Raw genomic sequence first — 277,502 nt, 5'->3', positions numbered from 1 at the left:
CACTCCACTGCTCTTCTCTCTGTACACCAATGACTGCACTGCAAAGGACCCCTCTATCAAGCTCCTGAAGTTTGCAGATGACACCACAATCATCGGCCTCATCCACAACAGTGACGAGTCTGCATACAGACGGAAATGTGAACAGCTAGCTGTCTGGTGTGGTCACAACAAATTTGAGCTGAACACACTCAAAACAGTGGAAATGATAGTGGAGTATTCCTTTACACCCCAACCCTGACCAATACAGTACCAAACTAGATTTAATCTTTCTGTCTATTTAAACATGAACTTTAGATGCAGTAATTTGTTTATGATTAAAAATGTTGATTTTGGCATTGCAGATTTGAGGTTAGACTAGGTTACTTTTCTCACATTGATTTTGATTGATTTTGCAACAAGAGCAAACAAATGTAAACCAAAAAATACAAATACAAAATAAAGGACATTTTGAAAACCGATATAGCGTAAATAAATATATAAAAAAGCTGAATATTTACATGTTACATTTTCTTTTATATATTTATCTACAGGATTAACATTTACAAAAACCAGCTATTGATGACTTTGAGTGAAATTAAAGGTTACAGTGAAGAAATAACCACCAGATGGCGACATAACACCAGATTTCCCATTCTAGATCGCAATTTGAAATTTTAGATTGAACTCACCAGTGCACTCTATAGATGAACAATAAATATATAAAAAAATATTTAAATAATTTACTTCAAAGTATGTATTTGATATTTGTATAATTGTTTAATAGTTAGTCTCCTTTTGATATTGTATGCATATATATATATATATATATATATATATATATATATATATATATATATATATATATATATATATATATAGATAGAAAGATATGTGTGTATATATATATATATATATATATATATATATATATAAATTAATTACGGTCAAATTAAAAATTAAAGTAAAAATGAAATTGTTTTAGAAAAATATATTTATGCTCATCTATTTAAAATTATTTCATGTTTTATTCATTTTAACATTCAGGGTAACATATTTGTATAGAACACGATAATTTCTCAAGATATGTAAGAAATGTATTTTCTTCAGTATGTCTCATAATCAAGTTCATAATGAGGTAAACAGGTAAACATATCATCATGTATATCTCTGGGGAAAAACACTGACACCATTGTAAAATTATCAGTTTCTCTTTATTTACTATTTATAAGTATGTGTTTGAGTAAAATGAACATTTTTGTTTTATTCTAGAAAGAACTGACAACATTTCTCCCAATGAAAATGAAAACTGGTCAAAATAACAAAAAAGATGCAGTGTTTTCAGACCTCGAATAATGCAAAGAAAACAAGTTCATATTCATTTTTAAACAACACAATACTAATGTTTTAACTTAGGAAGAGTTCATAAATCAATATTTGGTGGAATAACCCTGATTATCAGTCACAGTTTCATACGTCTTGGCATGCTCTCTACCAGTCTTTCACATTGCAGTTGGGTGACTTTATGCTACTCCTGGCGCAGAAATTCAAGCAGCTCGGCTTTGTCTTGTGGACATCCATCTTCCTCTTGATCATATTTCAGGGGTTTTCACGGGGTTCTGGTCTGGAGATTGGGCTGGCCATGACAGGGTATTGATCTGGTTATCTTCCATCCACACCTTCATTGATCTGTCTGTGTGGCATTGAGCATTGTCCTGCTAGAAAAAAACAATCCTCAGAGTTGGGGAACATTGTCAGAGCCGAAGGAAGTTTTCTTCCAGGACAATGTACATGGCTTGATTCATGCGTCCTTCACAAAGACGAATCTGCCTGATTCCAGCCTTGCTGAAGCACCCACAGATCATCACGACCCTCCACCAAATTTCCAGTGGGTGCAAGACACTGGGGCTTGAAGGCCTCTCCAGGTCTCCGTCTAACCATTAGATAACCAGGTAGAGGATCGGTGATGGTTTGGGGGTGCTTCAGCAAGGCTGGAATGAAACGTTGTTAGTACTTTATAGAATAAAACAAAAATGTTAATTTTACTCAAACACATACAAATAGTACATTGAGATAAACTGATAATTGTGGTCAGTGGCAGTGACAGTGGTCTCTCGCACACATTAAACATGAATGCATAGGAAACACAAATAGTCTACAAGTTTGTATATTAGAGATTTTGATTGTATTTGTCCAATTAGTCTCCTTAATTCTTTCTCCATCGAGGCATTTATTTGAGAGGCTTTAAAAAATTCTAAAGGCTACAAATGAATGGCCATTAGTGATTACTGAACCTCTTAGCCTAAACATAATTTGGCATTAACATAAAAACATTGTAATATGGAAAACAAAATGGCATTTTTTAAAAAAGGAATTTACATTTTCTTTTGTAAGATGATGAAATTGAACTGAAAAATAAAAATAGGCTTTGTTTTGCTTTATTGATTTAAATGCACAATGTCAGCATTAGACTGTTTAACGGAAGCCTAGTCATCTTTAGACTTTCTTTATACAGGAATAAAACACCACAACCTAAGCTATACTCAAAATTTATATTTTTTTTACATAGAAATTTGCATTGTTGGAGATTTTATGAAAACGTGCTTGATTATGCGTAAAGTCGCATCTAGGGGTCGCTGTTGTCAAAGCCAGGCTTCCGTTTGCAGACATTACACTTCCACATGTCAATCATTTAGCGCAGGCAAAAACCAAAGTTTAAGACCCTGGTTACTCACGTGTTAATATAAGCAATTACTAAAGCAATAAGAATTGTACAAACAAACATTAGGACTTATTAAAGACAAGTTTATTCATATTACTCAGTAGGCTACACAAACGTTATTAGAATGTAACATGAAGACAGAGATGTAAAGTCTGAGCAAGGTCATCATCTCCAAGTATTTGTATTGAATTCAAATTATTGGACATAATTGGAAATCTCCAATTATTTGATTGGAAAATGTATCTGTGATAAAGAAAAGTGTTAGTTATTCTGGCGAACAATGTTCTCCATATACAAATGGCAAGACGTGGACCAAAAGTCTAAATGAACCATGAGCCAGAAATGCACTACTCGTATGATTGAAGGTTAACTTAAAATCCCAATCAGTGCTCGACATGTTGAAATAAACATGTTATAGAATGCTGTGCAGCGACATGTCCGAATCCAATCTTCTGGATGACAATATAGGCTACCTCACTGCTGTAGGGCATATAGTTAACCAGATTGGAAGACATTGGTGAAGAGAGTCACAGGTCATTTTTTTTAAAAAAGTGACCTTTCTAAATTAAGGGATTGGATTCTTCAATTAAACGTTCAAAACGTTTAAGGCCGAGGTCAAGCAAACAAGATCTCTACTCACCATCGGAATGTACATTTAGTTCTCCTCCAAATATCTTCTGTAGTATTCCTATAGGCTACGATGCACACATGCATTTTTCCTCTACGGATTCATTTTAAACTGGCATTCAGCGTTACATACGAAGGCTACATGTGCACGCGACTGTATATGAATATTGTGTACATTACTGTTACGTAAAAATAAGTTATTGTGAGAATCATGCAAGAAAACCACCAATTCCAACACGACCACTACTACTGCTACAACGAATATTAATAATAATAATAATAAAAACCTAATAACTTATTATACAGTAGGCATTTGTAGGCTACTCAGGCGACAATGTCATAAATACAGATACATTTATTACAATTAAATGACGTAGGCTACAGAGAAAAAGTGTTTATTTCCAATACGAACATGCATGTAAAAAGACTAAATAACTTTAATGTTTACGACAGTAAGGAAAAGATATAGACGTTTTAAAGTAGACTCATTTAAACTGGATCTGTCCCACGTGCGGTTTTAAAATGCGGTCTTATGTTTGCATGCAGTGTAAACAGTAGTCTATATCGAGTTTGCATGGAATCAAATGTTGAATCAATCTGAAATAAATATAGTCTGTTGTAATAAAGCATAGCCTATCACATATATCTGCTCTGTTTGGTTGTTCTATTGGGAAACAATAAGTGATCATATGAAATGTTATGGTTTATTTGAACCTCTGTGTTACATTTTTAAACAAAAAGAATATGTAACCAATTAACAAGCCATCAAAAGCATATAACTGACCTGATGGTGCTGAAAATTGTCCTTTCATTCGCGATTAAGGAAGTTTCCAAGAGATCTCAATAACTAGGTTATGAGTCAAAAATGCAATAACACAAATGCATATTTTCTGTAACATGTTGGTTTCAAACGCCTATATTTCAAATGTGACTTTAATTAGAACAATCTATCTCCCAAAGTAAAATTAAAAAATCATATATTTTAAATAACTGTTGGTTTAACAATTGAATACAATAAACCCACAAAGGAATGCATGAGTCAAATACAATAATGAAGGGACCCATTTGTTGAACTGTGTTTAAAACAATTTCATACAGTTGTCACATGTGTATATAAATTGTAAATACAATTTATAACAATTTCTGCTGGACAAAACAATGGCTTAATAGTTGTGTAGTTATCCTTTACGTTTCCTTATTTGCAGATAATTCCTATTGTAGGCTGTTTCATTATTGTTTTACTTTTTATATTCTTTTTTTTTTTTTTTTTTTTTTGGACAATAACGATGGATATATTTAATAACTTTTTTGTAGCCTAGACTTTTAGGTTTGTGCCCATATAAACACAAGAATTGTTCACTGGAGTAAAACGTGTGGCAAATAGTCCCCTATTTGAACGTATCGCATTTTACGCCTATACCACATCAATAGCCTAAATAAATAAATAAATATGTCAGGCTTTGAAAATTATAGAAGATGCACCATTGCAGTAGCCTACCGTATCTTGTGTTTATAAATAAGAGTATCTTTGTAAATTAAAGCCTTAGACATCATTCCTATGTTTTGAATTTTCCTCTATAATAAACATCTGCTACTTCTGGAGAATAATGATGAGTAAATGGAACTTAATGAATCTATGTAGAGCCTACTTAATTAAGGCGTAGCAGGGCCGTAGTGGGGTGAAAATTGGTAATGAATCTAAGGGCCGAATGGTCCAGGGGGGCCCACAACAAATTCAAATCTGTATTTTGTAATAGGTAAAGGGCCCAGAGCACTATACATTCAGGGGTGTCCATAAGTATAGGAACTCTGCAACCTGACGCGCACGTCAAGCCAGAGAGAGAGAGAGAGAGAGAGAGAGAGAGAGAGAGAGAGAGAGAGAGAGAGAGAGAGAGAGAGAGAGAGAGAGAGTCAGAGAGTGAGAGAGAGAGAGAATGGAGAAGAGTGGAGAAGAATGGATTGGAGAGGAGAGAGAGAGAATGGAGAAGAGTGGAGAAGAATGGATTGGAGAGGAGAGAGGTGCGCGATGCATTCTGCGCGCGCTTGGATTGTGATTGGTCGCTCGGCTGCCTACTGCTGGAGTGATGTCACTGCAGGAGCAAACCGACAGAGGAGGATGCATTTAGTCAGAAACTAGACACTTCCAGGCTGGAGAACATCACATCCACGGGAAGAGCAGAGCGCATTCGCTCTCGACTGCAGAGTGGAAACTGAATGGGGACATTGCTCATGCATGGTTTGATAAAACAAGCCTGCATGTCCTCTTACATCCACGCACGAACACTGTTAACAAGATTTCAAGGGGGAATTCCCCATCTTGGAACTTAAACTGCCTGTTCCGTTCTCTGGATCGCTGAGAGGCACCATTCGTGGGTTGAACACTTAAGGACTGCGAGTTTATGAACTGGAAAATGTATAATTGAAGAGCTGGCACAGAAGAGTAGCCTATGCTTTTGGCATTACAAGCTTCTGCACTGTTCATAGATTTTTGCTTCAATTTTTAACGCAAGACGCACGGGAACCTCTAATTGTCCCCGACACAGAGGCACTCGTAGCTTACTTTCTGACAGTGAGGAATATGCACGTCATTGGTATAGAAGTAAGATTTTTAAATTATCTGAATGGTTTCTATACTTGCTCTTCATAATATCTTTTAAAATCAGCAATCCAGCTTGACTATCTTAACTGTTTTTGGTCACCATTTCTGTAATCTATTCTGACGTTTATTTGGGATTTATCAATAGATGCATATTTGGCTAATTCTAACATTTTACGTCAATTGCATATAATTGACCTCAAGACCTTGTTCAGTGGTCTCTACTCAGCAGGTGGACCGGTAATGAGACTTTGTTAATACCGAGATTTTAATTAAATGTGTAGTGTGCCTATCTATAACAATTAAATGACTAGGCTATACATAGTAGCCTATCTATGGCCTAACCTTAAAGGCATTTTTAAATAAGTGTGGACTATACACAAGAGCATGGTTGCAGTGATTTAGCTCTTTAATAACTTGATTTTGAAACTGGCATACGGGTTTGTTTAAACATATCTGTTCATTTCATGTAAATGTTTTACATATCCATATATATATGGATCGCTGAGAGGCACCATTCGTGGGTTGAACACTTAAGGAGGATGCATATATGGATTTGTATATATGGATATGTAAAACCATATCCATATATACAAACTGGGATATATATATATATATATATATATATATTTCTGATGTCTAATAATACGAAAATGATTGCTTTTAAGTAGGCTACATGCTTATGAAGTACTTACTTTGCGTTATCCTGCAGTAGGCTATGCTTGATTAATAAGCATGAGTATTCGAATTATTTAAAAACAACAACAGGTTTGTCCATTAGGCTAAACGTAATTACAAGTAGATTCAACTATATGACGTCACTTACTACGAGAGGGAATTGTGGGTTCAAGAGACACGTTTGTAAAGATACAGTTTCGTAATTTTAGCATCAAAACGGAACTGCTGAACTATTCTTCCCGTGTGGCCTTTTTAATACAATGTTATCTGACGTAGCCTTTTATAGGCCTAAAATTCGGATAATTTTTCTATACCATTAATTGTCGCGGCATAATTCTGAAACACGCGTTTATTAGATATAACCAGACTGTGCATTAGAGTGAGTGCTACCTTTTGCAGATTGTGGAAGCATGACTATGAATTGAAACAAGACATGGGAATGTGGGCCTGTGAGAGGTGATGACTGCATGTGGGCCCAACCAGCCAAGTGAATTGCTGTTGGTATTTGGGTCTAATAATTATAATTAAAGACTATTAGCCTACTAGAATGGACAAAATCTGGTTTCTTTGAATGGAAACACGTCAATAATTCCAAAGGCGAACATTTGAAACACATCCACATAGAGATTGCAACTTCAGGCCAAGAGTAGATTAGGCAAAGATCTGGGAGATCTGGGTGTTTCTTCACCACGGGGCGAGGGTTGGGCGAATCCCATCAGCCTTTTCAACACTTGAATTGTTAACAGTATTTACTGGTCTATGAAAAGAGTCTTGAGTCCATTAAATGGAATTAGAGTGTAATTTATTTGTCTGGTTCATTACGCATTAACCCTGTTTTCGTTTATTAGGTCAACTTTATGAGATGGTCTACTGTCTTTTTTTAAAGCGTTGATAGGAGGAGGTTGCTGTCTTTGGTTATCTAGCTGTATGAGTGATTATCTGCCTTCATAAAGCTAGATAACCGAAAGTAGAAACGTCCTCCTTAACTGCACAGTGGACAAGTTCACAGTGGAAGAAGTAAACGCGGGAAACTGTGAGAGCGTGAGGTAAGCAGGTCCCCATACAAAATGTGAGTAATAGCTACAGGCCATTTAAAGATCTGCGATGTAAACTAATAAAATCTTGCGTAGATCACCGGGAATGTTGCAGCTTTAGGCTATATATATATATATATATATATATATATAAACACATCTACATAGCTTTTTCTTTTCTAAATGTAGCCTATATATGGTCACATTTTTCGTAAACAACGTCGTAGCTAAACGTAGCGCCTAAAACACAAAATGTCTGAAAAGGCTATAGTAACACTAATAAAAGCTGTCAAATTTGGTAATAAAATAGGAAAATTCCTATCTTAAGGGGAGACAAATGTTGTGTTCGATGTATTTTATATAGGCCTACTTATATTTCACGAAAATAAAATGCAACGATATTTACAGGGGGAAATGCAGTCAGTTTTCTTTTTCACGTTTATTTACATGCTTCACAATCGAGTTGTTAGTGTGTATGCCTATTTTGTCTTTTATATGTTACGAAAACCCCTTCAGGGGCCAATGGAAATCTTTGTCAACAATGTTTGGCGCTGTTAACTCTATAACTGAATTCGTTTGTAATTACCCAGCGGCTTTTCACGAATTAGATGAATCAGATGTCTCAAACAATTCAACCTACCTTTCACCATTTGTTATCTTTACCTCAACAAAGCAAACAGGCATTCCTGACTGGAGAACAATTGCAAAAATGAGGCCTACACTACAGTGCTCAATTGGGCGTGTATAGAGTATCTGAACAGCTTGGACAGGGCCACATTAACTGGAATTAATCGAATGATCTATTAGGCTTCTGAACATTTCTATAGCCTACTTAAGTTTTCTCACGATGCCATATTTAGTCACTTCTCTATCAATTATCAACGACAAATAAGCGTAAAACTTCTCCTCCCAAAACATACATGTAGGCTACAATCACACTGCTGAATATATTACCTCATGCTCATCCAGCCTCATTGTGCTTAACCAAAGGTAATGACAGATCACAACACTGAAGCTGGAACTAATGCATGAAGCCGTATTGAAAACAAGTGTACTCGTAGACTTTCGCATAGGACTACAAACCTAGATGTGGTGGTGGCGGCGTAGTGGACTAAAGCAAATAACGTAATCAGAAGGTCGCTGGTTCGATCCCCACAGCCACCACAATTACCTTGATCAAGGCACTTAACTTCAGGTTGCTCCGGGGGGGTTGTCCCTGTAATCGTTTTGAATAAAAGCGTCTGCCAAATGCATAAATGTAAATGTATATAGCGCCGTAAAACATTGTGTAATCTTATCTGGAAAAAAATTAAGATGAAAAAAAACGTTAGAGCTGTAATCACTTTAAAAGCTCCGCGTCACGTAGAAGTGGAACACAACACACACAACACACATTATTATTGCCTGTGTGGTTTTACTGAAGCATAAGTAGATTTAAAAATACTCAATGCTTAGTTGACCAGTAAATGAAATAAAAAGAAGGACATAATATATATTTTTTGTAGGATAATTAAGATTGTCATACCTAAAGAACGAAATTGAAATCCTGAGAGGACAAAGAAAAATACATAGCATAGGCTATCTACTCTATATGTAGGACTATTTCTATATGGGTTGCCTGGTTAAGAAGTCTTTGTTTTTTATGCTGTATGCATGCTATAATTGTATAGGCTACACCAAATAATACAATGTGAGCCTATACATATACAACAGTATATAACATGCTTATATATATAATCAGAATGTACAAACCCTGCACATAGTAATAATAATAATAATTAATGATCAAACATTGTGTTAAACTTTCAAACTGGGATAGAGATAGTGTAGAACAAAAAGTTATTGCTCTGAATGTGCAGATAAGATTTTCTTTTCCCAAAATGTTCCACTTTTAAAAACAATGTATTTCACTTGCCTTGTGTTTTAATTTAATCATTATTGCATAGCTGTCATTTAATTATTTGTAATGTCAAATATTTAAAAGTTTATTCTAGCTGGCAAGTGTATGATTGGTAAATCTTAATACTCTGAATATTTTCTAATTCTGGTGTCTTGTATTACTATTTTCAGCTTAAGCCTCTTAAACACACAATGTCTTTGTGAGAGGCCAGAGGACTGGAGTTACAAGAAGAAGAAAAAAGACCATCTGGTAAGTGCAATCACAGCTTAATGCATTGCAACATTGTAATTAGAACAATTAGTTGTAGAGATACTCTGTTACTGCAGCTAACACACACAGTAAATCAGAAAGTATGCTAATCAATGCATGCAGTTGAAAAGAGCCAAATGCAAATATTAATCCACAATCAAGTCGAAACTCACTGTGTGCATCACATGAATCTTTAATCAGAATATCTATCTATAGAAAACCTCTCACTCTCTTTGTGTGTGTCTAGTGAGCTTGTAAATGATTAGTTTGTGGCTGCATGACCTAGATCTGAGATAAGTTTTTCTTCTTTATGTGTCTGTTTTTTTTTCTCATCACTTTTACAGTCATCCACCCACCTACCGCCTGCCCATGATCCTCTATATACTCTGTCAATCTGTCTAGATAACTGTATGTCATATATATTTAGCTTTTATTGGCATTTGATCAGTTTAACGTTTACGCTGGCAGCCCGTAAATACATTTCTTTAAAGTGTTTTGTAAAATGCTGTATAGTGTATATTTGTACTTTCAAAAGCATATTAGACAGAGGTTGTGTAGTTGACACACAACGTTAACAATGGCAAGAGCTCGCTAACAGTTCATAATAACGGAGGATAACGCACAAAGCATTATTATCTCAATAAAAAGCCCTAATATCATTAAGTATGATCCATATAAAAAGAATGAAAATCAATCTAAATCCGTATGTATTTTAACATGGTCAGGAATATGTCATTAGTATGACTTCAGGACATTAGGCCAGAGGCCTCAATGCGACAAATGATCAGAGAGAGGAAATTATATGTCTGTCTCCATCTCGATAATGATAAGAATGTATGGGCCACTATCACACTGGATATTACTTTATGTAAAATTAATGTGAGCAAAGAAATTCTGTCATCATTCATTAACAATGATCTTTTCCAGCTAAACTGGTTATCCAGTTCAATTGAATAAGTTTATGCAATGAGATTATGGGTGGACAGCAATTGATGTGGGCTGATTCAGTATACCTTCACAGTGACCAGCATTGGCAATGGCACAAGTTGGCTATTAAAACACAAAAGTCAGGGGTGCATGCCTTTGCACAATTCGTATGACCACACCTTGAGTGTCACACAAACTATTTACATTATTAATGTTTGGATTATCTCCCGCTGGAGAAGTTACTTCACTTAAAATACAAAGAAATTATTGTTAACTGATACCATTAATATTACCTAAAGAAATGTTAAATAGCCGTTTCCAAGGCATCTGCTTTGGCAGTGATAAAAGGGGCTTTTTTGTGCTTTATTTTCTTGTTTCCCCTTAGCAACTGCCAGCCATTTACACTCCTTTTGGAGCAAGAGCGGGAGTGGGGAAAAGGGTGCAATTGTCCAAATGAAAGAAAAGAAAAATAATAGTCAACCCTCATCCTTCTCCTACCAGCTCCCCTCCCTTCGTCAACGGAAGCATTTAGTGCCATCTGTGCCCCCAGAGAAAAGAAAAAAGAAAGTGAGTGAGAGCCTACATCCCAAGTGCCAATGGGGACAAAGAGGCTGCCAGTTGCCACGGACCACCAGATGCTGGAAGACTGAATGAGGGGTGTGCTTTCAGGAAGCCATCTTGATGGATAAACTGGCTGCTGCTCTCTAAAATGGCTGTGTTGGCATGAGGTAGGCTGCAACGTTGCCTATATCAGACCAAGCTACCACATTATTCCGACCACACAGCACTGATTTTAGCTCGCTTTCATATCAATGTCCTCCAATGTGATCTCACCAGTTATCTTGGCACGCCATTTGAAATGTAAAGCACACAAATATCTATGTAAAAATTAGACACTTGAAAAGGACCAAACATGTTTCATGTTCAGTGGGTAGTCGTTGTTGTCTTCAGCTTTGGCCATTCAGTCATTGGCAGAGTAAGATTAGGCCCTGTTGCCAGGCTTTCAGCTAAAATAATTTTCTTTGAACAAGAAATATCACACTCTGATCTCACCGGACTAATTAGAAAATAGCACCTAAGTACCCCGTTATCTATACGCACACACTCAGATATACACAAAGACCCTCTGATTTGTAGCAAGCTTTAAACTCAAATTAATCTACCCTGCTATACATATTTTCATATGAATGAGAATCAAAGTAGCTATTAGTAATGATCAGTTACTTAACTGGAGCTTGCATATGTGTCCGTAAGTGTACAAAGTGGTCTACAAAACAAAGCTGAACTAAATAATGAGACATGCCAGTTCAATACGGATGCCCCACCACACAACTATGTATATCAGACTTTGTGACAAAACCAAAAAGTGAGTGCTGCTTGAACTCACGAGAGACGACTCAGTTTAAATTAATTTAACTTCAGCATCCCATTGACCAACCTAGACTGAAGAGCACTCTGCCATTGCTATTGATTTGTGTCTGCTGCTTCTGCATTAATTTACTACAATAGGTACCCTCACCAGCTTATATCATGCAATCTACCCTAACTTTAATGAAAGAGGTCTACAGACACTCACTGTGGAATTCCCACTCTGCCATGTTTTTAATGATGTTTGGTGCTCTCCCAAAATACCCACAGTTTGTATCATTAGCTGGTCAGTGCTTTGGTCACTGCGCTAAGTGTGAAAAATATTGCATCAAACGTTCAATTCACTAAGATGTTATGTGGGGAAGGAAATTTACTCAGGCCTCTTGGTTGCAGAAAGCTGCACATTGAAATGAATGGAAGGCACTGAAATGTACTTCAAAATAGGAAGGTGACTAGGTGCGTCATAATGGGTTGCTGATGATATGCAAATAGTCTATGGATTGCTAAAATTCTGAATCCGATTAATTAGAGCACACGTATATTTAACATATTTACTCCAGGATGACACATTTGCTTTGCTTAAGACTTAAACTAGAAACGATAAAAAAAAATTAATAGGTGTAAGTATACACTGAAATGTACTGAAATGCGAAGACCAGACAAATGAATGCGACATCCACTTATTATTTAAAGCCACCGAATCCTCCTCATAAAAACGTTTGTAAATAGGCTACTTACTGAACATGGAAACCTTGTCTGCTTAAAAAAAGACCCCGTTGTCCATACATTCGTCAAAATCATCGATTAGCACACTGCTAACATAAACAAACGATTTTAAACGAGCATTTTGTATAGGAGTGTCATTTTATCCGAAAAGAGGAGATATGGCAAAAATAGCCCGTCAAAATAAACGTGTAAAAAAATCACTGCAGTACGGATGGTGTCCGTGAGCTTACAAATAAAGGAAACAATGATGCAAGCGCTTCTGTTAATGAAAAAGAACAGACAAGCTCCGCATATTAACATAATTGCATAGGAACAAGCAGAGAGGACTGAGCCCCCAATTAAAGGCGCAGCAGCGTTTTATTGCGGGCATGTGGCAACGTTCTATAATTTGAATTTTTCAGTTCAATTCGAAACTGAATTCCGGTTGTGTTTGAAAGCATGAACACTGTAACATTTTAAATATGTATGTGTTCTATCTAAGTCCATAATGCTTTTTGTAGATATCAGAAATTGCAATGAGAATTTCTGCCTAAACCTGCCTTTAGAAATTTCCAGGTTGGAATACACTCTCAATATATGCTATATCTTGCATGCTAAGACACAAAGCAAATGCACAGTGTGAAATGGAAAACATGTCCACAATGTATGCAAACACACTACAAATTACAATGTTTAAGCAGGGGCATTTGTTTTCTCATATTTGCATGAGGCAGACCAGAACGACTCCTATCATAGGTACTCATTCTTAAAATAAATATCTGGAGGTTATATGCTCTTATTGGCCCTAAATATGCAGGGAAATTAAGATTACACACAGTGAACTTGTTAAACAAAAAATCTGCAGATTTTGGACATAATACAGCACCTCTGCACCTGTGGCAGTCGTTATATTATTAATATAACAATGGAATGGAAATGGTCTGTGTAATCTATGTACAACACTTGATTTTCTACTGAGGGTCTCTATTTATGACCAAATACATTTAAAACCACGTTTTAAATGTGTCCTTGGACAAAATAGTACCCTGGAAATGAGGGGCTGTAGCTGTACCTTTAATAGAGAATTTCTAATTAGGCAATGTATCTTGGTGTGAGGGGGAGGGGTTTCATCCCTCTGCATCTCAGGGTTTTATGTAAAAGACCTTCACTGCTTAAATATCTTAGACAGGGCCACACAACTAATTGTATACCCTTGAACAGAGATCCTAACACAGTATTGCTACATAGCAGTGTTGCATCTGTCCATGACTTTATGAAATAAAAGCTGTAGAAGGTTTAACAACAAATTTGTGGTTTATAGAAAATACATGTGTGTATTGAATCCTATAAATGTGGTTTATGTAGACATTTCTAGTGACCCCATAATTCAAATAGCTTAAAAAACATACTTAACAATGTTTTTTGTAAATGTAAAAATGCATAACGTTTTCTGTGAGGGTTAGGGTTAGGGGTAGGGTTTGGAGATAGGATCTATAGTTTGTACAGTATAAAAACCATTATGTCTATGGTGAGTCCTCATAATAATAGCCGCACCAACATGTGTGTGTGTGTGAGTGTATGTGTGAGTGTGTATTTATCACTTTGTGGGGACCAAATGTCTCCATAAGGATAGTAAAACCCAAAAATGTTTACATTGTGGGGACAATTTGTCAGTTCCCATGAGGAAAACAGCTTATAAATCATACTAAATTATATTTTTTGAAAATGTAAAAATGCAGAATGTTTTCTGTGATGGTTGGGGTAGGGTTAGGGAAAGAATGTATTTGTACAAAAACCATTATGTCTATGGAAAGTCCCCATAAAACATGGAAATCCAACGTGTGTGTGTGTGTGTGTGTGTGTGTGTGTGTGTGTGTGTGTGTGTGTGTGTGTGTGTGTGTGTGTGTGTGTGTGTGTGTGTGTGTGTGTGAATACGAGCACTCGGGCAGAGGGAGTGGATGCTTGACAAAGCATAATGTGACTGCTGTAGAGCAGTGGTTGAAAAGTGTTAATTATGCCGCTTGGCATGGTGCCAAACCCCATACCAGATTTTTCCAGTTTTCAATATGCAAATCATGAGCTGAACTGTGTATTGTTTTTGTGGTTTACCAATACCTCTTTGTGTTTTTCAGTCAAACAGAATGTGTGTGTGGAATATTTGAGTCCATATACATAAAGGTTATTTATAATGATAAATGCTATTTTTGTTCTGTTTTGAATCAAGCATGCTATTCAGTACAAAAGCTAGAGAATATTTGTACCCTATTGCTCAGCTTTGTACAAATTACTTCTACTAAATTCTGGTGATTCAGCTGACCAGTGAAAATCCTTTTCCTTGTCATTTTTTATTACTTTCTGTGTGATAGCATCTCAACTATATGTGCTTTATGTAGATGACAAATGTGGATTTTTAGGTATGAATATGATTACATATTTTTCATGAACTGAAAAGGGCAATTCTTGTATATGTTAGGAGTCTGGGTGATATTTAACTGTTTTTAAATTTAAGACAAGGTCATTCACATGTGTTTTATTTGTGAGTGTGGGATTTTGTCTATGGACAAAAGAGTCAATGTCAGAGATTAGAACAGTTTATAGCCATCCTCTTTTAATAAACACCCAACCCAAAATTACAACACAAATCCAACTCATACTGGCAGGCTTCCATACCAACACTTTACAGTATATATCATAATGCTGTTCATAAATGTTGATTTGACATGTGTTAATGACAAATCTGCAGCTGTAGACTTTGTGTTGGTAAACAGTTTGATTGTGTTCACATTATTATTCCAGACCCCTCTCCTCTTCTACAATGGAAGCATTGTACGGGGAGTACTTGACGTGGGTCCACAGTTCCCCCTGTTTCCCACCATTGTCTGTATGGATGGAGAGCTAGAGACAGTGGAGGGTAATAAGCTGAGAAAGATGCTCAGGCCCAGACAGAGCCAGATGCCTAAATTAGCACCCAAACCCTAAGAAACATTCCTCAGGGAATGGCTGAGGATAGGGCTTTATTTTTAGTCAGTTCATGTGTGGCAGAGTGTGAGTATGCTTGTGCAGAAGAGTTTGAATTGCACAATCATGTGTGCTTGCACAGTAGATGTAATCGTCTCCGTGATGTGGTTGCAGTGGCAGAGTGTTAGGCTATTGTACAACAGATTTTCATAGTTTACATCGTTTGAGGCCAATGCAAATTAGCAAAGTGTCCACCAAATAATTTTTAAATACTAATTTGTCTTAGGTTATGCAGTTTTATGTATTTATTTATAATATGTATGGGATCACCCCCTAATACTCATGAAATATAATGTATTGTGGCACACTTGCAGCAAAGAATTTGGAAATTATAATGTGCTTTAATGTGTTTGGTATATATAGTAGGACCAAATGTGAGAATACACAAAATCAGTTCAAGCTGAATTTGAAGGACAGTTTGTTCCTCTCCCCCTTCTGCCAGGGCACAGCAGTTGGGCAAGCAATTAATTAAAGATCCATTACAATATATTACCCAGTAAAATGGAGGCAGTAATACAGAAAACCAGAGGGAAGTTTTCCCTGGGACAGAGACAGTATTTCACAGTAAAAGGAATAAGGAATTATTTATGCTAAATAAAAATGATGATTTCAGAAGAGTTGGAGGACTTAAAAGTGATACATAGAAGCACTAATCCAGTAACTCAGGTTTACTGAATTTGACTCAAACACACAAGATAAATGGGGAGATATAAACAAATGACATTAATAAAAACACTGATGAAAAATGAGATATGGATAGAATGAGTGTTTGGAGAATAGATGTAATAAACAGGGGAGGGCTTTTACTGTCTGGCTCAGTCTATGGCCCCATGTGGCAGTTGCTGCAGCTGGCATGTTAATATCAAAGGCCTATGGGAGGTGGCTATCTGGGAATATTTGTCTGGCATACTAACAATTTTCTCACCATCATATGTCATCTTTATGTCCAGTATAATGCGATTTTACAGATTTATTTCTAAAAGTCTGTCTGAGACTCATGCAGTGCTGATTTCATTTTTTGCTATTGTGATAAAAACTTTCTGCCTGGTTAGATTTGGAAATGTGATTTGGAGATGTGTAAATAGTGGAAATGGCTCCACTGTTGCATTTTTTAGGACAGCTCCTACATGTCTGAATTACGCCTTATATAGAAACCATATTTTGTGTTTTTCATTCAGAACTGCTTTTTAGGAAAGGATGAGAATAAATATTGTTAATGAAAAGACCACAAGAGCAGAAGAGCGTTACGAATACCTTTCAGGACTGGTCATAACTGTGAAATGAACAGTGGGGAGACCTGACATAATCAAGGGATGCACACTCAGCCTATCACAGAAGCATCTCTTGGGTTTATGTTAAAGATGATTGTGTGTTCCCTCTTTCCCCCTTGTGGATACCTCAGCTGTCGATCCAGTCTTAATCTTGGAATAAACACGATTATCCTGCAAAGGGTTGTTCTCAGCTTTATTTCAGCTAAGGGGGAGCTTTGAAATTGAAATTCTGTAGTGAGCAGAATAGCATCTCAGAATGCACAACAATGTCGAGCCTTGAGGCAAATGGGCTACAACAGCAGAAGACCATGTCAGGCACTGTATTAGGACCATAGTGTTTCTTAGTATAGCCTCAAAAAAGTGTTCAGTGAGTATAGCTTCAAAAAAATTAGGTCACTTTCACTGTCTTTCAGTCTTAAAATACTTTTTTTTTTTTACATGGCTTTTTGATACAATGGAAGAGTAATGCTGATTGTAATGCTGGATTGTTGTTTGAATTAACTGACTGGAGTTGGATTAAGAAGTTCTTGCAATTTACTTTGTAGTTAAGTAATGTTAGAGATGACCAGTCCTTTTTTTTGTACATTCTAAAAGCAGCCACTTACAAGAACATTAATTACCGTATCATGTAAGGGAAAGACTTGGAATTAAAAAAAAGGAGAAAGGGGACCAGGGAACACTTAAATGTTCAACATGGTCAGACCATTATAAAGAACCTTGAGATATAATTATCCTCTCTTTAATGCCTTGTTCCACGTTTTCCACTTGACATCTTTAAACAGGAGAAGAATAACCATCACTTTTAAAGATAAAAAGGGCATTTATATTGAAATATACAGTATTTAAAACCTATGTGTCAACATATTGAACATTTGTTGAAAATATTGAAATATCACAACATTGTTGATCTATGATTATCTCTTTTTTACTTTAAAATGTTATTTCATGTGAAATTTAATTAGTCTAACTTTTGCAATACATATGGAAATATTGTATAAGGACGTGTGATCCTCATTATTAGTAACAGAGTCAAGTTCAAGTTCATTGTCTGTGTGGGAGCCTTGCCAGACTGGGAACTTCTTCATCCACCCCTGTGAACCAGCTCACCCCCTGTAACCCACACCCTATCTGCCCCTCCTATTATTGTTTTGGTGGGCGGCTGGATGGGGCTCTCCACTCTGTGCCGTTGCTAAGGGAGAGAGGGCTGTCTGGCCCAAAAATGTGCTGGTGAAAAGGCCCGCCTGTCAAAGTGTCTGAGGGAAGTCAGGCTGGTTGGCTCCCCCATACACACACACTCACACACGCTCTCTTTCTCTCTCTCTCACACACACACACTTTATATAAACAGACACACACCATCTCTAACAGTTGAAGTGTGTGGGGTTTTCAGACTTTCAGACCCTGGGAATGGCAGCACTTTATATTCATCAGGCCCTTTGCCCCCCCCCCCATTTAAAATGTCTCGTCTACTTTCATCCTCATACCCCCCTCAATGCAAGTTCACTCTTCTATAGAAAGACGTATGTAAACATCACACCAGACCTTGGAGTTTTTAAAATAAAATATCTAGTATAGTATGGATTTCCCAAAATCTATCCTGAGAACGTGCTTTCCCAGCATGATCCCACAGGAAATCGAAATGAAGCCTTGTTTTATAGGCCTTTACACCATCAAGTGGACAGTGCAGCATGTTGTGAGGATACCAGGGATTTCTGAATATGATTATGTTTCTCTTACTGTATAATCAGCGTTGCAGAGCGATGCATTTTGTTTAGGGTATTAGAATGTTATGAAGGGCTCCGTTCCCATTAGAGTGGGATAATTAGTGAGAGTTGAGAGAGAGAGTGTGTGTGTGTGTGTGTGTGTGTGTGTGTGTGTGTGTGTGTGTGTGTGTGTGTGTGTGTGTGTGTGTGTGTGTGTGTGTGTGTGTGTTTTCTTGAGGTCTCATTTAAGGCTGAGGATGAGAAATGAGAAGAAAAGGCCAGTGAGGGGATATAAAAAAGAAAAAGAAAGAAACCCCACATTGTAGAGTCACAGAAAGAGAGAGGGGGCTGAATGAGGCAGTGGGTGAAAATTGACAGAGAAAAGGTTCTTGTCAAGTCTCACGCAGGGATTAAATTGTCCATAAACCTCTCTACATATCATTTGGGAAAACGGGTGATGGCATTGGTACACATCGTACACAAATTCTAAGGGCATAGAAAAACAAATACAGTCAACGTGTTGCATGCATTACTCTTGGCTTACAACATTTGGTTTACTAACTGCATTATTTTGAGCAATATAAAAATCATCAAAATTATCTCAACATGTCATCCTCTTTAAGACTGTAATGTCCACTAAGCTAAGAGAACATACTGATGTAGTAAAATTGTAGATTAATACCTATAAATACACACACGCACACAAACAACACAATATTACCCCGCACTGCCATTTAGATAATTGATTGTTCTCATTAAAATAAACAATTCAAAAAGTCACCAAAATCGACTCCAATCTTTACAAAAGCTCCAACATTTGGAATTTTAATAGCTATGAAAACACATAAATCCACTTCCATCATTATACTGTAAATATGGCTCAAAAGTGTGTTTTGCATTATACTTCAGGCCACCATTTCCATAGTGACAGGGCTATTAATTCTGAATTATCTAAACTGTCCTTAAAATATTTCTAGATTTATCTGGTATGCAACACAGAAAGAGGAATGTTGTCGTTTGCTATTCATTTATATTCTTTTGTTGATCTGATTGGATAATTTGTAAAGAGATTCAAGAGAAGTATTTTTATTCTCCTTTTAGTGAATTCTCAGAATCTATAGGATCTATAAGGACAGATTCATTGGAAAAAAATCTCCAGATATTTGCTTCTAATATTGTTTTTCATTATCACTTACTTAAATAGCATTACACCATTAAAATAACACAAAGGAAATCAAACAAGCTTTTGCACTGAAGATTTTGCACATTGCTGTTCATGACAAAATGTTGTCTAGTGATTTGTAGTGTGATATTGTTACTTAAATTGATATCCTTTTTTCCCTTTTATGTAACCAGGCTCCTGGAAATTATCAAAACTGTTGAAAAGGGAATAAAACAATTGCTGTCATCAGCTGCCAGAGGACATTAGGCTATTTTTGACTCAGATGGTCAATAACAGCACCTCAGGAATCCAGCATCTCTTCGAGTTGGTTCACTGAGAAAATTAAACAAGCGGATATTAGAGACGAATCTACAACTTGCACTGATAAATTTAACTGGGTGTTGTATAATCATTGCTATAAACTGAACAGAATAATGACAGAAAATAATGTGCCTTACTATGTGAAATGTTTACAATGAAAATGTACATTATTTAAAAATCTCTCTTGGTTGTTAATGTGAACGACTCAAATGTGATCTATATTTTAAATGTACTTTTAATGTCTCCTTGTCTTGCATGAAATGTATGCACTTTCTTGTTGAATATACATCCATGTAAATGTGCCTGTTTCATTTAGATCGATGTACAGGAAATTGTACTTAACAATCAGGATGTTATGCATGGCTTATATGTTTAATAAAGGAATTATATACAACCTCTCTGCACGTCTAATGCTTTTTGTCATACTTATAATTTTGTATGATCATGTGATGTATGAAATAACCCCATTAAACTGTAAAAACCTTTTGAGTCATACATATCTTTGATAAGATGAATACATCAACCACAGCTTCACATGTGTCAACAAGCTATTTTGTAACCACACCAGCATGACTGTTTCTAGACCCCGAACTCTTATCAGCACCTTGGATAGCACACATTAAGTTGACGTGGGAAAAATAACAATACCAATGAATCATCTCTCTTATTGATGCGGAGAAAATATGCGGAAGCTTCTCTAGAATGAGTCAGCTCATCTATGTGTGGTGTGATTTGAGTAATACCAGAGTATTTTTAGGTGATGTGTGTTTTTATTACTTTATGAGAATGAATAAGCTAAATATCAGAAATGCTTATTTAATTCATGTCAATAAGATTTGCTTGATTGGCAGGCTATTTGTGGAGTCTTTCCTTTAAGTGAGATTATTTGAAATATTCGTGATGCTGATCCATATTAAATGAGTTTCCTTTGTTTCACACATTAATATATTAAAGAAAATAGGCTAAATGATTTGTAACATGTGAAGCCTGTAAAAATCAGTTAACAGATATTTTTATATTCTTATATTTCATTTAGGTAGTATGAATGTTTTAGGCATTGGTTTAAAAGAACTATTATATACAGTATATCTATGCTTAAATGTATTTATTTACTGCATATTGAGGAGTTATTCAAGAATTCCATTCAGCCAAAAAATAATAATTTCGACGGGCCTACAACTTCACTCACCTCTCAGGTTAAACTGGGTCTTTCTTTTGACACAACAACATTTGACAAGATTAGAAATCTTAAAAAGTACATAAACAGTATAGAAATCTCAAATTATTTAAACACAGTTCTAATATCACAGATATAGTCTATACCTGCCGTGTCCCAACTATTTGAATTGGTTTTCTGAGCACTGTTTGTTAATCATTCGTTAAATGCATGCAAGAAGTGAACACTCAAAGGTGTAAAATCTAAATTACCGGTATTATGTCGTGTGCTCTGAGAAGAACAGAATACAATTAAAACTACGGTCGCCTTCAGACGTTTATCAAGTTTGGTATTTGATAGGCTTGCTCTTGTTAAAATTGTGCACAAAAAATTGCTGTTAAATATGTATATATTATTTATTTATGTATTTATTTATTTATTTTATTTTATTATTATTATTATCTATTTTATTTTTGTCTGTTAGTTCCCAATATATGGCAGCATAATTTCGAAATCACAAATTAGTCCTGAAATGCGCATATTAGCAAATCATAATTTAGGGATTAAAGGGGTTATTGAAGGCTATTCTGTTCAAATATATTCCGCTATTATCTAACCAATCCAAATGTATTCCAGGCAGCCATTAAATTAACAAAAGGCCTTCATTAGTTGGGCACATACGAACTTATCCGTATGTCTGACTGTTCCTCGTGTATGGCTTTCCCTTATTTTTGCATTTTGCGAGGGAGCATGAATTATCTGACGAAGATGCGGGAAATGTTTACCATTTGTGGGTAGCCTACATGAAATAGTTCCTGTAACAGAATTGGTTAAAAAGAAAAGAAAAGTCCGACAATATCAGCAGAATATAACTTAATAATAAGCCTCTCGTTTTCTGTAGGCTATTAGCCAAAAATACTACACCACTGATCAACCATCTATAAGCAGGATGCTATTCTATAAACATTTACTGTAAGCAATAGACAAGCTCTTCTCTAGCCTATATTAGATTTACAGCCAACCTATGTAATCTAAATGCATTGAACTATTTAGTGAAACATATTTTACTAATCTTATACAGCTTGCCTGGTTGACCTGTAGGGTTTAGTCAGCAGAAAGGGGCTATGACCTGTTTTGTTGGGTCAAGGGGGCAGACTGACTCAAAAATGACCAGACACGTGTCTTTTACTCTCTACAAGTCTTTTGAATAACGTAAATTCCCTATATTGCAACTGCATGGGTGAGTGGGGGTTACTTAAAATGTAATATTTAAGCTTAAATGATATAAACATTATTTATCATGAAGAAACATATCTCTTTTGTTTTACCTTGAAATGTAACCTTATATTAAGAAAATTCAGGCAAATCTTGACTATGATAATAGTAGTAATAATACATTATTATCTAGGCTCTAACAAAAGGGTTCTCATTTTGCTGTTGATAGGCTACTAATAGTATTATTTAGTCTTAGATTTTGAAATAGGGCCTAATGCCCAATCTGCACAGAAGAGTAGTCTCATTGGAGCTCTTGTGTGTCAATTTGAAGTTGATGTCAACACAAGTCTCCTGGGGGCCAGTCACAGTGACACAAGGGTCAGAGTTTCAAGTGGTTACTTCATTTATTACCAACGGGCCAATGCAATGAAATATGAAAGGGCTGCATGATTTTGCTGTATGTGCAACACTATATAACTCCTTTGAAAGCTGCTATAAGCTAATTCATATGTGAGTTACAAAACATTACTTTCTTGTGTCATGGTAGGTTTCATATCTGAATTATCCAATTAAAATGGGGTAGCTTCCTTGCATCTCAGTTTTAGGTTTCAAGAACTAAATTTGGCGTCGATTTAGGCTATAAAACATGGTCCTTACGTCAAAGGACGTCATGGTTGGCTAATCCGTTTTGTAATGTATACATCCATATTCTGAATTATGAAGTAGGCTACCTTTACGACATATTCCGAACTGTGATGATGTACACGTCAAATTCTGGTGTAGGCCTTTACTTCATATTCCGTCTTGTGATGTATTATTATACGCAACGGAATATGTGAGGGCGCGAAAGATGCAGGAAATTACCCGCCAAAATCGGTGCGCGCGCTGACTGCAAGTGCAACAAAAGTCAATAAAATGGTTGTCTTGTGTAATGATATTTAACTTAAAATGTTGGCAAATAATATGATGCACGAGATTAATCAAAAAGTACGACGTTACACGAGGTCTCAAAAGCATAGGCCTACTGTAGCCTACTGAGCGAAGGTGGATAGAGAGAAAAAGCTCAGCACAGAAAGTCATTAAGAGCCAGACGAGCAGCATTTAGCAGAGCTCGGCAAAGCCAAGAGCGCCGGGATTATTGTTCAATCATTTATATCTTCCAAACCAGTAAGCATTCAAGTCTGTGTTGTACGTTAGCATAAGAATGGAAAAAGGCCTTGTGAACTTCAACGACCTTCTAACCCTCTTTTCCCGAGATGAATAGCACCACTTTCAGATACCCCAGCCTCTTCAACAGGTTTGAACCATGCCTAAATTCCCAATCATGGTAATCTAATATTATTTTATAGACGTTTTTCTATAGTTCAATTTAGCCATCCATGTCGCCTCAACCTGTTAAGGTTCCTGGGTCTGTGAGCTTTCACTCGTTCACTGAAAAAGTCAAGCCACGATTTGGATGATGAATCTTCTGAATATCATTTTCACATGAACCGAGAAAAATTAGTCTGTAATCACCTCCACCCTATATGGCTATTGTTCAATAGACAATAGGCTATGTCAGCACCCCAAATGTTACACAATACACGAAAAATAAAAGAAATCCACAAAACTGATAACCACCAGACTTCATAAATGTAATGTATTGGAATGCTTTATTTAATGGATGACTAAAGATGGTAATTCCTTGAAATAACCAAATAGTTGAGTATGAAGCTTACATTGGCAGTAGGCCTATCAATGTTCAGGGACAGACGGGGTTGAGGCTTTGGGCGCGTGCGCCAGATTCTAACAAATCGCCTCTGCTTCTTTGATAAATGGCGCATATTTAATGAGGCAGATGGGCACCTACTGTACTTTTCATTGTTTCCTGATAATGCGTCGAGAAAAGAGCCAGGGCACATCCGATTTATACAGTACGTTACATACATGTTTATTAATGGCGTTTCAAAATAATGAGACATTAAGGATACGAGACCTCAATTTTGTGCATCAATCGCACCCTTACAAACTGCCTATTCATGCATCACTTGAAGTAAATGGTGAAGGCGGCATATTTTGGCCAAAATACCAACAATACAAGTCACAAATCCGCCGAATCCTTTGATTCGAAGTAAAAAAATATATAAATAAATAAAATAAAGTCAATTAACTGACACTTTAAATATTCTGACATTTATGCAAATTACAAAACTAACAGGCTAAGCTGATATACAAAGAATATCCTCAAATAATGATTCAGGCTAAAGTATCAATAAAGGATCCTACCCCACAATGATCTAAGCCTCCATCTAGGAGAGGTGCGTTGGTGTAGGCTGCGGAGTGGATATTATACTGTGTGATTATCAAGGCATCAACAACATTAATTATCGCGAGTTAATTTATGCATAGGCTAATTGTGTGTGATGTCACACGTTGTATCGCGAGAATAAACAGATTCCTTGTGTTTTAGTTCCAGTTGTTTCCTTGTATAGGCCTACCAGTACCCTCTCTTTCTCTTTCATATATATAACACACACGCTGTTATTTTGAATGAAAACAAGTTGGTAAGAGACACTTTGCTTTAAAGAGATTGACAGGGTGCTGAAAGAACAACGCCAAATGGCCTAAACTGCTTTGACTGGTGGTATAAAATACAAAGGCTATACAAAATAAACAGATATTGTGTATGGCTGTTTGTAGATCACACCAAAAAGTCTCAACATCAAAATGTAAGGCTCTGTTCAAATATATAAACCGAGCAACTGTAAAAGTGACTGTTGCTTAAAACAACGTGTTACTGAGTTGTTGACTTGATGTCCAAAAACTCGTCAGAGGTGAAGGAAAAGGTTCGGATAATAAATATCCAATATTTCATGAGGTCTGCTGTTGTAATTCTGTTTTGACATGGCTTTTAGAGCTTGTGGTACACATCTTCTGCACACAGAACAGACCCTTTACACGTGCATGTAATTACTGTTAATGTAACACTTGGCAAGAGGAAGGTGGCAAATTGGCGAGGATCCAAGAACTCCAGTACAAAAAGCCTTTCGTTGTAGATGCATCCAGTAAAATAAACAACAAACATACGTATGCATTTGGAAACACTTTCCAATAACTTCTAACGGGAACACATTAACAAGCATTCCATAATGCTAAAGTACATCAAATGTGGACATGATGTAAATGTTTTTATATACCTATTATATACAGTTATCTTTTTATCAAACATGTACAAATGTATTTATTTTTTCACTGTGTGATCAAAAGTTAAAAAAACTTATACTTGTCCTTTTAAATTTAAAGAGCATAATGACTCATGTCATCCATACATTGTCAGAAGCCTATATATAAAGAATCTGCCGCTAATTACGTTTTGAGAAAGATTTGTCTACAGACCTTTTTCAAAGGCTAAAACTTTTTGATGCATGGTCTCAATGTATATATATATATATAATATATAATATATATATTAAAACCTGCTCGGAAACAGAATGGAGAGTGTAGCCATTGTGCCACTGGGTTAAAAAGCTACAGTTTAAAGCAGTGCATGTTCAATTCATCCTTAAATTAATTTATCTTAAAAGTAGGCCTACATAAATTGCGCATTAATTACTTTGACTTTTAATGGTTTCATTTTGGATTATTCAGGGGGTGTTTCTTTTTAAAACACGTTTGAAAATAGGCATTTCGTTTTTAAAGTTAAAACAAAGCGTAAAGTTTTCAGGAGTACTGTGTACAACATAAACGATAAATAGGTACAAAGGTTCTCATTGAAAATCTGCATTGTTCCTCGTTTTAAAAATGCAAATATCCCCCTAATTTGGCACACTGCCAAATGGGCCTCCGGTTAATTGCATGCTTTGCATTAGTCTGTGTGCCTTTGTTTCACACAAGGGATGAGATATCTAGCTTCAGTGTGTTTCGTTCAAGCACATCTCATTCCTATAAGCAAATGAAACATAAGAATAATTGAGAAATAAATGCGTTAAATTTACCCAGTGGAAAATACATTATACGAATATATATATTTCTGCTTTTACACCTTCATTGTTGCTGGGTTTTTTTTTTTATAATGGCAAATTCAAGTTTAAGGCCATTGATTTTGTGGTAAGAAAAAGAAGACTTGTAATTATATTACTACTTTGGTTGAATGAAACTAATATATCTTTGTTCTTTCAGAAGCATTAGGTTATGATCTTAAGTATTATTATTATTATTATTATTATTATTATTATTATTTCTTGGGGAAAAAGCATGCCTATGCATTCGAACAATACATCTCTATAAATGTCTCCATTTCGTTTCAGTTTTTCAGTGCTTAATTGGCATCAATATTTTCCATATTATATTGTTAAATAATCTACATTTTATATAATAGCTATGATCTGTTTCTTTTTTCGACTCTTGCAGCCAGAGCTAAATCAAATGTAATCACATGTGGCTGAATAGTTACTATAGAGACAAAGAAACGCAGACATTTTTAAACACAAAGTAGCTTGTTTATATTCTTAGCCAAACGTTTGAGTCACACTGATGAGGTCTCTAGAATATTAATGGCATTCACACTATATGCTTAATGTTTCTTCTTTTTCTGTTTCCTATTCTGCTTTTAATTATAATACACTATTACTACTACTACTACTACTACTACTACTACTACTACTAATAATAATAATAATATATTATTATTAGTAGTAGTAGTAGTAGTAATAGTGTAATAATTATTATTATAATATATATATATATATATATATATATATATATATATATATATATATATATATATATATATTAGTATTATAATTGGTGCTTTAACTCTTTTAACAACTAGTTCTCTTTGCCGTTTCAACCATCAGAGATATTGTTTATGGTATATGGTTTCCTATTCAAAACAATAGACTCATTGTGATGCCTGTTGAAGTGAATATTTTTCCGCATCAACGATCGATCCAATCAAATATACTTTCGCCCTTCTCTGCCCCGCCTCTTTCCTCTATCTATTACTTTGACAAGTGTTCTGAGATGCCGCAGAAGTGCAGGGAATGATGAAAATTGCTCGTTAGGGCGCCCTCTAGTCAGTAAGAGGATCACCAACAGAACAAAATGATAAAAACGGATCATGGACCCAGAGAACATAGAAACAAATGACACATGTTAAGGTCTTTAAAGTACTCAGTAAGCAAATTAAAAAAAAAAGTATAGTTAAAATAAAAAATCAATAAATACATAAACTCTACCTACAGCTTGATTCCTTATCGAATAAGCATAGCCTACATGTTTGGAAAAGCCAGTATAATCTAACATCAGCACTTTCAAGTATAATATAAATAAGATAAATTAATCATCTCATATCTATGGGCTGAGAAAAGTGTCCCTTGAGTTCTTTCTACTCAGCAAGGCCTGCTCTATTATTCACAGTGACCATTCAAAGTAGTGAGTATTCAAAGAGGGAGATTGTGATGACCAAGAGAAAACCTGAAAAGTTGAGCCATTTAGGTTAGATTAATTTTGTGTGTGCTTTGAGGAAGTTTTTACTTGTCAAAAGAGGGAAGTTAAAAAAGAGGAAGTCACACAGTGGAGTCATTGTGCAGCAGTCCGCTACACTCATAGAGCGATTCAGCATCGCCTTTCAGGGCCCAGAACCCTGTACAGAACTAACACAGAATGTTAATGCGGTCTGCCCGTTGTGAGAGCAAGCACACAATGCTGTGATTCTTTTCACATGCAAGGGGACGTTGTCGTTTGTTGACTGTTTTTTCGTCCTTGTCTTCCTGTGTTCCATTGAGTAAAGTGTAGCCCATTGAAAGAGGAGGGGTCGACCCCCTGAGATGTCAGTTAGTGCCACCCAGGTATGTGGCGGGCTGTGTTACCAGGCAGTGATTGGTTTGTTTAGGTGCAAGTCAACTTAAGTTCAGCATAACTATTTTGGAACAACACATTTCCAAGAAATGGAGCTTTATTCATCTCTAATCTCCCCAGAAGTCTGTAAATGAATGTGCTATACACATCAAAACAGATTTGCTCATTATGTACAAGGAGCTGTCGGTTTTTTCATTAGAAACAAAATAAACATATTTTTAATTTATTTACTTGGGAGTTACTTTTTTTCATGAAGTCAATTGTAACAAGAACATAGTGCTACTAAGATTATGGTGCAATATGGAGAATGTGTTAGTGTTTCAATACTGTTAATGCTGTCACATTTATGCATTACAGTAGACAGCTTTATTTTATTTAGATTTTGAACAGCTTGCAGTGCATTTTATCTGTACTATGTATTCTCTCTAAGTCTAAAGACATTGCACTGAAAATCCTAATAAGTTGACTCTACTCATCTGATTGAGTAAACTCGTTCCTTCAATTGAATTGACTAACGGCGTCTCCAAAATGTATGAAATCAAGTTAAATTAACTTGGTGTTCATATAGAATGATCTTAAATATTTAGGTTAAGTTAACTAGATGCAAGTAGACTTAACTCAGATTTGCGATTTAAATATTGTTGTTTAGTTGTTAATCATTTTAACTGAATTGATTCAAATTCAGATCAAACAATAACAAAGCTCAAACAAAGATCATAACTGATTCTAGGTCAGTGATTAAATAAACTTAATTCTACAAAGCTAAGCATATACACCTGCACTTTAACTGCACATGCTCAAAGACAATTAGTCAACAGGGTCCATCTTGACCACATGGGACACTGATTTGAAACAAAAAACTACTTAAATGCCCCCATAACTTCCCTTTGACCAAGGAAACATGATTAAACAATTCAAGTGCAAAGCATTATGGGTATTCCCAATGGTCTCAATTTTGTTCTCAAAAGTTTGAGTGTACACATGAACACTTAAAATCCTAAATCTATGGATTTTTAAGATAAATAAGTTATACAATTTGAGTAAAAAGCCCCCATAAAATGACATTTCAAGTAATACTTAATTAAGGCAAGTTTTGTTTACAGTGTATATAAATACACTTATGATTTATTTCAAAAAACAGTTATTTCTCTGTTGTTTTCATTGTTTTAATTCATTTGTATCCATTTTTTAATTCTACAGAAATGATCAGATTATTAAAATATGGATTTTTTTTTCTCCAGCTTGTAATCATTTTCAACACATAACATGGGAGCACTGCTTGTTCAGACATATAATTTCTACTTGACCCTTACATTTTTTTTTAAAATTGCAAACAGTCTTTTTAGCCTTTGTATATCCTGATATCAAGATCAATTGTTAAACCCATGAAAAATAATCCCAGAGGTCTTCCTCATATGTTCGAAAACTGTATCCATGAAATTAACATCTGGTTACGTATTTACACTTTGTAGACTCTTTGAATTCCTGTCATATTTGTTAATATATTCAGATGTAGTGTTCAATGGCTGTGGTATAAAAATGGAAATATGGTTAATATAAAAGACAAGGCATCTGCATCAACCACAGCAACAGTGCCCATATTGGGCCATCATTATACCATGGTGGCACTATCTTGTGGCAACAGGGGCACCAATACCTATAATGGCAACCCCACCATGCCAGTCAGCAATCTTATGGTGGCCTCATTTAGATTTTCTCACTATTTCTCCCACCCTTTCAAACCTACACAATATCCCATGATTCAGTAGAAAATCAAAACGGTCCAGAAATCCATATTCTCTCACATACATAACAAGATTAGCACAGCTGATTTGCAACAAAGAGCTGAATACACAAAGGTTGCACAGATTCCTGGTATCCAACAATTAGTAATCAGAGGATAAAAATGTTTTTTCATCCTTTTGCATTCTTAGCAGAGGTCATTGTTTCAAATTATCGAAATGTCTGACAGCCTTTGAAAAAATGAGGTAGATGAGCATTTTCACATGGCCTGCTTAATAGGGGAGAACAAGGCATCTAGTCAGGGTCCGAGATGTACGGCCTCAGCAAAGTTTACTCCTCGCTTTGTATGGCACAAACAAAGCACAAACATTCCCCTTCACTTTGCCCGTTTGAAGCTCCCAATTAACACTGAATGTCTTTGGAGAGATCAGATGCCCACAATTATCTGCTTGTGCTTTGATGGTGCAGGCTCGCCATCACTTCCAGTGGATGCACATTAAAAACAATCATTGTGGGTCCACACACAGCACAAAGAGGCAGGACGGTGTTTCGTATGGATCCTTCCGCTGGGCAACGCAGAAGTAATGAGTGCAGATTAAAGTTTTGGGTCATTTCACTCACATTCCAGTGCACAATGCTGCCAGGGCACTACTAATGCCCATCAGAGATTTGCTGCTTTCAGAAAGATGTCAGTGCCAGGCATATTTATTTAAATATTTTGAGAGAGTTGTCTTGCACTTGAAGAAATGAAAATGTGATCAAACACACATAATGTGTACATGCACACAAATAGGTACACATCCACACACACGTTTATTAGCTCTATAAAGAAGGACATATCGTGGAATTATTACAGACTAATCCACACCCTGTGCCTTAGGGAAAACATTTAGCCTTTTTAGAATATAAAAAAAGATATTTATGAATCATGTTTATCTTTGAGGACATCCCTGAATGTCCCCAATGGTAGGTTTTCTCAGGACAGTTTTGTCCCCAATGTATAGCTGTTTAACATCCCCCCCACCCCATCCCCAAACACCAAAATATCTTTGCCAGTGGTGAGAAAGATCATTCTCTCCCTCTTTTTGATGTTCAAATACAAGCCAGAGTTACAGAATTGAGAATATACTAAATCACAGGGGTACAGTGTCTCTCAGAGGGCAGAGCTGTTTGCATTTGGATGTCACTATTTGTGGGATCTTGACAAGATGTGACAGCCCAACTATAACTCACCAAACCCTGCATTTTGGTGCATTTTCCAGCCTTACCCATTTACAATGGTTCAGTGGAGATTTCTTTATTTCTGCACAGACAATGGTCGCTTTCTTTATAACTGCCTCGCTCTCTCGTTCTCTCTTACACACGCACACACTCTTGCTCACATTTTGATGGTAATTTATGACATCACTGCAAAGCGAGAGGAAGAAAGGCTGAGGTGCGTTTGTTTGCTATGCGGACCGTGGGAACCCCAAGCCTCTTGAGAGTGGCAAGTCAGGCACTGGAACAATACTCACGCTCTCGCTTCTCACACAAACACCCTCCTCAAACACTCCCAGAGCCACTCCTCCCTGCCCTAGATTCTCCCTCCCTCCTCCTGTGCAATGAACTCCCTCTCCTGCGGTGCTGTGCTGGAATCAGCTGCCCTCTTTCTGCCTGGTGCTGCAGCGCATCGCTCTCCAGAAACATTCACTCAATAAAATAGCTCTTTGGCTGAACTTGATTCAATTGTGGACAGTGGTTCTCGCTCTCAATGGGGCACGTGGTAAGCTGTGTGTGGAATGCGGTGAATAGCATGAGTCTCCGCATGCTGCGAGTCTCCACTGTGTCATGCACAGAAAGCCATGTGAAAAGATGCGTGGATTCACTGACTCAGAAGGAGAGGCAACTGAGACTTGTCCTCTGCCACCAAGATTGAGGTGAATAACCACACCACCACTAGGACCTAGTAAGTAGTAGTGGAAATTGGGCATGCCAAATTGGGGAGAAAAGGGATTAAAAAAAATATATTAAATTACTATGTAATCTCAACACAAACACTGTGTAGAAAGAACCTAGTTAAATTGAGTAAACCCATCAAAACTAGCCATGTCAATGTATCTCAAATCTAGTTAGTTTATTTCTGTACTAACTAGTGAAAGTGAATGTTAGCATGCTAAATACATACTGGTTGTAAGCACTACAGAGTGTAGTCTAGTAATGCTATGGTTAAAACAGCAATTGCTCAATGAAGTGAGCAATCAATTTCATGCACAGTATTTACCTGTTCTCATTGTTAGATCAAGATCCACTCTTCACCATAATGTTAGCCTCCAAATCTACAATACAACAGAAACTCTTTCAAATCTCAACATAACAAAACATTAAACACTATCGAGTCCCATGCAAAGATGCTGGGAAATGGAAATCCCCAACCCAGTTTCATCAATACTACATTAATACCACAAAAATAATCACGTAGTCCCAACTTAAGTAAACTTCCGTTTTACAAATGTAAAAAAAAAAGGGATGTCAATTGTATCAGTACTTCGGTATCAAGTCAATACTAAAATATAAATAAATGTTAATATTAATATCACTATTGGCAAAATAATCTAGGCTACCGATTCATTTCAGTACATGCATGAAAGAAGAGTGCAAACGACTTGTGATTGCCGCTGTATGTGTGAGCTGTCAAAATGCCTGCCTTGGTAAGATTTTAGAAACTGTGTTGACTCAGTCCATCCAGATGCAAAAAGTACTTACATATAAAATAATTAAAACAAAGAGAGTGATATACAGATGTGCTTGAGGAAATTACAAACATTAAGGTGTGAAACACCTTTTTTTGCAAAACTCTTTTAAGACAATGCCAAAAACCTCACAAACTTGGTAAACACAGCAACTATTATTTTTTTTCATTAGTACCTACACTCACCTAAAGGATTATTAGGAACACCTGTTCAATTTCTCATTAATGCAATTATCTAATCAACCAGTCACATGGCAGTTGCTTCAATGCATTTAGGGGTGTGGTCCTGGTCAAGACTATCTCCTGAACTCCAAACTGAATGTCAGAATGGGAAAGAAAGGTGATTTAAGCAATTTTGAGCGTGGCATGGTTGTTGGTGCCAGACGGGCCGGTCTGAGTATTTCACAATCTGCTCAGTTACTGGGATTTTCACGCACAGCCATTTCTAGGGTTTACAAAGAATGGTGTGAAAAGGGAAAAACATGCAGTATGCGGCAGTCCTGTGGGCGAAAATGCCTTGTTGATGCTAGAGGTCAGAGGAGAATGGGCCGACTGATTCAAGCTGATAGAAGAGCAACTTTGCCTGAAATAATCACTCGTTACAACCGAGGTATGCAGCAAAGCATTTGTGAAGCCACAACACGCACAACCTTGAGGCGGATGAGCTACAACAGCAGAAGACCCCACCGGGTACCACTCATCTCCACTGCAAATAGGAAAAATAGGCTACAATTTGCAAGAGCTCACCAAAATTGGACAGTTGAAGACTGGAAAAATGTTGCCTGGTCTGGTGAGTCTCGATTTCCGTTGAGACATTCAGATGGTAGAGTCAGAATTTGGCGTAAACAGAATGAGAACATGGATCCATCATGCCTTGTTACCACTGTGCATGCTGGTGGTGATGGTGTAATGGTGTGGGGGATGTTTTCTTGGCACACTTTAGGCCCCTTAGTGCCAATTGGGCATCGTTTAAATGCCACGGCCTACCTGAGCATTGTTTCTGACCATGTCCATCCCTTTATGGCCACCATGTACCCATCCTCTGATGGCTACTTCCAGCAGGATAATGTACCATGTCACAAAGCTCGAATCATTTCAAATTGGTTTCTTGAACATGGCAATGAGTTCACTGTACTAAAATGGCCCCCACAGTCACCAGATCTCAACCCAATAGAGCATCTTTGGGATGTGGTGGAACGGGAGCTTCGTGCCCTGGATGTGCATCCCACAAATCTCCATCAACTGCAAGATGCTATCCTATCAATATGGGCCAACATTTCTAAAGAATGCTTTCAGCAACTTGTTGAATCAATGCCACGTAGAATTAAGGCAGTTCTGAAGGTGAAAGGGGGTCAAACACAGTATTAGTATGGTGTTCCTAATAATCCTTTAGGTGAGTGTATTTACAGCTTGTTAACTTCTAAACTAAATTAAAAACATGCAGTAAATTATGGAAAACATAAAAGGGACACATTTTCTACAAAAAATGTAGAGTATTAAAAGCTGGTTTTTGAGCGTATCTGAGGCTGAGACAAAAGTTGGTTGGACGTTTATGTTTTAGTCATATTTTATCACCTCACAGAAGTAACATTTAAACTTTGTGTATTACTGTATATGCCAATATTTCATCAAAGGATGGCCCCATACATATCCACATGGCTCTGGGATAAGCCCAAAATATACACTGACCTCCCAAAACACCCTAACATAATCATGGTGAGTTATACACTCGAAACTCAAGCATTCAGGGATGGGTGTAATCCCAATAATCCAACCTAGCAAGTACACCCCACCCCCCAATTCCAATGGAACCATATGTAGAATTCATTTAATTTGTTTGGTAAAACGGAAGTGTTCAGAATTCATCAAAAGAGTGTTCAGAATGAATCAAGTTTGGTGCTATTCCAGAGCAATGTGCAAAATCACTTCTCAGAGCTCAAAAGCCAATATATATTTTGGTTGTCCGCGTTGCTGACAAGTATGAATATGCGTTATGCAAATTTCATCACCAGCACAGTCTGTGCGGACTGTCCACATGTGACCCAGATTTTATCGACAAGTGGTCAGTCTGCTGCTGCATCCAAAAGCTGCCTTTTGGGGCTGTAGATGGTAGTAGAGTGAAAATAAGTTGCTTTTACAACTGTTCTAAGACCAGTTTTCTCAAGAGTTCCATTTATTGAAAAACGCTGAGAGTTAAGCCAATAACTGATTAGGCAGCAAGGCAACAAGTTAGCTGCTTAAGGTTTTGTGTGCGCATGTGCCTGCCATTGATTTTACTGAAGACTTTCACAAAGCAGTCGTAGTGTGCATGCAACGAACGTGTACGTATTCTCTCGCGGTCAAAATGGTACGCCGTGGAATGTGAAATCTCTTCACATGAGCTTGAGTTTCCAGTCACCCGCATATGGATGCATATAAATAAAAGCAAATGGAGCATGAAGTCTAGTGTAGCTGCACGTTAACCCTTGATCAACCCAGGAGATAGACAATGATAGTTGAAGATGTATCCCTTTCAGGGTTCAAACCTGCAACATCAAGAGTCCAGTAAAGTTTTTTAACTGGACTACAACCCCAGTCATCACAGTTCCAAATATTTTTGGATGGTTTTGTGCTTGATTGGAGAAGAATAATACAAGACCATATGTCATAGTCCTTACATTTCCACCTGAATTTTCACTTTATGTTCCTCTCTCCCGCTTCATATTAAAAAAAATTTCAGCCAGATCATGGTTGTTCGGAACAGCTGTCAAGGCCAACCACAGTCCCATTTTGTGGGCAACAGTAGGAGGAACTGTGCTGGCTGTCAATCAACAGTCGGCCTTGGGCCTGAGGTTAGTAATTAACTCTCACTTCATTTTATGGTTTGCAGACATGAGTGGACACTCTCTATAGGTCATGCTCTTGAATAGTATAGTCTGCACTCTGCAACATGGCAACCATGTAATCACCAACTACTACACCCTAATGAGACATCCAAGAGTTATGTCTATAACCATAATTACAGCCTTTCAAATGCTTTGCCACTAAGCTCAGGAGCAATGTGCTCTAGACAATTGCTAGACCTTGGGTGGTGAGAGGAATGGTACGGTTTTCTATGACAGTTTTTTTAAAGGATCTTTAGATAGAGGGATCGTTTTGTTTTTCTGAAAGCACATGACTGGGTTTGATCAAATAGAGTCACATTAAATGGTGTGAGATGTGCAGTGTGGGTAAGTTACTCTAGAAAAGTACTGATATGAAAAAAGAACCCAACTGCAGTTAAAGTAATAAAGCTAGACATGACATAACATGAATCAAGATCAATTCATTACTAACTGCCAGTCCAATACTTAAACAAGAAAGGAAACAAACTCACCCTGGAAAAACCCTTTACATTGAACAAGACAAATTACAATGCAATTAAAAGGGCTATACATGATGTGGTTAATGAGCTAACAAGAGACATCTGTGAACAAGTGAAGTGGACTAGTGAAGTGGAACTAAACAAAGCAAACCCACTTTCAAAATAAAATACCAGCCATGATAAAACCCCAGACAAATTGCAAATATAAAAACTCCAAAGCTCCTTACAATAAACGGACTATTAAACCCTTAAACACTGTTGGACCTGCTTGAGGGTCCAAAGTGGGGCGCTATATGGCAAAAAAGGTTTACGCTTAAAAATGTAAAGTTAGTCAGGCATACGTGGTATCATTTGAAAGCTTAGAATCTCAACTTTTCAAAGCCTCACTGAGGTAATGGGGTAGAAATATTTGCATGAAATAGCACCTAAATGGTCAAGTTATATATCAAATGAAATGCGACTGTATAGTTTATTTTGTTGCCCTCATACCACAGTTTTAAGGATTTTTAAAAGAATCACAAAGTGAAATAAGATTTCTGTATGTCATTTAACACAAAACAAAATACTCTTTTATGCATTGATCACTTCTGCTGTAAGCCTCAAATAGCTAAACATTTTATATCTGCTTTTACCATAGTCTGTTTTCTATATAATTTGTAATTTTTTCTTGTCTGTGTGCTTGCTTGGCTGAATGATCTAATGTTATATCTTAGATGTCCAGAACAAAATATGACATCCAGCAGGAAAAACATGTTAAACAAATCATTAGAAAATTTTATTTTTGACTATTGATGATAACATTTTATACATCATCTCAAAGGGGAGGATCTCAGCTTTCTAATGACACTTAAACTAAGGCAGAGATATTTGATTAAATAACAAGGGTGGTGTGTGAACTGAAAATTAGAGTGTCTATGGACGAAAACATCTTTGAGGGCTAAAATGTATTAGAGCACCACCTCCATTTCAGATTTGTATATTGTGATGGAATGTGATAGAGAAAACATTTATTTTTCTACTGCTTGCTGCCATCTGCAGTAGTGAGAAAATGAAACTAATGTTTTTGCAATTAGTCCACAGTATTTGTGAATGGTGAGCTTTTAAAGGTGCACTCAGTAACTTTTGTCTTTGTGTCATCTTGGACTGTATATTGTACCATAGTTAAATAATAAATATATATATACACCTCTCTTTAAGGAGTGCTTTGAAATCTACCAAGAGAGCTTTGAAATCCTTCACACTTGGTTCTGCTGAGTGTTCCTGTAAAGGTATGTTTGATTATGAAGACCATGAAAGGCATTTGACTTCATACAGTTATTCATGTAGCCACTCTTGAATATGTTGTATGAGAGCATTATCAACAGCATGCACCTGGTCTTTCTTGTACAAAGGACTCACATTCCTTAGCTTTTATACAAGTATTCAAAGCAACCATTAGACACAGAGACCCCCTCAAGAAAAATCATTATGAATATCTCAACATGCTTTACAGTTAACAATAGTAAATAATCATGCATCCAAGGAATCCTTGGGTTTCTCCAGATGCAAAGCCATCAGGTTGAAAAAGCAAGGTAAAAATGGCTCATTATTGCATATTGCTTTTTTTTTCCACGGCTCAGGGGTCAAGGTATTGTGCTTTTTACAGAATGCTCTGCATCTCAGTGCAATGACTTAAGATACAAATGTTTTGAATGGCAGTCTTTCCAAAAATGTCCTGCTTTTTGAAGCTCACAATGTGCTGTGGTAAATTGCTTTGCTCCCAGGCCTGTCTTTGTGTTTCTGTCAGACACTTATGATGTATAATGTCTGAAGGAGAGATTTAATTTTCTGTCGTAGCGAATACAGTTTAAATATTATCATGCATATAAATTATTGCAGTTGCAGCACTGTGAAGAATCTTAACATACATACATAACCTAAATGCTTGAGGGATTAGAACATGACAACAGCTTCATTTTGGTGGTTTAATTTCAGCTGCCTTGTGAGAATTTCTATGGATTAAACACAATGGAATGCATAGCAGATATGCAGTCTAGTCTACCAAGAGGCAGATTAGTTGCCTCAGACTGATTTTTTGACCACAGCGTTTGGAATTGCACAGTGTCTAGGCGTCCAAATGTAGAGGGAGGCAAAAGCATACACTAGGTGTCTGATTGAAAAACAGAAATCTGATCATACACTATATGTGATGTCAATGGAGTAATGTGACTCCACCCCTCCAGCTCCACCCATCTTTGTCTGAGATTCCATGGACTTGAACATGGTGCGGTTTGGCTCCAGACAAGGGTCTGTCTGGAATTATGTGTTTAAAGAGGCTCTTGAGGGCGGATCTCCCCTCGAGCCTTCTATATGATGCTGACATGTTGAAACAATACACTGGGAATCTCAAGACGGTTCCCAGGGGCCTCTGGGCCTCATGTGTTCTTCGGTTCTCAGAACTGCATGCAGAGATATGAATATGCATGCATTGATAAATGGAGCTAGGGTGTGTTGTGCACTGTTCTGCTTTATGCTCTGGATAGTTAGTATGTTGAGGACCCCCACTGACCATTCTCAGGACCCTGATATTGATGCAAGAGACTGTCTGGGGCCCGCAGACATTCTCAATTTCTGCATGTTGTTTAGTCATTTAACACACAATAAGCTTGACAATGAGAGCAATAAAACAGTGTATTACAAATCACTTCTTTCAGTTCAAATGTCCTGTAGTGACATTTGAGGATCAAGAAATATGGCCAGCTATGACAGCTGCTGCAGTTGTAGTGGAAACGAATGGCAGGAATATTGGTCCTGCCAATATTCAGCCAACTGAATTCAAAGCAACCCACTATTTTTTACCACCCAGTAAGTCTGGGGTCCCCTGCAAAGGGAGTAGGGTCCCATATGAGGTACACAACCGACCTGTCATTCAGCGGTCCTTGGGAGAAAGAGACATTTCGACCAAGACAACAATGCTGCCAGACTGCATAGCATGCACTCCTCCACTTTTTGCCCTGCCTAGCAACCTCTGTCCAGTGACAGAGAGGCTTCATCCATAGAAACAAGACTAAAAAGATGGAGAGGCCTAATACCTTAGCAACAAGGCCCTTGATTCTGAGAAGGGTGCTTCTCTAAGCACGACTGAAAAGACATCCCTCTCCCCACCTCCCCCAACTCTTTTTTTCTGGTGTGAAGTTCATCTGATGGCTCTGAAAAGCAGACCCTCCCCCACTCAGACACTTGTCAGATGGATAAAAGAAAGAGGCAGATCCTTGGTGGATAAGATCATGACTAATCTGCTGTTTTTTGCTTCCAAGATCCAACAGGGCCTAAAAATAAAAAGACTCACAAGGGCTACTGGCAGCAGCACATACAGATGATGCTTGGTCTTCTGTCTGGACCAGGGGGCGGGAATGAGAATACAAGTGGTTACCAAGGCTATTTAGGCAAGAAACAACTTCCTGGAGGAATACAACTTTTTCCCCTGCATTTTTCAAATATTTGATAACTACTTTTTTATATATAATCAGGTAAAAATAATATCCGTTTTCCTTAAACTTTTCTCAACTTTCCTGGTTATAATCAGTATTTATTATTCGATATCATTTGCAATAGTCATATAATATCAACATTTAATATCAAAACATTGGAAATAGGGGAAATTTGACTTCTGAGTTCATAGTTGCTTTTTTCAATATTATGAAAGGCTGTAGTGACAGGTCTCAGGTCAGTCTCAAGTAAATTGAGAAAGTGAGAACCAGCTCACATGCTTTAGTGTAGTTTATTATAGGTTGCTTTTTGCAGCTCGTGCACCTGTAATTCTCTTCTTTAACATAGACAGTGTCGTTTCAGGGCTCTAGTTCCTCTCTCTCTCCACTGTGGCTCTGGCTGCTCTTTTATCTCCCTCCAGCTCTTGCTGTAACACAAAACAGCTGTCAGAGATAATTTCCCACAGGTGACAATCCTTACCGCTCTTATCTGCTGAACTCGCTCTCCATTTACAAACCGGCCCTCAACCACGCCCCCACAACCACAGCTGTGGTTTAGTAATGTGATTTTTTAGATGTAAAGTAGGTTCCAGCTGTAGGTTCCATTGTTTTGTGTTATTTAATTAAAGGAATATTCCAGGTTCAATACAAGTTAAGCTCAATCGACCACATTTTTGGCATAATACATTTATTTTGACTTGTCCCACCTTTTCTTTAAAAAAAGCTCAACTGGGTTACAGTGACACCCTTACAATGGAAGTGAATGGGGCCAATCTGTAAACGCTAATATTCTCACTGTTTCAAACGCATAGCCACAAGATGTAAACAATATGTGTGTCAGTGTGATAAAAAACCTTAATAACCTTCTCCGTGTCCGGGGCCCCACGCAGTTGCGTGGTTTGCGTGGTGGTCATGGAAAGTCAGTTGAGATGAAAGCTTGAGGGCAACGTTAGCCTGGCAAGATAAATAAGATAGATAAATAAATACATTTACTGATTAACATTTTATGTTATTTGTTATTTATTTTGACCTAACTCCTTGTCATTAAGGACTTACACATTTATTTCAGCAGGCACAAAGAATAAATGGCCTGCGATATTCTCTGCCATGAGATTAGTCATTTCAAACTTTAATGACTAAAATCACTGTTTTTGATTGACTATAAGGCTGGGCGATATATTGAGTACCCACGATATAATTGCGATGATTTTGCTGAATAAGAAAAATTAGTAAATATTGCGACGATTTTAGTGAGCCTGATTAAGTTTCATAGAGTAATTCCACGATCTTTCAGGGCTGTATAAATAATCAAAATAACATCAAAATGGAGATATGAACAAATGTGATAAACATGATAAACATGGTCTGTGTGCACGTCACTTTAGAGCAGAAACGAAAACCGTTCATTTTGACACACTGTTTTTGATTAATAGAAATATAAGAAAGAGGAGTGGGTGGACTTTTAACATTGTAGGGTGGTTGTGTACACAGATAGTTTGTAAATACAAACTATTACAAATGCTTTACTTGATTATACTTAAATGTCTTTTATATGGTTATTTCACTTTCTTAGTGATATTGTATATGAACTATTCAATTTGCATATCTATTAAACATTCTTCTGGTAATAAATAAAAAAATAATTTAAAAACTAAACAAAAACCAAATGGTTGCATTTTGGGAACCCCTAAAAGGTTATATAGAACATTTCCACCTGGCTCAAAGAACCCTTTGGGGTTCTTTTGATAGAACCCTTTAAAAGGGTTTTTTTATAGAACAATTTAGAGGCTCCAAATGTGATGCAAGAGATAGAACCCTTTAGGGTTCTATATGGAACCTTTTCTTCTAAGTGCTGTGCAGAGTAAATTAGATAATTCTTTATGATCTTGAAAACCATTTGATTTGACTTTATAATGAATGTTGACATTGGCAATGAGAAAAGCCCTATTGTGGATACATACTTTCTATATCAACACATTCAAGTAATTGTCGCTTTATCTCTTAAAACTAATTTTGTAAGTATTGTTTTTGTGTTATACCATCAAAACAAATTAGATTTTGTTTTCCAAGCCACAACCTCTTTCAGCTCTCTGCACTAAATACACTTCACCTCAGATCTAAAAACTTAAGTTGACACATTTCCTTTCGGGATCCCTGAAGAAAAGAAGCCATACAAATTTAGACTCTAGGATTCTTTCTGATTTTGATATTCTTGACTGCTGCTGTTTGAGTAGCGTAGAAGCTACTTCTTTTCTCCAGAGAAAATCTATAAAGTGCTTGTTAACTTTTAATGTCACTAGAATAAATCAAATGGGAATTCTTATAAAATGAACTGTGGTACTTTGATATGAACCATAGTACTCAATGATTACAATTAAAGGTGTGCAGGGAAGCCATTATCTGTATCTGTTAGGATGACAAAATAATTTGACAAAAAAAACGACTTTATTCCAAAACAAAACAAAAAATATTTTATATCTTATATAACTTTTCAAGGTATTTAAACACCACCGTATGACCATGCTACATGTTTATTAATTTTTTTTTAAACATGATGTAATTTTTTTTAAAGTGATGCTAAATGAAAGCTGAGCAGGCCCTCCTACAAACAGTATTCTATTAAAATGGAATTGTGCAGAAAATATCACGTTCTCCACAATCCCAAAAACACTTCAGGCAAAAAGGAAACTTTACATAAGAAACTTGCAGTAATGAAGCTAATGATTATATCCCTCCTCTGCATATCACCTTAAAGAAGTAAGCACCAGCAGATGGTGGAACAGAGGGAGAGAGGTGTTTCTTTTGGTCTAGAGCTTTTTGTTTGACAGCTTGCACTGTAAGTCCATCCCTATTTCAGACTTCTCTGCTATTCTTCTTCTTGGTCAGGTTGCAACCTTTTTTCCATGACCACTGAGTGAAAATAATTTGCCCTTGTCTGTGTCACTCAACAGAGGAATCAATCAAAGGAGCCAATCAGTTTATTCCGACCAATTAGACCCCTTTTGCCCCGAGCACTATAGCTTAAAGGAGCTGGCCATTATCATCGGTTCCACCTCATAATTAGTAGTAATCCTAGTGCTGACGTGGCTTAAGATCCTCGTTTAAGGGGCTTGTCACTCTCGGGGTGGGAATGTAGTGCAGTGAGCAGTAAAGACTACCCTCTTCTTAAACACAGCAGATGTGTTCATCTTTGATTCCATCCTGAACTCTGCACACACGATAGAAGGGCCGGGAAAAAAAGAGGATTGGTCCTGAGAAAAAAGGTGAGATATAAGCCATTGAATGTGTTAATGAAGAGATACATTTCTCACAGTCTAAGACATATCCAAATTTACAATGTATATCCCCAATGTACATTCCCATTGTTTGCTAGATTAAAGGAAATGGCATTAATTTTCTGCAGTGTAAGTCTCAAATGTAAATACTCCTTTTAAACATCTCATTCCACTAACCCACCATTCAAGCTCTGAGGCTGACTGAAAAGGCAAATAATGAATTTTCAAAAGGTGGCTATTATTTGGAGTCTTGTTCCATCCCTCCCACAATCATTCATGCATCTTCCAATGCAAGTGGATCCACTAATTAGAAGAACATTTTAGATTGAGCTGCTCGTGATCCATGATTATTGTCCAACCAGCATCTATTTCATTCCTCATTCCTTGCCTCTTGTGTCTGAATCAAAGAGCCGTGCTTCCACGGATTGCCTCTCAAAGTATTCCATAAATGGACCACTATATTCATTGTCCATGGGGTCATATTCTCGCAGACCTGACCCTTTGTCCCATCCAAATGGCTTCATTTAACAGTAAAAAAAAAAAAAAAAAAAAAGAAAAAGAAAAAAGCCTGATTTTGTTTTAATGAGGAAAATGCTTCTGGTAGTGGAGACCTATGAATACATACAAAGGAACGGCCAACATGAGAAGCAGTTTGGAAAAACCAACACATGAGAGAAAGAAGGTCCCCTAACAAGGGGACCAATAATGTCGATAAGCATAAAAAGCATGGCCAGTTTTTGAAGCCTCATGAGGCTTTTGATGGACTTTTCTCTGATGCACTTAGACTCTGAAAAGATGTTCACTTTCACTTTCTTTATTACAAACCATAAGAAAAAGTAAAGAAGGTAATCCTGAATTTTACATTGGAAATGGCACACTACACTGATGACAACGTTTCCCAATAAAAGGCTGGAGTTGTTTTTAAGATCAGATAACAGTCATGTTTGAACTGTTTAGTAACTAACATTAACTAAAAGAGGAAATTTGGCCTTAAATAATCACATGTGAGTCTCCCAAGTTGAAAGAAAGAAAGAAAAATTTTTCTTAAAAATTTCTTAACCTTTCTTAAATAAATTGAGCTAAATTATCTTTGCTTCCTTTATAGCTGTAAAGAGATATTTGCTCTTTCACAACTAGACAGATTTAACTACGATCTTAAAACTTCAATCTTTAATTTAAGTCTTTCTTAATTTCTTTAGAAACTCAGAAACTAAATGTAACCCTTAAATAGGATCTAAGACATGAGAGCTCAAACAAAATTACACCCTGATCTCATAAAATTTACTTGACAATGGCAACATTTTTGCAAATGAAAATTACGTGCTTTATTAAACATTTGGCTGCAGTTTCCAAGTGAAATGTCCAGCAGGCGGAGCCAAAAGCAAGTGAAATTATGTTGCTATCAGACAATATTTTAAAGGTGAAAATTAGATGGATGTTTTAATGAGTAAAACAAACCTCCCTAACCTAAAACTTCAGTCTAAATGTGACCAATAGTGCCCTCACAGATAAATGAGAGGTGAACAACACAGACATCCTCACCCTTAACCAGTGCCTAAACCTAACTGAAAGTGTTTTAAATGCAAATTCGCCATGAAAAGCAAATTTTCTGAAGCAACCACATAATTTCGTGTTGCTTCACTTTCACTCCAAGCATCCTTGGCTAGGTTTGAAGTCTCAGACTCCAAAGTCCATCACAGGTGAGCTGCCGCAGAAACTAATCACATTGGAATAAGTGTGTAAATGTACTCATGAGTATCAAATGAGTCTGTATAACAAGTGTTAAAATGTATCGTTTTTCAAATTATGCATTAGAGTAAAAGTGTTTTGATATAATAACATAGCAGGCTTTAAGTAATAGAGCAAAAAAATATGTGATTATAAAGTCATAAACAGCCATTATGCATGTTGTTTGTGTGAGTGAATAAAATGCACTGTTGTTGTAGCACCTCAAGTGTTCATTTCACCATGAAACTGCAGCAAAATGTAGAAAGCGGCACACTGAAGTCAGTTTGCAAAATTTTTGTTATAGTAACGTTCATTCTATGATACTAGGTTGCAAAATTAAGTGTTTCTGGATTCTGCGATCGATTCTGTTTAAAGGTCTATCAGCACAGATGTACCAATCACCCAGTGCCAATCAGCCCTAAAAAGTGATATAATTATCAGGTCAGAAGGGGAAAGACTGCTGAAAGAAAGACACCACCTTTCCTCCACCCCCCTACTCACTGCCGATCATTATACCCAACCAACAACAGGCCAATTTGTCCATGAGGCCCTTGTACCCACACTCCCTGTTGAGTTATTTAGCTCCTCTCCTGCTCTTCAATGGCAGGTACTGATTAGAGGGGCTGCAATCACCCTCCTGGTTCCCTTTAAAAAAAAAAAGAAAAAAGAAAGAAAAACTAGCCCCCTTCATCCTGGCAATCTTTAATCTGATTACAGGCTTTCCACAGCTTTTCAGACAAGACCAACCATGTAGGACAATGGCAGGCCAAGTGGTTCAACGCACAGCTTCTGAGCTATGTGATCCAAGTGTGGATTTCTAGGCACTCCAACCATGCTGGCAGTTCCTTTCAGAGTAAACTATGGCTGGGTGAGCCCACCTGCCCGCCTGCCGGCCAGCTCCCCTTCACACAGGGGATTAACGAGAACATCTCTGTTACAGGAGCAACACCCTCCTTTCCTCACATCCCGACCCCCCCGTCCCCTGCAGGCTTGTTTGATTAAGGAGAAGAAGAGGTTTGACCCCAGCTCTCTTGCTTTCAGTTGTTCAGCCTGATGCTGCAAGCAGAAGATCCTTAACTGCAGGCCCCGCCCCCTTTTTCTTCATTCCCATGGGAAAACCGCCCATATTCACGGACATGCTGCCCTGCTCCACTGCTGCCTGTCTCATTACAACCGTGTAATCCCTCAAACCTGAGTGAGCTGTTGCATATCTTCTCTGTTGGATTTATTTCTTGTTTTACTTAAAGGGTTAGTTCACCCAAAAAGGAATATTATCCCATAATTTACTCACCCTCAAGCCATCCTAGGTGTATATGACTTTCTTATTTCAGCCAAACACAATCTGAGTTATATAAAAAAATATCCTAGCTCTCCAACTTTATAATGGTAGTGAATGGTACCTTAGATTTTGAAGCCATGTATCATAAAAGTAATCCATACGGCTTCAGGGGGTTAATAAAGGCCTTCTGAAGTGAAGCGATGCGTTTTTGTAAGAAAAATATCCATATTTATAACTTTATAAAATATAAACACTGGCTTCCGGTAACGGCCGTCCATGCATTCAAGAGACAGTCGAGTTCCAGCATATGACATAGGCATAGAGTAAGTTCCATTGAGAAGTGACGAACGCAGAAGCGCGTGTTGTTTACAACAAAGGAAAATGGCTAAAAGAAGTTAGTTGTTTTAGCTATACTGTAGATTTGTATTAGTCTTAAAGTGGTGCGTTCGTGCGTCTATCCAGTCATTCCAATCATCCATTCATGGAAGCAAACACTCTCAGCCTCTGTTGGCATTACCTCGCATTTCCTGCATGAACACCCCCACTTCTCCCGTACTCACCATCTATCAGATTATTTTGTTTGTGCCTCTGCTGCAGCCTCCTCCATCTCCAGGAGTTCCTGGTAAGTGTACTGTACCGGTTCAAACAAATAGGGCTGGGCAAACAATTCTATCGCCTCTTCTTTTATATTGAAATCCTGTGACATTTTTCTTTAAAAATCATCATGGTTTACCTCTAATTCGTGACCGGTATTTTGTTTTCCTCTATCCTCTGCGATTCCGAGTTCATTGCTTCTCACTGGAGGATACGCTACCACTACATCATATGCCGGAACTCGACTCTCTCGCGAACGCCCGTTACCGGAAACCAGTGATTATAGTTTATAAAGTTAAATATGGATATTTTTCTAACAAAATGCATAACTTCGCTTCAGATGGCCTTTTATTAACCCCCTGGAGTAGTGTGGATTACTTTTATGATGGATGGATTCGCTTTTTTGGGCTTCAAAAACTAAGGTACCATTCACTCCATTATAAAGCCTGGAAGAGCCAGGATATTTTTTTATATAACGCCGATTGTGTTTGGCTGAAAGAATAAACCCATATACACCTAGGATGGCTTGAGGGTGAGTAAATTATGGGATAATTTTCATTTTTGGGTGAACTAACCCTTTAAGGCTTAAGAATGAAAAACTGTCCAAAAAGCCACTGCAAGTCACAGAGCAATTAAATCTATTTTATGAAAAAAAATTGGGGACCGGCGACATTCTAGCCCGGCCCCGCCCCCCTCCGCTCCACAGCTACGGTAACACAGATAACCACTCTGCACAATTGTAGTGAGCAGAATAGCATCTCAGAACGCACAACATGTCAAACCTTTAGGCAGATGGGCTACAACAACAGAAGACCATGTCGGGAACTTTATTAGGAACACTATGATCCTAATAAAGTGCTCAGTGAGTGTGTGTGTGTGTGTATATATATATATATATATATATATATATATATATATATATATATATATATACGTGTGTCATGTGTTTAATGTGTACTGTACACATGTGTTTTGTTTATGTTGTTTTCAATATATGTCCCTCAATATATGTGCACCATTATACTTATAAAGTGACAAAGTGATTTTACTTCATTTCATTCAAGGTTTGTATTCTAATATCATTTTCATATGTTCTTCTCAACCAGAAGAAATTCAGTGAAAATTAAGCACAAATATTCTGAAATGGGTGAGAGGTTTAGTATTATAATAATATAAGTACATAAAAAGTTAAAAAGAGCTAATAATCTGGGCATTAGTTACCAGCCAATGTGGTATTATTACTAATCTTTTTTTATATATATATGTTTTTAAACGTCCCTTTGCAATATTAGAGCTCTGTAAAATATCTGCCAATTGTGAGTACCAGACATCACATACTGTAAATAATAATAACTTCTCTATAAAAATAATGAACATGAACAATGTGCAAACTGAAGTGCCATTCGTAAAGATATGAAATGCCCTCTCAATTTAACATCATCACTGTCCCGCTGTCAGTAGTTCACACAGTGAGTATTTGAAGTTCATTAAATGTCACGGTGATAGATCAGGAAATGACCCAATTGACCCCATTTCATTTGACCCTCTACAAGGAGTCTATTTCCATTAGAATGGATGAGTCTGGCCTGAGGGTGACCAAAAAGCATGCTAACAGATGACCAGCAGGTCAATTAAAGACCATTTTGTTGTGATTTTGACAGACTATAGATAACAGTTAACCACTGCACGTGTAATACACAGTATTCTACTGAATTAAGACCAAAAGCTACCTTTGGCCACCCCAGTGAAAAATGAAAACAAGCTAAATATTGAAAAATAACCAATTTTGCATTAATGAAAAACTAATACATTGTTGTTTTGCTTTATTGGAACATGACCTTTAAAATGCCAATTTTATTGGAACTTCACATACATTGTGCAAGTGTTGTCTATGATCCATAACAAATTCAAGAACACAGTGAATCACAATACTGTTTGCAAAAAATTAATTGAGAAGACCAACCAATTTGTACCATGTTGCTTGTGCAACTCCTTAATTATGACATCACTCATCAAACAGTAAGAATTACAATGTAGCAAATAATAACTGCAAAACAAATGTATCTCTTTAAAAGATTAAGAAGAAGAAGAAAACGGTAACACTTGACTTAAAAGTTAATTAACAAATATTACTTTTGCTCAACAGATCAGAAGTTCTCATGTTTCCTTACAAAGTTTTTCGTTACATTTTTAACTATTTGAATAAGCATTAATGATCTGTTAAGAACAAAACAAAAATATGACTGAAACTATGTTAATCGAATTAATGTAAGTAGTTAATCTTATTTAATTATCTATCCAGTTATATTATAATTTTATCATACATTATTCTTGACACTTAGCCAGTTCAGCAGATCTTTAGCTTTCTACTAAAGTAGCCTGCTCGCTATAGAGCCTGCACAGATTACAGTTTGATTTATAACAACGATATTACAGTATTACAACCGATTTATTCACTAACATAGATATATTTGTTTAAAACATCTGTTATGTCAAAAGAAACAAATATTTCTTCAAAGTCCTAAATGAGCTATATAGGCTAATTTCTAATTAGTATATTTGGTTTGGTATGATTTGGTAAGAAGAGAGCTTATAAACTATGTTCTTACAATTGATAAAAGAAAAAATAACTTTTTATTAAACTGGTTATTAAAACATTTAATAGACATCAGTATAGTTGTACAATTTGACTGTTACATGTTAACAATAATAATAATAATAATAATAATAATAATAAAAACATTCATAAACGAACTTAGTTCGTAAACCAATGAGGAGAGCGATTGTAATGTTGTCTTTTCACAACATTATATATATATATATATATATATATATATATATATATATATATATATATATATATATATATATATATATGTATGTATGTTAACACATTCATAATATGAAAATTGCAATCTCTTCCTATAGTCATTACAGCTCATAATATACATACAATACATTTATTCTTTCAAAGGTAATAAAATCAAGGCTAAAAACTAGTATAGGACGAGTACGAAATATATATATATGCACTGGTATTATACATAATACATATATAACTTTTAAGTTAATTTGAGGACAATAGTATGCATGTACATGAAATTGAACTAAGAGCTGACCCTTGTACTCAGCCAACTGGGCTTCAAGGGTATTAGGTAGGCTATACCTCACAAAGGTATTAGAGCGAGTCTATTGTCTTGAACACAAACTAGGTCAAACATTCTTTGCATCTCTTAAAAAAGGAGTTTTTCATTGGGATGTAATCAGGTTCATCTTGCGTCATAAATGCATCGTGCAGTCCTTAATTCTAGCTTTAGCTTTGATCCATAGTGAAGTTTGAATCCGACCTGAATGGTGAATAATACAAAAAAAAGAAATATATATATATTTTAACTAAAATATTAAAGACATGAGATATACTACAATATAAACAATAGGCCATGGCATGTAGCAATAGCCTCTAAAGCCCTTACAGTTTATTAAAAGATTTGAAATAGATCTTAAATGACCAACTCTTTTGAGAAAGCCAAACTATCACTTAATCGATATAATTTGCTTACATATTTATCGTAATTTATTTCTTTAGTGAAAATGCAATTAAGGGATCAACCAGTCCGCTAACAGCTTAAAATATCTTGTGTGGTGGTGCAGTGCCATCTTGTGGTAGTGTACTTCAATGCAATAAACTCCACTTGTATTTTCACTACATACGTTGACTCCGAACTTATTGAAATACATTCTCATATAAAGAATTTTAGCTAAATAAGCTGACATAAAATGAAAGGTGAAAACTATCCCTTATATTTTAAAACAGATGTACCACTTGTCTTATATATAAATGTAACACTATATCAAATTCTGATACATCTTATGCTATATCCTCTCTATGGATTACACATTTTCGAGAACGAGTATATACTTACGTCATGTCCGGATGTTTGCCGACCATGTGGTTGTTGTACTCAAGAATGGGAGGGATGCTCTCCTCATCCTCAGGCACCTGTAATAAAGTATAATTTATTAAATAGTTAATAATCAGTCTGCTGTCCAAAATACTCAAATCAGGTGTCAAACTATTTCATTTTTTTACACAGTAGCTACTATATGTCCTTATTTTCACATTACCTTTAGATCATTTAATGTAATGTCTCATTGTTAGCTACATCCTCGTTTGAATTCTATGGTGCCACCTAGTGTTGAAACGATTAAGCACAATCTCAAACTCACCTCCCAGTACACCTCATCGTCAAAGCAGTTATCATCTGACGGGTCTCCCCACAATGGCAATCTCAGGATTAAACCTATATAAAATATTTTATATTATTTATCCTCATACAGCTGTAACTTTTTTTCATATCCTTTATATTTGGAAAAATAATATTTTCATGGACGCTTACCTACAACAGCTCCACCTACGATCCCAAACACGAGAGCTACGCAAAGTCCAGCGGCCTGGAAGCCTCCTTGCATGCTAGGTGACCTCTTCGCAAAATCCCCTTCAAAATCAAAGGTGTTTATCAACCTGTTAAGATAAAGCATACCGTTTTTCCCCCCCATGAAAATGCAGCACAATTTTCAGTGTCGTGTTGCTTTCATGCAAAAGTAAATATCGAGTAACGGACATTTCTGACACAATATGGTCGGCACTTTTGCCGCCAATGAAAATAGTTCCAAAATAATTCTGAGTAGTGAACACAACAAGCAGAGTGATTCTAAAAAAAATTCCAGTGCTGTTATACAAAATTAGCACTTTTCATAAGCTGCTTGTCCAGTTAAATTTATGGAATAGAGATAACACCATAAAGACAAGTATTTTCGAGTTTGTATGTCAATGATTTCCCTACAAAATTCAATAAAATGCTACATATTATTGACATTGGGTCACACTTACCCCTCATGTCCATAGACACCCTCACTGGCAGTGGCCGCTGTAATGGCACCAATAACTCCTCCAAGAACACCAGGCATGGCATGTAGGTTGTGGATGCCACAGGTGTCTTGAATCTTCAGGTACTTCTCCATGAAGGGCTGCATGGATAAGTAACATGTTTTGGTTAGTAAATTAACCTGTTCAGACTTTGAAATTGATGTTCTAATGTAATGTACCTGCTATTTGGGATACTTACAGTGATCACCAGGTAGCCAAATGTCGACAGTATCCCGCAGCAGAACCCCACAATGAGTGAGCCATAGGGTGTGATCATAAATTCTGCCGCCGTTCCCATGGCAACTCCCCCAGCCAGTGTGGCATTCTGGATATGCACCTACATTACGTTGCACAAAGCAGACATGTCAAGCTTTAACATGCAGATAGGCTATCAAACAATGGTGCAGACTTCATTGTAACATATGGAGATATGATGATTTACCATGTCCAGTTTACCCTTCTTGGCTGAAAGGCTAGATATGGCAAATGTAGTGAGAACAGAGGAGGCCAGGGCCAGGTAGGTGTTTATGGCCGCCCTATGTTGGCCATCTCCATGGTCTGCGATGGCAGAGTTGAAACTGGGCCAGAACATCCAGAGGAAGAGGGTCCCTGTAAGAGGAAAACTTAATTAAACTACTGGATTTTTGGAAAGTACACTGTTAAAAATGGTAACCTGCAAGTAACCTTTAGGAGCTATTTTTACCTGATCTAAACCTTGAAAATAGTTTTGTTGCCATAACTTGATGCATTCAGGTTGATTCAGTTATTTTAAATAATATGTCTGACTTGAATAAAATCAGTTAACATATAAAAATTAATCAAATTAAGCTATTTTTACCCTCAAATGATACATATTTTGCGTTGTGATATAATTTTCATGACAACTCAGCCCATTTTCTGCCTGAATTCTCATTACAATAACAAATGTTGATGAAAATATTATTTTTCTTCATAATAAATTAATACTGTAATACAATGACTTTAACAAATTAAATCAAGGCAATTCAAAGATTACTACTATGATGTATAAATACTTTACAATTTAAATAATATATCACTGTACCATTTTTATTTAATTTATATCAATTCAATGTTTTGCATTGTGGTAATGAGAATTTAAGGTGAAATATACTTTATTGTCAAAAAATTATGTCATAATTTTATTTTTTTTTTGTTTAAAGCTTAATAGTCCTAAACTTGATTTTATTTTAGCAAAATATAGTTGTTTTATTTTTACTTTTGATACTGGGATGAAATATTACTTGGACATGTTCTTGAGATTCACCCAAATACATACAAAGGCATCTGATTTAACATACCAATCATAGCAAAGACATCAGAGTGGTAGACAGAGCCGCTCAGAAGCTTGCTTTGGCTTAGTTTTGGTCGATAAAGAATCCATGATATTGTTAGTCCATAGTATGCCCCAAAAGTGTGGATGACCATTGAGCCACCAGCATCTCTAGCCTGTGAAAGTTAAAAACAATTAGTCTGAACATCTAGAATCTCTTCATTTTTTTATCAAAATATTCAGGACCTAGTTTGCTTAAATAGAGCATATGGTTGAATATGGTAAAGTCGATGGTGGCTACTCACATGGAGAACATCAAGAATTATGTATTCCTCCACTGCAAATAATGTGACGCCAAATAGTGTTAAGACCATCAGTTGCACTGGACTGACTTTTCCAAGGAGAGCACCATATGCAATGAGACATCCAGCCACACAGAAGTCGGCATTAATGATACTGATGAAAGAAAGATGAGATCAGCGTATTTATACCAAATTTGATGTCCATGGTCCATGGTATGAACAACAACACCAGTAGTATAAATTCATATATTTAAAAACATCCACATGTCTTTTAAAAATGAGAGGTGCAAACTTACTTCTCAACTCCAATCTTAATTGTGCCATTTACAGGGTCCAGAGAGTGGAACCAGCCCTGCATGAGCAAAGCCCACTGAAGACCAAATGCAGCAATAAGAAAGTTGAATCCGACCCCGCTGAAGCTGTAGCGTTTCAGGAAGGTCATGAGAAAGCCGAAACCAACAAAGATCATCACATGCACATCCTGAAAACCTGCCAAGCGAGGAGAAAAATGGTGGAGAAGGTTTAGGGTTAGGTAAGGGATGAAGGTATAACAGAACTGGAAACTCCCCAAAAATACTCCACCTTAACAAGAGCTTTAAGGCCTCAAAAAAAAAAAAGCTTTGGCTCACAGTGGTAAACATATAATGATTGATCAATAATATGCATTATTAAATAATTAATTCTTTTTAATTGCAATAAACCTGCAGACAAAACTCAGGTACTCACTTGGGTATCTGTAGTAGAAGTCATTTTCGATATCGCTTGTGATGTTCTTTTGATGTTTGTAATCAGACCAGTGGGCGTCTGACTCTTCATTATAACGCACAAAGAGTCCAAACAAGATGATCATGGCAATTTGCCACACAAAGCAGACCGCAGGCAGGCTGACCCGGACATTTGGGTTTTTCTCTCCGCACCAGAAACTTCGGCAGCAGTTCCCCATGTTAAAGTTGACAGATGACCTGTTGGGTGTAACTCTCTTGTCTGGAGATTGTAATTGCTGTTGTTGGGTGCAGCTGTATTTATAGCTGGTAATCTGGAGGTGTGTCACTGCTCTGTTGCAGGTGCACCTCCTGTAAATTAAAACAGGGTGGCTGTGACAATCACCTGACAAGAAGATTGATCAATATCTGGTCTGGTATCTGACTTTTTTGAAGAGGTCACATAATTTACTGGTTCTGTCCATAACTCCTGGACCAAAGAGGACTACTTTGAAAAGTGCAGGTATTCCTCAGGTCTCGTATACTATTTCCATTATTCTGTGTCTGGATTTTTAAGACACCTGCCAGAGTTATTGGAATTTTGGAACAGGATTTATATTCAAACTGAATTAGACTGAACTTCTGTGAAATTTTGAAACTCTCTAATTAAGAAAAATCAAGGCAAACTAGTTAATAAGACTAAGGGAAATGGTCAGTGCAGGTCTTGTAAAGTAATGCATTTATTTTTACTCTACAGGGCAATTCAATTGCTCTCTATACTATATGAGTTTCTGAATATATCATTTTAGCATTCATGTAATGCACACGTTCATCTATTTGAGTCCTGATTTTCTGAATGTAAGACTGTACATTTTCCTTTTCCATATAAAAGAAAAATGTTAAAAGTTCTTGAAAAAAAGTGACCCTGACCAGTTGAATAGTTATTATCTAACTTCTTTTGCAGGAATTCAACTCATAAGTCATAAGACATATCTGAACAGCTAATATCTCAATGATTGGCATTGTTCTTTCTAGGGTAACTACTGCCAGATAGTATCAGCGCTTTCCGAAATACCTGAGCTGTAACGTTACATAACGTGATTACCTGTGACAACCTGTTAACACACTCAAGTTTGAATTTTAATTTACAACAAAGGTGAATTAAAATACTTAAGAGCATAAAATATGCTGTTTTAACCATTGCATTAAAATAAATAACAGCATAAATAAAAGCATTTTGTCACCAGGAGCTTAGTAAATTGCATATGGTCACTTGCAGTTACTAAAAGGAAATGCAAAATTATATAATTAGCTTTCATTTGACATCATTAGTTCCATAAATTATTTTTTAGATTTCTGTTTTGAAATTTGCTTTTTATCATCGTTTTTTTATTTTATTCTCTGGGAGACAAGTCAAATTCAAGGTGTGTGTGGAATCAGGTTGTTTAAAAAATTATTAACATATATTATTTCAGTTTTTGAACAGTGGGAGCAAAAATCATTGACTCATAGTAATAATAATAATGATGTAAAAGTAATCTCTTTCTTATTCTTGAACACCAATTAAGCAAGAATTCTGTCTGGTCGATCTCTGACTGGTTCACACCAAAAACACCTTACAGCGATTAACACTGCATTTATGGTCTAACACAAATCTTCTTAATTTTTTCTCAAATTTTTATTTTTTTTAATGCTATTATTTATTTATGATCTTTTTGATTTTATTTATTTTATTGGAAACACTTGAAAATAATGCTATATTTCTTAACATTAGTAAATCCATTAAGTATCATGAACGAACAATGAACAATATTAAACAAAATTTAATAAACAGCATTTATTAATACTGGTTTAATGTTATTTTATAAAACTACTATTGTTCATTGTTAGTTCATAATGCATCAATGAATGTTAATGTATACAACACGTTTTAAAAATATATTAGTTTATGTTGAAATTTATATAACAAGGATTAATAAATGCTGTAAAAGTATTGTTCATTGGAAGTTCCTGTAACTACATAGTTAAAGAAAACAACCTTATTGTAAAGTCTAACCATTTTATTTTACTTTTATTTAATGTTCTAAAAAGCTCAATTTGATCCATTTTTTCCAAGTGTGAACTCAATATTATTAATTATTTAAAACGTTTTACAGTTAGAGCAGTCTATAAATTAAATATAGTAAATAAATATAGTAAATTATTTAGCACAACTTCTGATATATGTAAAAAAAAATATTTGCTTATATCTTGGATTTAAAAAACTCTCATAGGAAACTCTTTCTTGCATCATGAATTAAAAGACAAAGCCTATATCTCAATTAATGTGTATTCAAGTCAATTTCCTAGTATCCCAAAGTCAGCCTCACGTCTAGACAATAAGAAAGGGGATGTGTACATATCTTCACGGGCAGTTGGAAAGCATGTGGATATTGCAGAGCTTCTGGAGGTGTGTTCAATGAAAAAAACAGGTAGAACGCATGTGACAGTGCGCGTGGCCCACAGATCTTTATCAGGGCGGCATTCCAATGACAGCAGGAATCACATGACCATTCCTGGGCTTTGCAATCTGTCGCTAGTACATTCCATCACTCACAACAAAAGGATATCACATGATTCACTGCCAGCCTTCAGTAATGTAACAGCAGATTTTACTTGCAGATAACATTTGATTTTCTTCATTTTAGTTCACTGCAATCACGCCACTACATATTTGTTCAAATAAGTTAAATAACCATTTAAAACAGTTGACAGTTCAACTTAAATGTATCTGATTGAAAACCATATTGCATAGCCATCAAGATCATTAACATTTAACAAGGCTGCATTAGTAAGAATTATGCTATTGCCATGCTTTTTGAACTTTTACCATGCATTGCTAGTTCAAATGCATGGATGTAAATTTGAAAGTGTCATGCTTTTCTGTTTGCAGCCTCTATATACACGTACAGCTAAAGGCATTGATGTTTCTCTGGGCAGGTTCTACAGAGTTCAGATAAAGAGTCACTATAGTTAACTGTAGTTCATATCAATACTGTGCCTGTCCCAGATATGAAATTAAAAGTATTTTAAAAGCAAATGTGTAAACCATCTTATGATTATAAATCATCTCAATGACAAGTGGAGTGAGGTTTTGAAAAAAACACCCATGAACAGGGCAGGGAAGAAATAGACATGATTGGATCATGATCAGATTTTGGCTTCTACAATCTGCTCTTTAGTAAGCTGAACCAAAAAGGGGGTTGATCTGGAATGTCAAGTTGTGAAGCGAGCTGTCAAAGACTCTGAGCTAGTGTGAAGGAATTTGAGGCACTCATCTATCTCACACTGGCTCAAAGACAGAGACTTTCTGGTAGTGATAGTGATGAGCATGTAATCGGACGCGTGCTTGGGCATGTGATGCTCTGACTTAGATGTTTAAATAAGGATGCTACATTTCTAGTAAGAGAGAGAGGATTTTTAGTGCTCTCAGGTAACTGTCAATATCACTTTAAAAAGGCACTCTGCACTCCAAAAAATTTCATTATTATACTTGATTTGGAAATGTCAATTGCATCATTCTGCAGTCAAATATTTTTGTATAATTGAATGCTGTTCTAGGCAATTGATTTCTTAGCTGTGCTAGTTTCATCTTGTATCACTTCCATGCTCTCTTCTCAATATGCCATTCCCATTTATTTATTTATTATTTGATAAGTAGGTGTGACATAACTGCATCACATGGGGTTTATTTTATGATAACATCATTTTATGACTGTATTATACCTTTTTGAAATTGTTTTCATTAAAAAAAATCAGTTGATGAACAAATATATGCTGATATATTTTAAAGAAATTATGCAAAAAAAAAAAAAAAAAAAAAGGACAAATTTAGAACAGGATTCATTACTTTCATTACACTTACATAATTTCAGTAGTACACCCAAATTACAATAGCCAAATCATACATGTGTTACACTTGCTATAGTTTACTTCCATGTTGCTTATTTGCCTAATAGCACTTTCAAATGTAAATCAAGTCAATCACATGTGTAATAATATCTGTGTACACACGCATATGGGATACTGATTATTCACCATTGTTGCACAGAAAATCACAGTGATTTAGTAGTATTTTGTATGAATACAGAAGTAATTTGTTTTGTAATAAAGAAAGAAATAGATACCCTGTGATAGTAAACTTATATATATATATATATATTATAAATAATAATACAAATATAAATGGAACTTATAAACTGTTATTTTTTTATAATGACCCAATACAAATTGGTATTTAAACCAAAAAACCAAGAAAGTGTCTAAAAAAACTCATTTTTATTCAGTACATATTTTTGTATCATTTAAAACCTAACAAACTACTTCACGTGCGATGTTTTGCTTAAAAAGTGTGCTTGTGTTACATGTGCTTCTTGTTTCCAGGCAACCATGATTTTGCCAAGGATGATTTATTCCTTGATCAAAATCTAACCTTAGACATGACCTCTCATTGGTTGATAGGAATGTTGATTCAGGAACATCACAGTCACTGTGTATCCATGTATTAATTTCTTCACTGGTCTACCCAGTACAGGCTACAACATTTTAAATATCCCTTTCATTTGAATGCTGTAATTGCACAAGACACCAGTAGGACTAATCATAGAATATGTCCAGATTAGCTATTAGCAATGTATATCACAATACTTAGTATTCATGTGTAATTACATAGGTAATTACTGAGTAATGACAATGAAAAACAAGTATTTAGTATCCAATGATTTTGTGGAGCTGCTATTGGAATCAATTATATTCACATGTAATATGTATAGCATGGACACTGTAAAGCTGTTAATTGTCCCTAACACTATAATACTTTACAATCAATTTACAGCCAAAGTACTATTTAAAATGTAAATCTAAAGTACTGTTAATTGCGCATTCACAAAATCTGTTAATTAAAGGTGTAATTTTGACACAGATCTGTCAAAAAACTTCAAGAGTCAGTGTCTGCCTTTAGCCATGGTCCACCCTGATGTTAATTGGAAAGCTGAGAGAATTTGCTATGAGCTTTTACACCTGATGCTTTAAAACGTCCTGCATAGTCCCCGACAGGCTTACAAGGGCTTAACTCTAACCTCCCGCGAACCCTACCCTCATGAAACTGAATGGCTCATCATTCTGTCAGGCACTAGCAGGCAGCTTGCCTCCAGTGTAACCCTGAAACCCATGCAATATCTCAACTAAATTGCAAATTGCAAAATGCATACTTGCATAAGCCCAACCCACATGGAAAACAGGTTACCCATTGACCACACTGACAGTGCTTTTTACTAATGAGCCTTCTCAGTAAAAAAGGAAAATTTGAGGCCTGTTCAAATGGTGATTATTGTAAAAAGCAATGCACTGCTGCGTTACTAGACGAACCTGCTGACACTCAACATTTCACATTGGCAAGCTGTTTAACATTTCACCAACCACCACTGTCATGCAATCAGAACAATGATGGCATCTTTCACACTCCATAAATTAAACTTGATTTGAATTTGGGCTATCTTTTGTAACTTAAAATTGGCCACATTTGGCTGCATATAAAATGCATACAAAAGTATTTGAAAACTCATCCCACACTTGAATTTATTCGCATAAAAAAAAATCAAACCAACTGGCATCTGAAAACAAATGATGCTAGACCTTTACTCAGAACTAACTAAACCCTTGTGCATAAAAAAAAAAAAAAAAGCTACTCAGAGGTCCTTAGAGGACAAAAATGTCAGCATAAAAAAACTGCCTTAATAATATTATATATTAATATTATTTTCCACTTTCAATGAGTTAACATTTTTTAACCAACATCAGTATTGATTATAACCCTTAAAATGTCAATTTGTTTCTATAATGCCACTGTTGTTTTTTATGAAAAAAAATAAATATATAGTTTCCATATAAAAACGCTAAGGGGAATTTTTTAATTTTTTATTATTTTCATATCACGGTCTGGGATATGTCAATGATTAGCAACAACATTGATTTTGATGCATTATGATTTTTTGCTCAGTGTCAGAAAAAACTCACACAGTACCTTTGAGAACAAAAATGTCCACATAAAAAAACTGCCATAAAAATATTACATAATAATATTATTTTCCACTTTCACTGATTTTTTTAAACAACATCAGTCCTGATGACTGATAACTAACAAATATTCATTCATTTTCAGAATTTATCCCTTTAAATTACAGTTTGTTTACATAATGCCACTGCTGTTTACAGCACACGCACCCACACACACACACACACGCTTCTCAATATACACATACAAAACACACTCTAACATCCATACAAATACACCCACACAATTTTAGCTGCATCATTTATTCAATTGGCCTGCAGTGCTCTGTAATATACAGCAAACAGAAAATAGGAAAAAAAACATGTATTTGCTCCATAGGCTAAACATGAGAAAAATGGAGCCATCTGGTGGAAAATAAAAAAATAAAAAAATTGAAGCCAGGGCTCTGGAAAGAAAGCATAATATAATAGAATTCATGATTTTTTTTTTTTTTTTTTTTTTTTGCTTTAATGGCACTGGGATCAATTATTGCAGTTTCAATGGGAACATTTTTGTCACTAAGGCCCTGAGTGTAACTACTTTGTGTATTATAGCTGCATTATAGGAACTGAGGTTGAAATATCAAAATTCCCCCAAAAATACACACACCTTTGGCAAAAGTTATGCTGTTGGCATTAAGACAGTCGAAATGATAAAAAACTAAATTCAAAAAAAGAAAAAGACAAAAATGTCCTGAAGGTCGCACAAGGGTTAACATTAATTAAGCAATTATTTTTAGCAATTTATTTTAACCAGCTGGTTCAAAGGTGATTATTATTGGATGTATAAAGTTATTTCGGTAACACTTTACAATAAGGTTCCATTCGTTAACCTTAGTTCATGATACCTAATGCATTAACTAACAATAAACAATATTGTTTTTTAATTATTTATCTTAGTTTATATTAGTTAATACACATACAATTTTTCATTTTTAGTTCATGTTAGATTTTTGTACATTAATGTTAATTAATACAAATGTTATTTAGAAAATATATTATTGATGTCAAAAGTAACATGAACTAATATTAAAAAATGATGTATAAGAATTGTTCATTGTTAGTTCATGTTAACAAATGGAACTTTATTGTGAAGTGTTACCATTATTTATTTTCAAGTTTACACAGGTGCAAGTTAGACATGCCCAAATAAAAATGATCATGAAATTATCATTATTAATACATTTAATCATTAGCATGATTGCACAAGCAATAAAACATTTATTTAAGTTGAAAACGTCCTCAAAGAAACATTCAATGAACTGTACTGGCCCAGAGTGTACAATCACTCTATTGAACAAAGCACCAGGCATCATTGAATTTATTCTGTATCTTTTATTTATCAACGATTCATAACTTGAATTCAGAAACTGAACACTGGGTTACTGTTGTGGCCATAACCTTCAAAACAAAGTCCTCTTGAGACTACATAACCGAAAGAAAGAACAGGTAAAACAGTCCCCTCATTCCCCCCAGATAGACCTTTCCAGCTGGCTGCTAATCGGTAAACATGTCAATCATATTGAACTTATGAAACTTTCATCCTTAAAGGAACATGAAACTTAAAAAAATTCCAATGATATTACAATACTGTGAATGTTTGATCATGCTATTTTAGTGAGTTGGGACTGTACTTCTAATGGAAATGTTGTCTATTATTGGGACCATGGATCAATGGTCAATCGTAGATCAATGTAACTAGGTTTCTATAAAGCAATTGCATTTTGTTATGGGAAAAAACAATAGTTTACAAATGTTCAACATGTATAATCTGTAATTAAAACTGCCTTTGTTATAATGAATCTATTACATAACACAATCTATACTGTTGCTACAGTAATGGCACACATAATTTTTTTTTTATCTTTTCCTCATCAGTGCCGTTTAAATTATTATGACTGTATGGCCTTAAGCGATGACTGACATTCTCCATACTGCTTCAAAGTAGAACATTCTCCGTTTAATTAAGTTTTTGCGGTCTGCGCTGTTTACTGTAATCTGCACTACGGCCTAGTTTATGACGTGTCCCACGAGTGCAAGGATGCGTGTGAATTGCGTTGCGCAGAACAATTTGGAAGTGCATTGAGTGCTTAAAAAAGGCTTTTGGGATAAACAATTGAACATCTTAAGGGAGATCGCACACATCATATTTTATTATCAAGTAAGGGCAGTCTTAATTTTAGTTTACTAATGCAAAGCGGAAAAGAGTCAGGCATTCTGCTGGGCCCACTATTTGTTCAGGGACCCTGAGACTCCCCCCATGTCATCTTGGACTTACACATCTTGGCAGCATCATTCAAACACTATAGATTTCAGTTAAAGATGCCATTGTAGAAAATCACTATTCACAGCCATGATTAATTTAATCCACAACAATAAGTACCGAATATTGGCCATTTATTTAGAATACTATCTTACAGGACGATGTAAAACAGGCAAAACTAAATTAAAACCATTTGACTATTTAGATATATCTTCGCAGAGTTCAAATGCCTAGCATACTAGATACAGACTAATGAAAAGGCATCTCACTATGTTTCTGAAGCATTTCAGTCAAAGAACTTTATATTGAGTGCACATTGAGATATCTTTGCATAAAACCTATCAAATTTTATTACATTTGACTTGCACTTGCAATAACTTTTTTAAATCAAAATTGATCCTGGATCAGCAGAAGAATCCAAGAAGACAAAACTCAAAAACAGCATACTGTACAATCAATTTCAGTTATGCAAAGGGTTAAGGGTGTTGGCCATTAGTCATCTGTCATATGCCACATCTTTTCTTCTTCTTCCCGTAGGCAGATAAGATACATGTCTGTTCACACATGCGTGTGGCCCTGACGTTTGCAGTGCATAAAGGTTTTGGAAAATAACAGCTGCTTCTCTTTGCACCATATTTGATATCTTGCTAAAATGTATGCAACAAATCATTCATAATTCTCTGAACATATCGTATATCATATAAGGTGATTTTTATGAATTTTTGAAGTCAGTTCCCGTTAAGATCACACAGGTGATCAAGCAGAGTAACCACAGGTGTAGTTCATTAACATTACCATTTGACAATCTGAAAGGGTCCATAGATGTTTTGTTTGTTTACATTTTTGAATATCCATTATAATTGTTTATATATATTTGAAAGCTAACAAACGTTTTGTGGGAAAGGTTTTGTTTGAAATGTGTGTTTGTGATAAATCTAAATCAATGACATTTGTAAGTGTAAGTGTCCAAACACTTTTTGAGGTCACTATATATCACACAAGACAGGGTGCTCCATGTTCTAGCTGTCAATAGAGTCAGTTTGTTTAGAACAACAGGTTAACAAGGGCTGAAGGGAAGTGACTAACTTGACATTCATTATTATGCAACAGGCTTGTATGGTGGCAACTCAAGGTCACCTAGAGGCTAAATTATACAATAAATTAGGAATACTAACATTGTAAAGTATCCCTAAACATAAAAAAAATGCATTTATGTGATTGACATGAGATGTCAAGCATGTGTCAGCAGCGCCTTCGGTATAATGTAAAATAGTTTACGTAAAACGTGTTTTTTTTTTTTTTTTATAATGTTTTTAAATTCTTGAGCAATTATTAAACATGCAGTTTTAATGACCTCATATTATTGAGAGAATACATTAAATATTTGTACTATGAAAAATTCACTTGTCACACTGTGAGAAAAAGTAAAAGAAATAGTGACCAATTACAGTATCACGTCTCCTTGGCTTATACACTTACTGTATATACATTTTTAACTAAATGATAGATTTTGAGTAAAAAAGTGCACATTGCAGTGTCAAACAAACATGGATATAGTCAGATTCTCGAAACCATGAACTGAGCAACATTATTGTTCTTCTCTTTTTACAAACCACAGGAACAAACCTCTTCCAAAAATAACTCTTAAATGAGGCATAACGAGATGATAACTGTGTGTGAATTCTGCTTAGCACTTTTGTATATATCGCCATTATTTGTCAGTCAACTGCCCATATATACTCACTGAGCACTTTATTAGGAACACCTTTACACCTATTTTATTCAAATGATTATCTAATCAGCCAATCGTGTGGCAGCAGTGCAATGCATAAAATCATTCAGATATGGGTCAGCAGCTTCGGTTAATGTTCATATCAACCTTCAGAATGGGGAAAAATGTGATCTCAGTGATTTCAACCGTGGCATGATTGTTGGTGCCAGATGGGTTTGAGTATTTCTGTAAGTGCTGACCTCTTGGGATTTTCATGTACAACAGTCTCTAGAGTTTACTCAGAATAGTGCCAAAAACAAAAAAATATCCAATAAATGGAAGTTCTGCAGACGGAAACGCCTTGTTGATGAGAGAGGTCAACAAAGAATGGCCAGGGCAGCAGTTCCTAAAAGCATCGTAAGCCTAAGTAGATTGTAGAAACCATTGGTGCCAATGGTCTCTATGATCAACTTAAGTTTGCAATGCTTTGGGGAAACACTGCCCAGACTGGTTCAAGCTGACAGAAACAGGTGACTCAGATAACTACTCTGTACAATTGTAGTGAGCAGAATAGTATCTAAGAATGCACAACATATCGAACCTTGCAGCAGATGAGCTACAAGAGTAGAAGACAATGTTGAGCACTTTGTTAGGACCATCGTGTTACTAATAAAGTGCTCAGTGAGTGTATTTTGCTTAATAAAAACTTCTGTAAATAAGTTATTTTCTGCTTCCTTTTAGAGACATAGTAAGGAGACATGATTATGTAAGAGATAAAAAAAAATGTTCCATGTGATATCTACTTATTTGATTTTAGAGCTGGATGACCTCTGTTTCATTGAATGTAGACACTGAAATATAATAATAATAAACAGCGCTGTAGGGTTATATCAGTGCCATATATTATATATCAGAGGCAGTAGTGTTGAGACGTGCTAGAGATTCACAGAATGTTTGATTAAACACAATAACACATTGTTCCATTTTTTTATTATTTAATTTACAATATTTTCATACAATAAACAATAAACATACATACTTAGTCAAGATCATAATTTATGTACCATCTGCAAGAATTTAATTTAGTCATTATTAATTAATCAGTATGTCAACAATAAAAGTATTTGGAAGAACGCATTACACAGCATTAAAAAAAAAAATTGTTCTGAATATTGTTCTGAAGGCACTGATTGTACCATTATTACTTTATGTTAATATGAAAAATATATTTATTTATTTAATTTAAAATGCTGCATATCAAGATTTTTTTTATCAATTTGCTTTGGCCCCATCTTAAGATTAATTTGCACTTACATCTGAGTAAGTGTCACTAGCATAGAGCATATAGATCTGCCTTTAGTTTGCAAAACAGGGGTCGCTTTCTTGGATCATACTGCCAACAGTGACACATAAGGGCATATATTTCATCTGGACAGTTATTTGGAGCTGGCATGCGATATCCTAAAAACAGGACAACCACAAGAAAACAATAGTACATGACGATGCTTTTCAAACAGGCAACAAACCACAGAAAAAGATAGATGGTACAACAATTTAATCCCAAGAATTAAGTATTTTTAGCACTGCGTGTGAGTGGCACGTGTGTATATGTACATACATAGAGTGCTAAAGGAAACATTTTCAGAGCAGGCTTACCTCTCTCCACCTCATCTCTAGTCTGTTGATTAGTCATATTATGCGGTATGGTATATGGTGTGACTCCTCTGGAAAACGTCTCCCATAACAACACTCCAAAACTCCACACATCACTCTCAGTGGTGTATCTCCCTGATGAACCACCAGAGAGAAGCATTGAGACACGCATTGAGACATAACCAACAAACATGACCAGTCAAACATAATGCCAACTCTAAGCTCTGGATACAGACACCTCTCCAATAAGATGTTAAATAGCTGTTTAATGGATAAATCAATCTGTAGTGTGTGCTTAAGTGATTGTACCATAATTGAGGGCCTCTGGTGCAGTCCATTTGACTGGGATCTGCTTCATTCCTCCAGTGGCAGCATACACACCATCCTGCTCTTGACGAGACATCCCAAAATCACTAATCTTCACCACACTCGCCTCCCCTACAAGACAGTTACGGGCAGCCAGATCCCTAGAGAGAGAGAAAGACAGGGGAATTTAGAGAGATTTATTGCAGGTTGATCTGATTTTTAAAAGCACCTGATATGAAAATAAATGTCAACAGAGAGAGTGAGAAAGACTGAGAGAACAAAATCAGACAAACCAAATGAAACCAAATTACAGAGGAAAAAAACATCCAGCAACCAAAAAAGTTAAAGAATGACAAAGACAGAGAGATAGAGAGAACACAAATGCCCTATTAAAACTCAATCCTCTCTAGAGAAAAACTCTTGTACACAAAACCATTTGACACAGCATGAACGAATTGGCAACTATCAGATGAAAGTGATAAGTTTAATTTCTGCTCAGCTCATTATCCCAAAATCTTCCCATTGGGCATTGCTCGCAAACCACTGGTCCGTTTTACCGTGAAAGACAGCCATTATAGAGTAATACCAAAGAGTTCCTTAATTTGATTAAATTTAAAAAAAGCATCTGTGAGCTCTTTATGAGGTCTACTAAGGCTTTATGGATATTCAATTAAATAGGTTGTTTCCTCAACATTTTAGAGGTCCTGACCTGAATCAAAAGTGTATGAATACAATTGCATTAGATAACAAAATACCAAACCAAGTGGCCTTTATAGTAACTAAAGACAACGAGCAGATTTCAAGCAAAAAATGTCACAAAAAGAAGTCTGCTATCATTGAAACCTTTGTCAACTGTTAGTGGAACATGTCCATAGTTAATGTGATGAATTCATGCTATGAAGGGGGTGATTTTGTCCCCCCAATCATGCATCTGTCCTTGTTTATATATATTTGATCAATGCTGAAAATAATTAAGTATGAATTATCTTGCAGTTGTGAGACTGTGAGTCTGCCATAATCAGATTGTAAAAGTTGGTATCAACCAACTAGTATTGTGAAATCCACTTCTAGCATAGAAGGCAGTCTCACATGGTACTTGTTACTTTACTCAGCACTGGCCAGGATGGGCCAATCACAGTTGATTATTATTACTGTTTGAGGATTTCTTAAAAAAAATCTGTTTATAATGCAGAGGCGAATTTCCATTCACAGGTATGAATCCTTGCAACTATCATTTTTTATAATAAATACTATTTAATGTAAAAATGGCTCCAATGAGATATTAAATGTTCTAAGATGTCAATGCTAAACAGCATGTTGATGGTGCTGACATGTTGTACCGGTTTCGTTTCTCAGTGCTGACTAGGCTGGGCCAATCACAGTTTATTGTTACTAGATGAGGATTTTTAATGCTTTTATAGATAATGCTGAACTATGAATAATTGCCTTTCTCAGTTTTTATTAAAAAATACTTTCCAGTGTAAAAATGTCTCCAATAAGATATAAAATGCTTTAAATGCGGATGAATGGAAGATTTGGTTTTCAGAGCGTCAAGTGCCCCCTGCAGGAATAAAACTTCGTCTCAAAAGACACAGTCAGTGGCTGACAACAAGTGCAATTTCGGCCTGCAGATCTGTTACCCACGCAAAACTTTCGTATGAATTTAGACAACAAAGTATATCACATGAGTCATACAGTGATATGAAAAATGATTTGTCCCCTTCCTGATTTCTTCTGTTTTTGTGTGTATTTTTTCATACTAAATTGTTGTATGTTATATCTCATTTGAAGATCTAAAACAAAGCAACCGGAGTAAACACAAAATACAGTTTTCAAATATATATATATAATTTTTTATTGAAGCACAAATGTTATCCAACACCTACATTATATCATGCATGTGAAAAACTAACTGCCTCCTTAAACTTAATAGCTGGTTGTGCAACCTTTAGCAGCAACAACTGCAACCAAATGCGTTTCTCTACGATTTTCTGGTAGACAGCAGTATTCATATTTCCTCATTTATTGCAATTCGCCCTGGCCCTGAAGCATCCCCACACCATCCCACTACCACCATGGTTGACCGTAGTTCTGATGTTCTTTTTGTGGAATTCTGTGTTTGATTTATGCCAGATGTAACAGGACCCATGTCTACCAAACAGATCTACTTTTGACTCATCAATCCACAGAACATTTTCCCAAAAGGTTTGAGGATCATCAAGGTGTGTTTTGGAAAAATTCAGACAAGCCTTATTGTTCTTCTGGGTTAGCAGTGATTTTCGCCTTGCTACTCTTCCATGGATGCCAATTTTGGCCAATGTCTTTCTGATAGTGGAGAGTCATGTGACCTTTATTGACTCAAGAGCAGCCTACAGTTCGTTGGATGTTATCCTTGGCTTGGTCGTCATGTGCTCTTGGAGGAAATTTGGAAGGTCAGCCACTTCTGAGAAGGTTCACTCCTGTACAAAGTTTTCTGTATTTGGAGATAATGGCTCTCACTGTGGTTCTTTGGAGTCCCAACGCCTTTGAAATAGCTTTGTAACCCTTCCCAGACTGATGTATTTCAATCACCTTATTCCTCATCATTTCTGGAATTAAATGTTTTACCTTGGCATAGTTTGCTACTGGGTGAGACCTTTTATTCTGCTGATTCATCTTAGGTGTTGATTTGATTGAACAGGGCTGGCAGTACTCAGGCCTGGGTGCGTCTAGTCCAGCTGAACCCCATTATGAATGCAGCTTCATAGATATGGGAATTTAGCAACAGAGGCACACAGGCACCCAGTTGGTATTGGATAACGTATTTGCTTCAATAAATAACATTATAATTTACTGTATTCTGTGTTTACTCAGATTGCCTTTGATTTATGATAGATATTGTTTGAATTTTTGAAACCATTTTGTATGAGATATATACAACAGAAGAAATCAGTAAGGGGCAAATACTTTTTCATAGCTCTGTATGTGGAGTCAGTGAAGATGTCATAGGTGTTGGGTTTATTTAGGGTGAGGAAAGCAGACCAACGTTTCAGATGAGCATGTAAGAATTGTAATTTTCTGAAAGGGTTCAGGTTTTTCTGAAACATTAACTCTAATGCTTTTCCTGAATGTTTGATATGATACACAGACACAAAAATATGAATATAAATTTACATTTTTCTGTGCATTAATTTGAACTGTTATCATGTATTGTGTAATGTGCTGTAATGAGACAACCCCCACCTCCCACCCCAATGGGAGGAGAGTGAATCCTGAAATATAATTTGCATTCGCTATATACCATCAACCTTTTATCCTTCTTTATTTATTGACTGCTCTCACCGATGAATACACTTTTTGCTTTCAAGGTAGGCCATGCCAGATGCCACATTCTCCGCCATCCTGATTAACATCTTGTTCTTCAAGTTGTGGCCCTCTGTCCGCAAAAATGTTAAGAAGTCTCCTCCTGTTATGAGAATAAGCAATCGAGGACTCGTTTTTATGGATTATACTATAAAAGTACAATTCAAATATATTTATATACATTGTATAATATATATATATATATAAATAAAAGCTTGGTTAAACCTTGCACCAGCTCCATTAAAATATATATTGGCTGTTTTTGTGTACAGACACCGATTAGCTTCACAATGTTTGGATGATCGTACTGTTTTAGAATTCTGCAATACAAATGGTGAAATATTTAATTAAATGAGGGCATGCATATGTGTGTGAGTATACTGTATTTATTGTACACATTTTTAATTATTGTATACACAAACCTGGCCTCCATTAAGAACTTATTCTTCTGTTCTATGGGAAGATTCTCCCGACACGCTTTCACTGCGACTGGTGTATTATCTGAATGCAGGCGTCCACTGAACACCTCACCAAAGTTCCCCTATTAACATATTAAACATTCAGCTTAACAACATGATGAACAAAAACCTAATTTGACTGGCTATTTCTAATTATTTACTAATATTTCAAATAATGAGAAGAACTGTGCTCTGAAATCACTTAAATCTCTTTTTTTTTTACTATTTACTGTATAGGGATAATAGACGAGAAGTCAGGAAACGATGGGGGTGGAAGAGGGAATTGATACAACAAGACTTGAACTTGCATCACCTGAATGAGCACCACAACTTAAGGTTTCAGAGCATGTGCAGTAACTTCTAGGCTGCTGCATCAACAAGCTTTCATGAATCATAATTTCTTACAAATCCAAGAATCTAATGGCATTGGTCAATCATTTTACTAGACTTTCGTTATGTATGAAAAAATATACAATGTGGGCTTACCCGACCAATGCTCTGCCCAAGGATGACATCATCATGTTCTAAGACCCACTTGTCCTAAAAATATAGTTAAACAAAATTGAATCTCTGCAACTGTACACCATAATAAGGACTGGTCAATAATTAATAGCATTCAGCAGTAGTGTTTGGCCGATGTGATAGCTGATATTGGCAACATCTGTGACGTCAGTTACCACAGAAAATTATTTTGTTTAAAATCTCATTGCTTAGTTTGTAAAAACAGAAAAAAGCATAAACCGTGTCCAATAACACACATACATTGCAAGACTATTGGGAAAGTAAAGTCTCAAGACTAAAGTCTGAAACTTGCTCTACGCAATTACAAGAATGCAGGAGCTTCTGGCGGCGCAAAGCTTGATTCCTCAGACTTTTGAAGGTAACTCTATCGCCCTCTGAGTACTGAGGTTTGTAACCACCACAGTAACGCAAGAACGCACATTGGCAATGCGTCAGCCAAGTGCTCGCGTTTGCATACGCCTACTTGCGGAAAGTTTCTGGACTTAAACATCGTACAGTATGTGTTCATATGAGACTAGTGTGATAAAACCACTTTCTAAACTAAATACTATAAATAATTACTAAATATTTAAACTCCTCTAATGAATACATAATTTTCAACTTTTAAAAAAACGTTTGCATGATACGTGCAACGATTTCTGAAAGGAACATATCTTATTATATGTAACTACTGTATCTAGTACTGTTTAAATGGAGCCAACTCCATACACAGGAAATTACATGTCAGTAACACAACCTAAAGTTCATCCACCTACATATTATATAACACATTTTTGTACAGCAGAATCAATATAAATGGTTAAACAAAAATACAAGTTGAACATTTCTGTTGTTTTACCCTCTGGAATGTCTTTCCCCATAGACTTCCATTGAAAGTATTTTAGTGTAAACACAATTTTAGATAGTATTTACAAACTGGGGATGAGCTGAAATAATTTTCTGTGGTACCTGACAGTTTTTCCCAGATACTATGGATAGAACTTGTGTTGAACCCGGAACATTCTCTTAATGATAGCAAGTGAAAAGTACATAAAATTGCTGAAATTTAATATTAATTTGTGTTACACAATAATTACTCAAAATCCACTCAAAATTTTGATTTATTTGGGATAAGTGACAAAGGGGGTTGATGGATCACCTTGAGAACGGGTCTCTTCAGTACAATATCTGTTCTCTTTGTGATGGGTTGATGGCTGCTCACTAGGTGATTCATTAGCAGGGGTACAGATGTGAAGCCCTCGCCATCAAGACGATATGCACCCTAAATACACACACAAACATATACAGTATAAACAAACATATAATGGCTAGTGGTCGACCAATTGGGGTTTTTCAATGGCTGATGCCGATAGCGATATCCAGAGGACAGGGTGGCCAATGGTTGACACTATACCAATCAGAGATGGGACCAAGTCACACATGTGCAAGTCTCAAGTAAGTCTCAAGTCTTCACCTTCAAGTCTCAAGTAAGTCCCAAGTATTTTTTTCTTGGGCAAGTCAAGTCAAGTCAAGTCACAGGTTATGTCAAGTCAAGTCCAAGTCAAGTCACAGGCTATGTCAAGTCAAGTCCAAGTCAAGTCACCTTATTATTGTAATTTTACCTGCAGAATCTGATCATAATAAAGTGAAAAGACAAGATATAAGTAACTGTCAGTAAATTACAATACTCATGTTCAGTAAAATACATCATGGAATCAAACAAAATTGTAACTTCATAAAATTATTTATTTTTCACTTCTGCCAACAGTGTTTGAAATATTTTAAATTTTCAACATTGAGTCCATAAAACATATAACAGCTTAACATCCAACAGACTCCTCTCTGAACACCTCCCTCTCTCTCTCTCAAACACAGTTACATACATTAAACTTTGTTACATTTCTCCTCTCTCTCTCACACACACACTCTCTCTCTCACACACTCTCTCTCTCACACACACTCTCTCTCACACACACTCTCTCTCACACACACACTCTCTCTCTCACACACTCTCTCTCTCACACACACTCTCTCTCTCACACTCTCTCTCTCTCTCTCTCACACACTCTCTCTCCCACACTCTCTCTCTCTCACACACCCACTCACACACACTCTCTCTCCCACACCCACACTCACTCACTCACTCACTCTCGCGCTCGCGCTCACACACACACACACACACACACTCACTCTCTCACACACTCTCTCTCCCACACTCCCACACCCACACTCACTCACTCACACACACACACACACTCACTCACTCGCGCTCTCACACTCCCACACACACTCAGAGTATATCCATAAGCCTATTTTTGCAATGTCTGTGAGTGGGAAACGTTGAGGTACCAGCGCGCGTGAACGTCATGGCAACGTACAAAACAAAGTACCTCGCGCGGGAAACACTTAAATGCGCGTAACTAACGTAAATCAAGCAGGCTAGTATGCAGCATAAGCCACGAAGTGTTGGCGAAATAAAAAATTAATGGACAGATTTTTTTTCCAGAAAACTTCTTGCACAAAATAAATTCAAGCACTTTCAAGGACCTGTATATGTATGTTTATTTTCAAGAACTTTCCAGGGCCTTGAATTTTATTTTTCAGATTCACAAACTTTCAAGGATTTCAAGGACCCGTGGGAACCCTGCTATTATTACATTAGCTAACTACCAACTAACCAGATAAAATTAACAAATTGACAAGCACTTACTGGGCAGAATGGCTCTTCAAATGGCGGACGAAATTGGAGGTTGTCGTCTGGCTGTCCGCGATCTTAACGTTGCATGTCTTGCAAAGCGCTGTTCGTCTTTTACCATCTTGATAATCATTTTTGAAGCCGAAAACGATGACCCTCGGTAACGTTACCCTCCGGTTGACATGTTGATGGGTTATCTGATCTAAGTGGGCGTGGTGTGCGTAAGGTACGAGAGGGCATGGCTGATGATAGCCTATAGTGTCGTGATCCAGTCATGACAAAACTATTCTCAGCCTGCGCCCAGCTGGATCAACTTTATTTTTTAAAATAATTTATATATTTTATATTCAAACTGAAAACATGATGTGATTAACACTCAAGTCATTCAAGTCTTCGTCTCTCAAGTCAAGTCAAGTCCCGAGTCTTTAACTTCCAAGTCCGAGTCAAGTCTCAAGTATTTTATTTTTTGTCAAGTCAAGTCACAAGTCATAAAAATAGCGACTCGAGTCGACTCGAGTCCAAGTCACCAAGTCACAAGTCCCCATGTATGATACCAATATTATAGTTGTATAATACACTATACAACTTGCATAATGGCGCTGCGGATGGCCGTCTTGATATGGAGCTCTCCAGTTCTTTTGCTGTTTATGTTTGTTTGTCCTGTGTTTAGTAATTTATTTCAGATCCGTTTTAATAAAGACGAGCTGCTGAATATTCAGCAGAACACGGCAGATAGTCTTTTACCGTTTTCCGATTATTCCGATTTTTGCTGGACATTTAATTTGGAGCAACGATGCAGAATATGTTTTTACATCAACTAATTACGGTGTACAGATGTAACAACGCTAAAGAAGATGTGCTGTCCTAATTTAGAGGCACTCTTCATAAACTGTAAGCCTTTCTACTCCCAGCTAGAGTTTTCTTTGTGTATTCTTGTGTGTTTATATTCCTCCACACACATGTGTGAGCGCAGCGCTGCAACAGATGGCTGATCAGATCACAGACACGGAACAACAATATCCGGCCTCACTTATTATTATTATTGGGGATTTTAACAAGGCAAATCTCACACGTGTACTGCCTAAATGCTAAAAGCACATTACATGCCCAACCAGAGACAGAAATATACTGGATCATTGCAACACAACAATAAAGGATGCATATCGCTCTGTCCCTCGAGCAGCTTTCTCTGATAGCACACGTACATCACCAAGAAGTCTATTTTCTGTGTGTGTTTACATCTGGAAGATGCATTTTTTAGGTTGTTTGCTCATCTGCAATACGTCTTTAAGATGGATGTTAATTCAGAAGATATCTTTGAGATGTTTATGATTTAGAATGTTTGTAAATCTGAGCTTTTTAAAATGTTTAGCAGATGTTAATTAGACTGTGATGCTTTCCAGATGAAAAAATATAAAACCGACATCTCGGAGAAGTACGTGTCCTATCTGGGTTGGGACTCTCTAATCACTGTCTGGTTCATCTTCTTGCAATCTACAGGCAGAAACTAAAATCAGCTAAATCTGTTGTAAGGACTGTAAAGAGTGGGCCAATGAAGCAGAGCTGGAACTACATGCCTGCTTTGATTGCACTGATTGGAGTGTTTTGAAGCTGCAGCCACAGACCTGGATGAGCTCACAGATACTGTGACATCATATATCAGTTTCTGTGAGGATATGTGCATTCATACTAGGACTTATTTAACATACAGCAATGATAAACCTTTGCACTTCTATGACTGACTGGTTTGGTTCAGCCACCAAGTCAGACATCAGAAGACTGCTGAAGGGATTATTGGCGCTCCCATCCCCACCCTGCTAGAACAGTACACATCCAGAGTGATGAAAAGTGCTGGTAAAATCACTCTTGACCCCATTCACCCAGCACATTTCCTTTTCGAACTGTTGCCCTCTGGCCGGCGCTACAGAGCTCTAAGAACCAGAACTGTTCAGAATACTTTCCTTATGTCAATACAACCATGTGCAATATTCAATCCATCCATTCCTACTTAAACAATATAAATAAAATATTGATATAACACATCCTACCTCTTCTTCAATACAGTACATCACCTGAACATAACTGTATATATGTCTATAAAATATTCAAACAACATAATTTCTCTATTGTATATTTCTCTTTTTCATCTGTTATATCTTATTTTTATGTCACTACATGTATTTATGTTTAAATGTACTGTATATGTTTGTATGTACAGTATGTATATACGGCTGCATTTGCACTGGAAGCTTCTGTCACCATGGCAAATTCCTTGTGTGTGTGTAAGCACACTTGGCAATAAAGCTCATACTGATTCTGATTCTGAATATTTATATTTACAATTTAATGATAGCAAGCAAGGCCATTTACAAGGCTGTTGATTTTGGAATGAAGAAAAAGGGTACTAATACTGGGGTTACACTGGCCAAGCACACACAGTCATCGGAAGATAACGATAATCTCTAAAAGGCCAAATATAGGCAAATAAATTGCCCTGTGTGTTTCCCAAAGGCATCGTTAAAACTACAGTTGCAAATTCCATCGATACCATCATAGTTTAACGATTTGGTGTTTCGTGATACAATAGTTAGAACATTTGCAAATACCATGCAAATAGCAGCACAAAGTTGTGTGGATTTGAAATACAGCTCTCCAACTGTGGTTAGAAGTATAGTTTAATGTTAGTTTGTCAACGTCATTTGACTTGTCTGAGGTTTCCATGTTTGCATGTTCTTAAGATAACTGCTTAAAAATAGCATTCTGAAACGTCATGTAAACACAAAGGCTGTTTATTTCCCACCGTTTTTAAGGGATTAAGAGAAATCAGTTTAACACACCTAGGTTTCTGCCAAAGAGCACAGGATATGTGTCTATGTAAACACATAAAGAGCGTTCTTATAGGTTTTAAAGACTGCGCATGTGCGGATGTACTCAAAACCCTGGAGTATGAAGTAAAAGGGAAACCCCGCTATTGCAGCGCATTGCCACTGTTTGTAAATTTACATTTACAGTGCATGTAAATGTAAACACCACTTTTGTATCTTCAGCAGCTTTCTTGCAATAAACAGCATTCTGGTGTCCATGTAAATGAGCTATTATAATTTTACATCTGCACAAATTATTACTCTACCCCCTGTGTAATGTCATTAACGACAGCTCTATATTGTTGGCCCAATGTGGTTTGAACAACAGATGTGCATCATAATTGCTACGGTTTCGGGAAACAGATGTGAGCTAGATAATTTCTTTCATTTCATCATACTATGGTGGTTAAGCAGTGAGTTACGTCGTTGTACAGGAAACGCACCCCTCATAGATATATTTTTGTCTATCACTAATAATGGCTTTAGAATAAAAAAATGACATCTTAAATTGCAACACAATCTTGTGCAGGCAGGTAGGACATTTACAGTATAACACACACTCACATCTGCGCTCTGAATGAGGAAGTGTTTGCACTGGCCGCCCCAGTGCACAGACAGCACATATTCCTGCTTGCCCTGACTTTCTCGAACCAGGTAGTCCCCATCATTCTTCAGCAGTTCCTGCACCTCCAGACGAGGGATGGCACCATGATACCAGCCTTGCTGAGAAAGGGGCTTCTCCATCTCAGGTACAGGTGTCATGGCAGGGGGAACCTGTTGAGATGCATAAAATACACTACTCTACAGAAAGAGGCAATGGATACTACAATGAGCAGTGAGCAGGCGAGCAGAGAGAGACAGCCATAAAATGAAATGGCACTAACCGTGTACTTAGGCTTGAACAAGCTGCTGAGGTGATTGACAATTGCATCCATGTTAAGGAGCTTATGGTCTTTGTCACACTCCTGCAAGTAAAACAAACAGTGGTAATGAATGACAGAAGTGCACGGCAAATTAAATTGAACTTTTCTTAAACATCTGTTTGGTGCGGCACTCTAGTATCTCATAAAGCAATCCCAACCTCTCTTTTTAAATGCATTATAAACGCACAACTATTGCCATTGATAGAACAAAAAATACAGACTTACTAGAAACCTTCTTACAATATGGCATGGATTAGGCACTGTTTTATCCGAGTGAACTTAAAATGAAATACACACTGTATATATATATATATATAAATATATTAAGGCTGACGATTTAACGTGTTAATTCAGTGCGATTAAATTTACAAAAAATAACGTGTTAAAAAAATTAACACAATTAATCGCACCATAATAAGGGAGATTCCTGAGAAATGCAAGCTTGCAGTACCACCTGTTTACTCCAAAGGGCAGTAAGTGAAATTTCAGCTGTATGAGCAATGCCCAGTTTATACAGTGAAGAATTCAGTAAGCAGAACAACAAACATGCATTACGTTCTTGCATTCAAAACACTCGAAGGAGCGCAAATGCGATCTAAGGGATCTCAAGATGTGTTTAAAGATTGAGTATTAAACTATATTTAACTTGACACAGTGACCTAAACAAATTCACTAGTGAAATGGATTGCTGTGAACTGTATGCCAATGATTGACTTATGATCAATAATATGGTAGTAAACAATACAATTGTTTTCTAAAGCGCTTTTTGTATTGTCTTATCAATTATTAACTCTTCTGCCACAAGAATGTAAAGCATTTTATTTATCTGAATATATATACATATATTATATATATATATAAATATAATATATGTATATATATATCATTTTTAAATATTTAAAGATAACTAAGTATTATTATATATTGATATAAATATGTATAATCATTATATGTTGAATTATTGTTATATGAGGGGCTTTCTCAGCAAATATTTGTATATGCGATTAATTAATCGGGACACCATGTAATTAATTCGATTAAAAATTTTAATCGATTGACAGCCCTAATATATATATATATATATATATATATATATACACACACTGCTCAGCCACAACATTTAAACCACCTGCCTAATATTGTGTAGGCCCCCTCCTGCAGTCAAAACAGCACCAACCCACATTTCAGAATACCATTCTGAGACGATAATCTTCTCAACACAATTGTACAGAGCGGTTATCTGAGTTACCGTAGACTTTGTTAGGTTAAACCAGTCTGGCCATTCTCTGTTGGCCTCTCTCATCACAAGGCATTTCCATCCACAGAACTGCCGCTCACTGGATGTTTTTTTTTGGCATCATTCGGTGGCAACACTGGCACCCAATATAGCAGTGGTTCCCATACTTTTTACAGTGGCGTACCCCTTGAAACATTCAACATCCTTTCACATACCCCCTCTCTAACGTATAGATATAATTTACACAAGTTAATTTTAAAATATGTCTGTTTAACACAATTATCTTTGTAAACCAACTCCCTTAAATTAAACATGTTATATTTTTACATGTTTTGTAGAGATTATATTAATCATACACATACTGAATAAATGGCTTACCGATTGAGATGGGTATGCTAGATATGATATAACTGCATAACTTGAACCCCCCTCACCACGTCGTGGTACGCAAGAATAGCATTCAGTTCTGTGCTTGGAATTGCGCATCATTGCAGGAACTTCATTGCCGGCAGACTTCGAGCATTGTGGTTAAGTATCTGTGCAATTGCGCGGTGAGCTCAAGGTGCTTTTTATGTCACATTTGACACTGTTAGCAAGGTTAAGCACACTTGCTGAAAAAACATCTTGCAAGCAAATGTGAATGAAAATGACTGCGTGTGAATTTGGAAAATGATTTGGTGACGCTGAATGTCTGACACCTGTCATCAAATCTTATGCAATTATACCTTCAGAGTCAAAACAATCTATGCATCTAACGTAAATACAAATTGCATTTTAAACTGCAGAAAAAAAAGACCAACTAAAATCGTGGACGACTGACATGTGCGCGTCTGTAAAAACAGTCAAGTATCAATTTCACTTGCTATCACTAAGCTAAGTCACCTAACACTGGGCTGGGCTGGAGAAAAAAGATACATGTGTGATGCATGATTAAATTCATTTATTTTTACCACAAAAGATATGGTTATTTCAAAGCATATTTTTCTGACCTTAATGACACAACCATTTTGGTGTTTCTACACTAGAGGGCACACAAAATACTTTTTTCCAGTGAGAAATACATGAACTTGAATGTTATTTTTAGACTGTGCTGAAATTGAAAGAATGGTAAATTCGCATACCCCAATTTTCACCTCATGTACCCCCAGGGGTACGTGTACCCCAGTTTGGGAAACACTGCACTATAGTAAAAACGTAACCTGTATTTAATGTATCCTGGGTCGCATTTCCTTTTATCTTGTATAGTTTTGGTCATGGTTTTCAAGTATAAGGATATGCATCAAGTGACATTATTTTTGTTGTTGATGTCAACGACAAAATCTACAGGAAGTTTTCTCTCCCCCCTTTTAAAAATGTAAGTGCATATTTATTTATAGGTTATGAGCCTATTATTATCCTATTTGTTTCCTAATTTTAATCTTTACTTCTGATCTAAGTCTTCGGCCAGCGAGGAATTGATCAGGATATAAGATTAATTCTTACAGTAATACCTCTTTCATGGCCATTGAAAATAATATCACAAATGGATTGAAATACTGTTGATCCTAAAAGCATTTAGCGCTTAGGATCAACAGATTTCAAGGGATCAATATGATATAATCAAATAAACAGTCAAATGTCTCTTTGCCACACAGCAGGCATGTCAACTGAGTGGCTCAGTGTGTTAAAGCACTATTTATAGTTCAAAAGGTTGTAGGTTCAAATATCCACCTAAACAAGTTATTCTTTAAAATAATTCTGTAGTTCTGGTGATTTTTGTATTGTGCTAAATGAATGGTTACTGGGCTGTTCCACAATCAAATCCTGAATTTGATCTATATTGAAAAGTTAAATGAATACAACGTCGATCAAATTGACTGTTGTGCATGCCTTTAAAATGGCTGATTGGACCAATGGTCAAACAGAAGGTTCACGGTTCGATCCACACCTCAGCAAGTCATGCATTAGAAATATGAGTAGTTCTGGAGATTTTTGTATTGTGCTTACTGAATGGAGGCAGGGGTTTCCCCCAATAAAATGTTGATTTTAAACAAACTTTATAAAGTTGATCATGGTATATGCTGTGTCTGTGTCCATCTTATACAATGTGATCTGTGTTTTCTCTGTGAGATCTTTGGGTTGTGCAGTGGTTGCCATGCTAGTGCATGGCCCCGTAATTGCTGCTTGCAGCTATATTTTAATTTATGTATTTTATAATAAGACTGAAGACTAAAAAGAAACATAGAACCCCCTGAATTAATAATGGGACTGAGACAAAGAGTAACAGTGGGAAGCAAATAGATCATAATTCACTGACCAGTTTAAAGCACATGGAAGTGCAATTTCAAGCACAACTGCTTTTCGTGAAAAATTCAGGGATGTATCTTAATCTAGTGTATCCCAGCATTAAAACACAGCAGTGTGCATACATTTACAGAAAATAGTAATACACTTTTGAGACTACAAGTAAACAAGAAAGATGAGTTAAATATAAAGTGTAGTTTTAAACTTAAAGTAGATCTATTGTCACCAATCAAAACTGCTAAATAATCCCTGTTTTCTAACAGATTTCAGAACACTCCCCGTCTTCCATTAGTTGAACAAACAGATAGTCCTGCCCCAAACTCACAACTTTGGTCAAGTTAGTATTACTGTGTAGTGCCTGCCGGGCTGCTTAAACAAACAGGGAAACATAGGACCATAGACTTACACTTTTAGGTGAAATCAATACTTAAAATATAGTTGACTCTGCATATTACGTTGGGATATGAGAATTTTAACAGCAATTCAAACATCTGCTTTAAGTTTCAAAGAATGTCTGTTTTGGAAATCATACAATTAATCAGGGGATCAACTCAACAAACTGCCTAAAACTAAATGACAGTGGAGGTAAATGTCATAGTTATATGATATATATTTGTGTATTGTGTATATAAGTCCAGAATAGGTCAGTTAACCGAGCGTGGGTAAGAGCTGGAAGTTCTAAGAGTCAACAAGATTATGTAATTTCCATATTTTAAAAAAAGGCAATGTAAGAACACAGCAACACTCAACTTTTTGACAATGCATTTTACAGCTTTGTTATTACTTTCAAACCCCCTTTTGGGAGCCAGTTTATATAAAACTTGTTCAGTGTGTTCAGTCCAAAGGCAAGGAAACAATTAGGGTCTCGATCTTTGAAAGATGCTTTATTGGTTAGCCGGACATGTTTCAAGATACTTTGGCATAAACCTGGGTTGTCAACTTAAATAGTTGGATTAATAGACAATATACTGAAATATTTGATATGTTGCTTTGACAATAAACCTGATTTTGGTCTCAAAACTGATCAGGTTAACCATTTAAGCCCTGTTCAAATGAACAGGACCTAGGTCTAGCAAGAGCTGAACCTCTGAGGATAGATTAAAAAAGATGAGAGTGGGCTCACGCTAGAGTTGTTGGAGGTGACAGATATTCGATCGTCGTCAAGGCCCAGGCTTGGAGCTTCATTACTACCCAGAGTCTGAAGTTTATCAGCCAAAACCCTCCGCTGGGATTCAAGACGAGCACGAGCCACCATCGACAGGACTACCTGCTGCCTGCTGTCCTCCAGAGCATTACGCTTACTGAACTGATACACCCTGAAAAACAGAAGGACAAATTCACACTAATGTAAAGCTGATGGGACTTTGGTGAAGGTGACTTTGGAAGATCTTGTTTCATTTCAATTTGGTTGCTTTATCTTCACTGTAGAAGTACAAGATAATTAGTTATTGATAATATAGGGTGATCAGCACCATACGTTATCCTGATCAATAAGACTTAAGCTATGTAATAGCTCAAAGGACTATTTAGTATGCACAGCTTTCAAATTTGCTAAAACAAATGCTTTTTAATAAGAAACCAAATGTATTATTATTGTTATTATTATTTTTAAAGGATTGAGATGTACTTAGATCTGGGAACTCTGCTAGTCTGGTCTGATCTGTATTATCTGGTCAGCTTCTCCTAATAAATAGAAATAAAACTGATCATGACTAGATTAAATTCAAATTCTGTCCAGCCATCATCCCATTCTGTCTGTGCCTGGACCACACATTAACGTCACAAACATTATTTTACTGTCAAATAAATCAGTAGTAATCTCCAACAATGCTGGAGAGCCATCAAATGGATTAGCAGAAGCCTCATGAAAGCACACTTTATATTCTGATCCCCACATTATTTACATTTGCTGACACAGGCCTTTAAGGAAAAGTCATTAAAGGTTCCTCGTATTGCTCTGCCCAGAACAACACCTCTGTGTTGTGGCCCCATGACCCAGGGCATAATTTCAAATCTGAATTAACTTAAATTAATTGTCAAGCCTTAACCGCACATCAAAAACACTTCATTTCTGCTTCTGTTGCCATTGATAGTGTGGCACAGAGGTTAACGTGCCGAATTCTACATTTTGTCACAGTTTCCTGGAGAAACTAACATTAGAGTTGCTCAAACAACTATCCGTTTTATTAACTTCCACTAACAAATCATGAATACAACGGCTGATTATGACTTAATAAACACTTGTTGTTTCGCACTATTACTCACACACTGCTGTTACATTATGATATAGAAACACTTTTACTATAAGGAATCATTAAAAAAATTATACATTTTAACGTTTGTATTACAGACCCACCTACGCTTACACAATGAATCCAATGTGATAAGCTCACTGTATATAGTGTTGGACTTTGGACTCTGAAGACCTCAGTTCGTGAGAGCAGAGTGTCATACAAGTGTCACGAGATGACGTGGTTGCTACAGAAAATATGCTTTTCATTTCTCATTTTGTTTTTGGACACTATCAGTTGGGTTTAAGCATAAGGATCTCTGTTTTGTTCACCTCTCATTTGATTTTAGATCACTATTGGTTAGATTTAGGTTAAAGTTTTAGGTTAGGGAGGTATGTTTTACTCATTAAAACCTCCATAATATTCGCTTTAAAAACCTTGTCTGATTACAACACTTTCACTTGCTTTAGGCGCCCCCTGCTGGACATTTCACTTGGAAACTGCAGCCAAACAAGTAATAAGGCACATAATTTTGTTTTGCAAATATTTTGCTAACAGTCACAGTCATGTAATGTTTATGGGACCAGGCTGGATTGGTCCAGGCCAGGGTGACTGCATCTGAAATTAGTGAATTGGGGTAAATTGTCTACAAATGACTAAACCTACAGAATGTCCCTTTAAAAGTATATTGTACGTAGATCTATAGTAGATGAGTACAGTAATATATTGTGCTATATGGATCAGAAAATAAAGGTTCAGAGCAACAAAAAAAAAACACAAAAATTGACAAAAATGCTTGAATTATTTCAAATGTAGCACATTCACCTGCATTCATTTTTGACCTCTTATTTACCATTTAATATGTTGCATAATATTCTATTGTAAGTCTGTCTAGTAATTTTGCTTAGCACTTTTGCAGACAATTTAGTGACCTGCAGTCATCAGATCTGTAGGTATTTCTCAGAGGTGAGAGTTTTTGAATCTGCTGCTAATATGAAATGTTTTTAGACAATTGATTGTGAATAAAACACTCGCAACAACTTCAAAACATGAAAGGGTGATTACATTAAAATAACTGTGACAGTAGAGAGCTGCATAATCTGACATAGGGAAAAGGCAACTATTTAAAATGTTAACTAGCACCGCAGTTTATTGAGATATAATATACTACTGCATTATTTACAGCTACTTTTGTATTTGAAGTTAATTTTATTTTATTGACAAGAGCCACATTTGTTCAGACAGAGAATTGATTATACTGTAAGTTCATTTCTGACACTGGGTGTATATCTCACAGGCTTACCTCTGGCCTATGTGTGCAGACACTTCCTCAGCCTCCAGATCCAGCTCTAGCTGGTTCACAGCAGCCTGCTGAGAACCCAGAGTAGCAGCAAGACTCATGAGCTCTTCCTCCAATGCAGTGAGCCTTGAAGAAAGAGAGAAAGAGAATGACAGGGCATGAGGAAGGGATGCAAAATTAGTGCTTATTCAACAGAAGAGTGTCATAATGCAATCCTATGTCACTTGTTTTTACTCCAAATGAGTCAAGTGTTACATATTTAGTCATGAAAGGGTAATTGTACAAAATTGCTAGGAAGCAAGAAAGCAGAACGTGTACACAGTAAATATTGAAAACATCTTGAAGGTGGAAATGCGCCAAAAGGAAAGTAAAATAAATAAATAAATAACAACACATAAAAAGATGTGATTGTTAAAAACATGATGATGGTTTAATAAGCAGTATCATGAGTTGTGATAACCCGAGGGTTATGATTTCAATTCTGACTTTTTATGACTTTAGTGCTTTCACTGATAACACTATCTTACACAGTGGTGTGCATGCAGTAAAAAAGAGACTCACCGATGCTGGATTCCCTCCACTGTGAGCTCATTGAGCTGCAGATCTTCAGACTTTAAACCCTCAGCCTCCTCTAACAAACTGCAGTCAAACTCCACACATGCAGGAACCTCTCCTCTTGACCTGGCAGAGATGGAGAAAAGAATATAGATACACCATATACTGCAATACACCTCTCTATATTGGTAACGTCATAGCAAGTAGGATGTTAATTAAAAGACATGTAATTAAAATTGACTAGTTCACCCAAAAATGAAAATTATGTAATAATTAACTCACCCTCATGTCGTTCCAAAACAATTTGATTTTTTTTTCTTATGTGGAACACAAACTGAGAAATTTAAAGGCGAGAGCTTGGATTGTTTAGTGCTAAAAATAATGCAAGTTCTTGCGTGAACATATGCGCCATTGTGAACACGCTTTACTCATAGTGCTCAAGAACGTGCATCGGACGTCAAGATTTTTACTGGAAAATTACTTGCATTTCATACTACGTCAGAAGAGGATGCAAATGCCGCATGGACTCCTTTTATGATACTTTTAGTTCCTTTTTCCAGCTATAAAGCGAACTGCAACCAACTGTCATTGTATTAAAAAGACAAACCAAAATATTCATTTAAATTTATTCTTTTGTGTTCTGCATGAGAAAGTCATACAGGTTTGAGTCATACATGAAAATGAGTAAATTATGACAGAATTATGGGTGAACTGGACAAGCAACCGTCCAGTTGGGAGACTCCTTTTGGCATACAACTTAGGGAAATGACATAAGTGATTTTATATAATAATTTTACATCTGTACATTCAAAATATTTAATGAAATAAAAATCTAGATACAGGCTACAGCACTACCTGCAACACTACATGGGACAAGTGGCTATAAAGGATGGATGGATGGATGGAAATCTAGATAAATAAGTTTTACACAGTTTTACCACGAAATGAACACAAGGAAGAATGGTATTTAATTTATAATATAATACAAATAATTGATATGGACCAATACAGTAATAAAAAAAACAATATTTTCCTACATTTATATTTAGAATTTTTTTTTTTTGAAACTCACTTATATTTTGGAACCAAGATGAACATTATGTATTATTGTTCAGTCAAGCTTATTATAAAAATATGATACTAAATTATTATTATTTTTAGGATTTATTTTATATAACAGTAATATATTTATGTCATAATTACTTCAACTTCACTAGGGTCTTTTATTTTGACAAAACAATTATAGTGCACTGCAATGTCAATATGTATTTCAGAGCTTACAATGTTCCTCCTCACAAATCTGGTGAAACGGTGTCACTTCCTACATTCCTGTGATACTGTGTTGCATTTTAGGTTTGTATAATAACTTTAATCAGGCTGAAATGCTTGGAATTGAGTGAACAGGTGAACCTGTAGCACTTTGCCTTCACAAAGCATTTGAACTGCTCCAAGACGGCTGAAAACAGCGTCACCACGCATGAAAAACCACAACAACAATAAAGGTCACCCATTGAGCGTTTTGCTCAGCTTTCCGAAAAGGGTCCCATGCAACTGCATGGTTTGTGTGGTGGTTTACACCACAACTGACTATTCCTTTAAGTCTATGTCTGTTAGCTTTGAAGCCATCTACAGTATATTCTACTTTTCTCCCAATAGACAAAAATAACTTAGCAAAAATGTGTGCATTCAAAATATTTACAATCTTTCTCTTCTAAGAAAATGGACCAAAATATTGATCACATCATGCTGATGGGTGCATACCAATTATTGTCCAATAAAATGCACTTTTGAATGAGAACGCCCCTTTGCTAGTACCACCTGCAACTGATTGGCTATTTAAAAGAATGGACAAGCCCTTCAATATGTCCTGCCCCAAACTCCAGTTTCAATTGGACATACAGTATGTCAACACAGGAAAGAAAACTGTTTTTCTCAAACTAATTCATGGGGTCTTGAAAGACAACATGACAAGGCATTCACAGTGCATTTATATTGGGTGATATTGCATATTTACAGTACATGAGAAACAAAACACTCAGCAGGAAATAACGTAAGGCGGGACTTGATTTTATCCATTGAGATTTGGATTGGATCATGAACAGTGGGCTATCATGTAATTGGTTAATATTATTTTTAACTGCTTGCATGGCCTTGGATACATCAACAGAAAATAAGGTATTTACCTTTTATGAGATATTATGAAAATAACAATCATGCACAATAAGACAAAGGACATTGGTTAAGAAAGTAAATGGGGCCCAATTTTATTTCACGCTGACTTCAAGAAATGAGAATAATTTGCCAAATACTATACAGAGGATTATAAAGGAAGTTTGCATGCGTATGGAACATTATTTGATCCTTTGGTCAGGGATCCCATACAACAAACACAGGGAACAAAAGGGAAAGAGATAAATACCTGTTCTGCTGAATAAAGCTTTCATACTCTTTGTGTGGCTGGATGGCCTTCAGGGCATTGGCCATTTCAGTGTGAACATTCACCACCTCATCATGGAGCAGACTAGAAAGATCAAAATACTCCTGCAGAATCTCTTTCCTAAGATAAAGAACATGCCATGTCACTCACATGTGTTTTCACGCACAAGACAGACAGGGTGTCCACTTCTTTACTGTTTTCTAACTGTATGAACAATCACTATTTACATTTATTGTGGGAAACTATTGGGCAGGCAAACCAGTCATCATTAAAATAAGCAGAAGTCTACAAATGCCACTCTGGGGAAAGTTGTGTCTTCTTAAAATTGGTATTTCCTGTATGATTTTCCTGTATGACTTTGCAAATATAAGAGTAAAAGCACTGTATTTCACAGTCTCTTACCCTTATTGCTTCACATGGGTTTCTATTGTAGTTTTCAATTTCACTGACATGGGGCATTTCAAAAAATAAATGTAAACTGGTTCAGATATATGATAAATATATCTGACAGGAAGATCCCAAAAGGGTAAACTTTTCACAATTTGGTGAACAAACCCTCTACTGACATATAATGACAACTTTAACCCTTACAAGATTTTACCACAATAACCAGTAAATGATGGTGCTTACTAAGATAAACCTATTGCTCAAACTTGAGGTTAGCAATTTGAACAAACCCCAACCCGAAATATTAAACTATGGCAAGCATCTCAAATGATTATTTATGATAGATACATTATGAGGCTTGTTGAGGAGAGACATGCTACTACTTTTCTAAGTGATTAGAATAAAAAAATTTGCCTGGCAGATGGTAAATCAGTCCAAAAAACAAATGTTATAGACTAACACTAATGTTGGGACCCAAGCCATATCTAGGTACAAGATATCACAGAAACTTGAGTGGGCTCTTTTGACTTGGGCCAGCAAATACTCAGAACATCATAGCAACCACCTAGTATATACCAGGTAAAACAAAAATACAATTAATGAATGATGTATACAAAAATAGGATATGGCTTTATGTACTGTTAACTCACAGAATAAGCACCATTTCCTCATGCAGCGTTTGTAGTGCTCTCAGTAATCCTGGATGACCTTCGACATAGTGGAGTTTGTGATGCACTTGGGCAGCCTTTACCGATAACACATACTCATTATGATGTTCATGCAGCTTCAGAGTAGCTTTGATGTAGCGTTCCTTTGCTTTCTCACGCTCTTTGTCTGTAAATAAAGGCAAACCACAAACATAAGTCCTCGCATGCAGAAGCACACAGGTGCAATGTAAAAGAAAGACCACTAACCTGCCCCCAAACACCTTCTGTTGGGTCATTTCAACTATTCAGTGCCTTTTAAGTCCCTAATACTTAATTTCAACATATTGCAATGTTGATGGGATTGTAAAAAAGAATAAAGACTATTTCTAATGTTACATACAGCTCTAGGCGTAAAAGACAAATTTTAAATATTTGAAATAATTCGAATTTATTGCACTAGTGTCATTTCCAAATGTCCCCAGAGCTGCACATCAAACATCTTTTCAAGCAACCATAAAAGTAATCCATTCAAATCCAGTGGTTAAATATTAATCTTTACAAGCTATATGATAGGTGTGGGTAAGAAACAGATCAATGTAAGTCCTTTTTAAACATAAATCTCTACTTTCACATTCTTCTTTTGATTTTGCTGATACACATTCTTCGTGCATATCGCAACCTGCTGGGCAGGGAGGAGAATTTATAGTAAAAATGTACTATAAACTTAAATATTGATGTTTCTCACCCACACATCTCATAAAGCTTCAGAAGATATATATTTAACCACTGGACTCTTATGGATTACTTTGATGTGCTTATTTTTGAGCTTCAAAATCTTGGTACCCATTCACTTGCATTGTATGGACCAACAGAGTTTGTGTTCAGCATAAGAAAGAAAGTAATACACATCTGAGATGGCATGATGGTAAGTAAATGATGAGAGAAATTTCATTTTTAGGGGAACTATCCCATTAACCCTGGTCTTGACTTCATGCTTTGTTACGTCCTTGTGTCAGTGCTAAACAAATTTAGAAACACAGTCTCAGTCGGCAGGTTTTTCTTCTATTGTATAAGAAGACAAAGTCCATGCTCACACATAAGATCAACACACCACACAGTGTTTAAACATTAAACAGTTCCTCTTATTGTATCTCTTTAAGAACTAAGTACACAATACACAAAAGCCTTTGCAGTCAAAATGAAAGGAACGCATTTTAGAGAACTAAGAATCAGAGAGGCACTCTACCTTTGTTTGCTTCCTGATACTTCCTTTTGGCCTGGGCTGCATCCCGTACCAGCTGTCTGTAACTGGACTTGAGTCTGTCCAACTCGGTTTGGGTGACCTAACCTTCCACAACAGGACATGAAATAAAAACAAATCAAAATCCAGTCTTGAGCAATAAAATGTCAGGGACATTTACTCTGCACTCATTACAGAAAAAAGAACCCCACACGTTATAAACCTGCTTTAGATGATATGTACTTTATTTAGTTTTAAGTAGTTTTTAAAGTCTATAGGTCAATAGTAAGTAATGGCAACTGGAAGTAATGACTACATTGGTTGCAGCACTAGGCTAATGTGTAATAAACTTTTTATGACAATGGCAGTTCAGATATTACACAAAAATTTATTTATTCCCTTCCTCAAAAACAGCTAATAATAATGCATTAAATATTAAAACATGCACTTAGTACATTATTCTAAACAGGATGTTAGACATTGTGATTACACTAGATTTTTAAATTTTTCTAAGTGGTTGCTATGGCATTGCTAAGTGGTTGCTATGGTGTAATGGATGGCGGCTTACTGTTCCAAGCCTCTATGATACACTGCCTGACCAAAAAAAAAAAAAGTTGCATACTCTAATATTTTTTTGGACCATCTTTAGCTTTGATTACGGTGCACATTCGATGTGGCATTGTTTCGAGAACCTTATGCAACATCACAACATTTATTTCCATCCAGAGTTCCATTAATTTTTGGCCTAGATCTTGTATTGATAACAGGAGAGTCGAACCACTCCGTTAAGTCATCTCTAGCACATCCCAAAGACTTTCAATGGGGTTAAGGTCAGGACTCTGTGGAGGCCAATTCATGTGTGAAAATGATTCCTCATGCTTCCTGAACCACTCTTTCACATTTTAAGGCCAATGAATCTTGGCATTGTCATCCTGGAATATTCCCGTGCCGTCAGGAAAGAAAAAAATCCATTGATGGGATAACATGGTCATTCAGTACATTCAAGTAGTCAGCTGACTTTATTTTATTGCCGCATAACGTTGCTAAAACTAGACCTGACCAATTGAAGCAACCCTAGATCATAACACTGCCTCCAGAGGCTTGTACAGTGGGCACTATGCATGACAGGTGCATAGATTCATGAGCTTCTCTTCTTACCCTGATGCACCTATCAATTTGGAATAGGGTATATATGAGTCATAAGACCACATGACCTTTTTCCATTGCTCCACAGTCCAATCTTTATTCTCCTAGCAAATTGAAGTCCTTTGTTTTTCAATTAGCTTCACTAACAAGTGGCTTTCTTGTGGCCACACATCTGAACTTAGAAGATCCAAAAGGAATATAAAGGCAGCATAAAGGTAATGCATAGTCTCCAGTGGTTAAATCCATATATTCAGAAGCTATATGATAGGTGTGGGTGAGAAACAGATCAATAGTAAGTCCTTTTTTTACTATACATTCTCCTCCCTGCCCAGTAGCACATCAGCAAAAATAAAAAGAAGAACTCTAGGTAGAAAAGAGAGTGAAAGTGCAAGTGGAAATTGATAGTAAAAAAGGACTTAAATAATAGATCTATTTCTCACCCACATCTATCATATCGCTTCAGAAGACATGGATTAAACCACTGGAGTCTTTTTTATGCTGCCTTTATGCTTTTATTGAGCTTCAAAGTTCTGGTCACCATTCACTTGCATTGTATGGACCTACAGAGCTAAGATATTCTTATAAAAGTCTTGATTTGTGTTTTGCAGAAGAAAGAAAGTCATACACATCTAGAATGGCATGAGAGTGAACCAAAGATGAGATCATTTTAATTTTTGGATGAACTATTCCTTTCATTTCTACCCATTTTATTTGTTTAAAAAACATGGTTGGTCCTAAGTCCTAAAGCAAGACATGCCTGTAGGTTTTTTGAGGTGAGCGTGTCGGTATGTTTTTCTGTGAATTCATGCTTTAACAAAATTCAGTAGACAAGTAGACAATGCTTTCTTTAAAGCTCTTACAGTTTCTGTAAAATTCTGTACAGTAAAAGTAACACGCATTGTATGTGGCTGACAAATTCAAGCTGAAAATGCAAGTTTCTGTAGTTGTGTAATGCTTGAGGTTTGCCAGTTTTTTCTGTGACTATGGTAAACCAATAAAAAAAGTAAAAGAAAACTTTTTTAATCATGGCTTCTAAGGTTAACATCACTGTTACCAATGTGCATATTTAGGGTTAAAATCCCTCATCCCTAAATAAATATGATCAATAGTAGTAGATAGTGATGCATGCCTTAGTTTCAATGCTTTACAGTCACACAATGGTTTTACAGAAACCTTTTATCATTATATTTCTCCATTAAAACAAAACTGCAAAATAAATAGGCTTGTCAACTTTTAAAAGGTAGGAGGAAACGCTTCCCATTAAAGACATGTTGTTCTACATATGGTAAAAGAAAATATGACCCTGACTACATTAAATAAAGTAATGTTGGGATGCCACTTCATAACCAATGTAAAAACTTGGTCTTGAAGACCAAGTTGAGAACACCACATTACAGCCACAGAAACCTTCAGTTTCAGCTGTTAGTTCTACCATACAGTACAAACTGACAAAACTAGCAAGCAAAGTGTGTGTTGTTGCTGTTTGTTGGATAGCACAAGAGCTTAACAGAAACAGTGCAATGAAAAAGTATTTTCTACTTCCTAATTTGTGTTATTACAAATGTTTGCAAAAACGTTTTGTGAGATATAGTGAAACTGAGTAGCAATGAACGTGGATTGTGTGTTAGCGTGTAGCGCTGACCCTGCACAGCTCCTGTTTGAGAAGGTTCCACTGTTCTCCATACGTCTTCCTAAGCTGCTGTTTGTCCCGGATGAGGAGGGACAGTTTGCTGAGGGGACCCACCATCAGGTCCTCTGAATGTTTTCGTAGGATTCGACTGAGGCTCTCTGTCTGACTGACCATCACATTCCACGACTGTAAAAGAGAAAATCCATTCAATGTCCATTCCATTTAATGAAAAAAATGACAATTCTGTCATCATTTACTCAACGTAATATTGTTTTTATTCCGTATGATTTTCTTGCGTAGAATAAAAAAGGAGTGGTTAGGAACAATTCACTTTAACTGCATCTTTTTTCCATACAGTGAAAGTGAATGGTGACTGAGGCTAACATTCTGGCTTTTGTGTTCCACAAAAAAAGAAAGCCCTAAAGGTTTGGAACAACATGTGTGTGAGAAAATAATGACAGAATTTCCATTTTTGGTTGAACAATCCCTTTAAACACATATTATACTTTATTATATCGTGGTCCATTTAGCTACAGTAATTGTCTGCTTTTCAGTGCTCACATACAAAAATGTTAAATAAAAAGAAATGTAAAATTTTACATGAAAAAAATGTAAATTTTTTTTTTAGGGTGACACCTGAACTATGATTTCTCCTTGTGAGTGATTTCACCTTTGTAATGTCTAAATACAGTTGGAAAGCATCTGGGAAACTCCAGAATATCAGAGCACGTGTTAGGGGAACAATGTTTTGGATTCTGTTAATGTTACATTGCAGTTATCTTCACCAGGGACAGAGGCTTTTCAATTCCTTTTGGCTCTTCACAAATTAAAAGGGACAAAAATATAAAAATAGTCCCTATATTATATGGAATGTAGTGACAAAGACTAGAGGCAGTGCTTGAATCCACCACATTGTAGATAAAGTGGCCCCAAAAAGTATCTGCATGCCAAGAAATGTCTGCATGTCATTAGATAACAATATATAAACACAAGGGTCATTTATGGTAAAGAAAGATAGCAAAAGCACACTTTTCAAGCAAAATATTTCACAAAAAGGAGTTTGATTAAAAAATTGAGATTAAAAAGTTTTTGGACTAGAAGTTGACCGATTGTGGATTTAGCCGATTCTGATAACTAAAGTGATGGAAAGGCAGATAACAATTAATAGGCCCATAGTTTTTAGAAATTGATTTATAGAATGTAGAGGTAGATATATCAGTCTACCTCTACACTGAAAAAAAGTAAATTTAAAGTTTAAAGTCAATTTTACTGAACTTTTCAAAGCGGAAGATGCCAGCATGGACTGGGCTTGAATAATTAATTAACTGATCTAAAAACTACTTGGTTACATAATGCCCATACAGTACATTCTGAAACTATGAGCTTATTGCTAAAGAAACATCACCTTATTGAGCTGGCTGATGTAGTCCAGACCTCCTCCAGGTTGAGACCCCTCCTGCTTCTCCACCAATGCCGACATCTGATGAAGTTGCATGGAGAACTCACGATCGCTCTTGGCCCTCTGCGTCATCCATTTCTTCATAACCTCCATCAATCGCAGCTCAGAGTCCTGGAGCTTCATTAAGGCTGTGTGACCCTGAGGGCACCACAAATCCTCTGCAAAGCTCATACCTGCAGCACAATACAACAGTCTGGGGAAGATAGACAGAGTAGACATATCCTCATTATTACTGGACAAATCAAGCAGCTTTCTGACTTTTAAAATGTGAAGAATGGTTAGCTGGGGCACTTGCAAATAGGTAGTAATGTCATGACCAAGAACTTAAAAAAAGTCTTAAAGGGATAGTTAACGCACAAATGAATATTCTCTCATCATTTACTTACTCTAAATCCATCCAAGATGTGTATAACATTCTTTCTTCTGCTGAACACAAATTAATATTTTCAGAAGAATATTTCAGCTCTGCAGTTCCATACTACGCATGTGAATGTGTACCAGAACTTTTCAAGTTCAAAAAGCACACAAAAGCTGCATAAAAGAAATCTATAATCTTCAATTTATTTATTTATTTATTGGGTGAACTCTCTCTTGTATGCCCTACTTTGTGTATCAATCGATAAAAAAAAAAAAAAAAGTTTGTTTGTACAGTAAACTTTCTGTTTAGTATTGTATTGAACACCACAAACAAAATCAACCAAAATATGACCAATATTACAGATTTCTTTTAAACACTTCAGTGTGAAGTGTGTTTCTTTTTCCAACGAAGTGGGAGTTTTCTGTTACTTTCACTTCCCCAGGGGCAATGCGGGCCAAAAAGGGATGCTGTCTATACTGACAACTTCTCATATTACAAAAGTCTCTGAAATGTGAGAGGTAATTGATAGCAAACAGCTCTACTGTAACACGAAGTCAGAAGGAAATATTGTGAAATTTCCCCAAAGTTAATGATTTGCAATTTATTATATGACCAGTACAGATTATACAGCAGTACAAAAAACATTGACAAACTCCACACTGCAAGAAAAGGAAATATATATATACAGTAGTGTCCAAAAAGTAGGCACCCTTGTTAAATATGAGCAAAGAAGGCTGTGGGAAAAAAAAAATCTACATTGTTTATCCTAAATCTAACCTTTCATTTAAGTAAAACAACTCAATGTACTCCAAAACATGTTGGCAACAATTATTGGCTCCCCTAGAAATTCTTATGAGTAAAATATATCTGAAGTATATTCCCATTCATATTTAAATTTTTTAGTGCACCTGGGTGACTAGGAACATGAAACTGTTCAGCCATGACTTCCTGTTTCACATGGGTATAAAATTGAGGTAACACACAGGCCAAATTCCCTTAATCATCAATCAAAGTGGGCAGGGGTGGAAAGAGTACTGCAAAATAATACTCAAGTAAAAGTACTGTTACTTCTTAAAGAATGTAGCTTGAGTAGAGTAAAAGAAGCTGTCCTAAAAACTACTCAAGTTAGATTAAAAGAGTTAAAAAAAATCTATGACCCTTTATAATAAAAACTATGCTGCAATTTATAAATGTTCCACACATTCCGTAATTTACATTCCCTTTTATGGCCCAAAGAATAAAAAAAAATATAGGTATTTTATAGGTGTTTGTGATTGACAACTTTTAAAATGCATCACTTCTATGATACTGTAAACACTACACGAATCTGATTTTAAAAAAATAATAAAAGGGCGACATGATTACAGAAATGAAAAGATGAATGAATGTATGAAACAATTTCATTCAAATCAGTTTATGTGTAGGGTCTAAATTTCCCTTAATGGCGGCTGAGAGAGTTACTGTTGCGCATAAAACATGTTCAAAACGATGAAAGGAATGCAAAAAAACAAAAACACTAAAAAAGCAGGGTCACTTGGCGTGTCATTTTGGTAAAGCCACATTGGGCTTTAAAGGAATAATTCACACAGAAATGTAAATTATCTCAACATTTAGTCACCCTTATGCCATCCCAGATGTGTATGATTTTCTTCAGCAGAACACAAATTAAGATTTTCAGAAGAATATCTCAGCTGTTTTGGTCCATACAATGCAAGTGAATGGGTACCAACATTTTGAAGCTCCAAAAATCACATAAATCAGCATAAAAGTAGCCTAATCCATGTGCCTCCAGTGGCTTAATCCATGTCTTCAGAAGAGATATGGTAGGTTGGGTGAGAAACAGATCAATATTTAATTCATTTTTTACTATAAATTATTGCAAAAAGTATTGAATAAAAGGGTGCCAATAGTTATGGCCATAAATATTTATTTAATAATTAGATATTTCCCCTGTTTCAATTGTTTTACTTCAATTAAAGGTTTGATTATTGTGATTTTTTTTAATGAAAGATCAAAAGATTTCAGAAAGATTTTCACAGCCTTCTTTGCACATATTTACCAAGGGTGCCAAGAATCTTTAAAAAAAAAAGTAAAAAAAAAAAACATTTTTAATTTTTAAAAGTTAAAAATCTTTTGATCTTAAGGAGTATGCTTAAATTTTTGCAATTAGTTTTGTAGACAAAAAACAATTATGTGCCACCATATTAATTTATTTCATTATAAAACTAAAATGTCATTAAATATATATATATATATATATATATATATATATATATATATATATATATATATATTTTTTTTTTTTTTTCAAATTGATGACTTGGACCAAATAATAAAGAAAAGAAGACAATAAGTGCCCAGCATATAGATAGGAACACCTTCAATACTGTTTAAGAAGCATCCCAGGGTGATATCTCAAGAAGTCAAAAATGTGAAGAAGACAAAAATTATATATATATATATAATCCCCTGTCTCTGAAAATAGTAACATTATAATTTAATACAGGGGTCGGGAATCTTTTTTCACAAAGGAGCCAATTATTTCAATTTTGGTTGATGCATTTGTTTCGAAAGAGGCATAGCACAAACAAATAATTTACTATTTTCAAAAACAAGTTTTTCAATAAAATAACATTTTTACACCTCTCCAACTTGTAATCATGCAAGCATTTGTCAAGAACACCAGGTGAGAAATTACAAATAACCTACATATTAAAAAACTAAAGATAATTATAAATTTAAAGATAATTATAATAATAATCATAATAAATAAACCCAATAAATGCTGCCAAATGTGTGTTCTTATCAAATTTGTGTTTGTATGGCGTTTTGGTAACGCATTAATATTTGGAAATATAATATTGACTTCAAGCTTTGCATTCGCACCCACACTTTCTGCAGGAAAATTGCCTCTAAAAAGTTTTAAACAATCATGACTGATTTGAGCCATAGTTTCCCCACCCCTGATTTAATAGAATAACTGAATACAGCCATGCAAAAGATACTTCTGACTTCATTATTGTCTGAAGGAGATGCAATATGACATCAGAGAGAATATTTTCTACATGTCACTCAATTACAAAAAATCTAGTTAAGTCAACCCAATACTTTGAAGTGTGGGGATATTTAAAGAAAAGATGGTCTGCTGACTAAAAAAAATCACTTTACGAAGTAGTTGTAATTCAAATTATCATTCCCAAATTTTGAAATGAAATTATTATTAGGATACATTTTGTGTATGATTTTAATGTGTACTTCTCTTACTTTATTGGGGATGTGATTTTGTATGATTTGTAAGATGTGCCTTTTCCCAATGAATATTTTCTTTTAGTGAAATCCAAAGCACATTTTGACCAGATGGTGATTCATTATTCCCTTTGAGTGGAAAACATTCTAATTAGCCTATTATTACATTTTGGGTGAAAAACACTAATCAGAATCAGCTTTATTGCCAAGTATGCTTAAACATACAATTAATTTGTCTTGGTGACAGGAGCTTCTAGTTCACAACAATAAAAAACAGCAGCAAGATATATATAATAATAAAAAAGTATTATACACCTACGTACATACACACACAGACACACACATACATAGATAAACACATACACAAACATAGTGCAATTGTAATACACATTAGAATTATCAGCATGCTATTCGAATTGTCGTAACATTCTAAAATAACTATAAACAAATACATCTCTAGATAACACTATTAGGGATTCATATATATTTGAGGTAAAGGCAATGTGTTGTCAGGAATTGAAATTCTGTCAATTCTCACCTCAAATTTGTCTGGCGCAGCAAAATGTCTTCTTTCAGTAAGGTCGAAAGCGGTAAATATCCATTATAATAACGCGACAAACAGAATAGAGTGCGTTGAAACCGGCTGAAACGATGAGCTGAACGACACACAGACTCTTGTTTTGACAGCCGCGGCAGTCGAGCTGAAACCAGGAAGACATGATAAAGCAGAGACGATAGAGCAGGAGGAGGAGGACCCAATGCATTCAATAGCTATAAACCTGTAGCTACTACACTTTAATACCTAAACAATCTGTCATGCTCCAGTTTTTATATTTAAAAGATGTTAAAAAAATAAATAAATCTACATTCGTATTAATATATATTTTTTTAATAGTACACCATGACTGTATAAAATAATGAGACATTTGGAAACCGTTCTGGACAATTCATTTAATAATTTATGTAATGTTTTTAATGCTATGTTAGTGGCTAACAATTCTAAAATGGTGACCGTAGCTAGGCTACGCTGTCTAGGCTAATGTTATAATCAAGTAAATCAAGTAAATTAAGTTATAAATAAGTAAAATATAGGATCATCCACTACAAAGTACTAATTACTGTACTCTAAAATTGTAATCAGATTACTTTATCAATATCTTCATTTAAAAGTAATCTTGTTACTATAAAATCACTTGAATTGGATGTTTCTAAAACACTTCATAGACACTTTTTCTGCTCAACCAATTCAAAATAAGGTCAACAGTATATTTCCACATTGTGGCTACATTGCTATGTAGGCCAACCCTTCAGCGGTCACATAATTCATATTTTGACATTTTTTTTTAGGGTATAAATAAATGTCATTTTAGAAATATGTGTGAGTTATGTATTTAAAGGAATGGTTCACCCAAAAATGAAAATTCTGTCATCATTTACTCACCCACATGCCATCCCAGATGTGCATGATTTACTTTCTTCAGCAGAACACAAATTAAGATGTGTAGAAGAATATCTCAGCTCTGTATGTGCATTTTGAAACTCCAGTAAAAACACATGAAAACAGTGGAACCACTTATCAATTCTAACTGCACAGCTATATTAGAATTTTACAGTAAATGTCACTTTAAAGGGTTTAAATACAGCTTAAAAAATATACAAAAGAATTCAGTAAACCTTAAAATGCTTTCTACAAGCAAATCACAAGATGAAAGGTTTCAGCATTCTAGTTAAGAATTAACCAGTATTGGGTATAATCTCATTTCAAAGTAGCCTAATTAGTTAAGGTATTTCACCTACTTTTTATAATAATGTAGGATAATGCATTACTCACTTTCAATCAAGGTAATTTACATTTAAAGGGATAGTTCACCCAAAAATGAAAATTATGTCATCATTTACGCAACCTCATGCCATCACAGATGTGCATGACTTCCTTACTGAACAAAAATTAAGATTATCTCAGCTCTGTTGGACAGAACTTTGAAGCTCCATAAAGCATATAAAAGCATCATAAAAGTAATCCATAAGACTCCAGTGGTTTAATCCATGCCTTCAGACACGGTATTATAGGTGTGGGTGAGAAACAGATCAATATTCCAGTCCTTTTTACTATCAATCTCCACTTTCACATTTATACCAAAGGAGTTAAATGTTGACCTGTTTCACACCCACACCTATCATATCGCTTCTGAAGACATTGATTTAACCACTGTAGTCTAATAGATTACTTTTATGCTGCCATCATATTCATTTTGGAGCTTCAAAATTCGGTCCACCATTCACTTGCACTGAAGACATTCTTCTAAAAATCTTCATTTGTGTTCAGTAGAAGGAAGTCATACACATCTGGAATGGCATGAGCGTGAGTAAATTATGAGAGAATTTTCATTTATCTGTGAACTATTCCTTTAAAAGTAAATTACCTTAATAGAAAGTCAGTAACTGTAATCTGATTACAAGAATGTAATATGTAATGCATTATCCTACACTACTATTATAACAAAAAGTAGGTGAAATACAGTAATTACTTTGAAATCAGATTAAACTCAACACTGATTAATTCTTAACAACACACTCAAATACAATGCTGAAACCTTTCATCTTGTGATTGCTAGTAGAAGACATTGTAAGTTTGACTGAATCCTTGTGTGTGTGTGTGTGTGTGTGTGTATATATATATATATATATATATATATATATATATATATATATATATATATATATATATATATATAATATATTTTTAAAGCTGTAGATAAACCGTTTAAAACTATTTACCGTAAAATCATAATATAGCTGTGTAGTTCCAATTTATAAGTGGTTTCACTTTCATGCATTTTTACTGGAATTTCAGTCTGTTTCATCATATTCTTTCCTGTAAACCCTCAAATTTATATTAAAGGGACATTAAAGTAAACGGCAAATTATTTAGGTTAATCTGGCAAAATTTGGCATGTTTTGTCACATAGTTTTGTAACATGCATTATTTTATGTTCAGCACATATACATTTGTTTGATCAATAATCTCTTCCCTAACGGCTCGAAACATAAATACCTAAATGCAAACATATTATGAATTGAATAGCAGAGAGAGAGAGAGAGATGCCACCCTTTGGCATCATGTTGAAGAATTTGCTCAGATGGAGATAAACCACTGTCATATCATGTCATAATGTCTTAGCATGAGGGATAATGATTCACAGTGTTAAACACATGCACTGTAACATTGTACAAACAGAATAATGTCCTCGGGAAGTCCACTTTTGTTGCAAAACGTGCCGTTTCTTTAATTCCTCATTCTCAGTTTCATTATGTTTTTTCAGTTACACTTCAAGATATTGCTTTTTTTTTATTCTCATAGTAAAGCATTTTCTATTGTACAAATCAAAATATAATTTTATTGTGTCTTGAGGGTCAAAATGTAATCTGAATTTAATGAGTGTCAAAAAGAGAACTGAAAACTGAAATTTGATTAATGTAGAAATAGATCTTTTTGTGAAACCATGTCTACAAACTGACTAGTTATAGTAGCTAAATGATAACAATTTCTTACTGACTCTTCTTTTATGTTACTGACAGTCACATAAATGTTGCGAAGTCAATGCAAGCAACACTTCAACCGCAACAGGATGCTAGACCACTCTGTTAGCAGAACAGAGTCAAAACACCTTTTTAAAAGTAGTGTGCATTGTTCAAAGGCATCTCAGTTTAGTCATCTACAAAAACCCTAATTTGAACTCAAACTTGAATTTCCAAAGCATGTTTGAAAAAAAAAAAAATTGAGGTGAGATAATGATTGTAGACATAATTGATAGATGTATTAAAAACCACCACCACAAAAAAAAGATACCGCAAAGCCAAATGTTGAAGTTTGCATAGATCTTTATTTTTTGTATAATCTATAATTCGCATATTGACATCAATTAAATAAAAGAAGATAAACAGAGCAAAATAATCTTTAAATTACTTGTAAATGACAATGCACTTTATATTGTACAAAAATAGGCCTTATTTTTTATATATGTAGTTGTCCTGTCTCAGGTAGTCATACAAATGGTTGGTGTTTTTTACTTGGGGATCTACATGCATCAGTTGACTATTAAAAAAAAAAAGGTGATGATAAAATCCTATGACCAAAAGGTTTAGGGAAGTTCTGCAAAGCCTGAACACAAACAAAAGTAGACATTCAAGCCCATAAAGCACAGTGGAATCACTGCAACAAGGTAAAACCATATTGCGTAAAAACTGTTGCTATGACACCAGTGCTTTGACCACAATCACTTTTATTTAAAGTGTCAGAGATTCACCACCCCCTTCCAAAAAAAACAAACAAAAAAAAAAAAACACAGTAACCCAACATAAATGGCAACAAAGCTCAAAATAAAAGCGAAAGATGAAAAGAACACCAAACTTTATTAATTATTTTACTCAATGAGTGTTTTAATGATTATGTTATGTAATGATTATATCACTCTAGGCCAAGCAGATTTTTATTATGTGGTCTTTGGTCATGCCTTTGCAAATTTTGAAGCTCTTGAAAAGACAGCTGTAATACCAAATCAGCACTGTAGGGTCGTGATATAGTTTAATGTGATCAAGATTACAGTTTCACTAAAAACATTGCAAACGATGGAAGAGGAAGTCCTTCCAAGACATGCGGATTTAACCAAATTTCCAATGTATATACAGTTACGTATATAACCATGTATGGAGATTGGGACAGTTTTTGCCTTTCAGTTCAATGACTTTTATTAATCTATTAAATGGTGCAAATTGTATTTATTTTCAGTAAGAAATATTCAGCCAAACGTTTTGACTCTAGATAACCTCTAGAAGAGAGAGAGGGATGGAAAATCTTGTGGGTAAATCTAACATGTTTTAAACCCTTAAATCTGTCTTTAACTATGATTTAGGAACAAGGAGTACCAGACCCACAAAACATTTTACTGAAGTCTCAAATTTTTAATGTCCCTTAAACTCCAGGGTGATGTAAATAAATTTGTTCTGTTTGTCTACAGCCCTTGCACTGCAAAAGGGCATTGATGAAGAGCGCATCTTGAAATAAAGTAAATGAGCTGTGCAGATGCTTCAACTTGGTTACCCTACATGAATGACAGTGTGCTAAAGTTTTACAAGGCTGCAAATATTAGTAGTAAGTGAGTGTTTTATGACTGGCCACCGTTTTGTCTCTTGTTGTGTGCAGCTATGAGAAGTTTTATTTTTGGAAAGGCTGACCACCTAATAATGCAAACTTCACATCACACTTTGGGTCTCCATTGCAAACATTCAATGTATCACATCTTTTTCAATTGTCACTTATTAAAGTTACTGCATGAGAGCAATATGTAGATCATGAATATGCGATTCAGAATAGAAAAATAACAGTACTATATTCAGGTCGCTGATGAGCTGACAGGGCCAAGCGTACTATTAATTATAAACCGTAGTAAAAACAAAATGACCTGATGGAATGACTGTTTAGCAGTCAAAACTGAAAAAGAGTCAACCCTTTTATAAATTCACTTTTATCCAATAGCTGCTCTTGGAGAGAGGTCATTTAAGCCTTTCTCTGATTACTTTCCTTTATAAAAGACACCCATACTGTGCAGAAGAAAACCTCCAAGATCACTGTATTTACTAAATGGATAATCACTACAAACATGAAAAAGGAAGCCATGTCCTTTTTACGAAGGGCCATTGGCAGAGATCTTGTGTAGTGTTTTAAATCCACGATTGGAGAACAGAATTACAAAAGAGTTCAATGTTGCTGAGCTGGCTCGGAGAGGCTGGCAGAGATCATAGCATCATATCTCCCCTATATAATGTCTAAGAGAGAGCTCAAGGTTACTGCAATTTTAAGGGACTAGTTCAGCCATCATGTCATACCAAACCCATATGACCCTCTATTGTTGAACACCATTTTCCTGAGTAACCACTGGACGGCATCACGATGATTCTAATTGCCTGTTTTCTGTTTCTGGTCTCAAGACACAATGTAAAACTAACCAAAACGAGCAATCCACACAGAGAACACAAACCATTTAAGTGTTATTTGGAGTAAAAGTGAATTTCAAGCTCAACTTGTGCAGTTGTTGGCTGTCAAAGTAGTTAATGATATCAATGTAACTAACCTCGGACCATCGCTTCATGTCGTCTACATAATCTGCTGAGGCAGTGTAAAAAAAAACCCCGAAACATCCCGACTCTAAAGAATGGGCACTATAGAGGCACGTATTTTTTTGACAATTTCTAAAAATTTTATACTTGACCGATTAAGAACTAAGAATATACGCAGATGCAGGTGAAAACACTGGAAACTGGAAAATGAAAACAGGCGAATTGTGGAACACGTCCACGTTCAAGGAAAAGGTGGATACTTTAAAAAAATTTAAATAGGCTGCTATGGCTAAATGTCTTCAAATGTTTCACCACAGGTCCAAAAATAGACATTTAATATATTGTCACCTTAGTGATGTTTTGAGCCAACCAACTTTTCATCAGACCACGATTTGAGTGAGCCAACTTTTTCTTTTGAAGCTGTTTTCCCCATTTTGATAGAGCACCTACACTGGGCAATTTCGGCACATGACGTGCATGCTTTTGCTTACTGTTTTACTAGGGTAAACATACCATAAAAGTCTTGTGCGCTACATATATTCCAGGTGTTTCATATATTCCAATATTCTTTGTGTTAAGAATGTACTGATATTGTTCTTCCCTGAAAATCCCTCGGTCATGCACAAATCTCATTAATGCTTATGTTCTATTCAAATATGACGTATTTGTCAACAAGCTGTCAAACGACATTGGTTTTGGCATCTCCACTGATGACAAACCTGCCGTGGCGTGTCTTTATGCGTCACACTGGAATTGAAGGAGATTTGAGAGCCAAGTTTGAGGAGGAGAGTGCATAACTATTTCAATTTAATTCTGTTCCTCACACAACACTAGCAAGTGGCTTCAGAAGTGTATGAGTGGTATGGACTATTCTGATTCTTTTATGGTGTATTTTAATCACTTGGAGCTAGACAGACACCATACCCATTATGCAAAAGAGCACAGTGAACATTCTGCAATATATGATCTTTTGTGTTCTATAGATGAAAGAAAATCATAAGGGTGTGGAACGACATGAGGGTGAGCACATGACAATTTTAATTTTGGGTTTAACTATTCCTTGAACTGTCAGCAGAATGACAAAACAGCACAAATTCAGCAATGTAGATGCTCTAGAGGAAGAAGGGAGCGCTAAAAATGAGTGCATGTATAAAAAAATGGCCTCCTCTCCAGATCCTAAACATGTAAAAATAGTGATATGTTCTTCTAAAAGGCTCCCTGCAAAGCAAGTGAATCCAACCGCATGTTAAATTGCTGCCAAATGGACTGACTTTATATAAATGTTGTTTCACTCAATCTAAGAAAAGCTGTGTTTCTCACATGCAAACTTTTCACTCCTTGTTTCTTAAAAACTAGGCATTCGGGGAGAAACTAACACAAAAGAGGAATAGAATAAACAATAATCAGGTGTTTATTGTAGTTTCAGAACAGCCCTGCTTATAAACTGCGACAATCGACACAACCTCATCACTTATGATAAGAAGCTTTCCACGTAGAGGCACCAAGAGGTCAAACACCCATGGTTCATAACTGAAAGAGATGAAAAAAACAGAAAACCCTCAAGATAAAAACGGAGGGAACTGAGAAAGTGAGATGTTCAGATGAACCCCGTAAGGAAAACACACCAGTGGCCACGAAAATAGACAACAGTGCAGAAGAGACTAGAAAGGGAAGGACATGGGCGACAAGGGGTTAAAGAGCACTTTGTGTTTTAATGAAGGCAGTCCTCTCGTTGTGGATATCAAACTCCTCGTTCTCTGACTCCGAATTGGCCTCGTCCTCCCGCCAAACGCTGGGGATGCCCTTGTAGGCGACTGCAGTGCGGTTTAAGCCAAACCCCACCAGTAAGCCGGAGCCTGGCCCCGCCTCCGCAGATTGCAGTTTGTTCTGGTTGCGGGTACGTAGCTGCAGCAAGCCAAACACACCCACGAACGTAGCCATGATGAAGGCACAGCTGAGTACTGCCACGGTAACTGGCAGGTGAGAGGAGAGGTCTCGGTGGAGGTTCCTGGACGATCCGACACCTTGCGACTGAAACAATCCGTCTGGAGACTCTCGCTGGATCTGGTTCTGGTGCAGACAGGTGCCGGTGACAGAGTCCAGATGGCTGTGAGGGGGGCAGGAGAGGCAGTCCTGAGGTCCCGTAGCTCTGCAGGTGAGGCACATAGCGTTGCAGGGCAGGCAGGCGGGGTGTGGGACAGAAAACACCTCGTTGTTGGGAGGGAAGGTGGAACGAGTGCCTGGGGTGAAACCGGCTGGACAGTCTCGCACGCAGCCCTTCTGGTACAAGTAGAACCCTGGGTTACACTCTGCATAAGGAAGAGGAAGAAAGTGAACTTTAATCACTTATGAATGCTAGGAGGTAAACAGCACATCCTGTTATTACAATCCCAGCCCCTAGATTAGAGGTGTATTGGTCATAAACACATCTGCGTTTTTTTTAATTGTTTTAAATGAATCATTCTTGTTCCATGCAATTCTATGCACCTGTACTTTTCTGTTCATTGAAGTCTCTCACTCGTAAAGAGTGACTAGCAAGAGCAAATAGCATTACAGATTGATATGTGAAAATGCACATCATTGCTTGGACATACTGAACAAACAGTTGGTGTTTTGAGTCTGAAGTAGACTTGGTGTGGCACTGAATGAGACATTCATGAATAAACTAAATGAATGTTGGCATTTTGCGAGTCTCTTAGTTGATATGTAGACATGCACATTTTGATAAAGTGCCACAAGACATGTTTCGACCGTGCACATTTTTTAATTTTTGAACTAATCTGTTTAGTGAATGATATGCCTCACTCGTAATGCTCAAAAATAAACTTTTTGGCTGCCATCTACTGGTGTAATGATGTTTCCTACAGCAAGCATCATAGAACCAATCAGAAGAAATCCATTGTAAGTGCCTCACTCTAACCTAGATTTTTTTTTTTTTTTTAAGGAGAGATGAGTCGAAATTCATTTTTGTGATAATCAACATTATGCCACAAATGCTGTTGATTGAACTTAACTTGACTTGAACCCAGAACATTCCTTTAAATGTTGAGATGTGGGGATTATATTTTCAATTTGAAGTTCCAAAGTTGTGAATTTTGTGTTAAAACGTGTGCCTGACATGACAATTGTACTCATAATTACACATGCAATATGAAATGATATGGATAAAAAAGGCTAAGTGTAATTTATTAATTAAAAAAATGCTACAATTTGGTTAAATAGTGAAAAACAAAATATAAAATAAAATATACATTTTCACAAACTATATATTGCAGACGTTTGCATGATTATCAGACCTATACGTTTTCAAACACCTTTCAGAATGTATGCAAATATAAGAGATAAAAGATTAGATATTTTTTGAAGTACTTCCCTTCAAAGGTTACATTACAAAAAAAATTATTGTAATTTACACAAAACATCCTGTTCAAAAGTTTGCATCCCCTTGGTTCTTGTATTGTCTTCTTGAGCATCAATGAATGTTTGCACCTTTTGTAATAGTTGTGTTTGTGTCCATCAGTTGTCTTAAGTGTCAGAAGCTGGATGTCTATATCATTTATGTTACACTGCTGGACTGTTCCTGTGGTAACTATTTCAGGCAAACCTGTCCCTACATCGCATAATATATCAATTAACACACGACTTTTATTACACATAGCTAATGTCTCCGATATGTTAATGTTCTATAGCCAGAGCAGAACCTTCAACTGACCTAAACAACACATAATCAAACTAAACAAACTGTGGTTGGTAACTCTACCATCAGACAGACCCTTCTTGTTTAATTGGGAGATTCTTGGCCAGAATAATCTGCTGAGTGGACCAGACTTTATATCATAGGTCAAAGGTACGCAAGACTAAGCTACATCAGTTTTAGTGTGAACAAGCCTTAAGAAATGATTATGTGTCAGGTAAAGCCTGGTAAAATATATCTATCTGGGGAAAGAATTTGAAAAAGGGGGTGAAAACTGCAGTGAAAAATTTGCAGAATTGATAATTTTTTTAAGGTGTCATTCAGAAAAGCATGAGAGACGAGAAGACTGGCAGTGGAGAATCAGAAAGGAGGTGAGGAGAGGAAAGAGGAAAAAGCTGACGAAAGAGGAATGCTAGGGTCTGTGTGTGTGTGTGTGTGTGTGTGTGTGTGTGTAATGAGGTAAGAATAAGCTGGCAGTCAGTGCCCACAGCGGGGCATGGCCGCAGGCAAGACTGGAAAGCTGCATTAAAAACTGCTGCCAATGCAGCTGGCATTGTGAACTAATTTCAGGCTAGTGTTATGAACACACAATTGAACAGCTCAAGACATAACCAGCACAAAACACTTAAAACAAGCAAAAGACAAACTGTAAGCTTTAATTTAAAGCTTTTAATCAGTGGGGAGATTACCAAGGTCATGTACGCAACTGTTCAAATAAAATAATAAAATAAAAATAAATAATTTGTAGACTCAGTAGTAAGATCATTTTGTAAAACAACACACGTGGAAGTGGTCAATATCTTTTAGATAAATTATCACCTACTATGACTATTAGCCTGTTTTAGCGAAGACAAAGGTTATGTTCAGAATGTAATTCTAGCTTGCTACCTACTGTGCAGGTTATACTGTATACACCCCATTCATTTTTTTTTTTAAGAACCAGCAATGATAATTCATGTAATAAGTAGTATGCTTCATTGGTGTCTCATGGACACCAGCTGGATCTAGTATTAAAGGAATAGTTGACCCTAAATTAAAATTCTGTCATTTAATCGCCCTCATGGTGTTCCAAACTCTTATGACTTTCTTTTCTCTATGGAACACAGGAGGATATATTAGGCAGAATGTTGGCCTCAGTCACCATTCGCTTTCACTGCATCATTCAGCCCATATATTAAAGTGGCGGAAGCTAACTGTCTGGCTAACATCACATTTTTTTAAGGCTTGCAGGGTTGAAAAAAACATGCTGGTGAGTAAATAATTACAGAATTTTCATTATTGGGTGAACTATTCCTTTTAATATGTGAAGCTATGCAAGTTCCACTAAGAGTTGATAGGGGGCGCACTTTAACCAGCAATGCTTACCCGTACATATCTGATTGAGGTCGTAGGTTTTGCAGCTGCTGTCAGCGGTCTGGCTGGAGTCTGGGGTGGAGGGTCCAGATAAACTGGAGGCTGTGCCATAGAGAACCAACGTGAACTGAGTCAGAGTGCCTATGACAGAGAGAGGAGTTTAAATAGTCTGACTCATGCACAAAAGAAGTTCGTAAACTGAGAAGAGGAATTTAATCAACACGTCTCATTATTCTTTCTGTAGTATCTCTGAATCAGCAACTGTATAATATTTACATATATTCATTTAGCTGACACTCCAAAGCGACTTGAAAATTGAGAAAAAGCACAAGCAATAATACAAAGCTAGAGCCAAAGTATTAAAGTAAAAGGCCATGAGAGACAATGCATTACAATGATTTAACTAAGGTTAAGGGGTGTTAATAGGCACAGTACTAACCCCCTTAGCTGTGAAAAAAGCACTGGAATGTTATTGCTTTAATAAAAAAGCGGCAAAGCAATATGATATAAAGACATTAATGTTCCATAAATAGTTTATTATTAAACATATTTAATTAAATGTAATCAATAAATATATATATTTTTAATTATTACATACATTATAAACAAAATATATATTTTTAATTTATTATTAATAATCATAATGTACAAGTCTTTCACCAAGCAATACGGTTCATTATCCTAATTGTAGATGATATTGTGATATTGTAGATACACGGACTTGTAGATATATAGGTACACGGTGCTTTCTAAAAATAGATACAAGACAACCCTGTTTTGGTTCTGTTGGGGCAGTTAGATTACTGTAAACTAACTGTACATTATCCCTTACACTTGCAGACTTCTAGAGCACTTGTACAGCATGTTCATTTTTTTGCCCATTAATACACATCTCTAAAAAGATACAGGTTTGATCTTCATACACAAGGTCTCAACAGAAATGTATTGTCCACATCATTCGGTCACTGTAGCGTCAAGCTACTTCGACATGAATTAGATGGCCCATATTCTCTCTTTCCAGTCCAACGAAGTCAGTGGCTCGGTAATTTCTTAAACCAACAAAGAGACATGGACTAGGTAATGCACTGGATGTATGGTCCATTCAAGCCAGACACAAAGCAGTTGTGTTAGTGACTGAGCATGACAGATGAATGGGGTTTGGCTGGAAGTCAGTCCATATTTACAGTGCTCAGGGGCAGCTGGAGAGTACGATAGTGGGAGAGGGAGGAAAAACTCAATGCTCTGATTTACTTAATTCGATTTAATTAATCAGATTTATGTCAGGGTGTGGTAAGGGAAAACAAATAGAATGTGACAAAAGTAGAGGGGGGAAAAAAAAGAAAGATTTTGAGAAAAGACACCTGCCTTTTTGCAAAGTGCAGTGTAACGGGAGATATATAAACGTCGGTCTGTTTTTATCTGGGCCACAATCTATGTTTGGTTCTTTTTAATCATTTTGCAAACTAGTTTATGTTCTATTAATTCGTTTTTAGGGCTTTTGCCATTTTTTTGTTAGAGAGAAAGTAGAGAAGGGACAGGAAAACATTAGCTGGGTTCCATCAAAATGTTTAGCATTTTTAATGTGCATTTCGGAAAATTTGGCTAAAGAAAATGCGAAATGGCTCGTTTCCATGAATTGTAAATGTGCATTATCTTGAGGAAGCATGCCTTTTTGGCATAGAGCAGCTGAACGACCTCTTTGCTTTGGGGAGAATTTGCTGAAATTAAGCAATTGTACATTATTAAATGCTGACAGGAGACTTCGCAAATTAAGGGCAATAACTCACATAATGAGGCCTCAAATGGCTATTCCAATTCGCCGACAGCTTCCATATACCTGGGAGCACCCACGCTCAAAACAGTTCTGGTGGATTGTGAGGACCCACTTTAATGACGATCTGTGGGTGAAGCACTTTTGACTAACAAGGGCTACGTTTGAAGAATTGTGTGCCATGGTTGGGCCTTTCGTTGAGCCAGTCACGTCAAGCTCTTGCACACCTATACTGTCTGAGGAGCGCATTGCCATTGCACTTTACAAGCTCACAACTTGTGCTGAGTACCGAGCTGTTGGTGAGTCCTTCAGTGTAAGAAAAACCATTCATGGGAATAAACAATTTCCATCACTTTAATGTGCATTTTAACTAATGCGACACTATAGAAAATCCACCTCATCCTAGCACATTAAATTGTATGCGAATTTTGAGAGTTTATTCACATATCAAGCGTTTCCATTCAGGATTTCTTATTTCTTAAAAAAGTTAGATGGAAATGCAACTACTGGTAAGAGTTGTTAGGAATCGGTCATGGCATGTTGCAGGCTAAATTTGAACCAGTGTCTCCCACATGAACACCATGCTCAAGGTGGTGTTCATAGGGCTATCATTTAGACTCTGATGCTGTCTTCCATTCACATCAGAATATCAGAATTTACTACTTTTGGAAAAATTTGAATAAAATGCCACTTAATTTCAGACTTCTTGTGAAACTTGTGCAGGAATCTAGAATGCCAACTTTGTCAGGATGCAGGTGTATGATGTCACAAGAAAGTGGCGACACTCAGGGATTAATGATGAACATTAACTTTTAAGCAAATAAAATCTGTCAATAAGTTCCAACGATACATGAAAATCAATCCCGTTGAAGGTCTGAGATATGCAATAGGAATATCTGAATGAAACAACCTACTGCTGAAATAGATAGAAAAGGGGTTACCATAGTCGCTGGTTCCAGCCACATTCTCGATCTCCAGGGTCCATTCTCCACGAGGGTCCTCATCCCAGGAGTGGGTGGTCATGAATCCCCAGTCATTAAACCCCTCAGAGGAGTAATCGTGAGGTCTGAGAGAAAAAGTGAAAGTTAACCCTTCTATTCTGATCCAGCAGGGTCATTTACTTTGCTGTTCGTAGTAATTTGTGACCAGAAACAGTACTGGTGATTTTTTCATGATCGTGACATGAAGAATAAAACTTTTCTTTATCTTTTGACATATAAGTGGTCATAGTGCATTAAAAAAATACTATACGTTTCAGAAAACATCCTCCTTAAAAATTTTTTTATACAAACCAAGCTGAAAAAAATGTCTCGTTTGGAAATCGTGGAACTTGTGATGTCACAAGGACCAAATACATCTGCAATGCCTATTTTTCCATCAATGCACCCTTGGCCCTGACCACTGGTGCTCAGTCAGTCAGTAAAAAGGATCCCCCTTTGTGTTTCATTCAACTGCACTGTCTTGCTTGTCTTGTTGTGCTGTTTGGAAGGGGTCCTGGACCATTTTTGCCATTTTTAATTGCAAACATCTTTGAATGTTTTGATGTGTTTCAAAACAATGTAATGTGTGTGTAAACAAACATGGAAGACTTGAGATGTGAAGACCAGCGTCTCTGCTTTGGCCTGTTGAAGCCGGTTGAAACACCCAACATCACAATGTATTGTATTACATTTGTGTATTAAGAAGATTTCAGTGTGAATAGTTTGTGAAACAGACACAATATGATTCAAGATATACAAAGGAACTGTTATTGAAAGATGGGGCAGTTCAAATTGGACTACTGGATGAAAAACTGTAAACCATTTCATTCACGAGTATTTAATGTGTCATGACTGTTTGATAGTTTATGCTGTGCTTGAGTGAACAGTTTGATACATTCAGATGAAATAAGTTGGGTGTATGTTGTGTTAACCCTGAAATGTAGTTTTAATGTTGCGTGGAGTTAGTTAATTTTCTTTGGACTGCATTTCAAATATGCCTTTATTGGAAGGGCTGAATGATGATAGCCAATCACAACAGTGGGTGTTTACAATTAAGTCAAAGTGCCAGGCAGCATAAAACTGAGCATTTCAGACAGAGGGCCAAAGACAGGGTGAAAAATGATTATATGTGACTAAATTGGACCTCAGGGAAGATAATACAATTATAAAACGAGAGAATGTCAGGACCCCTTTAAAAAACATTTCTTAATGTTTCTTAATGTTCTGTACAATTTCTTAAAGGGAAGACCCTTACGTAAAAACGATAAAATCAAGCAATTCCTTTGGGATTTTATGTTTTTTTTTAGATCTTATTTAAATGTAAATTACTCAATTTCACCATTAATTTACATATGAAAATCAGCAAATTTATGTAACTTCACTACATTTAAAACCCAGTTGAAACATGAAGAAAATATGAAAATGAGTATTGAGTATTGGTATTGAGGGCAGAATTCTGCCATCTGGTAAAAAAAGAAAAATAACATGACTTGAAAATCATGTTATGACAATAATAGCAAATAGATGGCTGCAGTGTTCTTTGCAGCCACCTACTGTGTATTCATTTAAAATGTTATTTAAAATGACTACACAGTAGGTGGCTAAAAAATTTTAAATACAAGTTATGCATTTAGATAAATATTTAAATATTATCAAACTATTATTTCTCAAAGTTTAGCATTTGCTTTTGTTCTTTTTTGAAGTGTTTGTCACATTTTTGCAATGATGTCACATTATGCTTACAGACAAGCCTGACCTGATGTTTAAAAGAGAAAAAAATAAATACATTTGTTACCATTTATGTGTCTGTGTGTGTTGTACATTGTGGCTAATTTGCATATTGTATTCGACAAACCGAACAGAATAGGAAGGTTAAACTCACATAGCAACTATAGGCTAAGTCTTCTAAGGGAGAGTAATGGGAGTTAGTGCCTAACCTGGGTGCAAGCAACGTGGAACGGGTGCCCTGTGGGCTGATCAAATAGATGGCCAGATTTCCTCTGCGGTTGTAGGACAGGGTGAGCTGGGCTTGGGCATGCTCTAATGAGCTCACAAAGTCAAGTGTCCCGGCACACGCATCCACATTCTTGGCAATCACCAAATTACTTCCTATATTCCTTAAAAAAATTAAATGCAAAATAAAAGACATTAAAACACAAAATGTTGTACAACTGACAATTAAACAGAATTAAATTGATCAATATGTATGTATGAGAGTAAATATAAGTAAATATGCATACATGTGACATACTGTAGGCCACATTGATTTGTGTCTAGATATTTGTTTACAATGTCAAAACAGCCCATCTCCATGTCTCTGGGATATTCTGGTCCCTTGTTATGGCTAAGGTCCCTTCTATATAAATCTATGGGATTTTCCTTCCTGTTTTATAAACCTGTCATTTAAAAATGATGACTCAAAACAGTAAAGCACACCTCCTAAACCAGTTGAGGATTAAGGTATCATTCATGTCTATGACACAAATGAGGCATCAAAGTTTAATAGTTAGTGTTGTGGGTTTAATTAAATCCTTAAAATTAATATGAGGGTAGCAAGAACAGCTAGTCCCACCAAACTTCAAGAACCATTGGTTGAGCCAGATACGTCAGACCACTCAAACAGAGCAGTGTTTTGAAAGTGCCAAAGTGTTTATACAGTGAGAGTCAAACTAATGAATGGTTGCCTTGTGGTGGATTTTGCACATTAAACTGGTATAAGAGAAAGAAAATTAACATAATAAATTACACTACATCTTAAGGAAAGCCAATCAAATAGCTTACTGTATCAGATGCTATATTTCTCTAAACAAAAATCCTGGTCTAAATATAAAATAGTTCATTTTCTTTGAGACTGTCACAGATTCTGCCAGATTTAGACTTGTGCCATCAATGGCCCCATACAGGAGCCAAGCACAAGGCTCTTGCCTCTCTAAACCCAATTCTGTAAGGAGCTTAGAGAGCTTTAGCCCTGTTCACCAGAGAGGGTTAAACTGGTAATAGGGCTTAAAGCCAGCGAGACAGAATGACAGGCAATAGACTCTGTCAAGTCCATGAGGAATGGAGAGAGGGATAGCAAAAACCCCTCTGCCACAGTGCTTGCAACACTTCAAGTTAGAGATGGTGCCAGCAGAAAACTGAAGAAAGGCACAGCAGAGCCAGAGTGAGGAAGTAATAATCACTTTGCCCTGTGACTGCTGCAACCAGCACGCTAAATTGGGCTTTCCTCCAAAAGCCCTTGATCTTTCTGTAACGTTGGTGAATCAAAAAGGATAACTGGAGGAAAGGATAAAAGGAAGCTGCATTTATTCGAGAGAGACATGAAATGCTGGGTGAGAGACAGGGATTTAAAGAGAAGAACTTTAAGGGAACGTCTCGAGTCACCCAGATGTCAGCATCGATGAAAGTGTGTGACAAACATGGATGTAACAAGCTCATCCGCAAGTCATCACTTCTTTTAAACATGCTCATTAGAGATGCTTCATCCATGTTGCGCAGCTCCATCTTCTATATTTAAATGTGAAAGAACATCAAAAGTGACAGTTCGTTCAAAAGTACGCCCACCTCTGGTTTCGTATTCCTGTTTCTTCTCGCCTACCATGACTATTTTAGCAGCACTAAATTTAAAACATCACCCCAACTGTGTGTGCCAAAGGACCACAGTTTGCCACATGTTATTACCGAAATCATTTAGGACTGCACTGTTTCATCTATGAGGGTTTAAATGTCTGTCATCATTTACTCAAACTCATGTTGTCCAAAACCGGTGTGGCTTTCTTTCAGAATGTGCACTGCTTGAAAGTGAACAGGGACTGAAGCTGTCGAGCTCCAGACAAAAAGCAAACTTAAATTCAATTACATTTGAAGCCATATGAAAGCTTGATACGAGCAAAAAAAAAAAACATTTAATTTAAGTCGTTATTCAGTAGAAATCACATTTACACCTCTACCTCTACATTTGCAGTGCTGCGATTGGATATGTATGAGAAACACAGCAACCAGTGCTGTCTGGCATCACTGACATCAAAGCTGGCATGCTGTGTCTCAAGTGCCGTATTTGAATATTCACGAACGTGAATGAGATTTGAGTGCTATCATATGGATTCGAAGCAGAAGCTATAATATAAACATTAAATGCGTTCGACCTTGAAAGTATCCATATCGGTTCACTTTCATGGTATGGAAAAGAGCAGCATAAACATTCTGCCCAACACCTTTTGTGTTTCACAAAAGAAAAAGCCATATGGGATTGGAATCAGATGATGGAGAGTAAATAATTATAAAGAATTTCCATTTTGGGGTGAACTACTCTATTATGGCAGAGCTCAGTTTGATCTTGTAAGGAGGGTTTAAAATGTACCTCGGCTCAGACACCAGGGAGAGGACACACTTCTGCTGAGGTCCGACGTTTGTCCAGTTCTTTGCCAGAGCCACAATGGCCCCAGCGTCCAACAGACCATATCCATACGAATGGCTTACTGTAGGAGAGAGAAAAATCAATACCGTTAAAAGTAACTAGCGTCAGTTTATGGGCCATAAAAAACCTGACATTGAGAAAAGAGGTCAATTAAAGAGGTTGATATCTTCAAGAGATCTGGAGCTGCTTGCTGATTGGTGTAACTAACGAAAATGTTAACTATTACATCACAAAGTGCTCAAGTAGCTGGGTTGTGCAGAGATTTTCCAGAGGGAGGGGAGGCAATGGGGCCAGTGAAAGGCAATAAGATAAGGGCTTTTACCTCTGCGACCCACTCCATTTGTCTTCCAGTCATTGGTGGTGAGGTGGGCAGGGTTGGACGTCCTCACGACCAGATGCTGCATGTCTCTCCAGGTAAGGTTTTTACTACAGAGACAGAACACATTCATGTCAAAGCGGTAGTGTCTTTCAAAAGTGTGCAGCACATGGGAGAATGAAATGCTAAACTAGTCACATAGCTCTCAAAGATTATCACTCCTGGCCTTTAATAAAGGTCACAGGTAGGCAGAGTCCTAAAGGTTATACCGTCACCCCTGAATTAATTTAAATGACACAAATGGAAAGGCCACTCAATGCATATATCTGATCAAAATGAGAATTTGAAGGTTAATTTTTGTCTGGAATGAACAAATCTGAGCCAGTGACCATGTTGATTGGGAAACCTCAGGTAACTCAAGAAATGCACTGATAAGGATGATGCCATTTGAGGACACTGATCAATTCAAACCACGTTTTGGATGACTCACTTTGCCTCCAGGGCCAAGGCGATAATTCCTGCTGCCAGAGGAGCTGAGGCAGAGGTGCCTGTGTGGGAGTCTGTGCACTTTTGCCTGAGGTCTGTAGTGATCTGAAACAGGAAGTGGAATAAGACAACCAATCAAATCTCAGCTATCACAAGAAAAATAAATTGTCCCTAATGAGAACAATGCCAGAACTCTGCATCAATCATTACTATCACGACACTGATGGGATTTGCAAAAGCGGAATAATAATAATAATCTTGATAGTGTTTCAAGTATCACTTTTATTTTTCGCTCATACTTTGAACAAACCGCTAAACCTCAAGTATTTAACTTTGGCAAGTAACTCATCCTGCACCGTTTACATTATCTCAAATTGTTTAGCTTGCTGAAAAGTCATATGCAATTGCTTTCCTAAGCACATAGGATTTTCACCTTGTGGATGATATGACAAACATAAAAATCCTATAGACTTACATTCAGGTATTCAGAATAAAACAGAGACTTGGGGGTGAGCTCTTATGATTCGGGCCAGTAAGCACCCACCCGGCAAAGCCTAGCACCTGCATAGAAATGTTCTAAAAGCCAATCAGATCTCACCTTCCACAATATACTCAAATTTATTTCCTCTTGATATGGCTTTGTTACTTTAGAATACTTACTTATATTGTTTATTATTATTATGTAATGTGATTCATACCATTTTCCTACAGCTAAATTAATGGACGATCTAAGCTAATTTCTTTGCCACTAGCGTCACCAAATGGAAATGCTTGTTTTGATCGCATATCATGCTTGTTATAATCGGGAGCAACTGTGTGCATTTTTACAAGTGAAAATGCAACAAATAAGCCACATTTGTTTGTAACTTATGTGTAAATAGGTGCTTTCACATACAAACATACAATTTTTACTCATACTTTGGTGTGTGTGTGTGTGTGTGTGTGTGCATGCTGTACTTTACTTGAGACATTTACAACTTTATATTACATAGTGTATCATGACTAATAATATCATATCTGTCTAATATGATCTCACGTCACTGAATTCTGCAACAGTAGGTTTATTGAAATGTCAATCACTGCCCCCAGTGGCTGAAGCTGGAAGTGTTGTTGAACAGATGTCCAGAGTGGCACCAAAAGAGAGTTGTATTTTTAGTAGTAAATTATTTAGAGGAATGCATATTTTATTAACCATATCCCCTAACCCAATTACCAAACCTAATGGTCAATAGAGTAAAAATGTAATCTTAGAGGGAAAATGCAACCTCCGAACCATCCTCATTGATTACCTAAACAATTACTTCATGCATTTCATGGGACCAGAACCTGTGACTGTGAGGCTGCTTGGGCAGTAGTGCCACAGGATACTGTAAACGCATATACATTTATGCAAAAATGTCTGATGGAGGATGGCGCTTGTCAGTAACTTGGCTTTTAACTGTAGTCCTGTACAATTATGTTGGAAGAGTTGACCATATGTTTTATATATTTGGTGTACTGGAATTATATTTAATAAATGAAATATATGAAAACAGAACACTTCTAATTTTTCAGCAATTTAATAAGTACTTGTTATGATTTTGCCATACTGCCTGCATGCAATTACACCAAATTTGTGTTGATCAAGACAGTAGTTATTAATTTTATATTTTCTTTTGAAAATGAAAAATCTAATTTAAACTGTCATTGAGCTTCTGCCCGCTAAGTGAACTCAGCATTCTTTTTTTTGTGTGTGTGTTTGACATTTTCAGCAGTGGAGACTAAAAACGCAGCATCTGTCAGCCCTTACAGGGTTATACAGACAGTAAAGACACAGCTGAGAACAGACAAAAAAAAAAGGAACGAAAACGAAAAAATATGAGGGGTGATGGCTGACACTTAAAAGCGAGGCATCATGGGGATGTGCAGTGACTGAGTCAGACCTCCATGAGTGAGAATAATTGCTAAAAATGGCAAAGTGTGTGAATGACAGCTCTGAGGGGGATACGAAGGGAGGAGAATTCAGCCATTGCACAATTGAAAATTGATATTTGGAAAACACAGTAGAGGAATATCACCTGAAACAGGCCCTGCTTCCTGGAAAACAGTGGGTATTATCAGGTTTGTGTTCCTAAAAGCACAGTTTTATTATACATTTTAGTGTATGTGTCTTGAATCCGAGAGAATGGATGACTCTGCAAGGCAAAGCTGGTTATGAGGACAATGTTTGGGAGCATGCCTTGGTCACCACTGAGCCAGGTAAAGAAATAAAAACAGAAAAAGTGCCAAGAGAAACAGATTTTCCTGGCTACTATGATGTCAGGCCAAGTGGAAAGAGCCAACCTCCATGTCTCTATATAGATATGGTTCATGTCCTTGCTTCAATGCAAGTATGTTTTTTTGTTTGTTTTATGTCTGTTTTACGTGTGAAAAAAGAACATCTGGTTACTTAGAAAAGTAATAGGATATACTGTAAATATGTGGTACCATTAATGCACGCAAAACAAATGATAAGAGATGATACATGACAACAGAATAAATGGGGTTAGGGTTTTTTTTTTTTTTTAATCCCTAACCCAAAGTATAAAGCAATAGTATATAGTAATAGTCTCTGTTTCTTTGGGTGAAATACAACAAAAAGAGCAAGTGCCACAGTGTTTACTTATTTTTTTTAAGTCCACCTTCGGTTATTAGACGTATTGTTGACTCTGCATTTGAAGTTTCATTCATGTCTTGTCTAAGAAATAGTCCAAAGAGAATGATGAAATCAAGACATGAACTGATTGTGAGAGGTTGCTGTTTAGAATCACAGGCATATTCATGTTTAAGAACTCTGAGGTCTGGAAAAGCACTTGAACACTAGATTCAATTTGATAAAACTCAACATGGGCCCTGAAGATGAGGACATCCATTCTCCCACTGTTAGTGTCCACAATATTCATTGACAGCAAAAAGCCTTTAAGATCTTTAAAGCTGTTGAAACCATTCTTCATAAATTGGCTTGGTGGTTTAACTTCTGATCTCCAGCCGTTTTGAGAGCCACTATTTTAGGATTACATTTGCTATGGCACTTCTTCAATTAAAGGATAACTGTTGCTGATTTTCAAGGCTTGAGAGAGACTCACAATCTGTTTCTCATTGAGGCCTCCACTGCTGTAGGTTGTGGCGAGGGTGGAGGAACAGGCCTCGCTGTACCAGGGCACATTGCCGCTTTGCGTACTGCTGCTGATTGACAGCGTGTAGATGCTGTTGGTGTAGCCGTCGCAGTTACAGCTGTCCTTCTCTCGTCCGCCATTCCCTGAAGCCCACACGAAGATGGAGCCCCGTCCTCCACGGCCCTATATTGGGGAAACAGAAATATGCAGTCGTGAAAAAGCCATACTCTTTCGTTGTCAGCTTCATGCAAGCAGTGTTGGGGAGTAACTCTGTCCACATTAATCGGTTTAAATTTCCTAAAAAGGTTTGTTTCCCCAAAGTTTGCAGCAATAAAGAGCAATTTTTATTATTTAAAGTTTTCTCAAGTCAATGTTTTTGGTGGAGGAAAATGATGTTCAAGTGTGGATGAGAGGCATAAACGTAGCATCAATACGTAAAACATAATGTTTTAGTGTGGACGTAGCCTTAGTAACACTGTATAAATGATGGTGTTATCCAGTTATAATTAGCGTTTATTTATCTGTTCAAGTTTAATGCTGTCAGACCATCAAGGATCTTTATTGTATTTGTTCCAAATAAATACTTCTCTGATTGCGAAAATAAGTTTTTAAAATAAATCATTTTGTAGTTACATATTTAGGGACTAGTTAGCTACCTTTTAAAAAGGTCATTTAATTTAGAAGATTTTAGCTTTAGAAGCTACATTAACAAAGTAGCTTCCCCAACACCGCATGCAAGCCCACTCTAACTCAAGTAAAGTGTCAAAGGCCAGATGCAAGAGCTACATTGCCAAGACAGGAGGATAATCGTTGAAGATACTCAAAAACAATGAAATAACGTTTCTGATGAATGGAGTTTGAATTGGATTTTCTGTAAAAAGCATTTTCAAAGCATCATAGACATTTGAAGTGCTATCATGACCTTTAGAGACAATGCTAATGTTCTCAAGTCATTTATCACGCATGTTCAATTGGCAGGGAAAATGAAAGACAAACAGCACCAGGCTTTTGTACTCTACCTCTTAGATGAACCGCAATAATGCAAAGTAAAACTGTCAGAAACGATAATAAGCTCGTGAAAAATGGTCACACTACATTAACGAGGCATGTTTAAATGGCCACATGACTTTCATTTCACAAAGCTGCCATAAGGAAAGGCCAGCAGTACAAATAACTTGATGCAGATGCTGTTTGTTTGTTACCTTTGATAATTTTTTTCTTTGGACCTTAGTGTCATTTAACTGTACCTTATATCATTTAACAAAACAGCAATAATAGTCTACATGACAAATAGCATGCCGAAATTCTGCAGCGCAAAGCTTGGCCTTTGAGAGTTTACTCTTTGTTAAAGAACACACCTGCTCGATTGTGGGCATCAATTCAGGCACAGAGTTTACATAGACCAGAGTCTTATTTGCATTGGCCTTCTCTACGCAACATGGATCTTGTTTGCCAAACAAATCTGACTGCTGGCACATGCAATGCTCATGATTTAGACACCAGAAAAATAACTTAAATACAGCTTGGCGAAAACTAATTTATTCTTCTTAGTTCTGTGGGCCTGTCAGACAATTGACAAACAGCTTAATCTATCAATCTTCTGGTTCTACAATTATTATTCTTTGAATAGTTTACTTGATTTGAAACCACAGTAACTTTGTTTTCTATTTTTGACATTGTTGGCACTTTTACATATAGGGCTAGCAAGAAAGATGTAAAAGAGATAGAAGTGGGGGGAAAAGGTAAATGACACAAAGCAGATTTTCAACCGTTACCAGGCTCAATGCCGATATAATCATATATCGATATATTGCAATACTTTTTCTAAAGAAGTTCTATGATACTTTAGATCCCTGTCCCAATAATTTTATGGTAGCACTTTATAATAAGGTTATATACATTAACAAATGCATTACTGTATGTACTGTATGTTTTTATTGTCTTACATGTTTAGGGAAGTTTTAATCGTGATCCAATTATGATTTTGATATGTATCATGATATATTGAATCGTGACATGCATGTATATTATATAGAAATATATATATCTAGAAATACATGCATACATACATACAGTATACTGTATGTATGTATGTATACTGTATGCATACATACAGTATATTATCGTGAGGTGGTTGGTGATACCCAGCCTAAGTTCCGACCCGTGTCAAAGTGTTTAAATGAAAAATGTAACGTAGAGATTATCCATCAATCTTTGGCATGCAATAATAAAGTAATATAAAGAGAGGAACCTTTAATTCAAACTCACTATTTACAGAGACATTATATTGTTTCCTCCATAAAGTGTGTTTGTGTGTTTTTGAGCTTACACATCAGATATATTTGGACTTTATAATTTCTTGATTGGATTTATTTGGACTTAAACTATTTACAGTAAAAATGTCACTGAATATTGTTTAAGCATTGTTGATCCTTGCCAAGAGTCATACAGTATGATTTCTAAGTGACCTATAAACTCATACTGAGGTACACTCAAATTATATAGAAAACATCCAGTGGTTTATTATAAATGATCAGTCTGTTGTTTCAGGTTGCAAATATTGCCAGTTAGATGTGCTTGGTTTTAATATTTGAGTTATGGGCCTGTTGGATGCTTGACAAACCATCATAGATCTAGATTCTCCTTTGGGTTCCACAATATAATAGCCTCCCTTTTCGTAATATAATGACTCATAACACCTCTTCAATCATTATTCTATGCTGTAGAGCATACATGTTGCAAACATGAAAACCAAGGCAATCCATATGAATCTGAGAAGCAAATTTAAAGTGGTTTTACAGAAACTCTGTAGGAAAAAGCCCTCTCACATCATTGTTCAATATAAGCCTGCTTGCACATAATCCATATACAGCACAATGCGGTAGGTAGTCTTGGCACTGCTCACCACCATTGTCCTTTTGTTGGGCCACGGCCAATAGTACAACCCCAGTGCACGACCATGTGTGAGTGAAGGGCTGAATCTAATACTGCTCCATTGCTCAGCGTCTTATAGCAGTTTAGCTCAAATGCCTTTAAATAATTAGGTGTTAAGAATGTCAATACTGTTCACGCTCTGAAAAATCCACATGAAGATGTCTTGGTGAAAAATGCCATTTAATGTGACATTTAAATTTAAAAAACGTCACCCTGACAAGTAAATTATTATATGACCCAAGGCGTTTGCAAATGAAGTGCGCTCAATTCAAATACAGAGCATTCCTTCAACAGCCCCCACCATTGCCGTCTTCAAAACAAATAAAAATTCCACTCAATCTATTTTGATCTGCACATTTCAGACTCCTTAAATGCTGCTGCTGGTTACAGTTGAAGGTTAAAAAGGCCCAAATTGAACCGTTTCAGCCACAAGAATATCAATTGAAGCACATCCACTGTGTCATAGCACAGAACAACTGATGTAGATAATGGCAGAGGGCAGTAAAAATAGCAGATGAGTCAGAGAAGCAATTGTCCATGTCATGGTAACAGGACTGTCTTTGCTCTCTTGAAATAAAAAAGTTTGATGTACTATGTAGACATCCCCAAATGCAAAACATCCTCTCCAATTCTACCAGACCATTTATGAAAACAAGTACATAAGCAAAAGTTCATTCAGAAGGCATGGTATTTACGTCAAAAACCATGAGAACATTAAAATAAGACCACCCCTATTTACGCATCAATGCTTTTCACACTACTTCGCTACATGGAGGTTAGTCAATCATAACAGGCATCACTTAAGCTACTTTTCCACAACTGAATGGATACAGTGGACATGGACATGCTGAATCATGTCGTTCTGTATCAATCCAGGTTCACTGGCACAATTACAGTTTCTTTTACCATTGTGGTGCTGCAAATTAGGAATAGAATAGACCAGGGGTCGGCAACCTACGGCACACGTGTGCCAGCATTATCACACGCACGCCAGCAACAACGAGAGTATAGACTTTTTAAGATGTTTAAGAATTCCACACCTTCATTCCAATCTACATCTTGATGTAATCCTTCCTCGTGATCATGCAGCATGTTTTCATGAGCTGAAGGGGAGGATAAACAAAAAGTTTACATATTTTCGAGACTGCAGTATACCCAACAGATTCGTGCAAGCCAGTCGTCAGCGCTTCACTTTTGGTTAATCACGTGCCTGCGTTGCTTCTGTGATTCTTTTTGTTTTTAGAACACGTCATGAAGGAAAACACCACTATTAATCCTCGAAATTTCCAACCCAGCATACAGGTACACCATCCTAAAACCACGGTCACATTAAAAATTACATTAAAAGAGAAAACATAAACCCACATCTTGGGGTTTAAAATATAAATTAAACTTGGAAATAAAGTTTTAGGATTTTGCAGGTGCACTTCACCGAAAAGAGCTAAATAGTTGATCAGCTTGTGATGCGCGAATTGGCTTGCATGCGCAGCGCAAGTCTTGTCACACTTTGATAGTGTTTAGCCTCCCATTCAGCTGATGAAAACACACCACGCGATCATGAGGAAGGACAACTTCATATAAATAAAATAGACTGCTCCTCTCTCGCTGTTGCTTGCATGCTAGTGATTACCCCTCTGTGTGATTTTGAAAAATGTATGACATAATTCAAGAAATATTAAAGATTCCACACAATTTCGAGAATCAAAAAAGCTAATGTGACATTAACTGTAACTCATTTTGTACAAAATGACTTTGTTTAAAGCACTTTGACAAGATGCTGTGAGAAAATTCACATGCATTAACTGTTATGCTGATATAATTTGTAATGAAAAATAATGCAAAATAGAAATTTTTTCACAAGTGGACTCAAATTTCGGGAAAATCTCATACATGCACATGTTGTTTTTCTTTTAGTGGGGGGAGGGGTGTGGTTGGCACAGCCATTGACCAGGAAAATAAAAAATAACACTCCATGTCAAAACGTTTGCCGACCCCAGGAAAGACCAATCATGATATGCCACGTTTTCAAAATCATGCCATTAACACAGTTCTCTTTCCAGAGTAGGGCTGCAACTAACAATTATATTTATAGTCGACTAATCTAACGATTATTAGAGCAATAATTCGACTAATCTAACGATTATTAGAGCGATAATTCAACTAATCTAACGATTATTAGAGCGATAATTCGACTAATCTAACGATTATTAGAGCGATAATTCAACTAATCTAACGATTATTAGAGCGATAATTCGACTAATCTAACGATTAATCATTAGCTCTTAACTGACTATTCAGCTTGTGCCCGACTTAAAATGTTGTATTAAACGTGCTTACTAACCAAAAAAAAAGGACAAAATCATCTTTTAGAAATACCTCTAAATGACATTCACTGAATTATAGGGGAACTACTTGGATTTTTTATTGTTTAATTATTTACAAATCTCACTGTAATAAATCCTATTGTTATCAAGTGTTATTGTCTTGTTTTCCATTTTAAATTACCTAAAAATCCTTAAAATAAGATACATTTACTTATAAGCAACATATAAGATATTTCGACTTGCTTTAAGAGAATGTATCTTAAATCTTTTTTCACTTGTTCATACTTCTGCCAGTGCAGTAAAACAAATATACTCATATTCAAAATAAATGCTCTAAAAGCAAGTCTAAATATTGTATATGTTTCTTCTCAGGTAAATGGATCTTGTTTTAAGGATTTTTAGGTCATTTAAAATGGAAAAATTGATATTTTAAAATATTTAAATATTAAAATTAATTAAATACTATATTCAAAAAAAAATATTCTGCAGTATAGCTGCTAAAGTAAACATACATAAGGAATTTTATATATTTATATTGGAAAAAAAGACATTCAAAAAATTTGTTTTTTTGCATTGTATAAATAGGATAAGACTACACCCTCTCACCTTTTGGTTCACTTGATTTTGATCCATCTTTAACCCACCAAAAAAAATCTTGTACTTCTTTATAGAGCTGCGTATCACCAATTTTCTTCACCATAAGATACACACAGTGACACTCATATTATAATTCACTATGTTGCGAGCAATCACTATAAACAAAATCTAGCTGCAGCAAGAGTGCGTCAGTGATGAGCATCTCCGCCCCAGAAATCAGCCGGGAGGAGTTTGAAACTCTCTCGTGCTGTTTTTCACGTGACTCAAAAGCAGATCTGACCACACAGACAAATGCCATTTTCAGAGTTTGTGCTTGTTTATACAGTCCGCTTCCTTATTATTTGAACTTTAATAAAGATGCAATAAATACAGTATATAATGGCGCACTGTTTCCTATTTCACGACAACACTGCTTCTGTATTTACTTATTTTGCATTTTTGTACTATAATACTCTGCGATCTACATCATCTTAATCTGTTTGGAAGGTTTGGAAAGTGTCAGGACTGAGCTGTTCTGTCTATGTTCTGTCTCAATCAAGTGCTGCTCTCCAACGTCTTCATTAGCGTTTCAAAAGATCTCATGTTGTGTTAAATGAAATCAGACGACTATTCGACAATGAACATTTTTGTCAACAATTTTTATTGCCGACGTTGTCAGCACTTTCAGAGTATGGTTAGCTAACTGTGCTGAGTAAACCAGAGTTCAAGTGGAACTGCTACTGAAACCGTTAGCCACCGTGCTCAGAACCATTTAGCCCGATGGTGGAAAAGTGGCTATATATTATTAATTAATTAATTATTATTTAAAATTACGACTTGTTTGATTCAAGAAACCTTGACAAAAATTAGAAGTGGACATCCAGGAAACAATACAATGTTACAAAAGTGCAGAATATGGGCCCCTTAAAGGTGCACTGAGTAATTCTAATCCAATACACTTTTTGTCAAATTCTGCAAATAACGCCTCACAGTCTGTTAGCTAGCCGTCTGTCTATGGGCTGAAAAAAAATCTAGTATTTGTATAAAGCACTGGCTCTGTAAATGGAAAAAAAAAAAAAAAAAAAAAGTGGAGCAGACCGATCCACACAAAACTACTCCAGCCAATCAGCAACAGGGGGTGGTTCTTGCACGTGCACAGGATGAGGGGTGGAGGCAGAGTAAGAGGGAAATCAATTAGAAGAGCGACGGTGGACTCAAAGGAGGACAAGTAGCTGAGAAACAGACCAAGAGAAAAAAGGTGAAACGAATATAAACTAAAAAAAGAACGATTATGATCAATCGACGCATCAACATCGGAGAGGCTTTTCAGCAGTGGAGAGACCTCCGAGAGGTAAAAGGCTTGAAGAAGGATGCAGACATTGCTCTTTTTCTTCTTGATAAGTGGGTATCAAAAATGTTGCTATGTTTCACAGAACCCATATATGCTGTTGTTTTGATGTTAGATTTAATAACATGAGAGTTGTGAGTGCATGGAGCTGGTGTGAGGGTGGAGCTTCAAAAGGAGCACTGAAGGGAGGGGTGAGTTTATTTTGGCAGTTGAGTTTGAATATCAACTATTTTTCTCAGGAATCACTAGTGCAACTTTAAGGATGTCACAAGGAACCAGAATTATGTGGACTCCGGCTTCAACACTGGATATGAAGGGGAATAGACCCAACACCCCTTGTAACCACACCACAAAAACTACTATGAATTAAATAAACAGTTAAATGACACAAAAGTGAAACATATGTGGTTAAATGTGCATGAGGCCAAACCTCTGTCACACCATGTTGGAAAGCCTCTTTGGCCAACTTTGCAGGTCCATCCACCGTTTTGCCATCGTCTTCAGGTCCCCAGCTGGCGCTGTAGACATCGATATGCTGTGGGTTGAGACTGAGAGACTGAGCTTCCACCACATCAGTGACTTCTCCATCCAACATGCGCACACCTGCAAAATACATCCAAACCTTAAGATCCTTTATAGGATGGGGCAGAGAGGAAATCACACACAAATAAAACTGCATGCTATTGTGGATTGTGAAAAGTGGGTGTACTATTCCAGAATAGATCCAGATCTGATTTAAAGTTTGCAGTCAATTGCAGAGAGGATGAAAATATTGGCAAAAGGATTACCACCATCATTAGTTGAGGGGTTGTGAATACCACCAGACACAAACACACAGAAAGGTAAAAGTTCCCAGACTAGCTAAAAAGCATGTTTATTAACAATGATTTATATGAGTAATAAAATTATACATTATATTAATTTAAATGACCTAGCTAGCGTAATCTACCTTGCTGATAAAAAAGCATGTACAAAACTAATGTACTACATATACTATACTACTATACTAATTTATCTCCCCTCAAAAATGCAATACAAATCCACAGTTTTATGTCAAATGTGGTTTTAAACAATGGATTCTACTGTTTACTCCAAGTCTTCCAAACCAATATTATCGCTTAATGAGTTCTGGCAGAAGAATAAGCTGTGTTATGTGCCATCTCTGCTAATGTGCTGCCATCTCCACACAGAGTTTTTCTTTAGCAGAGGACACTGCCTGCCAATCTGGACCAGTGTTATAGGTCTATTAAAGACCTTCAGTCTTCATTCTTCTCCCCATATTTTCAGCTCCCCATGCTCATGGTCTTCGAGGATTAGTATCTGCTGCTTATTAAGCAAAGATTTCCCCTGAGATCCGAAGCGAAACCACACAGAGGAATAGTACTTACCATCCACTGCTTCTCATTAGCAGGCTAATTCAAAAACAGCTGCTTTACAGTGAAACAAGGCCAGAGCTGACAACAGAAAGAGATGGACATCTCCAATAATGCATAATCCATGTGCTTAAGAGTGCAGCTTTGGCAGAGTGTATATTTGGGCCACCATGGAAAATGTCTATGCACAAACCAAATAAAGTCATTTACATTTTCTGAAGATAATGTGCTGGGCCATGCAAAACTTGCCACCACGATGTGGCATTGCTATGCAGTTGCTAAGGTGTTTGGAGTGATTTAGGTGCTTTTCATTGTAGTTGCTAGGTGGCTACTCAGTGCCCTCGTTATAAAGACACTGTTACATTCTGGTCCTTAGATATGGCTCAGGTCCCTCTTGCGATGCAAGTCTATGGGATTTTTTTTATCTGCTTATCATCCTACAGGTAGTAATCATATTAATCTGCTTCCAATCACTTAGAAAATTCAATTAAAAAAAAAATGATAGGTATATATTAAAAAATCCTAACCCGAAATATGAGCAATAGTGCAGCTTGCCTTAGCAATCATTTCAATAATAACAAAACTGACAGCACAAAGCCTAAAACAGAGAAAACACAGAAGGTAGGTGTGTTTCAAAATCACTTTTAAAAACAAGCGCATCTCTACTGTACTCTCTTTATCAAAGTGGATATTGTTGCAATGCAGAAATTATCATTTTAAAATATCTCTTGAATTTCATCTAGAGCAATTTCCTTCAGAACAGACCAGGACCGAAATGCTGTTAGACCAGTCAGTGCTTGAAAATGTTACTAATGGCTACTATTGTGTAGAGCTGGAGTACCCCATAAAAACAACATATTATATAAGAGGACACATAAAGCGTTACATAACAAACATCTATGCTAGAGTGTCATTCATAAAATGTGTCCACCCAAATGGTCAGGTTGTTCTCCCTTCCATGGAACAAAAAAGGAGATGTCTAGCAGAATGTTCACACTGCTCTTTTCCAAGAAATGAAAATATAAAGTGACCACGAGCTGTCAAGCTCCAAAATCCTCGCTTTGTTCTTCACAAAAAGCTACTGTATATCTTGAGAAGACTTGGAATATAGTGCACAAGTACAGTATGGATTACTTTTCTGATACAATTATAATATTTTCTGTCCGTTGTGAAGATTTCATTGTATGAGACAGAGCAGCGTAAAGATTCTTCAGTTTTTTCCCTGTTGTATTTCACAGAAGTCAGTCATATGGGTTTAAAACAACATGAGGCTGAGCAAACGTTGACCATTTTAATTTTTCAGTGAATTATTCCTTCAAGGCAATGCATTGGATACATAGCTTATCGACACTCTAATTTAATCAAATAACTGAGATTCAACTATGTACACTTGGCTAACATTCCCGAAGAGAAAAAACACTGATATGGGTCCCAGCATTAATTCAATTCGTCCCAGAGCCCATTGGCAGCTGGCAGCGTAGAGAAGAGTAAAGGGATAAAATATGCATTGAATAGGATAAAACACTTCTGCCAATTAAAAGGATTACATATGCTAGCGTCCAAATCTTTGGCTCAAAGGGACCAGTGCTGGAGCCTGTGATAACTATCCCACTTGTGGTAATGAAGCCAACACTAATGAAGTTTCTCTTCCAAAATGCCCTTGATATGGAATGGAGGAAGAGTTCTTAAACGGTACTATGAATAAAGCCATGTCTAATCTGAATGCGAAGATAATCAGATGTTTCAATGAGGTGCTTTGCAATTCAAATGTTGGAATAGAGAGGATGTGTGGGGATAGAATAGACTGTACGTGTTGAAACATGGAACGTGTTGGAGATAAGCATGGCAACTCACCTCCGATCTTGGCATTGTAGGCAACCCCGACACCACAGATGCCATTGTTGGCAACAGCAGCAACCTCTCCAGCACAGCGTGTCCCGTGTCTTGAAAAAGAGAAAGAGACATTGTATTCTTATTTTTCTTTATAAAGTCTGTACCATTTCAAATATTTATAAAGATCACACAAGCTGGGTGTTATTGACATCAGTTAAGACTGGCACTTTTGGAACAATATCATGTATTTTTCATGATAATATTATAACTTACTGTAGAGCAGAGATGGGAGTAATTTTTTAATATGACTATATTACAATAAAATAAAACCTTAAAAATATATTTTTAAAATAGTTACTACAAATACAAATGTAAAAAAAAGAAAGTTATACAGCTATACAATTCTTTATAACATATCAAGTGTAAAAAAAAAAGTTCTTTCTCTTCTCTGAAAAAAGTATTTTCCAAATTGGCCCAAAAAAAAAAAAAAGGTCTTCCATTTAATTTATTAAAAGAAAAGAAAAAAAACAGGACTTTCTGTATTCGATTCTTTATACCTCAAAGTCTCATTTCCTTTATTGGAGCAGGCTTTCAGGACTGAGTGTCAAGCTCGTTTTGATGCGTTTCTGGCTCCTTTCAGAAAAATAATGCCTTGAGAAGCCAGGTAAGCACTTTTTCCCTGGGACATCTAAACTGGAGCAAGGTCAATCTAGAGGCTCTCAGTAAGCTCCTCTGCATGTGAGGTTTTGAGCAGAGGCACCAATTTAGGGAGGTATCCACAAAGAGCTATCTGTTACTTTGCAGAAGTAACAAAGGAAGGTAAATATGGAACTGTATTATCATGTTCCTGTCATGTTTATTCTTTCTGAACATGGATTAGACATTGTGACGAGGAGAAGGGCGTGGCCGGATCGTGATGGACCACGGCCAGCGCTGAATCAGCTGATCAGCGGGAGAGTGAGAAAAGGGGCAGCCGGAGATTCTGGTCAAGAGCGAGAGACGAAAGTGGCCATGTTGCATGCGTGTCTGTGTCCATTTATATCATTTAAGTTTACTGTTCAGCCGGTTACCGCCGCCTCTTGTCCATCCTTGAACTGTTACAGACATCCATATTCTCAGTGCTGCCTAAGCGTGTGGCATTGCCGAGAGTTGGCAGCATGATCAAGCTACTGTTTGGCATCACGCTGATGAGGAGGGGAGGGTACAATTATGGCCCCAGATATCATTTTTAGCAGGTAACAGAGGCCTCAAGTCTCACAGGGCTCATTCTGAGTTATTTTGCATGTGTGAAGAGCTCTAACACATTGCTGCTATAAAATGGGCAGCTTTCCGCTAAATATCTGATAACCACGGCATCAGGGAATAAAATTACAGCCAGTGACAATGTGCAAATGCCACTTATTGTAAACATTTCATTATAATCAACAAGGACTGGCTAAGACACGAAATCAGCTGAATAATCTTAATGATTTATTTATTTATTTTTTGTGGCTTTTTCTACTTTTTGGTGGTTTTTCTGGACAGACACACAGTATAGAGTTCAAACCTGTTTTTAAAAGGAAAACCTAACATAATTAAAAAGACTCCTTTTAATGTGACCTTTCCTACATTGCAACGATTCCCTGTGAAGCATTTCAAAGCAGGGATGTCAAAAAATATCGATATATATATCGATTATTGAACAGCATGTTATTTTATTGATACATTTGAGGCAGATATATTAACATCAGCCGACATTTAAATTAGAAGCCCAATTTGTGTGCTTTCAATTCACTACCAGTTGCATTCCATTCAATGTAGTCTGACGTAATATATTTGACACCACAAGGGGGCGACATAACATTTACTGAGGCCAGTCGTGGCATGGACAATACTATTGTGCAACGAGCAAGCCTATTTATAATTGTAAAAAAAAAAAATCCCGATATATATTGATAATCATTAAGAAAATATTCTTATTATCAGTACGTGAAAACAGCATTGATCCTAAGCCTATTTAATTAGCTAAAAGTTAAAATAATCGCTGAATATCATTTGAGCCAGATTTGAACTTGTGTCACCCACATAAGCACCACAGAAGTGTGCCCGAGCACACAAACTAACTGCTAGCCCACACTTTTTGCAGTCCGTATTAACAAAATGTATTTTACAGACACATTCGTTGCTTCACATACTGCTAAATCTAAATATCCATAAAAATGGAGTCTAGTCTAAATCTACAGCATCTCATTTACAAGAATCTGCCAGGTCATCAGACAAAAGCCCTTCTAGCTATCCATTCATAGTCAGCATGGGATCAGCAAGGTTAATGTCTCAGACTTACTGACTTGTTCAATAAGCAGGATCATAAGACCAAGATTAAGTCCAAGGAGTGAGACATTCTAGTGGAACTGAGGTTGTGGTTCATTAAAAACAACAGGAGGGTGAAAGTAGCCAAAAATACAGGACAAAATACAAGACAAAAGTCACTGTCAGGGTGTCGTGGGCCCATGCTAAGGCATTGCTTTGTGATTGCTAAGGTGTTCTGAGTGGTTGCAAGTCAAATTAGCCTGCCCGCATGTTTATATCCCTATATCCCTACTACAGAATATGCATAACTATTAGGCAAGGCAGTATTCTTTATCATGTATTATTTCCAAGCATTTTTTGTCTTATTCCAAACCATATCAACTTTAATAGTAACCAAGTAGAATAATTTTCAAGTACTATTTCATTCTTGAAGAGAGAAGGTGTGGCTTAAAAGCAACTAATACTTTTTATTCAGATGTGCTTAATTATTAAACTGACACAGAAAAGTTCATCATTTTAAAAAGACATATCAGAAGCAAGCAACAACTTGGACATTTCCCTTCTATTGAGGTGTGGCCACCACACAATTAAATACTTTGTTAATAATAGTCAGGAGAGCTTCAAAAATATATTGAGAAGAAAAAGTGCAAATAAACTACAAAAGACATAAAATGTGAAATCACCAGAAACCCTTAGCTTCCAGCACCACCAATTTCAAGAGCTGTAAAGTATTTGGAGTCATCAAAATTGCAAGTTGCCTGGTTCTCAGAGTCTTTGCTAATGTGAAGAAGGCCAAAACACGTCATTGAATTAATAAGAATCACAAGCTGATGCATCAAGATTGGGCCAGGAAATACCAAGAGACCGATTTTTTATGGTCAGATGTGATGAGATTGGCTCTTGACAGACCAGACGTGTGGAAACAAAGATGAAACAGACTAATGAACACATAATATGGGTTCTAGTCAAGTGCCAGCAGGGTGGGGGAGAGGTAATGAAGGTTGCTATTATTAATGATGAGCTTGTAGGACCTTTTCAGGTTGCAGGTGGACAGAAAATCAACCCGAAAAACTACTGTCAGTTTCGGGAAGACAATTTCTTTTAACATTGGTACAAGAAGAATTCAACAGCATTCAAGATGACCTTGATCTTCATGCATGATGAGGCTCCTTTACATTTGTCAAAGTACTCTACTGCTTGGCTAGCCAGAAAAGGTTTTTAAAGATGAATGAATAATAACTGGCCCCATTCTTTACCTGAACAGAACCTAAATGAGAACTTGTGGGCCCTTTTAATATGTGAGATTTACAGTGAGGAAAAACAATCCACATCTTTGAATGACATCTGGGAGGGGGTGGTGGCTGCTTGAGTTAAAATTGGTTGAGAACACATCCCGAAATAATGGACATGAGGTTCATGAGAGTTACTGAAAAGAAGAATGCTTGCATTGCCTAGTGAATATCTTAAAATGCCCAAAATATTACTTTGCAATTTTATGTTATTTTACATTGATATTTGAGAAAATTGCTGCAACTCCCCTGAGAAATACGACTCTCACTTTTTCTTTGTAAAATTCAGTTTTGATACAAAATAAAGTTTGAGTAATCACTGACAGCATTGTATCAGTTTAACCGTAAAATTAATAAGAAAAACTAACTGCCTAATAATTCTGCATGCAGTGTATGTAGTGTGACAAAAGCATGTCAATTCAGTAGTTTGTCAGAATCTTTAGTATTCATTATTCAGTAGGCAAGAAATACGCAAATGACCTACTGCACCTGCCGAAGACTCAGAAGTGCAACCACAGGACATTATACTATGCCATGAAGCCACAGGAACAGAATGTCAACAGATTCAAAGCAAATAATAAAATAATACAAATTATAAACATTTTTAAAAAACTGTCAAAGAGTTGGGCAACACCGGGCAATATATTACAGATGCACCGATGTATAGGCCAAACATCAGTATCTGGTGATTTAAGCAAATATCTGCACTAGACACTGGTCTCTCTCTTTAACAAGAAGCATGATTTGATGCACCACTCACATCCTTAGCACAAACGGTGCATAACAAGTTCTGCACAGAAGTATAATACTTACGGTTAGGGATTTGAACAAACCCCTAACCCCATGTGAAAGCAACACTAATACAAATACTTTTCTTAGCAATGCCACTCCTTAGCTGTAACCACAATGAAATAGACACTGCAAGTACACATTATGCATACTGTATTGCATAACAATATCCACTAAATACCTTTCTAATGGAAATATGGTCCAAAAAAGATTTTTTGGTGTATCTAGCCACCCAGGTGGTTAACAATTTTTTATATAAAATATTTTTTTGCTGATAGGAGTGCAGTCTCTTCATCTGTACCCTAGAGTGTTTTCACCCTAGTTCAAACAGCGAATGTGATTCATACAGTTATGGAGGTGGCTCCCACAGCATTTTGTCTGTCTCAAAACATTATGGTTTGTGATGAAGATAAATGCTTGTGAATCTAGATGCTCTTTGAATAGATTTCTACAATGCACATGACCTGGATGAATCTTCATAGACATTTTGCTTGCATCTGTATTCTTCACTGCCTATTGATCTAACAGCAATACCATCCACAATTTGGTGACAATATCGCCTGACTTGATTTTTCAAAATCATTTTAAACGGAAATGTGAATCAATAGTCTCATATCGATGTACCATCCATGCACCTCAACCCAATATAGATTTCAGGAACTCAAATTATCACCATGGCCATTCTCCATTCGCAAACCATCACCCATTCTCTTTATCTTTAGAGACCGACAGATCAAGGTATCATGAATTACCTCTGGCCTGAATTGAACTTGTACTTCTTTCCTCTATGGTAAACCTGCCTTTTCTTTTTCCGGTATGCAATAAATGTACGTGACTGTGTCCACATGCACAAGGCTTTTATTGTAGTTGGATGGTTTACTGAAGATTTTATTTGGTAGGAAACCTTGAGTTACCATCCCCTATGCTGGACCCTGTGGGCTCACTCACTTTGAATCTGAACACACAGGTTTCTGATGTTACGAGTCAGATATGCCACCGCTGAGTTGTCTGATAAATGCAAAACAAGCCTGGACAATTAAGTGTTTTCCCATTCAGTGTTTACCTGGAGCACATGCGGTCTTTTGTAGGAACTGCTTTATTGACTCTCTGCATGTTATAAGCTAGCACACACACTTGGCATGGTAACACAAAACTTTTTTACATTCTATGTGCTGATTTTGTGGGGGGAGGGGGGATTTTATGGAATTCTGCAGAATGGATTTCTATAAAAGGTGTACAAGGTTCTTATTGGCAGCTGAAAGTATAACAGACAAAAAAGTATCCTAAATTTATTATGAACGAACAACCAAGTAAATGACAGGTTAGTAAATGACAGGTGTTTGAATGGTCCAGAAATCTGCAGAGCTTTCTACTGAGAGGTTTCGTGTGGGCCTGGTTATAAGTAAAATTGTCAACACATTTGATTCTAATATTTAAACAAACAAACAAACAAACAAAAAAGCTGCTTTTTCTCAATGTAATGAGAATACATGTAATAAATGTACAAACAGCAAATAACAGTCGTCTTCCTGGTCAAACAATAGCAATCTTCCTCTTTGGCAACTACGGTAGTTTGGCAATTTAAACAACAAGAAAGACTGTTTCCCAACCAAACAAGATCAAATGAATTATTCCTGTGAAAACAGACACATAGCGTATTTCATGCTCTTTCAAACCTCTCAGTCTCTTTGAAAGGTCACAGAATATATGCCATTTTACAACTCATCTTCATGTGCTAAAAATAGATGGTTTCATGACTTTAATTTAAAAAGAATAAAAATGGATTTTACCATTTTCTGAAGAAATCATGACACCCTGCAATGATGCTAGGTTGTTGAGGTTTGGTCAGGGTGTTATGGGTGTTTTTAGTGCATTGCTATATGGTTGCAAGGGTGTTGCTATGCAGATGCTACCAAGTCAACAGAGTGATCTGGTCCCTGATATTATATTCTGGTTCCAAAATATAGCTAGGGGAATTTTACAAGTCAGACTGAGTAGAAAAGTGAGACAGAACTTATGTTTTTAGCACAAATGGTGCAGGATGAGTTATGTGATTAAGCCCAATACTTGGGTTTGCAGTTTGTTCAAATTCCTAATAAGTGGAAAGGAAACCGATGCTTGCCATAGCAAATACCACTTACTACAAATATCAAGGAATGGCTTTGTCCTCTAAATATGATGAGTACTGTACAGCAAAAGAGTCCAGGCCACAAACAGATGAAGGTTTATACAAAATAAAATTGTGGAGGTCAGAATTATTTTTTGGCCAACCAAGAAACTTGACCTGATAGATAAATCAAACATGTAAATTATTCAGCAATAACAACAAATGAGTACTTCTGCTTCACTTAACAGGAGAAAATCAGTCATTTTAAGACGGCACCATCTGCTGTGCCTAACAACACAGGCGATTCACCAAGACATGCTGCTTGGGCCTTTATATAACCCTGATAGGGAATCAAACCTGCAGCATTCATGCCATCACATAAAAACAGGGATATTCTGGACGGTCAGTGAACTGGATGACTGTTTGCCATTTTAGATTCCTACACAAAACGGCAATAAAAATATATAATTCTGAATGTTTGCAGACTGAGTCAAACTAAATACTGTTTACATAATGAAGAGAAAATGAGTATGGCTACCAGAACAATATGTTACGCGCAATGGGTTGCTTGCGGTCAACTGAAAAAAACAAAATGCTAAAAACAAATTCCAGCATTAACTTCTCCATTAGAGGTAGAGATATTTTACACATGGGGTATTGTTAAACTTAGCAACTGTATAACCACTCACCACAGGTCGACACTTCATCTAAAGAACAAGATCTGTAGTATTAATAAAAATGTAATGGAAAATTTTCAAGAAAACAAACACAAACATGCAGCAGGATATCACATGTAAGAACATTTGGATGTTTGTAAATGTTTGAGGCAGAAATTGGCTTAGCCTGAAAGATCAGATTTAGCATATTCTGCTTGAATTAGAAGATGCTGGATCTTTCGAATACATTCAGTACAGATGTATTTATTGAGATTTTTATTTGGATTCGGTGGTATTTCAGCTGTCTTATCAGAGAACCAGGAAATAAATCCAGGAAACCCGCTTCAGTATTTTAAGCCTCGGAGAGAAATGTGGAGAGGAAGCAGCCAGGCACAAGTCGAGAGACCTTAAGCAACACCCAGACCAGAATATTTAATGAATATTAAATGGTACTCTTGCCTCAAAAGATCAGCACTGTTATGCTTGACTTAACACCACATTTTCTGTTTGCTCTCATATATTGTGCCTAGCAGGGTGTAAAGTAACGAATTACAAAGACTCACATTATTGTAATTAACTACTTTTTCCCAAGAATTGTACTTTTTATTGTAGCTTAAAAATTGTATACTTTTACTTGAATACATTTTAAGTGCTGTAACTGTACATTTACTGCGCTATTTTCCCCACAGTCTGTGTTCGCTACTTCCTTGTCTTGATTTTATTTTATCTATCAACATGATTGGTTAGGGAGAGTCTTGTGACTCCCATCAAATCAAATCACATGTAAAAAAAATTGAATGGCAGCTGCAGATCTGGCGCCAACTGTGGAGAATGCCTAAAGCACAGTTTACAGCTAAACATAACCGGCCGCACCTGAAAGGGCTTTTCGCAGTGAAAAAGGCCAATTGCTTGATCGTGTCATGTGACTTTAACTTGCTCGAGCCAGATATCGGCATTAATCCTGCCTCTAATTTGAAAAAAGGTAAATATAATATTTCTGCTTACTAGATTTTTTGTGTCTATAACGTAGCTTGTAATTTAACTATCACTGAGTTTATTGGGCTGCTGGTTAGAGATTAATGCAACGTTATCAATGGGGCTGGGCAATAAAATTATCTAGATGTTTATCTGAAAAAGAAAGATGTCCTCGATCAAACTTTTGAGTAGTTTTCTATATTTAGCCTATGTCCTACTTCTAGAACAGGGGTGTTCATGACATAAATCATGATAGCAAGAGCACCACTGGTTGGTTGGTTGATCAAGATGAAATATAAAATAATTACTTTTTACTTCCTGATGTCTGTAGCTGCATGCTGTTTGATTGACAGGCGACTAATGTTTGTGCACTAATGTGCCTAAATGATCAAATACGGTACCATTTATAATTTCACCAATGCCTGTCTTGGTGAGGATTTAACATAAAAGCAGTCTTTTACGTCTTAAGTGAATTTTAACAGTGGGACAAAAATGTGCATCAAAATGTCAGATTTGAAGTGTATATGTAACCGAATTGAGCACTGTCTACTATGTCATATTAAGGCTATTAATGAAACAACATTAACAAGGAAACAAGAAAACCACTCATTATGTAGTAGAAGCTACGTTTAGAAGTATTAATGGAATAGAATACAACAGTGGTATGTTTAATAATAATATTTTCAAAAGATATTGTTATTTTTTTAATAATACTGACCCCTGATGTAGAGAATATTTTATTGGTATAATAAATTACCAGGAAAGTAGAATTGATAAAATAATTTATAAAGCTAAACATTTGCAGAGCAATATTTCATCAGAATATTCCACCAGACACAAACTACAGAAAATTGTGCATCATGCATTAGAATGAGAAAACAACTACTGATTAAAAGATACAAGAACTAAATCAATGTGGAACATTGTATCTCAAAAGGAGGACAACATGGCCCATGTGCTACTTAAAGAAATAATTTACACAAAAATGAAAATTCTCTCATCATTTACTCACCCTCATGCCATCTGTCTACGACTTTCTTTCTTCAGAAAACAAATTAAGATTTTTAGAAGAATATTTCAGCTCTGTAGGTCCATTTAATGTAAGTACAGTGGTGCCAACATTTTGACGCATACAGTGTTCATTATAATGGGGCATAGGTTTTTCAACTCGGTACTCAATACTCACTACTCATGAGTACTTATAAATGAGCTACTCTTTTACTCTTACTTGAGTAGTTTTTAGGACAGCTACGTTTACTCTACTCTCACTAAATATTTTGGGAAGTAACAGTACTTCTACTTAAGTATGATTTTTCAGTACTCTTTCCACATCTGGTGCCTAGGGAATTAAGAATGACTGGAAAGGAAAATATATGGTCCATTTTAAGCTGCTGCTAATCAAAATTTATTGGACAGCCAAAAAAAAAAAAAAAAACATTAACTGTGGGAAGTACATACTGTGGAATACTCCGTTCTCTCTTTGTCTGAACAAAAGGTATTTCCAGATGTTGTGTTTTAACACACCAACAACATAGTGTGTTATGGTAACCTCAGCACTTATTGAGTTGATCTCATTACAATACATCCTGAGAAAACTGCTTTCTCAAGCTGCGCCAAACATCCATAAACTGCAGCATTGCTTAAGAAAGCGATCTATAAAAGATGAGCCTCTGAAAGATATACTGGCTGATTTCTAGTATGACTTTATCTTTGATATAACTTACTGATGGAAATTTCTGTGTGTAGTGGAAGACTTGACACTTATAATTGTAGATGATAAAACAAAGCCATCTGAAATTATTATTTTGTTTCATTTACAAAATATATGGGAAAAATCATCACAGAACAGCACACCAACAATAATATTAGTTGACTGATAGTAGTTGAACCTGATGTATGCAGATGCCGATAACCAGAGAGCAGGGTGGCAAATGGCCGATATAATGTAAAAAAATAAATACGAAAAAACACAATTTTACACAAAACTCAAATTCACCCCAAAATATTTATTCAACAATTTTTTTAAAACAGACAATGTGAATTATCCATAATAAGCCTTTCGGTAGATTTACAAACCCACTTCTGTTAATCGGCCAAAAAGGCATGGTCATTGACCAATTGTCAAAAAAATTGTCAAATATAAGGAGATTAATTGGCCTAGCCAATTTAATGATGGATCACTAGATATAATTAAAAAAATGTTTGGCCATAAACATCTGTTTGCTACACTCTTTGAATAGAATCTGACATTTTGCAATGCTTCTGCCAAATAACACGCACCAAATGTTTAAGTAAACGCAATGTAATTATTTTAAGCAAATGTGGAACAAACTCATACACTTTAAGACATTAATGATGTCTTTCATGGGGAAATGTATATATACCCAAGGCCGCAACCACAATATACTTTTTTATAAAAAGAAGATTATATATATATATATATATATATATATATATATATATATATATATATATATAAAGTAGAATGTTATCACCCAGATTAGAACTAGAACATGGTAAGACCTGTGACTTACATTGTGTTTTTAGGTTTTTGGCAAGGACAGTGTCATATATTCTTAAACAATTTCTTTGTCTTTAATTAATTCTGAATTTTGTACAGCATCTCCAAAGAGTCTTCTTTTAAAAGAGACCATTTAATTTGAGTATGTCTTGTCAGGTTTGTGCTAAAAAAAAATTAGCCAACAGTTAGAGTAGTTCATCCAAAATTGGAAAATGTCCTTTTACTCACCCTTATGCTGTGTTGTTTTCTTGGGACATAAACATAGATATTTTAAGCAACTATATACCATAGTTTATAGTGAGCAGGAGCTTTCAGGTTTTTAAAAAAAGACAAATACTATAAAGCATTATTAAAGGTTCAGTATAAAAACATCATAACAGTAGCCCATATGACAAGTGCACTATATTCCAAGCTTTCTGGGGCCATACAACAGCTATGTGTTGTATGGACTACTTATATGGTATTTTTATAATGATTTTTCTTTTTTATCTTTGTACCTTGACAGCCATTTTACAGATACATCAATGATGAAAAGAAATTGTAATTATATTCATCTTTTCTTTGAGAAGCACAAAAAAGAAAGAAAAGATGACTGAAACAGGCAAACTGCTAGCAATGCAGACACAGTGTTTGTCTTCTACAGTGTAAACTTCTTTTAAAACCAAAAAGTAGAACATTTTGGGCCTTTATCAAGCTTTCAGTGCCTTACAATATTAAAGGACCAAAGAGGACCATTATATTTGTGACCTCAACACGCAAGATCATCCACCTCCAAAATGGTTTGGTCTCCCCAATGTTCAAGACATAGTTACGGCCTTGTTTATACCAACATTTAATTTGCACTCTCAGCTCTCATTCTCATAAAAAATATACAAAATTGCTAATAATTTTTACCTCAAACAAATATCTTTTATTTTTTATTTTCCGAAATCAAAGTGTGGTTTAACTGCTCTAAAGGAAAGTGTTCATGTGGCCTTGATGAACCCTTCTCACCACAGATCGGTTTTCTCCTGAAACACAATGCTGACTCAACCTGCCTCACTTCTGTGGAAACTTAATTAAAAATGTGCAATGTATTATTTAGTCATGCTACATGCAACACAGGATTATTGGTGCACCGTTAAACTACCATTTTACAGAAAACCCTGATCTGACACTGAGAAAAGAATGCTATAAAGGTGCATGCTATAAAAACAAAAATCACACCAGGGTCGGATGCCCTTTGTGCTTCCAAAATGAAAGTGTTACTAAAAGGTTTCTAGCTACTGTTGCAGACCTGAAACTAGGTTTGTGGTTTCTGTGGTATACGATGCAAGAACTAGATCAGTGCAACAGTAAAACACCTACCTGGAGTATAGTGTACTAGAAAAGGGAGGAATAAGGTAATGGAAAAAAAGGGGTTCTGAATAAGAGCAGAAAAGGCTAAGATATTGGAAAGGACCATTTTACCACAGGGGCCAGAGGATGGTAATGTTTGGGATGGGCAAAATTGGTATAGCTTTTGTACTTTTGCTATTAATTAATCTCCTGCTGCTTCAGTATTATCAGATTGATATTTTAACAGATTTGTAATGCTTTATATTGACTTTGTTGGTGGTAGGACAATATTTTGGTTTCGTTTATGAAATGCATGGGCATTTTGAAATCCAATTTTATCACATTTCCTTTTTAAATTATTAATTTGGCAGACGCATTTATCAAAAGGAAAAATACATCATAAGCGATTCATATTAAAGAGACAGTGGAAGGAAAAGTGTTGATTTACAATATTTCACTAGCATCAGAATAGTAGTATCCAAGACAGATTAGAGTGCAACAAGAATATGGTGCCAGATGTGCTGGTTTGAGTATTTCTGTAGCTGCTGATCTCCTGGGATTTCACACTCTAGTCTCTAGAATTTAATCAAAATGGTGCCAAAAACAAAAAACATCCAGTGAGTGGCAGTTTTGTGGACAGAGCTGCCTTGTTTATCAGAGAGGTCAACAGAGAATTGCCAGACTGGTTCGAACTGATAAAGTCTTCGGTAACTTAGATAACCACTCTGTACAATTGTGGTGAGAAGAATAGTATCTCAGAGTGCTATTCTGAGTTACGGGTTGAAGCTGTTTTGGTGGCACGAGGGTGACCTACACAATATTAGGCAGGTGGTTTTAATGTTGTGGCTGATTGGTTTCTTAAACTACTTCAAAAAGTTATCATTAAAAAAATACTTTCACATGCAGTAATGACAGCTTTGCAGATCCTTTGTATTCCAGCAGTCAGTCTGTCCAGATACTCAGGTGACATTTCACCCCACACTTCCTGTAGCACTTGCCATGGATGTGGCTGTCTTGTTGGGCACATCTCACACACCTTACAGTCTAGATGATCCCACAAATGCTCAATGGAGTTAAGATCGATAACACTCTTGTCCAATTATCTGTTGTCCAATGTATGTGTTTCTTTACCCACTCTAACCTTTTCTTTTTGTTTTTCTGTTTAAAACGTGGCTTTTTCTTTGCATTTCTTCCCATAAGGCCTGCACCCCTGAGTCTTCTCTTCACTGTTGTACATTCAAGCATTGTATAGCCTAAATTCATCAAAATATTGATTGACTGATGAGTTTCTAGAGAAAGCGGTTACTTTTTTGCCATTTTTTACCTCATTTTGACCTTCAGACATGTCAGTCATTCACAAAGACAATGTTAAGCTTCATTTAGAAAACCAAATAGCCTGCAACTGTGAATTTCTAGTACCAAATTAGCAATTTAGCATGATTACTCAAGCATAAGTTGTTGGAGTGATGGCGGCTGGAAATGGGGCCAGTCTAGATTTGATCAAAAATTACTTTTTTCAAATAGTGATGGTGCTGTTTTTTACATCAGTTATGTCCTGACTACTCCGTTAAATGCCACTTAAGTGAATTAAAGTACCAATTTCCTTCAGAAACACCAGGGCCAATATATATATATATATATATATATATATATATATATATATATATATATATATATATATATATATATATATATATATATATATATATATATATATATATATATATATATATATATATATATATATATATATATATATATATATATATATATATATATATATATATATATATATATATATATATATATATATCAATATATATATCTATCTATCTATCTATCTATCTATCTATCTATCTATCTATCTATCTATCTATCTATATATATATATATATATATATATATATATATATATATATATATATACATACACATACATACATACATACACTTTTCTTTTTCTTTTTTACTTTTACTTTATATTTTTTTCACGAGTGAATGATTAAGTGCTCATGGAAAAGATGTGTTTTTAGCCGTTATTTGAAGACAGAGAGTAAGTCTGTTTCATGGATGGAGTTGGGAGGTCATTCCACCAATGTGGTACCGTGAAAACGAAAGTCCGCAAAAGTGTTTTGGTGCCTCTTTGTGTTGGTACAACAAGAAGCCACTCATTAGTTGACCGCAGGCTTCTGGTGGGAACGTAGCTCTGCAGAAATTATTTTTGGTATGCTGGAGCAGACCCAGTGACTGTTCTGTATGACAGCATCAGAGCCTTGAATTTGATACATGCATCAACCAGCAGCCAGTTAAGAGACAAGGAGTGGTGTAAAATGCTCTCTCTTTGGTTGATTAAAGACCAGACGTGCAGCTGCATTCTGGATCATTAACAGGGGCCTAACTGCCCATGCATGGATGCTTGCAATGAGAGTGTTACAGTAGTCCAGTCTAGTTATGAATGAACAAGAAGTTGTTTGGCATGTTTTTGCAGGAATTGAACAGCTCTTAAATGTAATCCATTAACAATAAAAGTGGTTTCTTCTCAAGTTAAAGGAATAGTTCACCTAAAAATGTAAACTGTCATCATTTACTCACTCTTACATCATTCCAAATCTGTATGACTTTTCTTCCTCCGTAAACCACAAAGCAAGATGTTAGCCTGTTAGAATGTTAAAGATTGAGAGCCACAAGCCACCACTCAACTTTCACCATCTTTTTTCAATACAATAATATCAAGTAGAGAATGAGGCTGTCAGTAAATTTATGAACTAGGCCAACATAAATGGCCAGTATTATACATTTACGCATTTTGGCAGACGCTTTTATCCAAAGATACTTACAGTGCACTTATTACAGGGACAATCCCCCTGGAGGAACCTGGAGTTAAGTGACTTGCTTAAGGACACAATGTGGGGACTGTGGGGATCGAACCAGCGACATTCTGATTACCAGATTACCAGTTATATGCGTTAGACCACTACACCACCACTCCGGTTGGTTTTGGACCACTATTATGGACTGCTGTTACCAAGAAGACAAAACACAATCCATGGAGAGAACTAAATTCATAACACATCAATCATAGAGGAAATAATTTACCAGCAGCAAAGCATTGCTGAAAATATCATAACACAAATGAGAAGCCAGTGAATGCATTTAAAATGTTTTTTATTTAGTGCTGCCTAAATCCTGAAGGGTAGACAATTTCAAATTGATTTAATCTAAAAATATAATCTAAAAGTGAATGTCAGAAGGACCAAAGTGTAACCTGAATCAGATGAAGTGTAAAGGAGGCTCGACAGCCAACGTGTTTGCCAAGCATCCACTGATATTCCTCATTGACTGACAGTTAAAAAGCTTTCAAAAGTGAATGAAAAGTCATTCATTATCAATGAACGTTGGGAATTTGAGGCCTCAAAGATCTTACATTTACATTTACATTTATGCATTTGGCAGACGCTTTTATCCAAAGCGACTTACAGTGAAATTATTACCAGGACAATCCCCCCGGAACAACCTGGAGTTAAGTGCCGGTCGCACACCTGACAAGAAGCCCACCTGCAATGCGCAGGTAGGACAAGACATGGGTATAGCACACAGGGCACGTCGATGCAGTGCAGGTGGCAGTCCAAAGTTATGAGTGTTGGTACCATACAGACACAAAGTACTAAGGTTTTTGTACTACAAGATTGAGCAAAACAACTTTGAAAGTTTGCAGGTTAGTGTATGAAACTAGTGAAAATGTGCAAACTATTGCAAATGATTACAAATTGTCAATGTCTATATGAAGCCTTGAATAGGCTTCATTCAAGCTTTCTAACCACAAAAAGAAAACTTGTAACTGAAAATACATTGTGTGTGCTATTTGTATCATCCAATCATGGCTCAAGTAAATCATCTGTGTCCTTTGGTAATGATTTGGGTCGAATTTAATGGAAAACTACGTACAGTCAGTGCTCTACTGTACTTCAGTTTCCAGAGTTGTAGAAAGGTACCACCGACAGATGGCGTGCGGCGTACACTCATTAAAAACAATTTTTACAACACACTGTGTTGTCCACCAGACACGTCTTGTGTGCGAACCCTTAAGAGTGCCTACTATCAACCAACAATACAACGAGTTCATGACCTACATCTTTTATATCGCAGTCAAAGTGAATGCACCTTACAGTGTCTGAATGTGCAGTAATTCTTCAGCTAGTCTCAAGTAGCCCTATAGCAGCTTCAATTGGCCAAGAACCACCCATTTAGACAGGAAAAGCCATCTAACTAATTACAGTAGGTTTGGTCAATATGGTGTGTTAAGTTGGGGGTTATCAGGGATGTATCATGCCATAATAAAAGACTGGCATAAGATAAAATTATATATATATATATATATATATATATATATATATATATATATATAAAAAAATGGTGTACGAGTCTCAGCGAGGGACTGCACAGAAAACACATGGGAAAAAAACTGAAAATGAGTGTCTAAATACAGCACAGAAAACCTTATTTTAGAGAATATTACAGACATAACTAAGTAAACAAAGAAGAAAATGCAGCTCTGAATATCAGAGTGGATATCCGCTTTAATTTCTGCACCGTGCCTCAAAGGAAACTCTGAATATCTTTAAAAAGAATTGATGTCACTAATCTGGCAAATTTGGACAAATTCTGTGATTATTTCATCCTCAAAAGCGCTCATTCTATGAGCGCGGAACCTTGTGAACACAACTTGGCTTCCAGGCGGACTGATAAAAACATCCTGTGAGCGTCTACTTGCAGAAGTACCATTGAATAAGCCAATCAGATTTGCACAGAGTTGATCAAGAAAGCCTTTTACAGTTTTGTTTGCTATGTGCATCAGACGGTTAGAGAACAGACTGTGAGCGGTCTGTGGGCGTGCCGCCTGAGGCCGAGACTACACGTCAGGCAATTATTCTTTGCAGGATTTGCAGTTTACACAATCAGTTCAGAAAATCTGCAGTGTTGGTTGAGAAGGCATTTATATACCAGCTCATTTACATAGTAAACGGCATTTTGTCCAAGAGTGACCATGTGCAAAACCATTAAATTTGTAAATGGTGCAACAAATTAATGATTAGCTCATCATAGCCCAAAATCACAGAAACTCTTTTCGAAAAAGATGTGACAGCACTATTTGCTCACTGAGTAGGCAAAACTCATTAGAAAACCCAGTTCATTACTAGCAGAAATGGGGTATGGCAATAACACTAATCACACCTTCTCTGTAAATTTCTGTTACCATCTCCACTCTGCAGGGGAAAACCTCAGGCCTCATTAAGTTAAGCAGTAAATGTATAGTAGTATTCATGCTTCTGCTGGTTTCATGCCAGGAGCTTCGTGCCTAGGCACAAAATGCAGTATTGGCAAGGACAGGAATAACAAATAGTTTACGTTGCAACAGCACATGAATCAGTGGAGTTTGCAAAGGGGACCCTAAAGGATATTTCAGGTGAAATGTTAACATCGATCATCCTTCACTTTCGTTGCATTGAGAAAAGTTGCAATGAAAGTGAATGGAGACTGAGGCTAACATTCTGTCTAACATCTCCTTTTGTGTTCCAACAAAAAAGAAAGTCATACAGGTTTGGAACAACATAAAGGTGAGTAAACAATTACATTTATGGGTGATCTACAGAATGGAAAGTCTGTTCCATTTGACAAATACGGTAGTTGGTTTTATTCCGTTAGTGAAATAAGTTCATCATGTTCACTGCATATACAGTATTTTATACATGCCTGTTATCATTGAGTTGGGTGTATCGTGGTTGAGGGTCTGGATCACCATCATTTACGTCATAGCTAGCATCTGGATCCTGGAAATATATGGAGGGCATTAAGAGAAAGTTTCTTATAGTTTTATGTCAAAATCTTTGAGATGTTATGGCATACACAAACTCACATAGTTCTGAATTAGGTCTGGGTGGTTTTTTTCAATCCCATCATCCAATATGGACACAACGACACCTTGTCCACTCACGCCCAACTTCCACGCTTCTTTCACATTGAGGTCACGATGCTCTTCATTGTACTAAAGGAACATAAGACAAAGAACAGATCAGCATTGATGCCACTTCCCCCATTAACTACTTAGCTAACTGAAAATCGTTCGGTCAATAATTATTACATTTCACACATCCTTCACTTTTGAAGCAAACATCAGCTCTTTGGTCAAGTTTTCAGTCTCCAAAAAATTGCACACCTTTGTCCCATACAAAACATGAAATCCTGCCAAGCCAAGTACATGCCTTCAAGAACCTCTGTTTTGATTACTGTAATGCTCTGCAAAACTATTGCTGGATTACACTATCAAAATCAAAAGTCTGCAGCTTGAGTTCTCACATACACCAAGCAGTTGACCCTGCCTTGTATAATCTGCACCATTTACCCATCTCGTCCTATAATTCAAGTTGTTATTTGGTACAAATCTTCCCCCCCACTGTAGCTCTCAAATATGTTTTACACTTCCACATATACAAACTTGGTACATCATGTTTGGCCAGGTACCTTAACAACTATCATATAGTTTGAGACAACTTGCACTTAGACTATTTAAGTCTAAGTACTTGGTCTTGGAAAATGTCTCTAGAATTATCATATAGATGTGGTTACTCTGCACCAGTTCAGCAAATTTTCCCTCCAGTGTGTTCATGTTGTTCTCTGTGATTTTGACTGAGTGAAGAAGAAATGAACCGGTAAAAGATGTTGGTGTCAAAGTAGGTGGAGCAATGGCTAAAACCCCTCAATTATGTGGACCAATTGCAGTAGAAAGGTGTTTAACAGTAGGTACAATGTTTTCCCTAAAGTTCACAGTTCACAGTTTAGCATTACCGCACCCATAAAAAAACAATTTTTGTTTTGTTTTATAGATTTTGTTCGAAATTACATTCCACCCATTCATTCTTCGATTTCACTACATGTATATTGCTGCCTTTAAATTAGGGATGGAACGATACAATTTTTTATCTTCCGATCAGACTCCGATACCTGAACTATCAGTATCGGCCGATCCTGATCCCGATCTGATACCAGTGTTGTTTTTTTCTTAATGACTTTAGAACATCTATAATTCGCTGTGTTGAACTGATTGATAGTACTCTTTGGGTAAAGAAACAAAAACCTCTAACAATATATTATTCCATAATAAATAGGAAAACATAACAAAAATTACATAAGACCATATGTAAAACTTTACTGTTAACTAGGATGCAGGAGCAAAAATAACAGTATTTCCAGTTTAAGTCTTCAGTAGAAAATAACAAATTTACACATTTTAAATGGTATATGGACTTGTAAATGGTTTTAGATATCTCTCTCTCTCTCTCATGTTTTATTAGTAAATCAATCCACTTTTTAATCACACAGTAATTTTTGGAACCCAATTTGTTTTTAATGTAATTTATAATAATAATAATTTTACTATACATTGGTAATACATTTCAGTTGTAATTTCTTAAGGCTTTTATTTTGTAAGTCTGAGTGCTCCAGGAAGTCTGTGTTTGAGTGTTTGTTTGTAGGCTAATTCATGGTAGTGTAATATGCTTCTCATTCAACATCTGGTAAAATGCTTATCCGGTGCCATTCTCAATGCATGTTATAGGCAGACCGAACTATTGATCATCTACATCTGAGATGGAGTTTATTTGGAGCGACCACATATTGCGCTGAGCAGCGCATTATGAGCCTCTGCGTGTTTACGTGTGTGTCTATGTGCCGGCAGAGCGGCGCTCATCAGTAAAGCATGGTGCCAGAGACTACTTAGCTGTGCATGCTGACTGTATATTTAATATTAAACACAGCATCACATCAACCTTTTGCCATTTATAAAGCTTTTGGATGACTGTAAGAGCCTGAATAAAATGCATGAGGTATATGGACTACTTTAATGGTGATTTGAAGGTTATTTACACCATTATTTGAGCTTAACCGTAACGTCTATGACCAACATGCGGTATCGGATTTGGAAGGTCTCGTCGGACCAATACTCAGTCAGGGTAAAAACATCAGTATCGTACCAGATAACGATCCAGGTATCGGATTGGTGCCATCCCTACTTTACATAAAGTATGCAAGCCGTATGGACTACTTTAATGGTGCTTTTTATTTTCCTTTTTGGACATCGATAGCTCTCTCAATGGATAATGGGCTCTATCTCCTGTGGTTGTATAGAAAAGAGAGGGTTACGGTATGGAACAACATGAGGCTGAGTAAACAAAAAGAGAAACCTTCAAAATTGTTCTTGGCCTTCATTATCCATCTGACCTACTATGTTCATATACCCCTGCACAAGCCCTTAGATTCTCAGTTCCTGGATTTTATTGCTGTAGTCATGTTCTGCGTCTTCTCTGTGTGTGGTAGGTCATTTATTGTTATGGCACCTGAACCGTAAACTAATTTGCTCCAAGTCTATGTAACATAATCTCAATCTTCTCAATTTACTCGCCTTTTTTCACAGTTCTCTATTGTTCCTTATTGTTTAATTCTTCATATTCACTAGAGCAGTGGTTCTCAACCAGGGGGTGGGACCCATAATATCTTTATATTAAATAATTTAATAAGCTATAATATTATAATTCAACTTGCTATAATACATTTGAAAATAAACAGCTAAACATGTAAAATTTTAATGTAACTTAACACACAGAGCCTCTAAGAATCTGTGCGTCTAAGGTAGGTCTACTAGCTCAGAGAGGACATAAAAAGAGCATGAAACAGTGATTTAAAGTAGGGTTTCATGTCAGGTTTTGAAATTTGACAGCATTAGTCAGGTCACAGGTTCTCGTTTACCAGACTGGTTTGGGCTTCATCTTATTTCCCATGCAGATTTTAAGTCATTACTATACTTCCTGAGATTTCACATTTTCATACTAACGCAAGAGAAACACATCCAAATGAGAACCGACATACAGCCGAGCCAGAAATGCTGCAAGGGTGATTGTCCATCCACCCGCCAACTGCATGACCGTGGAGATCTGACCTCTCACCACCCCACACGGGTCACACTCCAGTGTTGATGTGAATGCTGCAGCTTGAGTTTATTCGAGTAGAAAATGTAATTTATTTCACTCTATGGCTCTTTGACTCTCCTCTTGGTCACTGCATCACTACACTTTTTCCATGGGAGGTTAGAGGGAGAAATTGCAGTCCTTAAGGTGCTGTCAGGTCAGATGACCACAAAATGATAGTTTCCTGGTTATTTAAGGACTTCAAATCAAGCACTGACAGTTTATTTCTTAAGTCTATATGCAGAATTGAAAAATTATGCAGTCTGCCTCAAAAGGCCTAGTAATAATGGTGGTGAGGTTGATAAATTGCTGCTGATGACCTTTGGTCAACTGATGCAATTGTGTTTAAAACTTTCCCTGCACGTCATTCCACAGAAATGTTATTGAGTTGCTTCTAACCATTGCACTGGTAAACATGATTGATAACACTACCCAAGTGAAGAAAAAAAAAAACTGTTGAGAACGGACTGTAGCAAAGAGTATAATTTAATTGTTTTCCAAGTCATGACATTCCTGAAAATTCAGCGAATACCATCCAATGTGGAAAAGATACAGCAATGAATTTCCATTCCACAGCAAGATTCTCATGAATTGAGGATGGACCAAGTCATAATTTTTTATAAATGCATATTATTTAAAATGCCGTTTATTTCCTTATCCTGGAGGTACGGACAAATTTACACTCTGAAACTAGAAAATCAATATTAGACTGACTGCACTAGTTTACAACATTTACAAAAACAAGGGACACTTCTGTCCCTTCAATCTTTGCGATGTACTCTCATACAGAGATACCTAGAAATTCAGGCATGAGTAAAGTTAGTGACATGAGAATAAAGCTTTTCCTGGCATATTCTAAGATTTGTGAGAAATGTAAATTCTTATAAAAAGACTTGTGGCTTTCTCGCTTTTGTGGTGCTCATCGTATTTGCGGAATTTGTTTGGATTTGTGACACATGCAAACAGATATTTGAATCTGATTGCAGAGTTTAGGGTTCAAACCTTTGAATAGAAGTTGCAATCAGCCTGAACTGAACTCATATTAAAGAAAATCTGTGCAGGTAAACATTAGAAGTGTTTCTATACAAACATTTATATCATACCTAAAAATTTATTGTGATATTATTACAATTTTGGGTCAATAACGATACACTCACCGACCACTTTATAGGGGACACCTGTATATATACTTATTCATGCAATTATCTAATCAGCCAATCATGTGGCAGCAGTGAAATGCATAAAATTATTCAGATATGGGTGAGGAGGTTCAGTTAATGTTCACATCTACCATCAGAATGGGGATACAATTTGATCTCAGTGATTTCGAACGTGGAGTGATTTTACTCTGAATAGTGCCAAAAAAAACACAACAAAAGAAAACATCCAGTGAGCAGCAGTTCTGCGAGCAGAAATGCTTTGTTGATTAGAGAGGTCAACAGAGAATGGCCAGACTGGTTCGAGCTGGTTCGAGCTAACATGAACATTGAACTGTCATGTCTGTTGCAATGAAACAACTTTATAAATAATTTAAAAAAGGTTAAAAATTAACTTTTATTCCCTCTGCAAATTTTTTTTTCAATCCAAGCAAACATTTTGCTTCTCACTTTTTAGTTGAAAGCATTTGCTTTGATTCTGAAAAAAACAAAAAACATCCCATTCCAGATGGAAATGCCTTGTTGATGAGAGAGGTCAACAGAGAATGGCCAGATTGGTTCGAGGTCTATGGTAACTCAGATAACCACTCTGTACAATTGCGTTGAGAAGAATAGAGTGTCAGAATGCTATTCTGATATGCGGGTTGGAGCTGTTTTGGCGGCACAAGGGGGACCTTCACAATATTAGGCAGGTGGTTTTAATGTTGTGGCTGATCTGTATATTACCAAATGCACAAACACACAAACAGATGAGCCGTTCACTTACCAAATACCACTGCTGTGCAAACTTTGGATCGGCTAGCTCATTGTAAATATCCCTCTTCTTCCTTTGTTTCACCACCTGCTGTTCAGCCCACATTACCTTGAGAAAACAAACAAACAACAATCAGAGACATCCAGGAAATATGTTTCCTGACAGTTCTGCATTCCAGATCCAGAAATTTCATGTAATATTAATGTAACATTAACATATGTGTTTAATATTTATATACCTGCCCTGAAATGACTTAAAAAGGTAACAGCCATTGAAACAAAGTAAAACACGCATGCAATAAGTTAAATTAAGTAAAAATAAATCAAGGCATTTTGTCAACCCTGTTTTTCACTAAATAAACAAATGGAACAATTATATTGTACAAAGTAACTGCAATATTTACATGTATTTTACTAAAACATTTTAACATCAAAACAAAATAAAAATTACATATTACAATTATGACAAAATTGAGACACTATTAAATAATGCTTTCATACTGTCAAGTGGCGTGCAAAGGAGGAATCTCAAAACTAGGAAACTTAATGGGCAAATTAGAAGTGCATTATAATCATCGCAATATTCACAATGTTCCCTTATTTTATATCACCAACAAAATCATTGCAAATATATTATGAATATTCATTACATTGTCCAGCCCTAGGCAATTGTGGATTTTATCCACTGAGATTGAATTAGTCTGTGTAAAGTGGGCTATAATGTTATTGCTTAATATAACTTTAGCCACCCCACAATCTTGGTTATGTCTGCAGAGCTAGTTGTTTGAAAGAGGGTTATTAGATTTTGACGAAAGATTAATATTTATTATATTCTTTAAAATGATGTGCACAATTTAGACCAGGGACATTTAATATGAAAGTAAATGGGGTCTGAAACATTCAAAGGAGGCACTGATGGACAACACTGTTCTCTGTCTCCACACACTCTCTCCTCTCAACACAAAGAAATTGAGGGCCATTTCTCTAGGGCAGTGACTAGAAAATGCAGACTGTAGCAGATTACTTGATTGACAGCTCAGCTTTGCTCATGCCAGTTCTCACTGATCACTCTCTGGCATGAGTTTTGAATGAGTGAATGAAATGGACAGATATGTGACAGGACAGTAAAGGGGGTGGTCAGGCAAGGCATGATGGGCCAGTATGGATGGTTGCAGCCTTGTTGAACATCCAGGACACATCATTATCTTGACTGTACATCAACTTGAGTGAGCCGACCACTCACAGGCCTTCAAAAGTCACTTTGTGACAATCTAAAAACAGTTAATTTGTTTTCATCAGTTTGTCTTTTGATGAAAAATGTCCTTTAAATTTAGTTAATATGTCATGTTATATGTCAGTTTCACAGATAAAAATAACAATTTGGTTGATGATTTTGTGCAAACTGACTAACATTTTTGTCAAACTGTAACGGACAAAACTCAAATATTCAAACATTTAGAAAAATGTATTAACATTTATTAATTTAAACATGTTTAAAACATAATAAAACTGTCCTTGTGAAACCCTGAGCTATAGCAGGGCTCGACATTAAAGCTTGTCCTCTTGTCAGGGACAAGTGGAAATTTTGAACGGGCAAGTTAAAGAGAATTTGACCTGCTCGATCAGACAAGTAGTCTGATTAAAATCTCAATAACTAATGTTAGCTCAATAGCACAGGATTGCGGGGATTGAGCACAATTTTGAAAGTGAATTTTTTTTTCGCTTTCAAAATGCGGGGAATTCCCTCTATCACGTCGTCCTCTCTCCCTCACTCATGGTACCACGTCTCTATAAGCGAGCGATGAGACAAAACTATTGCTACTGTTTATAATTTAAAAAAGCTGTCGTCATCGCAAGCAAGCAACGTTGGAGATTTCTCACATCGTGGCGCTCCATCATAAAACGGCAAGAACGGCCAGACTGGCCAGACTATATATAGCAATATACATTATAATAATACTAAAACTATTTCATTAATAAATTACACACAGTGAAAACATTATCTATATGTAATATGCATATCTGTTTTGAATATACAACATAACTGATTTAGCAGCAAGATTCTCTCAGGATTGTATCTGTTAAAATGTTCAATGCATTTGGTCAATATTAAACAGCTGTTTTAATGCAACTGGTGAGAATTGACTTGTACTCACAAAGAGATGATTTACCCAAAAATGAAAATTGGGTAACACTTTACAAAATGCTTCCATTTTGTTAACGTTAGTTAACTACATCAGTTCTCTTACGAGAGGTTCTCTCGTATTTGCGTAAGCTAGCCAAAAAATTATCCTTAATTTTGTATCCATTGTCAACGCAGTGCAGCAACTGCATACCTTGAGCAGGCTAGCTAGCGAGCTCATAGGTTGCTCTGCGGCAACTGCTGCAGCCTATAGACGAACTTGAGTGAACTTGCGTCCAATGACAGGCGCCCACGCCGTCACTGCATCAAAGCCCGCCAAAATGGGCATGGCTAGAGTGCATATAAGTGTAAGTTCGTAGGCTGGAACCCTGATTTTCATCTATTCAGCGAAGCTCTTCGCATCTCTGAACTGCAGAAGCCGCGTCGCCGTTCGAGGGGCATCTAGCAAGCTTGGACAGCGCTTGAAGAAGCCGGCCGTCTTCGCCACCTTCAGCCATCCTGCGAGCTACGCCATCCGGCGACGTATCCTTTTTAGAGCAAGCAAGTTCCTCAGCGAACTTCACAAAAAGAGCAACGAGCATCTTTTTTAAGATGCCTCGCACCACCTGCGCCTCATGCCGCGCCTCTCTCAGCGCCGGAGACCGCCACCTCATCTGCGCTCTCTGCCTGGGACTGGAACATGCAGAGCTCGCCCTCGCTGACGGCGGATGCGACCTCTGCGAGGAGCTTCCGATGTCGACCCTGCGGGCTCGACTCGAAGCACTCAAAACCGAAGCCGCCGCGCGCCTTCGTTTCGCCGCGCAGAAAGAAGCGCCGCTCCCAAAGGCTGCCGGAACCGGTGTTAAGCGACTACCTCGCCGGAGCCTCTCCCTCGAGCCTCGCTTTCACCCTCCCGCCCTCCGGGACGCGCAGTTGCCGCCGAGCGGCCGCACTGTTGCCATCTCGGATGACGAGGCGGAGGATAAGGGCTGCTGTTCCATCATGGCTTCGGACAGCGAGGAGTGGTCAGGCTCCCAAGCCTCCTCCTCGGCCCAGGAATCCAGCAGGACTCGAGTGGTCACCGCCCTCTGAGCAGGCTCCCAACAGACTCGACGGCTGCTTTCTTCAGAGCCGTCGCCGCGCAGCCCTTCCTGCCGGAACTCCACGCCGAGCTCTCTAAATCGTGGAACGCGCCTCTCTCGGCCAGGAACCGATCCCACGTCTCCACCTCTCTTGCTCTGGTGGACGGCGCCACCGAGAGGGGCTACTCTTCCATCCCCCCGGTCGAGGATTCGGTAGCAGCACACCTTTGCCCGCCCTCCGCGAGATGGCGGTCTAAGCCAGTGCTCCCGTCTAAGGCCTGCAGAACTACTTCCGCCTGTGTTGGCCGCGCCTATGCCGCCGCCGGCCAAGCCGCATCTGCTCTGCATTCCATGGCCGTTTTACAGATCCTCCAAGCGGACCTTCTCCGAGAATGGGATGAGAAAGGTAGGCACCCAGAGGCTGTTTCAGATCTAAGGAGCGCGACGGATCTCGCCCTTCACGCCACCAAAGCTGCAGCTCAAGCCCTAGGGAAGTGCATGGCCGCGCTGACTGTGACCGAGAGACACCTATGGCTAACACTAGCCAATATGGGAGAAGCTGAGCACTCCACGTTCCTCAACGCGCCGCTCTCTCCGTCCGGTCTCTTCGGTTCCGCGGTGAGTGGCATTGTTGACTGTTTTTCGGAAGTCCAGAAAGCCACCCAAGCCATGAATCTCTTCCTGCCTCGTCGCGCTAGCTCCTCTGCAGGCCGCCCACGTGACCAGCCTCCTGCACGAGCCTCTTCACAGCGCCCAGCTCAGCAAAGCCAGGCTTCTCAGCGTCGACAGGGCGGCCGCCCTAGAACGCGCTCAGACAGCCGCCGCAGACCGCCGCCCCCCTGCGGGCCTCGGCCTAAGATTGCGCTGAAACCTGAGCAACCGAAGTCCTCCTAGCTTTGTTAAGGAAACGACGGCTCAGTCCCGCCGCGGCCGGACCACCGTCAAAGCTTCGCCCCCTGTCAGTCCCCTTCTCTCAGGCTACTGCAGTGGTGGATTCAGCAGCCAACAAGCCGGTGATACTGCCCGCTTGCCTGCACTCAAATGCCGTTTTCACGGCGAACAAAATAAATTTTGTGAAAAGCAAACATGCCTTATGTGTAGAAAATGTGCCCACAATCCAGTGTTCACCCCTACACACAAGCATTACACTTCCCGTGTCCCTATCAGAGCCCACTCACATAAAGCAGGCACAGCCAGCTCGAGTGTTAGAGTCAATAAACGCGTGCGCGCCCCTTCTCTGCCCGCTCTGTCACACGGCCAGCAAACACCTCTCTGTATGTAAGTCCCACGCCCGTGACTATGCTCCCGCATCACTTCACAGATGTGACTCTTTCCCCATTCACCTCAATCGGGAAGTCACTCACAGAACAGCCTGTCCCTGCTGTCTGCGAGCAGTCATGCATAAGCACAGTAAGCGCGCTCACACATTCTGTTCAGCTCGCTGTGTGCGGCAATCAGGGCGACTTGGCCATTCACCCTCTAGCGTTACGCTTCAAATGGGTGTTAAGCACAATAAAACAGGGCTATTTGCTACAGTTCGATCGCCGCTCTCCCCGCTTCAGAGCGCGGCTCGAAACTACTGTGAACACGGAAGCAGCCTGCATGCTTCGTTCAGAAATAGCAAACCTTCTGTGCAAAAGGGCCATAGAGAGAGTGCCACCTTCTCTGAGCGAGTCGGGGTTTTACAGCCGTTATTTTCTTGTCCCCAAGAAAGACGGCGGCCTCAGACCAATATTAGATCTCAAGGTTTTGAACAAGGTGCTCGCAAAAAGGCCGTTCAAAATGCTTACAATCAGGAAACTCCTCGCGCATGTGCGCCAGGGGGACTGGTTTATTTCTCTCGATCTGAAAGATGCCTACTTTCAGATTCAGATAAATCCCGTCACAGGCCATTCTTGAGATTCGCCTTCGACGGCCAGGTTTATCAATACACCGTCCTTCCGTTCGGCCTGTCTTTAGCACCCCGTACTTTCACGAAGTGCATGGATGCGGCGCTCGCACCCCTGCGGAGTCAGGGCTTGCGAATTCTGAACTATTTGGACGATTGGCCAATTTTGGCACAGTCACATACGGAGCTTCTGTCTCACAGGACAGTTCTCCTCAGTCATCTGAACAGTTTGGGCCTTGCAGTCAATTGGACCAAGAGCTCACTACAGCCCAGTCAGGCAATTTCCTTCCTTGGAATAGAACTAGACTCCATGGCGATGACGGCTCGCTTATCTACACAGCACGCGCGCCGTGTTCAGCGACTAGCCGCGTCCTTTCAGATGAACAGCCTCACGCCTCTGAAAAAATTTCAGAGAATGTTAGGTTACATGGCTTCAGCCGCAGCAGTACTTCAGCTGGGCTTACTGTGCATGCGCCCGCTTCAGCATTGGCTAAACACCCGCGCGTCTCGCCGGGCTTGGGCCACGGGCCGCCAGCCGATCAGAGTGACTCAGACCTGTATCTCAGCTCTGCAGCCCTGGGCAGTGGCCGAATGGTATCAAAAGCTCCTTCACATAAATTGTCTGGAAATGATAGCGGTCGAGTACGCGCTCGTGCGCTTCCTCCCGGTCATTCAGGGTCACCACGTCCTGGTCCGTTCGGACAACAGATCTGTGGTATCCTATCTAAACCGTCAGGGCGGTGTCAGATCCAGAAACCTCTTCCATCTGACAAAACGCATACTGAGTTGGTCCCAGTGCCACCTGCGCTCGCTGAGGGCGACGCACGTGCCAGGCCACCTGATCGACGGCCCAGACAGACTGTCCAGAGACAATATTTCCCCAGGGGAATGGTCCCTGCACGCTCAAACAGTCCAGAAGTTATGGAGTATATTCGGCAGAGCAGAGATAGACCTCTTTGCGTCAGAAGAGAACTCTCACTGCCCAGTATTTTTCTCGAAAAGCGAGGACGCGCTGGCCCAGGACTGGCCCAACCAACCCACTTTACGCCTTCCCTCCCGTCTCGCTATTGCCACAGGTAATGCAGAGGATCAGGAAAACGCGTCACTCGGTGCTCCTCATAGCCCCGCGCTGGGAGAATCAGACATGGTTCCCGGAGCTTACGCGGCTGTCACTGACAGCCCCGTGGCCCATTCCAGTGAGAGCAGATCTCCTCTCTCAAGCTCGCGGCACGATCTGGCATCCCCACCCAGAGCGCTGGGGGCTGCACACGTGGGTGATCAATGACTACCCGTCGCTTTGCCAGAAGGGGTAATAAACACTATCATACACGCTAGAGCCCTTTCCACGAGAAGACTCTATGCGTCCAAATGGTCTGTGTTTTCAAAATGGTGCACCGACAGAGACCTGGACCCACGGACATGTGGGGTGTCGTCGCTGCTCGTGTTTTTACAAGAGCTGCTGGATAAGGGCAGATCCCCATCCACGCTCAAAGTGTACGTGGCGGCCATTGCGGCGTTCGCTGAACCCCTGCACGGCCAGTCACTGGGAAAAAACGAGCTGGTCATCCGCTTCCTCAGGGGAGCTAAAAGGATGAACTCCCCGCGCCCCCCATCGGTTCCTATCTGGGATCTTTCCGTAGTTCTCGAATCTATGAAAGCCCCCCCTTTCGAACCGCTTCAATCTGTGGATTTGAAATACCTTTCACTCAAAACCGTTTTTCTGACTGCCCTGTCATCAGTTAAACGTGTGGGAGACCTTCACGCGCTGTCTGTCAGCGTTGCATGTCTTGAGTTTGGACCAAGTGACTCCAAGGTCATTTTAAAGCCTAAACACGGCTATTAGGGTGCATCAAATTTGAATGGGAAATTTTAATTTCAAAATATCAATTTCGCTGGCATTGCATTTTGTTCCAATTAACATAAAAATGACTTTTGCAAAGTTTTGAGGAATTCCATTGAGATTTAGGGGTGCCACCTAACACAATAACTTTTGCGAAATTTTGAAAAATGTGCAATTTTTAGTCTAATTGCCAAAAGGATGACCTGGAAATGTTGAGTACAGTGAACTTTTATACAGTAACATGTTCTATAGGGTTATCAAAGTAAAAGTTGTTTGTTTGCCCTTTGGGCAACTTGGGCATTTCTCAGAATTCAACTTTCAAGATTTTCCATTAATTTGTCCTATAGACAAAATGAATGGAGGTCAATGGGACGTTCACGTGGCCTTACCCTGATTTTTGTGCAGCAGTGATGGATGTCGGACACACATATAAAGTTTAATGACTTTATTGTTAAACACAAGGGCGATACTGACACACTTAAAAGAACAAACCCTCTCTAGTGGCTAACTCACTGGCAACTAACAGGGCCTAATGGTAAGAGCTGACACTAACTAAACTTCAAACTTAATTGCTCAGTCTGTGCCAGATTCTGCTCCACTGAGCAACATCACCAGGGAGACAGAGAGAGGAAATTGAACCTGAACTCTGAACCTAGCCAGTGCGTCTCCCCCCAGATATGTCTCCCCACCCGCCACCCAAGAGTAACGGTCCTATTCAGGGATTAGCTTGCGTTTGCAGCGGCGAAGGTTAGGCTGTTGGTTGCGGTCATGTTCAACTGCCTGCAGCACATTCTGCAGGTGCTGCTCCTTCCTTGCCACTGCGACGAAGTCGGATGTGAGCTTGACGCCACGCTCAGCACAGTCATTGCCCACGTTCATTGCACGTATATTGACCTCACTTTTTTTGAACGCATCATCGGTTGCCCATTCCTTCACATCGAGAAACATAAATTCTGGATCAATGTGCAGCTGGTGCATCCCAAACCAGCAATCCTTATTGGCGAGGTCAGCCAAGCTGGTGGCTGGCAAGAGGGTGGGGAACTTTGGCTTGCCAAAGCCAGTGCCAAAGCGCTGCTCAGGGATGTGCATGGGGAGATCAGCGGGCTTGTGCTCCAAGATCGCTCTGGCAAGTGCACGCTTGTAATCATTGGGGACCTTGCTGCTGAAGAGAGCCAGGGGTAGCATCTCACCTGTCAGGTACCAGCGATGCCTCTCCAGCGCCTTGATCGCTGATGCTGCAATGCCCTCATCTACAGCCTTGTATGCCTGCAGGTTGTGGTAGAGTGTCAGGTCATTCCAGGCAGCATCTACAGCTTTCTCGCAGGTCAACCACCACTTTGCATAGATGTGTGTAATGAAAATGGCAAATGCCCGAATCTTCGGCACCTGCTGCTGTGTGGTGATTGTGCCCTGGGGAAGCAACGCAATGTGCTGCTCCATCAAAGCCAGCTTGAGTGTATAGAGCAGCTTGGCCATCCATCGTGCCTTATGGAGCGCTCCCAGTCGTTGGAAGGTCACTGCAGTCTGCTTTTCACCATCTGCATCCAGAAACACAAGACACAGCTGCACAAACTCATGATAGTCACCTCACTTGTGGTCAGTGACTTCTTTTGCACACCTGACAAGTTCAGCACATAAATTGCCCAGGAGTGGTTGCTCGTTGTTGCCAGGAATGTAGCAGGACCATTGGCTGCTGGATTCTTGTGGTAACAGGTTCCAGTTCTCTCTCAGACGTGTGAACAAGGTAACCTCTGGCGAGCGTGATGACTCCACCTTCAGGTCTGTGAAAACCTGGTTCAGGAGGACCTCACCAATGTGGTGCCGGCACCCAGACCATAGCAGTGGTCGGCCCAGTGAGAGCTGTATGGCAATGCAGGCTGCTGTGAGATGGCCGGTGTTTGACGCAGTGGTGTCAAATGCCATGTTGACAACCTGGTCAGCGCAGCACCAGTCCTGCAGCAACTTGCATGCCAACCGGACAATGATCACTCCACATGCTTCACTGGTCTGCTTCTTATACGCCGGGACACCAAGCAGTTTCAGCCTCTCTGCATCTCCAACCACTACTGTAAGACGCTCCTCCAACTGGCGCACATTGCTGAGCATCGGAGTTAACTTGCTGTCCCAGTGTAGGGTGCACAATGGAGGTGGTGTCCACTGCTTGTGCTGTTCCTCACTGATTGTCTCCAGCACTTGGCGTCTTGCTCAGTCAGCTGTTGCGTAAGATGCAAAGAGATGTGTACATTCACCGCCTGACTCTGCAACAAGGCCACGCGTGAAGGCAGCCTGTTGCATTGGTGACATCTTCAACCTTGTAGCCAGTGACACGACACTTGGTCGGCTAAGGATGTCATGTGGAATGAAGACGTTTGTTCCAGTCTTCTTATGCTTGTGGGATGTTCGCCCTCAGATGGTTGATAGACTGTGTTAGTATCCTCCTCTGACTCCCCATCACTCTCCGACTCCAAGCTGGACATTGCAGTCATCTCCTCCAGCTCCTTTTCACAGCGGGACTGCCTGGCTGCTGCGGCAGCTTGACGCTCCTCTCGCCACTTCACCTTGAGCTGCAGCTTTTGTCCAATACACCAAATGTGGCCACTCTGTCAGTCTTCATGCTGGCCAAGAAAGCTAGGTTTTCTGGGTTATCAATCAGCTTTTCAACATTTGGAGGCCACAGTGGAAATGTGGCATCAAGTCTGCACTCCATTGTCTCCAATTGTTTCACTGTAGTCTCACTGGAGCGCTTGGCCTGGGAGATTTTCCGCAGCTTGTTGTTAGCATTGACTAAGTCTACCACCTTGTGGCACGCGACGCTTGTCGCTCACCATTGGGATGTTGGCTTTCTTGTAAAATGGCCGCACCTGCTCCAGGACAACCTTGGCTGCCTCGAACTGCAACAATGCTCCATTTGCACCAGGTTTCATGGCAAGCATGCAGCGTAAGATCTGACGCACCAGTTGGCAGTTTGGCGCCGGTGATGATGCCATCCTCACTGGTGATGCTGGGGCCCAGACCAAAGACCAGGCTGCGACTGCTACTCTGGCAGGGACCAGTTGGTGAAGGCAGCATCTTAGGAGAGCTGGATCCTGGGGTGGGTTGTGTTGTGCAGTGCCTGCAAATGAAAAGGATACAAGCTCAAGGAAAGTGTTTAAAATCATATCTTACTATACTTAATATCACTCAATTATGATAAACCATTCTTGCATAAGCCTCAAATTTTAGCTGTACAAAGTCTAACTTCATCATAACTTACCGTTACATCACTACCAGAGTAGCTAGCTGTGCTTGCAAATATACATGTATTTAAAATGTTAATTTACTGTAACAACTACAATGCTACTCTCAATAAACATGAGACATCTATACTCTGAATATGACATTGTCCACTCTAGAATATTGTTGATGTTAAGCTTAATAGCTTAGCTAACATAGATAGCTAACTGTGGTTAGAAAACTGTTCCTAGGTAACGTTAGCTAGATGTAATGAGCACCAAATACCTATAAATATGACTTATGATAAATAAGTATACAAAGACACAATTCCAGATATTATAGTAATATGTAATAATACATACCTCAAACAGAAAGATCACCTCAGTTTTCTTGAGCTGTAGTATTGTTTACATCAGATCTCCATGGCGACCATGTGCACAGATGTGAAAAAACAGATGTGCGGTGGCACCCCTAAATCATCATGTACTGGAAAAATATTTTGCATGTGATGTTTCTACATATAATGGAACACTTTTAGCACCCAGCCATATCAAAATTCAAGAATTTCATTTTTTGATGCACCCTAACGGCTATGTCCCCAAGGTGATCGGTACTCCTTTCAGAGCACAAATCATTTCCCTATCGGCGCTGCCAGCATCCGATAGCGAACGCGACGCCAATCTCCTTTGACCAGTCAGAGCACTGAGATTGTATACTGCGCGCTCCGCCTCTTTCAGACGCTCTGGGCAGCTTTTCGCTTCGTTTGGAGGGCGCACCAAGGGTTTCGCCGCCTCGAAACAGACACTGTCTAGATGGATAGTGGACGCTATTGCTGCCACGTACGCGTCAAAGGACCTACCATGCCCGTTAGGCATTAGGGCTCACTCCACTAGAGGCATGGCCTCTTCGTGGGCATGGTCCAGCGGGATTTCCATTCACGACATATGTGTGACAGCGGGATGGGCTTCCCCCTCCACCTTTGTCAGATTTTACAATCTGGAAGTGTCTGCCCTGCAGGCGAAACTACTAGCGGTTTAATACGCTACAGCTCCCCTGGTGAGCTGCACTGATGGGACACATTCCACACAGACCGGCACCGGCGCTCTGTCTTTTCCTTCCCACTATGTGCTTATGTATTACACACACACACACTGGCCCACACTCTTGCCGGCCAAATATTATTTCCCCACTCACAAGGGCTCCCCCGGGTCCCCTCACCCCCGGGGCTCATGCAGTGGATGCTTGGCGCGCACGGCGTTGACAATGGGTTCCCGTAGCTTAAGCTAGCTTACGCAATACGAGAGAACCTCTCGTAAGAGAACGAATCGGTTACCTTACGTAACCTCGGTTCTCTCTAGAAGAGTGAACGAGTATTGCGTAGCCGGCCGTGCTCGCGCCACGAGCGATTTTCGCTTCATTCAATGAAAACCAGGGTTCCAGCCTACGAACTTACGCTTATATGCACTCTAGACACGCCCATTTTGGTGGGCTTTGATGCAGTGACGGCGCGGGCGCCTGTCATTGGACGCAAATTCACTCAAGTTCGTCTATAGGCTGCAGCAGTTGCCGCAGAGCAACCTATGAGCTCGCTAGCTAGCCCGCTCAAGGTATGCAGTTGCTGCACTTCGTTGACAATGGATACAAAATTAAGGATAATATTTTGGCTTCAATATCTCAGAAAAGATGAATCTTTTCCGTAGCGTAAGCTAGCTTACGCAATACTCGTTCCCTCTTCTAGAGAGAACCGAGGTTACATAAGGTAACCGATTCGTTATCGTGAACTAACAATAAACATCACTTTTATATATGAATTCATTTTGGTTCATGTCAATTCCAACATACAGTATATTAATACAGTTTCATACATTAAAATAAAAAGTTGTATATGTTAACATTAGTTCATGACCTTTTTATAGCAACTAACATTAACTAAGATTGATAAATGCAGTAAAATATTGTTTATTGTTAGTTTGTGATAGCTAATGTATTATCTAATGTTAATGAACCTTATTGTAAAGTGTTACCAAAAATTCTGTCATCATTACTCGATTTCATGTTGTTCCGAACCCATCTGACTGTCTATCTTGTGTGGAACTCAAAAGGAAACGTTAGGGAGAATGTTAGTTTCAGTCTCAATCCACTTTTATTTTATGGGAATATTGAATAGTGACTGTGACTAACATTCTGCCAAAAATCTAATTTTGTGTTCCTCAGAAGAGAGAAATTCATACAGGCTTGAGGATTAGTAATGATTTACTGTCTTGCTGCACTGTGTTTTTAATGGTGTAAATAATGACGATGGAGGCTTTTCTTTTTTTTTCTTTCTTACGTCCTTTCTTTTGCTTTTGTCCCCGGACAAGTAACTTTTTTACTATGACAAGTGAATGATCAATCAAGCACATGACAATGCTTAATGCCGAGCCCTGTATAGCCTGAAAGGAATATTCTGAATATACTGTCTCATATTTCATATTGCATTACAGTTTGGACTCAAACAACTGAATCCACAGTAAATCATATACTATCACTTTACAATCAGGCTTTAAAATCATGGACAATAAACCAAATCATGTGCATCATTGCAATATTTAAAAAAATCTTCATTTGAACAATTTTATAAATTTGTCCTACATAAAATTGGTATATAAATGTAGTGAAAATAAAGCCCCACAGGTATTCTGTAAATCGCTAAATAGACAGGATGGTAGTAGAACAACAAGGAGCACAGCCAATGGTAACTCTAGGGTTGAATGTCACAGAACATCTCAGGGGCAAAGGGCCTTTTCTGTGAAGGCTTTCCAACTCTGGAACATGCTACCATCTAAAATAAAACGAATAACAGACATAGAATCTTTCATTATATTGGTTAAGTGCTGATTTAAAAGAAACCAGAGCTATACTCATTTTTTATTCTCACTTAATTTTTAGGTCTAATCTTTTATACTATATGTCATTTATTTATTATGATTAGATTATATTGCTTGTTTGATGTAGTTTAATGAAAAAAATGATATCTAGGGACCTGAGATGCAAATTAGCATGTGCTATAATCTCTATGTACAATGCATATATTTTAGTTTTTGAGCTGAAGTCATGTTTTTGTACTGTCCCAATACAAATAAGCCAATAAATAAATAAAAGTATTAGCTACTTTTCAAGCTACTGTATTCTACATGCATTAGAGAATGCTATTCATTTTCTTATGTTTTAGCCAGTTTAGGATATAGCATGTAGCTTGTATATACTGAAAAAATTGTACGCATTCGGACTAGAAAGTAATTTAGTTCAAGTTCACATGTTCATTCGCTTGTACGTTGTAATATTACATATTTGTTGTGGATATTGTGATTAATCTCATGTATAAATAGGATGCATTTGAGTGAGGTGATTAGCTTAATTTCGCCAGTGTTCAGCTCAAGTGGAAATACTCAACATACCAGGTTATTGGATTAGATCATTAAATTCTTTCTAGATGTTTCTTCTTCTAAAGATTTTTCACCTTTTTTTGTGCACTGTTAATATCTGTCATTATACATTTTTCTTGTCATATTTTCATCGACAGTATCAAAATCATTAAATTGTAGTCATTATGCATCTTTTTTTTTTGTTTTGAGGGTTTTTTATTATATTGCTAGGTTGATATGGTTCAGGTGCTTCCTTCAAAGTAAGTCTATGGAATTTTTTTCTCAGTTTTTAATCATCTGACGCAAGAACTAAGAATGTAATCAAGAGAGAGAAAGAGAACAGAGGATTGTACTAACATGAAGTATATCTGCTTTCTCCAGATGAGTTCATAAACAATTAACTAATCATTTGTGTACTGACTACAGTTCAAAGTTTAGGTCATGTTTTCAGCAGTTCTTTATGTTTAACTTTGTAAACTAAATAAGTTGTTAATGGAATATGTGGTTTTGTTAATCTCTTAAATACTGTGTGTGTTCTTTTTTAACTACACAAATATGAATGGTCTCCACTTCAGTTGATGAGCTTTATCCAGACAATCTTAATTTGTTTTTCTGTTTATTTTATTTATTTAAAAACCTATCAAGTTCAATGAGATAAAAATAAAAGGGTATATTCCAAAACTTTTGATCTGAACCAACGAGACTTTAAAAAAGCATCTCTTTCTGATTAGGACTTACATTTTGCAATCAACATTTTTAGTCTATGTGGTCAGATCTTTTTGAACTCACACAAGATCAGGTCAACCTAAAAATCACTAGAGTTATCAGTGGAATTTAGACCAATGACAATGCACAAAAACTTCAACCATAGTGCTGTCCTCAAATCCGAGGCTGTCTGTTTGGCAATGATTGGGGAGAGACATATTTGTCTTGCTGATTAATTACCAAAAGTAATACAGTAATTATAAAAGTAGCACATATAAGCGTTTCTAAAGCCTAAAGATTGATCTCATCTGATTTGATGTTCATTTAGAGCAATTACTTTGTTTTCAATCATAAGTGGTTTGATTCCATGCTAGATAATGCATTTTTAAATGAATATCCTCATGATTCATACTGCTATGTCCAAGACTGATCTGACATTTGACTTAAGGGAAATATGTTTTTAAAGAGTATATGAATGCTGTCAAGAGGGCTTAGCAATGGGAAATTGATTTTTGGAGCTATGGAGATGGACTGAATGATACAGAACAGAGCGCATTGATAAAATCTCCATTATAAATTAGTCCAGATGACAGCAACCTGGAATATCTTAAACAATTTCTGGGTTCCTATTTGCAAAAAAAAAAAAAAAAAAAAAAAAAAGCCATCAAGACTAGTGTGCATTCCTATTTAGCTCATGGAGAGCAGCAAGAACTTTGGCAGCCAAATTCTAGACATCAACTTTAATTTCTTGACATTTAACTTGCTATGTGACATAACTGAGAATATTCTCTCAATTGCTGTCTTATGAATATATATATATATATATATATATATATATATATATATATATATATATATATATATATATATATATATATATATATTAATTTATCGAATGTATTACATGGTGTCCCGATTAATTAATCGTGATTAATCGCATACAACTATTTGCTGAGAAAGCCCCTCATGTAACAATAATTCACTATATAATGATAAAATAATTATCTTTAAATATTACATATATATATATATATATATATATATATATATATATATATATATATATATATATATATATATTTAAAATATTCAGATCATTAAAATTCATTACATTCTTGTGGCAGAAGAGTTAATTGATATGACAATACAAAAAGTGGCTTTAGAATACAATGTATTGTTTACTACCATATTATTGATCATAAGTCAATCATTGGCATACAGTTCACAGCAATCCAAATCAATCAGTTGGAGATTTATTATGAGGGCTTGTTTAAGGACCCCTCAATTTATACCTGCATCAGATATGCTTGTGAAGTGTCTCAGGTGCATTGCATGTTTGTGTTGTTCTGCCTACTGAAGTGTTGTTTTCTTCACTGTATAAAATGTGCATTGTTCATACAGCTGAAGTTTCACATACTGCCCTCTGGAGTAAACAGGTGGAACTACAAGCTTTTATTTCTCAGGAATCTTCCTTATTACGGTCCGGGGACATTGCGATTAATTGTATACATTTTTTTAACACGTTATTTAAATCGCACTGAATTAACGCGTTAAATCAGCCCTAATATATATACACACACACACACACACACACACACACACACACACACACATACAAAACACACACACAAAAGACTAAATAGTTACAATAGAGTTATAATTCAAAATATGCCAATATTAGTTAGTTATTGTTTAACATAAGACGTCTTTCAAAGTATCCTCAATTCCATGGGGTGAAGAGAGCAAAATAATTAACCAACAGGAAATGGAGCAGGGCAGTCAGCGGTAATGCCATTGGGACCTGCTGGGAGCAAGGCAAGATGACCAAACCCTGGCCAAAAGCAAAAACTAAACGCATCTGCATGTTTGACCATGTGTTCTCTCCACCTGATTACCAAACAGGACCTGAAGTCATTTTCAATGAGTTGATTATTTCAGGTGACATAAGTGAAAGTGTATTCTGATATTAATCAGAAAATAATATTCAGATATTAATCAGAATTTGGTCATATACTAATTATGTAGGTGTTATTCAAATGCATAAACCTGATTGCCATAACCAGATAAAACCAATATTTTGGTTTCTAAAAATCTGAATAAGTCCTGTATTAATTAAGACCTGGAGTATACCTGTATTTATCCAAATTTTGGATTCATGGTCAAATACCGTATTTTCTGGAAATAAAAGTAGCACCTGAATAAAAGTCTCACCTTGTCAAAATCAAATTGTTGAAAGACAAGGGTAAAGCTCTAGGTATACTTCTATTTTGATGTGAATGCTCAGCATCTATGTACTGTCGAACGCAAGCCTGTCAAATGCAAGCATGATACTAGTATGCTCCATATGAGTTTAGACCCATAAAGATGTCTTTATGGTCCTTTAGACTTAAGTTATATAAATGCAGGTATTGTTTAAACCTTTGTCTCCTGATGTTTAGATGTGATTCCATCATGTAGCACATCTCCGTGACAGCAACAGCTCAAATGCGAGTACACACACTATTTATTGCAAATAATTCCAGGCGCATTCTGCACGTTCAAAGACGCGCGGTTAGAAAAATCGGGCAATGGGCGTTCAGAGCTGGAACACTCTGCTGATGATGTGATTTGTGTCACGCATAACGTACAGTCGTGGCCAAAAGTATTGGCAGTGACACACATTTTGTGTTTTGCAAAGTTTGCTAATTCAGTACAATTTTTTCACATGTTTCTATGGTATACTGGAAAACAATGATAAGCATTTCATGAGTTTGAAAGGCTTTTGTTTTTGGCAAAAACATTCAATATATGCTAAGAGTCAATATTTCCAGTGTTGACCCTTGTTCTTCATAACCTCTGCAATTCGCTCTGGGATGCTGGATACCAGCTTCTGGGCCAAATCCTGACTGTTGGTGATCTATTCTTGCCTTATTAGTGCGCAGAGTTGATCACAATTTGTGGGCTTCTGCTTGTCCACTCGCCTTTTTAGGATTGACCACAGGTTCGCTTTGGGATTAAGATCCAGGGAGTTGCCTGACCAAGGATCCAAAATTTCAATGTAATGATCTCCGTGCCATTTCATTATCACTCTTTCCTTGTGACATCGTGCTCCTTCATGCTGAAAAATACATGGATCATCACCAAATTGTTCCTGGATCGTTGGGAGAAGTTGCTCTTGCAGGACGTTTTGATACCATTCTTTATTCATGGCAGTGTTTTTGGGCAGAATTGTGAGAGAGCCCACTCCCTTGGATGAAAAGCAACCCCACACATCGATGGTCTCAGGATGCTTTACTGTTGCCATGACACAGGACTCATGGTAGCGTTCACCTTTTCTTCTCCGGACTATCGATTTTCCAGATGTCCCAAACAGTCGGAAGGGGGCTTCATCAGAGAAAATAACTTTGCACCAGTCTTCTGCTGTCCAATCCTTGTACTTCCTGCAGAATTTCAGTCTGTCCTTGATGTTTTTCTTGGAGAGAAGTGGCTTCTTTGCTGCCCTTCTTGACACCAGGCTATTGCCCAAAAGTCTTCCCCTCCCTATGCGTGCAGATGCAGTCACACCAACCTGCTGCCAATATTGAGCAAGCTTTGCACTGGTGGTGACATGATTTCATAGCTGACTCCTCAGGAGAAGATGGTCCAGGCACTTGCTGGACACTCTGGGACATCCTGAAGCTTTCTTCACTGCAGTTGAGCCTCTCTCCTTGAGAGATTCTTGATGATCTGGTAAATGGTTCTTTCAGGCGCAATATTCTTTGCAGCAATTTCCTTGCATTTGAGGCCATTTTGATGCAAAGCGATGATGGCTGCACATCTTTCTTTAGAGGCAACCATTGCTAACAAGGACAATGATTGGAAGCACTTCTTCCCTCCTTTTATAGCAAACAGTCTGCTCTTATAATCCAATCAGAATGATAGAGTGATTTCACCTGACTAGTAATTGTTCACACTTTCCCAGGTGCTGCTGATATGATTACTGAAATTATGTTAGCTGGTCTTTTTGTGCCAGTGCCAAAAAACTGTGAAATTGTGTTTTTGTGATCAAGTTCATTTTTTTTTTTTGGCCAATGAAGCTTTCTGTAATTATTTAAAATGCATCTGATCACTCTGCATAACAATCTAGAAACAATGTGAATCAACACCACAACAACTGAAACTAATACTGGCATTATATTCATGCTGTTTAGCCAGAGGGAAACTGATCTATCAGACCACAAGGTGCCAACCAAAATACAAACGTAATATGAAAAACGACATGTTAAAGTAAAAAAAGGTCACACGTTTATGGTGTTTTTATGATCAGTACTCAAAATGGCATTCAGGTGCTCATACCAGTGTTTCCTGCTCCGCTAATCAGCAGCGGTGCCCGGCCACTATTGAATCTCCAGCGCCATGTCAAAAGAAGATACCAAGTTGTGAGCTTGCGGTTTGAATTGAATTAGATAAAATTAGTGTGTGGACAAAATAACACAAAAACAACACTTCTTTCTATTGCATTGTGTAGGGCTGAATAGTCCAGCGAAATAAAATAGAAATCAAGTTATTACCTTATGTGACTATTAAACTGCAAAGGGCTGAGATGTGATTTAATCAAACAGTCTATTCGTGATGCTCATGTTGAGCTCTGTTTTGAACACATGTGAGGCGGTTCTGTGCCGCTCCATGAATTGCATCTCGTCCACAGAATAACAGATGTGTTGCGTTGGCTTTGGTTTGGTAATGTGTGCTGATATATTTACAGCACTCCAAATTCACTATCATTGTTCACTACAAGTTCTTATATAAATCTTAAACAACCCTATGACACCAGGTTTTTGTAGACAGAAAGGGAGATCATCAAGGGTTTAACCAGATTCCATAGCAATGCCGTGTTTATAAAATTGTTAGAGACATTAATTGGGTATAATAATAATATTAATATAGTTATTATTAGTTATTATAATACAATTGTAGGCTTAAATGGTAAATGTCTGCACTTATATAGCACCTTTTTCATGGCAGAGCTGCCATGCTAGGTGCTAGCCTGCCATTGGGAGCAACTTGGGGTTCAGTGTCTTGCCCAAGGACACTTCGGCATGTGGAGTCGTGTGGACTGGTATTCGAACCATCAACCCTGCGATTAGTGGCTGACCCGCTCTACCAACTGAGCCACAGCCGCTTAACACATCTACTTTCTTAATGTATGTAGTGTGAATGTACCTTTAGAGTTTTGTGTCCCACAATAGAGATTCTCAATAGAGCTCTCACAATTACTCAAGTTCCCAATCTATAGCTGATGATGTCCACTAGAATCACCTGATGCAGATCTCAAAGACTGATCATGTCTTTTCATAACGCTTCATTGATGACCCTGTACACTGCATGAATTTTAGAGGACAAGTAGCATTGCTGCACATCAAGGACTAATCGCTGACTGTTAGTGAACAGAAGCAACTCTGCGCAAATTAACAGGTTCGCTCTCATTATACAGACAAATGAGCCAAACCCAGCTCAGTGCTCAGGCTCTCTGTCATTGTGTTGGGACCCAGGTGGGCTCATTATTCACACACCTCATCACTTCTGCACACCAGACAATGGAGTGCTTTTCCATCTCCAGGGAAGTCGGCCTTGCTCCTGGAGGCTATTCGTGCTGATGAAGCGTTGCGCTTCAGTCATGTTACAAGAACCCCTCTAGAAGGTGAGTAATGGGCCATAAGGGTCCAGTCTGTGATTTCCATTAAGGGAAACCTTCTAGCCCTTAGCAGTTTTCTGGCATAAAATTGCAGGGTTTGTATTATGCACCACCTCAGAATTCACCAAATGGATCAGAGCAGCCGGCAAGCGACAAATGCCAAGGCTGTTCTTAAGAAATGCAGATGTTCAGAACACAGCGACTTTAAATGCTCACATTTAAAAAATTGACAACAGAAGCTAAAAGGAATTTATTTGTTGTTCTTGAGAGAAATATGCAATTAAGAAGGTTTTGGAATACACAGCGAAACTAAGGACTTTTTATATACATTTCATAAAAACTACACCGTACAAAAGATGCGAACAGAAAAAACATTCACAATCACATTCAAAGGAAAACAATCAGACATCAGAACATGAACCTCATAGAAACCACTGGGGAGAAAATAAAAAGAGGGATAGAATCTCTAAGAAAGCAGAAAAGTCCTGCCCTCAAACCTTTACAAGAAAACTAAACAGAGGGTGTTGCAAAATGTCAGGTGTAGTAATAACAAAGATAAATGACTCAAAATTGCACAGGACCTGGTGCTTCCTTACATTCTCATCAGTGAAATGTTTTAGTCCCAAAAGAAAGGCAACAAGCTCTTTGAGGAGACAGACGAACTTAAAAACATTGAGGGCACTAATGAAAGGACACTACATGAATGTGGCCAATTAAAAAAATATATGTCAGGAGTACAATGCAAAGAAATATATAATCCCCCAAAAAGTAAATGCAAAAAAATATATTCTTCATCCTTTAATTTATTATTTAGCATCCTAAAAAGGTTGTAATAAAAATGCTAAAATACTTTCAACAATCCCTGCATTACTAGCATAGCCAACTGTAAATAAGCAATTTGTTGGCTGATTCCCAAAATTGTAACAACTGTGGCACAGAAAAAAAAACATCTGTTTGAGCATCCTGACCTGCCTGGCACAGCAACATGGCTCAACCAATGGTGAGTTTGGGGCAAGATTATCTATTTGATGAAGTTTTTGAGACTTATTTGTGCAATCCTTATTGGTGTCACTAGTAGTGCAAACATTTCACACTTCAACCTTTTACAGTAAACAAAATACATTTACCTGAGAAGCAAAACTGCATAAGACTTAAATACTTGTTTTGAGAACATGAAAAAGATATATATATATTATTTTCCACTTTTACACACGTATCCTTCTCAGATGTATCATTATTTAAAGTTTTCTAAACATTTTTCAGTGTAGAATTATTTACGATCCTTCAGATATTCTCAGATCTCATGGCCTCAGCATTATGTTCTTATACCTCTTGTGTAGACAATGAATATTTAACGTAACCTGTGTGAAAAAGGAATGGTCTGTTCTGTAATGAGTCTGGATCCTCCTACATTTCACACATACCTGGGGTTCTGTGTGCAGAAGATCATTTGTTTCTCTGTGCTCTGATAAAGACCTCTTCATCACCGCATGGTGCCGGAAATTATAGTAATCTCCAAATATCTGGAAAAAGCAAAACGTTTTAGTTAGTCACCACATTCTACAGTTCTTTCAGAGATTTGTTCAATCTTCGTACAGACAAAATGTATAAAAATATTATAATTAAATTTGTCATATAAAATTTAAATTTTATTGTATGTTATATAAAGGTGATTTTTTTTTCCCTAACTAGCAAAAACGTTATTTTAAATAAAAATGTATAAAACATTATAGCCAAAAAACAAAAAAAAAACAGTATACTCACAATTTTAAAATGTAAGGATTAAAACTAAAAATCTAGCTAAAAATAATCAAGCCGTGTTTACACACCGTTTTTCATTAAATATTACAAAATATTTCAGTTATACGCACCCATACAACAATACATGGCTATAAACAAATGTAATTACCAACATATTTTTAATTTAGTTAAGACTTAAATGAACAATAAGAGATGGTGCAAAAAAGGGTTACATTTTAATCATTGAATTGTTGGGTTTTGAATTCATTCATTGAAATGGACACACATTCAAAGAAACTAATCAGACTTAACAAATCTGACATTTTTGCTACTAAAGTTTAAATCAGAGACAGTATTAAAACATCTGTCTTAACGCTCTCATAGTGGCTGAAGTCTGTTCTCTAACATTAAGACTCAAATCAGAGAATATAAGCACCTGTGATGACTGAAGGGTTGTTTATATCACAAAAATTGGCAACGATTAAAATGCCACTCCTTTATAGTTCAGCTGCCGACCCAGCCGTGACCTTAATGATCCAGTTGGATGACACAGTCGTTTTGACAGAGAGACAGAAAGCAAGACGCATAAATAAACACAGCTGTGCGTGTCCAACACCCTTAAGTGCAAGTAACACTGATCAAGTCAATCTCCTGTTAGCTGACTGCACAACCGCTCATGACAAGTTCATCCAGAGGCTCAGACATCAAACTCGCAATGGAGCGGATCAATTTGTCTGTCTTTTTGATGAAGGTGAAAAACGTCAAGAGTGAGCGCAAGTTTATGCTCTGTCAAGCTTTTGATTCACACTATAGACTATGATGAATCTACAAGCAATTCAAACGCTGTACTGCAAGATTTAGCAATCATTTAGCAGTTCTTTATTTTAAGACTGGAAACATACTTTACGAAAGAACACTACACGCAAGTACTAGTACCGCAAATATAGTATGCATTAGCCAAGTAAATGTGTTGTGTCCAGCTGTACATATTTTTATCCAAAGCAACTTATAATTAGCAACTAATTTTACAAAAAAATTAAAAATAATCATAATTATCCTAGGGTGACTGTAACATGAGAAGTGCTGCAAAACAAAGCTCCAGAATTGCTCAGAAAAATACAAAACTACAAGCTAGCACAGAGATTTAAGTGAAACACCAAGGAACAACAAAGAGAATAGTAGTTTATTATTATTATTATTAATAATAATAATGCGATTTCTTCTGCTACTGTACCAGTAACACACCTCCGAACTCAAGGGGGCGATAGTGTCTTTAAACTACATGTTATTATTCATGACAGCAGTTGACCTGACTGACCATATAAAAATTACAATATATGCTAATGGATGCTATAGTGCCCCTTAGGAATGCAATGCATAAATAATGGTGTATGAAATAAAGCTTGCATAATCAGAAGTGTTTGGAAATGTTTTGGAAGCTGACATAAGAGATGCTCGCCAAAACAGCACCAACCTGCATCTCCGATAGCATTCTGAGATGCTATTCTTCTCACCAAAATTGCACAGAGTGGTTATCCGAGTTACTGTAGACTTTGTCAGTTCGAAACAGTCTGGCCTTTCTCTGTTGACCTCTGATGAACAAAGCATTTCAATCTGCAGAACTGCCACTCACTGGACCTTTTTTTTTGGCACAATTGAGAGTACATTTTAGAGACTGTTGTGTGTGAAAATCTCAGGAATTCAGCAGTTACAGAAACACTCAAACCAGCCCATCTCACACTAACAGTCTTGCCATGGTCCAAATAATTTTTTTTCCACATTCTGATGGTTGATGTGAACATTAACTGAAGCTCCTGACCCATATCTGCATGATTGTATGCACTGTACTGCTGCCACATGATTGGCTGATTAGATAATTGCATGGATGTTTGTTGGTGCCAGGCGGGCTGGTTTGAGTATTTCTGTAACTGCTGATCTCCTGGGATTTTCACACACAACAGTCTCTACAATTTATTGAGATTGGTGCCAAAAACAAAAACATCCAGTGAGCGGCAGTTCTGTGAATGCCTTGTTGATGAGAGAGGTCAACAGAGAATGGCCAGACTGGTTCGAACTGAAAACGTCTATGATAACTCAGATAATCACTCTGTACAATTGTGGTGAGAAGTATATCATCTCACGCTTTTCTCAACGCTTTTCTGAGATGCAGGTTGGCGCTGTTTTGGCAGCACGAGGGGGACCTACACAATATTAGGCAGGTGGTTTTAATGTTGTGGCTGATCGGTGTATATATATATATTACTTTAGGCAAAAATAGATTCTTAATAAATATGATCATATCACTACTATAGCTCTATTAAATTAATTTATAATAAGCTACATTAGAAGAGTTATATAATACAATTTTGTTACAACCTTGGAAGTATATAAATGTTTATATTTTGTATTTATAGATTTTAAATGTGTTTAGGGTGCTGTTTTTTATTACTAAAATGCCATAGTTTTTTTTTATAAAATCATGGTAGTGAAAACCAATGCTTCCATGTGGTTACCAAGGTCTTGTTACAAAACCACTGTTAAAACTATAAAAAAAAAACGATGTTATATTTTCATAAGGGCAAATGCAAATAGAATCAAGGGGCTGTAAAGCCTAGACCTTTGTGAATTTTGGACAAAGCTATCTTTTCTTCTGTGTAAAATCTGTTCTCTTCGATGCTCTCGGATTATACACTCATTTTATTTTATTATTTACACATTTCAATTTCATAACAAAACTCTAAATTGAATTGAGTAATCTTTAACAAAATAAAATGGTAAAAAACTAAATATTTAACATTTTACTAATTTAATTTATTTAAAAATTACACAATTCAATTTGATGGAACTTTGTTATGAAATTGAAATACTTATAACCTAAAAATAGTAATAATACTTTTTTTGGAGTATAATAAAAATTAAATGGCTTTGTTGCATCAGAAAATCCAATAGATGACTGAACTGAAATCAGTAAGAACCTGATGAAAGGAGTGTCAACTCAAGTTGCACTGTCAGAATAATTTAGCCATATAGTTAACTTTTTACAGATGTTATAGATAACCTTACTGTTGTTAATTTACATCTGCATCCCAACTCAATATCAATCCCTTACTGTCTAATGAGCATTTCAGTGGGACAAAATATGCAATAGTATTGGTAATTTCACTTATATTTTGTAATATATATATATTACGGCTGTCGATTTAATGTGTTAATTCAGTGCGATTCATTTTATAAAAAATAACGTGTTAAAAAAAAATTACGCAATTAATCGCAATGCCCCCGGACCGTAATAATGACGTTTCCTGAGAAATGCATGCTTATAGTATCACCTGTTTACTCCAGAGGGCAGTAAGTGAAACTTCAGCTGTATGAGCAATGCGCAGATTATACAGTGAAAACAACACTTCAGTAGGCTGAACAACACAAACATGCGTTACATTCTTTGCGTTCAAAACACTTGGAGCGCAAATCTGAACTAACAGATCTCAAGATGGGTTCTAAGTATTAAACTATATTTAACTTGACACGGTGACTTAAAACATTTATGTTTATGACGCGATGCACCCGAGACGCTACACAAGCATGTCTGATGCAGGTGTAAATTGATGGGTCCTTAAATAAGCCCTCATAATAAATCTCCAACTGATTGACAAATTCACTTGTGAAATGGATTGCTGTGAACTTTGTGCTAATGATTGACTTATGATCAATATATATATATATACACACACACACACACATTTTTAATATTTTAAGATAACTATGTATAATTATTTCATCATTATATATTGAATTGTTGTTATATGAGGGCTTTCTCAGCATATATTTTTATATGCGATTAAATGCAATTAATTAATAGGGACACCGTGTAGTTAATTCGATTAAATTGTTTTTGCGATTAACAGCCCTAATATATATATATATATATATATATAAATAATAAAATATAAATTGTATTATTAGTTTCTTGAAAATGTACCCTATCTGTGGAAAGTGCCTTGTTTTGGAACATAATGGTACATGAAATCAAGCTTGCATAGTCGGTCAGAAGCATTTGCGTTTAAGCACTTGGGTATGTTTTGGGAATTGACGGACTAAGGCAGGCATACAACTCACTCATACACAGGGTTTAAAGATTCCCTGGGCTACTACAGGAAATAATAGCTTGGATAAATCTGAAGACGAAAAACAAAAGCAAAGGCTAACCAGAAACAGAAATATAGGTCAGTGTAATGTTTAACTACATTGATAGACACAGTTTCTCAACAGATGCATTGCTCATTACAAGATGGTCAGTCTTTGTCCAAAGGGCGGTAACATGTAACAGGAATTCGTCAGGATGGATTTGAGGACAAGAGCTCAACATTTCTACTTCCATCACATCCCCAGGGGATTAGAGCATGTTGACACAAATATCTCCACCCAAAAAAAAACAGAGACCAGATAAGTCCTTAAGATCTGACAGACAACTAGGTAATAAAACCATAAGCCTGTAATCAACCACCGCAATGATCAACAAAAAACAGAGTGAGTGAGTGAGTGAGTGTGGGAGGACAAAAAAGATTGAGACAGAAATGGACAGAGGAAAATCATTTATTGAACATTAGCAAGAAAACGGCACATGGTGATTAATGAGAAAATAATAATGGCAGAAAATGATATAGAATCAAATCGCAATAGAAGACAACAAATGGGAGAATGTAGCAGAAACAGGAAAAGTGTGCAGGTTAAAACGTTCTAGAAGCACTCAGAGTTTTGTTCCTTACAAAGAGGGAATAGAGTGAGGATGGGTCTGTGGGTGCATTGTATGGTAAAGCTAAGATAAGAGAGCTAAAGATGGTCTTTCTCAGACAGGCCTAAATGTACAGGCTCCAGGGTGCAGGATAGCGCAGATGGAGGTACACTAGCCTTGTCATATCAGACCACCCATCAGAAATCTTAACTGCCCGGAAACATCTGAGAGGAAAGGCATGTGAAGGAGAAGGCAGAAAAAAAGAAAAACATACATCTATGGTAAAACTTACAATCCACATCTGAAAACAATATAGGGGAAATGCCTTCTGTAAATGTACTCCTTGTGTCTGGAAGAAACCTATAGACTTTATTCCAGCAGTTTCTCTTTTTGTAAATGTCACTCGACTAGACACACTAGAATCTATCTTTTGTGTATTCAAGTTTGTGCCACAAGTAGGGGTTGCAAAGACAAGTCAACTAATAATATAACCAATCAATTACTGCTTTGATCATGAATATAAATGACTCCTACCCTGCAATCCTATATTTCGGAAACTTGCCAGTGGGTGTTGAGGCCGATGGCTCTGCACTGAAATTGGCTCAAATATACTTTAAAAAGATGACACAGATGCTACATTAAACTGCAATATATACAAAGTGACCTTCAAATATAACAGGAATACTAGTGCTATGCATAATAATTTTAAAATGCACCCGCTAGCGCTAGTTAGTGATTTTCAACATGATCATCTGACCTGGGCATCGGACCTGCTTGCTGTTCGCTCCTTCAAGAATGTGATTCTGCAACCATAACAAAAACTATTCAAGTTGGAGCATACTAGATCCATCTGAAATCATCTGGACAAGCGGTTGCAAGAAGAGGGGGACCAGCTACAGGTAGTCCAGGGTACACTCTAATATGTTCAGACACATATGTTAACTTTAAGTTATGTTACAGCTCAACGTATGCCTACCTACTGATGCACTTTTCTAATAAAAAGGTGCTTACAAGGAGATAGCATAATGGTTAATGTATATTCCATCAAATCCATTCACATTCAAAACAACACTCAGACCGTCGGTCATCATTTTCCATTCAGATGTCAAACTACATACTCGCATTTCCAACCCAAACAGGTAGGACAGCCTAGCTGGCCCTCTAATGGCTGATGACATATAGCTCTGTTGCTATTTTTTAATTAAATATAAAAACCCAAAGCTAAAACCCATTACATTGTAGTGAACGACAATCTTTCAATTTTATTCTTTAATATTCAATGCAGTGTTTCCCCCTATATGCGATCAGCAGTGGCACCAATCTATAATGGTTAATTAATATTATTGATGTAAAGCTTGATAGCCCCAGTCAGCTGAGTGCTTGCTAAACTGCGCACAGTAGTGATGTTTTGTTCGTGAATGAATCAGTCTTTTTGAATGAATCATTCACGTTCACCTCCATACACACTCATATTTCTCGTTCACTGACGTCTCTCCCTTTCAAAGCTAATGAGCTCTAGTTTGAATCACAAGACTGTTTTGGTGGATTTCTATGTCTATAAAGACTGACTATAGTGCAAGCCTATAGGCATTATAGAGCAGGCTGTAAATAACTACACCCCTTCATTGAATGAGTGAGGATAAGGATCTGTTGACCAACTGAAAGAGAGGAGGAGGTATGTTGTTTGTTTACTTCAGAAAAGGTGGCTTGATGAATTATGAATAAAAGTGACTGATGACATTACAAAGAAATCAGGACATAATTGAATCACTTATAATAATTTTTAGGCTAATATTGTTGTCTTTTTGTATAGTCATGCACAGCAATTCACAAAATGATAGCCAAGCTCTGTTGCCATTTGTGGGGAAATGCTTATGATGATTTAACGCTTCGGTTGTGAAAGACTCTGTGACTTATCAATGGTTTAATGACTGAAAACACATAGAAGACATTTATTTGTTGCCACATTCTGGTTAAGGTGTGATTCACAAAAATAGTCAAACTAATTAATTAACAAATCTGAATGACAGACTGCGACATTAATAAATGTGACGTGTACTGTATTAATAGGTTTTTGTGGTGTTTGTCTTTAAACTATAGAAGTTGTGAAATTATTACAAATAATTTTTGTTAATAAATGGAAAACAAAAAAGGAATGATTAGAACAAATTTATTTTTGTAAGTTTATAAATATTAATTATAGAAAATTAAAGTATCCTGAATGAATATTAGCTGAAAAAACACAGTTTAAAAACAAAACATCATCTACACAACAGAGTGGAATTTAATATATGGGCATATATTATAGTGGAATTGGTGCTTGAGCCCCCCCTAAGATTAAAATCTCACAATCACCCCTGGTTTCTATAATCGATCTGTATTTGTTTAATAAAAATAGTGCAAGTAATTTTCTGCATTGATGCATTTAATTATTTGACAGTTATTACAACAGCTATCTGGGCTTACAGAACCCTTCAAGTGTTAAATAAGTGCAGTAAATAAATACAAGACAAAGGATGACTGGGGGCCTGGGTAGCTCAGTGGTAAAAGATGCAGGCTACCACCCCTGGAGTTCGCTAGTTCGAATCCAAGGGCATTTTGAGTGACTCCAGCCAGGTCTCCTAAGCAACCAAATTGGCCCGGTTTCTAGGTGGGGTAGAATCACATGGGGTAACCTCCAAGTGGTCGCTATAATGTGGTTTGTTCTCGGTGGGGCGAGAACAAAAAGACAAAAAGGATTACTTTATGGGCTAACTAATGGGCTCGACTAGTCAACTATTAAAAATGACTGCAACCCCTAGCCACAAGTAGGGTACATATAGGTGTCTCCCACATCTGATGTTCTTAGGGAACATATTTTTAAATTATAGTATAAAATTAACATAGCTTGAAAGTAGTTAGTTGTAAATTCATTATATGCCTTTAGGTCACATAATTTAGGCAAAATCTGTAACTCTAAATCTGTAAATCTGTGACCGCAGTGTATAATGCTTCATTTCCTGAGGTGGGGAAATAATTTTTTTTGAAGGGTTAGGGTAATTTAGTATACTTTGTTCATTTACCTTGATACTTTGTTGAAAAAGTACATAAATTTGACCAAAGCTTAAAGTACTATTTTGTATCCTATCTGTGGAAAGTGCCTTATTTTCGTGACTCTCATGATATCATTACAGAGCAGTGACATAAACGATTTACAGGGACATTCCCCATGAGTAAACTGCTGTGCTAATGGAAACAATGGTGTTTAGAGTTTATGGTTTGGTCTTTGCAAGAATCAGACAGCAATCTTCCGGTTACCAACCCTGAGCTTTAACCACTACACCACCCCCTTGTTTTCCCATCTTGTTTGTTGAGGTTTACTGCTTTACTTGCAAGAAGCAGGCTCCTCAAGCTTGACATTTTGAGACTGTGACAAAAGTATCTTGGAAGGTTTAAGATATTTATTTGAGCAATATCCAAGAAGCTGAGGTAATGCTAGCATGTAATAACTACATAATAATGGCCTCTAAAGAACATATCTTTACATAAGAATCTGACCTCAGTGTCTGACCCATCATTTGGGGGTTAGATAATATGGCACGCACTGACCAGGAGTTTAGTTGGTTCTCAGTTTCCCACACAAATTACAGCCATTATCTAAAATTAGCCTGCACCTCACTTGGAAACTACCATTAACGAAATAAGCAAATTGTAGATAAGCCAGAATTGGTGGAGGAAAAAACAAATGGAAGAAGAAAAAAAAAACATGCTATTTGCTGTGGGAGAATTAGCAGACAGCGGGAAAACAAAATTTGTGGATCTTTTTGCAATTACAAGGCACAAAGACAATCCATGAGATCTAAAGTGACCAATTGGTCTTTGCAACTGTTATTAGTCTCTGTGGCTTTGGAACTTTTTTTCATGGAGTCTGATTTCTGCATTAAGGATGGTGATTTTTGCTTTGTTCAAATCATGCTACTTCTATGTTAGGGCTGGCTGATATACTGAATATTCACAATAAATTCACAATGTTTTTGCAGACAATATAAAATTAAGAAATATTTTGAATATCACAATATTGCATTGTAAACTGTAAAATACACACAGCACTTTCAGTGTCAAAATAAAAGCTACAGGTAAAGATGAAGTCGATAGGACAGAAATATATTACTTTTGTACAAAAAGAATCTAATCCTTAAGTTAACAATGATAATTCAGTATTGTGTTCCAATAATAAAACTTGTCTAGGTTCTACAGTAATAATTTAGTACTATGCAATATTCAACTGGGTTCCAAAAACTAAGAGAGTAGTTTTGGCATGTCTTGTTTATTCAACAAAAATATATTTATATGAAGGTAAATAATGCAAATTAAGGTCAATTATATTTTCAATAGGGCTGTCAATCGATTCCAATTATTAAATCGAATTACATATACAAATATTTGCTGAGAAAGCCCCTCGTATAAAAACAATTCAATAAGTAATGATGAAATAATGATACATAGTTATCTTTAAATATTTAAAAATATATATATATATATATAATTATATAAATATATATATATAAATAAAAAAATATTCAGATAATTAAAATTCATTACATTCATGTGGCAGAAGAGTTAATAATTGATAAGACAATACAAAAAGTGGCTTTAGAATACAATGTATTGTTTAATACCATATTATTGATCATAAGTCCATCATTTGCATACAGTTCACAGCAATCCATTTCACAGGAGAATTTAAAAATAAACATAAAATTTTTAGGTCACTGTGTCAAGTTAAATATACTTTAATCATTAGAACACATCTTGAGGTCCCTTAGTTCGTATTTGCACTCCATCAAGTGTTTTGAACGCAAGAATGTAACGCACGTTTGTGTTGTTTTGCTGCTGGATGGTTGTTTTCTTCACTGCATAAACTGCTCATTGCCACACAGCTGAAGTTTCACATACTGCCCTCTGGAGTAAACAGGTGGTACTACAAGCTTGCATTTCTCAGAAATCTTCCATATAACAGTCAAGGTGGCATTGCGATTAATTGCGTACATTTTTTTCCGCGTTATTTTTAGTCAAATTAATCGCACTGAATTAATGCGTTAAATCGAGAGCCCCAAATTTTTCAATATAAATATAAATGTGCACATGAAAATGAATTAATGAAAATTATAAAATCTAATTCGCCTTGTGTTCATTTAGAGAAATCTGTGAGAAACATGCATTTATTATTTTTAAATAGATTTTTACTCCGTGCCTTTAAAATATTGAATCGACTTGGCAACAATGGCTGTTTGGATAAGATTATGGTTCCTCTGATTGAAAAAAGTTTCAAACAGTTTTATTTTAAGAGCCAATACATAAATATTGAATATTGTCAATAGGCTGAAAATATTGATATTTAATTTTAGTAGCCAAATCGCCTAGCCCTATACTACATTTGAAGGAAAGTCAGCACCACTCTCTAAAAACCTGATAAATTACTTCTATTGAACTAACATAAAACCCATTCAGCCAAAGCAACTTATTCACAACCACACCGAGTCAAGAATGAAATGGTTAAAACATTTCATCATAAGAGAGTTGGTATTAAAATGTGGACATCCATTTTGTTGAGAAACAACACTTTGCCTAAAGAGAAGATTCTGTTTAATGTTTTCGATTGACGAATGCATCTTCATCCTGTGTTGGTGCAATGATACGAAGGTGCGTCCTGTCTACTGCAACTACACCGGGTAGCCCAGCAATGGCCATGAATGTCGCATTATTTCTCTGCAGCGAGAGCACATTCAAACATAGACTACGAATTGATGGACGATGTGGGGTCTGGAGAGGGAAATTATGGTTTGATGGATGATTCTGGTGACAAATGACAGAAAAATATCCAATTCATCTGCATTTTGCCTATAGCCACGTAGCGCAGAGTTGCCCAACCTTTAGCTATGGTGTAATTGGGTTATTTGGGTTAGGTAATTGCTTCCCTTACTAAGTTAACATAAATGAAAACACCCTTGTGATTCAGGTGTTACCTTACAATGACATTGAAAAGGTTAAAGTCATTATAGTACTCTAATACACTGACTCAACTGCGATGTGGATAGATGACAGCTGCCATGTTTCGGATTGTTTGTAATTCACTCTTAGGGATTTATGAGTCCTCAGGATTACATCTGAGTTTTAGGATCTACTTATGCATTACAATTCTCCATGAATTACTCTGATGAAAAACGTATGCTCTTAAATTTCCGAGTTTGGAGCTACTTTTAGCCTTAATATGTTTTTTGTAAATATGGCCCCTGATGCTTATCAAAAATAAATTTTATATGTAAATATAAAATGCAACCTCATAATTAGGTTAAATATACATTTTTCGTAATTATGTAATAAACCAACTTTGCACATGCACTGTGGATGACCATGCATGTCAGCCACCATCGAATGTAAAAACCAGTAAAAACCATTAGGGTGCGTAAATGATGAGAACTATTTTTGGGTGAAGGATTACTTTAACCTTAAAACATCATCTGATTTGGAGAAAATGGAACACTTTTAGTGCCATACAGTGGACATTTACACTATGGAACTAGTGATGTAACGAAGCATATAATATAATTTAGCAAAAATGTCACCACAGCCCCATAATTTTCATGAGATCACTTGAAATGTGCAACAAAATACAATGAATGCAACAATGTAGGTTAGCAAGTACACCAAAGAAATTCCCCGAGTTAAAAAATGAGAGTTTATGCTCTGTGGTCGCTACCAAGCTCACCACAACCCTGCTGATGAACTGAAAATTTCAAGCTTAGCGCAAAAGAAAATCACTTAATGTCAAGGCCTACATCATTTCAAAACCAAGCACCGCATAATAATATCACTGAAGATGACAATGTTCCAACCACTTTACGACATCAACATACTTAGAGACACATTTAATCTACTGCTAAACAGTGGTATGAAAATGACTTAAATTTTGGGTTTTGGCTTGTTTTCGGTCTTCAACACAACAGTAGGCAAAACTGGCCTAGGTTTCATTAACAAAAGAGACCTGGGCTGTTGTTCATTAAAAAGGTTTTTTGTATCTATATAACATATTACCTCAACAGTGCTCCTTTCAAAGAACAGTGAGTATTTGTTTGTAGTATTTAAAGCTTTTTGTTGTATTTAAAGCTTAACATGTTTAAGCTTACACAATACTCTTTCAAGTGATTTTAATAAGAAAAATTTTAAACATTGAGCAAATTAGCTTCAGAAAAGGTGATTTTAGCTGAAACATGAGTAGTTTGCATCCCTGAAAGAATAAAAAGTATCTGAGCAGATTTAAAGTAGGAGACAAATTTAATGATTTGGAAACTTAAAGAAGCTAATGACACGTAGAATTGAGAGTGGGTTTTACACAGTTAATCTCTCTTAAAGATAGGCTATATGAGCCGTTTAGGACTACACCCATAACAGGAAGTAGATGTCTCTAAAAAGTCCCTGTTGTGCCAAGAACAGCAAAGCACATCACAGATTTACTTGTATCACGTCGTGCAGTATTAAGAAAACATTTTAAAGAATAATTTCCTAATAAGGAAAAAGACATAATAGTTCCTAAAAAATGAAGATTAATACTTTCAATCCTAATTCAGGTACTATAGCTATTCTATAGGGAATGTTAAAAATACATTAATGGCTTAATAGTCCCATGAGGCACTATGCACTCATTATATTCATAGAAAATATAAATTTTCTAAGTGTAGTATTGTCCTACACGGAACACTAACAGTTGTTTTACTACATGGAAGCATTCAAAACTTAACAGTATGGTTGTTGCTGTCCCTGCCATTTTAGTAGCCTAGTCCACACCTGATCAGCCCCAAAGTGCATCAGCCCACTGGGAAAATGCCCGGTATGACAAAAATACCAATCCAGCCCTGATGGAGTGATACAATTATGAAAGGAAATCTCAAAGGTTTTGCTTCATGAGGAGTAAGGGCTCCTGGGTTTAATCATAGAGCATTAAAATAATGTGAAGAAAGTGAAGAAATTATGACAGGAATGTTTTACAATTGCATAATATAATGTAAAATAAATAAATAAATAAAACAAAAATTTTTAATTAAAATATTATTTTAATGATTTCCAAAAACAACAGTGTAAATGTAAAATTGACCAAAGCTAAAGTTGACCTAAAAGAGACATATTTTAAATATTTCTAAATATTTCTATATTTAAAACAATATTTATTTTCTTGTAATTCATGTAGTTTTAAACCTTAAAAGGAAATCATATATCCCTACTTGATTACTTGAGGTTAAATATGTAAAAAAAGACTTAAGGTGTATGAAGCACAAATACACATTGTGAAATATGACAATTTATATGGCAATTAATCGTGAAAGCCCTAAAACTGACAATTAATCGTCATAAATCGCAATTATTTGTTTGGCAATTAATCGTCAGCCAAATTGTATAATCGTAACAGCCATACGAGTAATCGATTAATCATGAATTAAAATGCAAGATAAAAAATAAGTATGACATATAGGTGAAATGTATATTTAGACATTACCAAGAACTGCTTCAAAAAAGGTTACTTCTATAAATGATGCCTTTCTTTTGGGAAATTTTCTCCATCACTGTTGGTTATATTTGTAAAGCGGAGCATTCTATACATTTTTTAAATCAATGGGTAATAATTTGCTCACCTTCATCTATTTGCAAACCTGTATGCATTATTTCTTCAGTAGAACACAAAAGCAGATGTCATGCAGAATGTTTGGTCTGTCACCAATTACTTGCATCGCATGGGAAAAAGATAACCAGAATGTTTTTCCTTGTAAGCACATTAGGTTACTCTGAAGGTGAAAAAAATATAGTGGCAAAAGTAACTAAATTGCTCGTTAAAGCTCTAGATAAGCACCTTTCCTAAAGCCGGTGGAAAAACACAAACAGAGCAAATAATACTAGTGGAAAGTTGATCTTTATTTTTAGAGAAGCAGGAGAAGTTGCTGCAGATAAATACCGACTCCGAGTCGCAACATTAACCAGTGCCGTGTATCAGCAAGTCAACAAGCTGCAATAAAGGCCGCTGCTGACCTCTAGGTCCTTCTGCAATGCTTAAGGGGAAAACGGCTCACCAAAGAGGCACCACCCTGCTACAGTAAAGCAAAGCCATGCTCACAGCCTTTCTGAAAGTGTTGTGAAACATACATAAACTTGCGACTGGAAGTTTCAGCTCAGAAAAGGGAGTAAAATTCTTTAGATATGTGTTTAATTTCACCTTCACTCTGGGGAACTGATGTAGCATTTCTGTAGGGTTCTAACACAAAAAAACATTTCACGGAAAGCATTCGACTGGTTTATTCTGGCTTACAAATTCAAAAACATTAAAGGTTTTAAAGGATCTTTTTTTAAATTGCAGTCTGTTGCATATTGAAAGAAATCCACACATGGTTCTCATTTGTGTCGGAGGCAGCCGAAGGAATGCCTGAAGAATGGACATTCAAAGAGATTTTAACATAAGCTCTGAATATTAAATCAAAGTGAGAAGCAAGACCAGGTTACGCAAGCATAGTCATCCATTTAGCACGTCTTCTCATTGAAAGCAGCTTGACTTGCCCTGTAATACAAATCGTTTCTTTTGTCTCACAAAACCAGTATGCAGTTGTCATATTGTGATTAAAAAGATGCCCAAAGCCATTGGGGGAAGTGATATTTTTAAAGGGGACCATATTGCCAAAGAGAGCTTTCAGTTGATACATCTGGAATAGCATAATGCGATCGGCTGGGTCAGAGGTAAATTAATTTGCACAGAAATACAGCGTTGGTGTTCCCTTCTGGGCTCTGGCCCAATTACAGGACGACGAGAGAAAATTATTGTTCAGTTTTCAAGGGGGAATTCATCATTTAATCTATCTTGTGTAAAACTGCAGCCAAGGAACATCGTAAGACATGTGAACGTAGCCTGAAATAAACAACATGGTCTATTTTAGAGACTTAAATTGAGAATGACTGAAAACATTCTATCATCGTTAAAAACAGCGATGAGCCTAGCTCAGACCACACACAGTTATAAGCCACCAATTTAATGCAATGACGATTGATTCTTAAGCATCTCAGCTAGGGGAAGAAACCTTCCTGACCATCAACAAGACTACTTTAAAGACAGACACATCAAGTCTGAACTAGCTTTTGGTTGGAACGAGCATCACACTGCAAAGCCTTTCCTTCTATATTTCCAAAACCAAGTCAGCCTGCTACCTAGAAAGCGTTTCAAGCCATCATCGGTGTATATCCGAAGACCATGAAGGCTGTTCCAAAAGGTAGGCAGATATGCAATGCTTCCTTGTAAGATAACTTGTTTGGCCACAGCAGGTATCATTCACAGAAAAGGCAATCACTTAAAACACAGTGACAAGCTTATTGGAAAATTAAATCCAGGATGTCAGACAAGGCAAGAGTAATATGAACTATAAGTATGCTTTTTTAAATATGCTTTTATGCATTTAATATTGAGAAGTGTCAATAAAAGTTGTCCAGTCTAATTTAAAATGGCACAGAGGGTTGCTGCCTTTCCATGTTCCAAATCGGCCACTTATGAGTTAACATTTCAGTAAGGATATTGCCTTGGAAGTTAGCTGCCTATGTAGTTAGACAGCAAAGGACTGACTTCCCCCATTAAAAACACAATACTGAACCCTCTGAGCGGTGATCCAGCAGAAAGGTTCTGGGATCAATATATTCTCTACAAAAGACAAGAATTCTTGGTATATGCCAATATATGTCAGAAGAGTTTTTTTTATGGATGTCAAAATCAGAAATTGATTTAGGATGCTTACATACTCCACACCCAAAAGAGACATGGGACAGAAAAAGAAAAAAAAAAAACGCTTGGCTGAATTAGAGTAATGTAATATAATTCCACTCGAGAAACGTGAAAAGAAAAAAAAAAGGAGATGAAAGTGGTGGAAGAATGAAAACATGAGTTTTGTAAAGCTAGCCATCTAGAAATATATATTAAATCACTGGTTTATGGCATTGATCCCCATTTCCAAACTTTCAAATTAGCATATTGTTATTCTGAATATATTGGTCACGGCTTAATCTTGTCATGTTTTTTTAAATAAATGTAATAGACACAATGAAAACATAATCTACTAATAAATACAAGTCTCTCTGTCTGGACAAAATACATTTAATTAATATCAGTGCTATAAGACATGATCCGTTGGCCCTTACTTTCCAGCACTCCAAATGGTATTAAGACATTGTAAACTACTGTTTTCTCTGAATGCTTGTTACACATTAAAGAGGAATTGTCCTGTCCTAGTGCACTTTTTTTTTCTTCTAGTTTTATTTGATTACATTAGCAAATGCATTAGGTATCATGAAAATTAAAAAATATTAATAAAATGAAAAAATATTTAAAATATTTTACACTTCCTGGTAGGGCTGCATGATTATGACAAACATTATTGTTAATTATCGATTATTGGCTTTGATATTGTAATCGTGATTATTAATGTAGGTTACAAGATTAAATTAGTGACGTCACAACTAGGCAATCGAGTGGTTCTTCAGAGTAGCAGATTTTAATGGTGGATACAAGCTTCTTTTACACATTCAATTATTTTAAAATTGTAATAATGTTTGTTAATGTTAGGACTAATAAAAGTTATTTTAAAGGGATTTCTACAGTGTATATGAAATCAGACATGAAATATGTCTGATGGTAGTTTTAAATTTTATGCCACCTTTCTCAGGCTTTAGATGTGTGTTAAACATGCGATGTGTATTTACTAACCTGTCACATGTCATACAGTCATATTGAATGTCTAGTTCAGAAAAAAATGACATATATTTCTTATACACCACAGAAATCCCTTAAATAATTGGTCCACGTATAGTAAATAATATGAGATTCCATTTTCAAACTTATTAACAGCCGAATTAAATTGACCAAGTTACGTACTGCGTTCAGTATAGAATTGCAGCGTTATACCATTTTCATGGTATACCACGGTATGAAAATTGACGGTTATCATACCAAGTACATTTGCTTTATGGTATTGAGAAAAAAATGCAACTGGACGGAGAATCTCACACACGTACACATCTCCTTTCCACCTCGACTGCCTGTCAGACTCGTCAACTTGCACCACACACACACATGCAGCAGAGAAAATGTCTGAGAGAAGCGAGGGGGTCTGACATAAGTGCGTGTGTGTGTTAGTGTGTGAGAGAGTTAAAGCAGTGTTTCTCAGCTGGTGGGTAGCAGGTCTATTCGGACTGGGTCGTGGACAGCTGGGAAAGAACAATTCCATGGTTCTCCCATTGAAGATATTTTGTTGCAACCCTAGTTCATTAAGCGCTGTGGTGCCAAGAATGCCCATTAATCCCCTTTTGATCTTCAATGGTGATCTTGTTAATGTAAGAAGGTCCTTGTTAGATCACCATTAGATCATATTTGGCCTCATCGGTTGCACTTTGGGAATTAAAAACAGCCATTTATGATCAGAGTTTGTGTGATATGTGAAAATTGTAAATCTACCAATAGCAGCTGCAGGGCAAATGTGGCTTATTAGAGCAAATGCTATAATAATGGTGATTTGTAAAATATGCCATTCATGCCTTATTCTTTATGTTGTCTACACCTCCTAAACAAGCTTAGAACAGTTAAGCTGAATTACTGTAATTATATTTTATACAAAAAGTCACATTGGCTACTTAATAGCATGAAAAAAAAAAAAATACTAAATTTTTTAAAAAAAAAATTTTTTATTGTACACCAAAATCGAGCAGCGAGAAAACGCTCCGATTACAATGACGGTTGTCACTCACTTTAGATTTATACTGTTTTAAGCCTGCAGTTTATTGCAAGCTAAATTAATCTCCAAACAGTGTTCTGCAATCTCGTGTATGCGCTCAATAAAAACAAAGCTGTCTAATCAGCAAATTAATTATTTACACCACGTCTATAGACTTGATTTGAACGTGAGCGTTTGTTTTGTCACATTGCTCGTTTTCAGTGTATTTACCATCCAGTTGCAAGCAAGCTGCACAACATGTAATGAATCCAAAATAATTCTAAAGGGCTTTTTGCTTTTGTTCTACAGCTTCTTTTTGATTGTCAGGTGATGTTTCTTCAGTATTCATTTTCATGTGCCACCGTGAACACAGGTGACACAAAGCAAGCATGGTACAGTAGCATCAGTTGTCATTATTGATAGGACGGAGGATTAATTTAAGCATCTCTGATTGGCCACTGGCATTTCATTGCTTAACAAACATGTTTGTGATTGGTTAGAATACTCAACCGCTGCCAAAACATGTTGTAAATAAAAACCATTGACGTAACAGGAGCAGACTTAAACTAAAGGCTGTAATCATCTGTTTTCAGGATTGCATAATCGTGGCACCCATAATCGTAACCGCGGTTCGTTTTTCAATTAATTGTGCAGCCCAACTTCCTTGCACTTGTATACGTCAAGAATGAGGAAGAGTGAACAAACTTCTCTCATGAACATGCCAAGAATTATAGTGCATAATGCTTAAACTTTGGTCAGTTTCTTACCAATAACCCATCGCATCAATTCAGAATACATGTATTAAACAACTGTAGTTGTGTGGATTAACTTTATGCTGCCTTTATTTACTTTTTGGAGCTTAAAGGTTTTGGGGCGCATCTAAATGAATTGTATGGACATAAACGCATCAAATCTCCATCAAAAAATCTTGAGAGAATTACCATCTATGGGTGAAATATTCATTACTTTTTTTACAGATGCTTTATGTGCAATCAGTCCAGTAAGCTTAAATTTAGCATTTCTCTCCAGAGCTTTGCCCTCATATTTTCCTTGAAAAATCAAAAGCAAATGCAGTCTGGTTTCACTGATGGAGGTGGAGGAAGCTTGTCTAATTGTTAATGAGATACACAAGAAATGTTTATTTTTTGTTTATAACATCTGTCTTTAGGGGTATTAAATGTAATGAAGCAGAAAAAGCCTAAAACCAAAATGTCAATCGAGACATTTCTAGAAGGATAAAATATACCAATAAAAACATATACCACACTTTGTCTGCTGAAAAAAATAAAGTGATGACTGACATGTCAAAACAAGACTGACAAAGAGGATGATGCGGTGAAAATCTGCAATGCCATGACCGTCAGATGTTCAGACCCACTCAGTGAATAATAAGTCCTTCTCACGCACTTCAGTATGCATGCTCATTCCACAATATGACTCAAAAAATAAATAAAAAGGAGTGAGTGAGAGGAGTCTACACACCTACTCCAGATGGCAGCACACAATAGAGTTCCAGCTTGCTGTTGGTCTCTACAGTTCCCATGGAGCCCAGCATTGTGTTATTAAATTCACTTCAAGATTAAATTTGTCCACTCAATGTATCCAAAACGAGGCAGTTTTTAAAAACAATGAGAGAAAACCATGAAGCGGTTAATTTGCTTGTGCGCACACACACACACACACACACACACACACACACACAAAAACCTTGGGATTATTTGCAACATCAAAACTTGCAGATGCTATTCAACCTGGTTGGGAATTATGTTTATTGAATAAAATAAATGGACAATGAAAAACTGCTGGTGGCATGTGATAGGGCATGCCTGGAGCTAATTGTGCCTGCCTTGTTATTACGGCAATAAATCCAGCACTGTGCCTCTTCTTTGCCAAGTTCAGTCTCATGCGTGCACCAGGTGTACAGGTACAGCACAACATAGCAGGGGCACCAAGAACATGATTGCGTGGATCCACATCTCTGCATCCAGTCATGCACACCCCAATTTTTACCAATGCCTTTCCCATTCTCGTACCCAAGGACTCAACCTTAAGGCCTTTGCACACTAAAACGTGAATTATAGCCACGATTTCTCAACACATTTTGAACAGAAACAATGACTGCCAATGAAGCTAATTCACACCTGGAGTGAACATTGAAGAACCACCTGTAACTTAACCCAGTCAAGACTGAACTCCTTGTCTTTCCAGCCAACCCTGCTGTTGAACACAACATCACCATGCAGCTGGATGCAACTACAGTAACACCTTCCAAAACGGTCAGAAATCTAGGGGTAACCATTGATAACAAACTAAATTTCACAGACCACATCTCAAAGACTGCAAGATCATGTCTTTTTACACTCTACAATATCAGGAAGATAAGACCCTTCCTCTCTGAACATGCCACACAACTTCTTGTTCAGTCACTTGTCATAACTAGACTGGACTACTGTAACGCTCTCATTGCAGCCCTCCCTGCACATAAAATTAGACCCAAAATACAGCAGCACGTCTGGTCTTTAATCAACCAGAGAGAGTGCATGTTACTCCACCCCTTGAAGAGAAGTGCATCAAATGCCTTAAAAACTAAAACACTTTTTCTCATACAGGTTCTCTTAACATGTAAATGATAATGCTACATCGCTGACTTTGATCAACTTTGTTGTGTCTGGCAGATGACATGGGACGTTCTACAATTCGAAATAATTATTTTCTACAAAAAGGTCCGCATACCGCCCGCCATCTCCGGAGACCACCCTCTTGTGGTCTCCCTATGCTATTACACCAGACTACATTAAACGGTGGGCCAACAGTGAATTTGAAAGCATGCAAATTAGGCTTCTAATTTAATTGTCGGTTAATGTTATTATATCGATGTCTCAAAAATATTACGATAAAATAACATGCCAATCAATAATCGATATATCGATATTTTGTGACATGTCTACTCTATATGTCTTTGTATCAAAGTGCCTTTTTATACCAGAAGCTTGATAATGTTGGTTGGGATTTGTGTTTTATTGTGTAGATTATATAGTCTCTTGTTTTAACCATTAAATATTTTTTTAATTCAATTCTTACCATCACCCCTCAGACTGTGTATACATAATACCGTCAGTAAGTGAATTGCAACAGTTTGTGAACGTGTCTTAAACTGTTTTCTATCTCGTTGAGAAAATCAACAGACTCATCATCATTGCAGAGAGATGCGCTTATTTGCTTGATCGGCTCATTGTGATTCAATGGTTGTTTATTATTGAGTAGTAGGTATAGTTATTTTTCTCATCCATGATGGACGAAGGGCAGACCAGAAGAAATGTACTTTGCGCCACCTACCGTACTGGGGTTAAGTTTCATGTCAAATAGTACCATCTATTGTAAAGCAGTGAATGCGCTAACGGTGATCTTTCACCTCGCTTTTAATGTGAAAGGGCCAATCATCTGCAAATTAGTTTCACATTACCACATCGCCTCTGGTGTACAAAGGCCTTTACTGTTGATCCCTCATTTGCACAGAGCCAGTGAGAGCGCGATTCAGCCAGTTGATGAAACTGTCACTTGCCACTTAAGACCAGAGTTGTGTTTTCAATTAATCTTATGTTAATTGGTAATCATTTGTTTTAAGCTTTGCCAACTCAATGGTTACATGTCTATAGGGCTACATCTACATTAATCTGGTTTCAAAATGCTCTCAGTCCACACTAGTCTTTTCAAGCATTTTCCAAAAGTTGCTCGTCCACACTGATTCTATGAAAACTCTTAAATCATGTTACTGTGCATGCGGAAATGTACGGTCTGAAACGCAATTATCCTCGCGTTCCGTCGCCAGACACCAATTCAGAGTAAACTTCCCTTCACCTTTGAAGGATTGCTATGTGATGGTTGTACAAAGTAACATTTATTTTTTAACAATGCTATCAAAGTACAACAGCGGTGCCATAACACAGGCTGCCATCTTGATTGTTTTGCTTGGATAGATGACATGACTGCATCACATGACAACAAATATATAATCGTTTTCAGATATATCCTTTTTCACAGTCCACACTACAACGCGAAAACAGCGTTTTCAAATGTATCCACTTTGGAGTGCGTTTTCAAAAAGCTCAGTTTTTCCGCAGAAAAACGCAGTCTCTGTGTGGACGGAAGGCCAAAACGGAGAGAAAACGATGCGTTTCCAAACTAAAATGTATTAGACAAGGCCCAAGTCATAAGTTTCTCATTACTTTAATGGATGTTGCTGATTGTATGATGCAAATGCTTCTGCTTTAAATGCCAGTGCCACCAAGGTAACATTATCTATTGGGATAACCTAGCTAGACACGTTTTGTTAAAATGGCAAGAGCTTTGAACAACTAGGCTGCAATAAATTACATATCATTGGAAACATCATCTTGAATGTGTTAAAAACACTTAAGAAATCAGCAACATGTCACACTGTATGACATCCGATTCTAAGCAAAAGCCACCACCATACAGGCTATGTGTTGTACACAATAAAAGCTATTATTGCAAATTAAAAACCTGACAAATTGTGTGTAATGAAAATATTAATTTTGGCTTCAGGTCAGTGAAAAAGTATGCAGGGAAGGTAAAACTAAACTATTGGCCTAATTGGCCCAGCAGAAAAAAAACCTTATTGTTGACCCCTCCACCTCCACAATGCTTTATTCCTCCCATGTAATTTGCATTTACTGTACATCGTGACTGTCTTCTACCTCTGCCAAAACAACAAGTACAGTGTAATCTCATATCATTGTATTTATTATGAAGATATGTAAGCCGGGATGTTATAAAAATGCTTCATCCATATCAAGAATAGTCACACCAGAACACACCCTGCAGAACATTTGACTTTAACATTTAGCATAAATCCATCCCCCCTGACCTTGGGAAATGCAGCCTGGCTTACTCATGAACACATCCAGCCTCAAGATGGAACACATGCTCTTGATTCCAGCAATAGCATTCTACATTCTACTGCTCCAAGATATAATCAGTTGGAGGTGGAGCCAAATAAGAAATGCATCAATAAAATAAAATGAATTAATTATAATTATTCACATTTTCTAAATGATGAATAGTTTAGCACATTTTCTAAATGATGAACAGTTTAGCTTGAGAAGATCACATTATACAGGTTAAATAACTTGACAACATTAGGAAGGACAAAAAATGGCTTGGCATTGAAGTGACACAATTCTCATGAGAAATTACTGAGGAAAAAGCATTGGGAGTGCAAATTGGGTCAGTATCGTTTTGAGGTCTGTCAAAAAAATTCTCAATGATGGGAAGAGTGAATAAGTAAAAGTGTTTCACTGGATAATTAAAAAACTGAGGAAAAGGGGATAGAGAGGAACACAACATTGCATTACAGTTATTTTAACACATTTAAGGGTTGTTGTTAGACAACACAAAGAAGAGCTTTTATTAAACAAAAGCTAAATCAGTATATAAAAAACACCAAAGGTTCAAAAAAAAGAGTTAGTTCACTAAAAAATGAAAATTCTCTCATCATTTACTCAACATCATGCCATTCCAGAAATGTATTACTTACATTCTTCAGCAGAACATATTTGAAGGAAAATAGTTAATAAAAATATCTTGGCTAAGTAGGTCCTTAAAATGCAAGTGGATGTGATCGAACCTTTGAAACTCCAAAAATCACAGACAGTCAGCATAAACGTCATTCATACGTCTTTATAAGACATTAATTTAACCAGTGGAGTCCTATGGATGACGTTTATGCTGACTATCCATGTTTTTTGGAGCTTCAAAAAGGTCGGATCATCATCTGCTTGCATTTTAAAAACCTAATGGGCATTTTACAAGAGTTTAATTTTTTTTTATGTCTTCTGCTAAAGAAAGAAAGTCATACACATCTGGGATGGCATGCGGGTGAGTAAAATATAGAATGTTCAGTTTTGGGTGAACTATCCCTTTAAGAAGGGCTATCAACAAGGCTGAGAGACTACATTTACATTTTTCACTAGTGTAATACCAAAATTTTCTCTTAAGTAATTATTTTTTCAAATGCATTATATTTGAATTACATCTAAATTCTAAAAGCCATTATTTAAGTCTGGGGGGGAAACATCTTAAAGACATCAGTGATCCCCAAGAGGGTGATTTTTTTAAGTCAACAAGAGTGTGCAACTAATAAATATAAGCCAAACAGCACTGCAGTATGTTGTGTTTTGCAAAGAACATACCTGTCGGTTAACAAAAAGCCATTCCATTTTAAACTAAAGTGCATCAAATTATAAATGTCAAAACATTTAAGCTAGTTCATATTCTCAAATCATAAATAAAACACTTTAATAGACAGTACTATGGTAACTTTAGTGTTGTACTGTATATTGGTGCCACAGTACTCAAGCTTCAAACACTGGCAGTACCACAGTGGTTTTATTAAATACACTTGTACAGTACTGTGTACTAAGTCTTAGGCACATAAGATATTTCACAACAATATTTGTCTTTAATTTGACTTAAGACTGATATTTATATCTTCATCTTTAGTGTGTCAATAGGAAATATAAATGTTAGACTTCTAAACATTCCTTTTGCAAATAGAATAGACTAGATTAGAACAGGGAGCCCTGCAACAGATGGCATGGCCCCACATTGCTCCCCGCTGAACATCGAGTCAGTCGGAGATTACATGAAGAGACACAGGCAATTGAGACTACCTAAATAGATATAAGAACTGTGGCCAATTGTCCAAGACCTTGGAACATCCTTTCTTCCAACAACCAAGAAAAACTGTGTCCAGGTGTACCTAGGAAAATTGGAGCCGTTTTGAAAGCAAATATTGATTTAGCTTTTTTTAAGCTTATTGAACTTTGTATGATGTTAATTGATAAATGAAAATTATTTATGGCATTATTTTTGAAGACATCCTCACTATGCAACATTTTTCACAAGTGCATAAAACTTTTGCACCGTACGGTATGTACGATATTAATACTTTCATACAGTCATCATGGTATTCCACTGAACTGGGTTGTGAAACAGCATTTGTGGCTCCACTCTACCTCACTGCAGTAACTGGCATGTATCTGTGCCCAGTGCTGCAGTAGGGGAGGTTAACAAAGGGCGCTAGACAGAGTGCACCAGAATGGAACAGAAAGTAGGGATCGAGACGTGCTTTCCGAAATTGAACTCCACAGCGTTTTAACGAACTGCTTATGCTGTGCGATGCTGATAAGATAGCAAAACGCAACGGCCTTCAATCAAGTAATCAACAGTGGTCGGCTCACAACTAAAATTCATATGGACAGGTTTTACATTTGAATGTGCATTGTTATCTTTAATTCAACTAATATTTGAATTTCACAATTTAATTAGGCAGCGTTAAAAGTTTGTCTATTTACAATTGCCAAGCAACATAATTAAAGAATGCAGCATGGCATTAAGTACAGCAAAACTGGCTATTGCAACGTATAAAGGTTGCTCAGGTTTGTGATATGTTAATTAGACTTAAGTAGTCAGTGGAAGGGTGTACACCTCACAAAACAGCTCTCATTTCTCTTATGTTCTTTATAAATATTGTGAACTATTTTAGTTGTAAATTATTGTGACCAATTTACACAATTAAGAAATCAACCATTTCCTTAAGACAGTAACGTGTCTTTTCCTAATTATGTAACATTTCTGAAGAGGTTCTTTTCCTCACAACATTGCCCACTACGGAATCCTTTTCACATTTCCAGGTTTGGAAGTAAATTATAGAAGGGCAAAGTTCTATAGCAGTGAACGGGAGACCACAGAAAATATTTTTGCGTTCCCATTTGCTCCAACAGCTAGAGAAAAACTAAATTTTGTTTCCACCAAAGAGAAAATAAGAGAGTGGTTGATTACTGCAGTCAAAAGAGTGATGAGAGAAAGATGTAAAATTCCCTCAACAGCTATATTTGAATTATATTCACAGCAGTGAAGGATTTTTTGCTAGAGTAATATAATATTATTGCTAGGGTAATATAACACAAAGTACAGTTTAATGTTATAAATGTACACAAAATAATTGTAAAAAAATGTAATATTATAAAGCTTGTTAGATTCGTACTACTAAATAGGGCAGAAATGCATTACAGTCTGATTAAGCTAATTTTGTTATGTGCTGTTTGACATTCCTAGTCTTTAAATAGGCTTTGTAAATAGGTGTATAAAAGAATGTGGGACAATGAGAACAAAAACAAAAAAAGTCCAACTAAAACATACCATCCTCACGACAGACCTATCTTAAATAAACACCAACAGATCACTAAAAACGTACAAATGTTGTGCCAGTTGTGATTTTTATAATATTAACAATATAGTAAAGATAAAAGTGTAGAGTAAAAAAAAAAACCAAGCCCAAGGTTGTCCAGGTGCATGGATTATTCAGTACTGTTCTGTCATTAGAATGTGCCGTTCCTGTTCTGTGATTAGACTGCGCCACACAGTTCAGCTTGCAGAACATTCCATTCTCTCCCCGGAGGCCACTTCCACTCCCAACTTCTGTAGCTACTCGGGAAGGTCAGACAGTCACCATGGCGACAGTTCTGAGGTCGCAGGTCCACCCGGCCACACTGCTGATGGGTGATGTGGGATGACAGCATGAGGGGCCATGGCAAACTCTTTGATGTTCTTAAAAACCTGTTGCATGGAATAATGAGTGATCTAGTAAATAAATGTCTGATTGTAGAGCTGCAGGAGATAAATGAGTTTCTGCTAAATATTAGACAGCATATAAAACAGTTCTCCACCGAGCTCCATTTAGCATCTCACACTGGGTATATGTCAGCCTGACTTTTGGCTCCGATGGTTCACGAGAATCTGTAAATTTCTTCCTAAACACAAAAATGCCTTAATGTGCTTGTTGCTAAAATGAGAAAACGAGCGGTTCCTATTGCTGTTGCCCTCAGTTTTAGTGCAGCTGTCACTGGCAGCTTTTCTTTTCTCTTTTTTTTTTTAAGTGAACACAATGCTATGGAGGCCGTCTGCATCCTGCAGCCAAAACACCGCTGGTCATTCAATTGCCCAGACGATACCTAGCTCAGCTATTTCCAAACGACAGTAATTGCGGAGCATGTGGTTTGTGCAGTGTAGCAGCATACTCGAGTATGGAAATGCTAGACTTTCTGCAAAAACAGAGTTGCAGACTCCAACACCGCAGCAGATGATCCAAATGGAGATGCCTGTCCATGATCCCAAAGCATCAACAAAACGCGTAGAGTGAATTTATTCTGCTGCGTATCTTCAATTATAAATTTCACAAGTTTCATGTCCAAGAGACTCTGTGGTCAAGTGCTCCTTTGCCAACTGAACCTTGAACTATAATCTGCGCTGAACATATTTTACAGAATTTAAACCTTCACAAACATGACATGGTTCACTACTCTTTCATTCACCAAGGACACAAACACTGCAGTGAGAGAAGGGGCATTATCTTGTTAGCATCACAGAAATGTTAACAGAGTTGGCCATGACGAAGCCTGGTTAGCTCTTCAAAAATTAAGTTAAAATTAAAATAACCATGATTTTGGTGTGGACTGCCTGAAAACACAATGCTCCAACACAAATTTTACTAAATATTTTGCTAATATTGTAGCCTTAAGGACTAAGAATAGGCATCAGAGTACTCAAATACTCAGAATAATAACTGTCTAGCTTGGTTTTTTATCCAACTTCAAAACATTTCATTTTTAATTTGTGATTGATTAACGTGTAGGGCTGCAACTAACGATTACTTTGATAATCGATTAATCTAATGATTATTAGAACGATTATTCTGCGATTATTGCAATGATTAATCATTAGCTCTTATCGGATTATTCAGCTTGTGCCCCGACTTAAAATGTTGTATTAAACATGCTTACTAACAAAAGAGAGAACAAATCATCTTTAAAAAAACTCTTATTAATAAAGCTGCATATTGCCAATTTTCTTCATGATAAAGGTGTGGTGTGAGGGTCTCTGTGACAGAGTATGCATCAGCTGGGTACAGTTTCAGTCTCTCCCCCTTAGATCGGGACATTAACGCAACTCATAGAAGAGGCGCTGACCACACAGAAAAATGCCAGTTTCGGAGTGTGTGGTTATTTACATGATCTGCTTCCATATTGTTTGAACTTTAATAAAGCTATAACACATTAAATATAACTGCATTACAGATGTAACGCCGGGGTGTTTCCTTTAAAGACACTCAATACGCAGGTTTTGCTACAGCTCCACTTATTCCACAGCGAGAGTGCTTCTGTATTTACTTGCTTGGTATTTTTGCATTATAATTCCCCCTCGTACTTTGTGATCTACATTACCTGAAGCTGTGACAGTTTAGAGTGCATCTGGACTGTGAGCTGTGTAATTCTTGCTCTCCTCAGTCAGGCGCAAACTCCAGTGCTGAGTTTAATGTGATCTCACGTTACGTAATTTTTAATTGTTGATAACGTTGAATAATCATTTCAGCCCTATTATGTTGGCATTTTTGGCAGCATTCTGGGGTCTTATTCTTTGTGTGTTGAGCATTGTTGATGTGCTTTACAAAGTGTGGGTCAAGGCTAGCACGAAAGACCGTCCTAGCTTTCAAATCTCATTCACTTTCTCATATTTAAATTTGCTGTGGTGACAATACAAGCAAGAACCAATGAAGTTTGTGCACAAATTCTTCTTTTCCTCTGCAGTTCCTGTTGAGTATTCAGGCAGGTAAAATGATAAAAATCACATCACTACTTTCACTAACTCTAGTGAAATTCCTCAAACGGAGACGCTGCGAGTATGATGATGGCTTTGACAAGCAGGAAACAGGTAGATCTATTTTGTGGTGACAAGGAATCGCAACCCAAGATGGGACCAGAGATGCTGTCCCTGTTGTCATCACATCAAGACAAGCATTATTAAAGATGTTCCATAGGCAAGTAGATAAATGTCCCACAGGTGGCTAATCCACTGCATAACTACATGCTGCGCTGTTAATCGATGGTTTCTGTAGATAATTCCAGCTGTACAAAAAGATTAATGTCTGAGAGCAAGTTTGAAAGCAAACAGCGGGTTGCAATTTGTTCCAAACACGATATTTCTGCTCCTGACGCAAATAGAAATGTCCAACAAGGAATTCAAAACTCCAAACCAATGAATGGCATGCCAAGCCAAAGCTGCTGGCTACTTTCCCCCCATCTTGAACTTAAAAGCAGCAGATATACTGTATTTGGAGATTGAGATCACGAGGATAGAAGACATTGTCTAACTTTTAGGAAAAGGCACCCTATCTGTAGAAACTTTTATCACACAGCTCTTCATATAGTAATTATTAGTGTTTGACTGATAGCGTTCTTAAGTGGCAACACATAAATGGATATCTATAGAGCAAGGGGATGATAGATATATAATACAAAAATAAAACAACTTAAAGATAGCAGACAAGACATACAACAAATTTAGAGTATGAAATACTCACATATTTTTCTAAATATTTACTCAACTCACATTTTTGAAAACAGATTTTTTTTTTTTTTTTACATTATTCATTGATTGATTTTGTTGACAGGGTTAAAGTTAAATTGGCCAGGTCAACATATAAATCTATCACCAGTAATTATTACAAATTATGGTTCTAATTTAGTAAGAACACATTTTGCTTGCACAGACAAGTACATTCCCTTTTTTTCCACTAGCAATGCACAAGCAGCTCAAATGAAAAAGAAAATTGATCAAGACAAACAATTCTTTCTAAATTGGCTGGACCATACAGTGAATTAAAGTGTTTTATCAAGAGAACAACAATAAAAACAACTAAATGTATGGCAAAATAAACTGTCGAGGGGAAACAAAATGATGAATTAAGATGAAGGAACTACTTTCATATCAAACCACTTACTAGTTATACAGAACTACTGATTCTGTATTCACTGATAAAGAAATGCACAAGAAAGAGATGCCAAGTGCTATCCAAAGGTTCAGCACTTTCTTTTGGGGCTCCTTTGAACATACAAGTATTATGCTGATCACTGAAAGTGTGAGCACTGCGGACTATTCAATATTCAATTAATATTTATAGAATTCATTAGTTGTATCATCTGAAGACAGTCAACACGGAGGAGTTTGTTATCTCCTATGGTCAGTGTCTCCCTCAATTAGAATAACGGATGAGTGTTTATATCTCAGACTGCACTCCACTCTAAAACGAATTAAACATCACACTCAAAAAAACAACAAGTTTTTATAGACATCAATATTTTAGACACCAAACTAATTTTGTTTTTGTATAGTCACTCCCTGGTGAACAAAAACAATAACTTCCCATTAATTCAAGTGCACTGGCAAAAATCCAGAAGATCTCTTAGTGGGCAATGTAGGAGTTGTGTGCCACTGTTCAGCAGTTCAGTACGTTTGCTTTAACTCTTTTAGTCTGCTTGCAATTCTAAATTAAAATTCAAATTCAAACCTTTGCTCACATTTGGCAGCTCACCTGTAACTTTTTTTTTCTCATGCAGGTCAAAAATGAGAAAACCAATCAGAAAACACTGCACTACAACCTGGTAATGTAATGGACAGAATTCAGTAACAATTGCAGAAATTACCTGGAATCATGTTTCACTGAAACAGGTGAGCAGCCCTTATTCAAACCTATTCACAAAAGTAACTTTCTGTTTTTTTTTTTTTTTAGTTGACACACCTAACAGTGGTCTTCAAATTCTACTATTTTTGAGTGAGAGTATCACAAAGCAGTCGTAGTGTGCATGCGTCGAACATAGTCAAAAGAGTATACTATGAAAGGCTGAGCACATGTCTCATGGAAAAAACGTAGTATACCCTAGCCTTTAAACTTTAAACAGATCTTTTAAATTCTAAACAGATCTGTAACAAAGTTCTATAAATTTATTTCATAGCAAAACTTCTTTGAAGTACTTAGTGAACTTTTAAAGCACAGTTGCCCATGAATAATCCTGCAAACTCATGAGGTTTGCAAAGACTTTTTAAAAGAAAGTTTATGACTATTTATTAAGCTTTTATACCATTCAGCAGGGCTTTCGATTCATTAAAAATCTTCAATATGCAAATACAAGAGTATTGCTTGGGTAACAAGTTTTGTTTGAATTAAGCAAAATATACTTGTAAATTGAGACCTATATTACCATAAGCTTAAAAGGAAAAACACATATTGCCTTCCTGATCCAAATCAGGCTTGCTTGTTTAGTTGCCAAGTATATACAATTTGCACATGACCTTAAAAGAGAGGGAAAACAAATCTGAAAACAACCCAGAACAGCCATGCACTACCCAACTTCATATTTGCTCTACACATCATGTGTGCTTGTAAATGCAAACTTCTGGTAATTGAGCTCGTTCTGCAGAGGTCACCTGCTCTTCCGGGACCTTTCCTCAAAAACATAATCTTACATGAACAGATCTTCAAGCAACACCTAATTTCAGTGGTCCAATTTGCAATTCAAATAGTGAGTTTGCTGCAGTTTCAGCCAAAGACTGTTGTTTAAACAGAGCAGGATTAATTTCTCATTTGAGAACATCAAAGATTGAGTGTAGTACTTAGCTTTAATTTAAATGTCAAGGTAGTATCTTTTAAGAAAAGTAGTTTGGGAAGTAGACAACCGCTAAACACTTATGTAAACTCTAAATCATGCTGGCTTCAATTAAAATAGTTATGACATCTAATCTCCTCACAACCATCTCACATTCCACTGGCTAATTTCCCAGTGTGATTACTAGCTAGATGGCCGTAAGCCAGACTAAATTGTTTTAATTGCAAGTCTCATTAATAAAGATATAACCCCTTAAAAGCCACAAAAGTACACAAGAACACACCTGGGCTTGCAGATACTTGCAACCAAATGTCTCACAGGTTAAAAAAGACCAGGGAAATGGGGGTTCAACTGGTTCAATGGTTTTTGCCCCAGGGGAGAAAAAAGCTGTGTCCCAAACGACACACTAATACAGTATGCAATTACAAAATACACTATGGACTCAGATATGTAGTGTATGAATTATCAAACCATAGTATCATCCCAAATTGAACACTTAAAGTTTTTTACAACATGGAAGCATTCGCAGCTGACGGAAGTGATGTTTCAAGTGCATTTGATGTGTTGCCGCTAGTTTTAGTGTGTTAGCCAACCTCTGTTCTACTGGGGGGGATCCCCTTTCCTCCCCAATTTCGCATGCCTAATTCCCAATGCGTTCTAAGTCCTTGTGGTAGCGTATTGCCTCAATCCGGGTGGTGGAGGACGAATCTAATTTCCACATCGGAGACAGTCAATCCGCGCATCTTATCACGGCTTGTTGGCTTGTTGAGTGTGTTATTTCAGAGAACTAGCATGTGTTGAGGCTCATGCTATTCACCATGGCATCCATGCATAAGTCACCACGCACCCCACCGAGAGCGAGAACCACATTATAGTGACCACGAGGTGGTTAATCCAACGTGACTCTACCCACCCTGTGAGCCAGGCCAATTAGTTGCAATTGGACTCCTGACTGGAGTCACTCAGCATGCCATGGATTCGACTTGCGACTCCAGGTGTGGTAGTCAGCGTCTTTACCTGCTGAGCAACCCAGGTTCCCCCAACACTTCTATCTTAAACAACTTACATATTCACACAGCTTGAGGTGAATGTAAAGCATTCAACTCACATTTGTAAGGGGGTGTATCCACTGAAGTTTCGCTAGCTGCTACATTCTTCATTATTTACACATGCTTTTTCAGACCAGCAGTGCAGACAGGTAACTCCATCCCTTCCGCTACATACAGCAAGCCGCATGCACTGAGTGCATGAAGTGTCCAACAATCCACACTCCGTTTTGACGGTTCAAAATGTGCATCATCCAGGTCCTTAAAGTACAGTTCTTTTTGCTGCATTTTTAATGTTAGCATACTACACTACAAAATGGCGTAGAATAGTGCAGAAGTGTGTGGTTTGGGATGCACCTAATAGCTCTGTTATAAACCTTACTCTGAGGCATTGCTGTTTTTGCTAGATAGGGAGCTGCCATCAAAAGGCCAAAGTATACTTCGGATTTCCGTGTCTCTAAGTCTTACACATTGCACAAATGTTCTCAACAGTACAGTAAACGCAGCTTGTCCAGGAGTCCAGAAAAACTGTGCTGCATGCAGAAAAAGTCCACGTGTAGTTACTAATTGTCCTGCTGAAGAAATTTGCGTCACTCGAACTGTGCGCACACATGCGTCGACATATAGCTACAATGAATTTTGACAATGGATTTTAGCAGGGAGTTCCTTTTTAATTTTACTCTCCCAAGAGTATAAAGTGCAGTATAAAAAGTGGCTGCTTGACAACTAGTATTTACAGGTTTCACATATGCTTAACATTCCTTCCAAGCCTTCTTCACTGCAGAATTTCACTGTGTAAATGTAAATGTGACAGAGCCTTTAAAATGATGTCTAGGTAGGTAGCTCCCTAGATTTTGGAACAGCCCAGGGAATTTATCTATTTACTATTCTCCTCCTAGATAAACATATATTCCCCATACACTAATCCATCCTTTTAAGCTATGGCTGAAAGCAATAGAAAATAATTGATAATTAAAAATTAACCACTGTCTCTACATTAACCATTGTCTCTACTCTGCACAACAACTCAAGTCTGTTTTCTTGAGTCTCACCCAAAGCCTTGTTCACTGTATGCAATTCTTTTCCTTTCACAGATGATTTATCTCTGTGACACTGCAAGAGGCATGGCATGTACACAAGCCTGACCTTGACAAATTGAGTCAAGGTCTCAGTGAAAAAATGCAGACAATCTAATGATATCTAACTCCATCTGACCATGGCAAACTATGCCGTGGCTTAATTAAAAGGTTTGTAGAGAAAAGAAAAGAGCTGGAATGGGCGGCAGGGTGGCGGCACTTGACGAAAAGGACATTAAGCTCACACCTTAAACACATCTGGATTTGTTTACAGGCGCTGCTTGCCACAGGTTCAGACTACATTTCACAAGCCCATCTTTCACTCTGCTTAACTTTAGCAGTTCTCTGAGAAATCTCTGCAGCTGCTAAAAAGAGACATGGCTAAATTGACAATGAAATTCTGTGAGCATTGCTTCAATCATAATGAGGTTAAATCATAATAAGGTTGTTCATCGGCTGCAGGTTAGCAACCATGGTTTATTACAACAGCGGTGTTCTTTCTTTGAAACTGGAGATGTTTTGTGTGGAGGTGTTGAGGTGTGGTTAAAGACCAGACCAAACCCCAGACGATTGCATCATTACCCTGCTAACATCTGCAACAAAACTAGAACAAGCTCTAAAAAGTTAGAGCTTGTTTTGCAAGTTTGAGGCGTGTTCAAGATTCTCAGGGCTATCACTGTTCAGTTTTGACATAATGGACATTATTATCCTTTAAATATGATCCTTTGTTCTATTGTTTTCTACATGGCAAGAACCACTCTATACCTGACACTTCAAAATAATAACAAAATAATCTGTTTTTTCAAGGTTATTCTATCTAGCTTAATTTCTAGAACCCAACCGATCATTTCACTGTGATTGAATGTGTGCTACATAAGCATTGCATCTAAACTAGAACTTTTAAATTATCTGAAGAGAACGCAAGAGGTGTTTGCCTGTTTAAAACTCACAGCCACAGTACCAGGGTGTTGTGGGTGGTTGCCTGGGCATTGCTATGCAGTTGCTAGAATATTGCTAAGTGATTTCTATAAGTTGCAATCTAGGTGAATGATAGGTGGTTATTTATTTGTTATTGTGGTCTTTTGGTCAAACTTACAGTGGCCTTTTAATTAAGTGCAATGCACTGTATTTATATAAGTAGCTCACTCATCAAATTGATCGTAAATTGTCAAAAGACTAGTCAAAAGACTTATAAAAAACGTTGACCATAGGAATGTAAAAGTTCTATATATAACTGGTTCAAAGTAGGCTACATTTGGTAAATGATTATGGGAAAATAAAGATTTATTTGTGCTCTGGAAGTGGCTTTATAAGGTGAGCCTTTTGTTTTTGAAATGAGGCACAGAAAATGTAGATTTATATCCAGATCTAAATTTATCTGCAAACATATCGGCTATCGGTCGCCAAATATAATTAATTATCGGTTATCGGTATTGGCCAAAATTTCCATATCAGTGCATCCCTATATAATGATATAATAAAAGTCTGGTTTATGGCTTGAGTCACTCTTTTTTTCCCCAGTTGTATCGCCATCAGGCAAAATCCAATTCTCTTTGAAAAGAATTAACACATTTACACTTCACAAATGTGCAGGATAAGTAACAAGCAAGGTTTAAGCTTAGGAGTTTTCATTTTAAATGTGTTACAGAGAATTCTGTTGAGGGTAACAAAACCATATACTGTAAAAGAATTCACATCACTTAAAGCTTGCAAGAATATTCCATTACAGTATATCAATGCAAGATTAAGGGTTAGCAAATGATTTGTGCAGCTGCAAGAAAGTTTCCTAGGGGAGGGGCATGCTGGAAGAAACCGTTTCAGGTCATCCCTCTTGCCACTTCATCTTGGGCTAAAACTGCAAAGCAGATAATTGGAGCAGACCGCAGAAACTTTGTAATGTTTGGAAAGGTTTAAAAGTGGCATGACTGGAGTGTTTAAATGTTTAAATAATCAATCCATCCATTAAAATACAGAAATCACAATAAAAAGTGGTTGTATTCTAGTCAAGTACAATACAAAAACCATCACTTTGATGAGACACCACAGAATGCTGCTCACTGCATGAATATTAATTGTGCATTCAGCTTTTGATATTCTAAGTGGTATGAGAAACATTCAACTCAATATTTGTAGTATTCACATTCAGCCATGATTAAAGTAATCATTGAGTGAAAGTGTCAAATAACAGGACGGTTACTGAAATTGAGTAGTATTCATCTTCATCATGCGATTCTAACATAGCAGACCCATTCACTCCATGTTGAATAAAACAGCTTTTATAAGGTTACTGATATGACTTCAGTCATATCCAGATACAAGTCTTAATTTTAATGTAAGTGGTCGTGAATTCCTACATACAGTATATTGCAAAATTACAATTCATGTCTTTAGAATTTAAACTTTTTTAATGAGGAAAAAAAATACTGAGTGCACCTTTCAAAGGGGTCATATAAATATATAATACTTTAATGCAATACATTTTTTGTCTTCGCTGCTTAGTTTCAATAAATGCCCTTTCTGGACTTTGGAGTTCTGGAGATTTTGGAGTTCTGCTACAGCTACAGAACATTTTTATTTGACATCTTTCTTATTGCAAAATTCCAAGGAAAATGTAATTCCTCATGATATGAGGCCTTTGATAAAGGTTTGACAACTTTAGCACATACCAAAAATGTACTTCTACTAAATGAACCAGAACAAAATATCCTTTTAGACAATTTTCTTTGGTCAGGGGAACTATATTAATTATTACAGTGGTAGCAAACATATGGTGGATGACTTGTTAGGGGATTTAACAGCCTGGCAGGACACTGGGGCTTAAATGTGTGAAAAGATGATAACAGATGTAAGAAAGTCTTCCAAAAAGACACACAACTCCCAACTCGAGAACATAAATTAAAAATAAATTTTTTGGAACATGTCTTTACATTAGGAAACAAGTTGGCTTTTTAACTAGAAAGGTAGCTAGCTTTTAATCAAACACTAACTTTAAGAGGTGGGATCTTTATTACAAAGAGCATCGTTGACAAATCAATGTTTTAGTTAAAGTCAGATAAAATGTGCTTTACAATGTCACTCTGTATTCCAGCACACGTAAGAATATAATCAATTCCATTTATGAGAATATTTAGCCAAAAAAATGTGCCGTTCGAGGCAATCTCATATTCATTCATTCATATTGGAAGTTCTGCAAAGCTTGTCAGAGAGAGCAACAGTAACCAAGGGGCAGAGCTTAGCGAGGGGTTAATTGCTTGCCTAGTAGGGATGGGATTATATGGATATCTCACGATTCGGTTCGATATGAGGTTCATGATTATGTATAATCTCGACTCACTATAATAACACTTAAATTGCAAAATATAATAGATTATAATAGATAATTGTCCATCCATCCATCTTCACCCGCTTATCCGAAGTCCGTTGCCAGGGCAGCAGCTCCAGCAGGGGGCCCCAAACTTTCCTATCCCGAGCCACATTAACCAGCTCTGACTGGGGGACCCGAGGCATTCCCAGGCCAGTGTGGAGATGTAATCTCTCCACCTAGTCCTGGGTCTTCCCCGAGGCCTCCTCCCAGCTGAACGAGCCTGAAACACCTCCGTGGGGAGGCACCCTTGAGGCATCCTTACCAGATGCCCAAACCACCTCAACTGGCTCCTTTCGATGCAAAGGAGCAGCGGCTCCTCATGGATGACTGAGCTCCTCACCCTATCTCTAAGGGAGAAGCCCGCCACCCTTCTGAGGAAACCTATTTCGGCCGCTTGTACTCACAACCTAGTTTTTTCGGTCATGACCCAGATTTTAATTGTATATAAAATAGCTATCACTGTTTGAAATAATGTGTACAATTAACAAGTAATAACACAGAGTTCACATTCATTTGTATAAGCAACACTAAAAAGGTTACGGTTCAACGAGCGGATTACAGTGTTATGGTTCAGCGAACATCAACGAGAATCTCTTTGTTTATTTAGTGCATCCATGTTTCGTGAGATTAAAATTGTATATATATTAAAATATATTTAATTTAAATTTTTTATCTGACAGTAAAGAACAGAAAGAATATTAAGACACATTATTCAATGAAAGTGTAGCGCCTCATCTTTGATGGACACACATTACATGGAGGAAATTATCTGTTTTAATCACAAGCACTTTTCCATCAAAACAAGGTGATTTTTCAAGTATTCCAGTACTTTAATTTCTAAAAGCTAAATTCAAGCACTTTAAAAGGACCTTGTGTGAACCCTGTAAACAGTGTAGAACAAAGTGCAGTAGTGGTAAAAATCAAGTGATGGAGAGATTATAATCTTTGATGGGTCATTTAATTTATGATCACATGGTCAAGAAACAATGTTGCAAATTTTGAGTTATGCCACAATAAGTTGTCATTTTTTTTGGTTGCAATATATTGAAATTCGATCCCCATCCCTATCGCCTAATATAGAGCTGTTCAGGTTGTGGTCCAAAAACTGTAAGACAATTCACCATGGGTTCCCTCTGGATTTCCCAATGGGTTTTTATAAAGAGGTTTTTAAACTTATGAGTAAAATAAGGTCTGTGGTAAACATTACTTGATGATACTTGGACATTTTGTTCTACAACATAAATTACAAACAGTCATACCTCAAACAGGAATTTTGAATCTGTATTGAATTACATACCTTTTTTTTTTAACCACACGGGGGCTTCAAAATTCACGTTCAAGGTATGAAAGTAGGGCTGCAACTAATGATTATTTTGATAATCAATTAATCTAAAGATTATTAGAACAACAATTCAGCGATTATTGTAATGATTAATCATTAGCTCTTAACCAATTATTCAGCTTGTGCCCCGACTAAAAATGTTGTATTAGACATGCTTACTAACAATAAAGTGGACAAATTCATCTTTTAAAAATACCTCTAAATGACATTCACTGAATTAAAGGAACAAAATGCTTTTTATTAAGTTTCATTCAGTAAAGAAAGCCACTGCAATAAATCCTATTGTTATCAAGTGTTTTTGTCTTGTTTTCCATTTAAAATAGTCTAAAAATTCTTAACAAGATACATTTACTTGAGAAGCAACATATAAGATATCTAGACTTGCTTTAAGAGAATGTATCTTAAATTATTTTGTATACAAGTGTATTTTTTTCACTTGGTTATACTTCTGCGAGTGCAGTAAAGACAAAATATACTCCTATTAATGATTTGCTCTCTAAAAGCAAGTCTAAATATCTCATATGCTGCTTCTCAGGTGAATGCATCTTTTTTAAAGGATGTTTAGATATTTTTAAATATTTATATTTTTAATATTATCTTCAAAATTCCCAGATAACAATTTTTTTCTTCTAGAATTTAGCTGCTAAAGGAAATGTACATTTGTTATAAATGAGTTTTAGACATTTATTTTGGAAAACAAAACCAAATCAAAACTGTCTCATGTATTTTGTTGCAGTGTATAATTAGGCAAAGACTACCATCTCTCACCTTTCTGTTCACTTAAATCCAACTTCAACTCACAAAACAACAAAGTCTCTCTTATAAATAAAGCTGCAAATTGCCAATTTTCTTTACGTTAAGAAATGCACAGTGACACATATATTTTGATTCAATAAGCCACGAGCCATCACGTTATAATCTAGCTGCATTAAGCGTGCTAGATTTATCATTTCATGATAAAAAAAAAAGATTTGACACGTTGAAAGCTATCATGTTGTAATCTAGCTGTATTAAGCATGCACACTTGAGGTGTGAGGGTCTCTGTGACAGAGTATGCCTCAGCCGGGTGCAGTTTCCGTCTCTCCCCTTTAGATAGGGACATTTGCGCAACTCATAGAAGAGGCACTGACCGTACAGAGAAATGCCAGTTTCGGAGTTTGTAGTTATTTACACGATCTGCTTCCGTATTATTTGAACTTTAATAAAGCTATAACGCATGAAATATAACTGCATTAAAGATGTAATGCCAGGGTGTTTCTTTTAAAGACACTTGACACATACATTTTCCACTTATTCCACAACGAGAGTGCTTCTGTATTTACTTATTTGGTATTTTTTTTTATAATTTCCTCATACTTTGCAATCTACATCACCTGAAGCTGTCTGGAAAGTTTAGTGTGCGTCTGGACTGTTAGCTGCATTTTCTTCCTCTCCTCAGTCAGGCGCAAACAGCAGTGCTGCTCTCGCGTGTCATCGTTTTGAGTTTAATGTGATCTCAAGTTCCGTTAAATGAGATCAAACGTCTATTCGACAACGAAAATATGTCGACAATTTTTTTTATTGTTGATGTTGTCGATAACGTAGATTAATCATTTCAGCCCTATATGAAAATATGTATTTTATGTTGTAGAACAAAATGTTCACTTATAATCAAGTAATGTTTTCCACAGACATTATTTTACCCATAAGTTCAGAAAACCCATTATAAAAACCAATAGGAATATACTGATCTAACCAATGGCAAATTAGACTTCCGAGTTCGCCTACAAATTGATAGCATGGCTAAACAGCTCTATAGTAGTGCATTGCTCTGATCCAGGATACTTGACTCAGATTGCAACATTGACACGTCAATGGCTTCAGTGTATCGACAACAACACACAACTGTCTGATTGACTTCTGAAATAAATGTCAACTGGACTTGACAATAACTGGAGCTGTATACTACAGTTCTTTCAGAGGTGCTACTGCGCTGCTACATGTACAACATCTCTAGAAAGAGGTATTCTGGGTGGTTACTTGCTGGTCCATGTCAAAAGAACCCACCCACAAGTCTCTATTATATCCTTATACATGTATATGTATGATAATTTTTCGCCTGTTTTAGCATCCGAAAATCTGAGAAATCGAAAGTCCGATTACCATACTTAGAAAAGTAACAGCACACCTACTCAACATGCTGCACAATTTGAGCCATAATTTATGTTCATAGCACGAACACTGCTGGACATGTTATGCACTGAAGCTTCATCCCTGGGTTTAAGGATTTGTACAAATTCATAATATGAAATATGAGCAATTTAAACAGGGATGCTTTACTTAGCAAGCACCACTAATTATCAATGGATGGCAGTAATTAAGACATAATTTCCATTTTTCAAAACAAGCAAAGCCATTGGTTCTTAACTGTGTCTTTTATGGTCTACCTGAGAAGGAAAAAAGGAAAAGTAGGTCATTTGTTTTCTACAAGCACAACTAATTAATACAACTAGTTGCAGAGGCAAGATGTGGATCATTATGTCAATACCTGTCGACTCAGGAGTTTAAGAACTTGCACTGTGGTCTTGAAAAAAGACACAGGGAGTAAGAATGATATGGATCTCTAAAAGAGCACAGTCCACAATGCTTTTGTAGGATCAAACTCTCCCTATACCACAAAAGACAAGTCAATGTTCATAGCTCATTAGCTTTCACTGTAAATATCCAACTGTGCTGTGATGTGTTTTGGGAGCAGTTGTGGAGAGGCATATAGACAATGAGAAAAGATATCAGTAGCACCGATATAGTCCACTGACTCATCTGAGTGGTACAATACATTCCATTATAGCTTGAAAACAAAATTGTTCGCTCTTTTTTTGCTGTACTTTGTGGTGAAGGCAGGGTGACAGTTACACAGATCAACAACACGCTTGCACCAACATGCTGAGTTACAAAACACAGCGAACTCTGATGCAATATTTATCTTGCAAGAACAATTCTTGTTTCTATGAAACAGTATAATGATTAAGATAATGGATCTGAGAAAAATGGAAATCATTTTTTGTGACAAAGAGAAGATTAGTTCCCATTAAAAACATTGGAATACTATGTTTTCTTATTGATTTGTTCTCTAATTAATTGCCTAATTGGTGCAATTAAGATTGGTGGCTGATGATTATCCTGTCCATTTCATTGGTTGGAACTTATCTTGGTTTGCATTCAAATAGCTGCCCTGCACAAGTTTTATTTTAACCTTTTTAACCCTGATGAAGGCCTGTATGCCGAAATGCGTCGGTTTAATAAAGTTTCTCCCCTCTACAAGAACTGCAGGATTCATTCTCCTCATTTGTGCTTTGCTCTGTCCATACACCTTGTTTGCTGCACTAGATTCATTATCCAGATCTGTCAGGTTTTGCCCCTTGTATGCTTTCAATAAACAGAATTATTAATCTATTTAAATTCTGGATTATTCATTTTTGTGAATCACTCCAAAATCATGATGCATCAGTGAATCGATTTTTCTTCTCACCCCTACCGATGATGGCCTGCAACATGGTCATTTTCTCTCAACTGCATTCTATAGCTGAAACTCTCCGGTGGCCAACTATATGCTCCATAATTTTTATTTTCTTCTCCTTCTGGGTCATCTTTCGCCTTAAGCTTACTTAAGTTTCATATAATCTTTTATTGCGAAATGAGGGAGGGAAAGGAATATGAGCAATCTAAAAAGAGTTAAATATGATCCATCAACCACAGGCGTACACCACTACAGCTACTGGGAAAAAACAACGAGCTTTAAACTTGTTTGTGGTTCCCATGAATGTAGCACTTTCCAACTCAAGATCCCCACAGTTCCAAAGAAAGGCATAGGAACCTATCAAAAGCCATTAATAATTTTAAGGGAAGGTTTAAACGTAAACATTCTTTATCAAAGTTGTATTCTCATTGTATGAGGACACAAAATTAACTTATTTTTATTTATCTTTCTTACTCAGCAGTCTTGATGTTTCACAACCCTTTCCTCATAAAGCACATATTGCTTCTTGGAAGGTAAACAAAGTTTAAGGCTAAACTTACCTTTGCATATAACTTGAATCTTGTTTTAGCACAACTTTAGTACAGAAATAAGTTTAAGGTAAACAGTGAGACATTTCTAGGCTAATCTAAGACAACAACATCAACATTATATGAAACAAAATGGCGAGTTGTTTTTTTCAACATCATGAAAGCCCCCAAAAAGGGCAAAAAAGCACCACGCAAGCAGCCTTGGACGTGTGCGCTAGGGGTCAACCGATTATCATCCTGGTCGATAATCGGCTCCGATATTCATATTTGTTTCTAATTATCTGAATCGTTATTTTAACTGATCTGATTGCCAATACATTTTAAAATGCATGAGTCTCATGCATTCTCATGAGTCTCATGAGCTCTGTTGGCTCTGATACCACCGTCTCTCTCTGAAAGGTTACTGCTTGTACTTCTCTGTTTATGATGATGAAAAACATTTCTATTATTTGATAGTCAGCCCATTTGAACTTAACTGGCGCAAACAGTATATAATAAATAAAATAAAAACATATTTGTAATTGTTATTTTTAGAGCTAGAAGGCCCTTTGTTACTGGTTTAAATTTTCTTGGAAAAAAGCAGCAACGAACATTCCTCAAAAGTTCCTCTTTTGTGATGCACGGTAGAAAATAAAAAGTTATGCAAATTTGGAATGACATGGGGATGACTAAATAATGACATAAAAAGCTGGAAGCTCAAGTCTGAATAAACCATCAGATATCAACTGTCCTCTTCAAGAAAGACACTCATGACACTCATTAACTGAACATGCCCTCTATAAGCAGCATAGCTCAAATAATTAATCAATCCGGCTTTAAACTTACAGGTTTAATTCAAAAAATGTAAAATGTTCAAAAGAGCAATTATTTAACAAGTCATAATAAAGAACATATTTTATTTCTGTATAATATTTTATTTAATTAACATGCTTCTGACATTATCTCTAAATTGACATCATCTCTAATTTGACATCATCTTAAAACAAACAATCTTCAATATTTAAAGTCTCATTAAACATTTATAATAAGCAATTAGCAATGTGACTGTATTTTTCAATTATGTTTTGATTTCATTTGTTTTGCTGGTATGTTTTGTCTGTAGTTTGTCAACACCAGCCCCAATAGAGATTTCTAGTATATCTCATCCTTCATCAAATAAAATATAATCTCATCAAATATTTTAACTATTAAAGTTTTAAACATAGTAACAAGTTTACACTGCATCAGTCAACTATGGTGGCTCATTATAGTGATATTGTTCCATGCCACTATAATTCAACACATGCCTTGAAGCAAATATTGTGCTGTGTACACAGGGTCCAAAATTAACTTTTTAACCCCCCCAGCCATGGTGGCTGGTAGATGAATACATTCACCGGACATTTTTATAAAAAAATTAAAAAAACATTTTAAGTGGATTTTACAGACATGTACTGTAAGCATGTTTAAATGTGAACTTTTTTTTAAGAATTGTATTGTTTATTATTTATGAAATATATAATTGCCAGATAGTCCATTTAGAATTATTTTTGAGATTATTCACTTATTACTACAAAACTACATTTTAAACTACAGTAAGTAACTGTCATGAGTCTCATGAGCCTTAAGTTCTCATAGCACCATAACAGTTCTTGGTTTATTTGGATTAAATCAATTAATTCAGTCAGATCCAATGGATTAATAATTTTTATGATTCCCTAAAAAGAGCAGACTAGATTTACTGCTAACTAGGGATGTCCTCATACAATCTGTTTTGGAAAACGAGTACAGATACTTCCTTTACACTGCTCGCTGATACTGACGATTTTCTTTTTTTTCCTGAAATCCATAGCAATTTATTGTATTATTTTTATCAAATGAGGTTGTTTTATTCAGAACCTCACAGCACAATAAAAAAATCAAGCATTGGAGTTATTTTTGTCAAATAAAGTGCTGCATAACAGAGCATTATAGTATATGAGATATTGATTGAATATAAAGCAATTACTATTGATTTATTATTAGTAGTAGTAGAGGTAGTGATATATTTCTGTGGTATTTATTTCCATTTAAATCAATGTTTAATCGTGTTTTAATTGAAGTTTTCACCTCCGGAAAAGGCGGTCGCTACATGACTCTAAGTGATTATTAAACTGCAAATGACTGCTATTTTATTACATTAATATGTTGTCTACTACAAGCAGAGCACACTGAAGAACTGCATCTTACTGACTGAAGATCTACAGAACCAGTTTGATGTCAAAACTGGAAAATGTTACATTATTTCACAAGCTGACACAAACTGACAAAAAAGCGCCTGCCAAAGTGGCTTATGACACCACAAAATTCACCAGCCAAATAGAAAATGTGCCCGCATTAGGTGCTTGGGTGTTAATTTCGGACTTTGTACTCCTGGCACAATTGCAGTACATGCCATAAAACATCAGCTGCAGTCAGGAAGTTGCCTTTTCTCAACTTCAGCATAAACACCTGCAAATAACAGACTGGTTTCACAGCTGTGAATTCTACAAACATATCAATTTCTGGGAATCCAAGGCCTTGTTTTTTTATCAACATAACGATCAAATGAAAAGACCAAGGACTTTCATGCAGACAATTCCAAGTGATTTTTGGTGGGATTCATATGCATGTGCCTGTCTCATTTGCAATAAACCACTTTAAAAAGTAAACACAAAACCAACAACCATTCTACCATGACTTTGTCCTTGAGCATCAAATTTTTTATGAATTATGACCTTTAGGAATTGAACGCAAAAGAGAACTAAAATGGAACAGATAGATCTGTCTTTTACCGTCTCATCCAATACTAAAGACTTAACCATGAAACCATCAAGTAGCAATGGCTGCCAAAACTTCAAATCCAGGGGGAGGTAACATACTGAATCCTAACCAAGCAAGCAGGAAAATAATGGAATGAGGTATCTGGATGGTTTCCAGCTCTCTCAGGGATCCACCTTTAACCCACTTCTGCGATATGAGAGTCTTGGACTTAATTGTACTTACAGCCTTTCTTCATAAATCTAATAATGGCACACTTCAATAACATAACAAGATCACCTCATTTATTAAATCCCTCCATTCAATCTCAGCACCTTGCCAGCCCAACTTCATTATTTTCTTTTAATAAGATTAGGGTAGGTAATTGTGAGGTTAGCATATCAAATCATCAATCTTGTCTGATGGACTTTGTAAGAATTTCATCAGTACAAAAACTGCAACGATGCAAAGATGTTGTGATTTTTTTCCAGTCCATTGCTATGCAGTTGCTAAGGTGTTTTGGGCGGTTGCTTGGGTGCTCTAGGAGGTTGCTTACTGGCCCAAGCCAAGAGCCTACCCCAAGTGTCTATGATAATCTAGTCCCTTAGGCTGCGTGTCCACCAAAAAGTTTTTTGCAGATGAAAATGCCAGGTGCTTTTCTGAAAACGCCCAACTGGGAGCGCTTGAGAGCGCTTTGGAGATGCAGCATTTTTTTTCAGCTGAGATGCTTTGGTTGCTTTGATACAGAATATTCGCGGAAGTAATGTGTTACAAGTACCTAATTTCGCAGATAGTTTGTGTTATTAACAAGTACTGAATGTAAACATTTCGGCACAAGTAATAGTACTTACTCTGGCCATAGCTCTGGTTGAAGGGATGGCTGAAGGCATTATTTTTCATATTAATATTGTGGTAGTCTGGGAATGTAATCTGGTACAGACATGAACACTCATAGACCAGCAAAGTTCTCCTCCATTGTTGTTCAGTCGTTGTACAAGTAGGATGTGATGGTTGGTCGGTGTGGTATTTGTCCCGCCCCTCCTACACTGTGATTGGATGGCTGGGTAAAAAGTGACAGTGGCGTTTTACCCAAAGTTGAAAATGTTTAAACTCTCGGCGACCAGGAAAAAAAAAACACTAAGAGCACAGCGCAGAATAGATGCTCAGCACCTCGTCACGCTGCTGGCTTTTTTTTAAATATGCGGCGCTCCCATTGCAAACAACTGAAATAATACACTGGCCTCAGGAAAAAACGGCCTTAGTTTCGGTCCCCCTTCTATTCAAGACTATGGGATTTTTGTTTTATTAAAAATTTGTGTCCATTTTATCATTAACCATCCTAAGAAGGATGATATCCAAGCAAGAGTTGGAATTGTATGGGAATTCAAAAACTTTGCTTTTCAATTTTGTAAGTGTTACTTAAGACAAATATAGCCATGCTCAAGACAAGTCAAAGTCTTAATCATGCCTCTGATTACATAACCTAAATAAATGATGGCAAAGGAAAAATAAGCAAAAGAATCTTTAACTGCAGTAGAAAAAGAGAAGGCGCTGTTTAGATGAATGAGAAGCTTCTCCCTGTCTGTAAAAGAAATCCTTCACTTGGAACACAATGAGCAATGTTAAAACCATTAAGCCCCCGGCACTGGTGTAGCAAAACAATATGCTTTTCAAAGTCGGCCAACACCGGGGTCAGTCAGCATGTCTCTTCATACAATGTGGGTCTGGGGCTCAGCCAGGTGTGATTTCTGTACAGCTGAGCTAAAGTGGTTTCATGGTGAGAAAAATCATGTTACAATCTTATTACAAAGACCAAATAGCTGATCTACAATGCTGGCCTGTACAACAAAAACAACTGCCATTTTAAGCTCAAATATATCCTGTTGCATCAAGTTTATTTGGGAATCTAGACAAATAAACTTGTGCACTAGATATTTCAAAAGCTCTCTAAAAAGTGCCACAGCACCAGCTGCTGATCACAACACTTCAACCACAGCATCACAACCCTTCTTCTAATAAACAAAAAAGAACAGCAGAGTGTCAAAGAAAATTACTTTATTGCATTCCAAATGGTACACAATTGCATGTTTAGTGCTATAAAATGGATTAAAAAGATTTAATTATTAATTAATTAATTAATTATGAAGCAGACCAGTAACTGATTCCCACCTGAACCACAAATCCAATTAGAATATCTGCATTTTCTGAAGAAAAGTTAAGAGGTGCTTACCCATGCAAAACTCGCCACCACCATGCTAGGGTGTTATGGATGGTTGCCAGGGTATTGTTATGCAGCTGGTAAGGTGTTCTGGGTGTTTTCTAGCCTGTTGCTTTGTAGTTTCTTGGGTGTTGGTAAATGGTAGTCTTACTGGCCCAAGTCTACAATTTTCTAATCCCCAGCTCATATTCATCTTTCAATGCAACTATGTTTTTTTTTTTTACCAATTTAAATGTCCTACTTTTATTATGCAAAAATTAAAATTGCTTAAGACAAAAAAGGTTGGGAAAGACTGTTCTATGTGCCCACACATAAATAAGCCTGAAGTAGCCCTTCAACAACAACAAACCAGAAATGTATTCCTTTATAATATAATTTAGCCTTATAATTTATATTATTAAAATGGCCATTATTGCAATTGATCACAAATTTTAAAACAACAGATACTGTGGGGGAAAATCTAACTCGTCAAGCAGCTTCTACTCAAATGTAAAGCGGTCTGAGGCCAAGTCCAGACTAATACAGGTGAAACTCGAAAAATTAGAATATCGTGAAAAAGTTCATTAATTTCAGTAATTCAACTTAAAAGGTGAAACTAATATATTATATAGACTCATTACAAGCAAAGTAAGATATTTCAAGCCTTTATTTGATATAATTTTGATGATTATGGCTTACAGCTTATGAAAACCCCAAATTCAGAATCTCAGAAAATTAGAATATTGTGAAAAGGTTCAGTATTGTAGGCTCAAAGTGTCACACTCTAATCAGCTAAACACCTGCAAAGGGTTCCTGAGCCTTTAAATGGTCTCTCAGTCTGGTTCAGTTGAATTCACAATCATGGGGAAGACTGCTGACCTGACAGTTGTGCAGAAAACCATCATTGACACCCTCCACAAGGAGGGAAAGCCTCAAAAGGTAATTGCAAAAGAAGTTGGATGTTCTCAAAGTGCTGTATCAAAGCACATTAATAGAAAGTTAAGTGGAAGGGAAAAGTGTGGAAGAAAAAGGTGCACAAGCAGCAGGGATGACCGTAGCCTGGAGAGGATTGTCAGGAAAAGGCCATTCAAATGTGTGGGGAGCTTCACAAGGAGTGGACTGAGGCTGGAGTTACTGCATCAAGAGCCACCACACACAGATCGGGTCCTGGACATGGGCTTCAAATGTCAAACATCTTACCTGGGCTAAAGAAAAAAAGAACTGGTCTGTTGCTCAGTGGTCCAAAGTCCTCTTTTCTGATGAGAGCAAATTTTGCATCTCATTTGAAACCAGGTCCCAGAGTCTGGAGGAAGAATAGAGAGGCACACAATCCAAGATGCTTGAAGTCCAGTGTGAAGTTTCCACAGTCTGTGTTGGTTTGGGGAGCTGGCATGTCATCGGCTGGTGTTGGTCCACTGTGCTTTATTAAGTCCAGAGTCAACGCAGCCGTCTACCGGGACATTTTAGAGCACTTCATGCTTCCTTCAGCAGACAAGCTTTATGGAGATGCTGACTTCATTTTCCAGCAGGACTTGGCACCTGCCCACACTGCCAAAAGTACCAAAACCTGGTTCAATGACCATGGTATTACTGTGCTTGATTGGCCAGCAAACTCACCTGACCTGAACCCCATAGAGAATCTATGGGGCATTGCTAAGAGAAAGATGAGACATGAGACCAAACAATGCAGAAGAGCTGAAGGCCGCTATTGAAGCATCTTGGTCTTCCATAACACCTCAGCAGTGCCACAGGCTGATAGCATCCATGCCACGCCGCATTGAGGCAGTAATTTATGCAAAAGGGGCCCAAACCAAGTACTGAGTACATATGCATGATTATACTTTTCAGAGGGCCGACATTTCTGTATTTAAAATCCTTTTTTTTATTGATTTCATGTAATATTCTAATTTTCTGAGATTCTGAATTTGGGGCTTTCATAAGCTGTAAGCCATAATCATCAAAAATTATATCAAATAAAGGCTTGAAATATCTTACTTTGCTTGTAATGAGTCTATATAATATATTAGTTTCACCTTTTAAGTTGAATTACTGAAATTAATGAACTTTTGCACGATATTCTAATTTTTCGAGTTTCACCTGTATGTTTTCAGTTGAAAACCCATCCACCTCAAGGTTCAATGTGCTATGCATTCTGAGATGCTATTCTGCTCACTACAATTGTACAGACTGGTTATCTAAAATACCGTAGCCTTTCTGTCAGCTCGAACCAGTCTGGCCATTCTCCGTTGACCTCTCTCATCGCAAGGTATTTCCATCCTCAAAACTGATGCTCACTGGATGTTTTTTGTTTTTGGCACAATTCTGAGTATACTAGAGACTGTTGTGAATGAAAATCCCAGGAGATCAGCAGTTACAGAAATAATCAAACTGGCATGTCTGGCACCAACAATCTTGCCACAGTCGAAATCACTGATATCACATTTTTTCCACATTCTGATGGTTGATGTGAACATTAACTGAAGTTCCTGACCCGTATCTGCATGATTTTATGCATTGCACTGCTGCCACACGATTGGCTGATTAGATAATTGCATGAATAAGTAGGTGTACAAGTCTTCCTAATAAAGTACTGAGTGAGTGTATGTTCAGCTACATAAGTGTTATCCATACAAATTTATATTACTTACATTAGTTTTTAGCTATTTTAATCTTTTGACATTATTGACTGATGTGGGGTTTTTTAAGTCTTGATTTCTCATGTTTAAAATTAAAACTTTCCAAGAACCACCTGGAACCTGCTTAAGTACCCCCTGAGGTACACTGGTTTAAAACAGTAACGACAAACCACTCCTTAACACAATTTGAGGTATCATTCATGTGGTGCTGGATGGATATACAGCGAAGTTTAATACTTGGAGTAAGTAGTTTGTTCAAATCCCCAACCCTAGTTATGAACAATAGTAATAGGAATGCTTGCCTTAGTCATTGACTGCACCTAAAATGCCAAGACCAGTTCCACCAGTGATAAAAGCAGAAATAGGCCTGTAGCAATGAACTCAGGTCAGCTGGATAACAATCAGTCAGTGACAAAACCTAAAGTTTAGAAAACCCCTCAACTTCTTTCATTATAAGCCATAAACCTGAGAACAGAAGCTACATTAAAATAATAATAATAATAATAATAATAATATGCTGTTTCTCTTGACTCTTGTGTTGACTCTTGAGGCATTGATTTCAAACAATTACTAACCGCAGCTTCTTACAAAGCATGCAGGGAACCATTCATCACCTGGCTTTACACTACCATCTGGGCACTAGGCTGTTTGCCTTTTAAAGTGAACCAAATCCATTACGGGAAGGACGGGCCATTTTATTTATCTAAATTAATCATCTAACCTAATTAATTTAACCTTTTTCATGCAATACGCTTTCAATTACTTATCAATCACTCAGGTTATCATTAATTCACTCACTCAATTGGGAAATAAAAGTGAGCTGAATTATTGAGTTGTTTCGTGAGCTGGAACTATAACAAGCAGGATGTTATTGGAGTAAAAACTACAGTTTTTGCTAAATTCTACATAAGACATGTTGACCCTGAGCGTACGTTGGCTAGGATGTGAAGTAGCAGCTCATTCCACACATGCCTACGGCCAAGGGCCTGATACAAGCTGAGAATATCAAATGACAACCGAAGAAAGAGGATTATTTTTTATGCATTCCATGAGAGAGCCAAAGCATTCAGACAAAACATGAAGGAAATCTTCAGAAATTCATGAGTTTCCTCTGAATGGAGGGATGAGGGGATGAAAAGGACAAATCTACATCTTTACTAATGAGTCTCATAGTGCACATTTTTAAATATTCACTTCAAAGTCATGCGACTGGTGTAGGTGATTTAACCTTCTGATTAGATGCACGAACAAGCTGCTTTCAATAATATCAGTCAAGGGGAAAAAGTGTCAAACATGTGCATTTACTGTACACGTGTGAATGAAATTCAAATTTAAGTATTATAGAAAAATGAATGGGTTAACCTGTTCTGGTCACTCTGATTTGAAACATGTAGATGTATATCCTTAAAGAACATTTCAAATGTATTTGGTTCACTAGCAAAGTACATGAACTTTAACATCTTTTATTTTGATGGTAAATGCAGATAAAAATAGACAAGTGTGCACAAAAAGAAAGCCTTCCAAAAAACACAGAAATGCTGGTCTGAACAGTACTCACATTCCCGTGGTTTACAAAGCCATGCTTCCTGGCAATCCGGTTAGCTTCCTGCTCCCCGCCTATGATGTGGACAGCCCATGTATTGGTGTAAACCTTCTGCCCAATAGATGGTCGTGGCCCAGAGGTCACAAGAATCAGTAGTGTACCCAGCGTCAATGAGACAAGCCTGAGATCCATCAGAGACTATGGAACAAACCAAGGCAGGAGTTCTATTGCTTAGTAATGATACCAAGTCCGTCAGCACAGTGGCCCACTGAAATATCTGCACTGCTTTGGGCACATGTAGAGAGAGGGATCCCAGGAGAGATTAACTCAAAACGGTTTAGGAATCACCTGCGGAGGGAGAGAAATGGTTTCAATTGTCAATTGAGGTTCTAGTGCACATACAAAATCAGGTGTATAATTCAGGATATGAATCACAGATGAGCTTTAATGAACAGAGTAACCTGCATGTTAAACATTACCAATACACCCCAAGCAAAGTTTGCTGGACACGGCTAAATTCAGAGGTTCGATCACAATCAGTTAAAGAACCTTAGTAGAAGAGGACACCATTTACAATTTGATACTAATTAAAACAAGGCAGTGAGGAAAAGATGTACAGTCCATTCAATATGTGAAGCACTGTTGTGTACCTTTGTGTTGATCATTCAGCAAACAAAAATTGCAAATAAGTTTCGAAAGAATTTCCAGCTCCAGTCAAATTAAATTTAAAACACACAAGTACTAAAATTAAGGGGCATTCACACTGACAGATTTGTAAAAGTGTGATATTAAGCCATTTATTTTGTTTCCATGAGCGACAGTGCTTTGGCAATGTGACAAAGTTGAGCAGACTACATGTTTACACAAATGTGCAGCGATGCGAAACAAGGACTACCAAACAGAGAGCAGAATGTGGAGTTCATTACTGATTCAATCGGATACCGCAACCAACCAACCAACAGTACAGCAACTTGGCGAGCCCTCCAGCCAATTAACCACTGTTAACATGAATGCACCTTTTGACATGACCTGAAACCAGCACTGTTGCGGTGGCAATTTTTTACCACTGCAGTTGTTAAAGACCAATAACTGTCAGTGAATGTTGTATGTTGGTTGGAGGAGGCAGGGCACAATTGCATGCAAATTTCACATTTAATGTGGAACAAACTTTAAAAAGTGTAATTGAACACAAAAAAAATTAAACCTATTGTAAAATATCACAAAATACCCAAAATAACAAATTCAAATCTTTTTGCATTGGTTTAACATTTCTGACTGTTATTGCACCATACAGCTGCTTACATCAGTAACATGTAAGATTCTGTTAATACTGCTAAACTCCAATATTTAAAGTGACTAAATATCACCAAACAGCTGGACAATAATTCAATAGTTCAGTCCTACCTTTGTTGAAAGCTTTTTGATTGTGGGTTACTGTATGATGTTTCTAGCCACACTGAATACATGTTCAGAATGCAGTGTTAATCTCCTCAACAAAATTACTGACAAAAATGTTTGAGGTTAAGAAAGATGAGATCATGAGGATAATTAACTTTATTTCAAACACTGTTGACGAAAATATGATGAGAAATAAACACTGCAAGGTATTACCATTGCATTGACAATTAGGGTTGAAACAATTCATCAACGCTATTGTCGACAAAAATTTTCATTGTTGAATAGTCATTTGATCTCATTTAACGTAACATGAGATCACATTAAACACTAACGATGATGCACGAGAGCATCGCTGCAGCTCACGCCTGACGGTGAAGAGGAAGAATTACACCGCTCACAGTCCTGATGCATTTCAAACCTTCATAACAGCTTCAGGTGATGTAGACCACAAAGTTTACAAAATTATACAGAAGCATTCTCTTTGTGGAATAAGTGGAGCTGGAGCGTCTTTCAAACTGGCACCAGCCCGGAGAGAAGAGAAAAGGGAAGTACGTCACGTGACTTCTACATTGATGTAGAAGTACCATTGTTTAACTCACTAGGGAAGGAGCATGTGCAACTATGTGTAACTTTTGTTTGGTTAGTTAGTGAAGTTTTAGTTATGGCGTTTCGACGCTGAAGAACTTTTTTTTTTTTTTAAACTGTTTTCTTTTCAGTGAGTTTGGGGGAATTAGTAATTGAGTGTTTTTGGTTTTGTTGTTTTGTTTGTTTAGCATCAGCTCATTTTCTTTCTCTCTGTGGCTTATTCTTATTATCATTTATTTTCTTTAAACTGTTTTTTTTTTCTTAAGTTGTATATAGCTGTAAATAAGTTGATTTTGTTTGTTTTCATTTATTCATTGTGTGTATTGAAAATAAAGCGAACCACCTGTTTGCAGTAACTTGCTGTCATTGATTCAGTCGCCCACAATACTCCCCAGAGACAAAACTGTAGGAAAGTGTTTAAATTTTATTATGTACGTCTTTCTCATACCTTTAACCATCTGGAGACGTAACAATGTAAATAACAACAAACTCCAAAACTGTACTGTCAGTGCCTCTTATATGAGTTGTGCGAATGTCCTGATCTAAGGGGGGAGAGATTAAAACTGCACCCGGCTGATGCACACTCTGTCGTGGGGACACTCACACCTCGAGTGCGTACGCTTAATGCAGCTAGATTATAACGTGATGGCTCGTGTCTTATTGAATCATAATATATGTCACTGTGCATTTCTAATTGTGAAGAAAATTGGCAATACACAGCTTTATTAATAAGAGAGAGTTTGTTTTTTTGTGACTTAAAGATGGATTGTTTTAAGGATTTTTAGACAATTTTAAAATGGAAAACAAGACAAAATCAATTTTTGTGGATTTTTATAGGATTTATTGCAGTGACTTTCTACTGAATTAGTAGAAAAAAAATATGTTGTTTTCCTTTTAATCCAGTGACTGTCATTTAGAGGTATTTTTAAAAGATGATTTTGTTTAATTCAACCTTTTAAGTATGGGCACAAGCTGAATAATCAGTTAAGAGCTAATGATTAATCATTGCAATAATCGTTCTAATAATCGTAAGATGAATCAATTATCAAGAATATTTTTTGTTGCAGCCCTATTGACAATGTTTTAGAAGAAAACCCTTGTTGAATAAAACCTTGTTTATGAGATAAACAAGTTATCAACAGCATAAATATAATATTACAACTTACATCTGCAATTAAACAAATAAAGGAGATTTAGCAGATGAATGAACTTGTGAGGAATTCCCTCTGTGACCTGCTTCTTACATGTTATCACAAATAATATCTCCTGTGCGCAAATTTGTGCAGGATGTTTGGGATTGTAACTTCCATCGGGGACGAATGGACATGTTGATAGCCTACACATAGTCATGGTATGTGCTTAGCTTGAGTTGCTCATTAAATGCATATCTGAAGTTATAAATACACTACTGCGATAATGTTTATTACCACAAAATAAATCATTTCAACTCATCACTCATTCATTTAAAAAAAATAAAAGGTTGGTTAAAGCAAGGCACTACTTACTATGGAGGTGAATAGGCCAGTTCATAAAATTAAATACTCAATGGGCCTTATTCGTGAAACTTTCTTAAATATGAGAGTAAATTGGTAGTAATTTATGCAAAAATGTATCTTCACAAAAACTTTCATCTGGATTCAGGGATACTCCCTTCATTTGTTAGTAAACGAGTGCTAGTGAATTCCAACCATTCGTAATTAGAGTCCACATGCACATTCATTCACAATTATCATAATCCACGGCCATGAAAATGCCATATAAGAAAGGCTTCAGACCCGCTAGTAAATGAGAATAGGAAGCTTTTAACATTTATGCGAAAAGCAATAAAAGGTGCATTCACATCGTAAAAAAATGATTTAGTAAACATTTGCATGTTCGTTCTAAAAAGAAAATGAGGAGCCAACAGTCATTGCATGCTTTTGCTGTCCTCAGAGGCTCTTTAGTCAATTAAACACTCCAAGAGGTCAATAAAAATTGCTTGACATGAAACTTCAGTCAGTGTAAAAATGTTCGGTTCACGCCGACAGGAGGATGTCCACTATTAACCTCTTGTTCAGTTGAGGGCATCGCCAGCATCATTGGAGAAACAATGATACACTTCCCTTGCAACTGGAAGAATCTTCCAAGAAACTGATAGAATGCCTGAAGAAGGTCTTTGACTAAATGATGTAAGCTACGACAGGGCTGGCTTTTTTCTACCTGCCCGCAACAGTGTTTATATAAAATGTGTTTATTTATAACTTTAACAGCATTAACATTGACCATACATTATCAACTGAATGCGATATATCGATGCCTACACTAAATTATAGAATTCATATCAAATAATTAACTCTTCAACTAATATTTTAAGAGGGCATTCATATTTTTGAGAAAATCAAACATAAATTGCATCTTTCCACGAATTAGTTGAGAATAAACTATACTTTGAATAAAAAATGGAAGCATCAAAGAAATGCTTTAAATTAAGTGTATGGTTTAAAAAGTTTTCCCCCTAATTTGTAATGTTTTAAGGTTAATTTGACTAATTTAATTATTAGTTATTTGTTTCATTACTTATTTAATTTCACTTTAATTCAAATATAGTCATGGCAGTTTGGCTAAAAGAACACAAACATTCGGATGTCTTATACACAATTTACACATGGTCGGGAGCAGGCGTAAATTTTGTTCGTACCAAATAACGTTTTGAACATACGAAAACTTTAATGAATATGCAAATTTACATCAGAACAGCTTTACGAATGATTTACACAAAAACTTATTTCATGAATGAGGCACAACGTTTTAAAAGTATAGCCACAAAACGTAAACATCATACGTGCTAACATGATTTTAGAGTGATTTTATTTTATTTTTTTAAATAAAAGTCTACATTTATTTTGTGATCATTATATAACATTATTATATAATGCTGTCAACTGACGTAAAATTGTATTGAACCCAGAACATTTGAGACAACCTATTGAACAGGCTGTAGTTCTATCATTTACAGCCTTGTTTTCATTGCATAAAATGACAGTAAATATGGTGTCTAAGGTCCAGTGTCATTGCAAAAAAAAAAGTGTTGTTGAATGATAATGTCAACTACTAGTGGATAGACCAAGTCTTGTCTGGCCAAAACAAGCCAAGTCAGTTTTACAATGTCTTCCTGTCTTATTAATGAAGGTAGTCGGGGGGAAATAGATGCTACTTGACACCCATTAGTCATGTGCCAAGACCTCAAACTTCCTGGTATATCACCAGCAAACCAAACACAGAGGGAGAACAGCTGACTTTTTCTTTTGATTAGACTTTCACCAATTCCATGTTCAGTTATGACAGACTGTCGTCTTACTGCAATACCATCCGCTTACTTCCCCTCTTTTATGACTAAACAAACACTGACTCAAGATTCTTGTTGACTTGAGGCTCAACATGCAATAAAACTTTCTTTCAGGTATAAAGCAGCCATATTCAATTTACTCTGTATTTCCATCTTTATTTAACTGTCTAAAAGGTGTAGAAAAATAAATATTTGGTCTAGCAAACCATTTCAATTCCCATGCCTATTTGGCTTGCATTATCTAGATTGCCAAAAACCTCTCCACTCTCATACTGAACTGTATGATTCAAACTGCAAGTGGAGTGATACATGAGGAGTCCAGGCAACCTATCCACATCCCAAATGGCCCATTTCATAATCATATAAACGTTTGTTTTTCACAAAGTCTAGTTGGACGAACATTCTTCTTTTCTGTGTAAACAAGAAGAGCAATTGAAATAGCCAATTACATCCCATGATCTGATAAAACAACCCATCATTTTTTTTGCTGCATTCTGTTTGACGTAAAAGTCCAACAAAAACAAACTAAAAAAACTGCTGGTGTCTTATTTCAGGACATGCCTTTTATTTTATTATTCGATCTGACAAATGTGGGGCTCATGACTGCGTGGCTACAAATGACACGTCCATATTTATTCACTCTTTGACACACACACACACACACACACACACACACACACACACACACACACACACACACACACACACACACACACACACACACACAGTCAAAAGAATGCAGTGCACTGTGTTAAACTCAATGCACTACCTGTTCTACCACATTTTTGCCCTTTACCCAGAAAGAACATTAATAGTATACCTATATTTGGAAACATATATACCTTTTGATTTTGGAAATTAAAACCTCAGTAAAAATGAACTCTATATGCTACATAATAGAATGAAGGCTAAACATACACTGAACAAAATTACTAGTCAGATTTACTTTTTGCAGACAGCTTTTCTAAGTAAATCTTAATGGTATAAATCTTAGTAAAATCTAATTAACATTATGACATAATATTGATAAAAGTGAATCATTTTAACTTGATAAACAATATATAAATTCAGTAACTTTTACTTACAAATATGATATACATACACGGTGCTTAAATAAACTTAGTAAAACACGCCACGTTTTTTCTTTAAAGACATACTTTATCAAATGCCACATGACATATGGAAGCCCCAACAGGAAGGCCCCTTTTCCACCTGGTTTTACGATCCAATTACATGTGGTCAGGTGAGACACATCACTGCTTACACCTGGTCACTTAAATGCATCTCATGTGACCACTTGTGTTCAGATTTGGAGGGGAGGGTCTCCGTTTCATGACGACGCACATCAATCACTAGGCCTATGTCACTGTGTTACTGCGTAATATTAACACACAACAAAGTCAGAAAAGACAAAGAAAGTGCAAAATATGGTGCTTATATTAATATAAGCATTAATGCTTATATTATACAGGCATCAAAATTACATTCAATAAAGCATGAAGAGTTGTTACTGTATTTTTACAGTGAATTTCTGGTAACCACAACTGGCAGTTTTTTACCGTAAATTTGACATGATCTTTTTACATTGTGCCTTTAGAAGAAATTAAACAGAGCACACAGACCTCAACACTTGGTGCACAAAACACCATGATGGTGACAATCAACAGATAATTATTTTGATCAAGAACAGGTAATTTTTTAGTAAAAAATGAACTTAAGACTGCACAAAACAAGGTACCAGATGTAACAAAAATGACAATAAAAACAATGTAAATAAATTGCAAATAGTGACATGCATGCTCATTAATTATTCAAGCCCAGTGTATTCTGAGAACACCAGCTTCAAAAGGATAATTAAAATGTACTTTTATATTTACCAGTGACATTTACTCAAATTAGCAAATAAATATGAAATGGTTTTCTACTTTATGATTAATACCAAAATAAAATCATAAAAAATATTAACTTATAAGCTTGAGCATTAATTTGTACATGTTTGAATGTAGAATTTGCTCAAGATTTTTCTATATTTTTCTATATTTACAACACCACAAAATATATTTTTTTATTCAGAGTATGTCAGCACCTAAAGGCCAATCTAATGTCAAGTTTTAACTTTTTTTGTGAATAATATATTAATAGACTAAGCATTAACCTGGTTTTAATTTCAGAAGCCATAAAAAGAGACAATGAAGACAATCAAACAAATTAAATGAACAAAAAAATCCTAATTCCAGTTACATGATCAATTGCTAGATCTAAAGAGTTTCAGTAAGACTAATTCTGCTTTACTGGAATGTAAATAGCTTAAAGCAGTTTTTAATCAAGATAATTCAGCAAACAAACATGCCGTTACAAAGTTGACATCCAACCTAATAATTTCCCTTTTGTTGTAACCAATTGTAAGGCTCACCAATAACTTATTTAACCAACATTTCACATGCATCACAAGGACTAGACAAAGAAAGTTTTGTTGTTGTTGTTCCTAAAACCATATGGTATTGTTATAAAGTGACAAATGAACAAGCCCAAAAGCCACCGTAAGTTACCACAAATTAATTAAAAAAAACATGCAACATCAAGAATCCATTTACATTTTAGTTTATAATATGAAAAGCTGTTTTCATACATTCACTTAACAATAGAATACACATACTGTATCTTATCCCTGCACAGTACCTAAAAAGAATGTTCTAATGTCTGTAATAATAGTCTTTAGCTGATCAAGAGAAAGAAAATAAAACACTCACTTCAGCCTGAACGTCTCTGTCTCTAGCGAGAGGTGTGCAACTTACTGAGAGCAATTTAAAGCTGTGCCAAACCTGATTTCAAAGTACTCCCACTCATGACATCACTACAAGGTTAACGCGTAACAGGGAAGGGAAAGGAAAGCTGCGCAAAGGTGTTTGATCAGTGCACGTTGAAGGGAACACAAATTCTAACGAATATTCCATTAGGGAAAATGCCATATTTTTTATATAAAAACCTGCAAGTTATTGCTTCATATTTAAGAACATTGTCAATTTAACATTAACTAGTTCCAGGGTAAAAAGGAGACCAGCAGTGGAGAGGAAATGTAACTTTGACATTTGACATTTCTTGCAGTGTACTTAAAAGAACATTAAACAGAATTTTGCTTTCAAATATTGATTTTATCAGGTTATTTCAAAGCTGGTTATTAGAGATTTGGCAATTTCTTTTAATTAAATAATTTTAATAATAATCTAAGTTCATTAACATATAATACTGTAGACCACTTGATAATGGCTCTTTAAAAGTGTTTGGACATGACACACAAATGCAAACGTCATTGCATTGTGTAACAAAAAGCAAGTGTTATCTCCAAATGATTCTCTGTCTTTTAAAACTTCACTTTTCTCAGCCAATTTTGCTATTAGCTACTTTTGACCAACTGGTTTAAAAGGTGATCTTTTCCTCACAATGCACACAGGTGTCCTCTATACAGGTCTAGCTAATCAAATTAAAGGACGGTTTTAATTCAAGTAACTCAATCGACAGCATTTGTGGCATATCATTTTGACTCGTCCCTACTTTTCTTTTAAAAAACTAAAATCTGGGTTACAGTGAGGCACTTATAATAGAAGTGAATGGGGGCCAATCAGTAAACATTAAAATACTGGCTGTGTCAAAAGTATAGCCTCAAGATGTCAACAATATATGTGTTAACATGGTTTTAGTGTGTTAAAAAAAAGAATCGCTTAACTTTTCTGTGTAAAGTTATAACCAATTTTACAACTTTGTTGCCATGATGACGTAATGCCAGCAAACACTACAACGACTGTAAAAATGATGATTTAAACTTCACAGCTCAAATAATACACGAGATTTAACAGAGGAATTAATGCAAGTGCTTTTATAAAATTATAAAGCTTCACATTTCGGTCTTGAAACCCTCCAAAAGTTGGCCCCCATTCACTTCCATTGTAAGTGCCTCTTTGTAACCTCGATTTTTGCTTTTAATTTTTTTTAAGAAAAGTAGGAACGAGTCGAAATTAATTGTTGTGGTAATCATCATAATGCCACAAATGCTGTAGATCGAGCTTAACTTGTATTGAACCCTTAACAATGGTCATGCTCCACTGTCGTTTGACAAAAAGCCAGTGCCCAAACACTTTTTAAACTGTAACCCTAAACACTTAAAATGTAACTTTTAAAACTAATTGGAAAAGTTTCACAAAAAGTGTGCTCGTGATATCTGTCTTCAACATAAATATCAGATAGTTAAACACGGTGACGTCTAATGCAATGAAATGACGTCACTTTATGTGTCCCTAAGTGCCAGTGTAATTTTTGCGCACTATTTGGTTGTATTTTGTTTCTTTTTAAAATAATTCTAAGTCTAATAGCAATTTCAGCTGGTGACGCAAGTCAACAAAGCTAGTCATAGAACGTACGTATGAAGTTCACAAATAGTTAAATGTAAGCGAGCAAGTCTGTTTACTACTCGCTGTTTACTATTGCGAAAACCATTTCCCCTCATAATTCTGTGAAACAACTAAATTAATCAATCTCTTACCTCAACCGCACCCGTTTTGTAAACTCTCCCGTTTCCCTGTTCACAAGGTAAGTCCACAAAAATCTTTCCAGGGACAGGATGAAAACTCTGCGTGCGACTGACTCAATCCAAACGGCACTAATATTCCCCAAAAAACAACCGTAAACTCAAGACACCGTGGAAAGAGTGAAGTGGACAGGCAGACTACACAGACTGAAACGTCCCGATATACTGAGCAGTCTCTGACAAGCGACTTCTAAAGTCCACACTTAACACAGATACTCTCATCTACTGTACAACAGGGAAACTTTGCGGTCCGTTTGCTCGCGTTGTCTCGCGTAACGCGACGCTGAGGCATCACTGAGAGCCGCTTCGTCTGAGCCACCTTTGGACCAAAATGTCAACATAGTTACGAACGCATGCTGGAACGTTTGAATACGGCAGATCCACGTAAATCAATGGGATATAAAAATACACCTCCCTATACGGACTGGAGAGACGGTCTACGCACTGCTTTTCAGGAAATACGTCACAGATACGCGATGAGACGTAAGGACGCGAGTGACGCTGTAGTCGATTTACTTGCGCCATCTACTGGACGTGTATGCGTGGTTCACTTTCAAACAATGATATTAGATTATTTCTCATTTGTTACATAATAGCTTATACAAACATGAGTACATATAACAATGTGAATAACATTAAAACAGCACAAGGGTTGTATGACATACTATATTATTACTTTTATATGCCACAATTTAATGAAATTACCAAATCACATTATTGTCACACAACCATATAGCTACACAAGTGCAACAGAGGGTGAAAGACTTGGCTGCAGTTCCGAGCAACATAGCAGTCATAACAGTGATGAGACATATACCAATGGTATAGATGTCCTGTAGGGAGGGAGGCTCATCTACGATGATGTGTCTAGCAGTTTGCACTAGCCTTTGCAGGGCTTTTTGGTTGAGGGCGGTGCTGTTGCCAGTCAGGATGCTCTCTACAGTGCTGGTGTAGAACCATGTGAGGATGCGGTGGTTCATTCCAAACGTCCTCAGCATATCAGGAAGAAGAGGCACTGGTGAAACGTCTTCAAAACTGCCTCAGTGTGGACAGACCATGTGAGTTCCTCAGTGATGTGGACACCGAGGAACTTGAAGCTGCTGACTCACTCCACCAGTGCTCCATTGATGGTGATAGGGCTGTGTTCTCTGTCTTTTCTCCTGAAGTCCACCACAAGCTCCTTGGTCTTTCTGACGTTGAGTGAGAGGCTGTGCTCCTGACACCAGCGTGTCAGAGTGTGCTCCTCCTCTCTGTTGGCTGATTCATCATTGTAAGTGATCAGACCTACTACCGTCGTATCATCAGCAAACTTAATGATGATTAATGATTAATGACTATGTGTTGCCACACAGTCATGTGTGTAATGGGAATATAGGAGTGGGCTGAGAACACAGCCCTGCGGGGCTCCAGTGTTGAGGGTCAGTGATGAGGAGATGTTGCTGCCCGTTCAAACCACCTGGTGTCTGCCTGACAGGTAGTCCAGGATCCAGCTGCACAGCGAACTCTTTAAGCCCAGAGCCTGGAGTTTCACATCAAGCTTGGAGGGCACTATGATGTTGAGTACTGAGCTGTAGTCTGCAAACAGCTTTCTCACATATGTGTTCCTATTTTCCGGGAGAGAGCAGTGTGTAGAGTTGAAGCAATGGCATCATCAGTGGAGTGGTTGTTGTGGTATGCAAACTGCAGTGAGTCCAGTGAGGGAGGCAGCCCGGAGCATATAGTAATATAGTTTTCATTTATATGTTGACCTCAGTTTAAATTGTTCAAATAAAAGCATTTTTAGTCATTTAACTTTGAGCATTGAATTTGTCATCTTGGACTTACACAGACACCTAGAGGAGTGGATGCAGCGTGATTCAATCACAATCATTTTGCATACAGATGCCATTGTAGAAACCCACTATTCACAGTCAGAGGAGATTAATTTAATCCAAGAGTGAAAGTGTCCAATAACAAGGCAGTTACTGAGATTATTTGGTTGGGCATGTGATTGCTACATGTACCCTCTACATGTAGAATAAAACAGCTTTTATAACTTTACTGATATGACTGGATATCTCATCTCATGACATTAGTCAAAATTTTATACATATGTTTCAAAATAACTTAATTTCTTGTGGAGTAAAGCTTTTTTAATCACCTTTAGTGCACCTTTAAATAATCTTAAAAAACTCTAAATTGGTTTTATTTGAAAACAAAACATACCGTTTCTTAAAGGCACTGTTTCACCCATTAAAAGTTTTGCATATAATATCGAGTCAGTAAAATTATTAAATCACTTAAAAAAACACTAAACTGGTTTTATTTCAACAAAACATACCGTTTCAAGACTGTTCCTTTAAAATTTCAACATTGGTTCTTCAAATAATTCCAAAATGCATTTTTCCCATTACTTTCATATAATGTATTTAGCAATCTGGATTCTAAACATACCTTTGGAAGACTTTGAAACAGTTAAAATAATAATAATAAAAAAATAATAAGTATAAAATAATATCCCCAAAATGTAATGTAATGTAAAGTTGCAGTTTTGAGGTTAAATCAAAGACTATTTGAAAATAATAACTGAAAAATGTCTTGATATGGTAAAGTGGGATCTTTAAACAGCAGAAGGATGACATCATTTAACACACACACACACACACACACACACACACACACACACACACACACACACACACACACACACACACACACACACAGACAATAAATACACACTACCACTGCTTGATTTTCATGCAGTGTGTCCAATAGTATCCATCTGCAGAGCCACAGAGTGTTTAGTGAACAAACGGCTGTGAATTCTCAAATTACATTTTTCAGCAGCGATTTCAGCTTGCCAGTCACAGGAAGTTTAATATAACGAATGATTCAAAAACAGAAAGAACTTCAAAGGTCTTTCAAAATAAATGTCCCGCTGAAATTAGAGCTTTATTTCACTGGATGTGTGAAATTAAAGACATTACGACAGAAAAATATTACTACTGTATAAAAGTGTAATATTCAAATTATATCTGTAAGCAATATTACAAAAGCTGAATACCAGTACTGAATATTAACATGTTGTGAGTCAGCCATGGCAGCCTCAGGTAATCGGATTGTTTTTATTTAATGTTTTCATTAATACTGTAAAGCTCTATTTGCTTTTTTACCAAAAATATTTATTTATAAATTATTATATTTTGATTTGATCAAAGCTGTTCAGTATGTATTCGCTTAAACACAATTTCATCATAACATTTAATTAAAACATTTAACATGGAATCCAGATAAATTAAAACAGAAAAGACTATTTTTATCTATACGGCTTTATGCAGTTAATAATTTTCTGTGTAATATGATCAAACATCTTGTGGATTTCTTAATTATTATTATTATTTATATGTTGCAATATCGATACCGAGGTACAGGGGCGTCGGACTGGGGGGGTAAAGGGTACCGAGTACCCAGGGCCCGAGGCAGGGGGGGCCCCTTAGAAGTCAGTTTTCTATACATACATATTTGGTATGGGGGCCCAGCAAGATGGTTTGTACCCAGGGCCCAAAATTTGGTGCTACGCCCCTGCCGAGGTACCAGGGCTGGTATCGCACAGAACTCAGTATTTTAGATGATACACAAGTTGCCGAGATGGGATGTTGGAAGAGGCGTGTGGACAGGAAAGATTATGGAAATAAAATATTTTAACATCTGTGCGTTATTTTAATAATATTAATTTGTTATATATGTTCTTTTTTTTAAAAAAACAAAAAAAAAAAAAAATTAAAAAGAAGAAGAAGAAAAAAACCGCCGTCTTTCTTACCTTTCTTCGTGTACGATGAAAGAAGGCCGACCTTCAGACTGGAATTCAAATGAGGCGGGTAAACGTGTCCTCTCTCTCATCAATTAGATTACCAGCATCTTCCCACAGCTGACTTAATGATCCACACAATGAAGCTCCCGAAGCCCAAACTCATTATGCTCGCGTCAGCTTGGATCGTGTTTCAAAACATTTCATTATTTCTCTTCTTGGCTGTGATTGTGGTGATATTCAAGCATCATTGATTTGATGAGCAGAGGTCAATCAATGTTTTATTTGTTACAGCGTATGCGGTCAGTAGTCCTCATGAAAGGCATTACTGAAAACTCATTATGAAAATGATAGGCAGTTTGTAGTTCACTGTATTACAATGAAATGTACATGAAAACATGATTTTAAAAGATTTTCCTTAAACCAAAAGTTAGATGTCTGCAATTATGGAAGGAGGGACCATATTAACTTGCAAGTATCAGACATAAACCCAAAAATGCATTTCCGTATGAACCACAGAACGAAACTTGTTTGTTTATTTGAGCAATACCTGAGTGAATGTGTGTGTGCAGGTCCAACTACTGCTCCTTTTCCAGTGTCTTTAAACAATGCATTACCTCTAAAGTGTTTATTTGTGAGTATAACACCTTTGACAATGACAGTCCCCATGTTGTTTATGAGTTGACATTTAATAAAAAATGGAAGAATGCAATTAAGAGGAACAAATAAATAACTAAAGGTTATAATCTTTATAATAGATTCCACAATATACAGACAAAAAGTAATAAATACTCTGCGAAGCTGTTGGCAAACTGTACTGATGGAGCCTGGTTCCTGCCTGTGAAGACAAATATATTTCATTGTACAATGACAGATTTCTCACAGCGCAAAAGATTAAATTTCTTGCTACCAAAGCCTATTTGAGTATAGAGGAGTCAAAGGGTTAGTTCACCCAAAAATGAAAATTCTCTCATCATTTACTCACCCTCTTGCCATCTAAGATGTGTGTGACTTACTTTCTTCTGCAGAATACAAACAAAGATTTTTAGAAGAATATCTCAGCTCTGTTTGTCCATACAATGCAAGTAAATGGTGATCAGGCATTTGAAGCTCCATAAAGGACATAAAGTCAGCATAAACATAATCCATCAGACTCCAGTCGTTAAACCAGTTTGTTTTGGGTGAGAACAGACAAAATAGTAACTTGGCGATCATGATTTCAAGCTTGATTACACTTCCTACAGTTCCATCTAGCGTTCTGCGCATGCGTCAAGCACTAGAAAGTGTCATCGAACTTGAATTTGAGCTTGTGCCTAGAGACTACATTGGCAAGATGTACAGTGAAAAAGGTCTTTAAACCACTGGAGTCATATGGATGACTTTTATGCTTATATCCTTTTTGGAGCTTCAAAGGCCTGATCACCATTTACTTGAATTTTATGGACCTACAGAGCTGAGATATTCTTCTAAAAAAATTTATTTGTGTTTAGCAGAAGTCATACACATCTGGGATGGCATGAGGGTAAGTAAATGATGAAATAATGTTCCTTTTTGGGTGAACTATCCCTTTAAGAATCCAAATAACTACAAGAGAGGAGTTAAAGCTGGTCTTGTATAAGAAGAATGGTTTGAAGGACCAGAGCAGTACTGTTTACCTCTGTGTCCAAGCATGAGGTCATCTTCATACTGTGCCATGCCAAGCGCTTGTCTTTGCTCATTGTCTAGTTCCGCCCACTGCTCCTCTGTCACGGCACACGCCTGTTCAGAACTCAGCCATGACAGCTGAGTGGCACTAAATACCACCTTTAATTAGAGAAATGTCTGATGAAATTGACAATATGGGGTCAACATTCTCAAAAACTTGATGGCACTGAAATCATGAGCTGAAACAAGTCGTTGGTCAGGCATCTACACTGTATTATATTATGACTCAGGTTTTGTTGTCCAAACTTGGATGCATAAAAAAATGTCTCACATGGTATTGCTGTTATGCTGGTTGACAGTGTAAATGTCCAGAGAGAAAGAAAATAGCCCATTCAAGGTCACTACAATTACTTATCACTCACAGACAATTTTCTTGGATGTATTAGGGCTATTGCTGCTGTTGTCGATGCCATGTCCTCAAGCCCAGCTGAGAACAGGGAATCAGTTTTTCTTAGTCCTTTTCAGAGCTTGCCCATTTTGATGTGTGTGTGTATATTGTCTGATAACCTGATTGAAACTGAACCTCTAGTACCTGCCAAAGTCCCAATCTCAGTGAAGACCTCAGAGCCCCAGCTGCTGACTGGACCAAAGCCCAGGGGATTGGATAGGCGTGATGTCAGCGCTTCGGTCTGTAGCTCAGAACATGGCAGTAGCATCTCCCCCAGAAACAAAGTTGCCACACTAATGGACAGAAATGCAATACAGATATGTACCAGAATAAGAGGTACTACAGCACAATGGATTCAAGGCTTTTGAGGTGACTTCTCCCCTGACCTCAAATTGAAAGGGTCTAGACGGGAAATTTCCAAAGAATTAAAGCCGCAAAGCAGATGTCCAAGGGAAACAAGCTCCACCACACCAAGTTCTTCAGGCTTACGTTTAAGTCGCCTCATTATGCCAAGAACCGCTGCTGTCATCTATAAACGAAAAAAACAACAAGTGATGTCTAGTCCTCCTTTATGCCATATGGCTAATTTAATTAGATAATCTATAGAACTTACTTTTTTGTGCTCCACCCATTGAGGCTTACAAGATAGGCCACAACAGCCAGATTGGAAAAGTTGGCAGCCTGTAGCTCTCTTTCCCCCATCTCAGTCACTATACATCCTAGTTCCAACACCTGTTCTGGTTTGAGCTGCCTCACTGGCTTATGAACCTAAAAGGTAATGTTATTGTATAAGATTACCTTGTAACCCATTCGTTAATTGTTGAACAACAACATTTGCACAAGTAGTAGTGGCTTAACTGGTCTGAGTTCACTCCAAAGTGCTTCACGCTGCTCGGCATCAAGTGTGTCATCCTGACCCATGAATTCAACACAAGCTTTCAGCTCTCTCCTATTCATTCGATTAAGCTGATAGGCCCTTCAGGCAGAGGGAAACGTCCCTTTAATATCTGCACAGCTTGGGACAGGGCCTAGTAAGGAAATACATATGATTTACCTACTAAAGACGTTCTCACACCTGATGGATTCTGTAACTAAATTCAGCACACATGTCCCACCCCTTCTCATCCACCATCGACCTTTCACAATCCTTTGTATGAGGCTTTTGATCTTCTCTCGTAGTCCTTTCTGGTCCAAACAAGCTTTACCTAATTCACTGTCTTTCCAAAGCCACTGACTCTGAAGAACTTGCTCGACTATGTCTTTACCTAAATCATCCTTGATAGAAAAATGAAGAAATTCTCCATAAGGATACCCTGCAACAAACTGAGCTTTAATTTAATGAAATGTCTATGTTTCCCTTACCAGTGGTAGTGATCTTATCTGTTGAGGTGAAAGCACGAACACAAGTCTACCCACTTGTTCAACATCTCCAACCTTCCATGTTTTCGGTTCTCTGTCAGAAACAAAAGGGCCATGCTTGCACAACGAGGAAACAAAACTCTCAATTAAGCTTTCCGTAGGTTCAAGCAGAATCAGGACAGAGAACTACTTTGTCTCACCCCATCATGTTACTCCCTGTTAGCAAAGCTGATATTTGTCTGAAGGAGTCAGAGGGCAGGCAATACTGTTTCAACTCCTCTAGTCGCAGTTTCAGAGCCTCTCTGTCGACATGAGCTAAAACATCCCTATCCAGGAAGGGCAGAAGAGGACCAAGCATGTCCATGGAGGCTCCAGTGAGGTCATCTTCCGATATTCCCTTCAATGGAGATAGAAGAGCATGAAAAAAAGTTGATGTTGATGTGTGTATAGAAACTCCACCAAAACATTATTGGATGAGATAATCATTGGATGATGTATAATACAAATTAGACTAAAATGGATTTCAAAATTAATTTCCATTTCATTCTTACAAGTACTTCGATAGCTTTCTCAGCCAAAGCCATTTGCTTGTGTCGTGGTAGTTGAAGAAAATCAATAAAGTGTTGTCGAACATGGTCCAGTATTCTTATGAGTGAGGAGTTAGACAGGTGCTCCAACATGGTCAGTCTGTGAGACAAAATTCAACATTAAGTAAGTACACTGCAAGTAAAAGATTGGTAAAATGAGACTTGGAGTCAAACTGTGATCTTACGGTAGTCTTGCTGCAAATGAGGGGTCCAAATAATTTAAATCAATGTCTGGCCGTTTCCTAATTTCTCTCACAATGCATTTCCTCTGTTGAAACATTTAGATTACATTTATGCATTTGGCAGATACTTTATACAAAGCAACTTATGGTACATTCATGGTTTCAGTTTGTGTGTTGCCTGGGAATCAATCCCTTGACATTGGCATTGCTAATGCCATACTCTACCAATTGAGCTATAGGAACTTGATAATGTAAGGCACTACAAGTAAGGCACATTATTTAAAGTGTTGTATGCAATGTTAAACAATTTGACTATAGTATACAGTTATATTACTGCACATTGTTGATTAATCAAAGTATAAAAAACTCAAGTGCTGTTAAAAGTGAAAAGTAGGCTAAATTATATTATCTTTTATTCTTACCAAAGCTGGTCTAATTCCTCCTGGTAACTTGGTGATAAACTCCAACAATTCAGTGGAGCCTGATTAATTTACCCAGTGTATCAGTCATTCACAGCTCATGCCACCTGCAATACAACCTACATTTCTTCATTGGCAAAGAATGTTATTAATAACATGGCAGGCTATTACGAGACCTGCTGAACAGACTATCTTAGACCAGCATCTGGTTCTGTGCGGGTAATTGCATGTTTATGCTGGTTTAGTTAGCTGGTCCACTGGGGAAAATGGACTGACTTCATAGGAAAATCAAGATTGAATCAATCTGTTTATTACAAATTACCAAACTGCCCCCTGTGGCTAAAGCAGGAACTACAGTTGTGTGCATGCACAACAGTATTGAGACCCAAATTAAAATTTTTGTTGTTGTTGTTGTTGTTGTATCTTGGCAGCCTAAGTACAGAAAGGAATGTGATGTCAAAAGCACAGTGTGGGCGATTTTCAAGGCATGAACTTTTATCGTATGGTGCCGCTTGTGTGGAATGCGGCACATTGGGTCTAAATTTGGGTGGAAGACAATATTTCCTCTATAATAATGTTGGGGGAAAATGGGGACCAGTATGGTCTATCTGGTGAAGCTGCAAACCATCACGGTGGACCAGCATCTAAACATAGCATATGCTGGTGACCAGCTATGCTGTTCTTTTTAGCAGGGACATACTATCACAAGTGTCAATCATAAAGTATGGTAATCCTAATACCACTTACATTATTGAGTCTCTTGTGATGTTTACGGTCTGATGAATCATTTTGAACAGCATTTGAGCCTGTTGTGTCACAAACAACAAGTGAGTCTGGAAACTGGATAGCCCTTAAGGTTGTATCTGATACACGTTTGGTTGAGACAAATTCTCTTTAAAGTGGGTTATTATTAATTAATATTATTTGGTGAGGGCTAGTGTACTACATTAAGATCAATTTGCTTGATGGCAGTTGAGGGGCTCAGATTATTAATTTACTGAAAGACTCCTTCGAAGCAAAACAAATAATCTGCGAAAGAACTTGAGATCAGACATGTCTAGCCGGTCCAGTACGGGGTACTGAATGTAAAGTATGATGTGTCCACTACTCAAAAAAACCATAAAAAATGTTATGCTTCCAAATTCTCTTTTTTACATTAAGAATGAAGCAATCAAAAAATAGATGTAATCTGATTTTTGTATTATTCATTGTATTCCAAATCTGAAACTAAACATTAACTAATATACAGTACTGATGCACCTGGATAGTGTCAGATGATGGCTTGAAAAGTGTCTGCTTCTGAACATTTTAAGCCCTATATAGCTTAGCAACATACAAATAGAGTTCTGTTAAGTTTGTGAGCAGGAAAATATGCAAGCTTGCTAAAGCATTACAGTAACAATAAGTATGTAATGTACCTGTTGATGAGACCAGGGCAAATTCTTATACAGAGATATGTGATGAAGGACTGTCTCAGGATTTAGATCTGACATTAATTTCTTTAAGGAGACAGAAGGTAGAAGACACTGCAATTGCAGATTTTTATTTGAAGATCTGTGTTCCAGAGCCTTTAGAAAAACAGCATGTATTAGCATACAGATACAAAAACATTTAGTAGGAATAAATATCAATAGAAAGGTGGGCCAAAATGTACCATAGTACGAAGAGCAGGCTGTAGGTCAAAAAGCAGTGAACACCAACAGCGACAATCAAGCATACCAGCAGACTCTGGTATAACCAGCTTTTTCAAGAAAGACGGCCCCAGACCTGGGAACAATGGCTTCAATCTGCAGAGCATGTTGGCACTTAACTAAAAAGGATGGAGACCATGAATATGAGACTCACTGAAGATCTGTATCATAAATTTGACTCCAATTTACAACAGCTTACATTTGTTTCCTCTGCTATTTTGTTCAGTATCTGGAAAGCCTGCATTGAAAGTAATGGAAAAATGTGTCAACATTTGTAAAGTTATGCTGTATACGATTGCCCACAACTTGGAATATCATTCTACTGTGATTACCTGTGCAGGTGGGAAAGTTGGCATACTTACAAGATCGGCAGAGTTACAAGATCCAATAACTGAGGACAGTGGCTCCAAGAATGAAGCACCAATTTGTGGCAGCATACCATGTAATGAGGCCATTTCTGAAGCTGATAAAACACTGGCATTTAAAGGTTTAAGGACCATTCCAAGCCAATGCGACAGCTGCGGAAATAAAAACTCTTTGTGAATAAGACATAGAATATTAATATGCAATGTCTGCTTAGAAAATGGTAAGATATTCAGAAGATAGACTCACTCTGCCACTTCCACTAACATGTCCCTCTGTTACACATTGTGCCAGCTCTTCCCACATTGTTGATGAGAGAGTTGACGAAGACAATAACTGTTGCAAGTCGTCTGAATTCAGGTAACATATGAGAACTCCAACCTGTTGTGAGAAACATAGTGTCTTCTCTTGTATTTTTCCTTTGTGTCAAATGAGGTAAAACTTGAGGCTGAACTTGAGTTGTACCTCATTATGTTGTCGCTTGAGAGGTTTTTCCCCGTGTTGAAGACAGTACGAAGTACATGGCGCCCCCTTGTAGCATCCAAACTGCTATTTCCCAGCATCTCCATTAAGGGAGTACGCTGTGTAGGGCACACACTCAAACATTACTTTTGTTGTGTGACAAGTACAAAAAGCGGGATTCACATACTGAGGCATTACTTACTTGCTGAGATGTGAGTTGCAGAAAGTGACTAACTGGGGGATAGGGCAGTAGGGGCAAAATGGAGCTAAGGAAGTATGGAGACCATGAAAGAACTTCTCCAGTTAAGCTGGATTGCAACAGCCGTTTTACAAAGGCTTGTTTCTGTGGAGACTTCATCTCAGAGCTGTGATCACTAATTGCCATCAGTCTGGAGTGAGTGAACAAGAATTTGGAGAATGGAATTTTGTGGACATAGAGGACTGTATACAAAAAATATGGTTTCAATACAATCCACTTACACACTTTCATTGGCCATCAGCGAGGCTTGAAATGTCATAATGTCAGAGACAGACATGTATGGTATAAACTGAGAAAGGTCGATGAAGAGTACAGGTGTGACATGAGGAAACTTGTGGATGAAAGCAGCTGTCATGGTCTCCATGGCCTCTTGTTCCTTTAGAGAGACCAGTAAATTATACCATTTATTTGTTTTAATGTATGTATGTATGTACACTAACACTTTACAAAAAGATTCCATTCGTTAACATTACTTACTGCATTAGGTATCATGAGCTAACAATGAACAATATATTTGTATATTAATATAATATAATAGTTAATAAAAATACAATTGTTACTTGTTAGTTCATGTTCGTTTATAGTGCATTAAATAATGTTATCATATACAACCTTTGATTTTACCAATGTATTAGCGTACATTGATATTAACATTAACCTAGATTTATAAATGCTGTAAAAGCATTGTTCATTGTTAGTTCATGTTAACTAATGTTAACAAATGGAACCTTATTGTAAAGCGTTACCAAATGTACTCTTAAAGACACATACACCCATTATACAAAGCTCTGAGTGTTTGACAAACGGAAATGCGTTTTGAGGGTGTCGACAGAGCCACGTCACTTTGAAATTGAGAAAAACAGAAAATTGATTACCTGAAAGTACAACTGGACCTACTACTCAAATATTCTTATTGGTCTATTGCAGGCATATTCAACTGGCAGCCCACTGGACAAATCTAGCCAGTTTGAAATGTTCAGTGGCCTGCCTGAGGTTGTCCGTTGTTTTGGGGGCTGTTTACATTGAATGCATTTTGTGTCTGTTCACGCTGTTTGTGTCTATTCTCGCTGTTTTTCCAATAGTTTTCCTATGTAAACTTGCTCTAGCAAGAGACATTGCGCCATGTCTCTATTTTTTCAGCGTCTCGTGGAGGAACACTTTCAGAGGTTATGCTACAAATAATAATTTTGATGGAATGAGAAGTTTAAAGAACTTAAATCATGGACAACTGATCAGCATGAGTTCGGAAAAACAGAATAGTCCTATTCATTAATTTGGTCAAGAAATCATTCGATTTGAAATGTCAAAAGTTTAAATCATCTATAACAAAATTCACAAGTTATTGTTCAATAAAAAATATAATATCAATCTGATTTACTCTCTCTGTTATGGACCAATTTTGAAAGAGCTTAAAAAAAATATTTTATTTATTACTGTATTTATTTATTTATTTAGAATTTCCTGCTGGAATTTTCCTGCTATTTTTTTCATTATACAAAAAATTTATTTATTTATATAGTGAACAAATATTATAGGTCTCCTATAACTTGATATCTGATATAACTAAATATTCTTATTTGCATTGCATTTTCTGAAGATTTTTACCATCTGGCCCACTTGCCAGTGAAGTTGAATAGCCCTGGTCTAGTTACATTGCAGCACAGCTTTGCATTTTCTAAACTCTTAGTCACATGAACGAGTGTCACTTTTGCAAACACTTGTGTTTCCTCTCTACATCCTTCCAACACAACATACTCTTTGAAAACAATGGATTTGCTGCTTTCTCTGATGCAGTGTAAACTTTAGTCTGTAGGCACTCTAAAGTCCTATTCGGATGGCAATTATTTTACATTGGGTTATTCCAGGATTTACAGGGGGTAGTCAATGATTATATTGCTATCTGAATCCGAAATGTTGGTGTTTTTCTCCCACCTCCCTCGAGGAAATTCCCAGCCAAATTACCTACTGTTTTTTGACAAACACCAAGGTAGTGTGGTAATTTAATTACCGTCTGAATCCACATCACCTAAAATTACCTAAATCACAGAGTACTTAGGATGTCATTTGTTTACCTGTGTTGTTTCCACTTGAAGCTGATCCCAACTCTGATGAACATGGGAAAGGAATCTTTTCACAGCGTCTTTTTCTGCTGACAGTACGAAGGTGCGAATACTTTCTCTAGGCATCTGTAGGTACTCCTTGAAGAGTATCAGTCACATCGTTAGAGATGATGACAAATCAATATGCCAAATAATAAATATATTTTATTTGTTGGGGCTACAAAAAAAAAAACCAGCTTAACCAGCATGCATTCCTCATGCTGGTCTAGGCTGGTTTATGCTGGTTAGTTCCAGTTGCTTGCTGATCTAGCTGGTGGACCAGCATAGCTATGCTTTTCACCAGCCAAAACTACCTGTTGAAGCTGGATGTAAACTTCGGTCAGAGAGAATGGGTTATACCTGCATTAGAAATCTTAAAGCGGAAGAGTTGCCCTCCTTCTGAATGAGGTCCCACAGGACAGGCTGCTAGGGAGAAAAGCCTTTGAAATTGAATGCATCAAACATTATTACATTTTAATATATTTTACTTTTTTAAGTGTAATTTAACAAGTATTTGCTTAAAGTGAGTAGAAAAGCAACATGTAAATAAATGCTTGACATACACTGAAACAGGTAAAAAGGTCTTCCTTTAGCGAATAGTTTTGCTCTCTCTTGAGGAAGACACCAACAGTGCGGAGTACACTTATGGATGCATCAGGCCTTAGAGTAGCCCAGAAAGAAGCATTGTCTTGGAGGCTAGAAAGAAGAATGGCCTGGCCTAGGCCCTGACGCACCTCCCTTTCTCCCTCTTCCAAACCTGCTGAGATCCCAACCATAAAATCCAACACTCGAAGCAAATAGCTCACTGCAGCTAACCGACCTGTGCGTTCATTCACTACTCCTTGACATAGAGTAAGCATATGAATGGCTTCCTGCAGAATGGGCAAGGTTTGACCCAAAGCTGAGAGGTGTCATAATCATAGGGGGCTGGCAGCATGTCAAAGAGTTGCTTTAGGACACACGTTCTGCCTTGCTTCCCTTCAGAGTTCAAACAGTATTCTAAAAATGAAGGATGCTTGTGAACTAGCATGAGGTACAGTGTGGTATTTTTGCAAATGTAATCATTCAGGCCTGCTTTACTGCTGCAAAGCTCAAGGGCTGTGGAGTTAATACAATTTTCAATCTCCCAGTTTGTGTAGTCACAGGGCCTGTCTTCGAAGTCACTGTAAGTGTGATTAGGGATGACCTTAGAGCAGTATTCTGCTGCCCAGCTTCCATCTTTGGGTGATTGAGATGACTCGTTACCACACAAAGAGGCAATTAGGGCTGTTTCATTGGGCAGAAAACATCTTCTGAAATCTTGGACAGTTAAAGTTTTGCTGCTCAGCAGTGCTAAGCAATCCTCAGTGGCATCTGTAGGAGTTTCCCTGGAAACATCCTTAGAGAGCTGAAGACAGAGGTCATCAATGCTTGTCTGGTTGAGGTACTGGTAATCCTTAGAAGCTTCTACCTGAGAAGATTTTAAAGAAGCACACCATAGAGAATCACTATTACAGAAAACATAATTATTGTCTGAAAATATAGCTAACAGTAACACATTGTACCTGATAGGCATGTTGAAGCCAGAATGTAGAGTTAGCACAGACAGTTTTGTTGAACTCATGAGCAAAATATTCACTACAAACATGAACCCAAAGAAAATCGTCTTCTGCTGCAGAGAGGTACCAAGCTGCATCAGAGCAGGTTGCCTGCAGGTCTGTCTCAAAATGGCTGACTTCAGGGTCCTGTGAGTCATCCTTTCCCTCAAAGAGATTACAATAAAGGAAAATGGTACAATTTGAAACCCCCATGAGACCAGGGATTGAGGCATTACAGGCAGCTTCCAGAGTCTCTGCTGAGGGTAAGAGGTCCAAATCACTCTGCTCATGGACATTTGTCTGGAGCTGGTATAGTCTAGATGTTCTAGATGAGGGCTGATGTTTCGAAGTCCTTTTTTTCTCCTGAGAGGGGCAGGACACGAAAGATGGCCTGCTGGCCAAACCTTCTGAGCTGAAGCCCATTACTTGAGCAATCCATGTCAAATTGTGTCTAATTCCCCTGTACAAAGAGGAAAACAAGACTGTTAATTTCCAAGTATGTTTATTATACAATTTTAAATAAGTTTGAGATGTCCCACTGTTTCCCATTACACTTACCATAAAATTAATTGCCTGAGGTCACTTTTACAAAGAAACAAAAGTGAACGGAACATTTCTGGGTTAATAGTTTATTGATAAAAAAAATCACATATAATCACAGAACAATGTTGATTCATTGAGGAAAATGGTGAGCCAGCTACTGTATTATACAGTTGGCTTTGATGTAATGGCATATCTGTGCACATAATGCCAGGGGTGTATGTTACCAACATAAAAGAAAGAGGAGATTATCCAGGCTATGGGATTTAGAGTAACAAATATCTGGTTAATAACTAACATGTTCGTTGTGATTTTAATAGTGGGCCATCACAGTGGATGATTTCTTTCACTCTGTATCCTCCACCATAAGTCAAACAAGTTCTATCATAAGTAGCAAATGATTCTCACAAGACAACTTGCAGCTAACCCATTAAGTGTAGTTGTGTTAAGAGTCTGTTTCAAGGCTGAAAATGAAGCAGTATTACTACTTGCCTACAGAGCATCTTCCATGGTGACTGTATTGTGGTTCTCCCATCATGCAGCTTACGTCATCCAGCAGAGTCTTGGTCATATGCAGCACTTTTCTTCTCAGATTACCATACACACTGCGGCCAACATTGTGCAGGAATCCACGTCTGAGGTTATCCAAGCCCTGCAGGAGTGAAGGATTACACTCTGTGAACTGTACTGCCCTTTCTCCTGCATTTGACCTTGATAAAGCTTGGAGAAGCAGTGCTTGCATAGAAGAAAGGCTCTCGGAATCAGCACCTGTTTGATTCCACAAGTGTTGCTCCTCAAATAGCACCTCAGGTGGCACAAGGAAGGTCTTAAAACGTCCTGTAGAGGGGGCAGTATCTCTTTGATTGTTTTCCACACTTAAAGGATGTACACTGACTACAGGTTTCCAGTTCCTGGTCTCCATAAAGCTAAGGAGCTGCTGCAGCCATCTCAGGTTGAAGGCACAATCATTTCGTCCTTTCAGGACACAGATGAAACCCTGCAAACCTGCAACGGCTTGGCCATAGGTCCCACTGACCAGAGCTTGAAGAACCGTTTCGAGCAAAGCACTGATGGTCTTCCAGTTCTGGGAAACAAAAGTCAAGATGGTTTTTTGCGGCTGCCGCTCAGTAAGGGTCAAAATGCTTTCACCCTAGAAGCCCATCCCAATGTGGGCTGCCCCTGAGGGACAGAAACAGATCCTGAAGCCTGAAAGTGGGTCGCGGAGGAGCTTCCCCATCCCATAGTCCAAGTGATGTTTCTCTTCCAGTTTGAAGCAAAGAATAAAGTAGGTTCTCCCAAAACTGGTCATCACCAAATGGTTGCTGCTGATCATCTAACTCCATGCTCATCTCTTGGAGGTACATGGAGATGTTATAAAGGAATTCTGAGAGTCTGTTTCGATTAAAGGATTTGTTTAGAGACGGCAGACCTGTACTTCACTTTGGCATAAAACCTAGAAACTTGAGACCTCCCATTATGCTGCTCATTATAGAATTAATTTGTTGATCTTGTCGTCTTTCTGGTGGTGGCTTTACTTTGTGAGGGTTCCAGCCTCCACCATTTCTCCATATCTCCACCAACTCTTTCAAAATCTCTTCCCTTTGGTCCTCTTTTTTTCTCCCTAACATGAGAAGCATTTGTTAAAGCAACATGTATAAGATGAGTGTGTAAAATTTTCATTGTCATACCAACAGACAACATGAACAGCCAGTATTGTCTTACCTCTGGCTATGGCTGATATCTGTCCCAGTAAAATAAAAACCACAAAAATTCCCAACTTGCCCATGCTAAGTTCCATTGACCAGCCTTAAGGCAGCATAGAAAAGGTCATTTTGTTGTCGTTGTAAGTCAGGGTCTGCATTAGTGTTTATGAGCTGGCAGAGACACACAGACAAAAGTGTCACATCGTGGAGTACACATAAAATCTTAATGACTATCCACTGTCACTTGGCTAATCTTTCACACAGAAAAATGTACCACATTAGGTCTGACTAAACTGATTGACAGGCGATTTAGCTTTCAGAGTTTTTAGAGTTTGTAGTCAGTTCAGTTTTGTCTCAAAGTATTAAACCTATTCGATTTGGAAATTGCTTTCATTTGTAAAACATTATAAGAAAGTAAAAAGAAATAGGAACCTTAATACTTATATATTAGCAGCATCCATTTAATGCTGTCTGTATCTGTTAAATAAAAGTGTCTGGGATTGGAAGTGTGGGCAAATTACATCCAAATTTAATGCTCTCTGTAGTCTTTCTCCCTCTCTTTCTTCCCCTCTCAGCATTTGTCACATTTTGATCTGTTCCCCCTCCCAGTCTTTGAGATTCAATCGGATTCTAAAAAGCCAGAGCTTCATGTTTCAGCGACATCATCCCATCATGTGCCAGCTGACTGTGTGCTGGAGTGAGAGGGCAAAGGCTCAGCAATGAAATATGAGAAAAGAGAAAGGCCAAGAAACTTAAAAGGGTATACTCTTGTATCACAAGGTAATTTCATAGTAATTAACATTAAAGGAGCTTCAAAGGTAGGTCATTACACACTAAGATGGGCACAGTAGATATACATCAGATAATGAACATAAAAATGTATTTCTGTTGCTCCATAACAACTAATTAAATAGACAATTTTAAAATGTGTTACCAGTTGCATGCATAGCATTCTATGTTACACTTCTATAAGTATGTCGATGAAGAGAACTGCTTGATATAATTGAGGTTTATTTTTATTAAGGACAAAAATAGTTTTAACACAATCTTTACAGTGGTAGTGATTACCACCAAACATCAAGTTCTTATTTCTCAAAAGCTAACATCAAGCATTTAAGATGAATTGTGTAAATCAGTATGTGCCCATATGTATTGCTCAATCTCATAGGCTAATTTTCACCTGTGCAAACACTCAAATAGAAAGGTACGCTTCCACAACATTGGACAGTGTCCTTGTGGGTATTGTTTTACTTATGTGGCAGCCAGCAGGTCGCCAACAGCTGTCATTAAACAATAGCATCTCTAAGCCACCATCACCAGACAATCAGGCCCTTCACTGATGTTTGAAATCATCTCTCTCTTGACTGATCCCTGTCTACAGCACCTGAAACCCAAGCAGGATAAGTGAAAAGCCCAGTGCAGCCTTCTCAGAAGCCCTTTAATTCTGTGTTGCTGTCGCCTGCAGCGGAACAATAACTTCCTCTTGTATTATTGATGCTTGAGGGAGTGGCGGTCACTCAGCAGCATGGAGCTCAGTTGCTGCAGGAATATTAAATGAGAAACTTTACTCCTCGTGCCTCTGACTAACTCAAATCGCACACAGCTTGTTTGTTTGTTCTGATGTGGATATGAACAAAGACATGACTTGGATTGAGCAAATTTCCCAAAAGGTGTGGCTAAGGAAAAGATTTCATTAAATGCTGCTGACTGGATAACTGTGTTGAGTGTGAGTACATATGCCTGTAAAGCATAGCAGGAAGTGAGATTTACATTTATGCATTTGGCAGACACTTTTATACAAAGTGACTTACAGAGGCCTTATTACAGGGACAATCCCCCTGGAGCAACCTGGAGTTAAGTGCCTTGCTTACAATGGTGGTGGCTGTGGTGCTTGAACCAGCGTCCTTCTGATTACCAAATTACCAGTTATGTGCTTAGACCACTACACCACCACCACTCCAAGAGATTTAGGCTTATAAAGGTCTGGCTTATAAAACCAACATACAGTATGAGCTGAAAAAATGCATTGAATGGCACTAGTTTACCACATTGCAGCAAGAATTTCTTTATAAAGCCTATACAAAGTGTTGACACCCATGCCGTATAATATGGGATTGTCCTGTATTTAAAGTTGAAATGATGCATCCTGTATCGAATCAATACAAGATGCAATTAGTCCAATATTTAAGCTGGTCAGGTGGCCTCACTGCATCATTCAAGAAGGACCACCCCAGCAGGAGTTTATTTAACTTCAATATCCCTTGGAAATTTTACATACGGTGGAAAGGGGACCGTCTGAAAAGTCCACGCACTGTGCTAAAACATGCAACAAATCTGGAAGGGGTCAACAACTCTACGGCCACATACAAACTGCAGCTAAATTTGGCTGACATTTCCCTTTTAGTGCTTAATCCTGTACTGTACACGCACAATTTTATAAAATACGGGAGTGACAACCGTGTTCTACAACCAAATTAACTTGCATGTGAGATGTGTCTGTCTTCTCCTGGTGCAAATCACAAAAAAGAGTATGTCTTCACTCATTCATACATTCCAGTCTGTCTCTCTCCTCTGTAGTTTCTCTCATCAGCTCTGCGGTCTTGGGGTAACCGGTAAATGCATTCCAAAGTGCGCGCTCTGTTTAACAGCACATAAAAAAAACATATACATGATAATATATTTGAGGTGGATAATATCTTTGCTCAAAACCAGCGAACACAATACAGGTTAAGATGATGGCATTCATGTTTCACAAGCGAGAATCTGCCGCATTGCTATGTTATCACTTAGCGAGTATTGATGGTGACTACCACCCCTGGAGTCGTGAGTTCGAATCCAGGGCATGCTGAGTGACTCCAGCCAGGCCTCCTAAGCAACCAATTTGGCCCGGTTGCTAGGGAGGGTACATGGGGCACCCTCCTCGTGGTCGTGATTAGGTGTTCTCGCTCTCAATGGGATGCGTGGTAAGTTGTGTGTGGATGGTGGAAAGTAGCATGAACCTCCACATGCTGAGAGTCTCTGCGGTGTTATGCACAGCGAGCCATGTGATAAGATGCGCAGATTGACGTCACAGAAGTAGAGGCAACTGGGACTTGTCCTTCGCCATCCGGATTGAGGTGAGTTACCGCGCCATCACAAGGAACTACTAAGTAGTGGGAACTGGGCATTCCAAACTGGGAGAAGGGGGGGATTAAAAAAAAGAACGAGAATTAATTCCCTCATTTAAATTCTCCCAAAACTTTGTAGAGTGTACATGGCCTAGAGAGTGTCCCATATGAAGAGGCAACCCTGTGTGTACCACACAGTGATCAGGGCAACTAGAGTGTTCACCAGAGATTAAAAGTAACATGAAATGAGAACATTTACAGACTACATTTGTTTTCTATTGGGTATTATTGCATTTACAGTGTAAATATATTTTGTCCATATGACAAATGAATTACTTGGTTGTAACTTTTAGCTTTCTAATAGTAAAGTTGTTTACTCCCATCATTTATATTAGTTGTTTTTTTTTACAGTAAAGGTCAGTCTACCGTTTTTGTATAGTAATTTAAACCATGCCTTATTTTGCAATTCTTTAAAAGTTGCTGATCAACTGGCAAAATAGGCCTACTATTTTTTTACTCACATTCAGCACTTTGTGAGCCTCAATGTTAGACCATATATGCACATCACATCTCTAAATCATACTACTCTGGTTGGGACTAAAAAAAAATTCCAGAAGAAAAATACTAACTATAAATACAGTATGTGTATATAGTAGGTGTGCTATATTTATATTTTTAAATCTTTAACACTTGGAGAGAGATCAACTGACAACTAAAGAGGAACATTTTATATCTATATCTATATATCTATATATCTATATCTATATATATATATATATATATATATATATATCTTGTCATAATAGGTAATGTGAATGTATATAATACAAACCAGTGCATAGGGCAGGAGTGAATGAAAAAGAATAAGTACATGTACAATGTTTCCGTTCTATTTACCTTCAAACTTTTGAAATAGACTAAGAGGATATTGTGTTTTGAAGGACTGCAACTCAATCAAGCCTCTGACAAACAAAACCATCTAATCAAGCACTCAACTTGATAAAGGTTGAGTGATGACAACTCTCTTTTAGTTCCCTCTATAAAATAAATATATACACAACAGTTCCCATACAGCAACTAAATTAAATGTTACATCCATGCTGTTATGACTAGTTTATCAGTCACAAGACAGTCATGTGCAGTTAGTCATACTAGGAACTACCTCTCATGTCCTGCAGTTCAAACAGAAAGTGAAGTAGTTGCTCTTTTCATTGAAGTAACATAATGATTCCCACAGAGATCGCTCTGCGGCCCAGTAAAATGCTTATTCTAAATTCGTTCACATAACAAGGTTTCTTGGCTAAATTTAGACATGTATACATTATTAAACACGTCATTCGCACTTCTGTTTAAAATAACCACTGAAATATGGCCATTTCTGCAATGCTAGATACTAGTTTGATGCGCCGAAAGCCGGAAGTGATACGTCATAACGCAAGGGGCGGGGCGAACCATCAGTGCGTAAACATTCAGGAGAAAAATCGAGACATTCTGATCAAAATGGACCTCTAAACTGTCATATAAATACAGAAACATGGGGTGAATCGTTCAGAGACAGCCCTCTGTTATGAGCCGTTTTATAAATCGGTGTTTCATAGAGGCGTCTGTTCACTTTCTCCTGCTTGTTAACATTTAGATTCATTTTTATATTCATATTTTTTTTTGCCATGGATTACCTGCTACAGGTCAAAGTGGGAGCGCTGGTTGGGTTGCTGTTCTTAACGCTGATTTTTGGGTTAATCCCAGCGCGGATGAAATGGTTTCGTGACTCAAGTGGAACAGGTAAAATTATCATCTAAGTCCTGTTTGTGTGTGTTTTCGTCACCGCCACCACTATGTACATTTCCATTTATTTATGTGTTTATGAATATTAGTAAATACATGTATGTGTTTCTGTATAGTATTTAGTTGTTCATATGTGTACTGTATGTATGTGGTTATTTATTAATGTGCATATCTGATCAATTATGCATGCCTGTATGTATGCATATGCATTTATGTTTTACTAATACACCACATACAGTTGCTCTGTCATAGTTTTATACAAGAACCGACACATCAGAGTCAAATGATAGGATAGAACATGGGAACACTGGATAGAGTTTATTGCACCTGGTTCACATGAGGTGGAAGTGAAACTCTTGTTCTGCCTGAACATGCTGCTGCTGTTGATTAACCAGCAAAAACTGCTGCTAAGCATGCATTATAAAAGCATCATCCCTAGTAACCAAATATGTTGTCATTTTATTGTGGTCTTTACCAAGACAGCAAGATGTCACTATTAGCCACTTGTGAAACCAGAACAGCATGCGTAAATTGATGGTTTTCACATAGTGTGAATTGAATAGTATTTTAGGTGAGTAAATGTCACAGAGGAAAACTCTGTGGTTGAGTTTGCTTTTAACTTTTAGGGCTCTGCTTAGTCAAACTGATTTAATGCAACTTACACTTTAGCTATCTTAGATTTTATTTATTTTTTGGCTTCTGATGAATAATGTGTTTACTTTGGCTGATAAGCTGAAAGGCATGATTAAGGAAAGATCACACCACTCAAACCACACTGTGGCACCATTAATCAATGTAACGTCTTTAATTTGTGTTTTCTTTGTCTTCAGCAATCCACAGGGCAGTGCTGAGTTTTGTGAGCTGTTTTGCGGGAGGTGTCTTCTTGTCTGCCTGTCTTTTAGACATCATCCCAGACTACCTGTCCGACATACAAGAGGAACTACAAATACAAGGCCTTGGTGTGAGCTCACCAAATTATTTGTAATATATATAAAATTGCTCTGTTAAAGGAATACCAAACTGTTCTATTATAGAGCCAAAACAAACCAAATATAAAATGATGTTATCATTTATTCACCCTCATAACATTCCAGACCTATATGATTTTCTTTTTTCTGCGGAATTTAAAAGGAGACATTTTAAATAAAGTTAATGCTGTTCTTTTTCCATAAAATAAAATCTTGCCCCCGTAGTAGTTCTCAAATCTTATTGGTCCATGCACATTTTCAAACTTTGCATCAAAAAGTGATGGCGTTGACAACAATGCCACTAAATGCCATTGGTTCACGATTGTCTTGTTACCAGACGTGACACACCCAATTGAAATCTGTGTAAGCACAATGAGATTTGAGATTTGTGTCGTAAAGATAGTTCCTCATATTAAGCTATATCATGGCTTGAGAAGACTTGGAATATAGTGCACATTGGAACATTAATATCCCTGCTTGCATTTATTTTAATGAAAAGAGCAGCTTGACCATTCTTTAAAATTATTCCTTTTGTGTTCCATGGAAACAAAAGAGTCAAATGGGTTTGGAACAACATGAGAGTGAGTAAATCAGAGTGACCTATTTCTTTAATGACTGAAGTATGTATGTTACTTAAACTGATTCTCCTTGTGTACCAGGAGGGCTTCCCTGTCGCCGAATTCATAATGGCTTGTGGCTTCTTCACAGTCCTGATCTTGGAAAAAATAGTCCTCAGCTGCACAGAGGGATACAGAAATGAGGAAACAGCTCCTCTTTTAGCTCATGAAGGCCACGGACATGCTTATGGACATCGCTCGCTGAATGACCTGGAGGGGAGTGGCCGCCACGTCCATGTGGATATTCATGCACACTCATCCTTCCGTTCCTTCATGCTCTTCCTGTCTCTGTCCCTCCACTCAGTGTTTGAGGGTTTGGCCATTGGCTTGCAGACCACAGACACCAAGGTGATTCAGTTTAGGTCCTCACAGAGTTTTGTTTGTTTGACAACTAAGTTTAGAGTCACTGTATTGATGCTGAGCTTGTAAGATACCGGATAAAGTTTAGGTTCAAAGGTTCACAGCGTTCCAGATTAAGGAATGCTGTTTACTGTTAGGCATAGTGACTTCAGGTCATTGTGTTGTTGAAGGGCTTTATCTATCCAAAGATTCCCTCAGACAGCAGCAGACATACTGTAGTTTGATGTTGTCATATAACCCAAATATAATCAAGCATATTGTTTGGGGCTGCCAAAAACATTGATATGTTTACTGCGTCAGTAACCCAAGTAATTTTACTCCAAGCAGTACAATGTTGGTTTTAGCATGTATTTTGTTCTTCATAGTTAAAATTTGTGTCCCATTTTATTTGTAAACTTATTATAATGGTAAAAAAAAAAAAAAGAGTAGTGTGTAGAATTTAATCATATTTCTTTATTTATTGCCACAAAACCAAGGCTGGCAGAATTTGTTTTCAAAATGGAGGGTTGAAAAAGCATAAAATAAGGAAAAGTTGCACTCAAATTTACTTAATAAAAATCAACTAAAGCAACACAATTCTAGAACATTTTGTCACAACTTGATTTCATGCATTCTATCCATTTCAATTTGTAAAATGGATGTTGGGACTACATGAATACATTTTGTGTTGTTAATGTAGCATTGAAACTGGGCAGGAGATTTCAATTTTCCAGCATGCTTTTCAGGGAACTAGGGAGAGTACATTTTATAATTAAAGGTACACTCTGTAATTGCTTTCTCATTTAAAAAGTTTTATTCTAAAGAAATTAATAGTAATATTGAAACGTATGAAATCATGACCAATCATGTGAGATGAAGAGTTCAGTCATATAAATAACCTTATAAAAACTCTTCTATTCTACATGAGAAAGAGGCGCCCTCATGGGGACAGCCATGTTAGGATCACATGACCAGCTGAATACTTCTTGCTTAATCTCAGTTACTGCACTATTATTGGAAACTTTCATTCATGGATTAAATTAATCCTGGCTTGCTATACATAGTGGATTTCTATAATGGCATTGGTAACTGAAAACTACTGTGTTTGAATGATAAATCATCCAGGCCACTAGGTGTCACTGTAAGTTACTCAGCCAATCAGAAACGGGGTGGTTCTTGCGGGTGCACAGGATGGGGGGGTGGGGCCAGAGCGAGAGCGAAATTCGGTAGAAGAGCGACTGGAAATCTGGCTGATGCAAATTTTCTAAATTCCTAGGACAATTGGCTGAGAAACAGACCAATAGAAAAGAGTCAGACGAATATAAACTAAAATAGAAGGAATAGTCGAGGAGCTTCCAAAGGAGCACTGAAGGGAGTGGTGTGTTAGTTTTGGCAGTTGAGTTCGAACATCAACAGTGTTTCTCAGGAATCGCTGAGTGCACTTTGAAGTTATTTTGAAATTAAAATTTAATTAAAGTTGAATATAAAGGGGGATATTTGTTAGTGTTAGTGCTTTGTTATTTTGAGATGTAGACTTTTCTGTTATGTTGGAATTTGGGGGTTACCATAATGGTGAAGAGTGGAGCTTGTAGCAAATGCTAAGCTAACAATAGCATAATTACTAAACTACACTGTGTAGTTCTTCCACTAGTTAGTACATAAAGAATTAAAAGAGATTTATTTTAGAATTACATTGACTTGTGTAATTTTGTTAGGTTTTCATGCTGTTTTATAACTTCCTTTCTGCAGTGGAACACAAAAGGAGAAATTTTGAACAGTGGAACAGTGAAAGCATACAGTGACCAGGGGCGTTCAATCTCCAAAAAGGACAAAATGGCCCCATTAAATCATAACAAAAGTAGTCCTTATGACTTGTGCGCTTGATTCTAAATGTTCTCTAAAAAGTTATAGTATTTTTATAGGTTTAGTATTTTTAATACACATTTAGTGAGAATGTGTATACATTTTGTGAGCTCTCAATTATCATTTAGACTTCTGCATAAACAAACTTGGTATGTTTTGTTTGGTGAGCAGACATGCGAGAACCAATTGTGTCATTGACATCAACTTGGGGAGACTCCTGAGTCATTTGTCTTCAGACTTGGAATATAAAGAGTCACAATGACTACCCTGAAGAGTTAAGTGTCATGCTGAAGGGCAAAATGGGGGTTTAAACCTACAACCTTTCAATTACCAGCCCAGATCTTTGCCAAGTAGGCTACACTGCACATTCATGTGAAATTATCACATGTACATATTGGCCTGTTGTTCATTTTCGTTTCCTGCTCTATAAGATTTTTACTTTCTTGACCCTCTCTCACTCTCTCTCTCTTTAGGTGCTAGAAATCTGCATTGCTATAGTCGTCCACAAGAGCATCATTGTCTTCAGTCTGTCAGTTAAGCTGGTTCAGAGCGCAGTCAAGCCCATATGGGTGGGTCTGTACATAACGGTCTTCGCTGTGATGTCTCCACTCGGCATTGGGATCGGCATCATAGTGATTGAGGCTGAGCTGAAATCCGGTGCTTTAATACAGGCAGTGCTGGAGGGGCTGGCGGCTGGAACATTTATCTACATCACTTTTCTAGAAATCCTACCTCATGAACTGAACTCCCCTGAGAGGCCACTGCTCAAAGTTCTCTTCATCCTGTGTGGATTCTCTGTAATGGCCAGCCTGAGTTTCTTGGGCTGAAAGACACTTTTATTTTTGTAAAAGTACTAGGAGAACTGATGCCTCAAGGAGAACTTTTAAAACCGCATGTGATTTCAAGACAATGAGTGACTTTGTTTGCTTGCTTTAAAAAAAAAAAAAAAGAACTGATAACCACACAATTTTTTTTTCTCAATTTTTAAAGGTTCCTTTTTAATTCCCCTTAAACTGGATACATTTTAATGATGATTTGTTTTGAAAATCTGAAGTACTAAGTTTTCATACCACTGTTGGGGTCAGCATAGCACTAACCATTCTAACATGTTTGTATTTGATCAAACTCTTTCATATCAGTATTCATTCTCGCATGATTTGTTTATTAACTGACACTTTTTTGGTTTTATGTCTCTGTATTTAATCAGTGACTTAAATTTGGTTTGCCATATTTCCTGTACATTTTCAAGATAGTACATTTGCTGGGCAGCCAAAGGTTTGACTTAACGTGGATTTTGGAAGTTTAGAATCATTTATAAGATTCCAAAATGTGGAACGTGGTGGAAACCAATATTTTGTGTTCATTAAAGAGCACAAATTTATATTTTCATAATCATATTATTGTATGATTATTTATTATATCAAACATATTTGCAGCATCTTAAGAATTTAACTTGCAATACCATATTTAGCCTTTAGATGCCAGACTGTTGCAGATAATGCACGCAAAGCTTTGACAAGCTGTTTGGAGAGAAAGAACATTTAAAAGTGTTGTTCAATGGGAGATCTTTATTTTGCATAATGTCATGAATCTGCTGGCCTGTAGCATGCTGGATATCATTTATAGTAACTTTACCTCAAGAGATCTGCTGTCTGGCCTTAGAGTTCCTCTGTATTTGAATTAAGAGGCAATCTCCAAAGTAAACCATATGAAAAAGCAAGATTTATTTGAGAAGGAACCTTAAGTGGTTTTGTTGTATTGCACAGTACAGTATTCAGATTTTACAATATTAGTTTACTAAGAATAATACAAATGGGATACTGTAGACAAAAGGTTTGATATTTCATTGCCACTAATGTTGTACTTCCTAAAAAGAAACTTTTGACTGTCCATGTTCTTAAAAATTGCATGAACTTTTATTAACAGCAGGAAAGTAAAAACTCTAAAGCAAATAAATGTCTTGTGAATTACTTAATAATTATTCAATGGCATTACTGTAATCAACAATGTAATTGACCGTGTCACCACCAGATGGACCAATTTTGTCATGAGTGAGTGAAAATTCTGCTCCTGTACTGTAATGATAATCAGGAATTTCTGTTGTAATTACTGTAATTAATTAACTTTTTCTTTTATGTAGAATCTAATAATTTAATCCCAAATTACACAGTAAACAGCTTGTGCTGTTTCATGAAAACACAGCTAACTCACCAACAAAACCATAGAACAAAAACAAGGAAAGCAAAATCTTGTCCCTAAAGCCAACCTCGGACAGATTGATAACCTCAATTGTAAAACGGATTGTTTGCTGTGGACTGTGGGCCAGAGATGGGCTTATGGTCAATGATATAAAAATAAAACAAACAATATTTTGACTTCTAAAGACACTTTCTGTATTATCTAATCGATGTATTTAAATCAAATATTAATATCTCAGTTTAAATTGATTAAATATATAATTTATAATTGTAACAGGACTGGACATTGTTGGAATTTGGAAGCGGGGGGTTCAGGTAATGTTAAACTCTTTATTCGGTGCAATAAAGACTCCATGTCACTGTTATCAACACTCTAATGCAGGCACTGCTGTGTAGCACGCTCTCCCTCCCCCAAAACTTTAGCAGCAGATCCTTCAAGTCTTGAAGGTTATGAGATGGAACTGCTGTAGAACGGACTTGTTGGTCCAGCATATCCCACCGATAATCAATCGGATTGATATTTGGGTAATTTGGAGGCCAGAGCAACACCTTGAACTCTTCATCATGTTCCTCAAACCATTCCTGAACAATATATGCAGTGTGGCAGGGCACATTATCCTGCTGAAAGCGGCCACTGCCCTCTGGGAATACCATTATCTTGCACCTGAGCAAGGTTAACCTAGTAATTAAAACATTTATCAATACCGTTTTCTCATATATTATAGTTTTAACTTTTTTTTTTAAAGAGGTTTTGGAATTTTCTTTTTTATTTGTTTTTATGATGTACTTTAATATATTCTAAATTTGGAATATGACATGAAAAATTGTGAAAACTGCACTGGGGTTTGAGTATTTTTTCAAGGCAATGTACTGTATATATGTATACAGTATATATATACATATAATTGTAAGTATTTCAATTGAAATGCTCTGCAATTGCATTTTTACTTGTAAGAATGCAATTACAGAACTCTACAATTGAATTACACAGCTCTGTGATTACATTGTTACTAGTAAAGATTCAGTGAGAGAGCTCTGTAGTTAAAAATCTTACCAGTAAACATTCAATTATGACGAGTAACACTAGGAACAATAAAGGTGCTGTTTATGGAACGGTATGCAAAAAATGTACATTCTCCCTGAAAGATATCACTGAAATAAGTCTCACCGATCTCTATGACAGCACTAGACTATAAAAAGCAAACAAAAATATGACTGCGGGCTGTGGACACATTATTTGATCAGCCAGTCAGAAGAATTTGATGTGCTTTCTGCCTGTCAATTTTAAATTTTTGTTTTGTATGTATTCATTGTGTAGTAGTTAAAGCGGAACACTATCTTTGGAGGGTGGCTATATTCCATTGGGAGAACCAGGACTTTTCCCGAAGGGCTAGCCGCAAAACGGGGCCGAATGTTACGCGATAATCTGAAATGGGCCGCCACGTTATGCAGAACGGGCCACAAAACGGGCCTATCTAACTTTTGGGCCCATTTCTCTTCCCAGTTCGCCCTTGGAGGGTGGTGTTTTAGAAAGAGGGGGCATGTCTAATTTAACAGCACAGTCTTGTGGAAGTTCCAGAACTTATTAAATCGCTCCCAGGCACCTTTAAAAGATAATATGGCCTTTCATAAAAAATTATTTTAGAAACAGCTGAGCAATGGAATACTGCTTGTGAACATTCAGACACCGGCCACGCCGTTTGGGGAAGCATTTAGAGGAGCATTAAAATATCAGGATGCATAAAACAACATTTAAACCCTTAACTAATGTAACATACTAATGTGTTATCAATGACTTGCCTCATTCTATGAGTAGAATTTACATGTGATCAGTAAAATATGCTGTTTTAACTACTCGGTAATGATTTAAAGTATTATAGCCTATATGCAGAAGATGTTGTGTAATTTGTCATGTTTACATTCTGCATTTATGATGCTCACGCTGTACACAGAGTTATATTACTTATACTACTGCAAAGATGGGTGCTGAGAAGAGTGCTAAAGAGCAAAATACAGACAAAAGTATGGTGATAAAAGGAATATATCACTTTAGGAATATGTGTGAATGGCTTACTAGCATTTAAAAAAACAGAGAAAATAGGCACTTAAGAGTATTTGAGTAAATTTGATTCCTTTTGTATACAAATAAAAAAACATCCAAAACAAACAAACAAACAAAAAACATCTTCACTTAGATTTCATATATAGTATATTAAAGCACACACCTTCACCCTGAGTGGTCTTGAGCGAGTCCTCCGAAGACAAGCAAATCTGGAGAAGCATGGCGTTTATGTAGCCAAAAGACTTTCCATCACAAATTCCAAGCTTTATGGTCACAAAAGGCCAGCTCTAAGTTCCATGACTCCACAATAGTGGGTGCCACAGATGAGTGTACACGCGTACTAGTGTGAGCAGCGTTTGCATAATCAATGAACTTTTGATGTGAAGATGCATACAGTAACCTCCTATTTTCAAAAATCTAACAGCCCAGTGAGGTGTTAACTATTTGGATCTTCTTTTATTAAATAAATCCAAGTAAATTTGGATGCATAATGACATAAAGGTGCTTTTACTAGTTAAATGTATAATTTATCTTGATTACAGATGCAGATCTAAATATTTAACCCACAAAACCACAACGGTATCAGCCAAAATCAACTAAAAAAAAAATGAATACTTTTTTGTGGCCATTGTTTCTTTATATTTTATAATAAAATACAACTGTGACAAAGAGTTCACCACTAATGAGCAAAATGGGAAGGAGTGCTATGTACTGAGCAGCAGTTCTTTAGACAATGAAACAGGATGCAGAGTGGGTCAACTATTTGTTAATGTTCAACAGAGCAGCAGGGCTTTGTGGAGGATGTGAAGAACAACTATTTCTCCACTGCTTATTATCCATTTTTTCTCACATGTCTGAATGGGCAGCATCTCTGCAGACCTCTCTGTAGTCTGTCCTAAATTCACCCCACCACCATAGAGAACAAAATGAACTGAATGACCAAACCCCATTCAACTAAATTGCTTGTTTGCGTTCATTATGAATGAACTAAAGAAACAACCATGAACATTAATTTAGTAAATTGCAGCTTTATAATTTTATTATTGATTGCCACTTATTTTAATTTACATGTAGCCTATATATTAATATGTGTCTGTTGTATTGCACAGCAAAATGAGAAATTCAATTATGAAAAGTGCTCTCACTGTGACAGGGGGTTTAAAAAGGAAACTGCTTCGAGGATTGCAGAGTGAGGATTATAAGGTGCAAAACCCATTGCACTACAAAATGCTTTTAATAATAGAGTGTTATTGTGAAATTCAGTCAATGGTTACCGGATTACTTCCTTTCAAATCATAGACTGTCTGGGTTCATCTTTGGGGCCGGCAAAGTTTCGAGGCAATCAATGATGTATTGTTATTTTGAACCTTATTTTATTGTATTTGCTGGTTTTATCTGCTGCTCTGGTCCGTGACTAAATCAAAGCAGAGATTCCAGGCTTCAATCCAAACCACCCAAGCTAAGCTAAGGTTTCTGGGGCACATTAGAGCAGGTGAAGATTGGGGTGAATGGGAGAGATGGTATGTAGCATTCATTTTGCTCCTTCAAATGTCATTTAAAGCACTGGGTGCATTTATAGACTAATTCCTAATAACTCCAAACACTTGATTATTTTGCTGCAGAGTCCTTAATAAACTTAATTGCACATAAAACAGAATGTAATGAGCATTTTTAAATCTTCTGGAAAATCACAAAATCATACTGGTTAGTGAGTACGAAAAGGTGAATAATGCTTGCCAATGCGAAACGTGCCAGCATAGGGTGTTCTTAATGGTGGCCAAAATGTTTCTATGCAGTCACTTAGGTCTTTTGGTGGTAACATGACAACCAATGGGAAAACTGAACTAATAACAAGATAACTAGATTACTAAAACATGAACCAATGACACAACAAGACTGATAATGAGTTAACAAGACAATAAACCAATGAAAACAAGACACATGGAACATGGATAGAAACAGGATATCACATGAGCAGGAAACAGGAACAGGAACAGGAACTAAACTTTCAAAATAAAAGACATGAACACAAAACATGAACAAAAACACATTTAAACATGCAAAGAATATGTCCTGTATTACAGGCAGATTGCAGCCATCTGGTGAAAAAAGAAAATAACGTGACTTGAAATCATGACAATAATAATTAGTACAATAGATGGCTGCAGTGTTCTATGCAGATCCTACTGTGTAGTAATTTTACGTGTTATCACAAGTTATGCATTTAGATATATATTTAGACATTGTCAAACTATTATTTGTCAAAGTTTAGCTTTTTTCTTTTTTTTTTACTGTTTTGAAGTGTCACATTATGCTTTCAGTCAAACCTGAGCTGGTGTTACAAAGATAATAACATAATGATTTTGTTACCAATAATTTATTCCAAACATTAACATTTTATAGCTTAAAGTAAATTAATAATAATGTCATGAAAATGCACAGTAATAAACAGAAATTAACTGTGAAAATTAAATTAGTATATAAAACCGATGACTCTGACTTTGCTCTTTGTTTGTGCGAGAGGTTGTGTGTGAGTGAGTGTGTGCGTGCGTACGAGCGTGTGTTTGTGTGTTGTGTTCTACCTGTGTTAGTCTCACCCATTTATTTCTCTCTCTGTGTGTGTGTGCTGCATTGTGGGTGTGTTATGGTTTTACCTCCTTATTTATGTGTTTGTTTTTCATTGTGACTGATTTATAGATTTTAAAATGGTAAATTGTCTGCACTTATATAGCGCTTTTTTAACCTTAGAGGTTTTCAAAAGCGCTATACACTGTGACTCATTCCCCCATTCACTCTCACACACACACACACACACACACACACACACACACACACACACACACACACACACACACACACACACACACACACACACACACACACCAATGACGGCAGAGCTGCCATGCAAGGCGCTATTGGGAGCAACTTGGGGTGTAGTGTCTTGCTCAAGGACACTTCGGCATGTGGAGTCATTTGGGCCAGGAATCAAACCGCCAACTCTGTGATTAGAGGCCAACCCACTCTACCACCTGAGCCACAGATGCCCCTTTTTATTATACTAAATTTAAAAAAAATTGCTCTGTGTTATAGTGTCACCAGTTCATTTGTTAATTTGTGTTGTTAAGTCGTACCCTTCACTTCTGTGTGTGTTTTTTCTGCATTGTGGCTGATTTATATCTTGTATTTGACAAATAAATATAAGTGCTCTGTTTTTTAGTCTTTCCCATTAATTTCCTATGGTCGGTCAATTTTGAACACATACAGCATGTGTCATTTTTCTCTTTCTTTTTCTCTACAGTCACAGACTTATCGAATCAAGTAAAATATTATATGTTCAGATGGCTAGTGGAAAAGTAATAAAGTATTGTACCTCTCGGATAAACAAAACCATTTTTGTTACATCAGAAATATTTATTTATGTCAGAAATGACCAAACCAGAATATGAAGGCAAATCTAAATTTTATCCACAGAAAAGATTATCATGTTGACATGCATTTTGTTTATGTCTTGTGGCTTTTGAAACATTGAGCATTTTTTTTTTTTTTTTTTTAGCAGACAATAAAACAGGCAAAAAATCCTATTAATGTACATTGAAGGAGGGACCCGAAACATAGGGACCAGAACATCACTGACCTGGGGTTGGGCTCTTTTAACCTGGGCCAGTAAGAAATCACCAAGCAAAGACCCAGAACACCCTCACAATCATGTAGCAATGCACAAGGCAACCACCGTGGAATACCCTACTATCATGGTCGGGTGATTTTGCACAGGAAAGCACCACTCACATTTTCTTTGAAGAATGTAAAAATCTAGTTCCATTATATAATAAAAGATCAATAGCTAATGTATATTCAAATAGTTCAAAATCTCATGATAATTTAATTCAAATGTTTTCATATTTTACCATTATAGCATTATAGAATGTTTGCTAAGAACTAATTAGAGTTATTATGGCATGTTACCAAAATGTGCATTTTATGTTATTAATATGCTATGACCTCAACATTAATCATTAATTGATTACATTAAAAACAAAGATCTTTAGTTTTTCTCTTTCTCACACGTACAAATACTCATTTTTGCCCACCTGATGATGTTGTTGTTGATGATCCTCCTCAGTCCTGCCCCTCATGAATGTTTATTATGTAGATTAGATGAATCTGTTGTGAGTTATACAGTGTGACATGTTAATCTGATGTGAGCAACGCCTCACCTCATTCTGCCAGCCTGTACCCCCTCATCACCCCTCGTCTCTCATCCAGAGAGATTTTGAGCTCTGTTTCTTCAGTGCAGCACTTCTGAATCTCCTTCAGCTGAGGTAAGTCACAGTCTGAGTATTATTAAAGTAACACACTTGCTTTGTGTTGAAGCTTAAAGCTTAAGAAGATGCTGGGGTTGGAGTTATGCATTGACTGGTACTTGCAACCAGCTTTCAGGAGCATCGGTCATTTATAAAGTGACCAAATGTAGATTGTAGCTTTATTGATTGGTAGAAGTTTCAATTGTTGTCTATTGCAGTTATCTTGAAAGAAAACTACTGTTGCTCTCTGATCAGGCACATGGCTTAGCAATATTAAGAATACATTTCTTAATTTATTCTTAATTAAAAAAATATATATTATGTAATATATTATTATTGTGCTTTTCCTAAAATGCATTTGTCCAAGTTTGGCTATATTTTTCACATGGACTGGAATCTGGGACTCCAGGAATTCCCCAATTAAGCTGTCTTTGATTTCACATTTGGTTTGCTATTTTATATATAAATGCCCCTATACTATATGTATACCATAATATTTCAATATTTATTTTAATTTTCCTTCTAGTATCTAAGAAATTACTTTTCTGAATGCATCAATACTGAAATGTTTTATTATATGTTTATATGAAGCTTGACATTTCCTTAAAATTTTTGTGGACAACCACTATGCAAACATTAAGTGAAGATTGTTGCATTGACAAGCTGAATCTCAGCAAAGATCTTCATAGTCATAAAGTTCGAGAGAGAGAAAAAAAAACCTAAGAAACAGGATTATTTAAAGCTTTTCCATTGACCTGTCTCACATTAATTGCTTGCTTTACTTTGACAAGAAAAAGAATGAAACTACATTTAAAAGGGAGACAATTTTACACAATTATTGTCTTAATTAATCTAATTCAGAAAATACTATGATTAAACTAAACATATACAATGAAATATATTTTCTCTCTTCACTGTGTCCGTTAAGCCACTAGAGGATTTCGGCATCATGGCTGCTGTAAGTATATTTCTCTTTTTGTAAAAACAGTGACTACTTCTATTTTATGCAGTTAAAAGACTGCATTAACCTCTAGTGTTAACTGCACTCGGTAGGATGAACTAATCTGTTGATTCTCAAGGTGTTCTTGTGGCTCATGTGATAGGGATTATTAAATAACCAGTGGTTTACTGAGAGTTGGGGGTCTGTCTCCACAGCAGGATTGCTTTTCTTTAAACATTCTTGTAAGTGAGGCACATAATATAATGTGTTGCTTTTATTTTCATCCATTAGACCGGAACATTCCGCATGGTGTCCGAGGAGGAGCAGGCATTACGTGCCAAGCTCGAGCATCTGACCATTAACGATCATGGGCCGGTGTATGGGCCTTGTAAGAATCTTCCAGACCACACAGTGCAGAAGGTATCCCAAATCAATGCTGTCACAATAGGCTTAAATATAAACATATGACATAATAACCTGCCAATGGATCACAGCTTTTGGGAAAAAATTTACCACCTACATAACACCCTTACTAATAGAATTGTGTTCCTGTATCTCAGCTGATAGAGCGTTAGCAATGCCACGGTCATTGGTTTGATTCCCAGGCCAACAATGCACAAGCATCTGCAAGGTGAATGAATGTAAATATTTAATCTTCCTGATTTACAGGCTAAAGATGAATTGAATGAGACTGAGGAAAGGAGGGTCTCTTTTGTAAAAGAACTGAAGGTCATGATGAAAGACAAGGCAAGCAAAGGGGACGATCTCGCCAATGCTGTTCAGGAAAAATTTGGGGACAAACCAGACTCCCTCCTGCTGAGGTTCATACGTGCTCGCAAGTTTGATGTGACAAGAGCACATGAGCTCATGAAAGGTAAACAAATGTACTATATATTTTTTAAAACAGCTTTTACTATCATTTAAAAATGACCCAAGGTTGTAGGATTTTTCTTATGACAGTGAAGGAACTCAATATCAACAGTTCCCTGCTAATAATATACGTAACAGATTGTGTAATTGTTGTCAACATGCTTTGTATTCATCTTTGTGTCTTCTGGCTCCTCTCATTACTGGGACAGAGAAAAATTCTCTGCTTTAATTGGGGTTTTCTAAAACTTTCAAAGAGATCCTTTGTGCATAAATAGGGCAGGTTCTTTTTTCACAGGGCAGAGTGATTGCTGAGAACTGGGAGACAAGCTATGCTTTGATGTTCTGCATATTTCTCACAAACCGCCGACCTTGAAATTTCTTCTTGACATGCACAGCCCACAGAAACATGCCAGCCACACTTGCACACTTGACTGAACCTTTGATTTGACATGAAAACTGGGACCAATACTGCAAAGGAGGAATTCTGCATTAATTGGCCAAGTGTTGAAATACACAACAACAAAGTGTCTGACGATATGTCCTTTACAGAAATGTCCCTGCTAACAATTCAGATTCATTTTTTCAATGCACCAAACAAGTAAAAATGCTGGGATACATATTTTAAATCGTGAATAATATGTTTTTATCCATTTTTGACAGGCTATGTGCGTTTTAGGCGAGACTACCCTGAGTTGTTTGAGAATTTAACCCCAGAGGCAGTACGTAGTACCATTGAAGCTGGTTACCCACGAATCCTCTCCACCAGGGATAAGTATGGCCGTGTGGTGCTGCTCTTCAACATTGAGAACTGGGATCTAGAGGAGGTCACTTTTGATGAAGTATGTATGGTATTTTTGTCATACTGTACCTTTAAAGGGGTAGTTTACCCCAAGATGGAAAATGATGTCATCATTTACTCTCATGTGGTTCAAGACCCTTATGACTTTCTTCTTCCTCCTGTCAATACAAACCCATATGACTTTCTTTCTCCCTAAATATGAGATATTTAGTAAGAGTGTCCGAGCTGTACTTTTCCATACAGTGAAAATGAATGTTGAACACAGCTGTCCCTGGTCCCTATCCACTTGCATTGTATGTAAATGAGCAGCTTGGACATTCCACTAAATATCTCCTTTTATGTTCCATCACGTAAGAAGGTCATACGGGTTTGGACCATAAGGATGAGTGAATGATGACTGATTTAATCATATTTCAATAAACTATCCCTTTTAACTTTAATTTGTAAGCTTAGCCTTTTTCAAAACATTTGTGCTACTAATATTCTGAAATTTATTTAATCTTCTGTTCTGGTAAATCACCCACTTGTCCAACTGACGTTATGGCTGTTTTGCTTAGCTAGGATAACATGCTAACAGAGCTAATACAAAAGATATGGACCATTTTATGTTTAGTCAAGTCGTTTTTTTAAAGTGTCAAGCACTGTGTGTAAACTTAGATAAGATGATAGATCTCATGAGACCACTTAAGTTGAGAATAAAACCATTATTGGCGTTCAAACAAAGCCTATACAAATGTGTTTTAATACAGTGGCTTCCTCTGCTAAGGTGTTGTTTCGTGACAAACCTTTTTTTCACAGACTCTGCGTGCATACTGCATAATCCTTGAGAAACTTTTGGAAAATGAAGAGACCCAAATCAACGGTTTTGTCCTCATTGAGAATTTCAAGGGCTTCACCATGCAGCACGCGTCTGGCATCAAACACACAGAGCTGAAGAAAATGGTAGACATGTTACAGGTATGTGTTTTCCCAGCTTGTTCATTAAAAATACTAAAGCTTAATAAATAGGTTGTTTACTGGGAAGAAAGCATAGAAAGTATTGTGCAAGGTATTTAGATTATTTACAGAGGTTATGAAGGATGACATTCCTTTTGAAATTAGATTTTATAATAGAGGTTAATATATTATAATAGAGTGCACATTGACTGACCTTTATATATATATATATATATATATATATATATATAGGTTCCGGAAATATCTTTCTCATTGACCTTTCCCAAAAGTTTCCCACTTTTGACTATCCCATTTACTTTTAAACTTTTAAATAAATTAAATAGAATTCTCTATAAAAAGTTCTTAGCCAAGAACCAAACCAGCAAACTCTGAGAAGAATCACAACATCACATTTAAGCAGAAAGCTGCACTCTTTGGGCATAAATTCTGTTTCTGAGGTAACAGCAATTTCTCTGATTTGTGGATCTCTCTTCAGGGTTACGACTAGTATAGTTCTTCACTGGGAGTTTAACTTCTACAGAAACATATACAGTATCATCGCTTAACAATCTAAGAGCTAATGGTCTATCATGAAAAGTTTATGCGTTCGCTAAGAATCTCTTCTCTATGGAGAAAATGAAATGGATTTATATTCCTGAAAACCCTACAGTTGCTCACTATTGTTGCAGATTCGTAATACTACATTAGGAAGTGTCTTTAAAAATAATAATAATTTCTCATAAATCCATGATGTCTCTATCCTGTTTTCAAACACAAAGCTACACTCAAAAAATTTATCTTTGGCCGATTGATTTGATTCAACCGTGGACAGTAGTTCTATGTGTTTGAAATTCATTTTCTTAACTTAAAATTACTATATAATCTCAGCACAAACACTTTGTTTAGAAAGAACCTAGTTGAATTGAGTAAACCTCTCTTTTCTCTTTTATTTCTTTATGTACTAACTAGTGAACGTGTGAATGTTAGCATGCTAAATACTTGCAGGTTGTAAGCACTACAAAGTGTAGTTGAGTAACTACAGCATTTGCTAAAAGAAGCAAGTAATCAGTTTCATATGTAACATCCACCTGTCCTGATCGTTAGCTTTACCATAATGGTAACCCCAAAAATCCTTCTAAATCTCAACATAACAAATCATTAAACACTAATAAGTATCCCTCTTAATATTCCAGAGGGAAAAACACATAAAATAACACCTAAAAATCTACAGTAACACCACAAAAAGTATTAATGTAGCCTCAACTCAAATGGATTAAGTAAACTTCCATTTTACAATTTTAAATAGATTGCAATGAAATCAAGTTGTGACAAAATGTTCTAGAATTGTGGTTGCTTTATTTCATTTTAATTAAGTACATTTAAAAAAGCAGCAAAAATCCTTTTGAATCATGTAGACTATTATTTGTGTGTCTGGCTTCTAAACTGTGGTTTTATTGTGAATACAGGATTCTTTCCCAGCACGGTTCAAGGCAGTGCATGTGATCCATCAGCCTTGGTACTTCACAACCACCTATAATGTAGTGAAGCCCTTCATGAAGAGCAAACTGCTGGAGAGGGTGAGTGGAGTGAAGGGAAATGAGAGAGAGGAATTCAAGTGCAAGTGAAAAACAAAATAGTTTTCTTCACTATTCTCAAAAACCTCCCAAACAATTTGAAGATTTATAAAGTTTAAGCTGCACTGGAAATTAGCTTAAATCTGTATTTAGGTGAGAAACACTAACATGTTTTTATTTCTTCTTAGGTTTTTGTACATGGTGATGAGCTGGATGGCTACTTAAGGGATTTTGATGCTGAAATCCTTCCTCCAGACTTCGATGGGACAGGCCCCGAGTGTGATGGCAAAGAGACGGCAATCAAGCTGTTTGGCTCTGAAGACACAGCCCTTTAAATGACAGAAACCAATACTAAAAAAAACTACCTTTTATACACCTTTATTTTGATTAAGGCATTAGAATGTTTTTTAGAAACTATAGATAAAAACATAATAATACTGTAGTAATACAGTGGTTGCAAGAATGGTCATGTTAACAGAGATGGAATCGATACAGATCTTACATGATCATATTTGAAACTCCTCTGAAATAATTGCCACTTTCTGTGTATGTACAAAGAGAAATTGGTTTACTGCCACTGAAGTGTCACTTAACCTCTTTGCCTGGAAAAACTGTGGCCTGGGGTGTTTCTTAAGAAAGTTTTGTACTCATAACGTGTAGAAAATAACTGTTGTAAATAGTGTCAGACAAATAATACCATGCCTTGACAAAGAAATAAACAGTCTCTTAATGTGTTTTATTTGAACCCTTTAAGCTTGGATGGGCCCGCCAAAAAAAAAAAAAGAAACTACAGTCATGACCAACATAAAATAGGTTTCGTTTGACAGCTTAGAAGCTCTATTTTACAATGCATGCTGGCATTATGACCAAAACTGAGCACGTGCTTTGAAATTAGCAGACAAATGAGAAGTGTTCCATTTTGATAATATACCAAATTGGGTAACACTTTAGAAATACTGTATCTTACTTAATGCATAACTAATAAGGAATTACTGCAGAACTAATAGGTCATTCTTCATTAACACTTAAGTCACTACTATTAACTAGTAAGGAAGATGTGTTAACTAATCAGTATGTAATAACATGTTATAGTTGTGTTAAGTAACAATTAGTTAATCAATAACTATTGAATTCAGTCATGCCTCCTGATGAACTACTTTTAATTACCTACTAATTCAGCTTCAGGAGAAATAACTATTGAGTAACTACTAATGAACAGTAGATTAATTACAATTACAATAATATCATAACAATTAGCCATTACAATATTCAGGTTTTGGCCCTTTCTTCTTCCTTATTTCTAATGTTATTATTACTATGGAAATGCAATACCCATTTTGTGGAAGTACTCTTCTATCAGCTTGAATCAGTCGGCCCATTCTCCTCTGACCTCTAGCATCAACAAGGCATTTTCGCCCACGGGACTGCCGCATACTGGATGTTTTTCCCTTTTCACACCATTCTTTGTAAACCCTAGAAATGGTTGTGCATGAAAATCCCAGTAACTGAGCAGATTGTGAAATACTCAGACCGGCCCGTCTGGCACCAACAACCATGCCACGCTCAAAATTGCTTAAATCACCTTTCTTTCCCATTCTGACATTCAGTTTGGAGTTCAGGAGATTGTCTTGACCAGGACCACACCCCTAAATGCATTGAAGCAACTGCCATGTGATTGGTTGATTAGATAATTGCATTAATGAGAAATTGAACAGGTGTTCCTAATAATCCTTTAGTGAGTGTATATGTATATATATATATATATATATATATATATATATATATATATATATATATATATATATATACACACAATATAGTGAGTAATAGCTAAGTATATTTCATTGACAATTGTGTTGGTGTTGCTTGTATGCTGCTTTTTCGTTTTTAAATTAACGAAAAATAAACAGAGCATAAAATATCTCAAAGCATTATTTGGAGGAGGTGATTATCTTTCAAAGAGCCCACACAAGGTAATTGGATGCACAGATCATTAGATAATCCACATGAAGCACAATGTTACATATGGCCACCAGGAGATGGCGCCAAGTAAATGACACAGATTCGAAGCAAACTCATCGAGTCAAAACGTACTCATTCTGTCATCTCTACTAAAATCATTTATGTGTTTGCAGCCAGTGGCAGAGCTAGGGTGTGGCCAGGGGTGGCCGTGGCCACCATGGACAGAAGCCTGGCCACCCCATTGGCCACCCCACTTGCAATTGCTGTTTGAGGTATTTATTTTGTCATATTTTGGGCACAATTTAGTTCTTTAGAGGTGAAATCATCTCTGTACAAATGTACAAACTTAACATGTGCACTCACCAAGGTCGCCAAACCTCTCCGTCCCGGGCGTCATTGTATCATCCCCCCCAGTCCGACAATATAAAATGCTGTTTGAATATTTCTGTGCCACCACAGACTGATCGCTTGCCCCAGCCTAGCCACCCCTTTGAAAAACTCCTGGCTCAGCCCCTGTTTGCAGCATGTGTAATTTGTTTGTTTTTTTTTAATGTAAAATGCTAAGGTTTTATTCGTTTGGAGATGCTTTTGGACACATGGAGACAGGGACGTAGATTCCAAAATCATCTTGCCCCATAGACCTGCAATGTTAGTACATTACTGTACAAACAATAAAAAAAAATGTTTGTTGTTGTTTTGACTGAGGGACACAAGACAAAATACTTTTTTGTGGTATTGGACAGCATGCCACACATGACATTGATAGAGCTTGTGTTGAACACAGAACATTCCTTTAATACTCAACATTTTGTCACAACTTGATTTCATTGTGTTCCATTTAAATTTTAAATTGAAGTTACAATTATGGTTAAGAGATTAGCTTGAGCTAGAGAAAAGGAAGATATTACACATTAAATTGATTGCTTGCTCAGTAGAGCAATTTTTGTGCTAAGTTACAAAACTACAATCTGTAGTGCTTCCAACCAGCATTTATTTGGCACGATAACATACAACCTCATTAATTAGTACAAAAATACATTGAAACGTAATTCAGTGTTTGTGTTGCGATTACATGGTAATTTTAAGTTAAGAAAACTAATTTCAAACACGTATCATTGTATCAAGTTTAGCCAAAGAGCATTTTTTTTAATGTATATTAAATATCCTA

General features: G+C 36.9%; 6 protein-coding genes and 1 long non-coding RNA gene across 9 annotated transcripts; 3 read left to right on the top strand and 4 right to left on the bottom strand.

Annotated features, from left to right (window-relative positions):
- Nucleotides 1–6,987: 6,987 nt before the first annotated feature.
- On the top strand, nucleotides 6,988–20,647 carry LOC127618767 (uncharacterized). Its single transcript, XR_007967490.1, has 4 exons — nucleotides 6,988–7,645; nucleotides 9,704–9,782; nucleotides 11,211–11,437; nucleotides 20,131–20,647. It is a non-coding gene; the product is annotated as an uncharacterized LOC127618767 (long non-coding RNA).
- A 28,869-nt stretch (nucleotides 20,648–49,516) lies between these two features.
- Nucleotides 49,517–54,119, bottom strand: rhcga (Rh family, C glycoprotein a). The gene is made up of 11 exons (XM_052146445.1): nucleotides 53,870–54,119; nucleotides 53,440–53,632; nucleotides 53,147–53,297; nucleotides 52,870–53,017; nucleotides 51,993–52,159; nucleotides 51,750–51,887; nucleotides 51,515–51,651; nucleotides 51,021–51,145; nucleotides 50,851–50,924; nucleotides 50,547–50,623; nucleotides 49,517–49,970 (listed from the first exon to the last, which is right to left on the bottom strand). The coding sequence occupies exons 1-11, from the start codon at nucleotides 54,084–54,086 to the stop codon at nucleotides 49,937–49,939; spliced, it is 1,461 nt and encodes a 486-aa protein (XP_052002405.1). The 5' UTR covers nucleotides 54,087–54,119; the 3' UTR covers nucleotides 49,517–49,936.
- A 10,830-nt stretch (nucleotides 54,120–64,949) lies between these two features.
- Nucleotides 64,950–97,501, bottom strand: fes (FES proto-oncogene, tyrosine kinase). 2 transcript variants are annotated; one of them, XM_052149204.1, is made up of 19 exons: nucleotides 97,345–97,501; nucleotides 93,149–93,395; nucleotides 91,756–91,929; nucleotides 88,974–89,070; nucleotides 87,731–87,914; nucleotides 86,676–86,813; nucleotides 84,263–84,382; nucleotides 83,705–83,827; nucleotides 81,294–81,486; nucleotides 76,612–76,692; nucleotides 76,292–76,528; nucleotides 71,328–71,450; nucleotides 70,154–70,207; nucleotides 69,632–69,750; nucleotides 69,435–69,529; nucleotides 69,189–69,312; nucleotides 65,871–66,028; nucleotides 65,565–65,696; nucleotides 64,950–65,369 (listed from the first exon to the last, which is right to left on the bottom strand). In XM_052149204.1, exons 2-19 carry the CDS (start codon nucleotides 93,371–93,373, stop codon nucleotides 65,239–65,241), a joined length of 2,508 nt encoding a protein of 835 aa, XP_052005164.1. In that variant the 5' UTR covers nucleotides 93,374–93,395; nucleotides 97,345–97,501; the 3' UTR covers nucleotides 64,950–65,238. The 2 variants fall into 2 exon arrangements, with proteins under 2 accessions (XP_052005164.1, XP_052005170.1); XM_052149210.1 differs by having other exon boundaries at nucleotides 76,292–76,501.
- A 3,175-nt stretch (nucleotides 97,502–100,676) lies between these two features.
- On the bottom strand, nucleotides 100,677–235,322 carry furina (furin (paired basic amino acid cleaving enzyme) a). Of its 2 annotated transcripts, none has more exons than XM_052150912.1 (16): nucleotides 234,849–235,322; nucleotides 225,019–225,351; nucleotides 173,661–173,759; nucleotides 152,343–152,438; nucleotides 147,317–147,445; nucleotides 147,154–147,230; nucleotides 129,481–129,569; nucleotides 126,684–126,856; nucleotides 119,042–119,254; nucleotides 115,942–116,042; nucleotides 115,458–115,561; nucleotides 115,079–115,196; nucleotides 112,659–112,838; nucleotides 110,683–110,807; nucleotides 107,983–108,111; nucleotides 100,677–105,232 (listed from the first exon to the last, which is right to left on the bottom strand). In XM_052150912.1, exons 2-16 carry the CDS (start codon nucleotides 225,193–225,195, stop codon nucleotides 104,616–104,618), a joined length of 2,427 nt encoding a protein of 808 aa, XP_052006872.1. In that variant the 5' UTR covers nucleotides 225,196–225,351; nucleotides 234,849–235,322; the 3' UTR covers nucleotides 100,677–104,615. The 2 variants fall into 2 exon arrangements, with proteins under 2 accessions (XP_052006872.1, XP_052006866.1); XM_052150906.1 differs by lacking the exon at nucleotides 234,849–235,322 and adding an exon at nucleotides 233,062–233,121.
- Nucleotides 235,323–239,397: 4,075 nt separating this feature from the next.
- Nucleotides 239,398–252,096, bottom strand: LOC127652807 (stereocilin). The gene is given in 29 exon segments (XM_052139204.1): nucleotides 239,398–239,518; nucleotides 240,336–240,483; nucleotides 240,747–240,811; nucleotides 240,917–241,065; nucleotides 241,159–241,301; nucleotides 241,382–241,540; nucleotides 241,631–241,800; nucleotides 241,888–242,047; nucleotides 242,135–242,225; nucleotides 242,332–242,528; nucleotides 242,683–242,818; nucleotides 242,904–242,986; nucleotides 243,323–243,446; nucleotides 244,067–244,125; nucleotides 245,210–245,248; nucleotides 245,343–245,528; nucleotides 245,623–245,755; nucleotides 245,839–245,954; nucleotides 246,038–246,224; nucleotides 246,316–246,470; nucleotides 248,140–248,292; nucleotides 248,554–248,616; nucleotides 248,757–249,079; nucleotides 249,082–249,643; nucleotides 249,738–250,230; nucleotides 250,329–250,352; nucleotides 250,799–251,458; nucleotides 251,460–251,931; nucleotides 252,033–252,096. Coding segments are annotated over 29 exon segments (5,403 nt in total). The 3' UTR covers nucleotides 239,398–239,429.
- Nucleotides 252,097–256,571: 4,475 nt separating this feature from the next.
- Nucleotides 256,572–262,986, top strand: slc39a1 (solute carrier family 39 member 1). Its single transcript, XM_052151070.1, has 4 exons — nucleotides 256,572–256,902; nucleotides 257,736–257,866; nucleotides 258,533–258,838; nucleotides 261,166–262,986. The coding sequence occupies exons 1-4, from the start codon at nucleotides 256,788–256,790 to the stop codon at nucleotides 261,517–261,519; spliced, it is 906 nt and encodes a 301-aa protein (XP_052007030.1). The 5' UTR covers nucleotides 256,572–256,787; the 3' UTR covers nucleotides 261,520–262,986.
- Nucleotides 262,987–269,121: 6,135 nt separating this feature from the next.
- rlbp1a (retinaldehyde binding protein 1a) lies at nucleotides 269,122–275,454 on the top strand. The gene is made up of 8 exons (XM_052151025.1): nucleotides 269,122–269,271; nucleotides 270,182–270,211; nucleotides 270,485–270,613; nucleotides 270,863–271,067; nucleotides 271,724–271,902; nucleotides 272,661–272,819; nucleotides 274,265–274,375; nucleotides 274,561–275,454. Exons 2-8 carry the CDS (start codon nucleotides 270,203–270,205, stop codon nucleotides 274,705–274,707), a joined length of 939 nt encoding a protein of 312 aa, XP_052006985.1. The 5' UTR covers nucleotides 269,122–269,271; nucleotides 270,182–270,202; the 3' UTR covers nucleotides 274,708–275,454.
- Nucleotides 275,455–277,502: the final 2,048 nt, after the last annotated feature.

Source organism: Xyrauchen texanus, chromosome 2 (assembly GCF_025860055.1).
Source record: "Xyrauchen texanus isolate HMW12.3.18 chromosome 2, RBS_HiC_50CHRs, whole genome shotgun sequence".
Lineage (NCBI taxonomy): Eukaryota > Metazoa > Chordata > Actinopteri > Cypriniformes > Catostomidae > Xyrauchen > Xyrauchen texanus.
This window is presented reverse-complemented; position numbering and strand designations above follow the sequence as displayed.

Coding starts and splice junctions, on each gene's coding strand:
- rhcga (XM_052146445.1), bottom strand. CDS start 54,086: ATGGGGAACTGCTGCCGAAGTTTCTGGTGCGGAGAGAAAAACCCAAAT. Junction 53,633..53,869: donor CTTCTACTACAGATACCCAA/GTGAGTACCTGA, acceptor CTCGCTTGGCAG/GTTTTCAGGATGTGCATGTG. Junction 51,652..51,749: donor TTGGCTACCTGGTGATCACT/GTAAGTATCCCA, acceptor TTATCCATGCAG/CCCTTCATGGAGAAGTACCT.
- fes (XM_052149204.1), bottom strand. CDS start 93,373: ATGAGCTTTGCAGAGGATTTGTGGTGCCCTCAGGGTCACACAGCCTTA. Junction 70,208..71,327: donor TGAAGAGACCCGTTCTCAAG/GTGATCCATCAA, acceptor CTATATTTTTAG/GACAAGTGGGTCTTAGAACA. Junction 65,370..65,564: donor TAGAGATGAGGTGGAGAGAG/GTAAGCCTGCTC, acceptor TCCTGTTTTTAG/GATATCGCATGCCAGCTCCA.
- furina (XM_052150912.1), bottom strand. CDS start 225,195: ATGGATCTCAGGCTTGTCTCATTGACGCTGGGTACACTACTGATTCTT. Junction 173,760..225,018: donor GCTTTGTAAACCACGGGAAT/GTGAGTACTGTT, acceptor TGCTTTTTCCAG/ATATTTGGAGATTACTATAA. Junction 147,231..147,316: donor CAGACCTAATTCAGAACTAT/GTGAGTTTGTGT, acceptor ATATATTTCCAG/GATCCAGATGCTAGCTATGA.
- slc39a1 (XM_052151070.1), top strand. CDS start 256,788: ATGGATTACCTGCTACAGGTCAAAGTGGGAGCGCTGGTTGGGTTGCTG. Junction 256,903..257,735: donor TCGTGACTCAAGTGGAACAG/GTAAAATTATCA, acceptor CTTTGTCTTCAG/CAATCCACAGGGCAGTGCTG. Junction 258,839..261,165: donor TGCAGACCACAGACACCAAG/GTGATTCAGTTT, acceptor CTCTCTCTTTAG/GTGCTAGAAATCTGCATTGC.
- rlbp1a (XM_052151025.1), top strand. Junction 270,614..270,862: donor CAGACCACACAGTGCAGAAG/GTATCCCAAATC, acceptor CCTGATTTACAG/GCTAAAGATGAATTGAATGA. Junction 272,820..274,264: donor AAATGGTAGACATGTTACAG/GTATGTGTTTTC, acceptor TTGTGAATACAG/GATTCTTTCCCAGCACGGTT.